The sequence below is a fragment of the Haematobia irritans genome, chromosome 5 (genome assembly GCF_050003625.1).
Source record: "Haematobia irritans isolate KBUSLIRL chromosome 5, ASM5000362v1, whole genome shotgun sequence".
Lineage (NCBI taxonomy): Eukaryota > Metazoa > Arthropoda > Insecta > Diptera > Muscidae > Haematobia > Haematobia irritans.
The window spans coordinates 12,302,207-12,590,564 of NC_134401.1; the positions used below are offsets into that span (position 1 = coordinate 12,302,207).

The 288,358-nt window shown below is 30.0% G+C and overlaps 19 protein-coding genes and 2 long non-coding RNA genes across 39 annotated transcripts; 11 read left to right on the forward strand and 10 right to left on the reverse strand.

The window, feature by feature from the left end:
- The first annotated feature begins 4,801 nt into the window (after window positions 1-4,801).
- On the forward strand, window positions 4,802-13,944 carry LOC142241618 (uncharacterized). Its single transcript, XM_075313398.1, has 4 exons — window positions 4,802-6,430; window positions 11,199-11,480; window positions 11,547-11,682; window positions 13,639-13,944. The coding sequence occupies exons 1-4, from the start codon at window positions 5,017-5,019 to the stop codon at window positions 13,715-13,717; spliced, it is 1,911 nt and encodes a 636-aa protein (XP_075169513.1). The 5' UTR covers window positions 4,802-5,016; the 3' UTR covers window positions 13,718-13,944.
- A 1,032-nt stretch (window positions 13,945-14,976) lies between these two features.
- LOC142241619 (organic cation transporter protein) lies at window positions 14,977-25,712 on the forward strand. 3 transcript variants are annotated; one of them, XM_075313399.1, is made up of 12 exons: window positions 14,977-15,328; window positions 19,364-20,061; window positions 20,144-20,399; window positions 22,523-22,629; window positions 22,749-23,339; window positions 23,416-23,536; window positions 24,457-24,550; window positions 24,731-24,751; window positions 24,876-24,976; window positions 25,037-25,117; window positions 25,191-25,301; window positions 25,424-25,712. In XM_075313399.1, the coding sequence occupies exons 2-12, from the start codon at window positions 19,919-19,921 to the stop codon at window positions 25,568-25,570; spliced, it is 1,773 nt and encodes a 590-aa protein (XP_075169514.1). In that variant the 5' UTR covers window positions 14,977-15,328; window positions 19,364-19,918; the 3' UTR covers window positions 25,571-25,712. The 3 variants fall into 3 exon arrangements, with proteins under 3 accessions (XP_075169514.1, XP_075169515.1, XP_075169516.1); XM_075313400.1 differs by having other exon boundaries at window positions 19,870-20,061; XM_075313401.1 differs by lacking the exon at window positions 24,731-24,751 and having other exon boundaries at window positions 14,985-15,328.
- Window positions 25,713-26,183: 471 nt separating this feature from the next.
- On the reverse strand, window positions 26,184-27,347 carry LOC142241621 (transmembrane protein 186). Its single transcript, XM_075313404.1, has 2 exons — window positions 26,960-27,347; window positions 26,184-26,894 (listed from the first exon to the last, which is right to left on the reverse strand). Exon 2 carries the CDS (start codon window positions 26,892-26,894, stop codon window positions 26,265-26,267), a length of 630 nt encoding a protein of 209 aa, XP_075169519.1. The 5' UTR covers window positions 26,960-27,347; the 3' UTR covers window positions 26,184-26,264.
- A 139-nt stretch (window positions 27,348-27,486) lies between these two features.
- On the reverse strand, window positions 27,487-33,359 carry AQP (aquaporin). 2 transcript variants are annotated; one of them, XM_075313402.1, is made up of 6 exons: window positions 33,144-33,359; window positions 28,668-28,888; window positions 28,495-28,605; window positions 28,270-28,433; window positions 28,076-28,214; window positions 27,487-27,990 (listed from the first exon to the last, which is right to left on the reverse strand). In XM_075313402.1, exons 2-6 carry the CDS (start codon window positions 28,843-28,845, stop codon window positions 27,752-27,754), a joined length of 831 nt encoding a protein of 276 aa, XP_075169517.1. In that variant the 5' UTR covers window positions 28,846-28,888; window positions 33,144-33,359; the 3' UTR covers window positions 27,487-27,751. The 2 variants fall into 2 exon arrangements, with proteins under 2 accessions (XP_075169517.1, XP_075169518.1); XM_075313403.1 differs by having other exon boundaries at window positions 27,487-27,960; window positions 33,144-33,358.
- An 832-nt stretch (window positions 33,360-34,191) lies between these two features.
- Window positions 34,192-46,751, reverse strand: FLASH (FLICE-associated huge protein). 2 transcript variants are annotated; one of them, XM_075309031.1, is made up of 5 exons: window positions 46,612-46,751; window positions 46,358-46,548; window positions 45,641-46,276; window positions 39,289-44,729; window positions 34,192-37,065 (listed from the first exon to the last, which is right to left on the reverse strand). In XM_075309031.1, exons 1-5 carry the CDS (start codon window positions 46,669-46,671, stop codon window positions 34,472-34,474), a joined length of 8,922 nt encoding a protein of 2,973 aa, XP_075165146.1. In that variant the 5' UTR covers window positions 46,672-46,751; the 3' UTR covers window positions 34,192-34,471. The 2 variants fall into 2 exon arrangements, with proteins under 2 accessions (XP_075165146.1, XP_075165145.1); XM_075309030.1 differs by having other exon boundaries at window positions 34,192-37,068.
- Window positions 46,752-47,819: 1,068 nt separating this feature from the next.
- Window positions 47,820-50,734, forward strand: Orc3 (origin recognition complex subunit 3). Of its 2 annotated transcripts, XM_075311028.1 has the most exons (6): window positions 47,864-47,882; window positions 48,048-48,173; window positions 48,235-49,119; window positions 49,176-49,301; window positions 49,366-50,450; window positions 50,519-50,734. In XM_075311028.1, the coding sequence occupies exons 2-6, from the start codon at window positions 48,147-48,149 to the stop codon at window positions 50,613-50,615; spliced, it is 2,220 nt and encodes a 739-aa protein (XP_075167143.1). In that variant the 5' UTR covers window positions 47,864-47,882; window positions 48,048-48,146; the 3' UTR covers window positions 50,616-50,734. The 2 variants fall into 2 exon arrangements, with proteins under 2 accessions (XP_075167142.1, XP_075167143.1); XM_075311027.1 differs by having other exon boundaries at window positions 47,820-48,173.
- Window positions 50,735-53,364: 2,630 nt separating this feature from the next.
- Window positions 53,365-57,650, reverse strand: hpo (serine/threonine-protein kinase hippo). The gene is made up of 2 exons (XM_075309445.1): window positions 56,194-57,650; window positions 53,365-55,728 (listed from the first exon to the last, which is right to left on the reverse strand). The coding sequence occupies exons 1-2, from the start codon at window positions 57,401-57,403 to the stop codon at window positions 54,953-54,955; spliced, it is 1,986 nt and encodes a 661-aa protein (XP_075165560.1). The 5' UTR covers window positions 57,404-57,650; the 3' UTR covers window positions 53,365-54,952.
- Window positions 57,651-58,618: 968 nt separating this feature from the next.
- LOC142239280 (uncharacterized) lies at window positions 58,619-121,753 on the forward strand. 5 transcript variants are annotated; one of them, XM_075311060.1, is made up of 10 exons: window positions 58,619-59,130; window positions 98,386-98,958; window positions 100,218-100,556; window positions 100,623-100,771; window positions 100,855-101,022; window positions 101,118-101,425; window positions 101,496-101,954; window positions 104,515-105,255; window positions 108,718-111,232; window positions 118,484-121,753. In XM_075311060.1, exons 2-10 carry the CDS (start codon window positions 98,512-98,514, stop codon window positions 120,018-120,020), a joined length of 6,663 nt encoding a protein of 2,220 aa, XP_075167175.1. In that variant the 5' UTR covers window positions 58,619-59,130; window positions 98,386-98,511; the 3' UTR covers window positions 120,021-121,753. The 5 variants fall into 5 exon arrangements, with proteins under 5 accessions (XP_075167175.1, XP_075167176.1, XP_075167177.1 ...); XM_075311061.1 differs by having other exon boundaries at window positions 101,496-101,936; XM_075311062.1 differs by having other exon boundaries at window positions 101,163-101,425.
- Window positions 121,754-124,986: 3,233 nt separating this feature from the next.
- AGBE (1,4-alpha-glucan-branching enzyme) lies at window positions 124,987-131,433 on the forward strand. The gene is made up of 5 exons (XM_075311065.1): window positions 124,987-125,165; window positions 126,893-127,062; window positions 127,128-127,896; window positions 127,957-128,128; window positions 130,373-131,433. The coding sequence occupies exons 1-5, from the start codon at window positions 125,074-125,076 to the stop codon at window positions 131,237-131,239; spliced, it is 2,070 nt and encodes a 689-aa protein (XP_075167180.1). The 5' UTR covers window positions 124,987-125,073; the 3' UTR covers window positions 131,240-131,433.
- A 2,311-nt stretch (window positions 131,434-133,744) lies between these two features.
- ytr (U4/U6.U5 small nuclear ribonucleoprotein 27 kDa protein yantar) lies at window positions 133,745-138,248 on the reverse strand. The gene is made up of 3 exons (XM_075309363.1): window positions 138,124-138,248; window positions 137,604-138,029; window positions 133,745-135,736 (listed from the first exon to the last, which is right to left on the reverse strand). Exons 2-3 carry the CDS (start codon window positions 137,864-137,866, stop codon window positions 135,445-135,447), a joined length of 555 nt encoding a protein of 184 aa, XP_075165478.1. The 5' UTR covers window positions 137,867-138,029; window positions 138,124-138,248; the 3' UTR covers window positions 133,745-135,444.
- Window positions 136,253-137,339, reverse strand: eIF6 (eukaryotic translation initiation factor 6). Its single transcript, XM_075309362.1, has one exon. The coding sequence runs from the start codon at window positions 137,144-137,146 to the stop codon at window positions 136,409-136,411; it is 738 nt and encodes a 245-aa protein (XP_075165477.1). The 5' UTR covers window positions 137,147-137,339; the 3' UTR covers window positions 136,253-136,408.
- Window positions 138,249-139,820: 1,572 nt separating the features above from the next.
- LOC142238330 (uncharacterized) lies at window positions 139,821-141,633 on the reverse strand. The gene is made up of 2 exons (XM_075309933.1): window positions 141,158-141,633; window positions 139,821-140,995 (listed from the first exon to the last, which is right to left on the reverse strand). Exons 1-2 carry the CDS (start codon window positions 141,459-141,461, stop codon window positions 140,250-140,252), a joined length of 1,050 nt encoding a protein of 349 aa, XP_075166048.1. The 5' UTR covers window positions 141,462-141,633; the 3' UTR covers window positions 139,821-140,249.
- A 3,416-nt stretch (window positions 141,634-145,049) lies between these two features.
- On the forward strand, window positions 145,050-226,923 carry hts (adducin 1-like protein hts). 9 transcript variants are annotated; one of them, XM_075309937.1, is made up of 14 exons: window positions 147,155-147,345; window positions 147,487-147,703; window positions 166,551-166,642; window positions 193,060-193,269; window positions 193,417-193,897; window positions 194,139-194,847; window positions 194,913-195,036; window positions 199,304-199,414; window positions 199,493-199,787; window positions 199,862-199,999; window positions 200,673-200,744; window positions 207,171-207,239; window positions 224,460-224,526; window positions 225,553-226,923. In XM_075309937.1, exons 4-14 carry the CDS (start codon window positions 193,174-193,176, stop codon window positions 225,665-225,667), a joined length of 2,277 nt encoding a protein of 758 aa, XP_075166052.1. In that variant the 5' UTR covers window positions 147,155-147,345; window positions 147,487-147,703; window positions 166,551-166,642; window positions 193,060-193,173; the 3' UTR covers window positions 225,668-226,923. The 9 variants fall into 9 exon arrangements, with proteins under 9 accessions (XP_075166051.1, XP_075166050.1, XP_075166049.1 ...); XM_075309938.1 differs by having other exon boundaries at window positions 147,156-147,345; window positions 224,460-224,527; window positions 225,560-226,923; XM_075309940.1 differs by lacking the exon at window positions 207,171-207,239.
- Window positions 173,274-174,043, forward strand: LOC142241170 (uncharacterized). Its single transcript, XR_012723512.1, has 3 exons — window positions 173,274-173,489; window positions 173,575-173,673; window positions 173,748-174,043. It is a non-coding gene; the product is annotated as an uncharacterized LOC142241170 (long non-coding RNA).
- Window positions 210,477-216,468, forward strand: LOC142238333 (uncharacterized). The gene has a single exon (XM_075309944.1). The coding sequence runs from the start codon at window positions 211,000-211,002 to the stop codon at window positions 214,960-214,962; it is 3,963 nt and encodes a 1,320-aa protein (XP_075166059.1). The 5' UTR covers window positions 210,477-210,999; the 3' UTR covers window positions 214,963-216,468.
- A 1,956-nt stretch (window positions 226,924-228,879) lies between the features above and the next one.
- On the forward strand, window positions 228,880-231,561 carry LOC142240772 (uncharacterized). The gene is made up of 2 exons (XR_012723383.1): window positions 228,880-229,986; window positions 230,040-231,561. It is a non-coding gene; the product is annotated as an uncharacterized LOC142240772 (long non-coding RNA).
- Window positions 231,562-232,679: 1,118 nt separating this feature from the next.
- LOC142238992 (uncharacterized) lies at window positions 232,680-233,251 on the reverse strand. The gene has a single exon (XM_075310754.1). The coding sequence runs from the start codon at window positions 233,163-233,165 to the stop codon at window positions 232,707-232,709; it is 459 nt and encodes a 152-aa protein (XP_075166869.1). The 5' UTR covers window positions 233,166-233,251; the 3' UTR covers window positions 232,680-232,706.
- A 640-nt stretch (window positions 233,252-233,891) lies between these two features.
- Window positions 233,892-235,115, reverse strand: LOC142238993 (digestive cysteine proteinase 2-like). Its single transcript, XM_075310755.1, has 2 exons — window positions 234,934-235,115; window positions 233,892-234,279 (listed from the first exon to the last, which is right to left on the reverse strand). Exons 1-2 carry the CDS (start codon window positions 234,970-234,972, stop codon window positions 234,058-234,060), a joined length of 261 nt encoding a protein of 86 aa, XP_075166870.1. The 5' UTR covers window positions 234,973-235,115; the 3' UTR covers window positions 233,892-234,057.
- A 2,651-nt stretch (window positions 235,116-237,766) lies between these two features.
- LOC142238443 (thioredoxin-related transmembrane protein 1) lies at window positions 237,767-242,393 on the reverse strand. The gene is made up of 5 exons (XM_075310082.1): window positions 242,048-242,393; window positions 240,061-240,222; window positions 239,825-239,999; window positions 239,314-239,629; window positions 237,767-238,869 (listed from the first exon to the last, which is right to left on the reverse strand). The coding sequence occupies exons 1-5, from the start codon at window positions 242,212-242,214 to the stop codon at window positions 238,742-238,744; spliced, it is 948 nt and encodes a 315-aa protein (XP_075166197.1). The 5' UTR covers window positions 242,215-242,393; the 3' UTR covers window positions 237,767-238,741.
- A 1,950-nt stretch (window positions 242,394-244,343) lies between these two features.
- On the forward strand, window positions 244,344-251,371 carry LOC142237487 (uncharacterized). Of its 2 annotated transcripts, XM_075308822.1 has the most exons (7): window positions 244,344-244,523; window positions 248,389-248,713; window positions 248,823-249,583; window positions 249,655-249,746; window positions 249,816-250,206; window positions 250,267-250,677; window positions 250,742-251,371. In XM_075308822.1, the coding sequence occupies exons 2-7, from the start codon at window positions 248,629-248,631 to the stop codon at window positions 250,877-250,879; spliced, it is 1,878 nt and encodes a 625-aa protein (XP_075164937.1). In that variant the 5' UTR covers window positions 244,344-244,523; window positions 248,389-248,628; the 3' UTR covers window positions 250,880-251,371. The 2 variants fall into 2 exon arrangements, with proteins under 2 accessions (XP_075164937.1, XP_075164938.1); XM_075308823.1 differs by lacking the exon at window positions 248,389-248,713.
- A 10,531-nt stretch (window positions 251,372-261,902) lies between these two features.
- On the forward strand, window positions 261,903-263,485 carry Ass (argininosuccinate synthase). The gene is made up of 3 exons (XM_075312136.1): window positions 261,903-262,404; window positions 262,529-263,011; window positions 263,075-263,485. The coding sequence occupies exons 1-3, from the start codon at window positions 261,991-261,993 to the stop codon at window positions 263,402-263,404; spliced, it is 1,227 nt and encodes a 408-aa protein (XP_075168251.1). The 5' UTR covers window positions 261,903-261,990; the 3' UTR covers window positions 263,405-263,485.
- The last annotated feature ends 24,873 nt before the right edge of the window (window positions 263,486-288,358 follow it).

Here is a 288,358-nt window from a genome sequence, read left to right on the forward strand (position 1 = left end):
TTACCTACAAGAGTTTCTTCCATTCAATTGAGAATGACACCAAATTGCCCTGCAGTCGTTCAACTTGTATGTGTCATCGAAGATCGTGAGACTTGTTTCCAATTGTGTGGAAAGTTGTCTGTCCATCCGTCTACTCAATGGCGCATCCTCATAACTGCATGCACACATATGGGAATAAAAACTAAATGGTCCAAAGAAATAAGGATGAGTATTTTTTAGCCTGGTTTATTGGACATTAGAGTGTACCGAAATTTTTATGTGATTGAAATAAATGGGATAATAATTTTATTTTACTATTGTTTGTGTAAACTATCGTTCACTGGTTTTTTATGCAGAGTATTTTATAAGCGGAAATCTCGTGGGTATTGCCAAATCAAAAATTTAAAAAAAAAAAATTGCTTCTCCCCGATTCACGATAGCAGTTTATTGTGAGTAAGAAAGTGAAAAAGCTGTGTCTGTCTTGTCTCTATTTACGATAGATATTATTTGTTCAATAAGCACACCATCAACTTATTACGACAATCTATAGAAAAATATTGCTTTTTGTCAGTATGGTCTGAATAGATGAGTTCTGTGTTTTAGTCTAGACCATAAGGGTGTTAAACGAAAACCCGCCTAATAGTAAGATATTTACAATTATATGTTTTTCTATTATCTAAAAATAAATTTAATGAACGTCTATTATTTGAAAATCTATTGTCTTTGAAATCACAGACAAAAATAATAGAATACTTGCTCATGCGGACAATAAAGTATACAAAAAAATTATACATCCTATTAAACATGACATTTGCCGCTTACTTCATGTGTGTGAAACAATGAAACAATAACAGTGACAATAACAATTGGCGAAGCATGCTAAACCAGAGTCAAAATGGTTGATCGGTCAACGACTGTGACTTCCTCCATTACACGATACCACTACGATAGACGGTCATTTGTCTTAGGTAATAATTAAAAAAGAAGACCGAAAATAATTTATAAGCAATTAAACTAACATTACTTGAGCGTTTATGTACTAGAATAAAAGATTTTCCCTTAAAGTCGGACTTTATAAGCAGGTAGTTTAACCCTACAAGTAATTTTGTTTGTCAATTCGCAGATTTTTAAATAAGGTGTGATGTTGATTTTCTAAGGCTACGTTTTGATTTATTAGAAATATATTTGTTAAAATTATTTTCAGTGCCAATGTTAACAAAAATCCGATAAATTGTTCATAAATACATTCACCGAAAAATGAACTACCTCGCACGAAAATTGAACTAAATTTTACACATTTTGAGATTGCCACAAAGCGTTGTTAAACCAGGATAATTTAATGTCCAGTTGTACCTTTTAAAAATCTTCTTTTGCTTTAGTTCATATTGAACTTATGTAAAACTTATAAAATTTTTGAGACATACTTAAAAAAACTAAGATTTCATTAAGCTGTGGACAATTTCGAAAAAATAATAAAATTTAACTACTAGCAAATAATTTTTTTCCAATAAAAATAAGTTAAATTTGGCGTTAGTTTAACTACGGAAATTTTTTTCTGTGTTATACCGAGCTTTATCCTCTACGAAAAATTTAGTTTGCGTGACAATAATACAGTTTTTCTACATATTTATTATGGGAGCAAAATGTTCTCTTTGGGAAGAAAAATTCTCGTATGGTTTTTCCATTAATCACGGTATGCAGCTCTTACGATAATACCCTTTGAATATCGATAAAGCAGTTTTTCATGTATTCCCATATAACACCCATATAAGTCATATCACCACTCTATAGATGAACTTATTCCATCTTCATACTGTTTGTAGAGTATTCATTGCCATGCAATAATATACATATGTATATTATTTTTTTTTTTTGTAAAAGTCCTCATTTCAAAGTAATAAAAACAAATAACAATAACATATCAATGCATAGGTATCGATGACGTTTAATCGGAATAAGACAACAATTAAAGCAATGAATGGCTCAACAAAATTATAGCAAAAAAACAGTATACGGTGATCATGCAACTTTATACTACATATAATACACGACGGAAGGAGAGAGAGAGAAGGAAAAGAACGATTTTCAAGATAAAATATCTACTCTGTCCTCAATAAAAAATATATGGAGAGAGTGAGAGTTTGCAAATACGCGTAGATTTGTGACAAAGAGATAGATATATAAAAGAGTATACATTAATGAGAAGAGGGTTCATTGAGCTCTATCGTTACTTTGGAGAAAGTAATCGGAATTTCACCGTTATTTAAAAAAAATGAAATTATGAATTTAAAATTTCTGGCTTAAAAATATTTATACAACCATGTGCACAGTATGGGAGATATATGATTTAAGTTTGTCGTTTCATTTGTAAAATATAGAAGAGGCCATTACCGACTACGTACATTGAAAAAAACAGTGAACCCACCAGGAAGAAATATTTGATTCATTTTAGAGAATTTAGATTATTTTAGAAAATTTTAACTAAACTGTATTACAAACGCTGACATCACGCCGATATCACAAAAATAAATATTTTTCCACAAATTCAAGAAAATTTTTATATTGTTGCAACTGCAACAACACCTGCAATTGTACGGCGTGTGAAGACTGGAATTAAATGTAAACCAGGCCTTAGTGGCAATCAAATGGTTAAAGATCTGAAAATATGCTTTTTAATTTCAAAATCGAACCTTTTAGTTCTAAAAGACAAATTATTTTACACTAAAGCAAAAAAAGACCCGTACAAACCAAGAACAGCGTTGCCAGAATGAATTTTTATTTTGGCCCAACATTTTTCCAAAATTGGACCAAAATTCGTACCAGCGGACCATTTTTCCAAATTAAATTAATATCTTTTAAAAGTTAAAACTTTTCCAAAATTTTACTTCGATAGAAAATTTTTGTCTTTTACTTCCATTCATAATTCTTATTTCTATTTATTTCTATAAAAATTTTTATCGAAATTTTATTTCTATAGAATTTTTTTTTCAAAATTTTATTTCTATGCAAAATTTGTCAATTTTTTTTCTAAAGAAAATTTTGTCAAAATTTTATTTCTGTAGAAAATTTTGTCAAAATTTTCTTTAGAAAAAAAAATTGACAAATTTTGCATAGAAATAACATTTTGACAAAATTTTCTATAGAAATAAAATTTTGACAAAATTTTCTATAGAAATAAAATTTTGACAAAATTTCCTATAGAAATAAAATTTTGACAAAATTTTCTATAGAAATAAAATGATAAAATTTTCTATAGAAATAAAATGACAAAATTTTCTATAGAAATAAAATTTTGACAAAATTTTGTACAAAAATAAACATTTCAAAAAATTGTATAGATACACAATTATGCAAAAGTTGTATACGAAGAAAATTTTTTTAGAAATAAAAGTTTGACAAATTTTCTATAGAAATGAAATTTTGACAAAATTTCTATAGATATAAAATTTTAATACTATTTTCTATAGAAATAAAATTTGGACAAAATTTTCTATAGAAATAAAATTTTGACAAAATTTAAATTCTTTGGAAAATTTTGTCCAAATTTTATTTCTATAGAAAATTGTATCAAAATTTCATATCTATAGAAAATTTTGTTTTTTTATTATTTATTATATATTGTTTTTTTTTATTATTTATTTCTATAGAAAAATTTGTCACAATTTTATTTCTATAGAAAAATTTGTCGAAATTTTATTTCTATAGAAATTTTTTTCAACATTTTATTCTGTAGAAATATTTGTTAAAATTTTATTTCTATACAAAATTTTGTGAAAATTTTATTTCTATAGAAAATATTGTCACAATTTTACTTCTATAGAAATGTCGTCAAAATTTTATTTCTATAGAATATTTTGACAAAATTTTATTTCTGTAAAAAATTTTGTCCAAATTTTATTTCTATAGAAAATAGTATCAAAATTTTATATCTATAGAAATTTTGTCAAAATTTCATTTCTATAGAAAATTTGTCAAACTTTTATTTCTATATAAAATTTTCACAAAATTTTCTTCGTATACAATTTTGCATAATTTTGTATCTATACAATTTTTTTAAATGTTTATTTCTGTACAAAATTTTGGCAAATTTTTATTTCTATAGAAAATGTTTTTAAATTTTTATTTCTATAGAAAATGGTTTTAAAATTTTATTTTTATAGAAATTTTTGACGAAAATGGACCAAAATCAAATTCCATTTGGTCCAACCATCGGACCAAATTTAAAATTAATAATTTTTTGAACCAATTTTGGGCGAATGGGACCAACTCTGACCAAGAATGACACGTAATTTCACTCATTGCATGTCCAATTCGCTAAAAAAATATGGGAATATTTATGCGCTTAATAAAGTCATTGCACGGATATGGACCAAAATAACGGCATATGATATTTATATAAAGTACAACTCGTTGTTGAAGTCAATAGGTAAGAAAAAATGGTGGAAATTTCGGGCAAATGGATTCTGAATTTAGTTTACTTCCACACATTTGAATCAATGAAAAACATTATCCCAAAAATATTGGTGTTTGAATAGGGAAAACTTCGTGTCAGTTACCCTGTACTACGCACTTTCCCACCCTATTCCTCAAGTTGACTACATATGTTGCATACAGATTACACAACAACAATCTTTAACTAGAAACATTCGTTACGATCGTGTCTTTCTCTTTAACATTTTCATATTGCCTTCATTTTCCAATGAGAGAACTGAACCCCCTTTACAAGCGAATACTCTTCATATGGAAGGTAGCGTTTTACTTAGTATGGTACCTCTGAATGGGTGACAAAGAATTTCTCAGACATTTAGTATTTCGCAAGACACCAACGAAGCATAACAACGATCACGAAGTGAAAAGTCGCCAAAACAGCTCAGACGGGAAAAAAGTAATCTAACAACTCTTTAAGTGAATCGACATCAATTACTTTGACATTCAAAAAAATTAAATAAAATTATAATAGCGTTTAGTGCGGATTTTTCTGGTGTGGTGCTTTGTTTTGCCCCTTTGTAAAAGAAAAACAACAAAGCAAATCCCAAAATGAAATGGAGTTGGGATAAATCGAAAAAATCGGACGGCAGCGATTCGAGTAAGGCTTTGGTAAAACAAGATCCTCGGACTTCGGTGAAAACAACATCGGCTCAAGCCGAAACCACTAATACAACAACACAAAATGCCACCATCTTTAATAGTAATGCGAAAACCGTTACATATCAAACGACTAAACAAACTGTGACCTCTAGGCAAACTGCTCGTATAACAGAAATTACTACACGACGTACTCCCACCCCCCAGGAGTTGGAGGAGATGATGCGTTTGTTGCATATGAATAAGAAAGCGGAAACAAAAACTTTCACCTCCTCGACAACAACAACATCAAATGTACCATTACGACGCAATCGACCCAGTAATTTGCCAGCCCTTCCCCCGCCCTCTTCGCGTAACTCTATTAATAATTTAAGTAGCAAAAGTACTCCGAAATTCAAGAGCACTGCTTCGCCTGTATCGCGTCTTATCTTCAGCTATGAGTCACAACCATCAAATGCCGGAAGCGGAGGAGGCAGTGCTGGCGATGGATCTAAACCCCCGATAACACCAACATTGGTAAAAACACAAACCACAACAGTCTCAGAGAAAAATGGACGAACTGTAACACAAAGGGTCGAAGAACATCGAATTAAATTCGATGCAAAAAATTTCAAATTGTCTACACCAAATTCACCGCTAACGAAAAATGGTATGGGTGAAGATAATTTCAAATTCTCATCAACGGACGCTAGGCCTTTTGCTGTGCCAGCATTGATGGGACCAAAGACTACAACAACAAGTACTAAAACCATAACCTTCACTAGTAAACCCTTGACAACTGCTTCGACTACATATACCTCACCATATAGTCAAAGACAAATAACTCAAGGACCTGTCGCAATCAGTAATCCAGCCAATACAATAACAACAAATTCACCATTATTTACCACATCGTATAAACCAAGTGCTGCATCTTATAAACCGGGTACAACATCAAATTTAAAATTTACCACTACCTCCAAACCGATCTCAAATTCATATAGTACACCAAAATCATTTGAAAGTACTACAACAACTACAAATAAACCGGGTTCACTTTTTAGTTCATGGTCAACATCGAGTACAAAACCAACTGTTACCACGAAACCCATTGCAAGTTCTACAACAAATTCCTCAAGTATTTTTAATACTACTCCAAAGACTGTCACAACAATGGTATCCAGTAACAATAAAACGAAACCATCGGCCAAACCTGGATATGTATATATCTTCAATAATGTCATATTTGATAATCCCAATAATGAAGAACGTATAGGTAGTTCGGAAGATGTCAAAGCATTGGTGGAGACTTTTGAATATTTCAAAATGAAAGTAACTGTCATTGATAATGCCAAAGTGGATAAAATTAAGAAAACAGTTGAGAAAAGTAAGTACTACACTGAGAAAATAATTTTTTATCTAATATGAAAGATTAGGCAACCTAAATTTTAGAGTATGCAATTTACACAATATTACGGACAAATTTCATTGAAGAAATTTCATATTTGCTCTAAGAATTGTTTTCTATAAATTTAGGCACGAATCGTTAGAATTTGCGTAAAAGTCGTATGTCTTTGAAGTATGAATGGCCCTTAGAGGAAAGAAAAAAATTTTTGATTTGAAGAAATTGTCTTTAAATTAACTAAAATATTGAGTGATTATTGAAGATAAAAAAATAGGCTAATGTTTATTTTGAGGATTTTGCATATAGTTTAATATATAAATACAAATTTCCCACGAAGTTGATTAAAGTTTTTTTTCTATCAAAATTTTGAGGTTAGTATGAAGAATGAATGTCTTTTCTTCAAATGACTGAATGAGAGAAATAATTCTTTAAGTGTATAAATTTTTTAGGTGTATATGAATTGCAAATGTATTTTTATGTTAATAAGCTCGAATAAATATTGTAATAATGAATTGCAAATGTTTTAAATTTTTTAACGATTTTAGCGTGCTCCAACATGGGACTACTTCCATAAAAAAGGGATAACTTCAATGGACATTGATAGTATGAAATAATGCGAAAAATTTTGAGTATTTTTTAAAGAAATTGAATTTATACAAAATTTTGTCAAAATTATTTCTATAGAAATTTTTTTTCAAAATATTGGATACATTTGAATAAAATTAAAACTCACAAAAAATAACATATGTTTTTATACCCATGACCTCGAGCCGAAAATTTTATGAAAATTTAATTTCTATACGAGATTTAGCAAATTTTCATTTCCATAGGAAATTTTGTCAAAATTTTATTTCTACAGAAAACCTTGTCAAAATTTTATTGCTAAAGAAAATTTTGTCCAAAATTTTCTATAGGAAATTTAGTCAAAATTTCGTTTCTATAGGAAATTTTGTCAAAATTTCATTCTATAGAAAATTTTGTCACAATTTCATTTCTGTAGGAAATTTTGTCAAAATTTCATTTCTACAGAAAAACTTGTCAACGTTTTATTCCTATAAAAAATTTTGTCAAAATTTCATTTCTACAGAAAAACTAGTCAACGTTTTATTCCTATAGAAAATTTTGTCAAAACTTCATTTCTATAGAAAATTTTGTCAAAATTTCATTTCAATAGGAAATTTTGACAAAATTTTATTTCTATAGAAAATTTTGTCAAAATTTTGTTTCTATAGAAAATTGAAGCAACTCTTTCTTGAATAGAAATGTTTTGCAAAATCGACCAAAATATAAATAATTCTACCAATCTACCAAACAGTAACTAAAATCAACCATTTTTGTTAGAATTCTACCAACTGTGGCAACCGTGATTGCAATAGTTGTCAATTGAAATTCCGTGAATATTGTAAAACTGTATTATCGGCACACACAATTTCGTATAGAGATTCAGACCCTTAAGCCAGCCTTTAAGCTCAGTATATCTGCTCTTATGCAAATATTCCATTGCATGCCAATAATAATGTTTTGTAGTATGTTTCCAATGGAAGCTAACATAAATGTAAATAATCGATAACAACGTTTCACGGAATTTTTAGGTACCAAAAAAGTTAAGTTTTGGCATGGATAGCAGCAATTTCTCTAGAGCTGCATATCGGGCTTTAATAAAAGCATGGTATAACGATTCTAACGACCTATAAAGCGAATTAAGCGCTGTATACAGGTCTTGCGAAAAAACGGCTCACGGAATTTTCGAAAGCAAAAACACCAATGTATTCCTTATGAGTAGCGAAAATTTCGTTTCGTTACCAGTCTATAAACAGGTTCATATGCAATCATATGCTCAATAAACAGCCATACATCTACTAAGGCATTCTCCAACTAAAGATCAGTGCTGCCGCTAGTGAAAAATTGAGTGAAATAGATTTTGGAAAAAAGTAGAGTAGATTGAATAAAATTGAAATAGCATACATTTTTGGAAACAAAACAATAGAATTCATTCTATCATACCCTCCACCATAGGATGGGGGTATATTAACTTTGTCATTCCGTTTGTAACACATCGAAATATTGCTCTAAGACCCCATAAAGTACATATATTCTGGGTCGTGGTGAAATTCTGAGTCGATCTGAGCATGTCCGTCCGTCCGTCCGTCTGTTGAAATCACGCTAACTTCCGAACGACAGAAGCTATCGACTTGAAACTTGGCACAAGTAGTTGTTATTGATGTAGGTCGGATGGTATTGCAAATTGGCCATATCGGTCCACTTTTACGTATAGCGCCCATATAAACGGACCCCCAAATTTGGCTTGCGGGGATTCTAAGAGAAGCAAATTTCGTCCGATCCAGCTGAAATTTGGTACATGATTTCAGCATATGATCTCTTACAACCATGCAAAAATTAGTCCACATCGGTCCATAATTATATATAGCCCCCATATAAACTGATTCCCCGATTTGGCTTGCAGAGCTTCTAAGAGAACCAAATTTCATCCGATCCGGCTGAAATTTGGTACATGGTGTAAGTATATGGTCTCTAACAACTATGCAAAAATTGGTCCACATCGGTTAATAATTCAATGATTATAACCGCTATGTTCATCGTAATTAAAGGAATAGGAAAAACAATTAGGTAATATGGGGAAAAATTTAAAAATTTGAAGCAGAACAAAAAGCGAAGCAGATTTTTGGAAGAAGGAGTGACGAAGTAAATTTTGTGAAAATGAAGCAAAATACTTCGATTGAAGTAGTAGCGGCAGCACTGCTAAAGATTTTAATGATTGAGATGAATGTTACTCTCAAGAGGTATTGTTTGTTGACCTATACACTTCAACTTTCCCCTTTATCATGCGTGTGTGTTTTTTATAAGCAGAGTTTTGAGAGCCATTTATTATTAACAGCAAAGGAAATATATTAGACACACACTGCTTTAAACGCTAATCAGAGGCTCAGCAAACAGCCATACATCTAATAACTCTTTCTCCAACTAAAGAGTCATTGACATTCGATTTTAATGATTAATATAAATGTTACTCTCAAGAGGTGACCTACACACTTCAACTTTCCCCTTTACCATGCGTATGTGTTTTTATAACCAGAATTGTGAGAGCCAGCTTTTAAAAGCAAACGAAGTAAAGTAAACACACACTGCTTTAAATGCTAATCCGAGGCTCAGCAAACAGCTATACCTCTAATAACACTTTCTCCATCTATAGAGCCATTGATAGACGATTCTAAAAAGTATGTAGAATATTTCTCGCAAGAGTTATTCTTTGTTGACCTACACACTTCGAATTTTCCCTTTATCATTTATATCTGTATGTGTTTTTATAGGTAGTTTAGTTATCAAACTTACATATGTTATCATTCGCAAAACATTTATTTTTATCATTTCTTATATGTGTTTTGTTTTTTCTAACGTATATTCATCCCAACATACATATACTTATGTACATATGTGTTTTAGATTAGAGCATTTTGCCATATATAGATTTCGTGGTTTTTTGTTTAGAATACTGTGACGCTTTCATTTGACCAAAACAACACCATTTCTGTGATCAACCAATAATTTTGAATAATAACAACATTTTCAAAAAAAAAAAATCTGACGTATAGTGAATTTGGCCAGCATGCTACAAATATAGGTGCGATACAGATCGGCTACAATGTGTTAAAGCGTTTTTGATGGATAGTAGAAATTTCGGTATAGAAACTATTGTTAAGCAAAATGTTAATACGGGCCTCGAAGCATTATATTTGCATTTGACTAAGCGGGAAGTATGATTATGGGGTCGTTTTTGAATGTTCTTTGTAGAGGACATCGGAAGTCAAAGGGCTTAGCCCTGTGCCTTACAAGGAACTCAGGGCAGATCAGTTTTATACAAATTTGCTCAAAAAAATTACAGTGTTTCCCAATTGTTAAGAAATTAAATGTAAATTAAAAATATAGTACCTTTTTTTAATAATTAGAATTTTTTGGAAATGGTGTAAAGCTCAAATTCATAATAACCATACAAAAAGAATAACAACCAGTTTTTAGTAACAAGCGATACCGTATCTAAACAATTTTCTCATCGGGGAACCACAATTGATATTTTACTATATATTTCTTTCTCTCTTAACAATAGGACAATTAAAAATTTAGATTATTTTATGAGGCGAGAAGACAGGCTCATACACTAGCTGTATTATTCCACCGGAAGTCTAACCTTTAATATGACATTTTATTAAATCATAATAATTGTGCATACGTTATGGACAGTTAGGGGAGATGCAAATAGTGGTATAAGAGTCTATAAAGCATGTATATTCCTGAGCGTCATAAAATTCTGAGACGATATAACCTAATCTACTAATTTTTCATCATATTAATGTTCGGTTCGCATTTTTCGCAAATCTGTACTTTTTGGGAACTAAATCTTAGTCGACTGCTATCAAAAAGAATAAAAATCTTCTTTGACTGAATTTTTAATTAAAGAAAAGTAATCGTGAAAAAATTACAATTTTAGCGGCTAAACTTGAACTTAATACCCAACTTTAGTATAAAATACTTCGCTTCGTTTGGGTACCTCAAACATATGCACTAACTGTTCCATAAAAATAGATTTTTTTTATGTGAGTAAAATTATTTTATATCAAGGAAATATAAGTTAAAATGTAGATTTTGTTTTTTTTTTTTGAGAATTATTTCTCCAATTCTGAAATTATACAATAATATTATTAATACATACTTAATTTTATGCGTTCTATTTCAGTTCAAACCAAAGACTACAGTGACCATGCATGTCTGGTTATTGTGATATTAAGCCATGGAACACGCCATGAGGAGATTGCAGCCAAAGATGGTCATTATTCCATAGATGATCATGTACTCTTTCCCATCCTACGAAATTCCACATTGAATGACAAACCAAAATTATTTTTCATACAAGCCTGTAAGGGTTCCATGGAAAGTAATGGATATTTCACAGATGCCATACCATTTTCACCTCCAGGCAGTGCTAATGAGATTCTCAAATGTTATAGTACATTTGAAGGTATGTGTATATGAATTATTTTACAACAAAGAAACTACTTTTAATATTATTATATTTGTTACTTAGGTTTTGTATCATATCGCACTGAAAAAGGTTCCATTTTTATACAGGCTCTTTGTAAGAATCTAAAACTATTTGGTACTATTAAAAATATTAAGGATATTATGGAAACGGTGACACAAATTGTGAAACAAAAGTCCCAGTAAGTATTAGTGTTTTGAAAGTTAAATGCAAATATCATAGAAATGAATATGTATTTGAGTCTTGTAAAATATATCTACGTTGATGGCTCATATTTATACCACAAGGACCCCAACTGGACCTATTAAAACAAAATCAACATTCACATGTTGATTATCAGTTTTACCAAGTCTCCAGGAGTTTTCAAAGGATCCGGGATAACAGGTCCCTATAAAATTGTGAGCAGGAAAAAATACTTGTTAATTTTATTTCTGTAGAAAATTTTGTAAAAATCTTATTTCTATAAAAAAATTTGTCAAAATTTTATTTCTATAAAAAATTTAGTCAAAGTTTTATTTCTATAGAAAATTTTGTCAAAATTTTATTTCTATAGAAAATTTTCTCAAAATTGTATTTCTATAGAAAATGTTTGCAAAATTTTATTTCTATAGAAAATTTTGTCAAAATTTTATTTCTATAGAAAATTTTTTCAAAATTTTATTTCTATAGAAAATTTTGTCAATATTTTATTTCTATACAAAATTTTCTCAAAATTGTATTTCTATAGAAAATGTTTGCAAAATTTTATTTCTATAGAAAATTTTGTCAAAATATTATTTCTATAGAAAATTTTTGCAAAATTTTATTTCTATAGAAAATTTTGTCAAAATTTTATTTCTATAGAAAATTTTGTCAAAATTTTATTTCTATAGAATTTTTTTTCAGAATTTTATTTATATAGAAAAGTTTGTCAAAATTTTATTTCTACACTCAAAAAAAAGTGAACTCTCTATTTCACTAAAGCCAATTTAACTTTTTTTTAGTTCATAGAAATATTATGTTTGGAGAAAGTTTTCTTTACTCTAATACTTTTTTGTGTACGTTAGTTAAATTAACTAAACCCGAGGAAAAAAATATACTCAAATGAAGCATAAAGATTAACTAAATTCGTGTCTTCCACAAAATAGTTCAGAATTTCTTTAAATTTGTAAATTTTACCAAAGAACATTCTTGCAATTTTGAACTCCAAGTTTTTTCTTCAAACTACAAAATTTTCTTTAACAAGTGAAAAAACTTAGTTATGTATAATAAATTTTCTTGTATTTGTCGAAAAATATTTACTTATTTTTATCACATCGGCGTGATGCCAATGTTTGTAATACTGTTAAGTTAAAATTTTCTACAAATATTCAAAATTTTCTAAATTAAACCAAAAGTTTTCAGTGTATAGAAAATTTTGTCAAAATTGTATTTCTATAGAAAATTTTGTCAAAATTTTATTTCTATACAAAATTTTCTCAAAATTTTATTTCTATAGAAAATTGTTGCAAAATTTTATTTCTATAGAAAATGTTGTTAAAATTTTATTTCTATAGAAAATTTTGTCAAAATTTTATTTCTATAGAAAATTTTGTCAAAATTTTATTACTATAGAAAATTTTGTCAGAATTTTATTTCTATAGAAAATTTTGTCAAAATTTTATTTCTATAGAAAATTTTGTCAAAATTTAATTTCCGCTTATAAATGTAACTAAGAATTTTATCTGGGTGGCTAGATATATCTGTCAATGTATGCTAGCTAATATGGTTTGGGTTTGGCTTAATCATTGATCTATACATATAATGGAACACCCTCAATAAAGGGAAGTTCATCAAGTGGTCAGGAAATTGGTCTGGACGCCTAATAATCCATCCCCAGATTATTAGGATTCTAAGAGATTCCTTAATTCTCATGATTATTGCTTACAACTTCAATGAAGTATCACAAAGTTGTCATTGGTAATAAAAAATTGAAATTGAAATAGTTTCCCATAAAGTAAAGCATCAAAAGTGGTTTTAGTAAAGCCTAAAAGTATGCTTTAGTCTACGATAAAAATAAATCACAACATAAGGCTAAATAAAGCTGGCAAATATAAATACAAAACTCTTCGTTAGTTAATATTTATTAACATAAAATGTGTTTTTTTTTTCTTTACAGAAATAAACAAATTCCAGCATATACAAGTACTCTTACGAAGCCTTTCGTTTTTGGAGACTATATTAAATCGACGAAATAAATTATTTTGTTCCTTTTAAACATAATTTGAGCTGTGTATTCTGGTCCTCGTAAATTATAGTATACGTATCGATGAAGTATCTGTATTTTATTGGAAAACCTATTTTTGTTTTTTGAATAAATAGAATTAGAAGAATAATATAATTTTTGTAAATAATCTATGGTATTACTTTTTTTAGATATATTACTTTAGATAACAAAAAATTATAATAAAATATAGTAAATAAATTATAATGATATCAATTAAACTATTTCATCGTTTATAAACTTAGTGAATGTAGAAAATGGTCTTTATAAATATAAACTAAAATTTTTTGGTGTCATCACGGGTCTATCGATTTATTGAAACTAAAAATACCCAAAAATGTCTGTTTTTATTTAATCAATTCTTGTTTATTAAAAAAACGAAAAAACTTCCCACATTAAAAAATTATAATGTCTACACTTAATGACTTGCAATGGACAGACATATGATAAAACTACTTTGAAGGCAATTTGCGTAAATCAAATAGTTTTTTTTCTAATCATTTCAATCCTTTCTATTACAGCGCAGGTACAATATAGACAAACAAAGATATTAAAAGACCTAACGAGTTTTAAGAAACGAAATGTTCATAAAACATTAGGTGATACCAAGCTGCAGGGGGCTCGATTAACGATTAAAATACAATAGGGAGAGAGGCCAAAGGTAATGATAACAAATTACATTCATAGAGGAGAACCAGAGAGTGACAGTATTAACTGTTAACCACTTTCTCGGCATATATCTCTGATATTAACAGTTAATTTTTAGTTTAAAGCTTAACATAATGCTAACAGCAGCCTACTAACATTTGTAAACAAAGATAAATGCATCAGCAATGAGTCATGTTGTGTGTTAATGTAATGTATTAGACTGCATTGAAAAATTTGTTAAGATTTTTAGTAAATATGTCTTTTGAAAATAAGGCAAAATTAATTATTAATAAAATCATTATTATTATTAATAAAATTTTCTAGATTTTGTCTATTATAGTATTTTTTATCGCAAAAAATATTTCAACTAAAAATTTATTTAAAATCCACTATGTAGGACAAAAGTAAATATTTATCATCGCCCCGTCATGGTATCAATTTGACGTCAAGATTTTTTTACCAAAAAATTACAAATTTTAATTGAAAAATAGTAAACATTGACTAACATGTATTAACTATAACATTTTTGTTTAAATTTGATACCATCAGAGAAAGTTCTGCCAAGCCAAGAATATTGAAATAATGAAAACTTTATCCTAAATACTCTGTATAGTATTAAAAACTATTAAATGCAATCCTGATTAATATAATTTCTTGTCCAAAAAAAGTAAATATAGTTACTATTATGGATATAGTACATACACATCGTCGATACGACCTATTGTAAATGCATCATTCATACGGTCGTAGCAAAGAACCATTGTTATATGGGTAATACACGACGGTTCCTGGATGGATTAACGTTAGCTTCACCAGTATACGGAGTATTGTGAAAGCGATAAGACAGTACCGGTAATAATCGCAAAACAAAAAATTTTAAATAATTAAAGCGAATAAAAAGCAAATTCCCACCGATAATCAACAATAAAAATTCATTGTAATAATATAATATTGATATCACGTGTATAAATAAATATAGGCAAACAATTATAAGTGAATAAAAAAAGAACATGTTGTAGCAAAATATAGTAATAACAACAAATAAACAAATAACTACATTCAGCATTGTTAATAATTGTTAAAGTAGTCTAATTTAAATACTTAAGGTGTTTTTCTTTTCGATTTGGAACTCATCACACTTTTTGTTTCGTATTTCACTTGCAAAAAACAAAAAAAAAATGTTTTTAATGACTTGGCAAAATGTTGGCATTTCTGTTAAACCCTTTCTGAGGGTTTACATAAATTTTTGAAATTATTCATAACAACGGACAATTTGGTTTTATTCCCACAATTAAAAATCATTATTTTTTGTAAATGCATATGAAACAAAAGAAAAATGTGTTTGCATACAAAACTCGGAAGAAATCAAAATGGGAATGGCAAAATGTTCCATGAGGTTTTAATTTGTTTTATAAAAATTAAAATTTTTAAATAAACAATAAAACTAATAACAAAATTTTCTAAAAAAAAAATAAAAATACCGAAGGTAAAGTCGGGCGGGGCTATATATATTATACCCTCCATCATTGTGTAGACTGTCATTTTCATTGCAGTTTTATTCAAAGGAGCTCTTAGTGTCAAAGTTATTGTATTAATACAGTGAGTCCATAGACAGACCCACATCATTCAATCTACTAATGAGACGCAGGCCAATATTAATAGAATATATGGGAAACATTCAAATCTAAAGCTATTTTTATGTATTGGACATATATGATTTAGCCAAGAGAAGTCGCAGGGTGTGGATTTTGGGATCTTTAACATATTTAGATGAAACTTTCTATTAAAATAAAATTTTGTCAAAATACTAAATTTTCTAACAATATGAAATTTAAAAAAAAATGTCTCCTTTAGTTGTTGAATTTGTCTTGTCTCCAAAAGTCTTTTTGAAGTTAATTTGATTTGAGCAACACTAATTTTTAGTTCATATATTTTCGAAGGCAAGCAAAACTTTCTTGGGTTGTGAAAAATTTGGAAAATAACTATCACAACTAATATTTCTGTAATAAAACCTAATTTATTTGATCAGAACTAACATGATCAATCATTTTTGTTTTGATATAGTGTTTTAGTTTTACTAGAACATACTCGTATATCTTAGCATCCATGCAAACCATTAAAAAAGTGCAATGTTTTTTGCCAATCTCATGGCGTTTAGTTTTGTTTTTTTTTTTCGCATGGGAATTTGTTAACTTAATGAAATTGCGTGCACCAACTCAATAAAACACTGACAGCTACTTGAATGATTAACCCATCATTTTTAATTGGTTCTATAAGAAAGCCTTGTTGCGAATGTACATTTGAATCAAACCAAATGAAATTTAAAATAAGCCTTCAATTTGTTTTCCCAGACGAACACGTTTTACAAATAATCTGTTTGTCCTTTTAAAAAAGTATTTCTAGGTTCTGCAAAATTTTATTTCTATAGAAAAATTTTGCGATATTTCATTTCTATAAAATTTTTTTGCAAAATTTTATTTCTATAGAAAATTTTGTCAAATTTTTTGGCAAAATTTTATTTCTATAGAAAATTTTTCCAAAATTTTATTTCTATAAGAAATTTTGTCAACATTTTATTTCTATAGAAAATGTTGGCAATATTTTATTTCAATGGAAAATTTTGTAAAAATTGTATTTCTATAGAAAATTTTGTCAAAATTTTATATCTATAGAAAATTTTGTTAAAATTTTATTTCTATAGAAAATTTTGTTAAAATTTTATTTCTATAGAAAAATTTTGCAAAATTTTATTTCTATAGAAAATTTTTGCAAAATTTTATTTCTATAGAAAATTTTTAGAAAATTTTATTTCTATAGAAAATTTTTGCAAAATTTTATGATCGTATAATGAAATGATTAATCAAGCTCGAGGTCTGTGTGTTTTTATTTATTTATTTGTCGATATTTCGCCTTAATCTGTAAGGCATTTTCAAGAGGACCTATCAAAATAACATAAAACAAAGAAAATTAATAATATTTTATTTCTGTAGAAAATTTTCTGAAAATTTTACTTCTAAGAAAATATGACAAAAACATTATTAATAAGAAAATATTTAATTTTTTTTTTGATAAAATTTCAAATTTACATTTAATTTGATAGACAATTTCTTATTTGAATAGAAAATGTCGCAGAAATTTTAGTTTCGCTAAAATTTTCCTCAAAACATTATCTTTATCCCAAAGTTCTTCGACATTTTATCTTCATAGAAAATTTCGTCAAAAGTTCTATTTTCCATTTTCTAGTCTGGCTGTCTCTGAATTTCATCTAGGGAAATTTTATCTCAGTTTCTACACATTTAAATTAAAACTTTCGTATTATTATTGTTCTGTCTCGTCTATTTATGGAATTAAAGCAAAATCACTTCCATTTCTTACTTCGCCGATTGCAAATTTGCAGATAAGCCCATACGTCTTTTACACGCAAGAGTTAATCAGTGAAAATTCATTTCGAGATTATTATTGACAAAGTATTTTTATGATTTGTAACTCTTATTATTGATTTCTGCAAAATTGAAATTGCAAAACAAAACAAAAATCTTTTTGGTTGAAACGTTTCATTTATTTTTTTTTCATTTACAAAAAAAAAACAAAAATAATCTCCTCTTAAGATTTCGGTAAACTTTTGCTATATATAGGAGACACCATGGAACAATGGTTAGCATACCCACCTTTAATACAGAGGGTAGTAGGTTCAATTCCAGTTTCAACCGAACAGCAAAAAGATTTTCGGCTGTGGTTTATCCGCTCTTAGTAGTGCTGTCGACATTTTTAATTTAAGTATCGCTATAATATTTTTTTCAGTAGAAAATGGGTCTATGAAACTCTTAGAGACCCCATTTCAATGTCTATTTACTTTCTTATTATTATCAACCATAAAGACACAATTTTGTTTATAGATAAACAGATAAAAAATTATATGTTTCAATCCAAATAATACGTTAAATTAATATTAAAGACAATTAACAACTGTGTCTTCAAAAAAACAGACGATCATACAATACATTTGATCTTTTGTTTCATAAAAGTAGGGTTTTATAAAATTTCACTTTATTTATATTAAAATTGGAATGTGTCGCACAAGCTATTGTACACTGAAAAGTAATAAAGAACAAATAATTTAACAATATCCGTTTGTCACACTGGGTATTCACCTGCATTCAAATAATTTACATTTCTTTAATATGAAGATGTCACACTTAAAATACCTTTTAATTGGACTTTTTAAGTACTTTTTAAATAAACTAAGAACTTTTTTGTTATTACAACAAAGTTTACAATTGAATATCCCAACTGTTTCTTCGAGTGCGCTTAAACCAAAATCTCACGGAAATTTCAAAATGAATCTTTTCTCTTTTTTAACAAACCAAAATTATTCTCCATGAGAACTTGTGTAATCGAATGCTATTCTCTTAAATTAACACTTAGTAATTAATCGCAAAAATTTAAACTCTCTACATTTATTGAAAAAATACGTAGCGTATATGTCTATGAAAACAAATATAAACAAACTAAGATAAAAATGAATGGTCAGCACGAATACTTATATACCCTCCATGATTAATTAATGAACTAATGATCTCCATTGCGATTAACGAAGAATTCGGTTTGGTAAATCGGACTGTTTATCAAAAAAAATCTATTAATATATCCTCAACGTATATTAAATATTCGAACTCAAAAAAATGTATTAAATAAAAAATACAAGTTATCAAAATTTAGGACAACAAATGGTTGAAACCATAATCATAAAAAGTTTAGCCCCAAAAATTTGAAAACGTAACAACAAAAGGTAATAAGCATCAATGGCAACACTGACTGTGAAATTTGCATAGAGTAGGAGAGCAAAAGCAATTGATTTAAGTGGGAGAAAAGTTGTTGAGTACTACTCATTATAAATATCTAGCACCTTAACATACCATACATATAAGACCGTAACATTAAAACATGAAACTGCTATCCATTGTCAACATAGGAAGTAGCAGTACTCAGCCGGCATCGATGAGAAATTGTCAAACAAAATCGAAACGCAAGTGAAAAATTAAAAAAAGAACATTTGAAAATCTTTAATATTTAACCGGGTCTATTGAATAAGGTGCATACATATATATGTGCATATATATTCATCCATTCATCCATGAGAGTACGTATATAAATTCAGTTGCACTCGGCCTTTCGTTAGAACCATATGCATTCTGTTTGTCAAGTGTTTGTTCTTCTTCAACAAAATATAAAATGCAATTCATATAATTATTAAACAATGTGTGTAAACGACAAATAAAATATCTACATATAAAACAATAATAATTTAAAAAATTGTAATAACTTAAAAGTTCATAGACCCTATGTCTTATGAACTTTATTTTTCTAGACAATTTAAAGCCAACAAAACCCCAACCAGTGAATATGCCAACAAATCGTTAACGAAATAAAATAGTTTTCATATATTGTGAAATTATTAAGAAATTATAAAACCTACAGTGCCATATATCCCTGCCATAATCCACAATATATATCCCTGCCTAACACAATGGATTTTGACCAAGTCCTAGAAGAAATAGGCGAGTTTGGCCGTTACCAAAAAACCAATTACCTGCTTATATGTTTGCCGGTTATGTTTGCTGCCGCCAATAGTCTCTCATATGTATTTACAGCCGGAGCTCCTTCGTACAGGTTAGCAGAAGGAATAATGTTAATTAAACATACTATATGTAACTGTAAATGTTAATGCCAACATATTTTGTTCTTGTCAAAGATGTCTTATACCTCAGTGTGATGAGGGTGTAATGGAGCCAGAATTAAATCCCCAGTGGCTATCGAATGCCACACCAGGCGATATAGATAAGAATGGTGTTTTTACCCCGAAATCATGTTATCGTTATGGTGTTAACAGCACCTTTACAGGAAATATTCCATCTAAGCAATGTCCTAGTGAATTGTTTATGCAAAACATAACCGAAAGATGTCATTCATGGGTATATGATACCGAAGAAAGGACTATTGTTCAAGAGGTAAGAATATGAAGAATTTAAAAACAAAAACAAAAAACATTATGAATGGAAACATTATGCACTCGTGCAAATATCGAAATGTATTACATTCACGGCTGCCACAGTTGGTAGAATTCTACCAAAAATGGTAGATTTTTTACTGTTTAGTAGATTGGTAGAATATTTGATGTTTTGGTAGATTTTACAAAATATTCAACTCCAATTAAGATAAAACCCAAATTTCCAATAGAAAAAATTTTCGAAATTTTGTACAAAAATAAAATTGTGGCAAAAATTTGTATAGAAATGAAATTTCGACAAAATTGTTTATAGAATTAAAATGTTTCTATAGAAATAAAATTTTGACAAAATTTTCTATAGAAATAAAAGTTTGCTGACATTTTCTATAGAATTAAAATTTTGTCAAAATTTTCTATAGAAATAAAATTTGGACAAAACTTTCTATAGAAATAAAATCTTGACAACATTTTCTACAGAAATAAAATCTTGACAAAATTTACTATAGAAATACAATTTTAACAAAATTTTCTATAGAAATAAAAATTTTGACAAAATTTTCTATAGAAATAAAATTTTGACAAATTTTTCTATAGAAATAAAAGTTTGCTGAAATTTTCTATAGAATTAAAATTTTGACAAAAGTTTCTATAGAAATAAAATGTTGACAACATTTTCTATAGAAATAAAATTTTGACAAAATTTTCTATAGAAGTAAAATTTTGACAAAATTTTCTATAGAAATAAGATTTTGACAAAAATTTTTATAGAAATAAAATTTTGAAAAAATAAATAGAATTAAAATTTTGACAAAATGTTCTACAGAAATAAAATTTTGTCAAAATTTTCTATAGAATTAAAATGTTGTCAAAAATTTTCTACAGAATTACAATTTTGACAAAATTTTCTATAGAAATAAAATTTTGCAAAAATACATTTTGATTTTTAAATTTGGTAGATTTTTGGTAATATTTTATATAATAATATTTTATATAAAATATATAACCATTTACAGCCAATGGAAATATGTAGTGTTGAAAAAAAATGTTAATTATTCGAGGATTTTTGGCTTCTCAAATCTTAAGATCAAATCAAAATCATAAACTGTCAAACATTTTGGAATTTCCGTCTGGGAAAATAACCAGTACAAGTTGATTTTTGGAAACCCTAAAAGAAATCTATTACAGACATGTGTGCCATAGCAGCAGAGTCTCAAAAAAATAGTGTTTCAGTCATGGAAGCTGAATCACATAAACTTTACCAAGATACGTTCTCAGCCGCATACTAATTATTTAGTACACGTAATATATTCCATACTGAGGAAGTTTAAATAAATGTCGACGTATTTACAATAGATTTTGGGTTTTGTTTAATCAATTCGTTTCTTTATGCCAAATACATAATGTAAGGAATACCAAACATCTTAATGGTATTTTGACATTAAAATCTTAACTCGAAGAAATTATATTAATAGCAACACCATCTGCTGAAACTGGAGAAGATGCGCGGAAAACCCCTTTGAGAGACTTGCTACACTCAAAGAAATTTAAAAACACTGTCTACACAGAAAAATATATCACCAAAAATTTTCCAATTAAAATTTTAATTGAATTTTAAAAAATATTAAATTAAAAATTTAATTGGTTCAACAAATTATTTAATTCAAACAAAAATTAATTGTATCAATTAATTTTTTAATTGGAACTATTAATTTCTTAATTTACTTTGGTGGTTGAAGACATTTCAATTAAAGATTAATTAGATCAATTAATTTCGTGATTGAAGACAAAAAATATTTTTTATGTGCACGGTTTAGTTTGTAATATATGGTAATAAAAACCCCAAATAAACGTGTTAGTAGAAACACATTAAAAAGTCTGTTAAAGCAGCCAAAATTAGGGGCTATTGTTACACACTAAAGGCAATATATTAAGAATATGTCTTATATTTGCCCAAAAATCGAAGTATTTGTCAAAGTAAGGCATAACAGCAAACAAAATGTTTGCTGATCGCATTTACGATCTTTTGAGGATACTTTGGCTCTTATTGTACACTCAAAATATATATGAAAATAGTATTAATAATTTTAAAATTGTGCTAACCCAAACTTTGTTTCCCGTTTTCAGTGGGAGTTAACATGCAAAGAAAATTCCTGGAAATTAGCTTTCGTGGGCACCATGCATTTTGCAGGTCTAGTAGTTGGTACAGCTCTTTCAGGATACTTAGCTGATCGGTAAGATTTTCCTACTGTATAATTCGTGTCTGTAATAATTTTAGAATTTAAATACGATTTTTTTAATCCTGTAAACTAACAATATTCTCTTTTTGTTTCTTTTTTCAATGGCTTTACAGTTTTGGCCGAAAAATCATCTTTATAATATGTATCATATTCATGGCTATAACGGGTATTGCCCAAGGACTAGCTTGGGATTATAATAGTTTCCTCGTATTTGCATTTCTTAATGCAGTTGGAACATCAGGTGTCTATCCCTTGGCCTTTATTATAGGCGTTGAAATGGTGGGACCACGTCGACGTGAAATGTCTTCCATCGTTTTAAATTATTTCTATGCCATAGGAGAAGCTTTTGTGGGTTTGGCTGCTTGGTTATTACACGATTGGCAATTGTTACAATATGCCCTTTCAGTGCCACCATTATTCTTTATGGGATATTATTGGCTTGTCCCGGAATCGGTAAGATGGCTTATAGCTCGTAATAAAAAGGAAAGAGCTGGAGAAATTATACGTAAGGCCGCTGAAGTTAATCGAAAAGAGTTATCTCTAAGCCTTATGGAAAATTTCAAAACAACAAAATGTGATGAAGACTCAACGGAGGAGAGTAATGGAAGTTTAAAGGAAGATAAATCGGAAATTTGGATGGCTGTGAAAGAAGTATTTAAATCGAAAACTCTGTTGGTGCGTTACGTCATAATGCTTTATATATGGTAATGATAGTATTAAATTATGTTCAATATATATATACATGTACAAATATTCATATGTTTTTTATTTTATTTTTAGGGCTATTAATGCTGTTGTCTTTTATGGTCTTTCGCTTAATTCCACTAATCTTAGTGGCAATAAATACTTAAATTTTGCTTTGGTTTGTCTTATTGAAATTCCAGGATATACTCTAGCTTGGGTAAGACAATATTTCAGAAAACAAATCCATCCATTATTTTAATTTTTAAACGCTCTTCGTAATACTAAGATTGTAAAAGAGTCTTCCCCACATCTTGGTTATTGAAATTATTGAATCCGATTATAAAAACATTTCAGTGCACAGAAAAAATACCACATTTTTCCAATTAAAATTTAATTGAGTTTTAAAAAAATATTCAATAAAAAATTTAATTAATTCAACAAATTTTTTAATTGAAACAAAAATCAATCACAAAAAATAGTGGTATCAATTAATTTTTTAATTGACTTTGTTAATTTTTTTAAATGAAATGAAGAATTGCAACAGACACCGTATACTGTTGTTTTGCAGACGTTTTTTATGAGTGCGATGCTTTTGAAGAGTAGGGCAAAATAAAATATGGATTAAGTTTTAGAATCACCTACACAGAATAAAATTTCACGAACATTTTTCCAATTAAGGTCTCAATTAAAAATTTAATTGATTGAACAATTTTTTTTTCATTTTTTTATAGTATGAATTAATTTTTTAATTGATACTATCATTTCTGTGATTGAAGACATTTCAATTAAAAAAATAATTGGATCAATTAATTTCGTGATTGAATCAGAAAAAGTTTGTGTGTGTGTGTTCTACACAATCACAGTAATGATACTATCAATTAAAAAATTAATTTACAGTCAATTAAAAAATTAATTGATATTATTGATATTTGTGACTGATTTTTGTTTCAATTAAAAAATTTGTTGAATCAATTAAATTTTTAAATTTTTAATTGAACATTTTTTAAAACTCAATTAAAACTTTAATTGGAAAAAAGTTCGTGAAATTTTTTTCGGCGTAGTTATTTGCTAAGCGGAAACTTTTTCATAAAAATTTCATCTATTATAGATGCCTCTTTTATCACACTTCTTTTACAGATTTCACTTAAAAAGCTTGGCCGTCGACTATCACTCTCTGGATCGTTGTTCCTTTGCGCTGGTACTTGTGTAGCTGGAGGATATATAACACAAGGTAAGCTTTTCATTATACCGATCAAATAAATTATATAGAACTATAATTCATACGTACAAAAAAAAATGTGGACTAAAATTTAATTTATTTTATTATTATCAGAATTTAATTTAATCTACAATATAATATTTATATCAATTCTTTCTTTCTTGAATTTATTTTGTTTAATGCCAAGCCTAGTTCAAATTAACTTGGAAACACGTAAATAGAAATTGTATTAATTTAGAAATATATTAGTTATAGTCATAAATGTTATTATACGCCGCTTTTTATCATAAATTTAGTATATAAAATTTCTTATATATTTGTCATTGAATCATTTTAGGTTCCAATTGGGCCATAATAACCTTATTTTTAATTGGAAAACTGGGTATAACTTCATCTTTCGCTGTTATCTATGCCTATACAGCAGAAATGATGCCAACTGTAAGTCAAATTTGAAACCATTCTAAAGCGCTTCATCAATAACGTATCACAATTTTTCAGGTAATACGTAGTGGTGGCGTTGGTGTAATGTCTACATTTGCCAGATTTGGAGCAATGTTAGCTCCATTTGTGCCTTATTTGGTATGACTTATGTCCTTTCTCATTGAAGAGCTCAATTTTATTTTACCTGTATTTTATTATAATTTCTTTTAAGGGTCTTTATTATGAAGCTTTGCCATTGTTAACATTTGGTGCCTCATCATTAACAGCCGGTTTATTAGGATTATTATTACCGGAAACATTCCAAAAGAAATTACCTGATACGGTATGGATGGTTTCTTTTTACAAATGTTTTTATCTATTGTTTTTATCAAAGCAACTACAATGAATCTATAATCGATATGTTTATATATATTTGTTTGTTTGTTTGTTTTTTTTTTTTTCAAGGTGACTGAAGCAAAACAGTTGGGGAAACCAAGCACAAGGCTATCAGCTGCTTCATTGCCCTCCAATGATAGTAGGTCAGAGCAAAACATATGTACCACATCATTTGCGAGAGAATCAAAATCGAATGGGGAAACTTTAACAAAATAGTCTCCGTTTTTGTTTTCTAAGCTTTAAATAGTTTCTAAGTAGATTATAAGATTATAATGTATTTGTTTGTAAAATATTTTCGTAAAAAAATATTTAAAAAACTATGATAAAAATAAAAAAACAGTTCGTAATTTCCCAAAAATGTTGCTTTTGCATAATCAAAGACTTAGGCTTACAAAAGTCCAAGTCAAATCGTTTTCAATGTCAAGTGATGCTACGGGCAGATGCTCTCTCATCGTTATCTATCCCGGCATAATCTAGCTCGGCATCGAAGTATATACGATTTTTTTTAGCGGCAAACATATAAACATTTCGGTCATAGTCCAGATATTTCGAATGTTCTATGATTATCACCAAACAACTATCTTCTATCGGTAAAAAAAGTTGGTGTACGATGGCCAAAATTAACAAAACTATATATGAGAACTTTTTCTAAATCTGTAAATCTTAATGGATATAAAATACCTCTGCATTACAAATTTCAAGCAAACATAATGAAAAAAGATTATCAAATATGGAAGAAATTGCAATATTCCTCCAGTCTTTATACTAAAATTTAAAGCGGGAGCATAAAATTTATACAGACCCTTTTGTTTGGCTTATTTAGGAAATGTTTTTCTCTCAAAATCTTTATTTCTCCACTTAAGATAGACAGTATAACAATAAATAATAGTGTGCTACGGAGCTACGTAACTTAATCGCTACCAAACAAAGTTACAAATACTTCAGGATCTTCGATGTTTCCAAATCTTTGTAAAAGTTTATACTTTACCTTTTCATCGCTATATAATGTTAATGTCTGATAAAAATTGTATTTGGAAGGCTTACGTTTTTCACTTTCCGGTACAACATCATTTAATTCTACAACAACATCGTGACGTTTTCCCCAATAATCCACATAGGCAAATTTGAGTTTATCATTGTCGTCATTGATGTAAATTATACCGATTAAATTTCTGATGAAGTAACTGCAAATGGAGAGTGTAAGCAAGGTAGTAATGCCAACGCTGCTAATAAGTATAGCTGTTGTGGGCGGTAATTGTGAGGCCTGCTCCAAAGCGAATGAACCGGGAACCGTAATCATATTAAGATAAGCATATGGAACTTTCAGACGATTAAAGGCTGATGCCAAAGGTATCAAAGGTAATCGATATATAGATCTCCATTCATCTGTTTGGGCAGCAACACTTTGGGCAGAAGATTTGGAGGTCGCGGTTCTATATCCAGTCAAAGGGCGGCAAATATTCGGCGTTTGTATTTTTGCGAGTGTGTTTGAGGATTTCAAAACCGCTCGTAGATTGCTTAGTGACAACAGTTTAGACATCTATCAAATATGAATAATATTTATGTTAAAATTTTATTTATAAATAATTTGAATATGAAATTTACCTTATTTGTTACTTAAGACTTTATTATGAATCGCATTGATTCCTCCACTAACCCCACAAACATATGATCAACGACCAGCTGGTTTCGGCAATTCAACAAAAATGACATTGTTGCCAATGGCATGACATAATGTAAAATTACCGTTGGCAATGCTGTCGTCCGTTAAATGCCAGTAAGTAAGAAGTGTTTGAATTCGTCTCGTTTTCAAAGGTATTTTAAATCATATTTAAATATTACTTGAGCATTTATACACAGGGCTGCATAGCTAATAGCTGTCTTTATTTATTTTAATACCATAATGGGATTTGGAATTTGAAATTAAAAAAATTAATTTTTCATATGATTTCAACTGCCGAATATCAAATCATGGGTATTTGAACAGCCAATTACACCAAATTTTATGATTGCCGTTGGGCATTTAATCTCACATTTGTTATGTGCCATTCAGACACGCAAGATTTCTGATATACAAAAGCAATACACAACAATAAGTCACCATTTACATGCCAATAATATTAATGACAAAATTTCATTTAAGTAATTCGTTTAAAATTTAATGTCGTTTTGTGTTATAAACTTCAATAATTTCTAATTGTTAATTCTAGCTATTATTCAATAAAATTAATAATTTATAATCTCATCCGTTCACATATAAATAATTGTATAAATAACAAAAAACAACAATAAATAAAACAATAACATTGAGCCACATTTAAATATACAAATTTAAAATAACAAAGATAATCTAAATACTTTCGAACAAATTTACATATTTTCACATTCATTTTGGTTTTATTCTTTTTTGTCCTTTTGTGGCTCTTCGGCTCCCAGCAAAACCTTACGCACTGCGGGCATTCTAAATAATGGCACCGAAAGAATAGCACCCACACAGGCACCAATCCAATAGACAATAATGTGTTCTAGATTTGTATGACCGCGACAACCCCATTTAAGGGCTGTTGCCAGGACAGGATTAAAGTAACCACCAGAAAAGTTAAAAGCTGAAAACATGGCATAATTAAAAGCATAAACTGTATTTGAGAAAATTTCAGGTGTCCCAAAGAGGCCAGAGTATAGACAAGGGATTAGTATTTGAAAGTTAGTACATTAACGTACCTGCCACCACCAAACTAGTTCCAATGAATGAATCAATCACACTACAAAACTTAGGTCCCTTTTCGCTTAAAGTTTTCGATGCCAAACGACAGAGTAATGTTGCCAAACCCTCTATGGCGGCACCCAAATAAGGATTAACCTGGAAAATAACAAAATTAATTACAGGATCATGTTCTTTGTTTTGATTCACATACCTGTAAATCTGCATTACATTCTTCGAATGCACGACCCTCATGAGTTTCTGCAAATTCGAACCACCAAAACACCTGAACAATGCGATAAACACAACATCCACCCATTAGTTCAGCCCAAGTTCGCAGAGCAACTTCCTTCAGCGAAACTTTACCCTCCAGCATATCTGGAAAAAGACACAAATAATGTAAATATCTGGAAGAAACTTTGGAAGTGTCAGAAATTACCTTCCATATGGGTATAAGGACATGCGGATGCATCACCCCATACTTTACCCCACCATACCGTTAATAGGAAAAGAAATACTGCATAAGCTGCTACACCAAAATTATCAGCCACTGTAATAAATTTGTTTTCAGAACTCTCTTTGTTTTAGATTTTATATTATCCTCTAACTTACCAATGATCAATTCGAAACAACATGCACATAATTCCGCCGAAGCTATGGCCTCGTTCATCAAAACTGGAACCATACCCTCTTCATTGAAGAACTTTTTAGCTAAGCGCCTGGCAATTTGTGCAGCTATGCAACATCCTACCATGAAGGCAGTACTAATACCCAAAGCTGTCATCGACATTTTGAAGTATTTTTTTTATATATTGATAAAAAACTAAAAAACACTGCGAAAGAGTAAAAGGAATACAATACCATTTTAGTAAATTGTAATGAATTTATATAAAAAAATGTGTTTTTTCTGAGTTAATCTTAATTGCGAAATTCCTACTGTTCCTCACTACTATAGATAGTAGATTTGTACAGTAGGAATCTAAATAAGTCGAGCATTTGTAATTTTAATTTGTGAATAAGGGTATCTTACTAACGTGTGGAAATAAAAAAAAAAAACACTAAAAATGGTAAAAGGAATACAATACCACTTTAAGGCCGGTACTATGTTCATTCTTGCGAAAAATTTTTATGGAAACCATTATTTCGCACATAGAAAGCGGCGTTTTTTTATGTAGCTTGGAGCGCTATTTTACAGGGAGCGATATTGGATTAAGTTGGTGGTTGTTGCTTGTTTTTACAAAATAACATTTTATTTTTCCTTGGGCAATTGATCTGCTATTCCTTTGATCCTTTGTATAGTTTCGGAACAAAAATATGGCCCGTGTTTGATTTATAAACCCGCACAAATAGTTTTTAATAAATAAATTATTTCTTAATTCACATTGCAAATGGCGCCGTGCTATAAACGTCAGGTTTTCAACACGAAAAAACAAAGTATCACAAATGGAAAAAATTTCGCAAATTTTTCGCATTTTTTGGTTTTGTATGGAGTTTCAACGCGAAAACCGAACAGAGTACCGGCCTTTACGTAAAATGCAATGAATGGAATAATTTGATTTAGTGAATTTAAATAAAAATTTGTGTCTTTTTTATGAGTTTATCTTAATTGCGACATTCCTACTGTTCCTAACTGCTATATATAATAGGTGCGTACAGTAGAAATATGAACAAGTCAAGCATTTCCGATTTTAATTTTTGAGTAAGTGTATCCTATTAACATGTAAAAATAAAATAAAACTCTAAAAATGGTAAAAGGAATACAATACCATTATACGTAAAATGCAATGAATTGAATAGTAAAAATTTGTGTTTTTTTGAGTTTATCTTAATTGCGAAATTCCTACTGTTCCTAACTACTATAGATAGTAGATGTGTACCGTATATAAACAAGTCAAGCGATTTATTTCAGGCTCACTTAAACTACTCACCCCAGTGTGATACCACATTAACTAAAAGTACCTATTACATATGGGCACTTCTAATTTTTACCGTCGAACCAACCCTATTATTTCCGATATTAGAGGGCAGGAATATACAAAAACAAAAACTTTGGTTCTTGGAAATTTTTTGGGTACCAAATTTTATTTAATTTTTTTCTATGGGTGTAAATATATATAGTGAGCTCGCAAACTAAATTTATTTACCATTTTTTAGCAGATAAAAATTGCTTTCACAAGTAGATTTTTTACTATTATTACTATTAGTTTTTTAATTTAATCTGCAATATTTTCTACAGAAATAATATTTTGACAAAATTTTCTATAGAAATAAAATTTTGATAAAATTTTCTATAGAAATAAAATTTTGACAAAATTTTCTACAGAAATAAAATTTTGATAAAATTTTCTATAGAAATAAAATTTTGACAAAATTTTCTATAGAAATAAAATTTTGACAAAATTTTCTATAGCAATAAAATTTGACAAAATTTTGTAAAGAAATAAAATTTTGACAAAATTTTCTATAGAAAAAAAGTTTTGGCACAATTTTCTATAAAAATAAAATTTTGACAAAATTTTCTATAGAAAAAAATGTTGACAAAATTTTCTATAGAAATAAAATTTTGCAAAAATTTTATATAGCAATAAAATTTTCTATAGAAATAAAATTTTGCATAAATTTTCTATAGAAATAAAATTTTGCATAAATTTTCTGTAGAAATAAAATTTTGCATAAATTTTTTATAGAAATAAAATTTTGCAAAAATTTTCTATAAAAATAAAATTTTGCAAAAATTTTTTATAGAAATAAAATTTTGCAAAAATTTTCTATAGAAAAAAAAAATTTGCAAAATTTTATTTCTGTAGAAAAAAAAATTTTCTACAGAAATAAAATTTTGATAAAATTTTCTATAGAAATAAAATTTTGACAAAATTTTCTATAGAAATAAAATTTTGACAAAATTTTCTATAGCAATAAAATTTGACAAAATTTTGTAAAGAAATAAAATTTTGACAAAATTTTCTATAGAAAAAAAGTTTTGGCACAATTTTCTATAAAAATAAAATTTTGACAAAATTTTCTATAGAAAAAAATGTTGACAAAATTTTCTATAGAAATAAAATTTTGCAAAAATTTTATATAGCAATAAAATTTTCTATAGAAATAAAATTTTGCACAAATTTTCTATAGAAATAAAATTTTGCATAAATTTTCTGTAGAAATAAAATTTTGCATAAATTTTTTATAGAAATAAAATTTTGCAAAAATTTTCTATAAAAATAAAATTTTGCAAAAATTTTTTATAGAAATAAAATTTTGCAAAAATTTTCTATAGAAAAAAAATTTTGCACAATTTTATTTCTGTAGAAAAAAAAATTTTCTACAGAAATAAAATTTTGACAAAATTTGCTATAGAAAAAAAAATTTGACAAAATTTTCTATAGAAATAAAATTATGAAAAAAACTTTCTATAGAAATAAAATTTTGACAAAATTTTCTATAGAAATAAAATTTTGACAAACTTTTCTATAGCAATAAAATTTGACAAAATTTTCTATAGAAATAAAATTTTGACAAAATTTTCTATAGAAATAAAATTTTGACAAAATTTTCTATAGAAATAAAATTTTGACAATATTTTCTATAGAAATATAGTTTGACACAATTTTCTATAGAAATAAAATTTTGCAAAAATTTTATATAGCAATAAAATTTTCTATAGAAATAAAATTTTGCATAAATTTTCTATAGAAATAATATTTTGCATAAATTTTCTGTAGAAATAAAATTTTGCATAAATTTTTTATAGAAATAAAATTTTGCAAAAATTTTCTATAGAAATAAAATTTTCCAAAAATTTTTTATAGAAATAAAATTTTGCAAAAATTTTCTATAGAAAAAAAATTTTGACAACATTTTCTATAGAAATAAAGTTTTGACACAATTTTCTATAAAAATAAAATTTTGACAAAATTTTCTATAGAAAAAAATTTTGACAAAATTTTCTATAGAAATAAAATTTTGAAAAAACTTTCTATAGAAATAAAGTTTTGACAAAATGTCCTATAAAAAAAAATTTTGACAAAATTTTCTATAGAAAAAAAATAAAATTTGACAAAATTTTCTATAGAAATAAAATTTTGACAAAATTTTCTATAGAAATAAAATTTTGCATAAATTTTCTATAGAAATAAAATTTTGACAAAATTTTCTAAAGAAATAAAATTTTGAAAAAATTTTCTATAGAAATAAAGTTTTGATACAATTTTCTATAAAAATAAAATTTTCTATAGAAAAAAATTTTGACAAAATTTTCTATAGAAATAAAATTATGAAAAAACTTTCTATAGAAATAAAGTTTTGACAAAATTTCCTATAAAAAAAATTTTGACAAAATTTTCTATAGAAAAAAAATATTGACAAAATTTTCTATAGAAATAAAATTTTGCAAAAATTTTATATAGCAATAAAATTTTCTATAGAAATAAGATTTTGCATAAATTTTCTATAGAAATAAAATTTTGCATAAAGTTTTTGCAAAAATTTTCTATAGAAATAAAATTTTGCAAAACAATTTTTATAGAAATAAAATTTTGCAAAAATTTTCTATAGAAAAAAAAATTTTGCAAAAATTTTCTACAGAAATGAAAAAAATATTCCTTAATTTTTTTAAACATTAATGTATGTTTTGATATTGTTTTATTTTATAATACAATAGTTCTTCGGATCTATAGATTACATCTTTATTATTTAATTTCAAATCTATTGTTTTGTTTTCAGGCACATGTGCCCACGAATCATTTCATTTATAGTATTCTGGGAGATCAAAACAAATAGCCAAAATAAAACTAATTAAATCAGCATTTTTGTCATTTCTTTTATTTTATATATTTTTTTGCGGTTCAATATTTTTCTCTTCCGCTTTCTAATGTGAGCGAATTTCAATTTCAATTCATCGGTGAAAACAAAAACACAAATATATAAAAATAAACATAATGAAAAAAAATTTTCACAGAACCAAACTGCATCTAAAAATAGTTAATTTTCTCTGTTCAATTCTTGGTCTCATCGTCATGAGCTCAAATACTTTTGGATTTTTCTATATATTTTACGCAATTTTTATTTTTGGCCTCATAAATCCCATACCTTTTATCGATCAGGTTCTAATTGATTTATCACACTAATTGACACTTTTATGTTTTAGCAAATCACCAAATCAATCGTATAAAAATCACTTGACTTCGATATGTGAATTTTTAGATATTTGAAATCTCCTGCCCCTATGGCGGCTACGAAGCGGCCAAACAGCCTAGTGCTCGACACCTTATATCCGTCGTAGGTATCCGCAACGACTGATTCTCAATAGACTCTTCAAATTGCTTGTGTGCCATCAGACTTTTTGAAAATTTGCGTAGAGATTTAGAGAAAATTTGTTTGTTATGCTTTTGTTTGATTATGGCCAGCTAATTGCAATAATGCCTATTCTCTTGGTGAATTGAACTTTTGGCGTAGGGTTGTTGTAGATACGAGATTAGCTAGATCGCTTTAGATGTTCAACACTCTCATTGTCATTCTCTTTTGTTGTTGTCTATGGCTCTGACTCTTCAACTATGATCATATCGTTTAGTAAAATTTATTCCAAATTTGCTCATTTGATTTGTTGAATGAATTCTTTATGCGGTATGGTGACGTAGTTCTGTTTGTCTTGTAAGTTAGACACTTGATGGTGCGTTGTTGGTCACATTAAAAAACATGCTTTAGATAAAATATGACTAAAAACTATAGATAAACAATACGGTAGTTGTTTGATAAGGAATTTGATAGATTTTGTTGATAGAAATAAAATTTTGTAAAAAATTTCTATAGAAATAAAATTTTGCAAAAATTTTCTATAGAAATAAAATTTTGTAAAAATTTTCTATAGAAATAAAATTTTGCAAAAATTTTCTATAGAAATAAAATTTTGCGAAAATTTTCCATAGAAATAAAATTTTGACAATTTTGATATTCGATATCTACAATTGTCGGGCCCTAAGCTATTGTGCGACCCCTACGAGGCAAATCATACTTACTTTACTCTGGACGCATTCAGCAAAGGCATATAACTTTATAGAAATGATTGTTGGCTTTTAAAAATTTATTTTCTTCGTCTGCCTAGAATATCTCCCAATTATAATAATACACTGTACCACACTTGTACATAAAAAATTTACAGTTTTATTGTTCATTTCAATATATGATACGATTAATTTATTTTATGTTATTTTTTATAAAAGAAGAAGATAATAAAGCGACTTTTATACACAACAAATATAAAATAATTCCATTTTCATGTAATGCATAAAATCTAATATGTAATTGGAAGTATACAATTCTAGGTGTAAACTTTAACGAAGGCTTAAGACAACTCTTAAAATTAATTCAAACAAAAATAAAATTAGCGAATACTTCAATGTTTTTTTTTTTTTTTTTGTTTATGTAGTACGTTTACGTTTCTTTTTACGTGATATGAATAAATTTACAACATTTTCGGAGACCTTTTCAAAGCGATACTCTGAAGAGCCTAGTGTGACATGTTTGGTACTGTCGGTATGATTCAAAGATGATGTTGTACTTGTATTCACAGAAGTCGTGCTTTGCAACTCTTCGGTTGTGTGGATATTTTCCTCTCTATTTGTGTTAACAGTCTCATCTATGGTTAAATTATTTCTCGTATCATTCAATGAAGTCGCTGGAAGGGTTGCAAATGAAGTGTCTAAAGTTTGGTGGTTTCCAGATTTAAAAGCTCCAGCCTCATGTTGGGGAGAGTAGAACATATCCTGCATGTTCGCATCGATTTCTTTAAAACGATCATCATGCGATAAAGGTGTTAAATAATTTATATCCGGTTGTGATTCATCGCGAACTTGTGTATGAAATATGGGATGATAGAGATTTGGTGAGGCAGGTGAAGATGTAACATCTTCTTTAGATTCTTTGAATTTCTTGGCAATATGGGGATCATCATAGGATGTACCTAAAATTTTAATTACTCGACGTTTACGTTTATTTTTAACCGGTTTGACTGCCGGTTCAATTGGAGCAGTGGGACAACTAGTCTCAATATTTTCTATCACAGTGGGGGCTATATGTATGCTTCTCGCGCCATCGCAGCTCGATTCCAATATAGTGTTTGTAGATTTCCCATTTTTCTCGTAATTATTTATGGTAACTGTATTCGAAACATTGACATTTGCAATTTGACTATTGGGATTGTTTTCATTCGATTCTTTGATTTCAAAAGATTCCTTAATATTGGAATTTTCACAGTACAAGGATTTGCTACGAGATCTTATAGGCTTTTTCTTTTTTGCGTTTACATTTTCTTCAGTACTTAATGTAGTTTTTATATTTGGTGTTATTTCATTAGAATCTCTGTTCGGGGTTGTGAGTTTTTTGTAGTCTATAACATTGCTTCGAGGATCCTTTGAATTTTGTTTTTTAACAACTTTACCATCTGGTAGATTTGAGCAATTTTTCAATCGTATGGTTTCATTTATTCCGGCATTATTGACATCTGGTGTATTTGAAGATACATTTTCAATGAATAGCGATTTACTACGATTTCTTAATTGGTTCAATGGTATATTGTCTTCATAATCCTCATTCTCTTCATTAGGAATTTCTGAGTACATTGACTTTCTTCTGTTTGCAATAGATTTTTTTACAAATTCTTTTGCAACTTTCTGCTCATTGTCCGTATCAACCTTATCTAAGGTAACATTTTCAACATACATTGATTTTCTTCGCATTTTAGTTGGTTTAGTCTTTTCCAGATTCTTTTCCATATCCTTAATATTTCCAGTTTTATTAACACCATCATCTTGGGAGACAGTTATAGTTTGATTGAGTTTCTCTCCCACTAAATTCCGGTTGTTGTCAATTTTTAGATATTTATCATTTCCTCTATCCTCGTCCAAATCTTGGAAATTTTTATTTTCCACATACATTGATTTTCTTCTTGTAGGTTTAGCTTTATCATGGGATTTCTTATCCTTGGTCGTAATGGAATTATTTAGAGTATCATTTTCAATACACATAGATTTTCTACGAGATTTTACGGGTTTCTCAAATTGATTACTATTCGAAGAAGACATATCTTTCATACTTGGAACATAGTCATTTGACATCGGTAAAGAATCCATAAGCTCTTGGGCACTACAACTTTCAACATACATCGATTTTCGACGCACTGGTTTCTTACCAATGGTGCTTTTAGGATTAAGAGTTTCCCGAGTATTTAATTTTCTTTCTGGGCTATTTTTTCCCATATGATCTACTAAAGGATCATCATCATTACTGAAATCATTTGATTGTCTCTGTATATTCACAGATTTTCGGCGTGAAGTTATACTAACCGTATTAACTTTTGTTGGTCTTTTTATTAAGGAACCCTTTTCTGAGCTCTGCTCTCGTTCTGAAGAATAAATCCTTTCTTCTTCTACCATCTGAAGACCTTCCTTAATGCTTTCAGCTCCTGGTTTAGCATTTCCCAAACATTCATCAGCGTTTTCTTTAGCCGCATTCAAAGATTGACCAATTTTCGGTATGCGAAATGTGGATAAGCTGGCTTTGAAGGGACGTACATGGACGCCAATTTCTTCCAAAGAAACTTCTTTCTTTTTGCGATTATTACTTTTTGACTTGGTTTCGTTCGAGGTTTTCTTTAATTTAGGTATTTTGTAATTCGTTTTTAATGATTTATCCAGCTTTGCTATACAATCAATTTCATTGGTTTCTTTCCGTTGAGGGTTTTGACATTCGCTATTGCTTATATTATTTAGATCAGGGGAAACGTTGGTAATGCCCTCTTCAGCGTCTTTTAGATACTTATTACATTCTGGTTCAGAATTTTCAGCCCATGAAGAATTATGCTCATCAGAGGAATGCTCTTTATCGTAAACCTCTGATGTATCCAAGCTGTCATTTACTTTAGTTGTATTTTGATCCAACTCCTTTTTATTGTTGATGTTATTTGCATGACTATTATCTTCATTTAACAATTTTGGTGGCGTCTTAAATTGGGGATCTACTGAAATGGAAAATGTTATATTAAAAAAAAATCGAATAATAAAAATTATATACTGTGGATTGGTCTTTAAAATGTATTTCTTCAAAAAAAAAATTTCACTGGAGACATTTTTTCTATAGAAAAATATAAGCGGAGACACTTTTCCTATAGAAGTGTCAGTGAAGATAATTTTCCAATAGAAGAGTCCACGTGTGGAGAGATTTTTGAAAATAAAAACGATTCGATGGAGGCACTTCTCCTATAGAAAAGTTTCATTGTAGACATTTGTCATATAGGATAATTTCTTTTCCTAAAGAAAGTGGAACACACATTTTCTATTGAAGTTTCGGTGGGAAATTTTTTCTGTATGAAGGATTCGGTGGAGATATTTTTTCTGTATGACATTAGAGACATTTTGCCTATTAGAAAGTGCCGGTGGAGAAATTTTTTCAATAGAAAAGTGCCAGTGGAGACATTTTTCCTGTAGGAAAGAATATAGAAAAGAGTATATGGTGAAATATTTCTCGTAAAAAAGTTTCCGTTCTCTTTAGAAAAACGACAGGAAAAAAGGCACGGTGGAGACATTTTTTCATAGGAAATCTTTTGTACATGGAATTTTTCTATAGAAAAGTATGGGTGGAGACACTTTTTTCTATCAATGGGGAAATTTTCTCGTTAAATAAGTTTCCATGAGAATATTTTTTCTAAAGAAATTTGTTTGTGGATACTTTCTTTACTATAGAAGTATTGGTGGAGACTCTTTTTCCATTTACATTTCAGACAATTTCCTGTAGAAAAGAGACTTTGGAAAAATTTTTCCTACAGAAGTGTCGATAAAGGAAAGGGAAACACACATTTTGTGGTGGATATTTTTCATGTAGGAGAGATTCGGCGGAGACATTTTTCTTATTAGAATGTATCGGTGGAAATTTTTCTTATTAGAATGTATCGGTGGAGACATGTTTCCAATAGAAAAGTGGCAGTGGAGCCAACAGTGACACTTTTCCTGAAGAAAGCGGAACACACATTTTTTATTGAAGTTTCGGTGGAGCTATTTTTTCTGTAGGAAGGATTCGGTGGAGACATTTTTCCAGTAGAAAAGTGTCCGTGGAGACTTTTACTTATGGTAAAAAATTAAATATGTATATGGTGAAATATTTCTCGTTAAAAAGTTTTCGTTTTCTTTAGAAAAACGATTGTGAATGATTCCTTTTCTATAGAAAATACATTTTTGCGTGCAATTTTCCTATAGAAAAGTATCGGTGGAGACATATTTCCTAAAGAAAAAAAAGAGTAGTTGAAGATATATTTCCTATGAGAAAATGTCGGTGGAGACATATTTCCTATCCATGGCGACACTTTTTCATTAAAAAAAATTCCACGAAAATATTTTTTATATAGAAATATGTTTGTGGAGAAATGCTTTACTATAGAAGTTTGGGCGTAGGTGGAGACATATTTTCTATCTATGGAGACACTTTTTCGTTAAATATGTTTCCATGAGAACATTTTTTCTAAAACAATATGTTTGTGGACACATTCTTTACAATAGAAGTTATGGCGGAGACTCTTTTTATTATGGCTCTCCAATTTATTTTCGTTTGTGGAAAGTTGTTGATAATTTTCGAGAGAAATATATTCATTTAGGCGAATGAAAGTGTCAATGGAGACAGCAAAGACATTTTTCCTACAGAAAGCGAAACACACATTTTGTGTTGAAGTTTCGGTGGGGACATTCTTCCTGAATGAAAGATTCGGTGGATATTTTTTCTGTAGGGATTCGGTGGAAAAAATTTTTCAATGAAGATTCCATGAAAATAGTTTTTCTAAAGAAATATGTTTGTGGAGACATTCTTTACTATAGAAGTTATGGCGGAGATTCTTTTTTTATGTATAAGTTTCAGACATTTTCCTGTAGAAAAAAAGAGTCTTTGGGTACATTTTTCCTATAGAAGTATCGATAGAGATTTTCTTCTTGTAATAAATAGTCGGTGTAGAAATTTCTATACGAAAGAGTCTATGGAGATACATTTCCCATAACAATGTGTCGGTATAGAAACGTTGTCCATCAAAAAAAGTTTCTTTGTCGCCACTTTTCTCGAGGAAAAGTTTCAATATAGAAATTTCTCATATAAAATTTATATATAGTTATTTATCTATGGAGCCAATTTTCTATGGACTTTTTTGTTCTAGACAAAATTTTTTTGTAGAGAAAAAAAAATAATTAAGAGGTTAACTTACCAGAGCTGATACTAGCATTTTGCTCTTCAGTTGAAATTCCTTCAGAAATGTGTTCGCCAGTATTTACATTTTGTGGATCCTCTCGATCTATTTCATTCGTTACAAGTGTCGAAGGGGGTAATTGGGATATTTTCTCCTTAAAATAGTTGCAACTTTCAGCCATTGATGGAATCGGACGTACACTCTTCTGAACCTCATCTCTCGATATTTGTGTCTGAATTAGATCAATTTTAGGTAAATTACCACGTACAGTATTAGATATTATGGGAAACGGAGATTCAACATTGGAGTTTTGTATAACAAGTTTATTTTGAAGATTTGAAGAAAGAATATCACCTACGATATTAGATTTCTGTTGCTTTTCATGTATTGAGATTTTAGATTTTTTTGACTTTGTTATTTTTTCGCCTGATACGATTTTTTGGGTTCTGATATTGGCTTTACATTTGTCTTTTGATGGTGGTGAAGGAGAAAGCTTTTGTTTCTGGAGAAAGCTACGTTTTATAGGCTGTTTGGGTTTAGATTTTTCTGATAGTTTTTCAGGTACTAATAAAGGACTTGATTGTTTTCTATGCGGTGACTCATCTTCAAGATTATGAGAAATATTTGCAGAGGATATTTTCTCTATATCCTCCACGTTTTTGTAATATGTTATGGCCATTGGAACAATATCTATTGTATTTCTTCTGGCAATAATGGATTTTTTCACAATTAGATCACCAGAGTTTCTCACCTTAGTTTTTGCTAATACAGTATTTGGAAAATCGTTTTTATTTCCCTCATCTTCGTTTTTAATGTCCTCTTCATCTGTACTATTGACTGCATCAGTATCATCTTCAACTTCACTCATTTCATTTTTATTCTTTAGCAATTCCCAATGCAATTTCTTATTGAGTGTGGCCGCCATTGGTCTCTTACTAGCATTCTCTAAATTGTCCATGGTACACAAGACACTAGCTGCGGGCAATATATATTCCTTAAGTTTGGGAGATTTTCGTTTATTTTTCATGCAAATATCATCGCAAGAGTCATATTTTTTCTTAGAGAATATTCCACTAAAATTCGAAGGTGTAGGACTGCTAATCGAAATAGAAGGTAAAATACTGGGTCTATTATATGTATCTATCAAACTAAGAGCTTCCAGAGATGTGTGCATGGTAGTTTTCCTTGGTACCATGTCTTTTGATGTTAATAAAGTAGAATTTAATATTGGCTTCAATGAAGATAAATTATCTGCATCTTTGGTATTTTGTATAATTCTGGTCTTTAATTCCTCATTGGTCTTTATTGATAGAAGTGTGATATGCTCTGAAGATTTGTTGAGGTTGGAATTTTCAGTATCTTCTTGTTTAGTACTTGATAAAGCTTTAGGGGAATTTTGAGCTAAATTAGGTGATATAACGTTATTTTGTTGACCATTTGGTTTATTTTCAGTTGGAACTAAGAAATTGTCTTGTAGTCTTCCAGCAACTTTTAAAGTATTTGAATTTTTATCAGGAGATATTCCACAACATAATTCTTTACTATGACTCTCCAATTTATTTTCGCTTGTCGAAACTTGTTGATCAAGTTCGAGATGACCTTTAATATTGTTAGAAACTTTTTTACTTTCACAAATATCTTCATTTAGGCAAAAATCATCTTCTGGATTAATATCATCAATTGGGTTTGAAACTATTTTTTCATCCTCATGGTAGCTTCTTTGGACTTCTTCAGATATTACCAATGCATCAGAATCGCTATCTTTTTCAGAAATATCAGATGATTGTATTTCCAATGTATTTGAATTCTTTGCCGATATAGCTAAATCGGGGTAGGAAATTTTTTCTGTATTTATATTTTGGTCTTTGTTCTCTAAAATTTTCGAAGCATTTTCGCTTACAGTAGCTTCAGTAGTAGGTGTCTCTTCATTGGAGGTTACTTCTTCAGTCACTTTTGTTGGTAATTCCATTTCAGAAGGGTCCTCATCTTTGGAAAGATCTTCAACAAATATTATTTCTTTATTTTCCATTATAGCCTGTTTAGTAGATAATACTGTGGATGAAGAATTTGACATATTGTCCCTATTTTCAAATCCTTTATTTTCTGCAATGTTCTCTCTGGAAGGTGGGATATTTGGATTTTTATTTTCCTCAAACAACATTTCTAATCCTGTAGCAAGATTCTTTTTACTGGGTACGGCATTATCGATATTTTCAGTTTCTTTTTGCTTTGCAATATTTGCCAAATTTTTGGAACTTTCAATATTTGCATTGCCATTATTGGTTAAAATATCTGTTTGCTCTTTATTGTTGGGAAATTTAAGATAATCTTCCATTAGAAAATCATCTTTGTTTTCGGGTTCTACGGCTGGACATAATTTTTTTGAAATACTATCAATTCCTATGGCTTCAGTAACATCCTTAGTTGTAGAATTTACATTCTCATTGTCTCTGTTTTTTGTCGAAATTTCTGGATGCCTAACATCCGAATTTTGTTTATTGAAATCTTCAACATCAGCTTCCAACACATTGATTGTCTGGTATTTATTACCTTCCTCCCTTAATATACTGGAGTTATTATTCAAGACATTGGGAGGATTAGATTGTATATTTTTTCCATCTACATTTTCTTGACAGGAATAGGATTTTTTAATATCCATTTCTACTTCCTTTTCAATTATATCCGTTTCTGTAGAGATAATTTTTGACATTAACTCAACATCTTCAGTTTTCTTTTCTTTATATACATTCTGGGTCTCTTCTTTTGATTCATTCGATTCTAACTTGTCGATAATTTCAATCTCAGTTTCATCATTTATAAAATTACCAGTCTCCGAAAAATTTACAATTTCTGTATTTTTAGAATTTGCAGTAATTCTTGATTTGGAAACATCAGCTTGAGGACTCTTAACACCATTCATTTCTGGGGTATCCTTTAATTTATTTTCGTGATTTGAATCTTTTTCGTTATTACTTAGATGGAGTTCATCAGTCAGTGATTTGTGGATCTTTACACAAGCTTCGTCTGCATTTTCTGCTGGACATTTGTTATGTGATTCCTCTGGAGCAATATTACCAAGAGATTTTGTAATATTCGTTAACTTGGTTTGTGTTTCGTCTTCTTTATCTGTTATGTTACAATTTACTTCAATTCCATTATTGTCGTGATCAGGAACTACATTAATTGTTTCAGTCTCATTATCATCAGAACTTTGAATTGTCGTGCTTTGTGTATCAGGCGATGTTTTATCTTGATCTAAGACGAGGGCATCATTATCAGAGAAAATTTTATTTGAAGAATTTGGCCACGTCTGATTCGTTGGAATACTCTGGTTATCCTCAGCTACAGATATCATTTTCCCAACATTATTTGTACCCGTATCCACCTCATTTGTATCTGAAGAACTAAATACCGAAGATTCTCGAGATTGATCGACATCTGGAATATTTTGGTCTTTGGTATTTTCCCTGATTACTGGAGATTTATCAAAACAGTCATCGTTTTTATGGGAGTCGGGAGATGTTAAATCAAAGACTAATGAAGTAACTGGCCTTTTAGGACTTCTAAAAACGATATCAGGACAATGTTGAATATTTCGTGGTGCTATAAATTTAGACCGATATTCTACCTCGATATCAGCTGCATGCTCGGTCGAATCAAGATTTCTATTTTCTTGTGTTCCCCAAGCTTGTTTTGCATCTGCTTCTGCAGTTTCGGATGCTGATTGGGTTTCTGGAGAAGATGTTAAATCCAAACATGGTATATTTTTTGAATTTAGGGGAGATATATTTCCTGCAGGTCTTTGATCATTAAATTTTTGTAATAAACATATATCGATCGTGCTAGATGTACTACCATATTTAGGACCTTCCCTTATCGATTCTTGGGATATTGAGCCCAATACAGCTACTTTATCTAAAGATTTTTCAATTGTATTTGAATTTTGAGTATTTGATTTGGCAGTGCTCATTTTTTCCACCAACTCGTCAATTTTTTTATATGCAGTTAATATTTCCACAATTTCAGATTCAGGTTCTAGGGCTTTGGAATGAATTTTTTGTGAGTTTATCGGTAAGTCCAATAGTTCATTTTGGCCCGAAAGAGGTAAAACTTCACAAGATGATTTGGTATTATCAACAATATTTGATGAAGCAGCAGGGATCGTTGCAGATCTAGAATTTCTTGAATTTTGTTGTTCTTTTGGCACTGATGTTACTTTTGGGTATTTGGAATCCGGACAAAGAGAAATTAGAGTTTCGTTAGCTGTAATATCATTGGCCCTTTGCAAAATTTCAAGTATAGAACTTTTTGAAAGACATTCCATAACATCGGTCGATAATATAGGCAGATTGCAGATATTTTTAATTGCAGATTCTTTTAATGGCTTATCCAAAGAGCATGTCTCGCCGAGTTCTAAAAGTTTATACTGATCCTTGATCTCTTGGATAATGGTAACCTCTTTTTCCGTCAACGTTTCTGTCTTTGATGAAAACTTTTCTTGATTTTTAGTATTGTGAACATCATTAGAATGGGAAGGAATAATAATATCCGGGCCAGTAATAAGATCAAGACCAGGAATATATTCTTTCGATATAGAAGGCGATTTAGGGCTATCTGTCTCATTAATCTTATTATTATTTTCATTGTTTTTAGCCAAGTCCTCCGAATTTGTTTGTTCTGGTAAATTTTCCTCCACGATTTGAACATCCATTTCTTGAGTTAAATCTATAGCTGGCAATTTTAAGGGGGGTTTAGAATGTCCCCTTAAACTTTTATCCGAAACCGTATTTTCAACTCTAATACCCTCATCATCATCATTATATTGACTTGGTGACGTAGTTATCGATTCAGTGCCATCTGAAGGAAATTTCATTTGATAATCATTATCACTTGTAGCCATACTGCTTGGAGATGCTCCGAAAAGGGCATCAAATAAGGCAACTTTAGTGGGAGTTTGAATTTTCAATAAAGCCTGATGTTTGGGCTGAGATTGAGATTGCATAGTCTGTGTTTGATAATCAGTATTTTGTTTGTTGGTATCATTTAAATGTAAGTTGTTGTTATTGGTTTCTGGTCCATCGTTTGAAATTATATCACAATCTTCATATAGACATTTACCAATGTCTTCTTCTTTTTCTTGGTTTGCTTTAGGGGTTTCTTTCCTCTTGTCAATAGATATTTTAGTTTTATGGTTTATTTCCATGGATATCCGATTAGACAGATCAACATTATTTCTATCAGAAGTATTGTCGTCTTTTTGTTTTATTTTGCTACCATAATCACATTTAACTGCCTCAATTCGATTGCTTTCTTCTTGTCCCTTTGGATCACATTTGTCCTTCCGAAACTCTTTAGCAATACTATTTTCACAGTAACTCTTTGTTTCTACTATTTTCACAGTATTATCACTGGTATCGGTGATTGTATTGGAGGGTGTATGTGATTTTTTCTCCAATTCACTAAAAAAATCAAAATATTGGAATATTAATAAAATCTAGTAAGAATTTAATATTTTCACTGAATAAATTCAATATTTAAGTTAATATTTTGGAGACACCATTGTAAAGAGGTTAGCACACCCGAAATTTATTTCCACGGTGATTAGGCTAGTGATGTATCAACATTGCATTGCATTTCTCTATAAGTGGTGCATAATATATAATATTCACACTCCGCCGTTAGAAGCAGATCACTATCCATTCCATACCAAACAAGCTCCACTCATACTGATGAGTGCATTCCGATTTCGAAAAATAGACCGAATTCATCTACCATCGGACTTAAGCCGATAAAATATGGAATGAGTTGGATATCCTGCAAGGAATGCAATCGCTAAAGAAACAAACCGATATCCTGAGACTTAAACCGCTAGTCAATGACTGACCAGCCATGACGGATTCTCTCTACGCTGACTATGATTCTCCCTTTACGAATACTCTTGGTGCGACAAAACTCAAGTAACAACGTTACATTGGCCTATTAATCAGGGAGCATAACATGAATGTTTGAATACTATTAATAAATAAGTCCGAACAACGGAAATACCTAACATATAGAAGCAGAAGGTAGTTTTGGCCCAACTAAGATCAGACAAGTAGAGCCGCTATCTTTGATTAACTATTTTTGAGCATTTCCAATCTGTAATCCCCCATCCGATATCCGTCACATTTCCAAATACGCAACCAAACTTATTGGATTCACCATGAGAGATCGCTCTTAATCTGAATATAGGGTAACCGATCTAAAGCGAATTATGCAGTTTACTATGAATTTTCTATATGATTCTTCTGTATAAAATATTCATCTTTATTTCGTATAAAATAACATGACTTTATATAAAAATGATTGTAGAAAATCATATTCCACTTACCACATAGGATTCTTGCCCCCATCTATGGAATGTAAGTGACTTGTGCTTTTTAATTTAGTAGACCTTTGAGATGAATTGTTATTATCACTCCTTTCGTAACGCTCATCACTATGGGAAGACTTACGATTGCAGCTCTTGTCTCGATCACTTAATTTATATGATGCATGTCTTTGGTCATTTCGACTTCTTTCTCGTTCTCTACTACGTGCATCACGGTCATAACGTTCTCGACGATGTTCATGCCGTTCTTCTATGTGCTTTCCCTTTTCAGCATCTCTATGTCTGTGATGATCATTGTAGCGGCTTTTATAATCATTATTGCTAGAACCTTTTTTCACCTCATCAGTCTTAGTGCTATGGTATTCTCTTTTTGGAGCATATTGGTCTCTATCTTTGCTACGATTTCTGAAATCTTTCGTTGATTCTTTGTGCTTATGATCAGAATCATATGATTCTTCAGTGTGATGTCTTCTTCTATCCTCTTTGTGAGAAAATTGACTTCTTCCAGTTTGTTTTGCTTCATCTTCATTGTGCCTTTTCTCCACTGAGCTTCTCCTTCGGTCTCCCTCGCCCTCTGTTATATGGGAATCATTGGTGCGAGTGGCAAATTTTCTCCTGAAGCATATATCATCTTTCCTAAGAACGCAAAACAAAGGCCACAAAGCAGCGCGTTACTTTCACAGTAGTCTCCTTTATCGATTATTAATGGATACTTACTCTTTTCTTAGCCGTTCTATTTCCGCATCCTTCCTTTTGATTTCACTTCTAGCTGTATCTAAAAGGCTTTGGAAACTCAATTCTATACGTTGTATTTTTTTCCGCAGTGTCTTATTTTCTTCTTCCAATTTGCGTATTGTTTCAAGGGATTGCTGATATTTGTCTTCGACATTTTGTAATTCCTTTGATTTCTATCGAATCAAAAAGAATCCATTTGAAATTTCTAAATTCTTTAATATTTTTCATATCCTTACCTGTTCTTGTTGTTCCTGAAATTCATCCAAATCCTGGTATATATCCAAATCATCGTCCATCGTAATTATAAAAACATCTCTTAATTTTGTTTGAGGTGGGGTTAGACGATGGTTGTAAAACTAAACACCCATAATTGCTGCTTGCCCAAACAAAAGTGTTGCCAATTTTTGAAATATATGCAGACAATGCAAACCTGCCAATTTTGAAAAGTATCTTGAACAAGTCATCGATGAAGGGGTATAACCTTTTTTTGGAAAGGTTCAGCGACACGCAATATATTGTAAAAGTTTTTTATAAGCATCTCTATCGAAACACTCGTTTGCGTTTGTGTAACACATTCCGTTGTATGTTTTCTTTTATTGGAGAGAGTGTAAACAGTCGATAACACCATCTCAGGTAATCTCGCTGGAATAATATGCCACGTATGGAGATACATACTGGACCATAAAATAGAGCCAAAGTATAGTACGAACTGAATCTGTGGATATCCCTAAGTCCGGTATGTACATCCAACAGAAATTTCCGAAACCAATAAGAAATGCATTGGTATTTTCTACCAAAAATTACTTGAAACTTTGTTATCGATTGCTTATGGTACTTATGCCAATTTGGCAGTTTTGCCATTTATTTCCTATGAGAGAAAATGTAAACAAACGATTACATGGTTTTATTGAAAATTTACGTAACAAAAGTACTTATCTTTTGAGTAATGCGCTTTACAGATTATCAGTTATTCCGGACGGAATGTCGGTGTTTGTAAAGAATCTTACTGTGTGTCGGATCGATACGACTTGTCGGCGATGACTAAATAATCGGTAAATGTGTTATCGATCCCTTAAACATGCAGCTGTATCGATTATGCCTTCGGACTTAACTGATAATGTGCACAATATATGGGATATGTTCGACACGAGCACTGTCGTCCGGAATAACTGATATTCTTTAAATTCACTCTGTTACCCTTCCCTTCTACCATTAATGGTTTATAGTTGGCAACATTAGTAAACAGGCAAACCATTTCGTCTCCTACCTTTACATTTTTCTAGTTGTTGGCAATATATTCAAAATAAATTCAGATTGGCAACATAAGTTAATATGCGACTTGTGTAAATCATTCCTAAATTTCTAACTATCAACTTCGAAAAATGCGTTTAAGCGCCAATTTCAAATTCGAATGTAAACAATATTGAAAACAGCTGTTCAGTTGTTCGTAGAATTAGAGAAACCATCGCCATTAATTAATTAATTTGCGCAAATAAAAAGAAGTGTGGTAAATTTTCTCATAATATTTCATTTTAGAATATACAGAACATTGTGGGTACATCCTATTAGCAAATCCTTGTTTATGCCAAAAAGTTCACCTTTGCTTTAAAATGCAAAATTTTGTTTATCTTCATTACTCTTTCGCATCAAAGTGTCAATAAACTTTATTTAGATTGATTTCCCATATAGTGCTGAGATAAACAAAAAAAAAAAATCATTGCAAGCTTATAATAAGAAGCGACAACATTTTGAGTTTACAAACACATTCGCGATGGATCCAACTATATCGGTTTCAAAGGTGGGTAGTTCGTAAATGTCTTTGGAAATCAATATTGCAAACATTTTATCTTCCATTCAAGGGTTGTTTTGTCTTCAAGAATGGAGCCACCCGTGCTGATAAAAATAAAAAATCCAACAAAAGAAAAAAAGCCGGTGCATCATCCAATGCTACAACGGGGATATTGGGTAAAGAAATTACCGATCAACCATTTTATGCAGTATATGCGGAAACCTGGAGTATGATACAGGGCCACATAGAAGCATTACAGAAGGAGAGTACTTCAAAAACACTGCAGGATTTAGTGGATTTCATAGCTAAGCAAAGTAAATTTGAAGAAAGTTATTTGGGTTTGGAGGAAATTGTTCCAGCCGCTGCCTTATTGACTGGCATTAATCAACCCGACCATTTGAAACAATTCGATAATTTAAGCAATCGAATTAATGAAAAGCTATCAGCTAGTATATGTATATTACAATCTCGTGATTGCTCCTCAATAAAATCAGCCATTGAGACTATGGTCTATAATTTTATTGAATCACCACAGGACGATGAGGAAGATCGAGATAACAAACGCTTAAGGAAATCACAGTGTACTATGAAACAATTGAAAACATGGTATCGAAATAATTGGCCTTGCCTAAAGCGTAAAAGCGACGATGATGATTCTGGCGAGTCTTCATCAGAAACTGATGGTGGTAGCATCATATCTTCCGTAGCCAATGGGAATGGAGAATCGAAGCATATGCTTATTGTTATACTACCAGATTTTGAATGTTTCAATTCGTTAGTATTACAAGATCTCATACTAATACTAAGTTCAAATTGTGCAGACCTTCCATTTGTCTTAGTTTTGGGTATAGCAACTTCAATTGCTTCTGTACACAATGCCTTGCCCTATCATGTTACATCGAAAATAAAACTAAAGATTTTTCAAGGTCAATCTGCTCCAGTGGGTCTTAATGAGGTAGGATGATCACATAATATAAATAAATAAAACAATTATTGTAATATTTTTTTCAGATCCTAGAGAAAGTCATATTATCCCCAAAGTATGCATTTCATCTATCGGGAAAGGCCTTCAAATTTCTAACACACATCTTTTTGTATTATGATTTTTCCATTAATGGTTTCATTCAAGGATTCAAGGCATGTATTACAAGAATACATCCATTGTAATGTCCAATTAACTCAACTATTTTCTTCTCTGCAGTATTGCTTCATGGAGCATTTCTTTCAAGGAAATGCCTACTCTTTGTGCTGTAACTATTCATCATCGCTCACTAAAATTAAAGCCATGACCCATGATGATATGGAGGTAATACGTAAACAGTTATCCTTCCGCCCCTATGTAGAGGGCATCAACGATTGCAAACGTATCATAGCCATATTGACCGATGACAACTATTTGAAAAAGAAGCTTCCTAGTCTATTAAGAGATTGTCATGTTTACTTTATGACATTACGGGTATTCTTAGAATTTCTTACCGTTCTCGTAGAGGATTTACCAAAATCTCCTCTGGGTAAATTTCGCAGAGAATTATATGCAACATGTTTGGCCAAAGATATTTGCACTTTACCAGAATTCAGGGAATGTTGGAAAATATTGGAATTTATGTCAAAAGATGAATTCGTTTCAAAAATATCCAAAGCCATTAAGGCCACACAAGAGTTCTATGATAATGAAATAAAAGGAAAATTAGAATTGGCCGAAGACTGTGAGAAAATTGTAGTTGAAAAATTACACGAGGTCAAAGAATTAATAACAAATGTTGTAATGGCTGGCACGGAGACTTCTACATCCACTACCGATGCCTCAAAGGTAACATCGCCAGATGAATTAAAACAGTTGTCATCGAGACAAGATCTTAAGGATAAATTGTTACAAATGTCAAAACAACAAAAACCCATATCCGATTTTTCGAAGTCGGTTCAAGAAACTCTAGAGTATATAGAGAAAAATATTGTGAGCCAACATTTGGGTCCTTTACAAAAGGCCCCAGCTTTACACGAGCTATTTGTATTTTCCGATATATCCAATGTAAGACGTAACATTATTGGTGCCCCAAGAGCCGCTTTGCATATGGCTCTCAATAATCCCCATTTTTATTTACAATGTAAATGTTGCACCCTTAGGGAACATTCACAATTATTACCCACATTGCCGGATATATCGATCATGTATAAATTACACTTGGAATGTGGACGTATGATTAATCTTTATGATTGGTTACAAGCCTTTCGATCTTTGGTAGATGACACTGAAGATGAACAAGAACAGATGGATCCACAGATACAGTAAGTTTATTTCCATTAAATGCGATCGTCGAATATTTAATCTAATTTGTTTTTTGTTATGTTTTTAGGGCACGTTTTACTCGAGCTGTTGCAGAATTGCAATTTTTGGGTTACATAAAAATGTCCAAACGAAAAACGGATCATGCTACACGTTTAACTTGGTAGATATGTTGCTGTTACGCATTTTTGAAAACAAAAGTTGTATAACTTTATATATTTTGTTACACATATATTTATTGAAATAAAGTATTATACGATTCAATTTATTTAAACTAAATCCAAAATGAGATGAGATTTTCTATATCTTCAAGGCAATATCTGAAAATTTCGATGGAATTTATGGCTAAACGAAGTTTAGTGGGTATAGAAAATTACAAGGCCGAAATTCTTGGATTTCTCAAACAATTACATGTTCTCAAAGCAGTATCTCCTGGGTTGGCATCCACTGTTGCCAAAAAAATCTACCAAAATTTGAAGAAAATTTTACCAAAAATCTACCAAATTCAAAAAAAAAACTTATTTTGAAATTTTTGGTCAAAATGTTGTGGTTAGAACGAAAACAATGTTGTTTTTCTTCGAACATTTTTTTGTATTATTTTATTTTAGAAGTTTACTTCAGTATTTGGAATATTATATATCCCCTGCCAGCATTTCAAAGTTCCATTTCATCCTCATCGCTACCACAGACTCGTATGTGACACTGCAACAATCGCCAACTGTGATAGTATTTTGCCATCACTATTCGCATGAAAGTATTTTGCCATCACTATTGTTACAAGAGCCATTTTATATTTTGTGAAACACCAAGCACAACTAGCTTCTTATAATTTATTTAAATAAAAACGATAATGAAGTGCTGAAAACATAGTTATTTCGCTTAAAATTGTGAAAGGTGGAATAAAGTGATAGTTTTTCAAATATTTTTCCAGACAGGCCGCCTCCATTGAGAATAAAAGCACTGGCTGATAGACGCTACAACATGTAACTTGCAACTTGAAACTCAACTTCAATCTTTTATTAATGCATAAAAATATGTTAAATGTGATGTGATAGTCGTATAAATGTTATATTTATGAGAATTTATAAATATTTAATAAAATTAATAATCATCTAAACAATCGTGTTTTTCTTGACCACAATGATTATTTTACAACTATCTTAAAATTCACTTTCTCTGATTGTTTGAAGGGGCTCTTATTGGCGTCTTTCTAAATGTATCCAGATGGGCACCTAATAATTGCACTCATGCGATACTTGGCGTGGTACAACTTCTCAATAGTGACGGCGCTTTTCCGAGGAGTTTTGGATATCGTATACGACTGTTTTCGACGTAGTGGGGATTCTCAGAAGCGCCCCAAATTCAACAAATGTTGGCAGGGTCATGATCCCTTCTAATAATGATTTTTTAGTGTATAAATATCCCTTTAATTGTAAATGTGTTGAATTTTAAATTAAAATTTTTGAAGAATCTTCAAAATTTTATTTCTATAGAAAATTTTGCCAAAATTTTATTTCTATAGAAAATTCTGTCGAAATTTTATTTCTACAGAAAATTTTGTCAAAATTTTATTTCTATAGAAAATTTTGTCCAAATTTTATTTCTATAGAATTTTTTTTTATTTCTATGAAAAATTTTGTCAAAATTTTATTTCTATAGAAAATTTTGTCAAAATATTATTTCTATAGAAAATTTTGTCAAAATTTTATTTCTATAGAAAATTTTGTCAAAATTTTATTTCTATAGAAAATTTTGTCAAAATTTTATTTCTATAGAAACTTTTATAAAAATTTTATTTCTATAGAAACATTTGTCAAAATTTTATTTCTATAGAAACTTTTGTCAAAATTTTATTTCTATAGAAACTGTTGGCAAAATTTTATTACTATAGAAAATTTTGGCAAAATTTTGTTTCTATAGAAAATTTTGTCAACATTTTCTTTCTATAGAAGATTTTGTCCAAATATTATTTCGATAGAAAATGTTCTCAAAATTTTATTTCTACAGAAAATTTTCTTAAAATTTTATTTCTACAGAAAATTTTCTTAAAATTTTATTTCTATAGAACATTTTGTCAAAATTTTAGTTCGATAGAAAATTTTCTCAAAATTTTATTTCTACAGAAAATTTTCTTAAAATTTTATTTCTATAGAAAATTTTGTCAAAATTTTATCTCTAATGAAAAATTTGTCAAAATTTTATTTCCATAGAAAATTTTGACAAAATTTTATTTCTATAGAAAATTTTGTCAAAATTTTATTTCTATAGAAAATGTTGTCAAAATTTTATTTCCATAGAAAATTTTGACAAAATTTTATTTCTATAGAAAATTTTGTCAAAATTTTATTTCTATAGAAAATGTTGGCAAAATTTTATTGCTATAGAAAATTTTGGCAAAATTTTATTTCTATAGAAAATTTTGTCAACACTTTCTTTCTATAGAAAATTTTGTCAAAATATTATTTCGATAGAAAATGTTCTCAAAATTTTATTTCTACAGAAAATTTTCTTAAAATTTTATTTCTATAGAACATTTTGTCAAAATTTTAGTTCGATAGAAAATTTTCTCAAAATTTTATTTCTACAGAAAATTTTCTTAAAATTTTATTTCTATAGAAAATTTTGTCAAAATTTTATTTCTAATGAAAAATTTGTCAAAATTTTATTTCTATAGAAAATTTTGTCAAATTTTTATTTCTATAGAAAATGTAAAAATTTTATTTCCATAGAAAATTTTGACCAAATTTTATTTCCATAGAAAATTTTGACAAAATTTTATTTTTATAGAAAATATGTAATAAATTTAGCAAATAACCTTTTGAGATAATAGACTCACCTATAAGTTTACCTGAAGCATCATCAGTCTTTAAAAGACGAGTTGTTCGATTTTTTTATGAATCAAAATAAAACAACATATTTAAACTGATTTTACAATAAAATTGAATTTCTTTATTGTTTAAACTTAACTACAACTATGTTTTATTAATAAATTCTCTTCTCTTTCTTGATTATTATTATGAAGTATGAATCTTGTATATATCGTTTTCATCATCATCTATTATTATAATTGCAGTGTATAATTTTAAAAAAGATTCTATTTTGTTTTTCTTTTATAGGTATAAAAAATATTTTTGGAGTATTAATTCCTTTACAGAACTTGGTATTTTTTCCCGATTGTATATTAATTTTTTTGTTTTTTGAAATATAACATTCTTTTTTTTTGTGTAAGTAATTTAAAAGTTTAATAGTTACAATAATGAGAAAATTTCATTTATTATTGCTTATATTCTCAATTAATTTTTCATTTTGTTTTATTGGGGGAGGGAAGTTATGACTGAGTTAACATGGGTCGTTTTGTGATTATATAGAAAAAATGATAAACAACTTTTTTAATTTAATAATTTGCGTATTAGAGAAAAATTATAATAAAACAAATCTAATAAACTAATTTTTATAAAGTTATAGTGCAAATGTATTTATTAATGAATCTTGTTTGTATATATGGTTTTAGTTTTTTTTTTTTTATTTTTCAATGGCAGGCATCTATTTTTTATTGTGATTTGCAAATTTTTTATTTCATATTGAGCTGTTTGATATGATTTATTAAATAGTTTTATAAGAAATTCCTAGAAAATTGCATTTATTATGTAGTCTTGCGTAAATAAATTTTGAAAATTTATAAAAATTTGAGGGTTTTCTAAAGCTTTTGCATATTAACCTACTCTTTAAGATTTTTGTATGAGCACATTATTTCTTTAGGCAAGGGGGTGTTATAGCAAATTTGTAAAAAATTTTAAGGATTTAACCATCCAGAGATTATATAACTTGTCGAAAAATTCTATGCACCATAAATTATTCATGCAATTTAGAGATTGTAATTAGAATTACAAATAATACTTTTGGACAGTGGCAGATATTAGCCATTTCCAAGAATTTATTAAGTCGAAGATTCAATAGATTACTATAGACTCTTTTGTCGAAAATTAAGAAAAGAATTAGGAAAAGTCTTAATTTTATCTGCAATCGTTTGTTTGGTCTTCTTTTTAATATTGTGAATATTGACGTTGCATTGGTAAATTAGTTTATTATAAATTTTTTGAAAATCGATCTTAAAGTTAGTAACAGAGCAACCAATGCTTCTAATAAGAGAAAATATATCGATAACATGAAAAACGATAATAAAAATTCCAACAAAAATTTGAAAAAAAAATTCCTCTATTGCCCAAGACCACCTTTTAGTGGCTTTTGCTCAAAACACTCCTAAAGAGAAAAATGAAAATAATTATGCACCTTTGTCACTATTAAAACACCATTTACAACAGTCACAAACAACTTGCTAACACACACCCCCTATCTATAAAAATAACATCATTTTGTATATCGGAACGCGCACACACACACACACCTAGTAATAGGTGAGTAGACTATTCCTATTATTCCTGTTTCTTTTCGAATGGAGGGTGAAGAGGGAAGTGTACGTATGTTAGTTTGCATGTTTAGTACATTAAATTTTAATTAAATTATTATTAATATTCTGTTGACGTTTGCGTTTGGCATTCATTGCATCGACTATGGGCTGGCGCTTGGCGTTGTATTTCTTATTGAGTTCTTCGATTTCTTTTTCCATTTCCGAATCGATATTGTTGAGACGCTGATTCAAATCGTCAAATGTTAAAAATTTCAAGAATTCAAACTCACCATCGACATATGAATGAGATTGGGTGTGAAGATGATGAGGAGGAGGATGGTGGGCTGGAGCTTGGGGTTGCTGTTGTTGTTGGGAGTAGGCAGGCGGAGGTTGCATAAGTGCTTGTTGTTGTTGATTTAAAGCTAATATATGTTGCTGTTGTTGTTGTTCATTAACCATGGCATTACCATAAAAGGCTTGCAATTGTTGTTGTTGTTGCAGGTGTTGTTGATGTTGTTGTAAGCCATACTGATTAATGGCCGAAATTTGTTGAAATTGTTTTTCCATATTATTTTCCCAATTTGAATCATTGGAATTGATATTGGTGACGGGTGTGTGATGTGCTGCTTGTTGAGCTTGATTAAGGAGATTGTGATTATTTACATTTGACTGGGCGGCCGCTAAGGCTGCAGCAGCCGGAGAATATTCACTTGCTTTGTCATCAGCCACTGGGCGTTGTTGTTGTTGTTGTTGAATTTCGGGATTTTTTCGTTCGAAATGGTCCAGGAACTGTGGTCGATAGCGGGGCTTGGCACAATCATTGCGCTTAGCTGTGGATGAATCATCCGAATCGGAATTAATGACCATTGTACCTGAAATAGGAAAAGGGTAAAAATTAAAGTGGCTTCTTCACACAAACAGCAACACACTAGCTGCAAGAAGACTGCACATCTTGGGAGACACCGTGGTGCAATGGTTAGCATGCACTCCTTACATACACAAGGTCGTGAGTTCAAAACCTAGTTTCGACCAAACACCAAAAAATTTTTCAGCGGTGGATTATCCCACCGCTTCTGAGTATTTCAAAGCTTCTGTAAGTGGAACTCCGTTCGGATTCGGTTATAAAATAAGAGGTCCCTTGTCATTGAGCTTAACATAGAATTTGATAGCACTCTGTGATAAGAGAGAAGTTCACCACTGTGGTATCACAATGGACTGAATAGTCTAAGTGAGCCTGAAATATCGGGTTGCCACTATACCTCACCTAACTTAGGGAGACTTCGTCAACCAGTTTTCTAGACCATTTATTCAATAAAAATGTTCGCAATTTCACTTACCTAGGTTCGATTCCAATTCCACCATTGTTCCGCTATCCACAGCTGTCATATCGCCAACATCTTGCGACTTATTTGCTGACATACCACCCTTACCCGGGCACAATGTTCCCATATCTTCAGCATTCAATGTATTTGATGTCTGCTGATATTCACCGAATTTTTCCGGTACCAGTGTGCCTGGATCATCTATAAATGTTTTGACCGTTTCCAATGGAAATTCACCTTGCTCCTCCTCTGGTAGACAATCCTCTTGTTGGGTGGCCAAACTTTTAGCCTGGCTCATACCCTGTGCGGAACTACCAGTAGCTCTTGAATTTCTTTGTTGTTCTCTGATGGCACAGGTCTCTTCTATCATAGGTCTTAAAATGCTACGATGTTTGGCATTGCGTATAAATTCATGTTCTAATAAATCGGAGGCAGTGGCACGCTCTTCTGGATTCTTCACCAAACATAGGCTTACAAAATCTATGAATTCTGTACTCCAGCAATCAGGTTCGCGAAAAGATGGTGGTGGCTTTTGAGGTATCATAAAAATGGCACGCATAGGATGTATATCACCATATGGAGGTTTTCCCTCGGCCATTTCAAGAGCTGTTATTCCCAAAGACCAAATATCGGCTACACAATCGTAACCAATCTCCTCAATTACCTCAGGGGCCATCCAAAAAGGTGTACCAATAACTGTGTTTCTTTTCGCCATCGTATCGGTCAATTGTCCAGCTACTCCAAAATCTGCTAGTTTAGCATAGCCTTCGGTGTTGAGCAATATATTTCCAGCTTTAATGTCACGATGAATTTTTCTGCGTAAATGTAAATAGACCAAACCCTTTAGAGTATCCGAAAGAATCGTAGAAATTTCATCTTCCGTTAAGGTTTTCTTACGAAGTCTCATTATATCTGATACACTTCCTGCACCACAGTATTCCATACAAATCCATAGATCATATTGTTTGAAATAGGATCCATAATAGCGTACCACATACGGAGAATCACATTGTTGCATTATGGATATCTCCTTTATTATATCGTGCAAATCGGACTCGACCGGCACCAATTTAATGGCCACAATACTGGTGCTTTCTTTGTGTAAAGCCTTATACACAGATCCATAACTACCTTCGCCTAATTTACAAATGATATCAAATACCTTTTCCGGAGGCTGCAGCAATGACTCTTCAGACAACTTTAGAAGTTCGCTTTTGGAAGACATTATGGCATTACAGTCAGTAGTCTTGGTTATTTTTAATTTTAGTCCCACACAAACAAAATTTAACAAAAATAGCAAGAGCAAATATCCTTCTATGTGAATACCTTTGTTGAAAGGCTGTGACTATTGTTTAGATTCCATCTGGACACTTGTTTTGAGACTCAATACTATAGACTGACCATTAAATCGTATATTCCTCTGTCCTTTTGAGAATAAAGAAAACTATGTAACGAGATGAGGAAGAAATGAAATGAGGAGAAATGTCAGATTGCTCGAAATGTCAGATAGATCTGATGGAATTTCAATAGCAACCGATTACTTACTGTGTCCAATAAGCACAGGATGAGTACGTTTCAAATACAACCTCTCTTTAAATTTGAAGGTACACACAAAGAAAAAATAGTCAAAAATTATACTATAAAAACATACAATTTACCTAATTTACTAGTATACAATACGGCACAAATATTGACGAAATATTTGAAAATGTGTTGGAAACGATTGGAGAAAACTTAAATGTATCAAAAAAAAACATTTTTTTACAATACATCTTTGTGTAACGAAGTTCTTGGTCACTTGGAAGAAATAAAAAATTATGGAACCGTAGATGCCAATGCATTGAATTCTACTGTCTGTCTGCTTTTGTTGATTTTCTAAACTATTTCCCAACTTCAACAATCCATTGAAAAAAAGTTTGAAACATTGTTGAGTTTTAGCATTTTTCAAAAGTTTGTTTTTATTGGGAATATACAAAATCCCTAGGAATTTGGTACTGATTTTCAGTAAGAAGTCGGAATAAGCTTTTATAAAAATGTTTGTTGAAAAATATTCGTAACAATGTTAATATTTAATTTGTCTCACATCGAAAAGTTGTTGAGAAAATAAAAAGTTGCTATGCATTTCAATTTGAGGACAACAGTTCAGAAAATATTTCTAAAATGTTGTATCTTACTTTTGTGGACAATGACTGGTTTTTTATTGAAAACGCGATTATCCCTCGCGATTATTTCTCAACTTGAATTTTGTCCTAATCAATTGAAAGTGTGTTGAATATAAACATTTCTCCAATGTGTGTAACTTTATTGTGATTTTATTTTCATTATAGGCACCCTGTTGCAGCGTGTATTACAGGGTGTTTTATATGTATTATATTTAGGATACAAATACCAAGTACCTTGTACTCTCTCTATATATATTCTATAATCCCTCACAGCAGCATTTGCATTGCAAGGAGAAAAACAAAATAGATGTAAAAAATCTAAAAAAATCGTGTTTAAAAAAGGTTATACAATCTAAAAATATGGTGAAATAACAAGAACATATTTCTTAAGTCTGATTTAAATGGAGTTGCAACCAAATATTTGTTTGATGAAGTGAAAAATTGATGTGAAAAGAAAATTTTTTGTTCGTGGTTAATAGTCCATTGTGAATGTGTACACATTTGAACAACTCTGTGCTGAAATTCCTCACGTACACCGTCTTTTTTATATTTCGCAAATCAGCAATCCTAAATATAATGTTCAATGCATTAAACAATTAAAAAAGAGAGCATTTCGAATGAATTTTATTTTGTTTAATTAACTATTAAATAATTAACGGTGGTGTGGTGGACATGTGTTGAGTGAAACAAGTTTATGTGTTACAATTATGGTGTAATAATTAAATGGTCTAAAAAGTGTACATGACTCTAAAACAAGAAAGAAAAAAGCTGTAGCTTCTTGGAGCTTCGGGTAAGTAGTTTAACCCCCCGGAGATTTCCTGGGAGATATTAATTGTGTATATATATATGCTTAATATTTATTAAATTGCTTTTACAATGATGACCAAACGATATCTACATACATAGGTACTTTTTATCGAAAAAATCCAAAGTACATAGTTAATTTTATGAGGAAAAACGAAAAATCAATAAATTGGCATAGGTGAAAATATAAACGAAAACAAACCAAGTAAATATGGGGTTTCTTGGGGGATATTTAATTTTAGTGTATTTTAGGTTTGCTTTGTTTTTTTCTATTTCTAATACTTTTTTTAAATAATCTCATTAAAGATTATTTGTTTTGTTTTTTTTTTTTTACTGCATTTGCAGTTCATACATACATTTTCTTTTTGTAGCTTTCCGTCGAGACCTTTTCCTTCCCTCCCCTGGGTCATTGGTTTCAACCCTCTCTTGTATATCTCTACCATCGTTTATTAATTTTCGGTATCGTCTTTTGATTATGTTTTTTTCTTACCTACCATCATTTGTTGGTTCTTATTAGAAATAGTTGGTTTATTTATATATCTAATAAGATATATTCTTCTATTTAAGATGGCTGATTTAAAAACGATGGTCAATAACAGTAAAATTAAAATAAAAAATTGTAAGAAATATTGGAAATGAAATTGTGTACAACAAATGATATATTCGACGTCAAAGTTAATTTTTGCTTTAAAAGTCGATCAGTCGATTTCGGAACAACAAATAGAGAATCGAAAAGACGAAGATCAAAAAAAGTTTTAATTCAAAGGGCGCTCCTAAACAATCGAGGTCATGACGGTGGCACCTATTTTCAAACAAGCCCCTTCGGTTTGTAACGAAGGTAGATTTTTTCCAAACTGCCGCTTCTAAATTGCGATCGAAGTAGTAAATGAAGCCATCATTTCTAATCCAGTGCTACAATAGGCAATAGAAAATTCTAGTTTTATAACTCGATCCAAGTTTTTTGAAGTTCAATGAACTGAGTTTGCTATGCACCACCAGTAAGGAGTGCAATTAGAATTAATTTAGAATTTGGGATCAGCATTGTTTAAATGTCCAAACATAGAAGAAAAATAGTCTGAGATTGAACAATGCAATCAAACTTAAATAAATACGTTTAAAATGATATAGTATCTCACTTTAGGTAGGTGGTAGTCCTTTGTTGTTACAGAAATTATCGAAATTATTACGATAAAAGTATTTTCTTCAAATGGTATCCAGATATTTTGAAAGTGTTCATTTTGGGCAAATATTTTCCTAGTGTGACTATACCTAAAGAAGTCCATTGTGATACCACATATGGCGAATTTCTAATATTTGTAAAAATTGGCCTATTATATTCTGGTAAGGGACCTGCATTTTGCAGTCAGGGTCTGAAAGACGTATCGAAAAAATCCCTATAGTAATAATCGTTTAGTGACACCTGATTGTTAAAAAACGAGTTATATATGAAAAAATATTACCGATATAATCCTACATAGCAATTGACATAAACATGATAGACGGGAAGAGATGGAAAAGCCAAATTTGAACCAAATATACTAATTGGTATGAAAATCGTTCGCCAAAAATCTTCTAAATTGCCGTAAGCAGCATATAAAAACCAGAGAAATGTATACAATATGCACAATGACGTATTTGGAATTATCAATATATGGAGAATATATTTGGAGGCAGTACTTCTGAACATATGGTCAACAAAAAAGTGGGGACACTGAGTTTTCACTATGGCCAAATGGAATGAGATGGGCATCAATCTTTATATGTTAAAGATTAATCTGCTTGTCCTCTATCCACTTGAAAATAAACGCATATTGCAAAATGTTTTTGGGATTCCCAAAAACGGTTGCCACAGTTGGTAGAATTCTATCAAAAATGGTAGATTTTTTTTCCTGTTGGTAGATTGGTAGAATTCTTTATGTTTTGGTAGATTTTGCAAAGAGTAGAAATAAAATTTCGACAAAATTGTCTACCGAAATAAAATTTTGACAAAATTTTCTATAGAAATAAAATTTTGACAAAATTTTCTATAAAAATAAAATTTTGACAAAATTTTCGATAGAAATAAAATTTTGACAAAATTGTTTAGAGAAATAAAATTTTGACAAATTTTTTCATAGAAATAAAATGTTGACAAAATTGTTTAGAGAAATAAAATTTTGACAAATTTTTTCATAGAAATAAAATTTTTGTTTAGAAATAAAAATGTTGACAAAATTTTCTTTAAAAATAAAATTTTGCAAAATAAGATTTTTGTTGTAGTAGTTTTTTGGTAAAATTTTCCCTTCAATTTTGGTAGATTATTTTTGGCTCGGATGGCAACCGTGTCCCCAATACATCCCCCACAAAAAAACTGGCGTCCGTATTTCTTGATAGAAATGTGTTTATTGTGGACACATGGCAAAGTATAGGTTAGGTTAGGTGGCAGCCCGATGCATCAGGCTCACTTAGACTATTCAGTCCATTGTGATACCACAGTGGTGAACTTCTCTCTTATCACTGATTCACTGCCCGATTGCATGTTAAGCTCAATGACAAGGGACCTTCTTTTTATAGCCGAGTCCGAACGGCGTTCCACATTGCAGTTGAAACCCTCAGAAATGTCACCAGCATTACTGAGGTATAGTATAGTCATCCAGGTTCATATTTGAAAGATTTTTTTAGTCCTCTATTCAATAATAAAATGTTTTTGAAACTCGCAATATATGTCCTACAAAAGAGTAGTAATTCTCGAGAGAAATGTGTCTGCTTTGGACACTTGGAAGATCTGATGCTATCGATCTTTTGTTTTATAAATGTATATATAACGTTTTATTATCATAAAAATTATATTGAATAAACTATCGATTTCTCCCAATTAGAGGCCCAATAGTGAAACCACTTAAACTTGGTTACTATGAAAACTCAAAAGTGGACAATTGTCGTGAGACGTTTGATATCTTATTAGATTAAAAATAACGTCTCATAACTGGACATTTCCTCAATGTGGACAAAATTTAGACGATCGTGAAGGTCCACATCCGAGAGATTTCATTGTACCTAAGAAAAAATCAAGCAGCCCCAGTTATACGAGTTCATTTGTTCGATTTTCCAAAAAACAAATCCATTGGCGTAGCCAGGAAGTGCTGGGAGAGTGTAGTGTAAGCCCTTTAAGGAAAATGTGGTAAACCGTAGCTACTTAGCCTTCCCTATCGTAGCTACGCCGATGTCCACGTCTAATTTGCATTTGAAAGTATTAATTTGATGAATGATTTCATATTTATAAAGGACAAATTTTTATAAAACTTCATGTGATAACTCAAATTATATTTCACACATTTTGATGATAGCTATATTTGATTACTTAGTTTCTTTGGAAAATCAACCCTTATATTTTAGGACCATATTAATGTGTCATGCAATGAAGATAATAACTATAACTCTTTACCCAAGACAATAAATTCACTTTTATTATTGCTTATCCCATCTGTTCCATTCCTGACCTAAGCTAAAAGAAAATATCACATGTACAAAACAAGTTTGGAAGATATTGCATTTGATTATTTTCCTGAATGACGATCCTTTATGACTTAATCGAATTAAAAAGTTTTAAGAATATAACATCTGTTTTTTTTACTTATTCACTTTTATGTTATATATTCACACTAAAGGTCGGTCGGCAGCACTCAGTGATAAGAGAGAAGTTCACCAATGTGGTACCACAATGGACTGAATAGTCTAAGTGAGCCTGATACATCGGACTGCCACCTAACCTAACCTAACCTACGCATTTTCAAGAATTTGCTCTCTATTTTAGTGATTTTACTCTGTAATCCCTAGTGGCCAGGATTAGGAATTTCTTTACAAGTAAAAAAATTGGTTTTACACTTTATGTTGATTTTAATTATTTTTTATTTTAGTGACGGCTCCTCTTTCCTAATTTTATTTTTTTAAACAAGAGCTATGGGATTGAGTCGCACTGCAATCGTTATTCTAATAAATTTGATATAAAGAAACCATTCGATGTAAGGTTCAATGAACTCTATCATCGATCCATTAGAGAATATCTAAAAACAAAACAAATAAAAGAGACATGCCTTTGATCGAAAACAAACCATACATCCTTTAGAAATAAACACAGCTGTGAATTTTGTAAACCCAAGAACTTCTTAAACATTGTGGATAACAGTGTGTATTGCGTGTGAGTGTGTGCTTCCTTTTTAAAGGACCCTCTCTAATTTCTCTCTCTCTCCTTGTTTACACATTCAATAGCAAGACTATTGAAATTTTATATCTTGTCTGTATACTCTTCCTTACGTTCTATATGTGTGTGTGTTCTTTTTTTGTGTTGTTAGTCCCGTTCAATGTCCTGAAATTCCCAAAGTTCATTTCGTTTTTTTTTTGTGTTTAAGGAAATCTTACAACTTTTTTTCCAAGCCACTTTTTAATATTCACACTTATAGGTATTGAATTGCTCTTTGTTAAGTCACGCAAAACTAAATTTACCTTCGATCGTAATAGCACTTCTTGCAACAAAAATCATTTCCTGTCTCAACTTTCCAAAGTGATGACACATAATATGTCATGATCGATCGTCTGCTGTCGATTTTTCGAATCTTTAGAGGACTGTTTTTAAGAACTTGTTTCTCATTGTCAATTTATACTTCACTGATAGGTTCATTTTAATGAAAAAGGGCCTGGGAGTTTTTGTTTCTTATTATAAGGAAGCACTTCCAGTCTTTAAGTAATCCCGGTTCATATGGTTGTGGGATATCCTATTACATGTTGTTCAGTTTTGTTTATATTGTCAGTATGAATAGGAATATACCCATGGTATTGGGAGGGGATTATTAATTGCTTGCTTTTAAGAAAGAGTTTGAATTTATTTGCCAAAAGAAATGCCTAGGCTTTAAGACATGATGCTCTTTCCTAGAGTAACGATTTAATGAAGTTATCAGGTTATAAACTTGCTTCTTAGCATTTTCCCATTCCATTCCACAAGAATGCTGCTGATAGTTCCATTGCATAACAATGTTGAATGCTCCCTCTGTGGCCGCCAAAGTAAATATTTCCAAAATTCTTCTCAACCTTATGTAAGGCGATTTCTACAGAATTAGCTTTCATTTAAGTTTGCATAAAATTTCTATATATACAGTGAAACCTCTCAAACTTAGACCGTTGTCTGGGGGCATTTTCTATATTAACACATTAAAATTAAACTCTCAAACCTGGACACCTCTTAAAGGTGGACAAAAAATGTAGAAATGAAACCTCTGAAAGGTTTCATTTCTACTTCCAGTAACATCTCCCTTCTATTGAATAGAAAGAAAAAATCGAAGATATTTGCATACAGACAAATAATTTAAAAATAACTTTAATTCTTAAGTAATAATTAAAAAATGGTGATTTCTTGTCTTACCCACTGGAGTTTTTGCTCTCATTTTTCTATGAATTTGATCTTAATTTGTTATCTTTGGAAAGATAAGGGTTTGTGAAAACGAAAAAAAAAATCATATGGTTGAAGTAGTATAATTTATGTGTTGATGCTCCATATGAAATCTTGACAAAATGAGGAAATGTTTTTACTATTATACTCTAAAAAAAAAAGATTACCAATATCCAGAGGATTTGTCTTTAGTACTTTGTGCACTTTCATTGAATTCATAGGACTTTTCATAAACTCATTAACCAAAACTTATGATCCTTTTTCAAGTAAATAATCATTTGTCAAGTATAAAGCCTCTTAAAATTTAATAACCAAGGATACCAGGACTCATTCATTCATTCATTGAATTGAATTGAATTATAAGTAATCAATAAATGGTCCCGCTTTGGCCGCCATTAATTTATGAAAAGGTCTTAATTATGCATTTAACCGAAAACCCCTTAAATTAACTTTTAACTGTCGGTTATATTTCCTTACAAAACTTGTACTGAAAAAAATATTTACGTGATATTAGGTTAGGTTAGGTTAGGTATAGTGGCAGCCTGATATTTCAGGCTCACTTAGACTATTCAGTCCATTGTGATACCACATTGGTGAACTTTTCTCTTATCACTGAGTGCTGCCCGATTCCATGTTAAGCTCAAATGACAAGGGACCTCCTTTTTATAGCCGAGTCCGAACGGCGTTCCACATTGCACTGAAACCACTTAGAGAAGCTTCGAAACCCTCAGAAATGTCACCAGCATTACTGAGGTGGGATAATCCACCGCTGAAAATTTTTTTTGTGTTCGGTCGAAGCAGGAATCGAACCCACGACCTTGTGTATGCAAGGCTGGCATGCTAACCATTGCACCACGGTGGCTCCCCGTGATATTAAAGATTACGCTACCTCAAATTTCTTTAAAATAATGAAATTTTAATTAAAAGAAAATTTATTATCTTTGCTTAAAAATTTTTTTCATTGAATTTAGAACACATATCTTGAAAATTTGCATCCCTTCGTTAAAGTTGCATGTCTTTAAACTAAGGCAAATTTTCCTTAAAGTAAAGAAACACATTTTTGATTTAAAGAAATCGTCCTTAAATTAAGTGAAATATTGAATTTTTTGATTTAAGATAAAAACGCTTCAAATATAGGCTAAGACTTATTTTGAGAATTTAGCATCTTTGGTTTAAATTTTGTTTGGAATCAAGAAAATATTTTTTATCCGTCTTAATTTGGATTTTTAAACTGGCATTTGTTTGTACGTGAATATCTTTGTTAATATACCGGAAAAATAGAATGAAAATTCCATAAATGAGATCTGTATCCTAATTTTAATTTTATAGATCCTAGATTTAAGCCCACATAGGTCACAAAAAAATTACTTATTTCAAAGAACCCGCATCTTTGACTCGGAATCAATAGCAAAATCCTTAAAGGAAGGTCAAAATCTTTGGATCCAAGTAAACTTTTTTTTTAATGTGGCGACGTAAAAATGTCGTATTCAGAATTAAAAACGGTAGGACCCACCAAGGCCTATTTTGTATTTAATTTTCCCTTATCAATTTTATACTGTTGTTTAAAGGGGTTATATCCAATTCCCTTATTAACCCTGGGTTTTGCGTACTTTCATTCAATTCATAGGATTTTTCATTAACCGAAACTTCTGATCCTAAATTCTAATCCGATTTCAAATATAAACGATGGCATGTTTCAATTAAAAAGCCTCTTCAAATCCTTAATTTTTTATGTTTCCAGATTTAAGACCTATCACCCCAGATTTATGCATAATTTGATATCTAATTATAAGCAATCTATAAAGAGCCCCGGGTTGGGCGCCATTAATTTATAAAAATATCTTATTTATGAATTTATGCGAAAAACTCCGATATAGGACTTTAATTGTCGATCTTCTACAAAACTTGACTACATAAAAATTCCGTATTCAAAATTTTGCACCCCATCTGGACAGTACAAATAACTTTTTACATAAAAACGGTCAGAGGCCCACCAAGGCCTATTTTGTATCTAATTTTCCCTTAACCCTTTTATACTCTCGTTTTAAAGTTGGGGTTATACGGGAGATGGGTGATTGCCTAATTAACTCATACTGTTTCAAAACTCTGAAACATCTGGATCGGTAATAAACTTCCATAATCATTTGAAATTTTTTACAGGTTTATTAGGCATCTATAAGCGGCATTCAAACAGGTTTTCTATAGTATTTATGTTTTAGGTTTAATTTTAGGAAACCATAGAAAAACATTGGCTAGATTGTATTTGTCCTAGTGACAGATGTTACTTATGACATTGCTGCTTACAGTAACATAAAAATATATTTCTCTGCTAATGCCAGAAACACCTTTTATTATTATTCCTTTACACCAAATTGTCTTTTGTTGTACCTACTAGGATAGATAGACAATATAACAGCTGATGGTCGCATGGAAGTATCATCGTTTGTTGTGGCTTTATGGAATTTATTAGGGTCCCCAACTAAAGACCACCAGCTGATGTTAACATTATGCCAGCATGAAATTACAAATAATTTCAAAAATTTTATATCCTTAAAAAATAAATAACTATTTTTACAGTTTAAGAAAAATCTGGTTACCGACCAGGTGATTTTTTGTCAATCAAAATAACACGATCTCTATCGAAAATGTTATGATATTGGAGATATATTTTTTCCTTAATTTAAAAAATGAGAAGTATTTAAAATGTATGATTTTGAGGATCGAGATTTGTACGAAAATTTTCATGCTTGAAGCCTTCACACATGCAATTAGCTCCCAAACACGGTTGCCATAGTTGGTAAAGTTCTATCATAAATGGTAGATTTTTTACTGTTTGGTAGATTGGTAGTTTTTTTTTATATTTTGGTAGATTTTGCATAATATTCCTCTCCACCTAATTCCTCTCCATAATATTCCTCTCCTGATAAAATTTTCTATAGGATACAGTTTCGAGCAATAAAATTTTGACAAAAATTTTCTATAGAAAAAATTTTGAAAAAAATTCTATAGAAAAAAAGTTGAAAAAAAATGTATATAAAAAAATTTTGTCAAAATTTTCTCTGGGAATAATATTTTAACAAAAATTTTTTCTAAGTGTGAAATTTTGACATCATTTTCTCTAGGAATAAAATTTTGACAAAATTTTTCTGTAGGGATAAAATGTTGACAAAATTTTCTATAGAAAGAAATGTTACAAAATTGTCTAAGAAAACAAATTTTGAAAAATTTGTCTATAGAAAAAAAATTTGAAAAAATTGTCTATAGAAAAAAAATTCTATGGAAACAAAATTTTCTATAGATTTCAAAAACTGCAAAATAAGACTTTTTATTTGGTAATTTTTTTTTTCAAATTTTTGTAGATTATTTTTGGATCGAGTGGCAATCTTAAATTTTTGACTACACCGAAAAAAGTTTGCCCGGTTCCAAAAATGTTGTCTTTAATTTTGTCATTAATGATTTTGGTACTGATTCCGAGCCAATGAAGCGGAGAATTCAAGTATGGGTACTTTTAAAATTTGAAATTCGCGTACTTGATACCAGGAAATAAATTTGAATTTATTCTAGGAATAAGATTTTAACAAAATAGGAATAAAATGTTGGCAAATTTCTCTATAGAAAAAAAATTAACAAATTTTTCTATAGAAATAAAGTATGGACAACATTTTCTATAGGATAAAATTATGACATTTTTTCTAGGAATAAACTTTTGACAAAATTTTCTCTAGGATTACAATTTCGACAAAATTTTCTCAAGGAATAAAATGTTGACAAATTTTTCTGTAGGAATAAAATTTTCGCAAAATTTTCTCTAGGAATAAAATGTTGACAAATTTTTTTATAGAAAAAGTTTTGACAATGTTCCATAGAAATCGAAAAATAAGATTTGTTTTATTTTGTAGATTTTTGTTAAGATATTCTTCAAATTTTGGTAGATTATTTTTGGATCGAGTGGCAAAGCCAGTACATATTTGGAGTTATGGAAAAATAAAAACTAATAATTTTCTTATATTTTCAATATTTTGACTGCACTGAAAAAAGGTTGCCCGGCTCCAACGATTTTGTCTTTACACTAATGGTTTTCCTATTGATTCCGAACCAATGAAGCGGAAAATTCTAGTATGGATACATTCAAGACCCATTTCTCTTTTAAATTTGAGTATTGACCGTATTTGAAAAGTGAACCCTACACACAAAAAAATATTTTTTTGCCTTCAATCACGAAATTAATTGATGCAATTAATTTTTAATTGAAATATCTTCAATCACAGAAATGATAGTATCAATTAAAAAATTAATTGATGCTATTAATTTTTTGTGATTGATTTTTGTTTCAGTTAATTACATTTTTAATTGAGTATTTTTTTAAATTCAATTAAGACTTTAATTGGAAAAATTTTCGTGAAATTTTTAATTATATTTTAGTTCATTTTGTTTTGAGAAAATTTCTGTTACTGTAAACATTTTTTTGCGTACGTTGGCTAAATTAACTGAAAAGGGGGGGGAAATTATGCACAAATGGAGCATAAAGATTTGTTAAATTCATGTCTCCCACAAAACAGTTCAGTATTTCTTAAAATTTGTAAATTTTACCAATACTATGTCCATCATGAACTTCGTATTGTACTAAAGATATTTTTGCAAATTTTAACTCCAATCATGTCAAATAAATTTTCTTAAATTCGTCGAAAAATATTTACTAGTTTTTGTGAAATCCGCGAGACATCTGTGTTTGTAATACAGTTTAGTTAAAATTTTCTAAAATTAACCAAAATTTTCCTTCCTGGTGGGTTCACTGCCTTTCGAGAGCAGGAAACAAATGTGAATTTATTCGTTTTTTCCTTTTAAAAACAAGTTAACGAACAATTAAATTTTTAATTTTTAAAATAAAGCGTTAAAAGACATCACATATTTTTGACCGCTTTTTTGCTTTGTAGTCAAGATGCAAACAGATAACAAATTCAAAGTCAATTTCATTAATTTCGAAGAATTTTTTTGATCGACTTTTGGACAACGAAAAAAACTTTATGTCCGAGAAATGCGTCTTCTATGCTAAAAAACGTATTCGTATTTAAAGGACAAGAAATCTTTGCTTCACGACAAGATTTTTTCAGTGTAATATCAATTAATTTTTTGAAATTAAATAAATATAAATCGGCTATCGTAGTTTTTGTTAACTTTTTTTCTAAGGAATTCATTTTCGGGATACTGAGCGATATAAAAACTAAGTGTCTGGGGCTAAACCCATGACATTCTGTGTCCTACGTGACTCCATTATAAAGTACACAATTCATCCAGTAATTCTTTATTTCTCAGATACTTTTTTTGGTAATGTGTAATCCATTGAACAGCAGTTGTTGTGTTGTTTTCATTTATAATTCTTGTCTACTTACTCATTTCAAAGCCCTGTCATTCATAGAACCAAACAAAAAAAACATAGCCAAGGACCAGTGACTCGCATCGAGTACATCTGAATTGCTTAAACATCTGGCCATTTTTCGTTGTCGATCATTTCCTTCAGCAGGATATTTCGCGTGAAGAAATATATTCATCTGTCTCTCTTTCACACACACACTCTCTGTATGAATGTTTGTATTTGCCTGACTGCGTTTTATATTGTATTTTGTTCGTGTGTGTGTGTATGGCCGAGGACAACGCCTGCCACCGGCTCAGTTCCTCTGCCTTATGGTTTCAATTTGGTCTCCTTTCATCTACGTCGGTCTGTCTTTCAGTCTGTCTCTTCATGTACGAACATTTTTAGGTCGCTGACATTATTACTTTCAATAGGTTCGTGTCTATGTGAGTGAGTGTGTGTACATATAAGTATACGAGCCTTGTGCCTTGTGGTGTATTCATATTAAATTCCTTTTTGTGACGGCCCGGTGCACTCATTTCTCTATGCCATTTTAGTTTATGGCATTTTTCTTTTACCTCATATTCTTTTTTCTTTGGCTCTTATATTTCCAGTTTTTATAGTATTTTCATTTGCCAACAGCTTGCCACATTTGCTTTGATATGTGTGTGACATAGAGAAAGAGAGGCCTATTTATTCACAAGGTCCTGCTGTTGATGCAGACCCTATACACAATTAAATTAAGAAACATGTAGAAGAACCTTTTCAAACTACATCTCTTGTTCTCTATGACTGGATGAATAGATGGTAGAAAAACTGCAGCTTCAATGTGTTCTTTTTTTTTTGTTTCTCCTTTACAAATTCCATAGTTTTTCATTTCTTCATTCAGCTGTTGGGAGCAGTTTGGTCTAGGAGTATGTGTTCTGTGAGACAGATGAAAAATGTGCCACATACAATAATTTCTGGCAGGTGTTGAGTTGTTTTAGCTATTAAATATATTTTTCGAATCTTCTTTACATTCTTTACAAATACTTCGGCTGTTTTTGTTATTGTTTTTACCTTATTCTTCATACAATTTGTCAAATACAATAGAATTGATAATTTATGATAGCTGAGGGATCGATTGATTGATAAAAATAAAGTTTTTGGTCTTCATCAAGTTTGGATTAAGAGATTTTTTTATGCATTGAGAAGAAATATTAGGAAATTCATATATTGGTAAAGTTTTTTGAAGTAAATCTAATATGCTTTAATTAATTATTAAACTTATTGGAACTTAAAAAAAGAGTCAAATGTACACTGAAAAAAATTTTAGGTGATATTAAAGATTGTGCAACCTAATTTTTTGGGCAAATTTCTTTAAAATTATGAAATGTTAATTTAAACAAAGTTTATGAGCTTTGCTATAAAGGGAGTCACCGTGGTGCAATGGTTAGCATGCCCGCCTTGCATACACAAGGTCGTGGGTTCGATTCCTGCTTCAACCGAACACCAAAAAGTTTTTCAGCGGTGGATTATCCCACCTCAGTAATGCTGGTGACATTTCTAAGGGTTTCAAAGCTTCTCTAAGTGTTTTCACTGCAATGTGGAACGCCGTATGAACTCTGCTATAAAAAGGAGGACCCTTGTCATTGAGCTTAACATGGAATCGGGCAGCACTCAGTGATAAGAGAGAAGTTCACCAATGTGGTATCACAATGGGCTGAATAGTCTAAGTCAGCCTGATACATAGGGCTGTCACCTAACCTAACCTAACCTTTGCTATACAAAAAACTAAAGGAACACATTTTTGATTTAAAGAATCGTCCTTAAATGAACTGAAATATTGTGTCTTAAGATAAAAAATGTTCATATATTTTGCTAAATCATCTTTGGTTTAAAGTTTTTATAAGGCCCCAGAAGCGAGAGTTTTGCCCTAATTTGCTTTAAATTTTGTACAGGGAGTAGAATTAATATTGTAGCTATGCATGCCAAATTTGGTTGAAATCGGTTTAGATTAAGATTAGCTCCCATATATATCTTTCGCCCGATATGAACTCCTATGGCCCCAGAAGCCAGATTTTTGCCTAATTTGCTTTAAATTTTGCACAGGGAGAAGAATTAATATTGTAGCTATGCATGCCAAATTTGGTTGAAATCAGTTCAAATTTAGATATAGCACCTATATATATCTTTCACCCGATATGCACTTATATTGCCCCAGAAGACAAAGTTTTGCCCTAATTTACTTTAAATTTTGCACAGCTATCTGCGCCAAATTTGGTTGAAATCGGGTCAGATTTATATATAGCTCCCATATATCTTTCCCCCGATTTTCATATGACAACAGAGGTCAAAGTTGTAATCCGATTTTGTAAAAACGACACTGCTAAGTCGAAAACATTTAAAAATGACTCCAATTTTCCTATACGTCTAATACATATCTATCGACCGATAAATTATAAATACACTTTTGCAAATTTGCTTCAGATTTAAATGTTTCCCATATTTTTTTACTAACATTTTGTTCCATTCCAGGGCATTACACACAGAGAAGGAATACGATCACCCCAAACATGTTTCAAGAGCAAAATGTTATTTTTGGACGGTGAAAATGGGACGTTTTTGTCGCAAAAATATTGTTTTCACAGCAAATATATACATGTTTGCCGAAATCAGATACATAATTTTCGAGAGAATAACATGGTTGCGAAAAACATGATCCATGTTTGGACGGTTCCACATTTTGCTCTTGAAACATGTTTGGGGTGATCATATTCCTTCTCTGAATGTAGACGACTTAAATTTTAATTATACATAAGTCTAAAAAATTTTGTCCAAATCGAGTCAGATTTAAATATATGTATATGGGAACATAAAGTTTATATATAGCACCCACCACATTTGACGGATTTTATATGGTATCGAAAAAGTGGATCTACAAGTGCTGCAGGGTATAATATAGTCGGCCACGCCCGTCTTTAGATTTTCCTTACTTGTTTTACTTTATGAACTTGGGGCATTTGGACCTTTCACCTGTTTTTTGGGTATCTAAGGGCCCCTATGGTAATTATCTATGAAGAAATCACGCGGATTGATACTTAAAATTAGGGTGTCATTCGTTGTCCTCACTTGATATCCAAAAACAAATAGATTTTTAAAGACCTCGATTTTGGAAAATAATTAATTTATTACTTACATTTCAGCTTACAAATTCAAAATCACCTGATTACGAGGGCGGTTCGGAAACTTCTTAGCCTATCAATGAAAGAGTTAGTGTTTCAAAAATAGTTTTATTTTGCATTATAATCTCCTGAAACTTCAATACTCTTTACTAGCAATTCTATACCTTGATTAAAATAGTTTTCCTCAAGGTCTTCAAAATTGTAGTTTACAACTGTAATTGCATCTTTATAAAACGCTTGCCAGAAAGGATTTTTTTAGATTTGGGAACAACCAAAAATCACTGGGAGCTAAATTAGGAGAATAAAGTGGGTGGTCAAGCAACTCGTACTTTAATTCGTTGATTTTAGCCATTGTTAAAACAATCTTGTGCGCTGGTGCGTTGTCTTGATGAAAAATTATTTTTTTTGTGTTGTAAGCCAGGACGTTTTTCTAGAATTTGTACATTTAATTGATCCAAAAGATTGCAATAGTACTCTGAATTTATTGTTTACCCTTTTGCAGATAGTCGATTGAATTGTTTTTGCCTTCTTTGGGGCACTTCCTCCAGCTTCAGTCCATTGTTTGGATTGTTCTTTTGTCACTGGAGTATAGTGGTGGATCCATGTCTCATCAACAGTTATGAAACGACGCTTAAAATCCATTTTATTTCGCTTAAAACGATCCAAACAAGCTTGAGAAATGGTCATTCTTATGCGTTTTTGATCGACTGGTAACAAATGCGGCACCCATCTTGCAGAAAGCTTTTTCATCTGTAGTTCTTCATGCAAAATTAAATGGACTCAATCATTTGAGATGTCCATGATATTAGCAATTTCACGCACTTTTATTCGTCGATAATTTAATACCATATCATGCAATTTGGCTACAATTTCTGTTGTTGCTGTTGTTTTTGGACGTCCACTACGTGGTTCATCTTCAATGCTTGTACGATCACGTTTAAATTCAGCAACCCAATTTTTTACTGTTGCATACACGGACGAAAAAGACTGTTTTTCATATGTTTGGGTGTAAAAATTATATGTTTGGAACTCAAATTTGTAAACACAATATTTTTAAGTGCAAGCATATAATGTTCATAAACTAGCATAACATGTTTGGGACATATATGTTAATATGTTAGAACATAATATGTTTGGGACATAAAATGTTTGTAAATATAATATGCTTAGATGCAAACATATATTAATTTGGAAATAGCCTATAAACATATATGTGTTTAGAAAGGAAGACCTAGAGAGTATGCTGCAAGTAAAAACACAAAGAAAATTTCAATAAAATTTTTTACTACCAGCGTATGCCCCAAGGTGAAACCTAATATGTTTGAACCATACAAACAATATTTTGTTTGGACCAATCCTGAAAATATATATGCTTGAAGCAAAATGTGTTTGGGGTATATGTTACAGAAGCGATTTTTTGTGAGGGTGTATGGAGGAGCACTTTCACCTAACACATTCACCATATCATTATGAATTTCTTGTCCCGATAAACCTTTTTTATGTAAATATTTAATGACAGCAAGCATTTCTAATTTTTCCATTGTAAAAAAATTGCGGATGCGTCTGTTTTGAACACCTGTTTCTATATGAATGAGTTTCCAGATCGAAACAAAATTTAACATGTGTTCTTAACAGAGATGGAAGTTTCCAAAAAACTTAACTTTTTTCTGTTTATAACGCGCTTTTTGTGCTAGGCTAAGAAGTTTCCGAACTGCCCTCGTAATCAAGGACATTTAGCCTTATTTCACAGTCATTTGGCTTTAACGGAAGACGTATATTTTTGAAGGACGAGAAACATCTTTCGATGATACAATTTTTTAAAAACATTCATAGACAATAATTGATTAAGTAATAGGTTCTACACATTGCGCTCTAAATCCACATTTTCCAGTTTTAAAAAGCTTTTGTAAGACAAATTAAACTTGAAATTTAGTTAAAAATATTTTTGGAGGTTTAAAGAAAATTTTCCTTAAAATTTATGTTTTAAAATTTTGCTTACTAAATAATACATCAACATATTTTTGTCTGTGTACCCATCCTTGAACCTTTAAGAATTTAATTTTTTAATTTCAATTAAAATAAAACTGATTTGTTTGTATACCTTCCCTTGGAAAACAGCTGTTGTGTCAACTGATTTTAAAACCACCAAATGTTTCATAAGACCCATTAACTCATGTATTAAACTTATACAATTAAGTCACTGGACACTGATTTTACTAACTATAACCCATTATAATTGAAAATATAATAAAATCAAATAAAAGTTATTTTTTTTTTTGTTTTCTAGATTGGTCGTCACCTATTTTGTGTTTTGTTTACATTTTGCACATTTGTTTTTTTTTTTGCAATATTTTTGTTTTTCAATATTTTGTTTATTTTTGTTTAATTTACTGCGCCAACGTCAGTACAACCCACCACCATTAGTTGTTCTTTAGCAGGGTTTTTGATGCTTAAGTCTCTGTCTCGGAACTCTTGAGCTCTTCATCCACCATCCATACATGTGAATAAGGAGCCAACCATCCAGCTCAAGTTCTCAATGTGTCGTCATCGCCGATATCATCCACCGTGGCGCGTGTTATTTCTCCGGTGTAGGATTTCTATAACCAGGCTGTGTGGCACTTGCTCCAAACCACCACCGCTAGCGCCAGTGATACTCAGAGTCATCCATAGGGTTTGTTATATTTGAAAAATATTGTTTTTGTCGGCCAGTAATGGCATGTGGTGGTGGTGCAATTCGGGTCGTTGGCGTTGGTGGTGGCTCGGTGGTTCCTGGCTCATTTCAGACAGAGTGCCTACGACGATGACGTCCCAACAAAAGGGTGGAAAAGTAACACGCATGTTTTCTAGGTGCAAGGACGTCTGGCGACCTTGAACCACTTGTTCCAAGCTAGACAAGGGCACACAAATTTCATCCACCATTAGTTGATTGTCCTACCCGGCCGGCTTTTTAATCTCGGCTAAGGGCACACCACCAACCACTTTATATTCCCCAGAAAAAAAAGAAAACAACATACATGTTTATAGTCCCCCCTTTTCCGTCGCAAAATCATATCACAAGAAAATAAGGAAAACCTCCACTTTTGGGGTATGTGCATACTTTTTGCTGGGGCCATGGAGTTTTTCCTTTGCCAAAAGGAGGAGGACTTAAAAAGTCCTTGACATCATTCCAATTACCACCTTTCTATGTTCCAATTAACAATAATCAACAACAGCAGACTCGTATCATTTCCATATAAGTCACTGGACGATTTGTATTTGTTTGTACAATGTATTCCAAACATTTAGGGGTTTGTTTATATCTTTTTGCTAGGCAAAAATGTCTTAGGTTATTTCGATGGTTGGTGGTTACCTTCCTTGTCGGTGTCACCACCAACCCCGAGAATAATGCCGCGTACTTTTGCAATTTCTCCATTTATGAATGAACTCAAAACTTAGGGTTAATTGAGTTATTCTCACAGTTCAATGAATTGCATTGGCGATGGTCAGGTCTAATAGATCAGGTGTATGACCTTGATATTTATAAGGGTATCTTAAATAATACCACTGTATATAGTAGGGGTAGATTTTTGTGAGGCTAATGATGCAACAAGTGTCTTTTTTAGGGGGTGATAATATAGAGATTATTCTAAGGAGTTATGGGAAATTCCTTAACCTTAACCACATACAAACTCTTTTGAAAAGAGACACTTGTAATGTACACGCAAAGAAAAAAAAAGGTTTGGAAAACGTGTACCGAAAACGTTTTTCTTTTGTTAGAGTTTTTTGAATTGCTTCGAAAATTTTAAACTTTTATCACCAAAAAATTGTTACAAAATTTTTATTTTTTCAATAAAAAAAGTTATTTTTGAAACAACAACGCAGTCCATTTCGTTTATATCAAACACTGTTCTTTTCTGACTTTAGGTCTTTAATAAGACACATTTTACAGTTCAAAATTTAATATACTACAATGTAATGTTTAACATTTTTTCGGAATCTTCCGAACATATCTGGAATATATGTAAAAAAAAAAACTTTGGTCGAAGCAGGGATCGAACCCACGACCCTTGGCATGCAAGTCGGACGTAGCAATCACTGCTCCAGGGTGCCAAACTAAATGTTTGTTTCTGTTAAATAAACTTTGTTTATTCGGTTCGTGGGTGCCGCAAGCTATGCTATATAAATATAACTTATATGAATAATTATCTATTGATGACCATAACAGGTACATAGTTCAGTGGTTAGTGTGTTGGCTTACAAAGTGCATGGTCCGAGGTACGATTCTCCGTCCAGGCGAAAGGTAAACAAATTTTTTTTAAATTTATAAAATTTCTTCTACATTGTTGGTATTACAGGAAAAGGTGTTAAGAACTAAAAAACCTCATGGATATGAGAAAGATGTGAGGGAAAATGCAATTAGACAGAAAACAATGTTTTTTGTTTGAGTTAGTCTTTATGAAATTGTTTTTACATCCTGGAAAAGAATAAACCTTTATCACAAAAAGTATATACTTTTCTTCCAAATACACTTCCTTACAGCGAAAAGCAAATGAGAAACGAACTTTGTTTGTCTAAAATTTCGTTTGGGAGGAAAGAATTATTTTTTTTCCGTGTAGCAATTAGTTTGATACTAGTATAAAAATGCAATATAGTTTCTAAAGAAAATTCAATTTTCAGCATAGGAAAATGATTATAATAATTAACCAACCAATTTTAATAAAACTGAAAGTTCTTTAATGGAAAGACGCAGAAGCCATATTTTTTGATGTTCCACCAAATAAAAAATACATTCCTCCGAAACGAAAATTTAGACAAACGAAATTTTCCTTTATTCTAAATTATTTTCTTTAAGATCTATTAAACCGAAATTAATGAGAAGCGTTGTAACGATTGTTTCTAATAGTTTTTATTAGCATTAAACGATTTTGGTCACTATAAAATATCCATTAGTCGATTTTGACCAACATCAAGATTTGATTTTGGGGATTACAAAAATTCGGCTTCGACTTTTCGACTCTTTTTGGCAAAAAATCGATTAATTTGAATTTATTCACAGAAAAAAATTTCACGAAAATTTTTCCAATTAAAGTCTACACCCAGAAAAAAGTGACCGCTTCTTTAAGTTAAAATGAACTCATTGTGAAGAAAGTTGAACTTCGTATAGCGCCAAAGACATTTTTATTTGTTTGAACGATGTGATTTTCGTAGAAATTAGGAATAATGCATTCCATATATTAGTTAACATTTTCCTATATTTATATACCACTATACTACAGAATGAAAAAATTTAACTAATATGAATTCATATATGGAATGATTTTATTGAAATTTTTTCATTCATTTCGACAAATCTTACACATTTGTGGTAAAAGTTTTACTTCATAATTAGAACTGCTTACCTTCGTTTTTAAATACAATTTTATTTATTTCTATAAGCAATTTTATCTTCAATAAAAGACATGTTTTATTAATATATTGAATATATTTATTAAGAATCAACAGCATCGAATCTCTTTGAAATATTAGTTTATTATTCCACTATTTCCAATTTCCGTGTGATATTATCAACTGTAAAACGCACTTTTTCTTCTTCTTGTACTTTTCACTTTTAATAAGTTGCTGCCTAACGATTTTGTCCTCCTTTTACAATTTCAATACCTACAAATATAAAAAATCATAAAACATTTTTGTTGCAAAAGGTTAGCGTCACTGAATATTACCTGATAATTGAAGATTCCAAAATGAAGACAAATGAAAGGGTTGTTATTCTGCTGGTGTTTTCTTTCTTTATACACTATCACGAGCATTGATAGATTTATTTAAAAAAACGATTTAAAATAACAAATATTTTATTTGTTATTTATTATATTATTTTACCATATTATTTTTTAACAATCTCTCCGTATACCAAAACAACGCGATTCCAACTAAAAAAACAACCGACGCGCAAATATATCGATTACAACCACGCGCAAACACATCAATTACGATGACAGGTATCGATTACAGGTAGACAATAGAAATTTAGGAAAATTTCCTATATTCTAACAAGTGTGTTTCCTTAAGTTGTGAAAGGATTGCATACTTCTTAGTACGAATGAACTAAAATATTTTTCTATGCCAAGTGTTGTTCGTATGTATGAAAAACTTTCTATTATAAAGGAAGTCGCAATTATCATTTTATACGAAATTTTACTAATTTTGAGGAAACTTGGTTTTAGTTCGGTTTTTGTTTATTTTTACGAATGCTTTGTTATCGGTGAATAAAATTTTCTTTCTCAGTAGTAAATTCTTATACCCAGCGAAGAAAATAGTATGAGTAAAATTCCATGCCTTATTCTAGTTAATGAACTATTCCTAACTGCTTACAGTTTAGGATTTTTTTTACTGAAATGAGTAAATTTTATTATTTTTCACAAAAATTTACCTTAATGGAAATAAAATGGATAAACTATATTTATGAAAAATTTTTCCTTTAGTTTCGAAGGCACTTTTTTCTGGGTGTAGAGTTTTAAAAAATATTCAATTAAAAATTTACTTGATTCAACGAATTTTTTAATTAAAGGTGGGAATTAAGTTCGAGTTTAGCCGCTAAAATCGTAATTTTTTCACGATTACATTTCTTTAATAAGCCATTTTAAGGAATACAATCTTTGTGAAAATTTGCTTTTGGGCTATTCCCCATCAAGTTATAATAAAATTTGCAGCAAAAAATATGTTAGGTAATTCATTCTTCCTATAAAACAGTTCACTTTTCTTTCGGTGTAACGAGATTTACTGAAATTTTAGAATTTTTTTTTGTCATTTAAGAAAAACTTCCTTCTCATAAAAGGAATGAAATAAACTAAAATCATAACCATATAAACCACGCCGTAGCTCATTTTTAGTTTTTTTTTTTTGAGAAATGTTCTGCTTTAGTTAGCATTGAATAAAATTTTGGAGACATACTTGGAATAAAGAAAATTTCATTGGGCTGAGGAAAAATTTTCTAAAAAATTAAAAAATAAACTAAAACAATTTTTTGTAATTAATACAAGTTAATTTTAGCTTTAGTTAAAGAACAGTTTTTTGTTTCACAAAAACACATTAAGAAATATTGTCTATTTGCTCCTTCCTCCAAAATCTATGTGTGTGTTCTATGGTCAAAAATTGATTCAACACAAATCTATAAACAAAACAAAATATTACAAAATGGCGCCGTTAATAAATGTAGATTGTTAGGCGTACTCGTTAAGCACGTATGTATAAACGGAATTAAGAATGCGGAGGAAATACAAAAATAAAAAAACATTTTCAACAAAAGATATTTAATAAAGGACATAACAAGTATACAAAAGGACCAACAAAAAATTATTCAGTAACAATAACGGCTCATCTTTGTCCTCGACATCAACAAAAGCTCTAAAACTATACATAAATAACGATTAAAATAACTTTTAAAAGAACGAAGAACATCATGTCACAAATGCAAATCCGACGCAATCAATCTAAAAGAGAGAGAGAGAGGGAGAAAAGCATGATATAAACTGTTATTCCTATCGTTATTTTTCATAACCAGCTTTCTTGTCTCGCCTCATACTCTCATTAATGCCGAAGCATGTTTAAATAGTCATTGTTATTATTATTGCAGAGTCTATATGTGCTTCGCATATAACAAGCAATTCAATTTTAAACGACAATTCTATCTCTTTCATACACGTCTATATAAATAGCACTCATATACCATTCTAAATATTGTTGAAGTTTATCGTTTGTTTGTGTGTGTGTATTTATATCGCCGAATGCAAAGGACTATTAGAGTTTGCGCTCTAAAGCACTGCGAATAATGTCATTGTACCTCGTGTCGTATGACTATTATTGCTGAGCCGTTGTTTGTATATCTTCGCTCTTTTATGCTCTTGTGTTATAGTATGTACAAAATTTTCTACGTTCTTTACTTGGATCTCTCTCTCGCTCTCTCTGTATCTCTATCACTCGCTGATATAGCAACAAAATAATAAAGCATACAGCAAAATTGAAACAGCAGCGCATAGAAAACTGGAATAAATTCAGGAACTTTGAAACTCGTCATAAAAAAGGGGACGCATATTTGTTGCCTTTCTACAGTTTTCTCCCCTTGCTGCCTTTTTTATTTCCTTTTTTGTTGTTGTTATTGTTGTAGTTAACATTTTTCAATTACATATATTATATATTATTACGTTACATTGTAGATGTAGAAAAGTTTTAAGCGTATGTGCCAGGATACATTTTAAATATATGATATTTGCTATGTAGCTGATACTCTTGTGGCTTTTCATTTTTATTTTTTTAAGAGCGTGGGTCGGTTTGATGAACTAACCAAACCGACCATCATCCAACCGTAGCAAAAAGGATAAATGATAAATGAGTAATGGGAACATATTATGGTTATTTCAAAACTGTATACACTCGAAAAATGTGTGTGTTTTAGTTATTTAATTGGAAAGTATTCTCAAATGAATAGGAACGAAATGTTGTAATTTAATGACCATCACTCATATACTACTCCGGAGAATACTACACTAAAAAAACAGAATTAAAGAGATTGTCATAAGTATTTATTAAACGAACTATTTTCTCCGTTCAAGAAAATTTCGTATTTTGTAAAAAAATTGTTAAAAGGTTTTTAGTGTAAATTATATTAGGGCTAGTCATTTAGTTAAGGATATAGAGCAAAAGAAGTTTTTTCATATAAAAAAAAAAAATAGTTTTTCAGGATTTGATGCAATTTTGATTTTTTTTGCGATTACGAATAACACTTCTTTTCGCTCTAGTGCGCTTAGATATGATCAAAAGAAGTTTTTCATATAAAAATTTCGATTGTTTAGGATTTTGATGGTATTTTAGATTTTTTGAAAGTGATAACAAGAGTGATCAAACGGTTGGTGAAAACCGGTGGACCGGTTTTTCGTTTTGCACCGAATGTCGGTTTCGTATAAAATCCCATTTTCGGTGGACCGGTAGAACCGGTGTTTTTTAATAACATAAAAACCGGTTTACGGTTTTTATTCTCAATGTAAACTAAAATAATAATGATATGAAAAGTTCTCGAATGTTTTCTGCACACTTCCAACTCTCTTCTGAATACTTCCAACATAGTATTCGTCCAAGCTGGGAGCCACCGTGGTGCAATGGCTAGCATGCCCGCCTTGCATACACAAGGTCGTGGGTTCCGATTCCTGCTACGACCGAACACCAAAAAGTTGTTCAGCGGTGGATTATCCCACCTCAGTAATGCTGGTGACATTTCTGAGGGATTCAAAGCTTCTCTAAGTGGTTTCACTGGAATGTGGAACGGCGTTCGGACTCGGCTATAAAAAGGAGGTCCCTTGTCATTGAGCTTAACATGGAATCGGGCAGCACTCAGTGATAAGAGAGCAGTTCACCACTGTGGTATCACAATGGACTGAATATTCTAAGTGAGCCTGATACATCGGGCTGCCACATAACCTAACCTTCTTTATCAGATGTGAGCAAAAGACGTTTTTCATAAAAGATTAAATTTTTTCAGGTTTTGGATTTTCATTTTTTTTGGCGGTGATCACGAATTAACCTTCTTTTCGCTCTCTAGGCATCTTAGTTTATGATATATGAGCAATATAAGTTTTTCATACAAAAAGTTTTGGATGGAATTTTCAATTTTTTAGTAAAAAGTGTACTCCATTTGAGTAAAAGAGCTTTTTCACAGAGTTTTAGTTCGTGTAGTTAGATAAAAAAAATATTTAAATCAATTTGTCGCAGTGGAGAAAATTTAACAACAAATTTTCATGAACTAAACTGGTATTAGAAACTTTCGTTCAATTTTGTTTTGTTTTTGAAAACAGAAACTTGAATTTAAAAGACATTAACACTAACATTTTTCCATCAGTGTACATCATACACTTTTATTTTTACATTCATACTTAGGACGCAACACCAAATCAAATTAAAATTTATGTTCGCATTAGTAATTCCACAGTTTGTTATATATGTACCGAAGCTCGAGGACATTCACGCACACACATGCAAACACTAGTTGTGTCGCTCATTTCAGTTTGTGAAACAAGGAACCATTTAGATAATGTTGCGCAAAAATCCTATAAAGTATACGTGCACTCATACACATTTACAGGTTTTTTTTTTTTGACGTTCTCTTTTTGTAGAACGTAATACAGAGGACACATTTTAACATATCACAGCTAAAGGGACGCATTTTATGTCAGTTTTTTTCTATTTGTTATTATTATCTGTTTTACTTCCTTGTTATTCTTCCTGTGTGGATGTTTCCAATTCGGAGAGAGAGTGAGAGGAGAGCACGAGTCAATGAAAAAGAACAATAACAAAAACATCATCACTTTCATAAATTCTTTGTATCATGGGAACAAATTGAATAAGTTGCCTTGTTCTGTTATATTTTTTCCTCCGTTTTTAACTTCCTTCAGTATTTTTATAAAAGCACACAAACAAATGTTGGAGAAACGCTAACCTACAAGAAATTTTCAAGTCATTTGACTTAATGTTCTGAAAGAAGAGTTTTTCCGATGAACGAAATTTTAGAAAAAGTCTCTTTTGACGCATTACAATTTTCTCTAAGAGGATATAGAAATAATGAGAGATAATTGTTGCAACATTTTGCAATGTGGCAATGTTTGAGCCGACCATTGCGCTATAAACAGTCAAAATATTTGTAAAGTCACAAGATGGTTGTATGTACAGCTGTTTCGGAATTACCACATTCCTTATCAGCATCCTCTACTTGCAGCAAAACTATCAACCAATTATCACAATAAATTCGGGTAATTCACTCAACCCAAAGTGAACTACCTTCCGAAAAAAGGTTTGATAGTCGGCTACTGCCTAAACAAATTTGCAAACGAAACAGCTGTACATCCAACCATCTTGCAGTCTATAGGGCTTTATCCAAATAAATTTCACAAGCATACATTTCCTCTGTTGGTTAAGCTACACTTGTAGTTTAGTCAATGCATGGTTTTAAGCTGAAATCAAAAACAACAATTTCTTCTAAACCCTAACATTTTTTAATGCCTTTTATGTCGATTTTTTTCTCAGACGTTAAAATCAAATTCCGTATCATTTCCATTCGAATTTTGTATATGTCTCAACAAAAACCGGCATGAACAATACATACTTTACTTCCTTCCTCTCTCGTTCGTTACTTTGACACATCTTCTTCTAGGTACTTCCACATTAAACACCGGTTTCAATTATATTCACATGCAAGCCAAACACACAGCAAGACGCCAATCCCCCCGCAATCGAGATAGTTCATGCTTGAATAACTTTCAAGTACTAAAAATAAACATGTTTGAGAGTTGCTTTGGGTTTTTTCCCTTTTTTGGATTTTAGTTCGTCCTTTTGTTTCTTTTGCCACAACCATACAAGAATATTACCAGTAGAGTTTACTTTTCCTTGTGGTAGTCATCTATTCTCGAAATTCTTTTAAGGTAGAATGTAAGTGATCCTTCTTTCTGATATTTTAGTAGCTTGCTTGGCACTATCGTCAGTCAGTTACTGATTATTCTCACCACATATCCATTTGGTTTATGTTCACTTAGTTATACAAATTTTCGTTCGTCACACTCTGTTTAAATTCAAAATATTTCATTTCATCCTCCTTCATAGCCATGTGTTTGGTTGACCACAAATGGTATCGTAAAGTAGGCGTTAATTCATGTAATGGCATATTCCTCTTTTATGACAATTGCTAAATAACGCAATTTCTTGGAAAATGTGGGGAAATATCAGTGTGTCAATATTTTTTCTGTGTACAGAAATTCTTTAAAATAAAAAAGAAATAATTTAAAGAAGTATCAAAAATTTTATTAAATCTAGGACACGAAGCTGTGAAATGTGCGTCGTATGACAAAATTTTCTATAGAGATAAAATTTGGACAAAATTTTTTATAGTGATAAAATTTTGACAAAATTTTCTATAGAGATAAAATAAAATTTTGATAAAATTTCTCATAGAAATAAAATTTTGACATTTGACCGCATTTCTTTTTATAGAGATAAAATTTTGACAAAATTTTCTATAAAGATGAAATTTTGACAAAATTTTCTATAGAGATAAAATTTTGACAAAATTTTCTATAGAGATAAAATTTTGACAAAATTTTCTATAGAGATAAAATTTTGACAAAATTTTCTATAGAGATAAAATTTTGACAAAATTTTCTATAGAGATAAAATGTGACAAAATTTTCTATAGAGATAAAATGTTGACATAATTTTCTATAGAGATAAAATGTTGACATAATTTTCTATAGAGATAAAATGTTGACAAAATTTTCTATTGAGATAAAATTTTGACAAAATTTTTTATAGTGATAAAATTTTGACAAAATTTTTTATATTGATAAAATTTTGACAAAATTTTCTATAGAGATAAAATTTTCTATAGAAATAAAATTTTGATAAAATTTCCTATAGAAATAAAATTTAAAAAAATGACCGCATTTTTTTTATAGGGATAGAATTTTGACAAAATTTTCTATAGAGATAAAATTTTGACAAAATTTTCTATAGAGATAAAATGTGACAAAATTTTCTATAGAGATAAAATGTGACAAAATTTTCTATAGAGATAAAATTTTGACAAAATTTTCTATAGAGATAAAATTTTGACAAAATTTTCTATAGAAATAAAATTTTGATAAAATTTCCTATAGAAATAAAATTTTGACATTTGACCGCATCAAAGATGGCTCGATATCAAAATCTTTGATTCCAAGCAAACTTGGTTCATATATGAAGGTTTAAAAAAGGACATCTACTTAGCTCAAGGACTTTGTTATTTATCACTCTAATTTTACAATCCACAATAGCACTTATGATGGATTTTGCATTTTGGAGTATGATTATTACTTCCTTTGTATGCGTATATGCAAAAGAGTACCTTCTGAATGTCCGTTTTTGTTGCAAATATCCTTAGAGAGGGTATAAGAGTGAATCCTCCTATGAAACCATTAGACCAGGACTAAAGAAAAATATTCGTTCAGACATATGGACATAATTATATTTCTAACAATAGCAACAACATCATTTACAATAGGTACATTAAGAACATAATTCCCATACCTAGATCCTAGAGAAAAGGTAGATTTCATATCAAAATTGTGAGAGGACATAGGAGAATATCTTCTTTTTCGTGCACAGACACACACACAGCCATACAAAAAAAATATATGAGATGATGAGGCAGATAGATGATAGACAATCCTACACCAACTGCTCTCATTATTAAGGATTTTCCAAAGAACGAATCAAGACTAGTGCAGCCGTCGCTGACACTACTATTTAGCTGGTTCGTTACACAGAAATTCTTTTATCCTTTAAATTGCCACAATATCATGCATACGCACACCAGCAAAATGCTGTGTACGCGCACAAAGTCGCAGGCATGCACTCGTCTCTGTTGTTATCCATGTAAAGGTAAAGGACATGCAATATGTTTAACAAGAAAAACAGATGTGTACGTTTTTAAATAGACCAAACTCATAGCTGCACCATACGTTATGATGGAAAATAGAAATTCCAAATGTTGCAGTATAACAAGTATTAATAAGAAAATATTGCAAAGTTCAAACAGAATTTAAATTTCCTAAACTGAAAAATTATAGAAATTATGGTAAATTGAATATTGTGATGCTATATTTAAGTAAGAATTTGATAAATATTTTTAAATTTCGATAATATTTTCTTTATAAATAAGATGTTAATAATTTATCTATGGAAATAAAAAATGGAAACAAAATATTCTGTAAAATAACATTTCGGTGAAATTTTCTTCTTAATGACATTATTGACCTTTTTATTTTTAGATATATATTATTTTTAATTTCGGCAATTGATCGATAAAATTGATATTTTCGAAATTTTTGAAAAATAATATTCTAAAAGAATTCGATTATCTATAAAATCCAATTTTAATTAAATTTTCTATGACATAAAATTTTCATTAAATTTTCTATAAAAATAAAAAAATAATTGTTGAAATTTTCAATAGAAATAAAATATTCTGAAATTTTTGACAAAATTTCGTATAAAGAATTAAAATTAGGTGATATTTTCTCTACACTCAAAACTAGGCAATTTATCTTCATTTAGTTCACGGATATTATTATTATGTTACAGTAAAATTATCCCTAATATGAGAAAGTTTCCTTATCTTTACATTAGTTACATGAACTAAAACGAGAAAAAACCATACACAAATGAAGCATACAATTTTACTTAATTCAAAAATTTCGCAAAAAGTAGTTAAGGTTTCCTAAATTTTGTTAACAAAATTTTAACAAAAATGTGTCCATAATGAACTTGGTATGGCAAACAATAAAAAAAAAATAATTATACGAAATTATGTAAAAAATGGATTACGTCTAATAAAATTTCTTGAATTTTGCGAAAAATATTTCTATCATATCTTCCGATTTAGTTCATTGTTTTTTGAGTGTAGAAATAAAATTTTTATTTTTTTTGTAAATTTTGAATTCTGCCAGGAAATATAGACACTAATTGAATAAAAATTTCCACAAAATAAAATTTTGTTAACAATTTGTGTGAAGTAAACATTTTTTTCTAACAACGAGTTAGTAACAATTCCTCATATAAAAGCATAATTTCTTTGAGTGTCTACTCATGACCAATTAATAAAACGTGAAATATTCTATAGCCCAACCAGATGGTAACGCACAAATACACATACAAGCACCCCGCCTCTATATCCTGCTTCCCGTTCGGTTGTATTATTCACAAGAGATTTTTTGTCAGGACATAAAAACAAAGAAGTGAGACAAATCAAATTAATCAGGTAGAACACATATGTGCAATGTTCCCAGGATGGTATTGCGTATGAGTGTGCGTTCGCATGACAACGAGTCCTTTGGATAAATTGCTAGCAAAACAAAAAAAGAAAAACATTTGCCAAAAATAGAACTTCATATAACCATCTATAGTTGCAATTTTTATTGTAATAGTCGGGCGATAGTTTAACAGTTGCTGTTCGTTATTTATAGTCCCGGCTTTTGTCAAAATTGTATTTCCATAGCAAATTTGTCAAAATTTTATTTCTATAGAAAATTTTGTCAAAATTTTATTTCTATAGAAAATTTTGTCAAAATTTTATTTCTAAAGAAAATTTTTTCAAAATTTTTTTTCTATAGAAAACTTTTTCAAAATTTTAATTATATAGAAAATTATGTCAAAATTTTAATTATATAGAAAATTATGTCAAAATTTTATTTCTATGGAAAATTTTGTCAAAATTTTATTTCTATGGAAAATTTTGTCAAAATTTTATTTCTATAAAAAAATTTGTCAACATTTTATTTCTATAGAACATTTTGTTCAAATTTTATTTCTATACGAAATTTTGTCAAAACTTTATTTCTATAAAATTTTTTTTCAAAATTTTATTTCGGTAGAAAATTTTGTCAAAATTTTATTTCTATAAGAAATTTTGTCAAAATTTTATTTCTATAGAAAATTTTTACAAAATTTTATTTCTATAGAAAATTTTTACAAAATTTTATTTTTATAGAAAATTTTTACAAAATTTTATTTCTATAGAAAATTTTGTTAACATTTTATTTCAATAGAAAATTTTGTCAAAATTTTTTCTCTATAGAAATTTTTGTCAAAATTTTATTTCTATAGAAAATGTTGTCAAAATTTTATTTCTATAGAAAATTTTGTCAAAATTTTATTTCTAAAAAAAATTTTTTCAAAATTTTTTTTCTATAGAAAACTTTTTCAAAATTTTAATTCTATAGAAAATTATGTCAAAATTTTATTTCTATGGAAAATTTTGTCAAAATTTTATTTCTATAAAAAAATTTGTCAAAATTTTATTTCTATAGAACATTTTGTTCAAATTTTATTTCTATACGAAATTTTGTCAAAACTTTATTTCTATAAAATTTTTTTTTCAAAATTTTATTTCGGTAGAAAATTTTGTCAAAATTTTATTTCTATAAGAAATTTTGTCAAAATTTTATTTCTATAGAAAATTTTTACAAAATTTTATTTCTATAGAAAATTTTTACAAAATTTTATTTTTATAGAAAATTTTGTAAAAATTTTATTTCTATAGAAAATTTTGTTAACATTTTATTTCAATAGAAAATTTTGTCAAAATTTTTTCTCTATAGAAATTTTTGTCAAAATTTTATTTCTATAGAAAATGTTGTCAAAATTTTATTTCTATAGAAAATTTTGTCAAAATTTTATTTCTAAAAAAAATTTTTTCAAAATTTTTTTTCTATAGAAAACTTTTTCAAAATTTTAATTCTATAGAAAATTATGTCAAAATTTTATTTCTATGGAAAATTTTGTCAAAATTTTATTTCTATAAAAAAATTTGTCAAAATTTTATTTCTATAGAACATTTTGTTCAAATTTTATTTCTATACGAAATTTTGTCAAAACTTTATTTCTATAAAATTTTTTTTTCAAAATTTTATTTCGGTAGAAAATTTTGTCAAAATTTTATTTCTATAAGAAATTTTGTCAAAATTTTATTTCTATAGAAAATTTTTACAAAATTTTATTTCTATAGAAAATTTTTACAAAATTTTATTTTTATAGAAAATTTTGTAAAAATTTTATTTCTATAGAAAATTTTGTTAACATTTTATTTCAATAGAAAATTTTGTCAAAATTTTTTCTCTATAGAAATTTTTGTCAAAATTTTATTTCTATAAAAAATGTTGTCAATATTTTATTTCTATAGAAAATTTTGTCAAAATTTTATTTCTACAGAAATATTTGTCAACATTTTATGTCTATAGAAAATTTTGTCAACATTTTAATTTTATAGAATTGTTTTTCAAAATTGTAATTCTATAGAAAATTTTGTCAAAATTTTATTTCTATAGAAAATTTTGTCAAAATTTTATTTCTATAGAAATATTTGTCAACATTTTATGTCTATAGAAAATTTTGTCAAAATTTTAATTCTATAGAAAATTTTGTCAAAATTTTAATTCTATAGAAAATTTGGCCAAAATTTTATTTCTATAGAAATTTTTTTCAAAATTTTATTTCTATAGAAAATTTTTTCAACATTTTAATTCTATAGAAAGTTTTATCAAAATTTTATTTCTATAAAAAATTTTGTCAAAATTTTTTTTCTATAGAAAATTTTGTCAAAATTTTATGTCTTTGGAAATTTTGTCAAAATGTTATTTCTATAGAAAATTTATGAAGTACCTCGTTGCAAATATCAGAGTAGTTAGATATGGTTAGACCTCACAAGTTTTGCATCTACTCATATCTAATCGTACCAAATTAGATTTCTCGGGTAGTTAATTTTTGTCCCAAAATTTAGAATAAAATTTGTTCGGTGCATTTATCGTATGATTTTGTTTGACTTGATATTGTGCATTAGTAAATATTTTTTGAATTTATTAATGTAAACCTTTTGGCTCCGAATATTTGGGACGAAATATCGCAAATATTTTAAATACAAAAATTTTACATAAATCTATAGTCATCAGGCAAATGAAATGAATCCTTTTGTATTAGAATGTTTACTCTCCTCAGAAACGTGTAATATTTCATAAAAAAAATATTTAATGTAAACAACATTCAAAATCATTCTTTGTTTTTTTATCACTAATATATGCTGGGAAGAAAACCATAGAACAGTAGTAACCTCCATAAGCAAATATTTACATGACTTTAAATAATGATGGAGTCTACGTATTTATCATTCGTTTTTGTGTGTTTTTGGCCCTTAACACAAAACAATGGGAAGATGTTTTTGAACATTTGTATTTTTAGTTTTTACTTCAAGGATTCGTAATCTCTCTCCATAATTCTCTCACAAGAGAGACAGACCATAAATTTCAATATGAGTATAGAATCTCAGGCTTATTTGCCTCTCTTCCTTGCTTTAATTATACTCAGAGCTTAGTCCTTAGTCCTTGTTTTATGACTTCATGAGAGAGAGAGAGAGATTAAGGATAGACTGTGTGTGTGTGTTTGTTTTCCACAATTCCCTTTTCTTCGATTATTCGCTTAGGTACACGTCTGTGTTCATCGTTACTTCAACATAGAGAATTCGTTGTCTGCCGAATAGCATACTACTATGGTTGTGTGTTCGTATCTGTGTGTTTTCTTGCTGCAGTGGCTCTTCTACCAATGACGCCAGGATTTTCATTTTCAGTTTACGCTCAGATCTCAGGCTCGTAGCCTCGCTACAAAACACGTAACGCATAAACTTTTTCTAAAAAAAATTAATTTAAAAGCACTTATACACACACACAAACCAAATAAAACATTTATAATACTATAAAACGTGTATAGTTGATTTGATCTAATATTCCTATGTCAAAAAAAGCCCGAGAATAGTGCACAATTTTAAACTACGACAAGCCCCAGAGAAAACACACCCTAATACCAAATAAAGCAGCAACAAAAGAGAATAAAGGATATTATTATTTTTTTGTATTTAAGAACAACAACCAATGTTGCAGGACAACATTAAAATGGATTACAAAAAATAGATAATTTTAAATTAAACAAATAATCATCAAAAACCAAAGAAATTTCAAATTATTGCAAAAAAAAAGTTTTCTTAACTCAAAAAACAACAAAATAAAATGTTGTGAAAGTTAAAAATTTATATTTTTGTACACAAAAAAAAAATCAAATAAAAAGGTTGGTGCAATAGAAAAAGAACCAAGACGCAAAACACAACCAAAACCTCGCCTATATATGCCCTTCGTAAGGAGAGAAAAAAAGGATAATACAATTATAACAAGAATACCATTTACAAAAATGGCGGATAGAAATCTCATTAAACTCTTCAATGATGCAAAGCAGTGAATTTTTTTATAAATAAATACTGGATCATTTTATGTGCAATAAGATATTAAAAAAACACGTCTGCAATTATATAAAATAAAGAAGCTGCATTAAATACACCGAGCATAATATTCACTATTGCTCATCAAACACACACACACAGTCATAGACTTAACACATACATCCTTCTTTAAACAATATCATCATCATTGCATACGTCTGCCATTTTTGGCTCTCCTACTACTACTACCAGAGAGACAACAGTCACCGTTATATGGAGTTTTCTCTATACCATTCACTTAACTCCTCGCATATTTGGTGTACTCCAAAGGATATACAACAATTTCTAATTCCTCCTGCATCATCTACTACTACGGCCAAAGTTGTGTGAGTGCGTTTTTTCTTTTATGAATTTATTTGCTTTTGTAAAGTACTGAGTATAGAGTAGTGACTATATATGCTGCTTTCCTTTTTCGTTGTCATAATTCTTTATGTTGTTTTTGTATTTTATTCGCACTACTTACGGTTATTTTCATTTGTGTATATTTGTATCTGGCTGGTCCAATTGTTTCTTCATGCTCTTTCTCTCTCTCTCCATATCTTTAATATGTCACTACGTTTATATGGGATAAAGTGTTGCCACCTTTATATTATTTTTTTTTTTTTTTTTGTATTGGAAATTAATAACGACTTTGCATGTCAAATCGAGCTAACATGTATATTTCAGAATAAAAGATTTTTTCACTGATATTTAAAAAGAATCAAAAAAAAAAACACATTTATATAAACACAAGATCATTAAATTAGAATATAACCTAGCCCTCATTGAGACCCACTTTGATAAAAAAATAATACAACGAATACGATTCGCAATTGGGATTGTACACCGAAAAAGTAAAGGAAGAATGAACTAACTCGTGTGAAAATTGAACTAAATCATACTAAATAATACTCCACATTTTGACATTTCCACAGAGCGTTGTTAAAACCTAGAAAATTTAATGCCCTGTTGTACTTTTTAACTGCAGTTTACGATATTAGAAAAAAATGAACGAAAAGTAAAGAAAATCATAGGCATAGGCGAATTTTAGCGGGCAATAATGCTTTTATAAATACTGTATGAAAGTTGAACACTTATTTGCAGTTTTCGACAACCAATTTTTGGTTCTCGAATATTCATTTGCTAACATATTAAAGAAGATAAGAAGAGATAAAGTAAACACCTACGTATCGAAATTTTTGCAGAATATCGAATATTTGCAAACCTCCCTCAATAGGTGAACGAACACCTTTCTCATCAGTTCAATTATAAAGAGTAATCATTGAAGAAATAGGCACAGAAAATTTGTTCATCAAAATATTTTCAATTAAAATTTTAATTGAATTTAAAAAATATTCAATTAAAAATTTAATTGAATTAAAACAAAAACCAATCACAAAAATGAATACTATCAATTAATTTTTTAGCTGGATCAATTAATTTAGTGAATGAATCCAAAAATTACTTGCTTGTGCGGAGAGAAAGGGGTAATAACAAAAATGTTACTAGGATATACATACAATTACATATTAGGATAAGAAAAAATATGGATATAATTCCTTTTATATTCTTATGAAAAAGTGTGACAATATTTTTTATATAAATCTGTAAGTTTTCCCAATTTTTCGATATATATTTCATAAAATCTCTACAATAACTTTGCAGGAAAGGTTGGTCTTCTTAGTTTTTAGCCCATATTACAACTCCTAAGTTTTTCAACTTTTCGCATTCTTAAATTCGAATGTTGCGGGAACCATTCATTATGTTATTACCTAATCGAATGCAGTACAAAGTTAAAATACACTTGTTTCATTCTATTGCTTAACTAAAGCAATTATTCAAAAAATTTCTACAAAAGATGTGACAACCAAACATTCTGACTGGAGCACAGACTTTGCGAAAATAGTAAAGGGTGATTCTTTTGAGGTTAGGATTTTCATGCATTAGTATTTGACAGATCACGTGGGATTTCAGACATGGTGTCAAAGAGAAAGATGCTCAGTATGCTTTGACATTTCATCATGAATAGACTTACTAACGAGCAACGCTTGCAAATCATTGAATTTTATTACCAAAATCAGTGGCAGAAAATCCGCTTTTTTATCGACAAATTTTGTTCAGCGATGAGGCTCATTTCTGGTTGAATGGCTACGTAAATAAGCAAAATTGCCGCATTTGGAGTGAAGAGCAACCAGAAGCCGTTCAAGAACTGCCCATGCATCCCGAAAAATGCACTGTTTGGTGTGGTTTGTACGCTGGTGGAATCATTGGACCGTATTTTTTCAAAGATGCTGTTGGACGCAACGTTACGGTGAATGGCGATCGCTATCGTTCGATGCTAACAAACTTTTTGTTGCCAAAAATGGAAGAACTGAACTTGGTTGACATGTGGTTTCAACAAGATGGCGCTACATGCCACACAGCTCGCGATTCTATGGCCATTTTGAGGGAAAACTTCGGAGAACAATTCATCTCAAGAAATGGACCGGTAAGTTGGCCACCAAGATCATGCGATTTGACGCCTTTAGACTATTTTTTGTGGGGCTACGTCAAGTCTAAAGTCTACAGAAATAAGCCAGCAACTATTCCAGCTTTGACAACAACATTTCCGAAGAAATTCGGGCTATTCCGGCCGAAATGCTCGAAAAAGTTGCCCAAAATTGGACTTTCCGAATGGACCACCTAAGACGCAGCCGCGGTCAACATTTAAATGAAATTATCTTCAAAAAGTAAATGTCATGGACCAATCTAACGTTTCAAATAAAGAACCGATGAGATTTTGCAAATTTTATGCGTTTTTTTTTTTTTAAAAGTTATCAAGCTCTTAACAAATCACCCTTTAGTTACTATTAATTTAAATCAAAGCCCAAACAATTTTGAATATTTCAAATTTATCCAATTCTTTAAATATAACTTATACAAAGCAAGGATTCGAGAGAAGGAATCATCAAAGTACAACGGTCACTCTAACAAAATTGAAATCAACATCATATAGATTTGCTTCTAAACTACAGTGTGGAACCTCTCCGAAGTGGACAACCACCGTCGTCCAAAGTTTGTCCACATTTGGGAGGTGTACACTTATGAGAGATTTATTTGAATGTGATTTTAAAGCAACCGTCTCACAAAATTTGTCCACTTTTGTGAGGCTTCCCCTCTTCGAAGTATCCAAGTTTGAGAGACAAACAAAAAAGTATTTTTTTGTCTTCAATGACGAAATTAATTGATCCAATTAATTTTTAATTGAAATATCTTCAATCACAGAAATCATAGTATCAATCACCAAAGTCAATTAAAAATTAACTAGTCCAATTAAAAAATTAATTGATACAACAAATTTTTGTAATTGATTTTTGTTTCGATAAAAAATTTTATCGAACCAATTAAATTTTTAATTGAATATTTTTTAAAAATCGTGATATTTTTTCTGTGTATATATATTTATTACATAAATAAAATATCTTTTCGCCATTGTTTAATTATCAATATTTCAACTGGGTTGGGAATGTACCCTACGGGAATTGGAACAACCACAGGACCGGTGGACTAGTCCCTGGTGTGTATGGACCAGTCCCAGTTCTGGTCAAAATGTAGGGAAGGGACCGGTCACTTTAACATGGGTTTGTCTTTGGCGGGGTAAATTTACACATTAGGACACGTCTTGGACTCATTCCAAAGGACACGTCCTGGGACAATTTAGCAGTAGCACTCTATAGACAGGTCCTCAGGACCCACACTCGGACAAACTCTTAGAAAACTGTTTCAGTTTGGGCATCCGAATCGCATTCGAACATTTGAAATATGTCGAACAATAGGTTATTCTGCTAATTTTATTTCACCAAATGTGTAGATCCAAAAAAGATGGGCCCGTCAGTGGCAATTTGCACCAATTAATTAGGGTAATGTTATCCTTACAAAAACGAGAAAATTACCGGATCATATATGGATATAAGCATCTTTTGCCCCCTGACTGGTTGTAAAAACTTAAAGCCTAAAGGGCGGTACTATGTTATCTTTTCGCGGCAACTTTATTAAGTTCTTTTTCATCTAGCTTTGATTAAAATTTAACAGGAATATATTTAATTTCATTTATAAGTTTGATTGTTGTAGAAAAAGTAATCGCGATATTAACCCTCTAATGCCCAAGCCCGCCTTTAGGCGGTCTTCATTTAATAAGGAATCTTTTAGTAAAACACACCTTAAGACAACAAAAATGGGCAAAATAAAAAGAAAACTTATTTGAAACTATTCAAGAGGCTTTGCAGCATATGCAAAGTACTGGCCTTTATATTGCAGTCCAAAATAGCCTTTAGTTGCAGAAAATTTTTAAAGCTATTCCCATTGACTTCATTGTAAATTTTTGCTTTTTACGCAAATATTTTTTCTAGTCTGCCTTGGCAAACGAAAACTTCGTTTTAAACTTCGACCGTCTCGAAATGTTCTGGCTTAAACATGTTTTTTAAAAAGGTGGCAATACTTATTCTTCTCCCTCTCTTACTCTCTCTCTACGTAATGGAACAAAGTATAATCCCTTTTATTTATTTTTTTTTTTTGCATGAAATTCACCATTTCTATTTCCCTCTCTCTCTCTCTCTCTGCCGCTTAGTCCTGCTTTAGTTTCTACTTTATTTATTTGCTCATTGTACGCGAATTTATTTTATTTTGTTTTCCTTTCTTCTCCTTTTTCCTTCGTCATCCTGTACACCATCCATACACTCTATATTGTAGATACATTTATACATAGTTTACAAATGAGAACAAAAAAAAAACTTTGTTGTTTGGTTACGATTGAGGCAAAGGACGAAATCGAAGAGTGTGACCGGGTGGTGGTTGGGTACAGTTTTCTGCGTAGCAAATTATCCTTATGATTATTCTTCTTCTATACACAATCATATTATGTTGTATGTGTGTGCGTTCATTGGTGCGTATATAACGCATAGAAATATTTGTAGGAATATGTATTATGTATAAGTGTATATATGTACACTACATTTATGTTTTGTATGTCGTCGTCGTCTTCTTGTTGATGTTGCTTTATTTTATGATCATATGGACAGACATAGCCGGACGTAGATACATGTACATAATACATATTGCAAGTTAATGTGTGTGTTTTACGAGTTAACGGTTATATTAGTAAGAAAACTTTTCTTAGTCTTTGTAAACTTTCTCTAAGTTGTTTTTTTTTTCTTGATCTAAGGATGCCGAAAAGCGAAGAGAATTTATAGACGTGTGTGTATATGTGCGGCAATTAATTCTTGTTTAGGTTTTTGTATATGTTTTGATTTATGGTCCTTCAGTTGTATGATTCATGGTTTGATATCGTCTTGTCCTTGCCTTTTTTTATTTGATGTTTTCCCCCACAATCAATTAAATCTTTTCAATAAAAACATCAAATTTGTTGTATATACTCACAGAGTTTTGATGATTCATTTATGTTCTGGTCGATTTTAGGAAATTTTTTTCTTAGCTCAATACAAATTGAAATGGTTGTAATAAATCTTTACGTTGTAAGAACAAATGTTTGATGGTTAAAACGAGTTTTTATGATTTATGGTGTCTGTCATGCAAAAAGTTTACATGGATCCAAAGATTGTGACCTACACTCAAAAGTTTTGATATTAATTTTGAGCCAAAGGAGTGGATTCTAGGTCTTTGACTCTTGGAGTATCTCTGCAACTTTTACTTAAGAGTATAAAATATATTAAAAAAAAAACAATTTGTAACATTATTTTAGAAAAGTCTAAAATCCTCATAAGAAATTTAGAATTATTTTCGAATTAGAAAATCACTTTAATGTTTACTTCTACGAAATCCTCTTCATTTTCAAAATTGTGATCTTCAAAAACCCGTAGAGGATTATTACCTAACTTGCCTTTTGATCCTCACCTAATCCCTTTTTATTGTTTATTCTTTTATCCACAACCAAAGGACTCTGCTTACTTGTCTAGTAATCCACTAGGCAGGGATCATTGTAAATACAATGAACCGGGGGGAAAAAGAAAAAATTTAAAAGATCGTTAACGAGGAACAGCTGCTAGTACAAAAACAACCGCCTGCCTTTCAGTCAATGTACAGAAGGCGTAGATGTAAGCATACAACGGAACAAATTTCCAGTAAGGTAAATTGAAACGAAAGTGCTAGGCTGGCTAGCAGCTGCTTCCAAAAACACTGACAGTTGTTTGAAAAATTCTGATATATGTCTGGGATAATGATTGTGTGAAATGGTTAGATTGGAAAATGGTAATTAGAAGCAAAGAAAAATGCCAATATATCAAGGGATTATGATTAAGATTAATACCAAGTTTTAGATATTGAGAAATAATTAAAAAAACTCTGTAAAATTATAAAGCATTTAAAGATTTCGTTTGGTCATCATCATGGATGTTTCCAATACCATAGCTAAATATTGATTGTGTTCGTTTTTCGTTCTTCCATTTTTTCTTTCTCAATTACAGATTAAACAAAGAAACAAAAAAAAATATATATATATACACATGTTTATTGCAAGCAAATGAAATCCTCATAGATTAAGGATTTATTCTTCAACACATCCTCCATCTACTATTAAAAAACAAAAATTAATGAAAACACAAAAAATGTCTTCATCGGAGGTACCACGAATTATGGTATTTCGACCCACTTGGGAGGAATTCAAAGATTTCCCCAAATATGTAGCCTATATGGAATCTCAAGGCGCTCATAAAGCCGGTTTGGCAAAAGTGGTACCACCACCCGAATGGATACCACGTAAACAAGGCTACGATGATCTTGATGCATTGAAAATTACTATACCAGCACCCATATGCCAAGTGGTCACTGGGAAACAAGGTCTATATCAACAAATCAATATACAAAAGAAACCCTTGACCGTTAAACAATTCAGCGAATTGGCAAATACAGAACGTTACTCAGCCCCAAAACATTTCGATTATGAGGATTTAGAAAGAAAATATTGGAAAAATATTACATATGTAGCACCCATATATGGGGCCGATGTTAGTGGGAGTATAACTGATCCAGATCAAGATGTAAGTTGATTAAAACCAGACAAGTGGAGTAAAAACCGGAAAGTCAAGAGAGAGAGGAAGAGAACCCCGAAATGCCTAATAAGAGAATGTAAAAATATTGAAATATGGAAATTTTCATTAAATACGTATTTATTCAGGACCCAAAAGGCAGACCCATATGTGGGTTTATGAAAATTTATTCAAGCTGCAAAATCCCAATTTTTCCAAAATTCGACAATGGTCGGGAAAAATCCCAAAAAGGAAGGATACAAAAATTAACAAAACTCCAGAAAGATAGCACAATTTCTCTTAAGGACATTTTTTTTAACATGTTTTTGTTGAAGATTTTGTACCAGCGAAATAATATAAAGAGTTTATTTTTTCGAATATTTCACTTTCTTTTGGGAATGTACTCTTCGAAGTAAATAAAAATGATTTCTTGTTTTAAAAAACTCTATATCAATAATGCAACGTACTCAAATCAATCTTAGTCACGGTTGTCACGTTTCTACCAAAAATTTTATCAAAAAACTAAAAAACCAAAACAAAATCAAATTTTGCAAAATTTTATTTCTATGAAAATTTTTTTTCAAAATTTTATTTCTATAGAAAATTTTATTTCTGTAGAAAAAATTCTCAAAATTTTATTTCTATACAAAATTTTCTCAAAATTTTATTTCTATACAAAATTTTCTCAAAAGTTTATTTCTATAAAAAAAAAAAATCTCAATTTCATTTCTATAGAAAAATTTGTCAAAATTTTATTTCTATTGAAAATTTGGTCAATTTTTTTTCCAATAGAAAATTTTGTCAAAATTTTATCTCTATAGAAAATGTTGTCAAAATTTTATTTCTATAGAAAATTTTTTCAAAATTTTATTTCTATAGAAAATTTTTTTTCAAAATTTTATTCCTATAGAAAATTTTGTCAACATTTTATTTCTATAGAAAATTTTGTCAAAATTAAGTTAGGATTATTTTGCAAAATTTACCAAAACATCAAGAATTCTATCAATCTACCAAGCCGTAAAAAATGTACCATTTTCGGTAGATTTCTACCCACTGTGGCAACCGTGATTTTAGTCCACATTTTTACCTTTAATTCAAATATTCAATGTCATTAATTGAATTAAAAAAATAGCTAGGTTCTCTCCTCTCTCTCTCTCTCTCTCTCTGAGGGATTTTTATTCCTGGATCACTTGTTTTAACAAATAAAATCTTCATATCTTCTCACGCCTGATATTGTTTTCTAAAAATTGAAATTTTCCTACCCCCAATAGAGTTGGAACATAAATCGTTTAGGTACAATACTTGACTATGTCAATGAAGACTATGGAATACAAATCGATGGTGTTAATACAGCCTATTTATATTTTGGCATGTGGAAGACCACATTTGCTTGGCATACCGAAGATATGGATCTTTATTCTATTAACTATTTGCACTTTGGTGCTCCAAAAACTTGGTATGCTGTGCCCCCTGAACATGGGCGTAAACTAGAAAAAGTTGCCAATCAGTATTTCCCAAACAGCTATAAGAATTGCAATGCTTATTTACGCCATAAAATGACTTTGATAAGTCCACAAATATTGAAACAACATGATGTACCGGTTAATAAGGTGAGCCCTAAAAGTCCTCTCCTCTGCAATTGGGCTATAATAATTATGTGTGTGTGTCTTCTTTAGATAACTCAAGAGAAAGGCGAAATAATGATAACATTTCCATTTGGTTATCATGCTGGTTTTAATCATGGCTTTAATTGTGCCGAATCAACAAATTTTGCTATGGAACGTTGGATTGAATATGGCAAAAGGGCCGTACAGTGTACCTGCAGGTTAGAATTCGCTTCAATCGTTTTTTTCCTCCACGCGGATGGTCATTCTCTTATTTACATGTCACCCAAATTCCTTGTTATAGCAATGATATGGTGAAAATTTCCATGGACACTTTTGTGAAACGTTTTCAACCGGATCGTTATCAGGCCTGGCTTGAGGGCACCGATTATGGTCTACATCCTGAAGATCCGCCCAATGCAATACTTCCTGCCCCCTTGCCCAGCCATTTGGATGTAATGTGCAATAAAAAGTATGCCCGTCTACATTGTTAATGTGCATTGCATTTTTTCCTAACTTGTTTTCTTTTCTCTGTTTCCTTCGTATGCACTGGCGGTGCCCCTATAGTAATGGGGGTACTGATGATGATTTACCCTTACATATTATGCAAAGAATGAAAAAACAATGCAATCCCACGAAAACAAAATCGTTCAAGGAACGAAATCCTGATTTGGATTTAGATGAAATACAACAAAATCCCAATATACCGGATGATATTAAGGCCGTATTAAAGGAGAGTGCATTGACCCTGGATGCCGAGGAAGAAGAACCAGCAATTGTGGGCGATGAAAATGAAGCTACAATACCAGACATGAGTCTACAGAGTCCAGCTCATTTCAAAACGAAAAAAGAACTTTTAGCTTATATAGATGATGGTAGGAATATAGGTTTAGGCGATTCCAAGGATACTTTTTTTGTAATATGTGAACTTTTTTTGATAATTAGATGATGATGATGGTGAGGAAGAACGCAATTTCAAGAAACGTAAGAATAAACGCAAAACCGATTCTGATTATGACGATGACTGGCTGGCGACCAAACGGCGGACTAGTAAAGGACGCAGTCCACGTGGCAAAGAAAAATCAAAGGACGATCGTTCAATATCACCTGCTTCGTCCACATCATCATCGACGACAACGATTAAGGGTAGAAGAAGTCGAACAAATTCAAAAACCGACAAAACAACAACAACACCTGGTAAATCACCTCGTAAAACTCCGGTAAAGAAAAAGAAAAATGATGATAAATCACTGTCCTCGGCTTCGACAAGCCCAGTATGTTTCAATATGTCATCGACATTCAATGGATCACCCACAACATTAGTCAAAACGGAAACAATAACTTCGTCGTCCTCATCATCAGCAGCAACAGCAGCAGCATCATGTGGTAATGGCATAGGAGGAGGTGAGAGCTTATTGAAAGCCTCCAATTGATAGTGTGATTGGAATTTGTGTTTATTCTTAGAAAAACTCAAATTACCAGAAAAAAACATTGTTTAGGAAATAATTTGGATATGATCTCTAACGCTTTTCTATATAATCACATTATCATCAAAGCTAATCCACAAAAAACCACACCAAACCACCATCACTCCCAACCATCCATTTCTTCTCATATATAACCAAACTATATGAACCAAAAAAATGTTTCCAAAAATCAGAATCTCCAAAAAAATCCCATGTAATTAACATATTAACGACCACTTGATATTTAATTACACATCTATACTGAATCACCCAAACTCCTTCGTGTATGTCCAAATTTTCATTCATCTCTAACTTCTCTGCACTATATTTATTAATTTTCTTTTCTATTTCAAATGTATGGAAGTTGCGAATCTTCTTTCACGTTATAGGTTTTATGCTTGCGTAGTTAATGTATTTGTAATATTTTTTTATTTTTCCATTAATTTTCTCAATTTTTTCTCTACATATTTAGGCCAACCTTTGTTATAGATTTTATCACATTTCTATTTATAATCTTTTACGTTGAAAAATACTACAGTGCTCAGGTAATCTTTGTGCCATGCCAAGTTCCTGTTTTCTTGAAAGGATTCTAAAATCTACCTACCATCTAAGTTAACAAAATGTGTGTAGCAAATTGAGACACTATAAACTTTAAGCTTCACTGCGGGGGTAATCGGTTATTTGACTTTTTGTCAAAGAGTATTATCGCCTGCCTTTTTTAAACTCGAACATGTTTTAGAGTAGCTGAAATAAATAAAAAGGCAATCAACATTTTATTTCTACGGAAATTTTTTTCAAAATTTTATTTCTATAGAAAATTTTGTCAAAATTATATTTCTATAGAAAATTTTATCAAAATTTTATTTCTATAGAAAATTTTGTCAAAATTTTATTTCTATAGAAAATGTTGTCAAAATTTTATTTCTACGGAAATTTTTGTCAAAATTTTATTTCTACGGAAATTTTTGTCAAAATATTATTTCTACGGAAAATTTTGCCAAAATATTATTTCTACGGAAAATTTTGTCAAAATTTTATTTCTATAGAAAATTTTGTCAAAATTTTATTTCTATAGAAAATTTTGTCAAAATTTTATTTCTATAGAAAATTTTGTCAAAATTTTATTTCTATAGGAAAATTTTGTCAAAATTTTATTTCTATAGAAAATTTTTTCAAAATTTTATTTCTATAGAAAATTTTGTCAAAATTTTATTTCTATAGGAAAATTTTGTCAAAATTTTATTTCTATAGAAAATTTTGTCAAAATTTTATTTCTATAGGAAAATTTTGTCAAAATTTTATTTCTATAGAAAATTTTGTCAAAATTTTATTTCTATAGAAAATTTTGTCAAAATTTTATTTCTATAGAAAATGTTGTCAAAATTTTATTTCTACGGAAAATTTTGTCAAAATTTTATTTCTACGGAAAATTTTGTCAAAATTTTATTTCTATAGAAAATTTTGTAAAAATTTTATTTCTATAGAAAATTTTGTCAAAATTTTATTTCTATAGAAAATTTTGTCAAAATTTTATTTCTATAGAAAATGTTTTCAAAATTTTATTTCTATAGAAAATTTTGTCAAAATTTTATTACTATACAAAATTTTTCAAAATTTTATTACTATAGAAAATTTTACAAAATTTTATTTCTATAGAAAATTTTGTCAAAATTGTATTGTTATAGAAAATTTTGTCAAAATTTTATTTCTATAGAAAATTTTGTCAAAATTTTATTTCTATAGAAAATTTTGTCAAAATTTTATTTCTATAGGAAAATTTTGTCAAAATTTTATTTCTATAAAAAATTTCGGCAAAATTTTATTTCTATAGAAAATTTTGTCAAAATTTTATTTCTATAGAAAATATTGTCAAAATTTTATTTCCATAGAAAATTTTGTCAAAATTTTATTTCTATAGAAAATTTTGTCAAAATTGTATTTCTATAGAAAATTTTGTCAAAATTGTATTTCTATTTGAAAATGTTTCCAATTTTACTTGACTAGTCTATACTATTTTAGTTAGGCAAATATGTAGCCAGTATTTTAATTTTTCGTTTACCAATTCCAGTTGAGCAGTGGTTCCTTTCTTGTAAAGGATACGACTCTAGTAAAAATATGAAAAATCGGGTAACTCTTCTTAAAAAAAATTAAAAATTACTTTACTACTCTCATTGTTTCGTTTGCCTCTTGTAAAATCTAATCTACCCATAAATTCTTAGCTCAACATAATAATTTCCAAATTTCTTAGGATAAATAATGACCAGAGTTTTATAGTGTGTGTTTGCATGTTTCCAATTTTTAATTCCCTTATCATTTATTGCTTATTATTAACCCATTGTGTATTTATTTAATTTTTATGGTTTTTTTTTTTTAACACATATCATTTGCTCTCTTCTTCATTTTGAATATGTTTTCTGTTTTTTAAGTTATTTATTTTGTTTTCCACCATACTGTAATGTTTTTTCGTTTAATAGAATTCTTTCGAAACGTTATTACAGAAAAATCACAAACGACAATAACATCTAACGACCATCCTTCATTACAATTTATGCAACAGCAACGTAAATTCGAGGGAAAAATACCAAAAATCAGTCACCAACAACAACATCATCAACAGCAGCAGCAGTTACAACGCCCTCCTCTAACACCAATGACCGCAGTGGACACAAATGCATCTATAATAGAATCATCAACCACTGTATCAACTGCTATATCATACAACATAAATAGTTCTACTTCTACTACAACCACCACCACCACACCAACAACAATTATTGATTCTGCCAACAATAACGTATCAATAATAAATCCAACATTCAATTCTAGTCAAGTGAAAGTAGAAGAAATAAAAGAAGAAGCTGAAGAAGAAAAATTCAAAATCACAGAAGAAGCGAAAGCAAACACCATCCCAAACTCGTCTAATATTGTATTTGCCACAATGTTACCAGCTGTGACCACACTCAATGGCATTCCATCCCATCATCAGCCACAATATATTACCATGCAAGCTGCAGCAACAACGACCCTAAGTCCTTCAACTCAACATACCACTACTAGTCCAATGTCGGCCACAGCCACCAGCACAGATGGTACTGTTTATCAGTATAAATCCGAAATTATATGCGATAATCAGACGTATCAGCAGCAGCAACAACAACAACAACAACAGTCGCACCAGCAGCAGCATCATCAACAACACACTACTACCTCACACGAGGTGGTAGTGGGTCAACCACCAGGTAAGATTTTACTTTTCTAAACTGAATATCTATGCTCAAGCAATATCAAAGAAAAAAGGAATAAGTTTTGTTGTTTGAATTGAGTTTTGTGTTTTTGTTTTAATTTGTTTTTGTGTTTTAAATTTTTTATTTGTTTTTATTTAGATATGCTTGAATATTTTTTATTTATTTATTTTTTTTTTGTTTTGTATATAATAATATTAATTAATAAAGTTTGCTATTTTAAGTTAGTTCATTCTGTAACATCACTCATCATAATCCATCATTGATTAATTAACATTATGTTTTATGTATTAATTTTAATTTAACATTTGTCTACTAACTTTTAATATTTTTGTTAATTTTTTTCCAACTATTGCCTAATAATATTCGAGAAAAAATCACAACACCAACAACTTTTATAGCCCTATGTCAGTTAATATTTTCATCAATCCACTTAAAAAAAACATTTAAGCAAAGTTAAAAATGATGGAAATTATGTAAATATATACTCTTACCTCCTAAATGAAACTTAAAAAAATTCTGATAATTTTGAAACTATAAATTTTCAATTTTTGGGACTTAGAAAAAGTATTTGGAAAACCGCCCAAAAACATGTAAATTTAGTTCTTCCGTATCTTCCATAGGGAAGTGTAGCGTTGTTCTATGTTAACACTCCCATTTATTATAATTTCTTATATCATTATAAAGTATCGCATAGTATCACTTATAGATTTTTTTAAGTAAAATACTCAGAAATATGGTTAACATGAACTCTATGTGCAACTTTTATATGATAAACTTAAAAATTTTAATTTTTTCTTAATTATGGCATTGATTGATTCATTTTGAATTTTATTCAAAACAAAATCAATAACAAAAATAGCTTGAATCAATTAAATTTTTAATTGGAGTTGGCGATTGATATTATTAACTCGCTAATTAAGGAAATTTCAATTAATTTATTAATTCAATTAATTGGATTAATTCATTTCGTGATTTAACTCAAAAAATATTTGGTTATGTTTATAATAGGGGCATAGGATTAATATTTTTCGATACATTAATAAATCGAAGCATACCTTTAGGCTGTTCTAATTAACCTGTGCCCTTATAAAGCAAATTTGCGGGCTGTATTTAAAAGGATAAAATTAGAATTTATAAATTATACGAAAATTTAGTTATTTTATTAGTTAATTATAGTTTTATTAGTTAATTGTACACCGTAATTAGCAATTGATTTAAAATCCTAAGAGGCAAGAGTATATCGACATTGTTTTTAAATCTTTATAGCTTCAAGTGTATACTAAACACACATTTGCTTATAACAGGAAACTGTATTAACATTTTTTTAACACAAAACATTTCATTCCATCATATGTACATGAGTTTTTCATTCCATTACAAATAATTCTACAATCACCTGCTCCTGCCCCTCCTCCCCCCATACATCCAAACTCGTCCTTAGAAAGTCCTATTTATATTGTGTTGTTCTTTTTTTTGGTTTTACACTGAGTATTGTTGTTTATGAGAATAGCAACTACCCACCCCCCATATCCTATTCAGATGTGTATTTTTTATTATTTTGTTTTTGGTTTTTTGCTTACCTACGAATATTTTTCTTTTAAATCTTTTATCGCAATAGCAAAAAGCAAAGCAGCTGGTTCATATTGTTGTTGGTATCATCAAAATATTTTCCATGAAAAACAACAAATTCCAAACAAAATCCAATTGAAATAATATGTAATCAAGAAAGAATAATTTCCCTCAAGTCTTTTTTTGTTTTTGACATAAAATGCACAAAATTTTATAAAAAAAAAAATTTTAAGAATCTATGCATAAGTTGTGTATCAATAACTAAACTAAAAAAATAAAATTAATGACTAGAAGACTCCCAAATTGAATTTTCAAGGATAGTCAAGAATCAATTATGGTCCAGAATCAAGAACTATTGGGAGTTGTGAAGATTTATCATTATATCCAATGAAAAAAGGCAATTATAAACTATTATGTTTTTTTAGTTTTTTATTTATTACTATGATTTTATGTAGTTATCTAACAAATATCTTAATATTATATTTTTGATTTCTTTAGATATTATTTTCTTGTTTTTTTTTATATACATAAAATGCAAAAATGTATTTCGCTCGAAAATTTGTTTATGGTATGTCCATATTGCCACCAATATTGGACTGAATATCAAATTATTCTGAAACTATATGTAATTATTTAATTTATTTATTTATGAACAAAATTTTTATTTGTAGATATTTTGCATTTGTAATTTTGAAATTCTGATTGTTAATTATTTTTCTTTTGTAGTGATGAAAATAAGAAATGGGCCAAAGCTTTAGACAAACAAAAATTGTTATCAAAATGAATTGGCTATAGTGAGAACGAAAAATATATCAAATAAATACAATATTATAATTTATAGTTTTGATAAATATTAACTTCTTTCAATATCGACAGGATATTTTATATTATATTAAAATTGCGACTTTAAGGTCTAAAATATTTTAAATAGTAGCTCTGTGAATGCATACAATTTTTATAATTTATATAGTTTTGAAAATTATTACATTCTTTTTATATCGACAGAATTTTTTTTATATAATACTAAAATTTCTACTTTAAGGGCTAAATGTTCTAAATAGTCGCTCCATGAATATAATAGCAGCTTTTGCATACCTAATTTTGGTATATACAGAAACCATCGAAACAAGAACTCAATTCTATTAAATTATACCGGTTCATTATTATTAATCTTAGAACCGATTGGATATTTTCCATTTGATATTTTAATGGATAATTCCCAAACACCGAATAGACAAATTTGTATCGGCTCAGTCTATCCGCCACCGTCGGTGGCAAAAGTTGGGTATCAATCACCGCCGACTCTGGTCGTGGAGTATCAAAGTATTTCCATATTCCTAATTCCAAATTTGTCATCCCTCCATTTTTCAATTCGGAAATATCGAAATTACTTTTGAATTCGAAAATAACAATAAGAGTTAGCTTCTTCAAATGTTCTCACAGGTTGTATAGGATTCTATTTTTTTTTACAATATGGTCCATTTCATTTTATTGTCGAATAATTTTATTTAATTTTTTATTAAAAAAAAACATTTGTAGACAATTTTTTTTTTAGTTTGTATCCCAGTAATTTTAGCAACACGAACAAAACAACAACAAAATCTATCTCCCTTATGTACCCCTATATATACGTCGTCAATGTCTGTTCGCCAGCAACTATACATAGATCGACTTCAACAACAACAAAATCAAAAATTTCCAAAAATTTTTGCATTTTTTTCTTTAGTTTTAATGAAACATCACAATTATTTACATTTTGTGTTAAGTTGTATATTAATTTCAATTCTTTTCTCTTCGGTTCTCTACAAAAATCCAAACTTTTTCCAATTTGTTTCGAAAAAAATACACATTTAATTTTTGAAATCAAACAAATTTTTAAAAATTAAGACAATGTGGTCACCACTATTAGTTCGTCCCCTCTACTGCTCACCACTACAACATCGGCCACACCAACATCGTCCACATCTCCGCCCCCGCCGGCCCGGACACCATCCTCAACATCGGCAAATAACGGTGCAACAACGATCACGGCCAACATCAGTGATTTGCGGGTTGCGTCAGAGGCGCATCAACCGCAGTACCACTACATTACCACTACCACAGCGGCGAATGGAGAGATTACACAACACACGTCTGCGACGCCAACAACAATTGTCTATGAGCCCTACGAGGGCGAAGTTATCCAACAGGAGGGCTCAGATGTTGGAAGTACCATAATTAAATTCGAAGGTAGCGAATATGAAGTGATTAAAAGTGAAATTCACGAAAATCACATAACGCAGAGGAGTGATAACCAACAACAGCATCAACAACAACATCAGCAACAACAACAGCAGCAATCAGAGGTGGTGGTCAAATATGAGGACCAAAGTCTAGATGATGATAGCTACGAAGAATTCCAAAATGTTACATCACCACAAAAGGATCAACAGGGTGTAACCTATCAGACCATAACCCATCATGACAAGGAGACCAATCAAATAATCACTGAAACCATTGTCATTCCAGCTGGTGGCAATGTGGCCAATGTTGTAGCTCCTTCCAAGCAAAAGCGGAAACGAAAAACCCGTTCTGTGTGTGCCGATGAGCAGGGGGAATATTTGGAGAAAATGTCTGTTCGTGGCCTGGATATACAACGTTATGAGCATGTCATAGATGGCGTATCCTATTGTCTAGTCTGTGCAAAAAATGACATCTACAAGACCTTCAAAAACAAATACAGTTTTCAAAGGCATGCATATCTCTTTCACGAGGGAGACAATAGGAAGATTTTCGCCTGTCCCATATGCAACAAGGAGTTCTCACGTCCGGACAAAATGAAAATGCACAAAAAGGATAAACATGGCGATATGGCTGTGCCCGAGGGCGGTGGTACCCCAGTGAAAAATAATGCAGACACACCACCTCCAGCGAAGCGCTCTAGAAATAGTGCAACTAAAACTCCGAGGGCTCGAAAACCTCGTAATAGTTTAGCCAATACCAGTGATCTCCCAATACCCAATAAGGATGCGGCTGTTAAAAAGCGTCTAGCCCAAATCGATAGTGTATTGGATGAGGTTCAGAATGCTGATTCGAATCAGTCAAATGGTCCCATACACATACAACAAACACAAATCATACAACCCGCCAACACTCAAACACAACCTGCCGCCACAACACAACAACCGCAACAACAACAACAAACACATCAGCAACAGCAATTACCACCTTTGGAATTTAGTGGTATGATTCTGCCGGGTGGGGCCCAATTGGCTCTTGCCAATCCCGGAGCCACCTCAAGTATAATTCAAACTCAACAAAGAGTGATAAGTACTCCTCAACCAGCTCAAGTTGCAACACAAAATCATTCACCCGGAACAACAACGCTGATATATTCCAATCAAATCGATTTACAACAAGCATTGTTGCAACAACAATTACATGGTCAAAGCATAATGATCCAAGACCAGGCTGGCAATTTGGTACCATTGCAATCGTTGCAATCCATAGATGGGACACAAACAATTTATACGACGACACAAGCTGCACCTGCTGGAAGACAGCAAATAATTCAAACACAAGCCCAACCATCAGCACCACCACAACCTCCGAACCCACATCAAACTCTGCTTACTACGGGTGCCCCAACACATACCACACACATAAAAGTGGAACAAAGCAATGGAACAACATCCACACAAAATCAGCAGCAACAACAACAACAACAGAGTAGTACCAACACCCCATCGAGCAACAATACAACTAGTCATCCCGCCCAGTCCCAACAACAGCATTATGAATTGGAAAATGTGGCCTATCTATCTTCAACAGCTGCTACTCCAACGGCGACAGCCCTACCTGAACAACACGTAATTGGTACTGTACAAAGCTATCAAATCCTAACCCCCGATGGCTTGCAAAGCTATCAGACCGGAACGAAATTGGAACCAAATGAAATGGAGTTAGGATCCTATACAATGGCCACAACTACGCCACACTATACATTCAGTAGTCATCTAACCTCTAGTGCTGATCCATCATTGCATCCGCAGCATCATCAAGCAAATAACAACAATGGCTCAACGGCTCAACATAATTTGGCTACAGCTACACATCAAACCGTACACCATCAGCCACCGACGCATCACCAAAGTGCGCAGCATCATCACCATCACCACCAGCATCAAGTGCAACAACATCATCAAACGACAACACATCATCATCATCATCATGCATTGCCATCGTTGTCGGCTCCCCATCATCAATTTATGGAGCTCAAAAATGATTTGCTGATCAAGAGTTCGGATACCTATTCACTGGATGCGGCCACCTCAATGTATCATTTACCTTTCTCGCCCACATCTATGATAAACGCTGTAAGCGATGTTAATTCATCGTCCCTGTTGGAAACCAAAGAAATTAGGTAATGCTTACAAAGATTTTCATCATTATTATTCTACCTACATTTGCGTTTATTTTCGCTACTAATTAAGAAGACCTACAGTCAAAAATTTGAATTGGCCACATAGGTGGACACATGCTCGTCATGTGATCATCATAATCAGCCATTAAATGTATGTTGCATAGAAGAAGAGGCAGCTTATCAACAACTATTAAAAGAGCTTCCTTACGGTTTGATTAGCGTTTGGGGCGAAAGAGAATGGCTGTAATGTTGTAGTAATTTGCCGAGATTTACAATTGTGATTTTCGTAGTTTTGGCGTATAAAATGTAGATTTGAAATGTTGCTGCTGTGCAAGTACCACAACACTACTTTAGAATGTACTATTTGAGTAAAATTATTTATTTATTTTCTTTTGTTTTTTAACCTTTTGCAAAAGTTAAAAAATGTATTTTTTTAATTATTTTTCTTTTTGTATTATTTATAATTTTTTAAAAACTGTTAAGACTTCTTTTTGAGTAACCCTTGTAAGCAAAGAACAGATTTATTTATGTATTTGAAAGCATGATTTACTTATTCAGAATACTGAAACAAAAAATTAAAATGCAGATTTCAATAAAAAAGAAGAATTTCTAATCAAAGTTTATAAATATTTGCATAAATTTTCCCCAGAGTTTTATCTTTAACTATGAAATGGGGTTAAAAAAGTTTACTTTTCAATTCACCACCACCATAATTGGGCATAATGTGTTTGCTACTTTTGTCCAAAAGTTTGTGAATTCAAATACATTTAAAAACAAATCTGAAGTTAATTTGCTTAAATTAGATACTTTTATATATTTTCTTTAATATCAAATATTTAAAAAAAGGATTTAAAAATTATGTACATTTTTTCTATTAAACTTTCTGTGACCAAAAAAAAAAACTAAATAACAGATGATGCATTATTGTTGCTACTACTTTCTGGAACGACACTATTTAAACTATCATTTTCTCAAAAAGTTTACTACTGTACCATAGAGGATAAATACAAAGTGGGTTCAATCAATCGTATTAACCAAATAAAAGGCTTTAACACAAAAAGATGGATAACAAAAAGTGGCACAAAAAGTGATATAATGTATAAAAAAAAGGAGCACTCTTTCTCATACAAAAAAAATATTCTGATCCAAACACGAAATTAATTGTTGCAATTAATTTTTAAATTGAAATGTCTTCAATCATAGAAATAGTATCAATTACAAAAAAAATAATTGTTAAAAAATTAAAAAATTTATTGATATTATTAATTTTAGTGATTGATTTTTGTTTCAAAATTGTTGAATCAATTAAATTTTTAATTGAATATTTTTTAAAACTCAATTAAGACTTTAATTGGAAAAATTCGCGAAATTTTTTCTGTATAAAGAAAATTTATCAGTTGTTATATAGGATTGTGCATTTTTTTGCAATAACTGAATGTTTTAATTAAATTAACAATCATTTTATTTTCCATCCATTAAAAATAATCACTGCTTGAAATTGTTAGTCCAGGGGAGTGTTCCAATACACACACAGAATAAATTTTCACAAAAAATGTTTCAATTATAGTCTTAATTGAGTTTAAAAAAATATTCAATTAAAAATTGAATTGATTCTCCACATTTTTTAATTGAAACAAAAATCAATCACAAAAATTAATAGTATCAATTAATTTTTTAATTGACTTTTTTCATTTTTATTCAATTAAAAATTTAATTGATTCTCCAAATTGGTCAATTGAAACAAAAATCAATCACAAAAATTAATAGTTTAATTGATCTTTTAATTAATTTATTAATTGATACTATCATTTCTGTGATTGAAGACATTTCAATTAAAAAATTAATCCCCTTGATCAATTAATTTCATGATTGAATCAGAATTTTTTTTGTGGGTGTGAAAAAAAATATTTTTTGTCTTTAATTGATCCAATTAGTTAATTGATCAAATAATTCATAATTCAAATGTCTTCAATCACAGAATTGATAATATCAATCATCAAAGTCAATTAAAAAATTAATCGATCCAATTAAAAGAATAATTGCTACAATTAATTTTTATGATCGATTTTTGTTTCATTTAAAAAATTTGTTGAATCAAATTAAATTTTTAATTGAATATTTTTTTAAGATTTAATTAAAAATTTTTATTAAAAAAATATTTGTGATATTTTTTTCTGTGTAGAAACATTGTCTGTATTCTGATGGATAAGGACCAATACGAATATATTTTTTGGACAACACCATATTCACATTTCAAAGTAATAATACCCCAGAACTTTTCATCAATAATTAATTTTTAATAATTCTGTCCTACCTTTTTAATATAATACTTAAAAAATCTTTTTTTTTATCTTTGGAGTTGATTCATTTCTAATAGAAACTGCTTCAATCATACAGAAAAATATCAACAAATAAAATAGTAATTGATTGAAATAAATTGTATAAATTAGTTGATTCAATATTCCTATTGTGCTAAAGCCTTTTGTGTTACTACTATTGTTTTGAATCTGAAAGGTTAATCCGTCCATTACCATTATTTGCCCCTTTGTTGTACGTCTCATACAAAAGGCACGGATAATGCATGGTAAACCTATTTCGTTCATCATTTCCTCTATTCTTTTTTTAGTTTTAAGTATTAAAAAATTACCTTTTATTATTCTATACAATTTATTTTTTATTTATTTTTAAGTTTTATGTTGTATTATTATTATTATTATTTTGAATTTTGTTTTAATTGAATTTATATTTTTTATTTTTAATTTTTATATTGTTTTACTATTATTTGGTATTTTGTTTTAAAATTTTGTGCATTTTATTTAAATTAGAATTTGTACTCGAAAACAAAAAAGTAACAAAAACTTGCTTTGTTTGCTTTTTTTTTTTTTGTATGAATGAAATTTTAAATTGATATTTTCCCTAGCATCCTGGCATACTTCCACAATTTCTCTGGAATTATTTATATTTTTCTTTTTTAGTTTGTTTGTTTGCTTTTTTAATGGAAATAATTCTTTATTTTTATTTATTATTTCATTATTTTTTATTTCTTTTTATTCTCTTTTCATTTGACCATAATTCAAAAAAAATTCACATTACCATCACCACCACCACCACCACTCCAAAATAATTATAATCATATTGCTGGCACCTTGTCGGTCGTATCATCACAGTTACGATATCAACGAAGCCGTGCTGTTAGCTCTGTAAACTAAAAAATAAATAAAAATACACCTTGGATCTATCAGGTGACTACTGCTATTCAACGTTTCAAGGATTATGTGAGGAAAAAATCCTTGGGTTAATGTAGGACTTCTCTAAAATGTTTCATTAAAAAACCAGGAAATTTAAATGTTGTTATTCCAATATGGGCAATCTCCTTCAAATACCAAACAAGACACTTGAAATGTAGGAATCGCTTCCTTCTATAACATCACAAAGATACTTTTGTAAACTATACACAATATCCCTCATAAAGATCTTACCATCGAAGCTATTACCACAATTAACATCACAAAATTTAACCTAATTTCATTGTTTTTGATTTTGTATAAGGGTCTAACTATTGCTTATTTCAAACTATCCCTGTCCCTGATTTGCATACACACATATCCTCCTCTCCAAAAACCCTAAGCAATATCAGAGCTATCACAGTCATAACCATCAACATCATCATCATCGGCATTACAAACTACAGCCCATACTGCTGGGAGCCAATATATGTTTTCCTAAATGTTTTTTGTTTAAGAACACCATTACATGTTTACAAAAATATAAATATAATTTATATAAAAGAGGTATGTGGATTTTTTATTTTATTTTTATTTTTAATTTTATGTTCTATATTTTATAACATTTGTTTTGAAACCATGTAACAATGTGTGGGATAACTCAAATGACCTTTGACAAAAGTTACAAAGCTGTAAATTTGTATGGTAGGAAAAAAATTATGATAGCATTTGAATAGTTTTAATATTTTACATAATTTAATATTTTTACACAATTATGGTTGTAAAAAATTCCAAAACTTATCGGGTAGTTTATAATAATAATAATGAGTGTAGGGCCAATATTTGTTGTTCAAGATACTACATAATAGTCAAGGTATGAGAGTATATCTCCACACATTATATAGTTATGTGGTTTCCAATAGGTTTATTATATTTTTTCTAATATTTTTTTAAACATTTTTTTAAATTGTTTTTAAATCATCCTCATTAAAATTTTTTTTTTGCCACTGAGTTTTATTTATGTGATACTAAATATTTTTTTTTCTATTCTATTTGTATGCCAGTTTAATTATAGAATAATTTTTATTTATATTATTAAGTGTAAAAAAAACAAAAATTCTAATCCAAAAACAATTTTTCTTTTTTTCTTCTTTTTTTTATTTCCATGTTTTGTTTCCCATTTTATTGGTTCGTATTATTTATGCGTGTTGTTCATCATATTGGATCTTCTTCAACGAAAAAAAAAAATATTGAAAAAATGTAATAACCTTAAATAGGTTTTTCTGAAATATACACAACCAATAAAAATCACAACACCATCACCACTTCCAACTATCACAACCACCAACACCATGAATTTGTTAAGCCTTTAGAAATGCCTATGCCCAGAAATGGATCTAACTTCAAATCATACACAAACAACAACACAACAACCACCAACACCACACCAACATTATCGTCCCTATTTGCTTGTTCCTCCTCTTCATCACCATTGTTATCATCAACAACATCATCATCATTATCATCGGCAACAACAATTGCAAAAGAAACACAACCACCATCCCCTAGAACATTTCCATCAACATCGCCAGCGACAACAGCAACATTAGGCACTTTTAATTCATGGAATAGTAACGGAAAAAGTAGTAGCAACAATGATGAATCCAAAGCATTTGATGCAACGACATCTAAGCCGCCATCTTCCACAAAAAATACCTCCGATATTTTCTATGAAGAAGTTTTAGCAAAACAAGCAAAAGCAGCAGCTCAAGCCAAACTTTATAATCAAAAAAAGAATGAAATATCTCTTGGCTTTGGTGATAAATTCACTGATTTTGTTATGAGCAATCTTGTAGGTGTTTTCTTTTATCTCCCTGTTTTTTTTTTCTATTGTATCCAATATTTTTGTACGTTAATTTGTTTAAAAAAAGAGTGCAAATTGAAGTTGTATGGCAGAGAACGAGAAAGCCAACTAAAAGTTTGTTGGCCATATAATCTCGCAAATAATAATGAAATGAATTTATTTTGTCTGGTAGTTTTACCCGAAGATGTTTACCCCAGTTAGTGATGGTATAATTATGTACTCAGATTATCAAAATAGCAGTCCTTAATTATTGCTCCTCAAATAAAAATCGGACATCGACCTGGTCAAGGAAATAAAAAACCTTTTTATATCCTAATTCGAAGGAGATGTCACACACGGTTGCCAAAGAACTACCAAACAAAAAAAATATTTTGTCAAAATTTTACTTCAAATGAAAATTTTGTCAAAATTTTATTTCCATAGAAAATATTGCCAAAATTTTATTTCTATAGAAAATTTTGTCAAAATATTTCTATAGAAAATTTGTCAAAATTTTATTTCTATAGAAAATTTTGTCAAAATTTTATTTCAAAAGAAAATTTTGTCAAAATTTTGATTTCTATAGATAATTTTGTCAACATTTTATTTCTATAGATAATTTTTTCAAAATTTTATTTCTATAGAAAATTTTCTCAAAATTTTATTTCTATAGAAAATTTTGTCAAAATTTTGATTTCTATAGATAATTTTGTCAAAATTTTGATTTCTATATATAACTTTGTCAAAATTTTATTTCTATAGATAATTTTGATTTCAAAAGAAAAGTTTGTCAAAATTTTGATTTCTATAGAAAATTTTGTCAAAATTTTGATTTATGTAGAAATGTCAAAATTTTATTTCTAGAGAAAATTTTGTCAAAACTTCATTTGTAGAGAAAATTTTGTTCTATAGAAATTTTTTTTTTATTCTATAGAAAATTTTGTCAAAATTTTATTTCTATAGAAAATTTGTCAAAATTTTTATTTCTATAGAAAATTTTGTCAAAATTTTATTTCAAAAGAAAATTTTGTCAAAATTTTGATTTCTATAGAAAATTTTGTCAAAATTTTATTTCTATAGATAATTTTGTCAAAATTTTATTTCTATAGAAAATTTTGTCAAAATTTCATTTCTAGAGAAAATTTTGTCAAAATTTTATTTCTATTGAAATTTTTGTCAAAATTTTGATTTCTATAGAAAATTTTGTCAAAAGTTTGATTTCGATAGAAAATTTTGTCACAATTTTGATTTCTTTAGAAAATTTTGTCAAAATTTTGATTTCTATAGAAAATTTTGTCAAAACTTCATTTGTATAGAAAATTTTGTCAAAATTTTATTACTATGGAAAATTTTGTCAAAATTTTATTTCTATAGAAAATTTTGTCAAAATTTTGATTTCTATTGATAATTTTCTCAAAATTTTATTTCTATAGAAAATTTTGTCAAAAATGTTATTTCTATAGAAAATTTTGTCAAAATTTTATTTTCTATAGAATATTTTCTCAAAATTTTATTCTATGGAAAATTTTGTCAAAATTTTATTACTAAAGAAAATTTTGTCACAATTTTATTTCTATAGAAAATTTTTGTCAAATTTGTATTTCTAAAGAAAATATTTTCAAAATTTTATTTCTATAAAAAATTTTGTCCTAATTTTATTTCTATAGAAAATTTGTGAAGTACCCCTTAGCTAGAGGCGAATAGTTTTCGAAAATCTACCAAACCATCATGAATTCTACCAATTTACCAAGCAGAACAAAAATTTACCATTTTTGCTAGAATTCTACCAACTGTGGCAACCGTGACGTTACACCACATGTGTAATCATTAGAGAAGCTTTAACTGACAGAAAATAATGAGTCAAATAAAACATTGTGTTCCCACGAATAGGAGAAATATACACTCCGTTTCACTAAATTCTAGAAATCTTTGCCTAAATTTCATAATTTGTCTATTTGCTTAAATCAACTAGGCATATAGTGAGCATTCGTTTATCCTTAAAATTATTTTTTGAAGGTTTACAATAAATTGAGGTTTTAATGATTCTAATATTTTTCTCCCCAAACATTTTTTTGTTCAATTTGCACTCTTTTTTTATGCAAATATCTAATAAAACTAAACGAATTTGAAACCAATATAAGAAGGCCTAACTAACTTTTCCATTTTTTCCTTTTTACACAATAGCTCCAACAGCCCCAATTCGATAGGCAACATAATTTCAACAGCTCCATTGGTGGTAAACAACAACAACAACAGTTTAAAGGTAATAAAGGCAATAACAACAACCGGTTCTCCGGCCATAATCAAAGGCCCCAACAGCAACAGCAACTGCAATATCACCACCAGCCACAGCAATATAATACACAAATCTCCTATAATCATAAACAGCATCAAGAAAATGTCCACAACACCATCAACGGTGGCAACTTCTTCAACGGCAGCCACAGCTTGCCAACCGGTGCAAATTTTATTAACCCGCAAAATTGGCAACAACGATATTTTGACCAGCAACACCAGCAGCAGCTCCTTAATAACCAATCCTCAGCATCACATACAAACTATACAACAGCATCATCCCAATACAATAATAACTTCCACTAAGACCGGAGGTGTTATACAAAAGCATTCAACACTGGTGAATCAAAATGTCACAAACAATCCCTGCCTGGCATCCCCCTCCACATCGACGATTATAATGAAAAACAAGAGCAATAATAATAATATGGTGATGACTTCTTCGAATCATATAAATTCGAACAATACGAATACATCTGCTGCTGTCATAACAACAGAGGAGATTATTAAAAAATTCCGTATTCCCAAAGGAATAGCTCTTACACCTAAATATTCACATGATATAGCCCAGGAAAGTGCAATGGAAATATCCTCAGAGGGTGTGAATTCGTTGGCTCAAATACCTACTACACTAATGTCGCCACCATTGACATCAAATGATGAAACTGATAATTCATCGGCCTATGTGGAATATGTTGAGGAGATCTATGATGATGAGGAAGCTGTTGAAGAATTGGAAGAAATTTCAGCGGAGACATGTGAAATCCATGAATTGCAAGAACAAACTATTGACGATGGAATTGAAGAAGCCCAGGAGGAGATTTTACAAGAAATCGAGGAACATGAGCTAATCGAAGAAGTGGAATCATCGTCACAACAGGAATTGTTAATGTCCGGTGGTGGTGGTGATGATGATGAGGAATTCATAGACACCACAAATGAAAATAACACGACATCTAGAGTTTTGTTATCCACAAGCAACTCAGCACAAAATCCGCAGGCTAACCAGAGCGGTGGTGGCCAAATAATACAAGCAATACAACCGAATGGTACAGTTACATGCTTCCAGTTGCCTTCGAATACGATATTGTTGCAATCACCACAGGGAGCATTGTTGGCAACCACTGCCCCGCATCCAACAAAGCCGGGCCAACAGCAAATTGTGGCCATACAGAGTCTTAGTGCCCAATTGAATGCCCAAACTGCTGCTGCTCCTCCACCACAACCGCCAGCCCCTCCGCCTGCGGCCACAACGGTTATACTAACCGCAGATGGTACAACAATACCAATGATTACAAGTGGTGGTGGAGCGAGTGTTCCATCTTCTTCAGCAAATCACCAGACCACGAGTACAGCATCATCACATGCAGTCATTACAACTACTAATGAATCACTACTTAAGGCCCAACAACAGATACTGGCGTAGGGTTTACTAAATGGCGGCGGCCAATTTGCACGATTTTTAACAAATCCCCCCGCCACAATATTACCGACTACGTACTTTTTCTAAAGTCGTGGTGGTTGTGTTTTTTTTTTTTCAAATATTACCGAAACTTTCCAAAAGATTTCGATTTTACACTTAAAAGTCGAAACTGGAATTTCACCAAATTAAGATAAATTTAAGTACAATTGACATTAATTAAATAAAATTAAACTCAATTGCATTTAATCTTATTTGGAATGTAGATTTTTGGTAATTTTTCAAAAAAAAAAATATTTTTATGTAATTACCCCCAAACATTTGAGACATGTTTGATTTCAACTAGAATTCAAATATATTTCAAACATCTGTGTTTGGGCCCGAAGAAATGGAGCCAAGTCATCACAAAAGCAATACCTTGACATATTTAATGATTTTGGTTATGTAAAAATCGTTCCATTTGGTCGCCAAATAAACCCAAATACCCATGCAAAAGGCTGTATAAACAATTACACTGTAAAATTTTTGTTCAAAATGATCTCAGTTTAACTGATGATCGGATTTTTGTAAAAAAAAAAAAAAAACAAAACACAAAAAGCAAAAGCATACATTAAACCATACCTTATAACTATTTATAATGGTAGCAATTAATACATACATAGGTATTATGTTACTTTTGGTAAAACTGTAAAATCAATAACTTGGAAAAAAGTCTGAATCATAATCCAGAATAATTTAAAAAAAAACAAAACAGGGGCCTACTTCAATATGCTCTGATGATGGACACTGATGAAATGTATATTCATATAAGACAAAACAAAAATGTGTTGGTATTTAATTCTATACAATAGTGTTACAATGAAAAAAATTAAAAAAAAATTAGCTATTACACATATACAGAAAACCAAAAAAAAAAAAATTGCTAAGTTAGATTTTTTCCACAAATTAAATCGAGAGTATTGTTTATATTTTGTAAAACAAAATGATCTTCAAAACCCATATTGAGAGACAAAACAAAAAAGCATGGCAAGCCAAACCCTCACTAGAGTAAACAGAATTATAAGATAGTTTCATAGATTTAATCATTTTTATTGTTTTAGTGAAAAGTTGTTTTATTATTTTCTTTTTTTTTTCGCCACTGATTATCAAAGAAAAATATTTTTTCTGGTTTGACAAAACTCTATTTGTAAATTGTATACTTAAGATATAAGCCTTTAGGATAACGACTAATACTTGATATAGCCATATATCGTTAAGTATTAAAAAATCCTAGCAAGGTTCTTTATATTTTTTTGATTGTTTCCAATATTGACTGGGTGGGTGGTTGGCTTGCAAAGCTTGTAGCTTATTTAGTAGTGTTCCAAAACTCCCATCCCTATATGCGATGTTTATTTGTGTATAAATTTTTTAAAATGCTAATATATAATAATTATCTTAATTATATTGTATTTTTTTATATAATTTATTAAGAAAAATATGTGTTTATTAATATTATAGTTGGTATTTTCGTCTCTTTTTAAGCAAAACAAACAAACAAACCCACAAAATTACTACAACTCCCCCCATTTATTAGGCCATCCGTAATTTAATGTAATCATCCCCCCGTTCTCATTTAGAAGATATTTATTATTTTATTACCATCTAATACTTAGTTATAAAATTTAATTTTATATATAAAACTTTTAATTTAGCATTAATATAACAAAAACAAATAAAGGCAAAACAAACAAACCCTAAAATCATGCATAACAATAATTTACCCATTCTTATATATACATCATTATTTTTGTCATATAAAACTATATATTCTCAATGATCATAACCCTGATCGTTCCTAATAACAATTTACATGTCACCCTATTGACTTCTACTACTTATTATGTTTCATTTTTTTGTTTTTTTTTTTTTTCTTTCTTCGTTATCATTGTAAAATAATTTGTTTTCTTTTTTGTTTTCCTTCTATAATTTATTAAAAAAAAGTCTAACAAAAAAGTGAATGAAAAAAACATTAATTATTAATTTTACTATTTAACATTAAAGTTATTGCGATACTATTATCTAAAAAGCAAGAAAACAAGAAATTATATAAATATATAAAATGATAGTAATATAGGATATATCATATTTTGCATTATGGTATACATAGTTTTTTTTTGCAAAATAACAAACAAAAAACTTATTAATGCAAATCGGAAGATAAAATAACTTGAAAGATCTACAACTTAATTATTAAAAATATTTTTAACTGTAAGCAAAACAAACAAACCAACCAACGTATTTCAGAAATGAAATTAAAAATAAAGAAAAACATTGCATAAAAATATGTGTTTCATTTTTACTTTCAGACGGGGGGCTCAAGATAACGAAGCAAGTATATAACTGACAAATTGAAAAATCCTTGGTCTACCTCGGAAAAACTTTTTTCTTTTTGGAAAATTTGTTTTTTTTTTACCATAGCTCTCTTCAAGCGTAATACACTGATTGTGGACCTGCAACTTTTTTGTAAAATTTTTGGTTTTAAAAAAAGTTAAACTTCGTCATCAAACCAAAGTTTTACACCCACTCTGATTAATTCTAGTTGCAATGCCAGACAATTCAGTAGGATATGAACCGAAGTAACCTTTTTTTGCCCAGTCGAAATAAAATTATGGGAAGGTGTTGGCTAAAAAGGGGGGCTATAGAAGATTATTACTGCAAATGAAAGCCTCTGGTTTGTTGTCATATGACATAAATCCCGCTTAAGCAAGTGAGTCCATCATTACTAAGAGAAATTGCCCTGCTGTTCTGACATCAAAAGCATTCAACCAATATTAAAAATTCCAATTATATACAATTCAATGATGTCTTTAATTGATCGTAAAGTCTGTATTTAAAATTAGTAGTAAAAAAGCATTAAATGGAAAAATGTGATAAGAAAATCCAATATAATATTAATCACCAATAGAGTCTGTGGACATCTTGAATGATGCGTATCTGATTCCATTATTTTATATACCAATAAGCACATCTGTGTTATCGATGTTTAAATACCTGAATGTTTAGCATTATATATATGGGCAAACAAATAATAATCACATGGGCGAATTGTCTATAGCTTTATGATTTTAATAATCATAATTTCTATAGAAATAAAATTTTGACAAAAATTTTCCATAGAAATAAAATTTTGACAAAATTTTCTATAGAAATAATTTTTTTTTGTTATTGTTGGCTTCTCTTCAATCGTTATTGTTGTTTTTGATCTCAGCTTAAAGCCATGCATTGACTAAACTACAAGTGTAGCTTAACCAAAAGAGGAAAAGTATGCTTGTCAAATTTATTTGGGCAAAGCCCTATACACTGCAAGATGGTTGGATGCAATGCATGGCTTTAAGCTGAGATCAAAAACAACAATAACGAAATAAAATTTTGACAAAAATTTTCTATGGAAATAAAATTTTGAAAAAAATGTTTCTATAGAAAATCCAACATAATACTAATCACCAATAGGGTCTGTGGATATCTTGAATGATGCTTATGTGATTCCACTATTTTATATACAAATAAGCACATTTGTGTTATCGATGTTTAAATACCTGAGTGTTTAGCATTATATATACGGGCAAAAAAATAATAATCACGTGGGCGAATTGTCTATAGCTTTATAATTTTAATAATCATAATTTCTATAGAAATAAAATTTTGACATAAATTTTCTATAGAAATAAAATTTTGACAAAAATTTTCTATGGAAATAAAATTTTGACAAAATTTTCTATAGAAATAAAATTTTGACAAAATTTTCTATAGAACTAAAATTTTGACAGATTTTTCTATAGAAATAAAATCTTGACAGAATTTTTTATAGAAATAAAATTTTGACAAAATTTTCTATAGAAATAAAATTTTGACAAAATTTTCTTTAGAGCTAAAATTTTGACAAAATTTTCTTTAGAACTAAAATTTTGACAAAATTTTCTATAGACCTCAAATTGTGGCAAAATTTTCTGTAGAACTAAAATGTTCTATAGAAATAAAATTGTGACATTTTCTTTAGAACTAAAATTTTGACAAAATTTTCTTTAGAACTAAAATTGTGACAAATTTTCTATAGGACTAAAATTTTAACACAATTTTCTATTGCAAAAAAATTTTGACAAAAATTTTCTAAAGAAATAAAATGTTAACAATATTTGCTATAGAAATAAAATTTTGACAACAATTTTCTATAGGAAACAAATTTTAACAATATTTGCTATAGAAATAAAATGTTGACAAAATTTTCTATAATAGTAAAATTTTTACAAATTTTCTATAGAAATAAAATTTCTACAAAATCTTTTATAAGAATAAAATTTTCACAATATTTGCTATAGAAATAAAATGTTGACAAAATTGTCCATAGAAATAAAATGTTGACAAAATTTTTTAGAGAAATAAAATTTTGACAAAATTTTCTATAGAACTAAAATTTTCTAAAGAACTAAAATTTTGACAAAATTGTCCATAGAAATAAAATGTTGACAAAATTTTTTAGAGAAATAAAATTTTGAAAAAATTTTCTATAGACCTAAAATTTTCTGTAGAACTAAAATTTTGCCAAAATTTTCTGTAGAACTAAACTGTTGACAAAACTTTCTATAGAACTAAAATGTTGACAACATTTTCTTTATATAGAAAATTTTTTCAAAATTTTATTTCTATAGAAAAGTTTGCCGAAATTTTCGAAAGATCTAAAATTTTGACAAAATTTTCTATAAAACTTAAATTTAAAAAAAAATCTATAAAACTTTAATTAGAAAAAAATTGAATTATTCCCTGACCACATACGGGTTTAGAGTATAAAAACAACCCCTTTCATAGTCCACTTATGTGCAGGGTGTAACAAATTCTACCCATACCAAAGACAAGCCAAATCAGCAAACAGCTGTTGGTTTGAAAGCACATTCCAATAAAGCTATATGCTTGACAACCAACGAATTTCATTGCTAGTCTCCATTTAAATCTCTTACATTAAGGTTGCCGGCACGGTCATTACCAATTGAATTGAATTGAAAATCGTTCGTTAAATCAAACAATAATGGATCCGATGAAAGTGGAAATTAAAGAAATAGAAAGCCTCTTCAAATTAGATCCATATTTAAAACCTTTCGAAAGGGAAATACGTCGCAGGTATATATATAAGTTCAAAATAAAAAACAAAAACTTTCCATCCAATACTCGGTGGTAATGATGTTCTCACAGGACAAGGAAACATATATTGCTAATGCCTCATTTGTGATTGAATGTTTCGAACAAACCGAAGAAGATATTTTGAAATACCACATTGAAAATCCACAGCAATTTCCATTTCCACAAATTGTGTAATATTTAAACATTAGGACATATCTTTTATGTGGCAATGTCATGTGAAGGTTAAAGAAATTTAACAAAATTATTATGGATAGAGTCAATATCTTCACTCTCCCTTTAGGGGGGCTTGGCAAACAAAAAAAAAAACTTACAATAAATCAAAATACAAAGATCAATTGACCAGACATTAATTAATAAAAGAAAAATAAAACAAAATCCCTTAAATTTTCTTCCATCTCTCAATCACTTTTCTATTATGAACTAATCTTCTACACACTAAAAACAAAAAAACCGGCAATTTCTCTTATCAAGGTCGAGTGCATGTTTCGTCGATTAAATTTAGTTTCGTGTCCCATGGACTGTTTTGTTCTCACATATCGAACATTTACATTTAGAAGCCAAATTGGCGTATGGCATGTTGGTTCCCCAAACACCCAAAGATTGCATTGAAGTTAAAGAAGATATCATCATCGGCTAATTTTCCTTTGCATGGCTATTCCAATGTTTATGTTTTGTGTTCGTTTCTTCTTATCTCTTCCAATGGAAAGTTGTTTATAAACAAGTGAGAATGTGAGATGCCGGCATTATTTTTATTCTCTCAATTTCAAGCAAACGATAAAAACGGAATAATATCCAACCACCATTGATATACCCTACATGGAGCATGAAGCCGACCCAATTAAATTGGCGGCCGCTGATACTCAATTTTTGACATGGGAGGAAGCCCCTTGACTGCTAAGCCGATAAAAATTTGTTGTTGTTGTAACCATTTTTTTATGTTACCATCTATTTCGCGATTCGCTGTTGGTACATGAATTTGTATCCAAATCGAGTAACTCTGGGATGGGATACGTTCAACTTAATTTGGTTGTGATGCAATTAGGTTGGGCTGGGCATGCGAAAAGTGATACGTGTCATGTGGCCATTGATTACAGGTGGGGAACACGGCAACTGATCACGGTTGCCACAGTTGGTAGAATTCTACCAAAAGTGGTAGATTTTTTACTGTTTGGTAGATTTTGCAAAATATTCCTCTTCAACTAAGAGGTACTTCACAAATTTTCTATAGAAATAAAGCATTTTCTATAGAAATAAAATTTTGACAAAATTTCCTATAGAAATAAAATGTTGACAAAATTTTCTATAGAAAAAAAATTTTGACAAAATTTCTATAGAAATAAAATTTTGACAAAATTTTCTATAGAAATATAATTTTGACAAAATTTTCTATAGAAATAAAATGTTGACAAAATTTTCTATAGAAATAAAATTTTGACAAAATTTTCTATAGAAATTAAATGTTGACAAAATTTTCTATAGAAATAAAATTTTGACAAAATATTCTATAGAAACAAAATTTTGACAAAGTTTTCTATAGAAATGAAATTTTGGACAAAATTTTCTGTCGAAAAAATTTTCTAACCCTACCCTATTTTCAGGGAGCAATTCCACAGTTTCGCTATTTTAAAATTATTTTATATTGTAGTACTGGATCATAAAATGAATTATTGGGGTAAGAAACTAATCTCTATTTCTTTATATTTCAGACATGGTGTCTTTCGTGATTGGTATGGAAAGATTGAGAAATTAGAAGGTGGTATGGAAACATTCAGCCAGGGTTACAAATACTATGGTATACATTTTCTACCGGATAATTCAGTTGTTGCCCGAGAATGGGCTCCTGGAGCTAAAGATGTTTATCTCACCGGTGACTTTAGTAAGTTTTTGTATTATTATCAGCAATAAGCAAACAAAACTAACATCCACCCCTTATATTTAAAGATAATTGGCAATGGGAGGCAACACCATATAAGAAATTAGATTTTGGCAAATGGGAGTTACATTTACCCGCCAATCCAGATGGTTCAGCACCCATTAAACACTTGAGTGAAATTAAAGTTATTATACGTAATCAGGCTGGACAACTTCTCGATCGTTTATCACCGTGGGCTGTGTATGTGAAGCAACCACCCAAAGAAGCAAATCAAGGTGTTAACTTCAAACAGTATGTATGGAATCCCCCACAAAATGAACGTTATCAATTCCAACATCCTAAAGCGAAGAGGCCAAAATCAATGCGTATATATGAATGTCATGTGGGCATTGCCTCACAAGAGCCTTGTGTGGGTTCCTATGATAATTTTGCCAACAATATTATACCTCGGATTAAGAAACAAGGCTATAATGCCATACAGGTGATGGCTGTAATGGAGCATGCCTATTATGCAAGTTTTGGATATCAGGTAACAAGTTTCTTTGCCGCTTCAAGTCGTTATGGTACCCCGGAACAATTGAAACGTATGATCGATGTGGCCCATTCCCATGGCCTGTACGTTTTGCTCGATGTTGTCCATTCACATGCCAGTAAAAATGTTCAAGATGGTTTAAATCAATTTGATGGAACCAATGCTTGTTTCTTTCATGACGGGAGTCGTGGTGAGCACAGTTTATGGGATAGTCGTCTATTTAATTATATGGAATATGAAGTTTTACGATTCCTTTTGTCCAATTTGAGATGGTGGCATGATGAATACAATTTCGATGGATATAGGTGAGTTTTTCATAGAGTGTGCTTATGGTATGGTTGTGCTTAATTTCTATGCAATTGCAGATTTGATGGTGTCACATCAATGATATATCATTCACGCGGTATTGGCGAAGGTTTCAGTGGAGATTATAATGAATATTTTGGATTAAATGTGGATACGGATGCCTTAAATTACTTGGCCCTGGCAAACTATATGCTACACAATCTTAATAATGAATGTGTAACCATTGCAGAGGTATTTCTATAATAATTGTGCCAATATCAATGGTTTTTACTCTAAGTCTGAAAGTCTGTTTTCGACGTTCACAAAATTCGAAGTCGACTTTCCATTGCCATAAAACATTCAAAAATCAGTCAGTACGTACTTAAAATACGGAAACCACGGTTGCCACAATTGGTAGAATTCTACCAAAATGTTTGATAAAATTTTTTTATAGAAAACAATTTCGATAAAATATTCTATAGAAATAAAATGTTGACAAATATTCTATAAAAATAAAATTTTGAAAAAATTTTCAATAGAAATAAAACTTTGACAGAATTTTCTATAGAAATAAAATTTTGACAAAATTTTCTATAGAAATAAAATTTTGACAAAATTTTCTATAGAAATAAAATTTTGACAAAATTTTCTATAGAAATAAAATTTTGACAAAATTTTCTATAGGAATAAAATTTTGACAAAATTTTCTATAGAACTAAAATTTTGACAAAATTTTCTATAGAAATAAAGTTTTGACAAAATTTTCTATAGAAATAAAATTTTGACAAAATTTTCCGTAGAAATAAAATTTTGACAAAATTTTCTCTAGAAATAAAATTTTGACAAAATTTTCTATAGGAATAAAATTTTGACAAAATTTTCTATAGAAACAAATTTTGATAAAATTGTCTATAGAAATAAAATTTTGACAAAATTTTCTATAGAAATAAAATTTTGACAAAATTTTCTTTAGAAATAAAATTTTGACAAAATTTTCTTTGGAAATAAAATTTTGACAAAATTTTCTATAAAAATAAAATTTTGATAAAATTTTCCGTAGAAATAAAATTTTGACAAAATTTTCTATAGAAATAAAATTTTGACTAAATTTTCTCTAGAAATAAAATGTTGGCAAAATTTCCTATAGAAATAAAATGTTGACAAATTTTTCCATAGAAATAAAATTTTGACAAAATTTTCCGTAGAAATAAAATTTTGACAAAATTTTCTATAGAATTTTCTATAGAAATAAAATTTTGACAAAATTTTCTATAGAAATAAATTTTGATAAAATTTTCTATAGAAATAAAATGTTGACAAAATTTTCTATAGAAATAAAATTTTGACAAAATTTTCTAGAGAACTAAAATTTTGACAAAATTTTCTATTGAAACAAATTTTGATAAAATTTTCTATAAAAATAAAATTTTGACAAAATTTTCTATAGGAATAAAATTTTGACAAAATTTTCTATAGAAACAAATTTTGATAAAATATTCTATAGAAATAAAATTTTGACAAAATTTTCTATAGAAATAAATTTTTTTACAAAATTTTGTCAAAATTTTATTTCTATAGAAAAATTTGTCAACATTTTATTTCTATAGGAAATTTTGCCAACATTTTATTTCTAGAGAAAATTTTGTCAAAATTTTATCTCTACGGAAAATTTTATTTCTATAGAAAAATTTGCCAAAATTTTATTTCTACGGAAAATTTTCTATAGAATTTTCTATAGAAATAAAATTTTGATAAAATTTTCTATAGGAATAAAATTTTGACAAAATTTCCTATAGAAGCAAATTTTGATAAAATTTTCTATAGAAATAAAATTTTGACAAAATTTTCTATAGGAATAAAATTTTGACAAAATTTTCTATAGAAATAAATTTTGATAAAATTTTCTATAGAAATAAAATTTTGACAACATTTTCTATAGAAATAAAATTTTGACAAAATTTTCTATAGAAATAAATTTTTTTTACAAAATTTTCTATAGAAATAAAATGTTGACAAAATTTTCTATAGAAATAACATTTTGACAAAATTTTCCGTAGAAATAAAATTTTGACAAAATTTTCTATAGAAATAAAATTTTGACAAAATTTTCTATAGAAATAAAATGTTGACAAAATTTTCTATACAAATAAAATTGCCACATTTTTTGTTTGGTAGTTTTTGGTAAATTTTTTTCAAAATGTTGGTATATTATTTTTGGCTTGAGTGGCAACTGCGCCTTTCGCCTTTTTCAAAAACTTTTGATAATTCGACGTACTTAGAAATCGATTTTCCTTCTTTTTATGTTTTGTTAAAAATTGTTATATCGGGAGTAGTTTAGCCCATTCCTAAGATATTTAAAACTTAGAAAATCAGGAAAAATCAATTTGACAATTTGAATATCACAGATAATCAACTTCGAACTTTATACGTCGAAAAGAGACTTTTCAGTCTTCATTTAAAAACTCAATTATAAATTATATATGTTTATTCTTATAGGATGTTTCTGGAATGCCAACACTTTGCCGTCCCATTGCTGAAGGTGGTATTGGTTTTGACTACCGTTTAGGTATGGCCATACCCGATAAATGGATTGAATTGCTAAAGGAATTTCAAGATGATCAATGGAAAATGGGAGATATTGTCCATACCCTGACAAATCGCCGATGGAAAGAAAATACCGTTGCCTATGCTGAATCTCATGATCAAGCTTTGGTGGGTGATAAAACAATCGCCTTTTGGCTAATGGATAAAGAAATGTACACACACATGTCCACACTCTCCGAACCTAGTCTGATTATTGACCGTGGTCTGGCCTTGCATAAAATGATACGTCTAATTACACATGCCTTAGGCGGAGAGGCCTATCTTAACTTTATGGGCAATGAATTTGGTCATCCCGAATGGTTGGATTTTCCACGTATTGGCAATAATGATTCATATCATTATGCTCGACGACAATGGAATTTGGTGGATGATAAAATGTTAAAATATAAATTTCTCAATGAGTTTGATCGTGCCATGAATGAATTGGAAGAACGTTTCGGTTGGTTACATAGTGATTCAGGCTATGTAAGCTGGAAGCATGAAGGTGACAAGATTATAGCCTTCGAGAGAGCCGGTTTGGTATTCGTATTCAATTTTCATCCAACGCAAAGTTTTACGGGATATCGTGTGGGCACTAATTGGGCTGGTACCTATAAAATTTGTCTTTCCTCAGATGATGAACAATTTGGAGGCTTCAATCGCCTGGATAAGAATTGCAAACATGTTACTAGAGCTGAACACTATGGTGGAAGGGAGAATTTCTTTGAAGTCTATACACCAGCACGTACTGCTGTTGTGTATGAACATATTAGTGATTAAGGTCATTATCAATAGAATTCCATTGGAAGTGATATAAATAATTGTATCTGATTTTCTGTTTTCTTTACATATACTTGCATGTATATGTAACAATGAAAATATACTCTCTAAATATATATTTTTTATAAAATGTTAAAAATTTTTGTAGAATAAATTTACTTTTGATAAGAAAAATACAAAAACTGGAAACTAAAGTGATGAATTATTTTCTGAGCAAATATGGACAAGTAAAGGTAATAGCTACTTCTGCATTTGCAAATATCAATACATTGGGTAAGAATCCGTGTTTTTTTTCTCAAAAAGAAAGTTGTACGACTCATACGATTCACAAAAATTGCTAGCATTTTTTTTGCTAAAACAGCAAATAATCTGCTATTTTGGAAAAGCAGACATACTGCTGAAAAATCAGTAGTTTGCTGAAATTTTCTGCTGATTCGAAATAATAAATTCTCTCCGGACTATTTAATAATAGAAATACTGTTACAATAAGCCCAAAACAGTTGAATGGTACAAATTGGACCTTTAAAAAACTTCAAACATTAAAAAACAATTAATAGTTTTTGTTTATGCAATAGCAGTTGTAATCAAGTCGGCCTTTTTATATGACCTACACGGAGAGATTGTTATTTACATATTAGTTAAAATATATATATATATATATATATATATATATATATATATATATATATATATATATATATATATATATATATATATATATATATATATATATATATATATATATATATATATATATATATATATATATATATATATATATATATATATATATATATATATATATATGTATATATGTATATATATATATATATTTTAACGGACCATGAGATTTTATTGCACTAAACCTCAATGAAAATGTGACCAGCAGAAATATACGTCCTGGACCATAAAATCTCACGTGTCACAGTCTTCGATAGTCACATATATTGCTGGTCTACCAAAGCCTGATGTGTTTTGTTTTTAATCGGTTCAGATTTATATACAGCTCCCATATATTGATGAATTCTTGATGTTTGGTAGATTTGCAAAATATTCTTCTCCAAAAATTTTCTATAGAAATAAAATTTCTATAAAATCTGTACAAACAAAATTTTGACAGAATTTTCTATAAAAACAAAATTTGGACTGAATTTTCTATAAAAACAAAATTTTTTGACAAAATTTTCCACAGAAATAAAATTTTGTCAAAAAAATTTCTATAGAAATAAAATTTTGAAAAAAATTTATACAGAAATAAAAATTTGGCAAATTTTCTATAGAAACAAAATTTTCTATAGAAATACAATTTTGACAAAATTTTCTATAGAAATAAAATTTTGACAAAGTTTTCTGTAAAAACAAAATTTTGACAGAATTTTTTATAAAAACAAAATTTTGACAAAATTTTTTATAGAAATAAAATTTTGACAAAATTTTCTATAAAAATAAAATTTTGACAAAATTTTCTATAGAAATAAAATTTTGACAAATTTTTCTATAGAAATAAAATTTTGTCAAAATTTTCTATAGAAATAAATTTTGGCAAAATTTTCTATAGAACATTTTGACAAAATTTTCTATAGAAATAAAATTTTGACAAAATTTTCTATAGAAATAAAATTTTGACAAAATTTTCTATAGAAATAAAATTTTGTCAACATTTTCTATAGAAATAAAATTTTGGCAAAATTTTCTATAGAAATAAAATTTTGACAAAATTTTTTATATAAAAAAAAAGTTTGACAAAATTTTCTATAGGAATAAAATTTTGACAAAATTTTGTATAGAAATAATATTTTGACAAAATTTTCTATAGAAATAAAATGTTGACAAAATTTTCTATAGAAATAAAATTTTGACAAAATATTCTATAGAAATAAAATTTTGACAAAATTTTCTATAGAAATAAAATTTTGACAAAATTTTCTATAGAAATAAAATTTTGACAAAATTTTCTATAGAAATAAAATTTTGACAAAATCTTCTATAGAAATAAAATTTTGACAAAATCTTCTATAGAAATAAAATTTTTACAAAATTTTCTATAGAAATAACATTTTGGAAAAATTTTCGATAGAAATACAATTTTGAAAAAATTTTCTATAGAAATAAAATTTTGTCAAAATTTTCTATAGAAATAAAACTTTCTATAGAAGATTTTTATGTTTGGTAGTTTTTTGGTAGAATTTTCTACAAATTTTGTTAGATTATTGTTGGCTCGAGTGGCAATCGTGGTTCTACCCCATCTTCATGGCACTGGGGAATAATCAAAAAGGGATGAAAACTCCAATGAATGTGAATAAACTATATCGAAAATATGCTCAAAGTAGTCGTTCGATATTGGATATTGGTTCAGATATATGTAACTATATTTTTGTATTACCTGCATTACTTCTCCTTTATCTACAAAAGGTCTTCGCAACACCTCTGATTATCTATTTATTATTGAGACCAAAATTTGATATCCAATACTGAACTACAAATAAGAATAAAACAAGAAAATAATTACAAAATATATTGAGTTTTATTGAGCAGAAAATAGAAAAATACATTTTATATAATTTATAAAAAGTATATTTATAAAAAATCCCTGCAATTTCGTTTTTAAAACTATGTAGTTGTGATGGGTGTGTAGATTAAGCCAAAGATATAAAATTTTGTTACACTATTATGTTGATGAGGCCAAAAGATATCTATTGCTGAGTTGTGGTATATAATAAAAATAAGTAGAAATGAAAAGAAAAACGTTTACAGACTATGTCGTTGAAACAAAAATAAATATAACTTAGCGAATTCAATTATTTTGCTTTACGGCATGTCTTTAAATAGATGTCGATTTTAAACGGCACTTGTGATTGAATTAACTGTTTTTTTGTTTATATATATTTAACAATATTAAATATTTTTCGTTATAAAACATATTGTTGATATACTTTTACAAAGTATCTCAATTATGTTTCATTTTTCCTGTGTTTTTTCTATTTAAAATTCTTTTCTATTTTAACAATGTGAGTGTATATAAATATAAAAAAATCCCTGGCTATTGCATATTTGGTCTATTGTAGGTTTATGGTGGTTTATGTTTGGGTTTATGGGTCATAAGTGTAGGGCAGGATTAAAGGATGGTGGATAGGGGGTTTATATGTGTGTGTAAATATGTAAAAAAGATCACAATTTTATTAAAATCTAGTTAACAAAAAATTGTACTATTGCAGTGTATGGAGGATAAAATGTTGTGAGTTGTGGGTATTTGTATGTAATTGTCAGAGGTGTGTGTGTGCGTGTGAGTTTGTGTAGGGGGAGGAGGTTGATTGTGTAATATGAGTTTGTTATGGTTTTGTATTCAGAATACAGCAGTTAATTCAAAACAAGATTATATTGTTTTGTTATTTATGTCTATATAAAGTTGTTTTTTGGTAATATTTAATATAATATAATAGGGTTTTATATGTTGAAGACAAGGGCATTAAAAAAATAATTAAAAAAGAAAAGTAAATATTAAAAAAAAAATAAGGAAATACCAAATTTTAAATAATTTTGAAAGGATATTCGATTTTGAGATTTCATGATTAAATCAAATCATTTATCAATAATTAATATCGACAGATTCAATTACGATTTTAATTGACCTCAGTGAAGGACGTTATATTTTCGCAATTGAAGGAGTATCTAAAATGTTCAATACATTCATATTTTTCTTTTTCATAACTTGTAGAAGTTCTTTTTTTATAAACAATTTTGAAAATCTGCCCTTTCCTTTGTATTTTTGAATCTTCAACACAATTTCCTTATTTTTTAGTTTAAGGATATATAAACAACATGATATGAATAACTCTAAACAATTACAAAAGTAGTTCCTTTCGTTTCTAACATTAAAAAAAAAGAGGAGAAAGAAAACATGCTAACTTATTATCTACAAACTATAGAGCTAAAAAAGAGGTAGGTGTGTGTGGTGGAAATTTTGATTTGTAAAAAATGGATAAATTTTGTAAACCGGTCTATTGCATAAAATTGCAGGTTATCTGTTATGGAAGGCCATGACAATGATGCTGACCTTGGCCGAATAGAAGGACAACAAAAAATTCGGTCATTGTCAACACCATTGCTATGACCGCAAACAAAAAATAACATTAAAACTACTAAACAGCAACGATGATAGTAGTAATAGTAGTCGTAGTACCAACAATGCCACAAAAATGGCAATGCTATGCTACAAAATCCAAGGGACGATTGAAACCTCCCTTACGATTCATATACTGGCGATACTTGCGTTTGAGGATTACATGTACTTCTCCGACATCATTTCCATCGACTTTGCGATTTTTTGTTGTGTCGAACGTACAGAAACCCATGGTTTTAAGCATTTCAATTTCTTCGGCCGATTTGCCCTCTAAATCAGCTTCACTGATTTTGGGGCGTTCGGTTCGTGTATTACCACCACGGCGGCGTGATGATGTTGATGCTGAGCTGGAACCACCGCGACCATATGAACGAGATCTGTAGAAGAGATTATGTAAATAACAATGAATGGTATTGAGAATGGTTCTCATTGATTATTATGAATATTATTAGGACTACTATACTATACTGATGGTAATTTACAGAAATATATAGTATTTAAATTTATTTAAATTTTTTGAAATCCCACTAACACAAAAAAAGTAAAAATAATTTTGTATATTAAGGAAATTTACCGAGTTGTAGGCAAGATAGAAAGTGGTCTTATTGAGCAAAATTAATGAATTCTAAGATAATCCATTCCATATTGAAAATCAAAATTGGTATTTGAAGTCTATTCAAAAGACTCTATATTACAAACTCATACTGCTAAATTAATATAAAATTTTGGCGAGTGAAAATTTGATTATTGTTTATTATTTAATGTATTTAATTTAAAACCCTGTTTATATATACGAAGTCACATATCTACAAAATAAACCTGTTGTATATGTTAAAATTTAGAATTTTTTTTAAATTAATTCATTATATGGCATTAGAAAGAAATCATTCAACTTTGTTGTATAAAAAATTCAACTTTATTTATTTTTAACTTAAAATTTCATTACAACAGAAATTTTGGTCATACATTTATCATAATGGTTATATGTAGAACATAAACTAATTAAAAAAATCCCAAATTAAGGTAAGGATATTAACGACACAATCCATTTAAGACATATCCTCAATTAGAGCAGCACGCAATTTCGTTGTTACTGTTGAAGGTTGGGCTTGATTTAGTTTGAAGACACTTTCAATAACGGAAATCTCTGTGGCTGTTGTACTCATGCCCACAAACGATATCCAATCGTTGACTACCATACCAGCAGCTAAAACTTCACTACCACGGTTGACTGTACCGGCTACTAGTGGAACTTGCAGGAGCGATGAGAGTTCGTCTTGATCTTGAATGCTTGTTTTAGGATGGACCATACCACCTTGATTACTTAAAACTGTGTATGATCCCACTAAGGTATTTTCAGCTATGGTTTGACGGAATACCTCGACATTCAATACATCTCCGATAATTTCTTCTGTTTCTTTGTCCAAATCTGGATGTACCAAAGCCACATAATCATTACAGGCAATGACATTGCCCAAGGCTGATAAACGTTCTTCAACACGCTGGATTTTTACAGTATCTGGCAAGCTGTTGCGCAAATGTTGCAATTCAACATCTGTTGTGGAGTTGGGCACCAACAGTCCATTGCGATTACCAACGGTTAGCCGGCCAATAATGCGACATCCACCAATACTGGCATGAATAACTGGTATAGTTTCCGCCAATTCACCTTCATAGATACTGTAGAATGTTTCCGAGCCACCTATGGCTACCAAGCAATAAGAATTTGTTAATTTGCTGAAGACACCAATGTCATCATTGTTTTCGAACTGCACACGCATAGCCATATTTATATTATTCCAAGATTAATTCAATACTCGTCTGTCCGTATGCTCTTAAGTGAAATTTCCAATTGGTATAAGATGAATGGAAACCGAAATTTATATTAGTTTTCTGATCAAATTTGTATTTCACTTCACGTGGTAATTGCCGAGACCGCAGAAATTAATAACAACACTGAAATAATGACACACAGAAGAGCGTCGAGAGAGAAAGCACTCACAATTCTCAATTGATGAAATTATAATTTCACAACACATGTCGTTCACCAACACTGTTTTCTGGCACAGAGTTGTAGTCCGTAAACCGCTTTATATTAAATACGAATTGCCCTTTTGCATACCGTTAAAGCATACGAACTAATAAAATTGTTTGTATTGCAAAATACAATTAATATTAAAGGAAAACAGTATACTTATCATTGTGTCGTTTTGGTTTCAATACACTACACTTTGTATTATTCACCTCGATCGTCGTCTGCCACGCCCACGGCTCCTACTACGGCTACGATCACGTTCTCTATTGTCACCCCTCTCCCTTTCACGGTGATGTGGTGATCTTCGTCTTAAATTACGTCCTGAACTACTGGTGGATGCTACAATCTCTACATCGCTGTCAGCACCAGTGCCACCACGTTCTCGTTCTCTTGATCGACGTTCCCTTCTTTTTTTACGTTCTGAACGTTCTTTCTCACGACGTCTGTGTGAAGGGGAGGGACTCCGACCCATTTTTTTCTTGTTTATATAGGGGGGTTGGTTGGTTCTATTGTTGTTGTTGGTGTTGCCACAGCCAGGCACCGCTATCGCCGCCGTAAACGTTTGCTTGCTTTTGTTTATGCTTGTTCTGCTTCTTTTGTTTTGTTCTTCTTCGTCTTCTTATATAGGTACACTTCTGCCAAGAGATGCAATTTGCATTGATTGGGAACATAATGCATTTAACTATGTTTCGAACAATTTTAATTAAATACATTAAAATTTAAACCTACCTTTGTTCTAATGCGTGTCCGGCAGTAGTTTTATGACACCGGCATTAAACTTTTAACTAAAAAAAGGACTTAAAACTAATAAAAAATCCCACAACGTCCACGCTCGTTCGCCGCCTATAAAATAATGATCCAGCTGTTTTGCAGTGTTGCCCATTTGGAGAAAATTAACAAACTTAGCATACAACCATGTTATTCAAGGGACGTACACACTTGGTATTTGCTTTAAATCCTGCTCCATCCCTACGTTCACATTATTCTCGAAATCTCCATTTTTAAAACTTGATTGAAATCACGCTTTTGTATAGAGGCGATTTTGGAACTTAGAAAAAGGGGCATAATGTGAACGTAGTATAAATACGACAAAAGGATATTATCTTGATAAAATAGTGTCAGTTCTATAAATACATTTTTATTCTCAAAATGTTAACAAATTTAAACGACCGGGTTTAAAAATTTTGTATATTTGAGCTGAAATTTGTCATGTACAGAATATTGTTTAAGTTTTGGCTTTAAGTACTGTTAACAATCTTAATTCATTCGAAAGAAAAAACGTGACTATATGAATACTGGCTTGTATGTACTCCTAACTTTTATTTATCAAAAAATGTGCAAAACAATGCCATTATTAGGCCTGGTTTCTTTTAATATTGGATGCAACATTTGCATGTGCCATTCAGAACATCGTTGCACTGGTGTTCCATCCAGAACATAGGATATATTGGAGACTCTCTCTAGCTCCCATAAATATTTAATCCATTACTAAAACCGCTTTTATATTTATAGTAAAACAAGCAATAGCAATTTTTTTAACTGAAAATAAGTGAAAAAGGGGCATAATGTGAACGTAGTATAAATACGACAAAAGGATATTATCTTGATAAAATAGTGTCAGTTCTATAAATACATTTTTATTCTCCAAATGTTAACAAATTTAAACGACCGGGTTTAAAAATTTTGTATATTTGAGCTGAAATTTGTCATGTACAGAATATTGTTTAAGTTTTGGCTTTAAGTACTGTTAACAATCTTAATTCATTCGAAAGAAAAAACGTGACTATATGAATACTGGCTTGTATGTACTCCTAACTTTTATTTATCAAAAAATGTGCAAAACAATGCCATTATTAGGCCTGGTTTCTTTTAATATTGGATGCAACATTTGCATGTGCCATTCAGAACATCGTTGCACTGGTGTTCCATCCAGAACATAGGATATATTGGAGACTCTCTCTAGCTCCCATAAATATTTAATCCATTACTAAACCCGCTTTTATATTTATAGTAAAACAAGCAATAGCAATTTTTTTAACTGAAAATAAGTGAAAATTCTGCTTTTAAAAATGAGGTTGACTCTCCTGTTTGTTGAAATAGCAAGTACTGAAAAAATACATCATTTTATTTCACTTGTGGCTTATAATTTAGCATATATAAAAGATATCTATGACACTCATTACAATTTATCCATAAAATATAAAATCTAAAAAGATGCACAATATTTTACAGTACTAAAAAAAATTTACAAAATGTATCAATGTATGACCCAAGAGGACTTAATTGATTAAATAAATGTTCGAATTTTGAAAAAAAGTATTGAAAATTGGCAAAACTGGATATTGACAAAAAGTATATGATATATGTACTTTTTTTTGAAAAAGCTTACAGCTTATAAAGTCCTGAGATGTTTACTTACTCTCCTGTTTGTTGAAATAGCAAGTACTGAAAAAATACATCATTTTATTTCACTTGTGGCTTATAATTTAGCATATATAAAAGATATCTATGACACTCATTACAATTTATCCATAAAATATAAAATCTAAAAAGATGCACAATATTTTACAGTACTAAAAAAATTTACAAAATGTATCAATGTATGACCAAAGAGGACTTAATTAATTAAATAAATGTTTGAATTTTGAAAAAAAGTATTGAAAATTGGCAAAACTGGATATTGACAAAAAGTATATGATATATGTACTTTTTGTTGAAAAAGCTTTCAGCTTCTACAGTCCTGAGATGTTTACTTACTACTAAACATTTACTCTTTAAGTTGGCGCATCACAGCTTTCAACCATTCCAAGTTTCTTGGAAAACTCTTGTTAAATTTAACTTCCCTTGTTTACATCCTACAACTGATCACTGGTAATCACAACATAATTCTGGTTTATTTGCGGTTCTAACTTGACGATTGTTGCTGGAAAATTTTCTAAGATATAGTTCTTCAGAAGTGTTGTATTTGTGATATTTTGTTGATGCGAAGTAATAATTGGGCTTGTGGATAAAACGAATTGAGTGCCATTTTGAGTTTGAATCTGATTGATTGTGTAACTTGGCATTGTGTTTGTTATGTTATACGGACTTATATCCATCTTATTTGGTTCTAGCTTTATAGTTGTTTGAGGCTGGTTAATACTGTTGGGAATAATTTGATAGTTTGGCATTGCGTTTGGTAGGAATGTAACATTAGATAATGTTGTGTATTGCAGCTGAGATGTACTAGCGGGAGTTATCACATTAGGTAAGGTGTTAACTTGTTGCGGCATTGTAGGACCTCCTTCTGGCAAAACAGTTGTGTATGAATTTTGTGAAATCCAAATTGGTTTTTGGTTCTCAATGTTAACACTCGGTTGGTTCTCAATGTTAACACTAGAATTTTCGCCTTGAGTATCACATAGAGAAATTGAACCACAGCTTTTATCATCTTTGTCGCTGTGACCGCTAATTTTTTTCCGACTCCCCACTTTTACTTTGGTCTTCGAAGTTTCCATGGCGTTCGCTTCCTTATCGTGCTTCTCTTTTTTATGCAATTTCATTTTATCGGGACGTGAGAATTCTGTCTTGCACACAGGACATGGAAATATTTTCTTATTACCTATATGAAATAGATATACATGTCTTTGGAAACTATATCTATGAATAAAAGTTTTAAATACATTCTTTTGGTAACATGGAAGGCAATAAGTTACACCATCGGCAATATGCTCATATTGATGTATATTAAGCCCTCGAACCGACATTTTTTCTAGATACTCGCCTTGCTCATCGTGTTTGTTCTTATGTTTTCTAATAGGTTTTTTCAATGACAACACATCCTTACTATTGTTTAGTGCTTCCTCATCAACGTTTGCATTCATAATTATTTCATAATTGGCATCTCGTGATGAAACACTCAAAATTTCTATTGGCTGTTTTGGTTCTGGCTCAATTTTGGGTATAGTCTTCATGTGTAGCGGGTCTTCGACAAGTATTGTTCCCTTATTCGTACATTGTCCATTCGGTGGTAGTTCTGCAAGTCCATTCTTCAAGCCACCAATTTCTCTATTATCCCCAGTTTTCATACTCTTTCCTGCTTCTTGGATTCCTTCGTTGTAATAAATAAATCAGAAAAACGATATACATGGAAGCTATATCTAAATCTGAATTGATTTCAACCAAATATAGGCAATAATAGGGAATGAAAAATGAAAAGAATGAATTTTGAATGATAAAAATGAAACGAAATAACGAAATGAAAAATACTACTACTACATAGAAAATGATACACATACACACTTACACACTATACATGAAAGTAAACAAACAAATAAAGGGTGATTCTTTTGAGGTTAGGATTTTCATGCATTAGTATTTGACAGATCACGTGGGATTTCAGACATGGTGTCAAAGAGAAAGATGCTCAGTATGCTTTGACATTTCATCATGAATAGACTTACTAACGAGCCACAACGTCGAATTTTCAGTGAATGGGCCCTAGAAAAGTTGGCAGAAAATCCGCTTTTTTATCGACAAATTTTGTTCAGCGATGAGGCTCATTTCTGGTTGAATGGCTACGTAAATAAGCAAAATTGCCGCATTTGGAGTGAAGAGCAACCAGAAGCCGTTCAAGAACTGCCCATGCATCCCGAAAAATGCACTGTTTGGTGTGGTTTGTACGCTGGTGGAATCATTGGACCGTATTTTTTCAAAGATGCTGTTGGACGCAACGTTACGGTGAATGGCGATCGCTATCGTTCGATGCTAACAAACTTTTTGTTGCCAAAAATGGAAGAACTGAACTTGGTTGACATGTGGTTTCAACAAGATGGCGCTACATGCCACACAGCTCGCGATTCTATGGCCATTTTGAGGGAAAACTTCGGAGAACAATTCATCTCAAGAAATGGACCGGTAAGTTGGCCACCAAGATCATGCGATTTGACGCCTTTAGACTATTTTTTGTGGGGCTACGTCAAGTCTAAAGTCTACAGAAATAAGCCAGCAACTATTCCAGCTTTGGAAGACAACATTTCCGAAGAAATTCGGGCTATTCCGGCCGAAATGCTCGAAAAAGTTGCCCAAAATTGGACTTTCTGAATGGACCACCTAAGACGCAGCCGCGGTCAACATTTAAATGAAATTATCTTCAAAAAGTAAATGTCATGGACCAATCTAACGTTTCAAATAAAGAACCGATGAGATTTTGCAAATTTTATGCGTTTTTTTTTTAAAAAAAGTTATCAAGCTCTTAACAAATCACCCTTTACTATCAAATAAAAAAAATCGGTTCTGCAAAAGGCGGTCAAACAAAAATTGACGCCGTTCGTCTTAAAAATTCATTCAACACCATGATGAAATAGGTACGGTAGTAAACCTTCACACACGCCCAGTGGGTAACACATAACTAAAGCGACAATCGGTAGGTGAACGCTTTCGACGAATTTAATGCGACAGACAATAAGTTGTACGATTCTTTTTAAACACAGACATTCCGTCCGGATAAACCTCAAGTCTGGACGGTGCCTAAGTCTAGTACTAGAGATGTCATTCGGGATTGAGTAATATAAAAGCAAAATATAGAATCCCATGACTTATTCGGGATCCCGAATTTTCTGGATTTTTAAAATATTTTGAGTAATAACAATCTACAGCTCTAAAAATTGTACGAAACAAAGCCAATTAAGGTTGAGTTACATAGCATGCGTTATAAGCCATCCAGACTATAAGTTTTTCCGTACGGAATGTCTGTGTTTGTAAAGAATCTTATTGTCGGCGATGACTAAATTTACTATTAATAGTCAAAAAATGTGTTATCGATCACATTAACAATTAATCACATTATGCAGTCAGACTTAACTTAAAGTGTGGCCTATATCTGGGATATGTTCGACAAGAGCACTGTCGTCCAGATAAATTTATAGTCTGAACTTTTCGATCTGTATACTTATTAATTCTCAAGACTTATTACCCTTTATTTATTACAGCATATGTACCAAAGTCCATAAGGGTTCAGCGTTGGCGAATTAGTAGTCCACTGGCCAAAAAAAATCTTCCTCGGAAGTAACAGGATAACAAGATTGCTAGTTAAAGCAATTTTTATTTATTTTGAGATAATCAAAACATGCCAAGCCATGTGATGTCAAGAATTTTCAACAATTTCTTACTAGCCCCCTGTACTAGTGTTATTATACTTATATCGAATTGCAGGCTCGACTTAAAAAACGTTACAAGAATGAGAGCAATAATAGCTCTTCCCTACTCTTCTAAAGGGTGATTTGTTAAGAGCTTGATAACTTTTTTTTTAAAAAAACGCATAAAATTTGCAAAATCTCATCGGTTCTTTATTTGAAACGTTAGATTGGTCCATGACATTTACTTTTTGAAGATAATTTCATTTAAATGTTGACCGCGGCTGCGTCTTAGGTGGTCCATTCGGAAAGTCAAATTTTGGGCAACTTTTTCGAGCATTTCGGCCGGAATAGCCCGAATTTCTTCGGAAATGTTGTCTTCCAAAGCTGGAATAGTTGCTGGCTTATTTCTGTAGACTTTAGACTTGACGTAGCCCCACAAAAAATAGTCTAAAGGCGTCAAATCGCATGATCTTGGTGGCCAACTTACCGGTCCATTTCTTGAGATGAATTGTTCTCCGAAGTTTTCCCTCAAAATGGCCATAGAATCGCGAGCTGTGTGGCATGTAGCGCCATCTTGTTGAAACCACATGTCAACCAAGTTCAGTTCTTCCATTTTTGGCAACAAAAAGTTTGTTAGCATCGAACGATAGCGATCGCCATTCACCGTAACGTTGCGTCCAACAGCATCTTTGAAAAAATACGGTCCAATGATTCCACCAGCGTACAAACCACACCAAACAGTGCATTTTTCGGGATGCATGGGCAGTTCTTGAACGGCTTCTGGTTGCTCTTCACTCCAAATGCGGCAATTTTGCTTATTTACGTAGCCATTCAACCAGAAATGAGCCTCATCGCTGAACAAAATTTGTCGATAAAAAAGCGGATTTTCTGCCAACTTTTCTAGGGCCCATTCACTGAAAATTCGACGTTGTGGCAGATCGTTCGGCTATTCATGATGAAATGTCAAAGCATACTGAGCATCTTTCTCTTTGACACCATGTCTGAAATCCCACGTGATCTGTCAAATACTAATGCATGAAAATCCTAACCTCAAAAGAATCACCCTTTATAATTTCTTATTGAAACATACCAATTATTGCAGTACGCCAATAAAAAGCGCTACATTTCTTTACTTTTTGTGAATGACATCATCTTTTCTTATTTGAAAATAATATACTGTCATCTCTTTCTAACATAAGGTAATAAATATGGGACAGAGAGTAAGAGAGAATAAAGGGAAATTTTTGTAACCAAAATGAAGGGATATTTCTCAAAAGGAATCACTGATGGAATCAACTTATTTCGAATTGTACAGATTTTTAATATATTGTAACCTTCTCTATACTTTTCTTATTTAAGTAATAAATAATTAAAATCTATTAATAATAAATAAATATATGGAAATCCATGTCAATGAAAATCAAATAGTGCTATTTGTTTTACACTTATTGAATATTTCTTACGTTGTTTTGTACGTTGTTTGGTATACATTTTTGTACCATAGTACATGTCATAGTACACATATAGTCCCATTCATTGGTCAGTACCAAAACATAAGAGAAACAGTCGACAGTGAAAACAGAAACGAACGAATGTTGCGGAAAGAATTTGTGAATTGGTTTCTTTAAAACATATTCGAGAAGAATACAAAAAAACAGGATATATCTTTTAAAACAACATAATAATAAAGTAAGGAAATAAAAGTACATATGTGTGGGTGTGCGAATGCTTTGAAAGACCAAAGACATCCTATCAAAAATCACCGGCAAAAGCATCTACAAGTTATAATGTGTGTGTGTTTGTGGTTTCTATCGAGTATAGTGTTGTTGTGCTATGACATAATCGGGCGTCGGTTTCTTCTACTTTATATATCTTAATTCAATAGGTGATCATTAGTGAATATTAAAATGGCCAACGAGGATTTCTATCGACCAAGATTACACCGTTCCCTTGCCTTTCTTTTTGACCCGATCAAGTAGGGCACGCTTTTTTCTGTCCACTTTTGCCATGTTTGTGTGTTACCAATTCAAAATTTGGGCGTTGGTGATTTTTACGCTAGAAAGGGTTACTTTACAAGTTATCATATATACATTTGTACAATTCATAAAATGATAGAGTTGTTTACATTATTCATACATGCACGGTGATTCGTAAATTTAAACATATTTATTGCAATTTTATATATTTTATTATTTGATACTTCTAATTTGAGATTTATAGAATTTTGGCTCTTCACACCTTTTTTGTTTGTTTTACATTTCTTTCACCCTCTTTCGTCAACAGTGTTGTCAATGCAGCGTGTTAAATTAATAGAAGGACGATTTACATTACAAATAGTTGTTTGGAAATTAAACGTAACATGCAGGCTCTCATTTTTTGGACAGAATATAATCGTTTTGTACTATCTCCTCGCGAACTGTCTAGGAGAGAGCCTAAAATAGCGTACTGCCGCAATACCTAATGCGCTTTACAGACTATCAGTTAATTCGGACGGAATGTCGGTGTTTGTAAAGAATCTTACAGTGTGTCGGATCGATACGACTTGTCGGCGATGACTAAATAATCGGTAAATGTGTTATCGATCCCATAAACATGCAGCAGTATCGATTATGCCTTCGGACTTAACTTATAAAGTGTACAATATATGGGATATGTTCGACACGAGCACTGTCGTCCAGAATAACTGATAGTCTGTAAAGCGCATAACCTAATTCCAATCAAAATTGGACTGACATGATATTTATTGTTTGATTCTGAGTTATTCAAATAATGACGAAGAAAATATTAAAAAAATTTTTTTTTGGTAATACAGTTATACCCTCAAACACACAAAAATTGGTAAAGTAAGGGATCGAAAGATTTTCGTTTTAGGCCAGTATTAAGTTGGCATTATTGCGAAATAAACATTTTCAATGTTTGCATTGGAACATTCCCCATCAAGTTATTATATTTACAAGTTATACAATTTACAACAAGAATATATAATTTTACTCTGTTTTTGCAGATTTATTTTTTGATTTAGCGGCTAAAGGTGGGTATTAAGTTCGAGTTTAGCAGCTAAAATCGTCATTTTTTCACGATTACTTTTCTTTAATAATCCATTTTAAGGAATACAAACTTTGTGAAAATTTGCTTTGGGATATTCCCCATCGAGTTATAATGAAATCTGCAACAAATATGTATAATTTTATGACTTTTTTACGGATTTAATTTTCACTTTAGTGAAAATTAGCTGCTAAACTCGAACTTAATACCCACCTTAAACTCGAACTTAGTACCCATCTTTTGAAGGAAAAGTCTCTAAATACTCAAATATAGAGACTTACAACTTTAAATGCCTATATCGTACCATTGATTTTAATTAGGTATTATGTTACCTCGAAGAAATTATTTATTAACTTATTTATTATTTTTATTAATACAAACAAAACAATTACACATAAATTGATGGTATTTAAATTTTAACTCATTTGGAAAATTCTTGTGCTTTTTAAATTAGTATAAACAATACCTATTGACAACATTGTTTTTAACTCTTCTGCCCCTTGATTTCAGTGTTGCCATACACATGCGCTAAAAAATTATTTCAAGTTCCTATTGAAATTTGTATTTTTTTGGTTTGTATTCTCTTCTTGCTCAATTGAATTTCAACTGTCGTCGATTGCACTAGCCCGTTCGTTCGGTTCGCGCGTCTTGTGTTGTGTGTGTGTGTGTGCGTTATTAGCTGCTTACTTTTCATCTTTTCTATATCAATTGAAAAGGAAAAAAGTGGTTTTTGACAGACTAAACGACAAAACCAAATTAATGAAAAAGTGTAGCAGTTAATCAAAGAAAAGTAAAACTATACAAAAATATATCCCCTGTAAAATGTTTTATTGAAACTGGGGATTAAAAAAAGATTGACCTTCTTGATGTCTGTGCATAAAATAGTGAATTGATATTAATATTTTGTGCTCTTTATTTTTTTATTATATAGTGTTTTGATACCAATATATGAATAGCAAAATCTAAGTACACATAACAAACAAAAATATCAAAGATTCGAATTCAATTATTTCTTAAAGAAAGTTTTGACCTATTTGGTGTATATTTTAAAAGTACACCGCAAAAAGCTATCAAAGCCGTCGTCGCCTGATATTTTCGGGAATATAATAGGAAAGAGAGAGATAGCAACTGTTATCATCCAGTAAACGGTAAGTTAAGGCACGCTGTCAAAAGGAAAACACCAACAACTACACAAAAAAGAAAAAAACACCATCAACGACAGCAGACAACAACAACATAACCATCCAACTTATTCATCTCCTTTTACGCACGATTCAAAAGCTTATTGTTGTTGGTTTGTTTCAATTTCGGTTTATAATATGGGGAAATTTTTATGTGTTTAATAGTGATGGGTAAAAAAATGTTTTGATTTTACCTTGAGTTGATTTATCGCCTACCTCTTGTCTATATTCGCGATATCCCTATTAATTAATTCTAGAAAAGGTAGGTCAATCAGGTACTCTATCTCCCATGTTCTGATATTCGGAATCGTTCGTAAACTTATAAACATAAAATTTTGCAAAATAGTTCTCTTTAATGAGAAGTTCATACTAAAATTGGATGGGAGTCGAAAAGCATAAGTGATGTTTTTGTTATAAGAAAAATAAATTCTTGCCATTTGCTTTATCGAATATCGGAACATACGGTATATCTATTTGGGATAAACAACCTAAAGTAGCCTCCAACAAGTTTGGAATAGTCTTTTTCGCTACCGAGAAGAAGATGTGAATAGTTTGGAAAATATGGAACTTTGTGGTACATTTTCGCATTTCATTCCTATACTACCAAGCTTTGTTTGTTGTTTTAAACTGAAAGGGCATTATGACATTAGGCTATTCACTCCCACGCCCTAAACTTTGTGCATTAGTAGTTACTCCGACTTAGTACTTGTTGTTCCATGAATAAATGCCGCATCTGTTACATATCACTCATATGAGTATGAGAATTCAAAGAGTCATAGTAGGTTAGTTTAGGTATGTATGGTGACACCGCAGCCACAATGAATTTTTATTTTGGACCAACATTTTTCCAAAATTCGTAGCAGCGGACCATTTTTCCAAATTACATTAATATAATTTAAAAGTTAAAATTTTTTCTTCGATAAAAAATTTTGTCAAATTTTTATTTCTATTTATTTCTAAAGAAAATTTAGCAAAAATTTCATATCTATAGAAAATTTTGTCATAATTTAATTTCTTTGGGAAATTTTGTCAAAATTTCAATATTTAGGAAATTTTGTCAAAATTTCATTTCTTTAGGAAATTTTTGTCAAAATTTAATTTATTTAGGAAATTTTGTCAAAATTTAATTTCTTTAGGAAATTTTGTCAACATTTCATTTCTATAGAAAATGTTTCCAAAATTTATTTCTTTAGAAAAATTTGTCAAAATTTTATTCCTTAAGGAAATTTTGTCAAAATTTCATTTCTTTAGGAAATTTTGTAAAGATTTAATTTCTTTAGGAAATTTTGTAAAAATTTCATTTCAATTGGAAATTTTGTCAAAATTTCATCTAATTAGGAAATTTTGTCAAAATTTCATTTCTTTAGGAAATTTTGTCTAAAGTCCATTTCTATAGAAAATTTGGCCATATTTTTATTCCTAAAGAAAACGTTTATTTTTATAGAAAATTTTCTCAAAAATTTATTTCTATGGAAAATTTTCTCAAAATTTTATTTCTACAGAAAATTTTGTCAAAATTCCATTTCTATAGAAAATTTTCTCAAAATTTTATTTCTATAGAAAGTTATGGCAAAATTTTAAAAATTTTGAAAAATTACCAATTTGACGAAAATGGACCAAAATCAACCAAGTTCTATTTGGTCCGACCATCAGACCAAATTTAAAATTTAATAATTTTTTTGGACCAATTTTGGTCTTACCGGACCAATCAAATTCTATTTGGTCCGACCATCGGACCAAATTTAAAATTTAATAATTTTTATGCACCAATTTTGGCCTTATTGTAGCAAAATGGCAACCCTGTATGGTGGAAGCCGTTATTTCAGGCTCACTTCGTCTTTTATACTCTCAGGCTTTAATCCAATCTCAATTGAAACATTCAATCTGTCTATACACACAAAAAAATTTCACGAAAATTTTTCCAATTAAAATTTTAATTGAGTTTTAAAAAATATTCAATTAAAAATTTAATTGATTCAACAAATTTTTTTAATTGAAACAAAAATCAATCACAAAAATAATAGTATCAATTAATTTTTTAATTGGATCAATTAACTTTTTAATTGACCTTCAATTAATTTTTTAATTGATACTATCATTTCTGTGATTGAAGACATTTCAATTAAAAATTAATTGGATCAACTAATTTCGTGATTGAATCAGAAAAAAAACTTTTTTGTGTGTAGAACTGTGTTGTTAAATATTAAGTTTATACGTTTTAGAATTATGAAAAATAAAAAACACAGTCTCTGTTTTTCGTTATAGGCTGTAAATTTTGCTTTCGGAACAGTCAATCCAGAGCGATCTTTAGAAGTATTTGGTATAGGTACATTTAGGTCGGTCATTAGACCTTCAAAATTATAAAGCACATTTGCTATTCCAAGAATAGTATGATAATTGTCTGAATACACATTATCTAGTATTGTATTGTGTAATCCTCCAAATGTCAAAGCTCTTCTAATGGCAAAAAATGAAACTATTTGACTGGCTTGTACAATCGTATTGAAGTGTTAACTATTTTTATAAGGTGTTACCAAATAAACGATAAGATAACATAAATTCTAGCAAAGACGATTTTTAAAAAGCAACATCACTTAAAAGGTTTTCAACAACAGCTTTTATATGTGAATAATTTCTTTTATAGTTCCTCCTATATTATTTGTTATACAATATTAGTTGGTAAGGCAAAATTGGAAAAGAAAACATCCGTTATTTGAGCTTTAAACAGAAAAAACGATGAATAAAGCATATGCATAATAAATAATATGCATAAGGCCTGAACGTATGTTTACCAAGTGCAAGTACACCAACAATAACAAATGAAAGTGGGAGCGGTATTAAATTATATACATAGCATGCTTACTTCCATCATAGAAGCAATACCACAAAATTCGAAAAATAACGTAACGTACCGCCTCATCATCAGTGCATCAAAATGAAAAAGCGGTGGCGGCATACATTGCTATCTTTTCGTCGACATTGAAACAAAAAATATGGAAAGCATAGAAAAAGAAAATAATGAAAAAAAAAATCGTGAATCATAGATTGTTTCTTTACACAGAAATGAAAAAGCAAAAAAAAAATCGAGAGTTTTTTACACAACATAAATTTAAGAGTCTCTAAACTTGTACATTTACATTTGCTTTTAATATTACAACAGCGGGTGTTGACCATTGAAAATGTAGACACATTTTTCACCAAAAACATAGGGAAATTATAAAAAAAGAAAGTGTTTTTTTACATACACATTTTAGGAAATCGATTATTGCAGTATTTTTTAATGAAAGTCTAAAATGCTATTGCATTAATTGTATTGGTGGTTACCATTATGTTATGCTAAAATGATTCTATACCGCATAATGTCATCAGATCGCTTTTATCATATCAATCTACACACAAAAAAATATTTTTCTGATTCAATCACGAAATTAATTGATCCAATTAATTTTTTAATTGAAATGTCTTCAATCACGAAAATGATAGTATCAATCACAGTTTTAATTGGGCATAGAAAAAATCCTCGATTAAAAAATTAATTGATGTCATTAGCAATTTTCAATTAATTTTTTAATTGATTCAATTAAAAATTTAATTGATTTTGAATGCAAACCCCAATTAATTTTTTATTTAAAAAGGTAACTATTTTCAACTACTTTCTGAATTGGCTTAGAATTTTTATTTTGATTAAGAAATGTTCATCACTTTTTTTAAATGACTTCGTCTTCTGAATTTGATTAAAAAGTTAATTCTATCAATTAATTTTTTGATTAAAAATTTTAAAATTTTCAATCATTGACTTAATTAACCTAACGTTTCTACCTTGATTAAAAAGTTAATTGTATCAATTAATTTATTAATTGAAAAAACATTCAACTTCAATTAACTTTTTAATTGGAAATATTCTGGTGATATTTTTTTCTGTGTAATGAAGATGAATGAGGATGTTATTTGGATTATGCTATAGGATTAGCAATAAAATTAAAAATTTTTCGTATCTTACAGTTTTAAATTCTCATTTTTATTCTGCGAATCGAATTCAAACCATATAAATTCGGCGCAATGATATTTATCTAAGTGGCTACCACCGCAGTGTTTTAGCGGAAATTGTGTCATCGATCATTATATATTTTTATATTTAATTTAAAAATATATAATGGACACCTAGGTTATCATCCCACTACTTCACACAATTGTTTGACAATTTCAAAGGTCTTAATAATTGACTCAATTATTGACACGTTATGTTTGCTGCAATGCAATATAACCCATTAGAGAACAACCGTGCCCACCGTGCATGCATAGGGCCGTGGGTTCAAGCCCAGTTACGACCGAACCCCAAAAAGTTTTTCAGCTGTGGATTATCGAAATATCATGTTGCACACAAATTTTTTTTATTCAATCACGAAATTAATTGATCCAATTAATTTTTTAACTGAAATGTCTTCAATCACAGAAATGATAGTAAAAATTAATTGAAAGTCAATTAATTTTTCGAATTAATTTATACATTTTTGTAAATGATTTTTGTTTCAATTAAAAATCATGTTGAATTAAATATTTAATAGAATATTTTTTAAAACTCAATTAAGAGTTTACTTGGGAAAATGTTCGTGAAATTTTTTTCTGCGTGGTTGTATATCTGAGTGTTTCAAAGCTTCTCTAAGTGGTTTCACCGTAATGTGAAATGCCGTTCGGATTCGACTACAAGAAGGAGATTCTTTGTCAATGATCTTAACATAGCATCGGGCAGCAGAAGTTCATCACATGTGGTACCACACTGGACTGATCATAGAATATTGACCTACTTTTATACCTGTCCTTTGAGGCATCTCTTTCACTATCTGAAGGTCATAACGTGTCTGTAATGCCTAAGTGCGTCCGACAAGACGTTGAAGATTCATCGGCCCGTCATAGTATACACACTCTAAAAAGAGAAGTAGATCGATCGGCTATTCACCCCAGACACTGGCTTTTCTGGTCAAAAATTCGGGACCTTACAAATCCCAAATTAAATGATATCACCTATGATGAAGATGGTTCACTTTCATATTTATCCTACTACCCAATTTTATTATTTTAATGTTTAGAAATAAGTTTTCGTCCATAAATACATGGTGACTGAACTCCCATTTTAATTTTTCGAATATTTGGATGACAATCACCGGATTATTACCGAATTTCTACCGCGAAAAATATTTCTTTACTTTTCCATAAAAATTTAAAAAATGTATTGGGGATTTTTGTGAGGAATATTGATTTAAATTGGAGATTTTTTGGGGTCGAAAGGAATTTGGGGAGAGGGCCAAAAAATACTGGCAACACTGCTTAGGGCAGGGAAGACTGCCCGAATGAAATTATCAAAAATACTGGTTAAATTTGACTTCATCTGCAGCAAAACCTCCAAATACTCAAGAAATCCGAGGGACTGGCATCCAAATCTGTCATTCGTGGTGCCTCTGGAGACCATCAGCACCAGTCCAAACCAAAGACAATAGAAGAAGATGGGAAATTGGCTGCTGCGAACATCAAACCATTGACGGCGCTAGGACCATGCTTGTCGTTTACGCGTTTGGTTCGTCACATTAAAATGCAAAAAAAGAGAAATTAAGAATTGGAAACATCTTGAAACAAGAGAGAAAATATATTTTTTTTTATTTATTGCTCAAAATTTAACATTGTTCAATTTAAAAATTAATTTTTTCATTTAAAAAAATGCAAATAAAATAAATAACAAAGTTGTATGGACCTAGCGCTGTCAATGCAACATTTGGTATGAGGCAAGCCGAGTTCCTATCAAAGATAATAAAAGAGGAAGATGGGAGATTGGCTACTGAGCACATCAAAAAAAATTACATTTTTCATTTAAAAAATAAAAACAAAAAACAACTAAAAGATTACAAACTTAAACTAATCTGGTAAATGCAACATTTGGTATTACGCAAGCCAATCTCCCATCTTCCTCTTTCATTATCTTCGGTTCCTATCTTCTAATGTATATTGTCTTTGGTTCAAATCAGGGGGCTGTTTACCAGAGGAAAAACTCTGAAAGAGATATCTGCATCAGGTTCGATAGAACTAGGTATTATCATCAGCCATGGTCCTGACCAGCGACACTACTGTTGAGAGCATATAGATTGATTTATACCTGTGGAGTATTATACTGCCTATATTTCTATTCTAGCATTCATCTGATAGGTTAGGTTAGGTTAAAGTGGCAGCCCGCTTTATTGTCAGGCTCACTTAGACTATTCAGTCCATTGTGATACCACATTAACTAAAAGTACTTATTACATATGGGCACTTCTAGTTTGGTAGCTATAGGTTTCTAAAAAACTACCCCACCTTATTGATGGCAGAAATTTAGGGCAAATTTTGAAGAACAAATTTTTGTTTTTACAAAAATTTAAATCTTAATGTAATTGTCCTTCGGCATTTTAAATGATGTAAACATTTTATTAAAGTGTGCTAGTTTTAGTATAATATAAATTTTTGTTTGTCTAAATATTGAAACAAGAATATAGAAGATGAACAGATAGAAATTCTTATACTTTATACTATATAAAATTTCTTTTGGGGATTTACAAGAAAATCATTACATACCAGATGTTAGCTTATAGCAGAATAAAGTAAACGTTGTGTGGCAAAAAAAAATTCAAACGTAATATGGATATGCTTGCCATGAAATGGTTTTAATAAATACTCGGTCAATCACCCAAACAAATTTTATAAAAAGATGACTACTAAAGGTCATGGTCATGCCAAATGCCATTACATATATTAGTTTAGATTCATGAACTAATTAATGTTCACCATACATACATATTATGCTTACGCCTAGTAGCTAATTTTAAAATTTTGGATAACCATTATGTCAACCACAAATATTTTTTATCTTGTTTTTCGTATTTCTTTTTGAGGTAACACCACCAAATCATTCGCAAGCTTAACCTGTGAAACATGCAAAATGAATTACATGTATTGTAGAACTATAGACGAGGTTGAAATTTAATAAATGTTCTCTAGGTCTTTCGTGGTGAGTTCGCTATGACTTTGATACGGCGTTTTCTATTTAAATATTCATTTTAAATAGAAAAATGAAAAGGGGTAATATAATTTAGCCATTCAGTTATTAAGCCGTAAATTGTGAAATTGAAATCCCTAATATGGGTCTTTGGTAATTTGCCGTTAAATCATATGTCTTATTGTACGGCAACACCCTTTACTCTACTTGATATAACTACGATCTTTGTTATTGTCATAATCTTTACCGTTAGTTAATCGCCTAGATATTTTAATATTTCTGATTTGGCAATCCTATCTCTATGAGACTTTAGTACTTGTGTTGATACATTACTTCCTTTTCAAGACATCGAGACGACATATTTCAGATTCGTTTCAATAAAATCTGACCGACAAAAACACATTAATTTATTCAGCATGCAATAATGCATCTGACCATCTTCTCCTCTCCCTGGAACAGTGCAAATCCATACAGCTTGACATAAGACTTTCCTTCCGGTTTTTACTAGTGGCAAATTCACATATACATGCCCACAACTATTATTTTCACAATGATGGTGTTGTGCATTAAATTAAAAAACAAAAATGAAAGCCTTCACACGTTCCAAGCAGCAGCGGCTGAGTAGATCAACATTTGTATAAAATTTACATACACGACTAGTGTGTGAATATATTTTGGGGTGTCTAAGTGTATGTGCTAAATTTAAATGGGAATAGCATGGAGGGAAGATACTAAAAAATACTTACCTAAATATAAAAGAATGACGTCATATACTATACGATTGACGGTGGCGATTCCATCAAAAATATCAACATGGCTGGAAATCATGGAGAATTCATATATAGATACTTATACAAAATTATTTGTTTAGTTTCCTCTCTGTGGTATGAATAAAAGATGGACTATGTATGTGTGTATCTATCAATGTATGTATATTTGTTTGCGTGTGCTAATGATAGGATGAAAACGATAAGCGAAAAAGTAAATACTTCTCTTGCATAAAAAAGTAAAACACAATTCACTCAGAATGTTTGGAAACAAAATATTTTTATCGCACATACATACATTTTTATATGATTCTATTGATATGAATCAATGAATTTTGTTTCGATTGCATAATATTGAAAAAACGAGGAGTACATAAAATTTGTACTTATCATCAGAACTTTAATGTTCAAACACAATTCGTACTTATAGGAACTCCAATTTTCAATGTCAGCACAATTTTTACATCCCCATGAATATATTGATGTGAGAAGTAATAAATGTGCTGCCCTTCGTCTTTTTTAAATCACGCTACCTATCGGAGGAAAAAAGATATCAGCTGGAATCTTTACTATTTCATTAGGTAAACAACTATTAAAAGTGCATAAATATATAGCGGATAGCCCCTGTTTTTATATCGAACGAGCTTTATAGAACGACAAGAATTCAATAACAGGTTGATTTTGGTTGTTTGTTTCTATTTCAGTCAATCGATAAAGTGATATTCAGTTCTTGAGCATACTGAATGAAGGATTTTTTCTTATTCCGAAAATATATATCCGAAATTTGGTATATGACTTTAATATACTCACACACAAACAAATATTTTTTGTCTTCAATCACGAAATTAATTGATCCAATTAATTTTTAATTGAAATTTCTTCAATCACAGAAATGATAGTATCAATAAAAAAATTAATTGATCCAATTAAAAAAATTATTGTTACTATTAATTTTTGTGATTGTTTCAATTAAAAAATTGGTTGAATTAAGTAAGTTTTAAATTGATTTTTTTTTAACTCCATTAAGATTTTAAGTGGAAAAATTTTCGTGATTATTTTTCTGTGCACCATCTAATAACTACTACCAATATCCAGATTTGTCTTATGGAGCTTCTTGAAGACGACCAATATGAATTTATGTGCGATAAAATTGGCTCCCATATAAATTGAACGCAGATTGCAGTTATTGAACATCTACATCACCAATGTGGTATCACAATGGACTTAATAGTCTAAGTGAGCCTGATACATCGGGCTGCCACCTAAACTAACCTAAGCTAACATCTTGAAGGCTTTAAGTCGATCCTTTCTATATCTGGTACGTATCGTTGGTACGCTCTAACAACCACGCAACATTTATCCATATCGGTCCATTATTTAGATGTATGTATATAGGCAGAAAAAAAAACAAATATGTCCACATAAAAAGTTATGTTAGGCCCGATATTTTAGGCTCACTTAGACTATTCACTCAGAAATATCACCAACATTACTTACAGGGGATAATCCACCGCTGTTGATTTTCAGTCGAAACTGGGGTAGAATCCACGACCCCGTATGTGCAAGACGGGCGTGCTAACCATTAAAATATTATTTATCCCAAGAACATTTTCATAGAATAAAAAATATTTTGCTCAATCAAAAAAAAAAAAAAAAAAAAAAAAAAAAATATATATATATATATATATATATATATATATATATATATATATATATATATATATATATATATATATATATATATATATATATATATATATATATATATATATATATATATATATATATATATATATATATATATATATATATATATATATATATATATATATATATATATATATATATATATATATATATATATATATATATATATATATATATATATATATATATATATATATATATATATATATATATATATATATATATATATATATATATATATATATATATATATATATATATATATATATATATATATACAAACGTGTGAAGTCTATTAAATAATTGATTGGCTTAATTAAAAGAATAATTGAGTTTATTACACAACTCAATTATTCTTTTAATTAATCAATTAAATTTTGTGATTTAAGTAATTAAAATTAATTATATGTTTCGAAGAAATAAATTAATTTTTTAATCAACTAGACTTTTTCATACTTCTCGCGAAATTTATATGAAAATGCGACATAACTGTGCAGAAACATTGAAAAAATCATTTGCAACGACAAGTGCGTAGAAGAAATTGAATACAGTATAACCTCTCAGAAGTGACACCCACGGTCGCCCAAAAGTTTGTTTACATTTGATAGGTGTTCAATTACGGGAAGTTAATTTTCATATCTTAATACTATAATAATAATTTTTATGTCTTAAATCGTCTCACTAGAATTGTCAACTGTTGAGAGGTGTCCGGTTTTCAAAAGATCCACTGTAATTTTTTTTATTTATTTATTTATTTTCATTTCTCAAAAATATTCTCTAATGCATTGTACACAATGTTCATAAATATCGTTCAAATTAACAAGTGTCTGCGATAAAGAACATATAAAAATTGTGTAGAAAACTTAAGAGCAGGTATAATAAAGGCTATATTGATTTAGAAAGAAAAGATACTGAATAATGGGGAAAATATTTTCATATTTAAAAGATAAGGAGACCATACACATCCAAAGGATCTATCGATTCGACTTCGACTTTTCCAAGATTAAATAAAAAATAATCTTGGAAAACTCGAGTTATCGACTAAGAATATTTATACCAAACCCCCTAAACTACTAAAAGGTTAAACATAACAGAAAAAAGTAATTTTCTTATTTAATGACATTTGTTGTTTTCAAAGTAACATAATATGATGAAGAGGCATTCAAAAGCTAATACAAAAAAAAAAAAACAAGGTGCAGCAACACTGAATAAAAATGTTATTTTAGAACACGTAAATCAAGTAAAGCCACATGAAATGGTACAGTTTGAAGATGCTGCAGCATTAAATCGAAACACATACTCTCTGCCATCACACAAGTAAACGTAGTGAAAATTCTCTTTCATCTGAGTACTCTCATCTATCTCAGTTCATGATGTTGTTGTAGGCTTTGTAAAATGTTATCAAACATTAAGAAGAAAATACCATGATGAGGAATGTATGTGTGTGCGTCAGTTATATACCACAGGTAAAATGTGGGCATAAAAAAAGCACTAACAATAACCATGTATACAATTATTCTTTAGACCATGGCTAGACCCAAATCCCACTTACTTACTTGCATTCATATATATGGTGTTTCGTCTTGTTGTTTTACCATTCTAAACCAATGATGGGCCTCGATGATTTTTACCATGACTACCAACCGTTTTCTCGGTTCATTAACTCAATAAAGGAAAACAGAATGTTAGGAAACTACTAAGCATGATTGACTGAAAAAAATATTATTATAAGAAAACAAAAACAACAATTTTTTATATTATACGGAGAATGTCGTATTCTCTTCATCCATATTTTATGTCTTGGCCAATGCGATGCATCTGGATTAGCTGGATGTCTTGGCGTACTCGTTCATCCGTTTCAATAGGAAAACAATTAATTATAATCTCTACCTTTTGTATGGGTAAATAAGATGTAGAGTGTGATGAACCATCATCTGCAAATGGGCCACATTCAAGGCACACTTTCATAGTAAGGAGTTTAGAAATTTCACAAAGACTTGGAAACTGTCTTGAAAGTCTTAAAGATTTTGGATCTAAACTTTGTTGGCAATTTTGCCACATTCGAAAGAAGTTTCTTCCAATCATCGTCTTAGAAGTTTGGTAGTGATTTGTAAATAATGAAGGATTTTTTTCCTCAATATAATATTTAAGAAAAATAACTGCTAGTTAAAATTTTGACTACACTGAAAAACATTTTTTTTATTCAATCGCGAATTTAATAGATCTAATTAACATTTTAATTGAAATTGTTTCAATCACGAAAACCAAAAAATGATTAAGAAATAAAAAATATACTTTATTAAATTGATTTTTTCCGACACTTTTATTTTTATTTAGAAATATTTATTTATTTAATGAAAATGATCATTATATTGTTATATTCTTAACGGACTTTATTTTCCATTTGATTAAAAAGTTATTTTATCAAATAATTTTTTAATTGATTACGTTTCAAAAATATTTTTTTATTTAAAAATATGTTTTTAATATATATATATATAGAAATGAAAATATGGTGCAAAATTTGTCTTGTTTTAAATCTATTCAATAAAATTTCTATTCAAAATAATTGTTGTGACCGATTCGAAGGTTTCGAAATTTTCACAGCTGTTTGATAAATAAATTCAAGCACGAGCTAATTCTAGATCTATAAAAACACCTTGATCTTTCCCTTTGTGACACTTCTATATTTTAGGCATATTTTATGTTTTCCCTATCTTATGTTAGAATATCTAAAAATATCATTCAAAGCCAATTTATCAATTTTGTAGTAATTTATGACCTCGAATGTGTGCCTCCCATTCTCTCAGCATCACACAATGTTTTTGTTTTTTTTCTACTTATCTACCATTCCCCCATAAAAATAATGCAATTGGTTTTAATTCCTACTCTATGGTGGGTATATGGTACGTGTTTGAGGATGCAACAAATACACTGCAAGAGTGTGAGAATATTGGGGTCGACATAATAACGACAACAATTTGAATAGAAGACAAACTTGGCGCAAATGAAAAGTCGCGTGTCGCCTAAATCTAAGAAAAATTTGTTGCCGCTTTCTTTCAGTTTCTCCTATCTGAGATAGTATATAAACAACACAAGAATTTACGAAAAGAGTCGGCCTCTCCAAGCTGCTACTACAACAATAACAACAAAAAGAGTCTTCATTGCTGTCATGTTCGTTCGTTCATCAACAAAAGTTCACTTTCTTTGAGATCTGTTTTCTTCTTCATTTTTGAGTCACTCACAATTAGAGGTGATTATTTATAGAATTTTTTTAATTTTTTTATTTTGTTTAGTTTTCTTTGCCTGTTGTCGTTTGCTGGTTTTTGTATCTTCACGTGTCCCATTAGTTTTATACATTTGGGTGTTTATATTTTCCGCTTTTATTTAGAACCATAGACAATGATATCGGAAGATCCATTCCATGCTCACAGTATAAATGAGGCGCAAATTGTTTTTCAATCCCAACCACTTGAATGAGTTTCGTGCCTTATTAATTTGACATAACGAGAAAGTCAAGAGACGGAAGGAAGTTGTCATTGACATAAACATATAAGATAGGTGGGGCGAGAAAAAAAGTGTCAAGCAAGGTTGCCAGAACTAAGTATTGTTTTCGAAGGGTTTTCAGTCTTGATTGTGTACATTAATGTTATTGAACGTTTTTAGAGTATTCTCGGGAATGAAACCACGGTTGCCACTCGAGCCCAAAATAATCCACCAAAATTTAGATACAATTTTACCAAAAAACTATCTAACAAAAAAAATTTATATTGTAAAATTTTATTTCTATAGAAAATTTTGTCAAACCTTTATTTCTATAGAAAATTTTGTAAAAATTTTATTTCTATAGAAAATTTTGTTAAAATTTTATTTCTATAGAAAATTTTGTCGAAATTTTATTTCTATAGAAAATTTTGTCGAAATTTTATTTCTATAGAAAATGTCAAAATTTTATTTGTATATAAAATTTTGTCAAAATTTTATTTCTATAGAAAATGTTGTCAAAATTTTATTTCTATAGAAAATGTTGTCAAAATTTTACTTTTATAGAAAATGTTGTCAAAATTTTACTTCTATAGAAAATTTTGTTAAAATTTTACTTCTATAGAAAATTTTGTCAAAATTTTATTTCTATAGAAAATTTTGTCAAAATTTTATTTCTATAGAAAAATTTGTCAAAATTTTATTTATATTGAAAATTTTGTCAAAATTTTATTTCTATAGAAAACGTTGTTAAAATATTATTTCTACAGAAAATTTTGTCAAAATTTTATTTCTATAGAAAATTTTGCAAAATTTTTATTTCTATAGAAAAATTTTGTCAAAATTTTATTTGAATATAAAATTTTGTCAAATTTTTATTTCTATAGAAAATGTCAAAATTTTATTTCTATAGAAGTTGTCAAAATTTTTGTTTCTATAGAAAATTTTGTCAAATTTTTATTTTTATTGAAAATGTTGTCAAAATTTTACTTCTATAGAAAATTTTGTAAAAATTTTATTTCTATAGAAAATGTTGTCAAAATTTTATTTCTATTGAAAATGTTGTCAAAATTTTATTTCTATAGAAAATTTTGTCAAAATTTTATTTCTATCGAAAATTTTGTCAAAATTTTATTTCTATCGAAAATTTTGTCAAAATTTTATTTCTATAGAAAATTTTGTCAAAATTTTATTTCTATAGAAAATTTTGTCAAAATTTTATTTCTATAGAAAATTTTGTCAAAATAGGGGTGAGATATTGAATGTTTGGAATAATGATAAATAGATTCATATATTCAGTATTACAATATTTATTAGAGCTTATTGGACAAGAAGATTAAGGGAATTGATACTATTACGTTAATGGAAAAGAAAATACCAGATACCAATCTTCACAAACCTGCCTATACCCAATTTAATTTTGGGTTTTATATGCAAATTTCTTATGGAAATTACATACAAGAATTATTCTAGATTTCGGCAAGACTTTACAGGAAAATGTTTGTTTTCATTTATGGTTTTGTTTATTTCAGGTAAAGTAACCGCGAAATTAAAGTAATTTTCAACTCGAAAGCCGAAAATAGTACCCACTTTAAATTAACAACATTTTTTCTTGAAGTCATTCTATAAATACGGCAACCCTGTCCTCGTTTATTTTTTGGGAGTGCTTGGATATAGGCTACGATCGTATAGTAAACTATGGCGGCGACATAATTTAGCCTAATTACAAATTTCCGTTGTAGAACTGCTTATACTCATTCGTTTCAGGTTGATGGTGTCGTTGCATTTGGTTTAAGTAATAAACCTGATATTTTTTAACTGCAATTGGCTGGTTCTACCTCTTAAGAGGGGTTTGAAATGACAAGACTTTGCCGTTTTCCGTTCATTTTATGAGCACACACATGTATACGTACCATAGCATTCATCTTTACTTTATGTTTAGTTTATTTCTATGTCAATTTCACTTGTCAATTTATTTACGAAGTGTTAAGAAAAAAACCTGCAACACTCGTTGCATACCCTAGCTAGAGCTCTAATACAACATCTCAACTTGTTTGTGGATCTTCTAAGACATCGGTGAGTAGGGTTTGGGGAATTTCGGCGGGATAAACACGTACGAAAAATGTGTAACCGCCATACAAAGGCTGATAAATCAGCCACACTCAACCACAATAGATATGGCGCTATGGTTAAGTTAAGTGACACCATCATATAGTATCTAATATGTCCAATAATCACATACATAAATATACGGATATACAAATTAATTGTGATTAATTGAAACAAAAATCGAAGGTGGCTTAGAAAATGTGTCAATATCAGATTTTTTTAGAAAGAAATTAAAAAAAAAAAAATTATAGATATTTTTATGAAAACAAAAGATTTTTTTTTAAGAATTAAATTTTAATAATACTACTCGTTCACTTTATGCTCCAAATCTAACTTTCCATACAAAAGCAAGATTTCAAATGTCAATAGGGAAAGTAGTCACTGTTTGCTGAAATGGCAAACAATGCCTTCTATTTTTAAGCTTGATTACACTAAAACATGCTTTAGTTTGGCTGAAACAAAACCTTATTTTGGCCATAACTCCTTAAATTGAGGCATAACAGCAAACAAAATATTTTCTGATCGTATTTAGGAGCTTAAAGTAGGTGTGGAAAAATATACAAAAAACTACGTTTGGTTCTGGTTTTGCCTTGGGGAAAAATGTATAACCTAAAAATTTTACAATTTGTTCGTTAGACCCTGACGAATGCTGTTTTTAGCCGACTTTTCTATGAGTGTATCCTTAATGCGTGTCCACCCCCTTAAATTAAAAATTAAAAATTCGATGAAAAATCCTGAAAAAAAAAGAAATCTTTATATGAAAACCTTATTTTGGCCATAACTCTTTAAATATTCGTCCTACACGCAAAAAAATAACTCTTTCCTCCCAAACGAAATTTTAGACAAACAAAGTTCGTTTCTCTTTTGCTTTTCGTTGAAAGGAAGTGTATTTGGAAAAAAAGTATATACTTTTTGTGATAAACGTTTATTCTTTTCCAGTATGTAAAAACAATTTCATAAAGACTAACTCAAAAAAAAAAAAAAAAAAAATTCTGGCTAATAGCATTTTCCCTCACATCTTTCTCACTTCCACGAATTTTTTTAGTTCTTAGCACCTTTTTTATAAATTTTTAAAATTTTTTTTAACTTTCGCCTGGACCGAGAATCGAACCGCGGACCATGCAATTTGTAAGCCAATACACTATCCACTGAGCCATGTAGCCGTTATTGTCATCAATAGACAATTACCCATATAAGTTATATTTATATAGCATAGCTTGCGGCGCCACGAGCCGATTAAATAAAGTTTATTTAACAGAAAAATACATTTAGTTGGGCACCTTGGAGCAGTGGTTGCTACGTCCGACTTGCATGCCAACAAGGGTCGTGGGTTCGATCCCTGCTTCGACCAAAGTTTTTTTTTTTATTTTAACATATATTCCAGATATGGTCGTAAGATTCAACATTACATTCTACTATATTAAATTTTTACTATGAACTGTAAAATGTGTCTTATTAAAGACCTAAATTTAGAAAAGAACAGTGTTTGATATAAACGAAATGAACTGTGTTGTTGGTTCATTTTATTGAAAAAATACAAATTTTGTAACAAACGATTTTTTTTGGTGATAACAGTGTATACTTTTCGAAGCAATTCAAAAAAGTCTAACAAAAAAAAACGTTTTCGGTACACGTTTTCCAAACGTATTTGTTCTTTGCGTGTAGAGTCAAAAGGACTTTAATTCGTGGCAACACCAAAAAATCAAAATGTTGATGAAAATCCTCAAAATTTGTATGGGTGGTCATGAATGGGGCCAAAAGGACCTTAATTCATGACCACCCCCAAAAAATCAATATTTCGATGAAAATCCTGAGAGAAATTCAAATTTTTATATGAAAAACTTGTTTTGGCTATAACTCTTTAAATATGCGTCCTAGAGCCAAAAGGACCTTAATTCATGACCACCCACAAAAAAATTAAAATTTCGACGAAAATCCTCAAAAATTGCAAATTTTTATATCCGAACGAGGTAAAAAAAATTAAAAAATGAACTCATTTTTTCATTTTTTTATCCACAGTTTATATATTTTTTCTGTGTACATTCGTGAAGTAAAGTAAACGCTTTAGCCGTTAAATATCTGTATAATATTTTCTAATGAATAAAATGTATATTTTTTTTCAAAACATCACGTTTTGTTCAAACGAATATATTTGTTACCTTAATTTTTCTCCAATATTTTACGTTTTATGTCAAAATGTAGTAAAGTAGCAATAAATCACGCTGCAATTTGTCTGGTACTACAGAAACAGAATAACAGGGCACTGCATCTAAAACTTAAGTATTAACAAATAAATTAATTTTGTTTGCCTCCCATTATTCACATAAAACTTTTTCTATTTTGGGATGAACTCTGTTTTCTTGGATTTTGTTTTTGGACTTTCTTGTGTTTCTGTTTTTTTCCTAGTTCTTTAACTTAATGGTATTTAAAGGTCAATTTTGTTTATTTTATAAAATTAGCCTCTTGAGATTTGTATTTGAAGTTCAAATGTTAATAACATTTTCAGTTAAAATTTAAATATGAAAACATTTGAGGTGACACTCATAAATATTGGATAGCAGTTATACCAAACAAGTCTGTTGAATCATTAGAAAATATAACGAAAAAGTGTGTGTTAATAAAGAGAATGGTTGATTAAAAACCCTATTTTGTTGCAATAATAATTCCCTTACTGTAGGATTTTAACGCAATCGATAGAAATATTTTTGGTAAATTAATTTGTTTGTATTAAAAGCGGGGACCAGCAGGTGTCTTCTTTTCTTGGCTTTTATTATAATGATTTTTTTTTTTTAAAATCAATGTATTAATCAAAGATATTGGCTAATGATAAAGACATTTGTTACAAAATTTTTGTGTTACACATAAAAACTAGTTTTACAGTAACTTGGTACTATTGTTTTTTTTTTTCATAGGAACATTTATTGTTTTGGGGTATGCTTTTAAAAACATAACAATAGATGATTTATACAATTGTGTTTGTTTTGTACAATTTATTATTATATTGTGTGGTATTTATGGACCACAATTTCTCCTAATAAATAAATTTAGAGGATTTTGCTGGTTTTACAAAAAATAAATAAATAAAATAAACTGTAGTCAAAATTTTTCTTCCATGATATTCGAGTTTGTTAAAAATGTAATATAGCATTTTTCAAAGAAGCCTAGATTATGTTTTTTATATAAAGTACAGAATTGCCACTAACAAAGCAAAAGATCAATTGAAAAGTCTTCGGCCTAATAAAAAGTTGAAGTTTAAATTTTCCAAGTAGAGTTGGGCCGCTATACATTTCGTGGTAGTTCTTTTTTCCCCTTGAGTTGGTTGCGTTTTTTAATGATATCTGCCATATTTATTTTATTTATTTATTATTTATTACAATTCTAAAAACTATAATAAACATTAAAGCACTATCGACTTTATCTCCCATATATTCCCACCTGTGTTACCAAACGACCAGGATCGATTTTTCATATTTAATTCTTCGTGACCATTTCGTCCAAAAATAAAAAAAAATACCATTATCGTATTCCAACCATCTGTCTGATTTTTTTTTTTTGATAGGAAATGCAGAATTATAACTAACAAAGTAAAATGTCAACAGAAAGGACATCGGCCTTTTATTAACACATATATACAATTTCGTATCAATTTTTCAATACATATAATTTACTTATACTTTATACAAAAAATATTTTATGAAACACTGTTTTTGTTTTTATTTCTTTTCAGCATTCATCAATTAGTTTATTACCACTTCTACAGTATTGTATTCTAAGGAAAAGAATACATGTTAAAAACTCATTCTCATTGCTAAATTTAAGGTAATTATTGTTTATAAAACTTTTCTATAATTACTGCTTTTTATCAAATCTTTCAACAAAGAGTACACTTCAAATTGCTTATTTTTTGATAAAAAAATGCATTTGTCTCATTTGTAAAATGAGGGCAAGTACTAGTTTTATTTACTTAAGATTATGATCGATTATTATTGCGATATTGGGGAATTTGTTGGTTTATATTAAATAAAGATTTTATTGCAATTTAGGGATTCTAACGAGAATAAAACATTCGACATTTTCAAAATTTGGAAATGTCAATTGTTCGACTTTTGTGATTTTGCAACTTTCAATACGACATAAAAAGAACTATGCATGTGAAGAAAAAATTCGAATTTTGTTAGCATAACTACTTTTTTAAACAGAGCTCTGTTAATTAGTTAACAGAGCTTCATAAAAGTGCTAACAGTATACTGTAAAGAGTTAAGAGAGATATTCTGCCCTAACCAATGAGAAATTTGAAGAAAATATTACAAAAACTCTACCAAATGTAAAAATCTTAATATGAAGCTTTGCATCAAATTTTTTATTTCTTTTTTATTTATTTATTTTGGCAAAATTTTATTTTTATAGAAAATTTTGTCAAAATTTTATTTCTATAGAGAATTTTGTCAAAATTTTATTTCTATAGAAAATTTTGTCAAAATTTTATTTCTATAGAAAATTTTGTCAAAATTTTATTTCTATAGAAAATTTTATTCCTTTAGAAAATTTTATCAAAATTTTATTTCTATAGAAAATTTTGTCAAAATTTTATTTCTTTAGAAAATTTTGTCAAAATTTTATTCCTTTAGAAAATTTTGTCAAAATTTTATTTCTGTTGAAAATTTTGTCAAAATTTTATTTCTATAGAAAATTGTGTCAAAATTTTATTTCTATAGAAAATTTCGGCAAAATTTTATTCCTTTAGAAAATTTTTTCAAAATTTTATTTCTGTAGAAAATTTTGTCAAAATTTTATTTTGTCAAAATTTTATTTCTATAGAAAATTGTGTCAAAATTTTATTTCTATAGAAAATTTTGGCAAAATTTTATGTTTATAGAAAATTTTGGCAAAATTTTATTTCCATAGAAAATTTTGGTAAAATTTAATTTTTATAGAAAATTTTGTCAAAATTTTATTTCTATAGAAAATTTTGACAAAATTTTAGAAAATTTTGTCGACCACTGGAGTCCCATCCTCTCCAAAATTAATGAGACATATGTTGTGAGTGGCAATGACAAAAGTGGGTGGTTACATTTTAGATCTAATTAGATTGGTCAGGAATACCATTTAATATTAGTACCTCTGTTAACGTTCTACAGTGCTCTGTTGGAACCTTTAAGAAGCTCTGTTAACTAATTAACAGAGTTCTGCTAAAAAGTGGTTTGTGTCCGTGCTAACTAAATTTTGAATTTATCTTCACGCACATCAAAGAACTACATAATTTTTTCATTAGAATTCAAATTTCGACTTTTTTGTTAAACTTCGAAAATTATGTGACCATAGTTGCATGCTGAAAAAGACAGAAAATAATAACAGCAATATTTTTTCAAGTTAAATATTAATTGAATCATTTTTATGTTAGCCTGATATCAACGCATGCTGGCTTTTCGTCCAAATCGATTACTTTACATTAATTACAATTTTTAAATGCGAGCTAATTGGTTCTTAATTAATTGATTAAAATAACTATTTAATCGATACATTATTTAATTGGATCATTATATTTATTTCATTTGAAAATTAATTATGACCATTTCGTGATTGAATAAAAAAAAAACTATAAATGTACAAAATGCATGCCATATATCTACAGATCGATCTATGTAGAAAGTTTTCTTATAATATTGCCAGACAGTAGCTTTAATATTTGTATCATTACCTATATTATCCACCAAATCTTATTGCATTTTGCTGAATAAAATTTTTCCATAGGAATATTTGCTACAAATTAACATAGTTCATTTTAAAAATAAATTTATAAAAATTCGTCAATTCCCGACTAAATATAATTCTAAAAATTTCGTCATTAACTTAATTTATTTTTGTGCAAATTGACTCAGAATTATGACACATTGTGAATATCACACATAAGGTGTGGTCGCAGCTAAAACTACGATTTGATATATCTTCTCCATCTCTATATTATGTTGATCAAATATTTGTATCTCTTATTTAATATTTATATCACTCAAGTACATTTTAATTGAAATTTGTATCTTAAGAGGAACTAGCGGCAGGATGGTGATAAAGATTCATGTTAAAATTCTGTAGCTATGGCCTGAAATTGAAGCAAACTATACTATAGTTTTTTATTCTTCCATGTCTTCTTTAATTCAATTAAAGTTCATTTTCTTCTCGTCTAACGTCACAGATGAGTTAATTTGTTTGTGTAGCAGGTTACACGCATCTTTTTTTTTTGTTTTGCTGATATTCAGTTTTATTTTTTGTTGATCTTCAACCTTAAATATTTGACTTGTTGTTGAGTATTCTTTTTTTAGCGCGTAGCCAATGGAATGGTTTATTGTAAACTAGTATTGCAAATTAAATATAATTTTAAAGCTTATGCATGAACGATCAATTCAAATAATATTTTTACAAAACATGGTTCTACGATTACAAAATACGTTTGATTTAATTTTCGGATTAATAATAACATCCATTTAAAAATATATGCGTTTTACAAAGTAAATATATTTTCAAATGTCCACTTTTGTGCCGAATAAGTTGTTGATTACTAGTTTTTTGGGTGTGTCCTCTATTCACTGCGATGTTTTTGGTTTCCTTGGTAACAAAATTATATTTGGTTACGAAAACACAGGATTACTACCAAAAAATCATAAAATGCTTCCTTTTCAATGGTAGCATGAGAAGGAAAAACCAATAAACCACACGCAAATGAATCTTGACTTGTGTTGGAGGCTAGGCGGGACTGTCACTTCTCATGCAACAAACTACCTACTTAAAGGTCTTACACAAACCAAACGTACTAAACCATAATAGTTTTCGTTGCGTTCCTCCCCCACTATATGACAGGTGTGTGATAATATGCAATTCTTGGGGTAAAAAGTACTAATTTTACCATATGATCTAAAACAAAAACTACATTCATAATTTAGTCACGAATTTGCCGGCCGTTTTTACCACACTTAACTAAAACAACAACCCCACCACAAAGACAAAACAAGGAAATTACAAAAAAAAAAACTGACGTCATCTGTTGAAAAAGAAGTATTCTCTTCCTATAGTGTTGACTCTTCGTGACAAAATACCAGGATACGCCTTTATGGGGGGATATTTCGAAAAAGGGGGGATTTAACAGTGTGTGTGTGTGTGCTTTAAAGATACCGGATTAGGGTGGGTGGTTGTATATACCGTTCAACAGTAATAATGCCGTCGCCTATAGGCCATTTTCAGTAGACGAGCCTCTTTGTTATTTTCTTTGATTTTGTTATTGTGTGTGTTGCTACAGTGGTAAAAAGAGAGCAACATATTGTCATTTTGGGAGGTTAGCTGTTGGGGATTTTTTTTTGGGAGGTTAGCTGAAGGAATTGCAACTACTGTGTAAACACAACCATAGCGAATGTCGGTTGGCGAAACCTTAAAGTGAATTTTGTTATGGGAAACTTGAAAGGTGTGACATAAATCGACCATACCTATCGACTGCTTGGAAAATTCTTTTGTGTTCTAATACCTTCACACCAAAAAAACTTATTTCTGATTCAATCACGAAATTAGTTGATCCAATTAATTTTTTAATTGAAATGTTTTCAATCACAAAAATGATAGTATCAATTAAAAAATTAAATTAAAAGTCAATTAAAAAATTAGTTGATCCAATAAAAAAAATTAATTGATACTATTAATTTTTGTAATTGATTTTTGTTTCAATTAAAAGATTTGTTGAATCAATTACATTTTTAATTGAGTATGTTTTAAACTCTTTTTTTCTGTGTTGGCCGTAAATCGCAAGATGGACAAGATTAATTTATTTTTTCTCCAAAAAATATATATTAAAATCGCACCAGGAAATTATTATTTGCAATCAACATGCTTTCAAATATTTCTCCTTAAGATCGAGATCCATTCTAATCACACAAAAAAATTTTTTTCTGATTCAATCACGAAATTAATTGATCCAATTAATTTTTAATTGAAATGTCTCCAATCACAGAAATGATACTATCAATTAAAAAATTAATTGAAGGTCAATTAAAAAATTAAAAAATAATTGATACTATTAATTTTCGTGATTGATTTTTGTTTCGATTAAAAAATTTGTTGATTCAATTAAATTTTTAATTGAATATTTTTTAAAACTGAATTCAAATTTTAATTGGAAAAATTTTCGTGAAATTTTTTTCTGTGATATTGCTTTAAGCATTCGTGGTTATAGGGACTATCACTTGGCGATTTTGAGTTTGTACAATCAAAAGAGTGAAGAATTGTAGAGAGCCATGAGAGAAAATTACATTTTCTCCCAATAAATATTCACATTCACACACACTTTATACTCTAATGTTCTATTAACATTTTTCTAAAACTTTTGTAGTTTTTTTTTTTAATAATAAACTTATCAAACAAATATATTGATATTTTTCGGCAAACGGCAAGGCTTTAACGCAAACTTCATGACAGTGCTTCAGGTTTGCAATTTGGTATAAATCCCTTCAAAATTATCTGGTCACACCGATTTTTTATAGATGCCATAAGAAAGAGGTTTGCAGTATAGTGTCATTATTCGATACCAGATATTAATTTTCCACGGGAGCAAAACAGAGTGTTGGCCAATATTAGATGAACCACTGTGTCAAATGATTTGCTGATGTCATTGTATAGCTTATTGTTGATTTTTTCGTGTTTTGTGAAAACTCATACACTGAGGGTGTAAAGTTCATTGACTTTTATATTATGCAAATACGCATACATAGGCAAAAAAAAAGTATATTTATAAATATCATATACAAACATCATGAACAAATTCATACATGACTTGTATATGTGAAATAATTGTTTGTAAACTCGTGTAACATGCCAACAATCAGTGGCAAAGGCGATTTATAGATAAAAAGCAACAATATTTGGTTAAAACCTCATAGTATATCAAGGATCAGGGTACAGGGAAAAAATTCTCTATCAGCGGCAAACAAGTTGTTGTGTGAATACCAAAGCCTGGTAGGGAACTGGTGGGAAAGTTAATTTTCTTTTATGGTATTATTTTGGTAAATGTTCGAAGCTTTATTGTTGGTTACCCAGTGTTGCTATAAAAAATATTTGGATGTTGGTTTATGATTGTCTGCACAGAAAAAAAAGTGTCTTGTAAATTTAAGGACCATTTTGACTTCCACATAGTTCAACAAATTTACTGTAATATAGTTCATTTTTCGTAACCACAACGAAAATTAACTTAGCTAAAGCAAAACTTATAAAAATTCAGTAAATGTTTTTTAGTTCACTAACTACGAAATGGGAAGGATTTTTCCTTAAATAAATTTCCAACACAGTAGTTAATGCATCGTTGATTCTATTATAAAAATACATGGGCAATATAAAAATCTTACTACGAAATGTGGACAATTTACTAAGAAAAAATTTTGTATGGAAAAAAATTTTTGTAGTAAAAATTAACTTAACGACATTACCGATTCGTACGATGGCTACCTACAGATTATATCCCTTTTTATTATATGTTGGAGTGTTTTTACTCACATTGAAAATTTTAGTTAAAATAGAATAAAAATTAGTTAATATAATCCTTGACAGGTGTATACAATTTTTATAGATTCCTCATAGATTTGGTATATATTTTACCTTAACTTATAGATAGAATTCCTACTAATCAATAAACGTGCTACTGGAAAATGTGAGTGCATCATGCGAGGGAGTTTTTAGAGACATTTTGTGTATATCTCGTATGATTGTTTGTGTTTGTTATTGCGTCATTTATGCTGTTGTTGGTTGTTTTGATTCTAGAGACAATGGAATGTTCCTTGTGTGTTGTTGGTATCTTTTGTGGTGAGAGTTGTTTTTTTGCAATAGCAAGATCAGAAAGGGAACGTGTGTGTGTGGAGTTGTTTTTCTTTACGGCAGATATGTATCCCTTATGACTATTTGTGTCTTTCAGTTTTATTGTTGCATTCAGTTATGTTGATGCATTTATGAAATGCACACGTGGATTTAATTTTGCAAAATTGTACGTGCGGTATTGGTGTTTATTAATGAAAATACATTTATTTCGAAACATTTTAGAAACTGAGAAGTGAATGATGTGATGTTAGAGGAATCAAAAACGCTTTTTATTGATAAAAAAAAACAAATAACAGATTAAGGAACTGTATATTTCTGTTAATATGTTAGTTTAAAATTAGTGCGGATTTTAAATTGATTTACATAAAAAATATACAACATGAGTGGTAATAAGATGATTTATATTTATTCTACATCTGGATCACAGGTTGAGAAGCAACAATTTTTTTGAATCTATATTTTTTATGTTACAGCAATTCCTACAGGTGAGTACTAAGTTCGAGTTTAGCCGCTAAAATTAAAAATAAATCACTAAGCAAAGTATAAAATTATACGGAGAATAGCCCAAATCAAGTTTTTTATAAAGATTATTTTTTATAATGGATTATTAAAGAAAACTTATCATGGAAATTGCAATTTTAGCCGCTAAACTCGAACTTAATATCCACCTTAAATACTAAATGCTATACTGACAAGTGGAAATTATGTCTAATTTTATAATATTTTTTATTTCAATTATATTCTGAGAATAATTTCAATAACGTCCCATTTGTCCATGGATATGATTCCAATAATGTACCTACTGGATGGATTTTTCAATGTGGTAAGTTTTTCTGTAAACGGTATTTTGTCCGTTTTTAATAAAACCAAAATTTCAATTTATTAAAAATTATTTTTTTCACTTGCAGGTAGACAGGTCTCGTAATGGTAATTTTTTGAATATTCTTACTGTTTAATACTAATTAAGCTGATATCCTTATTGGCTCTAGGAAATACTCTTGAAAACCGTAAGTTAAAGATCAATATGAACGATAGAATTAATTAATTAATAATATTTTTCTTATATTTTGTATAACTTCAGATGCCTCTAAGCCAAATCCGCCCAACAAAAGTTAGCCAAAATCGATGAAATTGGACAATTCAATTGAATATAGCAACTTATGCCACATATATCTTTCATATGGATAGAAAACATGGACATTTAAATTAATTAGTTTAGTCCTAATAACATAGAATATTACTCTTTTGAAGAAGCAATTACTAACTACAGACAAGTAAATGCGTCCAACGTACTAATAAAAATATTTCCTTTATTGTATATCATAAGCCATAGTTTTGTGTAATATAATAATAATTCTTTGAAATAAAATACTGGTGGTTATAGAAAATTGACTTGTTTTGTACGAAAAATTTCTTAGTTGTATACAGGCTTTTTGTACTTTTGATTCCTCAATTTCTCTACTTTTTTGAAAATTATACCGACAAACAGTTTATTTCAAACCAATTTCTTAATACATGTTTCCCAAAAAATTGTTAATTTTTCCGGATAGCAGGAATATTTTGAATGATTTTAACTATATTCTTCCCACAGCATAGTAATAATGAACTAAAATACGATGTAATACATGAACTAATTTATAAGAAAATCATGAACTTATCTAGATGAAAAAAATCTTTGGCGCCAAATCATGGTCATTCTTACTATGGGTTAGTTCATTTTTCATAAAAAATAGTAAACTTTTTTTTCGGTGTGACTACTCCCTTTCTTTTTATATCTTTGAATACTACACCCATTCTGTTACAGCTTTTGTTTCTGGCCTCATTTTAGTCCCATAAATTTCCAGCTATGTCCTTGCAAAAAATCAATGTTGGTGTAAATAGTATTGAACAACAATACTTGAGCTAAGTAACATAAACTCAAATGATGTCATATTTTTCCTTTAGCATGTCAATTCTGCGATGAAATTTGCGTGAATTACATAGAGTATGAGATCATCGGGAAATCTTTAAGGGTTGTGGGACATTTTATCGCATAAATGTTCTGGTGACGACATAATAATGCAATGCTTTGAAATTGCTTGCACTAAACTACCCTAAATTGCATTTAGGCATTTTGGCCATAAAATGGGTAATTCAATTCTAGAAATTATACAGTCCAATCTAATGGTAATGATGTAACTTTAAAACACATATAATATTATTTTTGAGAGAATTAGGAAGACAAATATTTCATATAACCTTAAAAAACAAAGTAAACATTTTTAAAAGGATTTGGATTAGCCCTACAACTCCTCCATAACTAATATATGGATTGAGATCGAGTTTTTAGATGATGGCATCAATAACAATCACTCAATTGCAAAACATATTTATATAAATAAGTTTCGTGTTTTGTATGTCATAGTATTATTACAATATCCAAGTACATCGAACTTTAAGGTAAATTTAGGTTAGAGTAGTCCCATAAAGTCAAGTGGAATATTGTCAGAAACTAACAAAAAAAGTAAAGGCCAACCTTTTTTTTTGTTGGTTCGGAAATATTTTGCAAAATTTTCCTCTCCAAAGTTTTTCTATAGAAATAAAATTTGGAGAAAATTTTCTATAGAAATAAAATTTGGAGAAAATTTTCTATAGGAATAAAATTTGGAGAAAATTTTCTATAGAAATAAAATTTTGACAAAATTTTCTATAGAAATAAAATTTTGAGAAAATTTTCTATTGATATTAAATTTGGACGAAAAATTCCTATGAAAATAAAATCTGGACAAAAATTCCTATGGAAATAAAATTTTGACAAAATGTCCTATGGAAATAAAATTTTGACAAAATTTTCTATAGAAATAAAATTGGGAGAAAATTTTCTATAGAAATAAAATTTGGAGAAAATTTCTTATAGAAATAAAATTTTGACAAGATTTCTTATAGAAATAAAATTTTGACAAAATTGTCTATAGAAATAAAATATTGACAACATTTTCTATAGAAATTAAATTTTGATAAAATTTTCTATAGAAATAAAATTTTGACAAAATTTTCTATAGAAATAAAATTTTGACAAAATTTTCTGTTGATATAAAATTTGGACGAAAATTCCTATGGAAATAAAATTTTGACGAAATTCCTATGGAAATAAAATTTTGACAAAATTTCCTATGAAAATAAAATTTGGACAAAAATTCCTATGGAAATAAAATTTTGACAAAATTTTCTCTAGAATTAAAATTTTGACAAAATTCTCTATAGAAATAAAATTTTGACAAGATTTCCTATAGAAATAAAATGTTGACAAAATTTTCTATAGAAATAAAATGTTGACAAAATTTCCTATGAAAATAAAATTTTGACAAAATTTCCTATGGAAATAAAATTTGGACAACATTTCCTATGGAAATAAAATTTTGACAAAATTTTCTATAGAAATAAAATTTGGAGAAAATTTTCTATAGAAATAAAATTTGGAGAAAATTTCTTATAGAAATAAAATTTTGACAAAATTTCTTATAGAAATAAAACTTTCACAAAATTCCTTATAGAAATAAAATTTTGACAAAATTTTCTATAGAAATAAAATTTTGAGAAAATTTTCTATTGAAATAAAATTTTGACAAAATATCTCATAGAAACAAAATTTTGACAAAATTTTCTATAGAATTAAAATTTTGACAAAATTGTCTATAGAAATAAAATTTTGAAAAAATATCTCATAGAAAAAAATCCTATAGGAATAAAAGAAGAAGAATATAGATAAAAGAAGAAGAATATAGATTTTTTGTTTGGTAGTTTTTTGATAGAATTTTCTCCAAATTTTTGTAGATTGTTTTTGGCTCGATTGGCAACCGTGGTTTAAATCCCTAATAGTTAATAATCATTATTTTTAAAATAGCTCAATATTTGTCTACTATCTCAGCTATTTCATTTTATCAAATTCAACTTTTAAGTAATCAATCATTACTAACTATTCTCTTCAGCCATTGTAGTTTCTCCCCATCTAATATTTCCAAGTATATTTTATTGATTGTTTTCTGAAAAATTGCATTGAATGTGTCAAAACCGACATTATCATTGATAAAGGTGTAACTAGAAAACCTCTCTTGAGTGAATTTAAAAAGGATAGTTGACATGTTGCCAAACCCTTGACATTTTTTTCCACACTTTTCAATGCAATTCAAAGAACAAACACTCACACACACGACTTCTACTGCTGATACACTTGTCGTTGACAATTCGGATCCACCAACCCTCTTGCTCTCAGTGAGTTTAAATTATTGATGAGATGAGAGTAAAATGACACTTGGTTATTGTACATGCAATATTAATTGTTTTAACCGGTAGCAGACATAAGGACAGACAGACGGCGTCATGGTTGCCGTCTCGTCTATGCTCGAAGAAGACTGTGATTTATAGATATGGCGCCTAAAGGTTGTGCTATAATTGTGGGTGGTTTGGGGTTTATGCGAATGGGGTTGAATGACAACACTTAGAAGAGCTTTATGTTTAAGCATTAAAATGAAAAGGTAACCCTTAACCCGTTGATTCAGATAAAAATGGCGCCAAACAGAAAAGGAGACAATAGAGAATGAATGAGACATTTTTTTCTATAGACATTTTGTCATATTTTTTCCTAGACAAAAGAAAGCATACATTTTTTACTCCACCAGATTTTTATAAATACACATAAATTAATATATTTTTAAATTCAATAAATCCATATGTATGTACATAAAATAACGTAACGTTAAATTGATTGATAAATTTAATTTAAAGATATCTTCGTTATCATTTAAGTTTCTCATTAACTGAATGAATGGGAGAATGTCAATATGGCAACACTATTCAGCAAGATCGTCTTTTGTTGTGTGATCTAAGAGGGGCTTTAGATGGGCTTATTTTGAAAAATTATTTACTACATAAGCATTTATTTCAACAAAATTTCAGATGAAAACCTTTTTTCATTATTTTTGGAATTTAATCATTGGTGATATAAGAGACACGATTTGGTTCCACAATTTGGCAATGTCCACAATGTTAGCAGATACTATAAAAATATAGCGATTTGTTGATAATACACTGGTAGAAAAAACTTAGTTATACTAATGAAATGTGTCTTTAAAATTGAGCCAATGAAATAAATGCATTGATATAACAAATTTTCTGTTAATCAACGAAACGTTTCATCATTAATGAATATTTTCATTGCCTTAATGAAATTGTTTGGTTATATCAATGAAAAATTTTCGTTGGTTTATTTCAGTGAAATTTTCTTTGTGTAGTGTAATATTTGATGCCCATAATGTTGTACATTCGGTGGGATATTGTATTGTGACAAAATCTGTAATCTACTTTTTCGATATTTTTATTTTCTAATAAAATGAAAAAGTTGAAATATGCTTTTTAACGTTTTGAAAACCAACAAAAATATTTCTGATTCAATCACGAAATTAGTTGATCTAATTAATTTTTTAATTGAAATGTCTTCAATCACAAAAATGATAGTATCAATTAAAAAAATAAATTTAAGTCAATTAAAAAATTAGTTGATCCAATAAAAAAAATAAATACTTTGTGATTGATTTTTGTTTCAATTAAAAAATTTGTTGAATCAATTACATTTTTAATTGATTACTTTTTCAACTCTTTGTTGAAAAAAGTTTGAGGTTTTTTTCTGAAGTCAATATTTGCAAAATTTGGAAGTCAATTGATTTTTAACACTCTCATAATAAGTATTTCAGGTTATAGTAAAGTAGATAATTTAACCACCTTTGTGAAGCACATTAAAATTTCCGTGGGAATAGAATCAAATTAACCCCATACTGTGAGCAAATAGTATTATTAAATTGAATACCAAGTATTGAATATACGATTATGCTGGCTTAAAAATAATCATAAGACAGTCTAATCTACGAAATGATAATCACACTAAAAAAATTCTATTAACTAACACATTAGTCCTGATAGAATATCATCACTTTTGGTACACACACACAATTATTAAAGTTTTTTTTAAGTATCTAATAATATTTCAATTTCTTCAATTATACCACAAAAATGCAATTACAATATAATTGCCTTACTGACATACTGAATACATACGGCTGAAAGATGATCTCTGTTGTTGTATATTTAACAAGATTAACAAACATTGTTACGTTTCTTTTTATTATATCTTACGTAATCTTTTAAGTCTGTATGTTTGCAGCAATTGTAGTCTGTTTTCTCTATCCATATAAACATTTTTCACAATAGCCAATGAAGTATGGAAAAAAATTATGCCATCACTGGCAACGAATGTCTGTTATGCATTTGTGAAGTATGCGTAATTTATTCATTCATATTGTATCCGAGGAAGAAGAAAATGAAAATGTGTGACGACGACCACAGTTTTGTATTCCCTTCTTACATATGCCTCCATAAATATATTGTATTTCTTCTAGTAGTCACAATTTTTTTTTATATCACACTTTCTTCCAGAGCAATTTTTTTTTGTTGTTAATAATTCCCTCCTCATTCACATTTATTTGATTTCATATATTTTTTCTTTCATTCATTCATCCATTCATGCTTCAAGTGTATTGTGTATTATGATGATATTGAATGTAATACAAATAAAAAGTATTGCAAAAATAATAAAATTCTTTACTTGAGATTAATTGTGTCATGTCTTGAGGAGTAAAAGTTCATTGTAAAATTAATTCAAGCAAATAATTTGTAGACACTTCAATGAACGAAGACGATTTTTTTTTTGTATTCAGAAAGAAATGAAAAATTAATTTGTTTGTAAATATTAACTTAAAAATTAAGGGCATTATTAAGATCCATAAAAGATCTGTTGTTTTTTGTTATTGGCTAGACAATCCGTGAGAGATTAAATAATTCCATTTCAATGTTATTGTTTATTCATAATATTGTGAGGGATACAGGATCCAAAATCTATGACAGTGTCCAGTGTGCAATCAATTTCGAGAATGATGTACTTTTTTTCCCCCAATCGAAATCTCCATTAGACAAACGAAATTTCCCTCTTAAAGTATTTTCTTTTAGAGCAATTAAGACCGAATTTATGATTCAACACTTGTCCCTAACCTTTTTTATTTTCTTTTAAAGAAGAATTTTTAGAGTCAAAAGAAAACTTTCCTTGCCTGAAATTTGGTTCCTCAGAAAAGAGAATCCTTCTTTCAGTGTAGGTTCACACTATGTCGAAATCTCGCTTTTTTGGAATTGAAATTCAAATGGGATATTTCAAATGTTAGAAAAGTAGATTTTTTAGATTAGTGTGGACCGTAGTATAAGGTGATAAATCTCCTTAATTTTAAAGTGGATTCCAATTTCCTAAGTTAGATTGATTCAATTTGCCCTGTCTCATCTCACGTAAGCCACACTTCTTCCTTATATCGTAGTCTTCTTTTATTTCCGAACCCTGTGTTTCTAACAAATTCCATAGTTTGTTTCCAGTAGCTTTTCTTCTAGACAATGTGCTCTGAATTAACGTTAACGTTGTTTGAGCCAAACAAAACATCAAAATCCAAAAACAAATAATGTTATGATGAGAATATTAGACATTGAAAAGAGAATATAATAAAATGCAAATAATAATTCTCAATGTGAGAGTAAGATTGAGATGCACCAAGTTATCATTGAGATAACCATTTGAATATCGAGAACAATGATAATAACATTTCGATAGATCCACTTAACTTATGTTAACATTAGAAATAACATATGTACATAATAACATTTAATAAAATGCAAATAAATATCTCTCAATGTAAGAGAAATTGAATATTAAGCACAATGATAATAACATTTCAATAGATCCACTTAACTTATGTTAACTTCAGAAATAACATAAGTACATAATAACAGTTAATGAGAAGCTTAAGATGGAATAATAATAATAATGTCAAAATCTGTCAACGATTATGGCTTTAATTAGCATTGTTAGAAAAGTAAACTTTAACTGCCCAGCATGATATAAATTGCACTATACATCATAATATTGCTTTGGTAAACCTGCTGCTGAAGTCAATTTAGAATAAAAAATAATTCAAAATCAGCACAAACTCATTTTGCCATCCTCTTGAGACAAGTTCAAAACATAGTAATTTGTATATTAAATGCAAAATCAAAGAATTGGAGCACATCTAATGATACACATTATAATAACTCCTCTGAAGTAAATAACCTTTGACTTTGTGCTCCATTTTAAATTATGGTATAATTACATTTTTAGTAAGACCATAACACTTGTCAATTTGTTTACACATATATATGGACATTTTGTGATGTTGGACTCTTAAAATAAGATTTTGTTTTTCATGTCCAATTAAAATAAAAACCAAACGAGAAGAAGAAGAAAAACGTTTTCCATATCAAATGGCATACTGCATGCTGTCTGTGTTCGTTCATTCGTGTGTGTCTTTCATTCGATATTGTTTTTGCTTTATTTAGCACTTGTATGGCATTCTATGGCATGTACTGAAATTTAGGTAATGAGACTAATCCGTCCAGTTTGTTGTGTCTGTCCATATTCATGAATTTGTTTGTTTTCGTTATATGGTTATATTTTAGAACATGTTGAAGTACATACATATACATACGAACACAACCATTGCATTGGAAGGTGGTGTAAAAAGTTGAGATTATGTATAAAAATACGCATGTTTTTTTTTCTGACAATTTTCTCGTTTCTCTCGTATTTAATATAATATTTTAATTTAAATTAACATTAACTTTGAACCTATTATTACCATACAAATTCCTTTGAATATGGATATACGTAATTAAAAAAAATTTGATATGTTGGCAACTCTGTTTATTGGGTTTTCTATATCAAACCGAAATGTGATATCACTACTATACTTATATCCATTCGGTTTTTTCTTCGCTTTTCGGATTTTTATACTTCAAATTTTTTGTAGAAATACTCGAGTTTCTTACTTAAAGCTCGGCCCAAATAAGGGTTGATGCATTTAAAAATGTTTTACTTTTTGGGTAGAATCCAATACCGAAATACTCAAGTAAGCCAGGATTACCAATGTTGGTACTTTGTACATTTTATATCCTGCACCATATGTGTAGAACAGGATATTATAAGCAATAGTGATTAGGGTCGCCCCTGAATCGACTTCGTCTGTGTGTCCGTCCGTCTGTGAAAACATTTTTATAATCAAAGTCAAGGTCGCAGTTTTAGTTCAATCGAAATTGGTTCAGATTTAAATATATCCCCATATATATCTTTCCCCCAATATGGACCCCAGAGGTCAGATTTTCACCTTGATTTGCTTCAAATATTGCACAAGGATTAGAATTGATAGTATCGTAAATTATGGCAAATTCGATTATGATTTCACTTTCTACTTTCTAATTTTTTTTAGAAAATCGCTAAAAACTTGGTGTTGCCACTATGAACAAGAAAAATTGCGATTTTGCAAATTTACCATATCGATAGAATAAACCTCGTTTTTTTATTGGCTTTCATACGTTTGACCGTTAGACTGCCGATGATGATGTCGATTGTATTTCAAATAGGTACAGTACTTGCGCGAAATTATCTCAGCAATAAAAAAGTCACATAAAAAAGAACCGTAACCACTTTAAATGAACCTGCAATTATGTGTTTGTGTGCAGTTTTTTTTTTTGTATATTTCTCTTGACCGTAATTTCCGTTCAATTGATTCAAAAAAAGGTAGTGAGAGCTGGAAAAAAGTAGAATTAATTTACAATGAATCTAAAGGCAATGGTTTATAGAATAGATGAGGAGGGTCATTGCAGCAAATAATGATAATGGCAATTCTGGTCAAAGATTAGTAAAAACTAGAAAATAAATGAACAGTACGAAAATTAAAAATAAATCTTACATCAAATATGTGCTATATACAAAGCGAAAAGTTTTTCATTATTTTCAGAAATCAAAAGGGATTGTAGTTATATGAGAAGATGATGTATAGTGGTGATGAAAACATGGTTCAATTTGGAAAGAATAATTCTCGTATGTAATTTCCATAAGAAGTTAGCATAAAAGATCAAACATGAATCATCTTCCGCCGCCAGTCTATGGACATTTTTTTAAGGCTGCGATGAAACATGTGTAGTCAGCACGGTTGCCACAGTTGGTAGAATTCTACCAAATATCGAAAATTTTTTACTGTTTGGTAGATTGGTAGAATATTCCTCTCCAAATAAGTGCTAATTCAAAAATAGAAATAAAATTTTGCCAACATTTTTTATAGAAATAAAATTTTGACCAAATTTTCTATAGAAATAAAATTTTGACCAAATTTTCTTTAGAAATAAAATTTTGACAACTTTCTATAGAAATAAACTTAAGACAAAATTTACTATTGAAATAACATTTTGACAAAATTTTCTATAGAAATAAAATTTGGACAAAATTTTCTATAGAAATAAAATTTTGACAAAATTTTCTATAGAAATAAAATTTTGACAAAATTTTCTATAGAAATAAAATTTTGACAAAATTTTCTATAGAAATAAAATTTTGACAAAATTTTCTATAGAAATAAAATTTTGACAAAATTTTCTATAGAAATAAAATTTTGACAAAATTTTCTATAGAAATAAAATTTTGACAAAATTTTCTATAGAAATAAAATTTTGACAAAATTTTCTATAGAAATAACATTTTGACAAAATTTTCTATAGAAATAACATTTTGACAAAATTTTCTATAGAAATAAAATTTTGACAAAATTTTCTATAGAAATAAAATTTTGACAAAATTTTCTATAGAAATAAAATTTTGACAAAATTTTCTATAGAAATAAAATTTTGACAAAATTTTCTATAGAAATAAAATTTTGACAAAATTTTCTATAGAAATAAAATTTTGACAAAATTTTCTATAGAAATAAAATTTTGACAAAATTTTCTATAGAAATAAAATTTTGACAAAATTTTCTATAGAAATAAAATTTTGACAAAATTTTCTATAGAAATAAAATTTTGACAAAATTTTCTATAGAAATAAAATTTTGACAAAATTTTCTATAGAAATAAAATTTTGACAAAATTTTCTATAGAAATAAAATTTTGACAAAATTTTCTATAGAAATAAAATTTTGACAAAATTTTCTATAGAAATAAAATTTTGACAAAATTTTCTATAGAAATAAAATTTTGACAAAATTTTCTATAGAAATAAAATTTTGACAAAATTTTCTATAGAAATAAAATTTTGACAAAATTTTCTATAGAAATAAAATTTTGACAAAATTTTCTATAGAAATAAAATTTTGACAAAATTTTCTATAGAAATAAAATTTTGACAAAATTTTCTATAGAAATAAAATTTTGACAACATTTTCTATAGAAATAACATTTTGACAAAATTTTCTATAGAAATAAAATTTTGACAACATTTTCTATAGAAATAACATTTTGACAAAATTTTCTATAGAAATAAAATTTTGAAAAAAATTTTGCTAAAATTTTATTTCTATAGAAAATTTTGCTAAAATTGTGTTTCTATAGAAAATTTTGCCAAAATTTAATGTCTATAGAAAATTTTGCTAAAATTTTATTTCTATAAAAAATTTTGTCAAAATTTTATTTCTATAAAAAATTTTTTCTTTAAAAAAAATTTCCAATATTTTATTTCTATAGAAAATGTTGCTAAAATTTTGTTTCTGAAGAAATTTTTGTCAATATTTTATTTCTATAGAGAAATTTTTTCTTTAGATAATTTTGCTAAAAATATATTTCTATAGAAAATTTTGTCAAAATTTTATTTCTATAGAAACTTTTGCCAAAATTTTATTTCTATAGAAAATTTTGCTAAAATTGTATTTCCGTAGAAAATTTTGTCCAAATTTTATTTCTATAGAAAATAAAATTTTGGCAAAATTATTTTTTTGTTGTGGTTGGTAGATTTTTGGTATAATTTTCTCCATATTTTGGTAGATTATGTTTGGCGCGAGTAATATGTAGAAGGTTCCTTCTTTAGAAAAAAATAGGGACAAATAAAATGTTTAATTCGTTTGAACGTAAATGATTTTTTGCTTTGCGTTTACATTTTCTTTTCAATATCGAATAATATTTTTTGTTAATCCTCTTCTTCTTGATTTAAAATAAATAAATGTTCTTTTTTTTAAACAAAGCAAATGTTGATTAAAAAGTAGCATAGTCATATAAATTTAATAGTGGGGATTAAGTTAGCTAAAGCCAATAACTCAATGGGAAATAAATGTATATTGTTGTATATTTATTTATAATGTATATTTTTTATAGTGCCCAGTAAAATATTGTGAAAATGAGTAAAGCATTCTTATCATAAAAAAAAAAGTTTAATGCAACAAACAAAAGAAATAGTATTCCTATTAAAATATTATTCATCATTTCATATATGCGATATATTTAGTGTGTTCTCTTTGCTATATGGACTCAACTTGTGACGAGAATGCCAAAATGCCAGTCGTATTTGTCATGCCAACATGACAATAGGCTAATACAAAAATAGCAATTTTGCTTCTGAGGTTTTATTTAAAACTTTTTTGTTTTCATTCCTTTTAAGTTTAATTTATTTTTGTTTCGCTCTTATAGAATGCGTAAAATTGTATATATTTTTTGTTTCTAAATTCAGCATAGTAATATTTTTTATTAAACAATACTGAAAATAAAAATGCTGACACACTTTCACTTTCCGGTTTAATATAATTCCTATAAATTCAATAATACTCGAATGCGTATGCTTTGAAGCGTTTTGTAAGTCATAAAAAGAAAAATCCCTATAATAGTACTCGATTTTGTGTTCTCTTGACATTAATATATTATATTTCAAATTTTAAATTGAATTTTTGTCAAAAAAAAATTGACAAATTTGACTAATCGACTTTTGATTCGTTTGAAATTTTATACTTGATATTTTTTGACCTACTAATCTTTCATAAGAAGTATTACTTTTTCCAGTTATTTTTACTGACCCCATAAACTAATTTTCGTAGGCATATTATATGGCAGAATTAATTGAAATTCATTAAACTGTCTCAGGATTTGAATTGTTTTATACTGTGGGTTTTAATATTTTGTTTTGTTAAGTGAATATATTATCACTTTTTGTATCAACGTATCTATACTCAAGCAGGTATTTGAAGAAAGGAAGTTGGCAATAAAATCCCATAATGTTTTATTCAAAACACGCAAATCGAACCTGTGAACATTTTTAACGTTTTTTTTAATATTACATGATATTTACGAAAATCATATCAAAACAAAGGCAAGAAGAGATGAGATATACAGGCAACACAACCAAAAAAAATGTGAAATTGACAATATGTGATCGCGGTTGCCACTCGAGCCATAAATAGTCTACCAATAATTGGAAAAAAAATTTACCAAAAAAATTGTTTTGCAAAATTTTATAACTATGGAAATTTTTGCCAAAATTGTATTTCTATAGAAAATTTTGTCAAAATTTTATTTCTATAGAAAATTTTGTCAAAATTTTATTTCTATAGAAAATTTTGTCAAAATTTTATTTCTATAGAAAATTTCGTCAAAATTTTATTTCTATAGAAAATTTCGTCAAAATGTTATTACTATAGAAAATTTTGCCATTTAACATTTATTTCTTTAGAAAATTTTGTCAACATTTTATTTCTATAAAAAATTTTGTCAAAATTATATTTCTGAGGAAAATTTCGTCAAAATTTTATTTCTATAGAAAATCTCGTCAAAATTTTATTTCTATAGAAAATTTTGTCAAAATTTTATTTCTATAGAAAATTTTGTCAAAATGTTATTTCTATAGACAATTTTGTCACTTAACATTTATTTCTATAGAAAATTTTGTCAACATTTTATTTCTATCAAAAATTTTGTCAAAATTTTATTTCTGAAGAAAATTTCGTCAAAATTTTATTTCTATAGAAAATTTTGTCAAAATTTTATTTCTATATAAAATTTTGTCAAAATTTTATTTCTGTAGAAAAATTTGTAAACATTTTATTTTTATAGAAAATTTTGTCATAATTTTATTTCTATAGAATTTTTTTCATAATTTTTTCAAAATTTAATTTCTATAGAAAATTTTGTGAAAATTTTATTTCTACAGAAAATTTGTCAAAATTTTATTTCTATAGAAAATTTTGTCCAAATTTTATTTCTATAGATTTTTTTTCAAAAATGTAATTTCTATAGAAAATTTTATTTCTTAGAAAATTTGTCAAAATTATATAGATATAGAAAATTTTGTCCAAATTTTATTTCTGGCAAAATTTTATTTCTATAGTAAATTTTGTCAAAATGTTATGTCTACTGGAAAATTTGTGAACATTTTGTTTCTATAGAAAATTTTGTCAAAATATTATTTTTATAGAAATTTTTGTCATAATTTTATTTCTATAGAAATTTTGTCAAAATTTTATTTCTATAGAAAATTTTGTACATTTTAGAAAATTTTGTCAATTTTATTGCTATAGATTTTTTGTGAAGTACCTCTTAGTTTAAGACGAATGTTTTGAAAAATCTACCAAAACATCAAGAAATCAATCTACCAAACAGTAAAAAAAAATTACCATTTTATGGTAGAATACTACCAACTGTGGCACCCGTGTATGCCTAGATTATTGATTGGCATTTTTTGTTTAATATGGAATATTTCGTCTATTCAATATAAAATTAGACATAGAAAATTTGTTTTTTACATCAAGCTATTATTAAATTACAGTCTGGCAATTCAAATCACTTACTTTGACTTTGTAAAAAAATATATTTCACACAATCCATCAAGATAATTGGAAACGTATTAAGAATTTCATTAAAAAGCTTTTAAAAGTTTCACAAAATTTTCAACGCTTCATGATTTTTCTGCTAATGTGATGGCGGACGACGGCACTCCCTTTTCTAAAACCGGTAGTAGTATCTTCAGTGCAACGTGTCTATGGTTTGACAGACACAGGTATATAGCACACACAGCAAGCAATTATGTGCCATCGAAATAGTGAACGACCGGTGATGCCGCTGAACGACCTTTTGTAATAAAAAACTGAAGTAAAGGTCAATATTTGATTTTATATGCCAGGGAATGTCGGAGTATCAATAAGGCGGCAGATTGAAAAAATAAATAAACATTGTATATAGCTATCCTCGTTTTGATCTTCCACCCGCTCTACGACAACTCATCAACCAATTTAAACTGTGACATAGAGTAGAAGCATTGAATTTTTGTTTAAACAAAAAAAGTATCAAGTTTCAATGATGAACAATAGGTTTTGATCCGACTATCATTGGGTAGAACCGAAACGATTGGGTCATTATATTGCATTGATGAATTATGTATGTGTATAAATATGTGTGTTTGTTCATTCGGGTGCATATACTTTCGAGAGGGATAAAAAAAAATATTTTAAAAAATGTTAAAAAATTCAAAAATTACACTAGTTTACAAAATATTTTTTTTTTCATGTACATTTGATGTACATGTATGTACATTTGATGTTTATGTATTTTGATCTGCTGAATTCGAAAAAAATTTTTAAATTTTTTATGGAAAAGTTTTTAGGATATCCCGTTATTTTTTGTTCTTCTCTCTTTTTTCACTAAACAAATTATATCCGGAGTTAGAAATGTCCGATTATATTCAATATAATTTATATGAAATATTACTATTAATATTACAAAAATTATGAAATTGTATAAATGGTGATTTTTTACAGCTATAAGAATAATTTACACAAAAATAAAACACAAAATTTAGAAAAATGTGAAATCTTAATTTGAATCGATAATTTCATGTTTGTAGATTATTTCATGCAAATGTTGACAGCGACTGCGCCTGAAAAGATCCATCCGCTTAGTTCAATTTTGGCATACTCTACAAAATCTCGGCTGTTATCTCACGAAAAAATTCTTCAATATTAGGTTAAGTTAGATATAGTGGCAGCCCGAAGTTCACCACTTGTGATACCGCAGTGGTGAACTTCTCTCTTATCACAGAGTGCTGGCAGATTCGATGTTATGCTCAATGACAAGGGATCTCCTTTTTATAGCCGAGTCCGAACGGCGTTCCACATTGCAGTGAACTTAGAGAAGCTTTGAAACACTCAGAAATGTCGCCAGCATTACTGAGGTGGGATAATCCACCGCAGAAAAAGTGTTTGGTGTTTAGTCGAAACTGGGCTTGAACCCATGACCCTGTGTATGCAAGGCGGGGATACTAACCATTGCACCACGGTGGATCCATTATTGCTTCAATAGTATGTTCCAATGATAAATTATAGACCAAATAGAAGAATTTTGACACTGAAACAAAACGCGAAACCAGTGTTGCCAAAAAGATAATTGCCAAATAATCACCCTTTATTACAGTAACATATGTTTTGGGATATAGATATTACACACAATCTTATAAGAAAAATGACAAATATTTTATACCGTGAAAAATGTAGCAGTTTTTTCTTCAAAATTGATACTTTGGTAATTCTGGTGGCAATACCAATTCTTACATATAGAATTGATTTTTTTTGTACAATTCAGTCAACCATAAGTGGATTTTTGCCAGTGATGGACACCATACATATTCCATATAATGTCGGCTGCCAGCAAGCCAGTTTGCATGACTTATTTGATGATGGTTGTAGGCCAGAACTGTTGATGACAGCTTTAGAGTGAAGGTCAATAAACTTAACATGGAGTAGTAGAAGCTATAGGCTTTGTATAGCTGTTTAAAGTCAACGAGTAGAAAATCCAATTAGACAAAAACAAAGAATATTATAATTGGCAGTTTACATCAGCAGCTGATTTGTTAGGAGAAACAGAGGAAAATGCTCCTAGCCTATTGAAATCACCCCACATTGTCATCATGAAATTTATATAGCAAATTTTTTTTTAATCTCCTAAGCTTTAGATCACCGACAAACATATCGATTTCATGTAATGTTTTAAAGTTTCTTTGCCTTGCAAAGAGACGAGTATTGATCTAGTACACTCAAAAAAAGACAACGAAATACCAATACCAATTTATCTATAGTTTAGTTCATGAAAATTATTTTGTTCTAGTTAAAATTTAACCAAGCACAGAAAAAAATCTCACGAAAAAATCTTCCAATTAAAGTCTTAATTGAGTTTTAAAAAATATTCAATTAAATATTTAATTGATCAAACAAATTTTTTAATTGAAACAAAAATTAATAGTTTCAATTAATTTTTTAATTGACTTTCAGTTAATTTTGTTAATTGATACTATCATTTCTTTGATTGAATACATTTCAATTAAAAAATTAATTGGATCAATTAATTTTGTGATTGAATCAGAAATAATTTTTTTTTTTGGTATATGAGAAATTTTTCTTCACTTCAATTATATTTTTTCCTTTACATTGAGAATCTCCTTAAATTTGTAATTCTATTTAAAAATTTTTTTTAGTGTAAAGCACTCATTTTCATTCTTTGGTATGCTTAGCAAATCAAAATTGTTGTTTTCTCAGTGTCATATATCGAAAATCTTCACCGAGATGTCGAGTTACTTCGCAAACGTATCTTGCCACCAATGGCTCCTATATCATATGCAGACATTTTGAATGTGTGTTAGGATTTTTTGTAGTGTGGGTGTTGGCGAATATTTGTATTAATTTATAATACTCTATACCACAGAAGTAATAGATAGACTCCAGTCATTTTTAGGCATTTGCAAAAATCCAATATTTATATTTATAAACAAAACAAAGATACATTACAACAACTACCATATTTAAAGATTCGTCAGGCATATACAGTATATGTTGTGATGGTGGATGTATATTATTATCATAATTATAACGATGCATAATGCAAAACATTTTCTGTAGTATACGCCCCTGTACTAAATCTCAATTTCCGATTGTGTACTTGAGCCAATATATGCCCGTATGCAAAAATGTAAATACATTTTTATTTATTACTGTTTATACAATAAATAAAAAAAATTATTAAAATTATACTTTACATTTTTCTATCAAAAAATCGTTTGTTTATTAATTGAGAGAAGAGTGTATATGTATGTGCAATGGCGGTACTTGATAAATTGCATAGAAAAAACATTTAGTTGAAAGCTTGTATTCAAAGGTGATTCCAAATGTATGGTGTATATTTGTAAGTAATCCAACTTTAAAGATAAAATTAAGATACAGTATAGAAATTTCCATTTTCATTTTGATGGATGAATTTTGTAATGTCTTTTTTATTTACAATGGTGTAAAACATAAATTAGATCTTAATGACAAATAATATCCACATATATCATATGGCTAAAGTACAAAAACATACGACTAGAGGGATCCACACCACCACATATAACGAAAATAGGTAATGATGCAAACGAAAGTAAAAGATAACATAATATGTGAATGACTGCCAACTACTGCTGATGATGACAACTGTCTACCGGTAGTAGGTTGTAGCAAATTCAATGTATTAGTGAGATAGATGTGCACTCTCAAAGCACTGTGTTTTCCCCCACCCATCAACGAAAACAATGTAAAACATATGTCAAGTGTAGTCGTTCAAACCAAAGTGAATTACATTTTGTTTACATGTATGTAAGTAGTAGCAAAAATAGGAATAACACAACACCCTTATACACGAGAATATCAAAGCATGCTCAACGCAGGTAATTGAACTTTTTATAATGACTAAGTAAGAAAAGAGCAAAAAATATATTAAAAAAAGAGCAACAAGAGCCATCAATGAATATTATGAGGTGAGAAATTAGCAAAAAAAATTAAACTCTAATAAGAAAAAGACTCCTAAAAAGTGCTTCAAAAGCACTATTTCAACTCTATCTTAGACGATATTAAGTGCTATAGCCAGTATAACGAAAAACCCAATGCTTTTAACATTATTAGATTGCCAACAACAGATGATCATATGAATAATTTGGTGGGTGTCAATATGCCCTCCTTTGGAGTAGCAATCAGTTTTTTTTGTGTTAAAATATCTGAAATGACTAATTTTCTTTTACCGGCATTAGTTTAAAGAAGCAAATCATAATGTATCATAAAAGGCTATGTTAAGCAAAAATATTTGCTAATAATATGACATACAAAATAAATAAAAAAAAAATACTAAAAAATATATATTAGGAATATATACAGAAAAAAGAGTATACTTTGGAAAACCTTGCCTTAAACTTATTGAGAAAACATTTAAAACAAAGTTTTATATATAAAAAAATTATATTTCTTAATAGATCAATATTGTCTGTATATCTTACCACGAAAGAAGTAAGAAGTAAGGTCATCGTTGTCTCCAATCACAACAAATTATTGTTTTTATAACTTTTTTTTTTTTGATTTATAGATAAATTAACATTTATAATTATCTTTTACCTTTGGTGGAGGGATCATATAAGGTGTACGTCGGGTCGAGCTTATGAACTTTTTTTTATCTAATGGATATTTGCTTATATATTTAATTGCCGGTTATCTACCAATAAAATATGAAATGGAGGGTAAAATGTAAAAATCCCCTCATATAATTTAAATTCATTTCTGTATATTAATGGGGTCATTTACATACATGTATCGTGATGATTTTCACTCAAGTAACCCCTTATAGCTTAAATGAAAAGAACTTTCGCCCGTAATTGTATTGTTGGGAGTACTTTTGTATACTACTCTCCAATGAAATGAACTTGTTCTCCAACATCCCCCATCCTTTCTCCTACTCTTTATATGTCAGTGTATTTAGTGCTTCTCTTCCTGTAGGTTATTTTGTATATTGTATTCTCTTCACTCATTTCATTTCTGAGTAGCGTGAGGGGGTGGGGTGGTTATGGGGGAGAATGAAAACAATTCTCAATTATTTTATTTGTTGTTTTTTCTTTTCTTTTTCATTTGAATGTTGAGGTCATAGCTTAATTATGTACGAGCTAGAGAATATTTGAAAATGGGAAGTTTTGTCGTCGTGTGAGCTAGCGATTGTCTCACTTGCGTTTTGGTGGTGTTGGTTGTGCGGAGGGTTTGAGTTTTGCTATGTGTCTGCCTAGTTAGCCTACTCCCACCCCAAAAAAGAAACCAAGTGCAATTGTTAAGGGGGTTTCTCTAAACAATTTTCCTTACACACTCTCTCTCTACGTTTGTGGCAAATTGCTTTGCCTATTCTCTTTTAATGGCGAAATTATATTCTTGTTTTTCTCTCCCTCTCTCTGGTTATGACATTTTCGTGCTCAATTCAGCTTATTTTCGGACATATTTCGTTGTTGTTGGAGTTAACTATGATGACGACACTTTTTCATCATCATATAGACGCCAACTAACTTGGAGACAGGGTGTGTGTTTTTGATAAAAGCAGTCCAAAAAATTTAATAAAATTAATTGAATAATACACACCTATATAGTTGTATTTTAATAAAAAAATAAATATATTTTAAAATATTTAATTTTTTCTCCATTCTTATATTTTAGAAAAAATTAGTTGCCCCGTGTGTGTGTGTGACTGTTAAACGAAAAAAATATCGTTGAAACGACGACGTATCTAAAAAGGAAGAAGGACACGGCGAACATCACACATCTTCAAAAATGACTGAAGTCGAGCAACCTCCACAGAACGGCATCGATTTGTCGGCCAATGAAGACGATGATAATAGTAAAGCCCGACCAGCCGATATAGAGCAGGTACTATCATTACCAATTTTCTTTTTTTTTCTACTTTCAAAATTATTCGAAACAAATTCTTCATATTTTCTTGCCCATTATTGATTTTCTATCACTTCTCAAAAAATGTAATACACTTTTAAATATTTTTTATTTTACTGTTTTCAGGATATGCGCGAAATGGAACGACGCAAACGGGTCGAAGCAATTATGGGCTCCAAACTCTTCCGTGAAGAATTGGAACGCATTGTTGATTCAGCACGTGATAGTGGCAATGCCGATGGTATTTTACAACAACTTTCGGATATTGTTGGTGTACCTGCCACTCGTGTGGGTAGTGTTTTTAAAGCAAGCAATTGTATGCAACCCATCAACGATATTCGTGGTGTTGAATCCATGGGTTATGCCAAAGGCGAGAAAATCTTACGTTGTAAACTAGCTGCCACATTCCGACTATTGGATCTATACGGCTGGACCCAGGGTTTAGGTGCTCAAATAACAGCACGTCTAAAAGTTGATCAAGAATATTTCTTGGTTAATCCATATGGTTTGTTGTATCATGAGATTACAGCCTCATCATTAAACAAAGTGGATATGCAGGGCAATATCGTGGAACAGGGAACGACAAACTTTGGTGTTAACAAGAGCCGTAAGTGTTTTAAAGAAAAATCGAAAATCATAAAATTATTTTAAAATTGTCGACTGGACCTATCATTAGGGTAGAATTAGGGATCCATAGTGGAAGAGAGATTACAGGGGGTTTTAAACACTGCTGAACCTATGACGATCTGGCATTAAATTAAATTGACTGATGCAAATTATTTTCTTATTTGCCTTCATGTTATTGAATTTTCTGAAACTAATCTCCATTTTTTTTTTCTTATAATAAGATTTTGTGCTTCACTCCGTTGTGCATGCTGCTCGCCCTGACATACGCTGCGCCATTTACATTGGTTGCAGTCCAGTGGTAGCTATTTCATCTTTAAAGACTGGTCTACTGCCTTTAACAAAAGATGCTTGCGTTTTGGGAGATATCACCACATTCTCATATGCAGGCTCTCTTTATGACCAGGATGAACGTGATAAATTGGTCCGCAATTTGGGTCCCAACTCAAAAGTTATGCTATTGACCAATCATGGTGCCTTGTGCTGTGGTGAAACGATCGAAGAAGCCTTCTTTGCCGCCTGTCACATTGTTCAGGCATGTGAAACTCAATTGAAATTACTGCCAGTTGGTTTGGATAATTTGGTCTTAATATCCGAAGAATCACGCAAAACCATCTATGAACAATCTAGAAGACCTCCAGAGGATCTAGCCAAGAAATTTGCTGCTGCTAATGTAAACGAAGAAGAAGACAAAAAAGAGGCTGGTGCCGAGACAACCAAAGTTTTGGGCCAACCACCAAAATGGCGTGTTGGTGGAGCAGAATTTGAAGCATTGATGCGTATGTTGGATAATGCCGGTTATCGCACTGGTTACATCTATCGTCATCCCTTGATTAAAACGGAACCACCAAAACCTAAAAATGATGTTGAATTACCACCAGCAGTATCATCCTTGGGCTATTTATTGGAAGAGGAAGAACTTTTCCGTCAAGGGTATGCTTTTTTTTTTGGAGTTTATTGGACCCCCCAATTAACAAATTTTCAATTTTTTCTTACAGTATTTGGAAAAAAGGCGCTATGGGTAAAGGTGGAGATCGCAGCCGTTGGTTGAATTCCCCCAATGTCTATCAAAAAGTGGAAGTCTTAGAAACTGGTACCCCAGACCCCAAAAAGATTACAAAGGTAGAGATTATAACTTTTGAAGATAAACCACAAAGAGAAAATTAAAATTAAGCCTGAAAACTCTTTAGATTTTCTAAATTTGAATACCAAAAAATACCAACATTTTCGAAATCGAAAGACATTTTTTTGTTAGTACCAATACGTTTTTTTAATTGTGTTTAATCGACAAAAGAAATTAAGAGCTAAACTTAGGACATAAGAATATATAGTGAATGAATACGACTAACTAATTTCCACTTGGACTTTCCAAGTCTTTATATATTTAACTTATCTTATTGGACATTATCAGGATTAAATCAGGTTCCAAAATCATGGAAGAAGATGAGTTTTAAACATTTTCTCTGCATCCGATTAATTATGGCAAATTTTTCGAATAAAAAAATCCTTATATTAATCAATTTTTGCAAAATTTAATTATCAACTATAATGGACTTGGACTTATCATTCACTATATTGTGACTTGAGACAAAATATAAAATTCTGCTACTGTATTTGGTTTTCAAACTAAATGATTAAATTTTTTTAAAGACACTAATCTTTTAGACATTCCTTTTATTGCAAAGCACAAATATTTTTTATTTTATTTATGTGTTTAAACTTTTGACCCTACATATTTGTCTATCCAAAGCTCTTGATTTTTCCTGCTAGTCTCTTTGATAAGATAAAAATAGAAATTTTTTTGCTGCCATTGCATTGAAAGCGGAATTCTAGTTTTGATAAATTTTATTATATCCCAATCTAAAGGATAGCAATTATTTTTTTAGCATATGACATAAAAAAATAAAAACTAAAAATAGTTTAAATAGAAAAATATAATACTAAAAATATATTTTTTAAAAAATAATTACCTAAAATTTAGAATTAATTCCTTAGCTTTTTATTAACACACTGTCGCACTACTACAAATCAAGAAACCAAAAATAAATAAAATATGACTTTTAATAATTATAGCTCTAATGCGTGAATTTAAATTTGCCAACCGAATGACAAATTTTTTAATTGAATAAATTATATATTTGAATTGAATCAATTTATATAGAAATTTTCATTTAATGCTATTAATAAAAGCATTTTTAATTAACATTAAATAGATAAATTAATTTTTTTCTAAAATAAACTACATCTTTACACGCATTAGAGTTAAATACATTAACGAATCAATTGAGCCATCATTCCAATAACTATATGATAACCAAACTAATCCAAATATATTATTTTGTAATGCCCAGAAAATCATTCATTTAAATAAATACACATATATAACATATATGTGTGTGCGAAAATAAAATATCAAATATTGCTTTATATGTCTCTCCCATTTTGTAGTACTACTATATATAAAATATTTAAAATGATATTATATATACAAACAACAACATGTCTATGTAATAGCTCTAAATATTCAATAAAATGTAGAAATTTACAAAGTTCTATATTGAATCTAAATTGAAAATTTGTCAATTGTAAAAAAGGAGATAAAAAGTTTTTCAATTTTGTGCCTAAGGAAATGCTTCGAGGAGATTGTTAATGTGAAAAAAACAGAATCGGAGGGGGTGGTAAATATTGGTTGTTATTTGTCTTCTGTTTCCCTATTAATTCTCTCAGATTTTATTTGTAAAGACCAGTCCTGGTGGGGGAAAAAAAGCTTAATTGGAGTTTTCATTGACATCTTCTACTTCATAGTCCCAAAACCTATATTTTTTGTTAATACAGAAAACTTTTTATAGTTTTTTGTTTTTTATAAAAATTATCATATTTTATTATTCCATTTTTATCTATGTTTTTCAAATTTTCAAAATTTTGGAAAATGTTGACTTTCGAAGTATTTTAAAGGCTCGAGACGATTTTTCAAACCCATGAAAAGTAGATTATTCGGTTCTGGCCATTCAAAGTCAATTAGTTGAATATAACCATCGCCGAAAACTCATTAATCTTATATATTAGGAATTTTGATCTGAAAATAATGAAAAGTCGATATTAAAGATCTACAAAAGACGATATTGCATTCAAATCAGATATAAGTAGTTGACTAAACGAAGTTGGCCAACTTTAACAGATGATTTTGAAGATAACCAATGCAATTTTATAAATAACGCCTACGACTTTGAAAACCTGTTCCCTTATAAGTATCCCTATTTTGAATGTCTTATTCACTAAAATTTTTAATTTAATTTTTTCTATTTTAAAATTGCAAATAAATCACATCTGAGAAAAGTTTTGGGAAACTTATGATTCCCTATTCGTATAATATTTAATATCGATCTTTGAATTTTATCTTTATATTGCGTACACACCCCTGAAAGGACCAACGTGAAAGAGAAAGAAAAATTTTTATAATAAGAAAAAAAAGCCAAAAAATCTATTCAACTTTTTAATCATAATTAAAAAAAATACGAAATAATAAAAATCTAGAGAACACTCGTATTGTGATCCCCAAATCTTCAGAACTTCAGAAATCTATGAAATCAAATGTATTCTAATACTTGAATATTTTTTATATTTATATTATTTCTTTCTTGCTGCATTAAAACATGTATATGAAATAATGTATTGCGACAATATTTGTTATGTGCTAGAAATTCATTTATATATATTTTTTTCGTTTTGTTTCTGTATGCATGTTTTTCATTTGTTATATCATATATGCAAAATGGGATCAAAAAACTACATTTATTTATTTATCTATTTTTTTGAAATTTGCATTGTCTTATCATAATCGTTCTCCTAGCAAAGTTCTTATGCTATTTTTTCACTTTTTATTGGCTTATACTGATTGAAATCAATTTTTAATTTGCATATTAAATAAGGGGCCTTTCAGATTTGTAATTGATTTTCTTCGCTTACATTTATAATGTCAAATTTAATTTATCTAAATGGGATGTTTTACAAGAATTTAAGAATATAATTATTTATGGAATTTCGTGAAAATCCAGTCTTTCTTTAATTAATATAATATTTTTTATTTTAATTCGCTTATTGGCACCATAAATACTTTGGACAAAATCGATAACTTTTCGTTAAAAAATTAAAACAAAGTGCAATTCATATTAATCGAAAATAATGCAAAATGGTTATAACACCTTGTGGGATAAATGACCAAAAAACATCTCTACACACTACATTATCTCCAATATCCTCAGGCACAAAATTGTTACACAGCTTTCATGGCAATTCAGCATATCATAATTTTCTTTATGTTGAGTGATTTTCTTTGTAGTATTTCATCTGTAATTATTATTATTTAATATTATTTTCTTTAGATTATGATCTCATCAACCCAAAAAAATATTTATCTTTTCATTCATGTGTTGATGTGTTGTTTTGTTTTTGTCTTTGCATATCATGATGTACTTATATTGTCGCTAATTAAGTTAATTAAAGTCAAAGTCATATGTTAATACACTAGGTATATATGTATAGAGTTAATAACTAAACTAATGTATCTGAGGGGGATATATTGACCTTTATAAAGAGTCCCCAAATGTTTTTTGATTCAAATGAAAATTATTATTACATAGATAATATAAATAATTTTAATTTTTAGCAGAAATACCGAATTTGCCGATTACTGAAGTATCAACTTTTGATCTAGATGATAATCGGTATTGCAAATTCATAAAAAATTGAATTTAATAAATTTTATCAAAAGGGCATCGCTATCTTGGAAACGAAAATTCGACTTATAGGATTAAAAATCAAGCCATTTTCCGAAGTTATAAAAGTTCGACTTATTGATATCTCCGATCATAGAAAAAAATATACTTTTTGATAACTTGCGATTATTGAAAAATCGAATTTTGAATATTAAAAAGATAAAAAATGGTGATTCTGATTTCAATCCCAAATCAAAACGCTATATTTTGGATTTAAGATCCTCTTTAGTTGATAAGACGGGTTTCAAGAATACAGAAAGTGGAATATAAAATTCATAAACTCCTTTCCAATCAAGCCCAAATTGTTAACATTTTGTTCAGTTGATTGTTTTATTTACTTCCACCGGGAAATTTTACACTTATTATGCGAAAACCATTTTAGAATAATAAGCATTAACTAATCTTTAAAATAAGTAAAAAAGGCTTTTTCTAACAGAAAAAAAAAAAAACAAAAAACGTAAAATACTAAAGACAAAATTTTTCTTTCTCTTTCCTTTGTTATCCGACTACATCATTTTGTACCATATTGCTTGCCTTGCCCCCCCTCATCCGAATTTGTTTGTGGTTTTGTGAATTCTGATTGAAATCTTCAAAATAAACTTAATGTGTTATAGTGGGTTGCCGAAGGTTCACCCACTCACTCGACACCAGTACGCATTGATGATCCCTTACAATTTGTGCCAGTCAATACAAACCCCAAGGAATTTAAAAGATTACAACAACAGGTATAATATTTAACAATAACGATTACACATTTAATTTACTTTTCTATGGTCACTTAATATTGCTAAATTGTTCTTTAGATTAAGGAAAATCGACGTGCCGATAAAATTTCAGCTGGTCCACAATCACACATCTTGGAAGGTGTTACCTGGGATGAAGCCAATCGCATTAAAGATGCCACAGTTAGTCAAGCCGGTGATCATGTTGTGTTAATGGGTGCCGCCTCAAAAGGTATTATTCAACGTGGTTTCCAACATAATGCCACAGTCTATAAGGCTCCCTATGCCAAGAATCCATTTGATAATGTCACCGATGATGAATTAAATGAATACAAACGTACGGTGGAACGTAAAAAGAAAAGTATTCATGGTGAATGTAAGTTGAAAGAAAAACCATACATTTTTGATTTTATTTCGCTATTTTACATTGGCTACTTATTTTTTTTATAGATACTGATACAGATTTCTCAGAATCTGAAGCTTTGAGTTCATTACAAACATCAGGCGCACAACAACAAACCAAACAAAATACTACTACCACAACGACAACTGCCGCAGTTAGTCAATCAGAACCAGAAGATATTTCAGGTAATTTATTTCTTTCTTCAAATAGTCGAAATAAAGCTATGTGGGGGGCTTACTTTCTCGAGGTAGTCACTTAGCACTATTCCTTGATTATCCACAGAACTTTCTCATATCCCTACTGTGAAAAACAATCCAACTTCAACTTCAATTTATCAAGCCTTAGCTAAGCATGTGTACACACAAAAAATAAAATTTTTGATTCAAACACGAAATTAATTGATCCAATTAATTTTTTAATTGAAATGTCTTCCATAACAGAAATGATAATATCAATTTATCAAATTAATTGAAACTCAATTAAAAATTAATTAAAAATCGATTAAAAAAATTAATTGATCCAATTAAAAAATTAACTGATATTATTAATTTTTGTGATTGATTCAATTAAACAATTTGTTGAATCAATTAAATTTTTAATTGAATATTTAAAAAAAAATCAATTAAGACTTTAATTGGAAAATTTTCGTGAAATTTCTTTTCTGTGTATAGATGGACTTAATTCCATTGCTTTTTTGCTACCCTTTTTTTTTGCTGGGTACTTTTCAGGCAGCTGTTAAATTTGTAGAAGAAATGTATGAAGAGTTTCACTAACTAAAAATTATGCATATAATTCTACTACCGATTTTCATATTCATGTATTGGTTCTAAAACAAAATATTTAATTTTTTTTTTGTAGAACATCGTGTTATGAGAATAGAGACCCAACAAGCCCCAGTTCCCAGTCAACCTGAAGTAGTTTTGAGTGATGGTAAGTTTATGAATCTTTATATGACAATCATTCATTATAATAATTTTATGACTTTCAAAATTTTATCAAAATTCTTTTGTTTTGCACTTGTCTAAAAAAAATGTTTTATTTGAAAAAACCAATTGTGATTTGTCTAAAAATGTTTTGTTTTTTATTTTTCGTCTTTGAATAATGAACCAATTTGGCTTTAAAAATAACAACAAAATTATGATTTATAATAATTATTATTATTATATTTTAATATTTTTATTTTCATTTCTTTTGTTCCTTATAATCGCCCCAACCTTTTGGGGTTTTTTTGTTCAAAAATTTGACAAATGAAAAATAGAACAAAAAACTTCACTAGTAGTTGTTGATAACAAAAAACGTGATAAATCGGAAAAATCTTACATTGTAGTGGTTAGAAATGAGCATCTTTTATGCATTTTTGATATGCTTTCCATAACATTCCTTTAGTCATGTAAGGGCTTATAATTCATATAATTCTAGAATTACTATGATCAAATTCAAACGCAATATTTATATAAAAAAAAATAAATAAATTAAAATACACTAACTTTTTTCGCAGACCCTACATGTTGTACGGCGTGCTATATGAGATAATTTCTTATAATTCTTATACAACAAAATAAACGACAACAAACAAACTTCTCTACTACTGCTAAGAACACTACCAAATACTACTCTCTCTCTCTCTCTATTCTATTAACTGTAACGAGATATTTGAAATACACGCACATACACACGCCTGTCACATGTATTCTCATAACTATTTCTACTACAGACTGTCTCCTATATACAAATAATCTCCTTGTTTTAGTACACACCACCTATATTACTCTCTTACTACTGTATCAACGAAAACAAAGCACCTTTTTGGAAAGTTTTTTTTTTATTTCTTATCCCTTAGGAAACAGCTGCAGTTTTTAGTTCGTTTCTGATATAAGAGAAAGAAATTATTTTTAAATAATTAGAATATATTAACATTATAATTAAAAATCATACAAAAAAATTTGACTATTCTTGGTATTCGATCTTTGCATATATGGTGTCTTATAATCATTCAAATGTTGCCGTTTGACATTTTTAAACCAACCACAAAAAAATTGTTGTTTTTGGTTTTCCGGCTTTTTATTTCAAAACGCATTTATCATCTATGATGCGCATTCAAGACAAAAGGTTTACAATCATAGTTGTCACTCGTGGCAAAATTAATCTACCAAAATTTTAAGAGAATTTTACCAAATTTAAAAAGGATCTTTTTCAAAATATTTTTATATAAAATTTTGCCAAAATTTTATTTCTATAGAAAATTTTGTCAGATTTTTATTTCTATAGAAAATTTTGTCAAATTTTTATTTCTAGAGAAAATTTTTGTCAAATTTTTATTTCTAGAGAAAATTTTGTCAAAATTTTATTTCTATAGAAAATTTTGTCAAAATTTTTATTTCTATCGAAAATTTTGTCAAAATTTTTATTTCTATAGAAAATTTTGTCAAAATTTTTATTTCTATAGAAAATTTTGTCAAAATTTTTATTTCTATAGAAAATTTTATCAAAATTTTTATTTCTATAGAAAATTTTGTCAAAATATTATTTCTATAGAAAATTTTGTCAAAATTTTATTTCTATACAAAATTTTGTCAAAATTTTATTTCTATGGAAAATTTTGTGAATTATCTCTTATTTGGAGAGGAATATTTTGTAAAATCTACAAAAAAAATAAGAATTCTATCAATCTAACAAACAGTAAAAAATCTACCAAATTTGGTAGAATTTTATCAACTGTGGCAACCGTATTTACAATGCATTTAATATTATTATTGAAGTCGGATGTGCATTATTTAACAACTCAATTATTTTTAACATTTTCTATGATTGTTTTGAGTCGTTGCTACAAATCAATTTTTTATTGTACAATCGGCAAAGAATATTTGGTTAAATTTTTTCTAATAAATTAATATTTTAACTATTTCAGTTCACTTCTATATTAATTAAATAAAAATAAAATCCATTGCATTACATTATTCTATATAACATTAATTTTTTCAAATTAATAAAGAGAAATATGTTATTGGATAATGGTTTTTATAAAAACGTCTGTCTCGTTTTATCATTAATTCAGATTAGTTCTCATTTTAACTACTTTAATGAAAATGATTGTTATTCACCAGTCTAAATAGAATAGGTCATAAATTACTAAAAACAGTTGATAAATTTCCAGAATCGTTCAATTCGATTTTAATAATATTTCTAAATAATTTCTTTCTCTATATTTACCATTAATGTTTAGTGTATCTTTCAAAAGCTATTTTTCTTTTTGTGTAAATAATTGTTCATTTTTTGAAATTCAAACAATCGACTTAAGATGATAGTCAAAATTTTCTAATTCATAGAAAACAATTTTATTTTTTTTTTATACTTTCCACTCCTACTCGATTTTTATGTTTCAAAATTTTAGCCCGCCCAAAAAAGAAAAAGTGAATTGGTAACCAATGAAATTAGTTTTCAATTTGTATGGTTTATATTAAACAAAAGTATAGATATAGCTTTTTTGATAAGAAAACAAAAAACCTACAATTGGAATCGAATTTAGTTATTTTATAACCTACCCATAATGTATAACACACACTGATTTTAATAATCATACAATCGACACAAACCACCAATGTTATTCTCTTCGTCAACACCATTTCCCCACAACCACAAAGTCTGAAGCATAAATTTAGATATTTAGGAAGAAATACACCAAGACCAACAAATTTTCTACAAAAGAAACAAATATTTCAATTATATCTACAACGAATAAGAACAACAGCATCGTGTTTTGCCATTTGAATTTTCAAAATTTTCGTTTTTGTTTGTAAACAAACAACAAAACCAAAGTGAGGTGAGTTTCTTTTGGCACAAAAACTGCAACAAAACATATCTAGTGTGTAGTTCCAAACAACAGCAAGCGTCACCACAAATCAATTAAATATACATTAAAATACATTTCTGTTTTATTTAGTTCTCATTTTGATGTCCATATAAATAATAATGCAAGAAAAAAATATGTATAGGTTTTTTTTATCATTTCTTCTTCCACCTCACATTTTGTTTGCGATTATACATAATTAAAAAAAATATTTGTGGTAATTTCGTTTCTCTTAAAATGATTTCTTTTTTCACCTCCATATGTTATTAATAATGCACATCATTTTTTTTTTTTTGAAAACGAAACGGCCTTGACCAGTTTTTGTTTGTCCGAAATTTTGTCAATTGTGGCTTACCATGGGCGAACGAGAATTTTTTATTTGTTCTCCAATATATTCGTCAAAATACCAGAAGTGAACCCAAGTTTTTTTTTCACTATCATAGCATGCTCGGTATGACCAGCTTTTATCTTTTCTATCGTTAAGAATATGAGTAATAAATCGGCAATTTGACCCATTATTTTGTAGCTATTTTTTACATGTGCTTTATGTGATATTGTCCGATCTCTTTGCTACTTGCATGGTTCAAGATCGACACGTTCCACACCTCCGCACTACGTGTAGGATTCACGGTTGCCACTCGAGCCAAAAATTATCTTCCAAAAATTTGGGAAAAAATTAGAAAAATTAAAATAGAAAATGTTGTCAAAATTTTATTTCTACAAGAAAATTTTGTCAAAATTTTATTTCTACAAAAAAAATTTGTCAAAATTTTATTTCTATAGAAAATTTTGTAAAAATTTTATTTCTATAGAAAATTTTGTCAAAATTTTATTTCTTTAGAAAATTTTGTCAAAAATTTTATTTCTATAGAAAATTTTGTCAAAATTTTATTTCCATAGAAAATTTTGTCAAAATTTTATTTCTATAGAAATTTTTGTCAAAATTTTTCTATAGAAAATTTTGTCAAAATTTTATTTCTACAAAAAAATTTTGTAAACATTTTATTTCTATAGAAAATTTTGTCAAAATTTTATTTCTATACAAAATTTTTTCAAAATTTTATTTCTATAGAAAATTTTTTCAAAATTTTATTTCTATAGAAAATTTTGTCAAAATTTTATTTCTATAGAAAATTTTGTCAAAATTTTATTTCTACGAGAAAATTTTGTCAAAAATTGATTTTTAGAAGAAAATTTTGCTAAAAATTGATTTCTAGAAGAAAATTTTGTCAAAAATTGCTTTCTAAAAGATTTTGTCAAAATTTTATTTCTATAGAAAATTTTGTCAAAATTTTATTTCTATACAACATTTTTAAGTACCTCTCAGCTGGAGAGGAATATTTTGTAAACTCTATCAAGACTTCAAGAATTCTACCAAACAATAAAAAATCTACCTTGTTTGGTAGGTTAGGTTAGGTTATGTGGCAGCCCGGTGTACCAGGCTCACTTAGACTATTCAGTCCATTGTGATACCACAGTGGTGAACTTCTCTCTTGTTTGGTAGAATTCTACCAACAGTGACAACCGTGGTAGGATTGCCTTGCAAGAATCGAAGTTGCTAAACCGTGGTAGGATTGCCTTGCAAGAATCGAAGTTGCTAAACATAGCTACCTCAAATTATAAAAGATCTATCCGTGTTATTAAAATGTTTGAATAACCAAGGGTAGGTACTGCTCTGTATCCAACATTGCCATATCACCCATTGCTGGGAAATGATGATTTTTGTAAATCATCATAAAAAATGATTTTCGTAAATCTTTGGCAAAATTGGTGCCCAATATATTTATGCTTGAGATGGATGTAAGAGTGCCTTCTCAAGCAGAAAGAGCTTGTCAACAGATTCTAGTTTTCATGGAATATACAAATTAGTTCCTAATATTGGTAGCTCATCCCCTTTGCAATTCCCTCGTATAACCACACTCTACATCCATATTGGATCAGTAATCTCGTTGGAAGATTTGTGGCAGTAAATGGCCGTTTTCGAGTTAGCAAACACAGAGTGAGGGAAAGTAGGGAGATTCAGATACATCGATTAGCCGAACGATATATAGACATCGGTCACTTTTTTCCCACTACGTTACTATAGTCGAAACCCAGGAGTTTATCTCTACGTAGTGCTTCTATCATTGTGAATGGCTCCCGAGTTTATGATCCGGCAGTACACGGTCGTTTCCGAGTTGGGCAAAGTAGGGACCGTGTTTAACGTGGCGAAAACACTAGCTAGACTGTCCTAATGGAGGCTCTTTTTCTATCCGCGGTTTGCACTCGCCGTGTAAAGTTTCTCAATGTGGTAAATTATCGGTGGCCTGACAGATACAACGATTAGCCCATCGATATATAGACGCCGAGTTAATTCATCGGCCTCTTTGTCTGTCACTATGTTGCCATAGCCTGAAACCCAGCAAAGCTATAGTGCTTATATCATCGAAAATAGCTTCCAAGTTTATGGTCCACGACTTGACAATTTTATGGACAACAAAAAGGTTACTTTTTCTACATTAACTACATGATGATGGATTATTTATATTTTCATTTGTATTAAATTCGCTTATGGGAAGCTTTATATATATGTGTGTGTGTGCGTTAGCTGCAAAAATTATTTGTTTAGAATCAGAATAACGAACATTTACATAAATTAGTTTTTTTTTTTTTTTTTGTTTTTGCTTGGATTTTAATAAAATATACCAGATAGAATAGAATATGAAAGCTCGATTTGTACATATGTATGTACATTGTCAATGTCTACTATTAAATACACACAACAATTTTTATTTGCTTTAATTATGAAAGTGATAATAAAGACATAAAAAATATATTAAATAAAATTATTTTTAAGATTTTTAAATTTTAATTAAAATATAAACCAAAAAATGTTTTTTTTTTTTTTTTAATTTTTGTGTGTGTATATAAACATAAGCCCCTGTTCTGGAACCCCTGTTCTGGCAATGGAAAGTTTTCCATGTTTTTCTTTAAACTTTTTTTGTAATTTAATTTCTTAGCGTCTTTATTTATCTTCTCTTATAGTATGAATTGGAATGATATATTAAAATTTTGCATTTTGCTAATTCGTGAACCAAACAGGGGGGATAGTTATAGAAATAGATTATAGAATCAGATGATATATGATTTATTTATAAATTACCATTGTGTATAGTTTGATGTATACAATTTTTTAGTGTCCCCTTAAAAATACAATTTCAACTGCAGCTGCTAATATTCGTAGAAATAGTCAACACTGAATACAAGAATTTTTCTATTTCAAAAGTTTATTTTTAATGCATTATTTCAATACAAAAAAACATACCTTAAAATTAACACATTTCCATAGCACATTCTGTGCGTGTGTATATACTAACCCAAAATGATTAATTTTTCTATTAAATAAGTATCTTAATTTTAAACATTTTATTTTTCCTAATTTAATTTTCTTATTTATTTCCAAATCTTTTGTTTTGTGCGTGTGTGTACTTATAAAATAAAACGAACGAATCAACTCCGTTTTATTATAGCAACTCTAAGTTTTATCAATGGTGAACGTTCCCATACGGCTACAAATCGTAAGCCACCAACAGGTCGAGGTAATATACTATATATTGATCATTTCGTATGATTACAAACACAAAATATAACAACAAGTTCAAAATCTAATCAAATTTTGTCGCTCTAACCATTACCTCATCATACCAAATCCCCCAGCTGTTATTATTTATTGTGAAACAACACAAAGTGAATATAACGTTTAAATTGTGTAAATATTAATTCTCGATTGCATTAAATATGATGTTCAAGGTAGCACCCTGTTGTTAAATTCCTCCCTTATTCAATAAAGTATGTACATATAATGTGTAATATTGTTATCATCCCGATATCCATCCTGTGTATGATATAAACCAGATTATTTTTCATAAAAAAGAAATAAAAAATCCATTTTTATTAGAAAGTCGAAAGACCGTTTTCTATTCCAGAATTATCGAAAAATCTATAGCCATTTATTAATACAACTATTCCAAATTTGTATAAAATCAAAATAAAACTATTCAAATATTTCAAAATATTTGCAAAAATTCCAAAATCGATATTACCATCGGGTACCTATTTTAAAAGTGCCTTGTCGTTATGTCAATTTCCTACAATGAACAAATTCAATAAAATATTGAAAAAATATAGTCTTTCGAAAGCATAAAATATAAATAATCAAAAAATAGTTGATATAATCAACACTTCCCTTACAATATCTCTTAACAATTATTTCAAAAGTTCACTTGGAATTGTTCGATTTTTCAGGTGTGTGTGAAGATAAATTCGAATTGGAAATTCGCAGCAAAAAACTTGGCCGAGACACAAACCCGTAGCTTAAATACTACTTTAGATTTTCAAAATTTTCGAATTTGAATTTTTACTATTCGGCTTCATATTCAAAAACTAAGCCGCGTGCAGTAAAAAAAACTAAGTTCATTGCAAAAGGGCTTAAGCTCAGCTTTCATAATTACTGAAGTTTTCATTAGAAAAAGATTTTGTGAATAGCGCAAATTTGGAAATAAATTTTTAACATAAAATTAAGGCGCGTACTATATAAGACTAGGTTCATTGGAAAGGGCTTGAGCTCAGCTTTCATAGTCACTTTAGTCTTCATTAGAAAGGATTTGGTGAAAAGCGAAAGTCGAAGTTCAAATTTTCGCTTTTCAAAAATCATTTTCAATGAAGTCTTTAGTGATTATGAAAGCTGAACTCAGGCCCTTTTTAATGAACATAGTCTATATTAATTCAAATCAGAACTTAAAAATGTAAATTTTTATTTAAGCTTTGGGTTTGTGTCCACGGTTGCAACTCGAGCCAAAATTTGGAAAAAATTCTACAAAAAAAAAAAAAAAAATATTAAACAAAAAAATCTTTTATAGAAAAAAATTTTATTTCTATAGAAAATTTGGACAATAATTTATTTCTATAGAAAATTGTCTCAAAATTTTATTGCTATAGAAAATTTTATTTCTATTGCAAATTTTGTCAAAATTTTATTTCTATAAAAAATTTTCTCAAAATTTTATTTCTATAGAAAATTTTGTCAAAATTTTATTTCTATAGAAAATTTTGTCAAAATTTTATTTCTGTAGAAAATTTGGACAATATTTTATTTCCATAGAAAATTTTGTCAACATTTTATTTCCATAGAAAATTATGTCAACATTTTTATGTCTATAGAAAATTTTTTCAAAATTTTATTTCTATAGAAAATTTTGTCAAAATTTTAATTCCATAGAAAATTTTGTCAACATTTTATTTCTATAGAAAATTTTGTCAAAATTTTATTTCTATAGAAAATTTTGTCAAGATCTTTATTTCTATAGAAAATTTTTTCAAAATTTTATTTGTATAAAAAATTTTTTTAAAATTTTATTTCTATAGAAAATTTTGTCAAAATTTTATTTCTATAGACAATTTTGTCAAAACTTTATTTCTATAGAAATTTTGTCAAAATTTTATTTGCATAGAAAATTTTGTCAAAATTTTATTTCTATAGAAAATTTTGTCAAAATTTTATTTCCATAGAAAATGTCAAAATTTTACTTCTATAGAAAATTTTGTCAAAATTTTATTTCCATAGAAAATTTTGTCAAAATTTTATTTCTATAGACAATTTTGCCAAAATTTTATTTCTATATACAATTTTGTCAAAATTTTATTTCTACAGAAAATGTCAAAATTTTACTTCTATAGAAAATTTTGTCAAAATTTTATTTCTATAGAATTTTTTTTTCAAAATTTTATTTCTATAGAAAATTCTGTCAAAATTTTATTTCTATAGAAAATTTTGTCAAAATTTTATTTCCATAGAAAATTTTGTCAAAATTTTATTTCTATAGAAATATTTGACAAAAATTTATTTCTATGAAAATGTTGTCAAAATATTATTTCTATAGAAAATTTTGTCAAAATATTATTTCTATTGAAAATTTTGTCAAAATTTTATTTTTATAGATAATTTTGTCAACATTTTATTTTTATAGAAAGTTTTGTCAACATTTTATTTCTATAGAAAATTTTGTCAAAATTTTATTTCTATAGAAAATTTTGTCAAAATTTTATTTCTATAGAAAATTTTGTCAAAATTTTATTTCTATAGAAAATTCTGTCAAAATTTAATTTCTATACAAAATTTTGCCAAATTTGTATTTATATAGAAAATTTTGACAAAAATTTATTTCTATATACAATTTTGTAAATTTTTCTATAGAAATAAATTTTTGTCAAATTTTTATTTCTACAGAAAGATTTGACAAAAATTTATTTCTATATACAATTTTGTCAAAATTGTATTTCTATAGAAAATAATTGTTGTATTTCTATAGACTATTTTGTCGAAATTTTATTTCTATAGGAAATTTTTGGAGAGGTATCAAGAATCTACCAATTTACCAAATAGTAAAAAATCTACCATTTTTGTTAGAATTGTGGTAACCGTGTTTGTGTCTCGGCTAAGGTTTTGCTGCAAATTTTGAATTTATCTTCATACACATATTGTTTTACAATTTTAGAATTTCCATTGATCGTAATCCTATTTTGGTATTTAATTTTAAGATCCCCTTGTCATGTCGCCTAGTCGACTTTTTATGTTTGCCAAAATCTGGTAATCGATCTTTGATGACGATTACAATGAAATATCATCAAAAAAAAAAGGAAAATCGACCAATAGTTTACTTTCAAATTATCCTTAAAAATTATCCAATTTTGAAGGTCAACTTTCTCAAAAGGAGTGTTAAGTTTTTAAAAATGTAACGAAAGATTTTAATGGCCGACTTTTCACCGATTTCAATAGTTTTGGATATTGTTTTAATTTGTACTTTTTTTGTCTCAAAAAGGCATCTTTCCCCCCCCCAAGATAAGCACTCTTCCATATATGTACTTTTTTTTTCTTATACAACTCCCTGTGACGTCCCATATCTAATGCATATCAAGCTTCACTTTACATCAATTTTGTAATTTGTAAATTTTTTCATTGAAGGTTTTGGTACCATATGCAAATATATTCTGATACAATTTCGCATAGCTTACATGCGAGCTATGAATGAAACTATAACACAACTTATATTGTATAAGCAAACTTCACCCTCTCCCTCCAATCATCACCATCTACTACACCAGCATTATTAACATTAATAAATAATTTCTCATTTTATAGATGAAATATTTACAAAAAGTATTCATAAAACTCAAGATCAATCATATAATCAAGAACCATCCATAGATTTAACAGCAAATCAGAGTATAGCATTAACTTCATCGCCAGTTGAAAATAGGAAGAAGAATCAAGATGATGATGATAGAATTGCTCAAAATCATATGGAAAAGCCTTTTGATGATAATTTCAATTATCCATCCAATGTTTGCCTAAATAACAACAAACCTCAAAGAGTTCTAGTTAAAGAACTTGAATCAGATGCATTATTTCAAAAGCAAAAACACAAAGTTCACCAACATACATTGACGCCCATACAAAAAGAAAGAAGACCACAATTATTACTACCATCAACTACTCAAAGAAAAACCATACATAATATTGACTTGAAAGACCCAATACCTACACTTTTCACATATCAGAGTGGTAATGACAATGTTTTTAATAGTAAGCCAGGACCACACATAGATTTATGTTCCTCAAAATCCCCCATAAAAACTTCCTTATACTACAACACTTCTAGCCATCATCCATATTTGGATTGGCATTATAAAAATACTCGTATTAAAAATTCTCGTAAATATGGAGATCAAGAAAAAAATCTCATTTATGACTATGTTGACAATGCTAAATATAATTTGGATGAGAATATTGCTACTAATCAACCAATTAAGAGGAAATATTTAATATCTTCGAAATGTTATTCACCACATATATGTGAAGAAATTTTGGATTCATTGGAAAATCCCTCTAATTTCCAAGAAAATTATGCGGGGGCCCAAAGTACATTGGATTTGATTTGGAATATACCTATAAGGCAATATTATAGTCCTTGTACTACCCCAGAAATGGGCAACACACCAACACGTAATAAATCCAAGAGAAATCGTACACCTTCGAAAAATCCTCATACTTCCGGAAGCAATTGTGATAACGAAAGGAAATCTCGTACTCCTTATCGTACACTCTCACATTTTGGTTTTAATTCACCTCAAAGAAATCCACAACCAGATCATAAACATATTCTACCAGGTCAGCCTAAAAGGTATATACCCCTACGAAGATCTGTGTCATATGAAGAGATATTTTCTTCGCCTCGTTACATAGATCTTTGTGAACAATGCTTTGAGAAAATTGTACGCTATAAACCGGAATTAATGCAATATCGTAGTGGATTACGCAACCTGGGTGAATATCAAACAAAACCTCGAAAAGGAGATTCCACAAATGGTGAGGATATGGTATCAAGAATTGAGAATGAAAATTGTTTGGTAGAAAAATTAACTGATAACAATAATGATGATGAGAATGGTGAGTCAGCTTCCAATGAACCCTTATCCATATTTACCGTGCAATTGGAACCATTGATTGAGGTAGAAGAAAGAGATAGTTCTGATGATCGTTTTCATAGTGCTTTGTCATCGTCTATTGTAAATTCCTCATTCATAGATAAAATAACACGTATGAATTATTCGGAGATTTCCAATGTTTTTCTCGATAATTCAACAAAAACAATCACTGCCACTAATATCCATTTAAGTTTGGAAAATGTTACCAAGGAAGGATCTATTTCGTCAAATGATTCACAAGATCCGTCAACAATTAAGGAAATGGCAAATTTAAAAATTTGCAATGCCTTGGAAGAAGAAAACCATATAAAAGATCATCAGGATGAATTACTGGATTTTAATAATAATGAGGATAGTGAACTAGAGGATCGTTTTGTTTCTGTAATAGAAATTTTAAATTTCAACGATTGGCTTGATGATCATACAAAAGCCAATGATGATGAGATAAATTGTGCACCGCCTTCATTAGAGGAAAATCAAGTTGTGACAATATCTTCTGAAACTCAAACAGAGGATCAGATAATGAATTCTCCCTCTAAAGGATTTTCCCCATGTTTAGATAGCTCACAAAATCTCCCACGATCTTTAATGAATCGTGATGAGCGAACTAGACGTAAATTAGAATTTCAAGAAATATGGGAAGATCATGTACGATATTGTGAAAACAGAGAACAAGTTGTTGCTCCCAATGCCCTAAGTGATACTGAATCAGCCATAGATGAAACACAAAATGAAACGCAGAGACAAGAAGTAGTAATACAATCGAATGATAACTGTCATGATGCAAATGAAGAAATATTTTCTGGTAGAAGTTTTCTAATCTTACCCAGAGATTGCAATCAAAAAAAGAACCAGAATTTGAAAGATTCCTTGGACAGTGATGACACTAAATCCTCATCATCGAAAAACACCTATAATATTAGTGAAATAAATTCATCTCAAGAAAATTTGCTATGCCGTAGTTTTGGATCAACCAATATTTTGTATAATTTAAATGGACAACAACAGGGGAATTACGAGCATACTATTCCCAAAGAAATTCAAATTGATAATGAAGTTGCCTCTATTGATATGACTTTATGTGTAAGTGGTGGCACAAATAGGCCAATAGATTATAATCATGACGAAGAAGGATCAGAAAATAAGTTAAACAACCATACAAACCAGAGAAAATCTCAAATTATAGAAATTCGTGAAATACGGGTCATTGAAAATCCTCCACTGATTCCTAAGGTCCCCAAAACTAATGAAATAAACCAAGATGATGATTTGCCGCTTGCACAACCTTTAATTCGTTACAAGTCCATAATATTAAATAATTCCGATGATGGTAATGATTTCATTGCCCCAACCGAAGGAACCGCAACTCCCGAATCTATAACAGATGATAATGATGAAAATTTATTTGATACCAATGATATCTTAAAAAGGATTGATTCTTTACAATCTAAGGATAAAAAAAATTATAAATTCACAGAAGATAACAATCAACCTAAAAACTCGAAATCCATTGAGAAAAATCAAGATAGTAATCTAGAAAATATCCCTATAGCCTTGGATCATATTAGAAATTTTAATCTTAATAATAGTTCCTCGGATTGTAATAAAGAAAATGAATCCGAAGAACAATTGTCATCTTTGGAAAAGGAAATTCTAGAAAAAATTGAAATCCATCAACTCAATAAAACCGAAGAAATTTTTAATAAAATCGAAAAAAGCATAAGAAATAAAATAACACCAAATAAATTGGAAATGCTAATTAAAGAGCAATGGCTGTGTTTATATGGTGAAGAGAAAACTATGCCAGCCCTTAGCCCATCCACAAGTTCACCCAGCCAAACGATTTCCCGTCGTTCACGTTCTTTAACCCCATACAATGAAAATTCCTGTTCACCTTCAAGAAAACTAAATCGTACAACAACACCACCTGTGGGTGGAGGAGGAGGAGTGTATAAGAAAAAACCAACATCATCTCCCAGACAATTGCTTACACCAAGTCCACCGGTTGGCTCACAAACCTCTACAGGCAATAAAGCTCGTAATTTTATTTTGGAAAATATAAGAAATGCAGCCATACCCAGGGGAACACCTCAGATAAAACGTTTACAGGGTTCGGCCCAGGCTATATTTGGTAGAAATCCTTTTGGACCACGGCCATCAACCTCAACAACAAATAGTCTGAATAATCTTAAGAAATCATCCAAAGCTATATTAAAATCACCCAACAAAACAAACTTGACAAAGTCACTTTCCTCGCCAACCTGTTCCACGAATGTATATACATTCCAATCAAAACTTGTTAGAGGTTCTCCACGTTTTTGGGTTAGTATGGCTCATAGTCCCGAAAGAAATCGACTATCGACTTCTTTGCCCTCTAGACTAGTTACTCAGTCTCATAACAAGAAATCAAATAAAAAATTCACAAAAGATCGTTCTAATATGAATGGCGAGGAGGTGGCAAATTTGGACTCAGACTTGAATGTAGATACTACTAGCTCTTCCATGGAAAAACTACCCACTCGTGTTGATGAGGAAATTAATGCTTTAGGTCAAGAGATTCAACAAATTCAACCACGCCTTGAAAACTATAAAAGAAAATTGGATGATTTTGGAGATCGTGTAGCAAAATGTGCTCGCCATATGGATGAATGCATAGCCTCTCATGATGAGATTATCAATGAACAAAGTGAATTGAAAAAAGATATGACATTGCAACAATATGTCGATGATATTACATGCCGTGTGCAAACATTTTCTCTATCGGAAACGGAAGATTAGAAGAAGATTTATTGGGAACCCTAAATACAATTTTTTTCTTTATTTAAAACTCAAGATAGAAAGAAAGAGTTTAATTCGATATTTTCATAAAAAAAATATTTTTGTCTAGATAAAATTATAGTGCCATATAAATTTATAATTCATGATCTCTTTGATAGTTATACTCTCCAGGAACTATATGACTATACTTATATGTATGACATTATTTGTTCTACTGAAAAATTTGCCCATTTCGGGCTTGTAGAAGGGTCTTAAATAAAACAAAAATTGCGTGCGATTATATCAAATGCCACTGTTTAGTTGGTATATAGACAAATATATTGTTTTTCAATTTCCTAATTAATTGATTCAAAACATTTTTTATATGCCATTGTCTTCAATTGCGAATATGATAATACTACACATGAGATTTAAAAAATTTAATTGATCCAATATAAAATTTAATAAAGTCAATTAAATATTTAATAAACTCAAAAAAAAAAAACAATTTTTTGAATTAACTAATTTTAAACCCGAAACCTCTTCTTTCAAATACAAAAAAGAATCGGGGAATTTTTCCGTTGAAAATTAATTGGATCAATTGATTCCATAATTTTTTTTTTATTTTCTATGACAAAAAGTGTAGGCAATGCAATCAAGGGGGTTGAAGTCATTCTTTATTTTAATTCACCCAATATTAAATTTAAGAGAGCCAATTAAATATTTAATAGACTAAAAACATTTTGTTTTTTGAATCAATATTTTTTTATTGAATCCTTTTTTCTAATCCAACAAAGAAGCGGGGCATGTTCCTGTTAAAAATTAATTGGATCAATTAATTAAGCAATTTTTTTTTCAAATATTTCAATTTTTTTTTACTTTCAAAATATTCCTTAAATCCATATCCCACTAAACAATAGGCGGTCCAATTATTTTTCCAATCGATTTTATAATTGAATCGATTGTTACAACAATTGGCACTGGTGATATGATTATTTGTAATAAATACCAAAGATAAATCGAAATTTTATTCTACCTCAGACAGTGTTTAAATCGGCAAAAAAAATATATTTGACCTTGACCCAAGATATAGTCGTAGGTTATTACCATATCTAGTACATACGGTACTAGATATATATATCAATACCTATGATGCCACTGATATAATTGCACACAATTTTTGTACAACATTAAAAAAAAAATATCCAATATATACTTGGAAACTATATTTTTAAAATCAATATTTCGATTTAAAAAACGGAAAAGGATTTATTTTTTTTACATGCGAAAATCTTCAATATTATAGGAGGCTATTATTTTAAGTTACCGAAAAATATATTCGACATTGTCATTGCCACTCGACACACTATAAAACAATTGTCACAAAAACAAATTAATAATGTTAACTTTTTTATAAAAAAAAAATCACATACTTTTATAAGTGTTACATCTTACTTAATATTTTCATTCCAATGCCCAAAATTAATATTAATTAATTAATAATAATAATAATTAAAATAAATAACAAAATTTATTAACTGGTTATGGTATATGTTTTTCGTTACTTTTCATTCTTTTGTAATTACATTATTATTATTATTTTGAGTAAACACATAATATTTCATTTTTTAATTAATTTTTTGTTTTAAACTGAATGCCACTGTGTTATGTATTTTTTGTTTTATTTTTATTTTTTGCTTTTATGTTTTTGTTGCTGTATGAATTTTTTTATTGTACAATTAGATTTTATGTTGTTTTATTTTTTTTTAATGAAAAACGAATTTAATAAACCCAAGAGTTCCTTTGAGGACTATATACAAATATTAAAAATCTTTGATTTATTTTAAGTTAATTTTGATTACCATAAATGTCTGATAAAGTATACAAAATAAAATACCTCTAAATATAGGATAAAATTTTTACACAAATTGTTTAAAATTAATAAGATATAGACAATGTTTACTTTGTAAAATAAAATGCATTATTTTTAAGAATATAAATATATATATATTTTTCTAGTTTATGTCATTGTATATGAGAATTATATACAAATATTAAAAATCTTTAATTTAGGTTTTTTTATTTATGGTTAAGTCTATATAAAATTATACCTCTATATATACAGGATTAAAATTTTATTAAAATCGTTTAGAATGATTTTAATTTTAATTAGATGTAGACCGATCCTATGTTAACAATACAATTTTTAAGAATATATCTTTTTATTTATGTCATTGTATATTTTTTTATCTACTTATACAATTTTTAAAATGTCATTTTTTAATCATCTATAAGAACTATACCCCGCAAAAAAAAAGCGTCGGAAAAAAGTAGTTGGTGAATATCCCAGCAAAAAATGGAGCACTATTTTAGCAGGATTGTAAGGGAGAGAGGCAGTACCAACTGCTTACAAAGCAACCGAATCAGCGCTGATATTTGTGGGCGATGTCCCGATTTAGAGCAGCTTCTACATAGCGCTGATATAATTGCTCATTTTAATAGAAATATTGCTCAGAAGTGATGTATAATCTTGAGTATAGCATTGTTGGCATGAAGGAAAACAGCACTACCTTCCATGCATCTATACTGCATGAATTGGTTGCAATAAGGTAAATGAATGATCATAAACTAGTTTGATTACTCGTTTACATTATTGCCACCGATTCATGCAGTGTGGATGCACTGCCTACTTTATTGTATTCCAAAAAGCGTAACTAAACTCTTACTGCTGAAGTATTTTTTGCTGGGATGTTCTTTTTGAATTCAGCAGTGCTGTAAAATTGACGCAGAAGCGATAATTTAACATGGGCTTGTCATAGAACGGATATCCACCATTTCCACAGCTGTTGCACTGAATTTGCATCACTTCCTATGGTCTGATCTGAATTCAGTGTTTTGGATGTGAATTAAAAATTTTTGTTATATTTTGCCCTCAAAAAAAAAAAAACTATTTTTTATTTTTTTATGATTTTTTAATGCATCTGAAATGTTTGACCTCAAATATTTTCAAAAATTCACTTTTCTAGAATGGATTTATCATTTTTTTTTTTGACAAAATTTGAAAAAAATTTTACCATTTTATTAATTCTTAATCCGTTTTTACCCTATTTAAACAAAATAAAAAAAATTAAAATTACCAATAAAAAATATAAAAAAGTCGAGTTATAAAAAATTTAATTAAATGAACTTCCTGCATAGTTAAAATGAAGAACATCTTTGGGATGACGTTTTTGGAAGTGCTTTTAAAGTCGAGCCTTTAGAAGAACTTTCCATTTTTTTTGCTGGGTAAATCTTATAAATAAAGACAATATTTTTATGGTATTTTTTACTCATAATGAAATATTTATGATTTTATGTTTTTCTATAATTTTTTTTATTTATTTATTTTATTTAACTCATTTTACAACCAAGTCGAAATGCCCATATACGGTTACAGGGATACTCAAAATAAAGAATTACATTAAATTTACTTTAAAAAAAATTTTTAAAAATAATTAGGACTACAATCAATTTATTTATTTTCTATAATTTTTTTTTAATTTATTTTCTATAATTTTTCTATTATTTCATTAATTAATGAATTATAATAAATTGTGGTTTAATTTCTATTTTCACTATAGTTAAGCAAAATTAAAATCGATTATTTGTTGATCATTTTTTTATTATTTTTGTTCGATTTTTTTTTTTTTTTTTTGAGCTCTAAAACTATCAAATTATTATCGAAAGTCATTCGTTTATGACCAAGAAGTATGAAAACTCATACATTTGCCGTTGTAACTTGCTATTTTTCTAGATCATTTTTAATGCAAAATGCAAAAAAAAGCGCGAACAAACTTAATATTAAATGTAATGGCCTCCTCAATGTTATATGTTGTCCTAATTACATGTAATGTGTTTTTATTTTGTCCATACGTGTGTGTGTTTGTCTTTCTATGTGTATCTATGTGTGCAATTGTAGACGGGAATATGTGTATTTGTCCTCTAATAAATATTTCAATGCCTTTTTCCAAACAGACATACACACACACACTTTTTTTATTTTATTTTGTTCTTTTCATTTTCATAATTAGACTACAATCATCATCGATCCACCAACATAGACATAAACTATCATAACTCATCATCCATATTTCAATTAATACAGAAAAACATACCCTACCATCATCTATCAAATCAATTACATTCTTATACTTATTTACAAAATATCCTTGCAAAGCATGTTTATGTTAAGAAACTACAAACTCTGGCCGAAAAATATAAATTTCTATATGAACAATCATGGTGGCCAACAACAACAACAAGAACTAATGACAGGGATAATGATAGTGTCCACAAGTCCACAATTAATTTGTATATGATTCATAAAATAGAGATATATCCTCATTATACATATCCAACGCCAAATTTGACGATGAATGATTTACTTACTTGCCACAATGCACAAGACCAAAAAGAAATTTTAGCTACTCATGACGATTTGATATTAAGCGATACCAATAGTTCTGGAAAGGCCCTTATGACAATGGATTCTTCAGAATTGTATTCTTTACCTCCATATCGTACGGTTTCTCATTATGGATTCAATTATCCTTCAACCTATAAACCTTTGGTCCATATGCATCCAGCTTGTTCGGTAACCTCGGTGGATTTGCAAAGACAAAAAGTGATTGCCTTCATTAAGCGTCTAAATATGGAAGCCCAAGCTGCAGGGCCTGATAGTCATCATCATCATTCGGACTCCAGTACTAGTAAACTGAATAAATTGAAAAGGGGAAAAGAAGACCACGACCACCAACAACATATCTATGAAAATACCAAGAAATTAGAGAGTACCGAATCATTTATATCGGTCAAAGAAATACATTTGAATAATTTACGCAAGGATCGTAAGATATCGACTTCTTCATCGAATCAGACAAAATCGAATATGGATCAGCAAGAACAGCATCATCATGCACATAATCATGGTGATTTGATGTCAGAACAATTCTCGTCTCTACTCTCGATAAGTGGCACTTATCCTGCTGCAACTCATTCGCATACTGGTGATCAAGATCACTATCACTTCAATACTGATTCTGCGGATAATTGTTCCAATTGTGAAGGGCAGTCATCACATAAAACTACACCATCAGAAAATCTTTATCATCGTAATTATGTGGGTAGAAACTTTGTAAACAATACAGACACGGACAACTTCACCGATCATGATCCCCACAAACCGGAATGTGAACAAAAATCACCAGTTAAACAGAAAATTATTTACTCTTCAACACAATCGTTGCGATCCAACGATAATCGGCATGTAACATTAACCCTTAATTCATTAAAGCGTCGTGCTTCATCACTTTCGACGGACCCTAAAGAAAAGCCGCGATCACGATCAAAATCCTATCAGCAAATATCTACAAATGCCACAATTCAATCACCCAAGGCAAAGGAAGATGATGGCCAATCACAAAGTGAAAGTAGTTCTACAGCAACAGCCATAGAGATACACATTAATGTCAATATACGCAATAGTGATTGCATAAAAAATCTACAAAATCACGAACAAGAATTTAAATGGAAATTGGAAAAGGTTATCGATAATGAGATAACATTGATAACCCGTGAACTGGAAAATCAGGCAAACGAAGAGGAGGGCCCAATAGAAATAGAGGATTCTTCGTTGCCCACATTCTTGTTGGAACCCAGTCAAAGATGTTTATCAGCTCCCGATGCCATTGGCCTATATGACCACCATCATAATTCAGCATACACTGAGGCAGATCGCCAATATTCCTATGAAGATCATATACATTCAACGGCTTCGACACCGCTACCCCAAGCCACATATATGCAGCAGGATAATAAAAATTTACATAATTTGCGTTATCGTCATACGCTGGCTTTGTTGGAACATGAATTGGAAATGTTAATTAATGGCATTATACGCAATATGTGTGATTGCAAGGCGAAAATTTCCCAAATATCAGATGAAATACGTACGGCTACATTACATGTAGGCTCTTTAAATACAGGCCATGTAAAGGATAAAAAAAGAAAACGTCAAATTTCCTCAAATGAATGGACGCAATAATAATGAAAATGACCGCAACTCGGGTTACTGTAGACATTTTTGAAGTAATTTTAAGTTCACTTAAGAATTTTATAGACATATTTTTTGTTGTTGGTTTCATTCATATTTTTCTAATCATACTTTTAGAATTGTTATTCCTTTTTTTGCCAGAGTATTAGAAAATTATTATAAATTTCAAAGTGCTTATAGAATTGTCAACGATATAGCTTTAAGTTCTTTTTTCACTGATTATATTTTATTTGAAAATAAAATGTTTGTTAATGATACACTACATAAGACAAATTCAAAGAAATTGTAAAGTTTTTTTTTTTTAACGAGGCTGCATTAAAATGATGTTTTTCGCGGAAATTTTAGACAAAAAAAAATTGTCTTTTGTTATTGTTATTTTTTTTTTTTAAATCAAATACCAAGCCTACAATTGCAAACCATAAAACATCAATTATTCTAAAACTCCAGTACGTATTTTTTTTTTTGAAAAATAAATTCTGTATTTTGTTCAAAACAATAAAAAATCCTATAAAAAATCCTAAGAAAAATGTTGTCGCGAACAATATTTCAATAAACTCAATGAAAGCAAAAGAAAAAATGAAAAACAAGTTACATGTGTAACTCAAAACAATCATATTTTCTACCCCGCGTAGTCTAGGGAACCCCTCATACTGGGTTCAAAAATTGTATTAGCCAATAATTTGGGTAAACCCAATGTAATTACATCTTAAATTATAGCTGAAAAATTATTCTTGAACTAATTCACGACTCACTGCAAAGGCATCTACCCGTGTAAAAATTGGAGGATCTTATTAGATATGACTAGATCTCGAAATTGGCCCCTTTAGACCTAAGGGACCAATGATTAGATCTCGAAATTGGCCCCTCCATATATGACGAGACATTAGATCTAGGACAATTTTAAGATCTCATCAGATCTAATTTCATAGTAATTTTATATAGAAATAAAATTTTGACAAAATTTTCTATAGAAATAAAATTTTGACAAAATTTTCTATAGAAATAGAATTTGGACAAAATTTTCTATAGAAATAAAATTTTGACAAAATTTTCTATAGAAATAAACTTTTAACAAAATTTTCTATAGAAATAAAATTTTGACAAAATTTTCTATAGAAATAAAATTTTGACAAAATTTTCTATAGAAATAAAATTTTGACAAAATTTTCTATAGAAATAAAATTTTGACAAAATTTTCTATAGAAATAAAATTTTGACAAAATTTTCTATAGAAATAAAATTTTGACAAAATTTTCTACAGAAATAAAATGTTGACAAAATTTTCTACAGAAATAAAATGTTGACAAAATTTTCTATAGAAATAAAATTTTGACCAAATTTTCTATAGAAATAAAATTTTGACAAAATTTTCTATAGAAATAAAATTTTGACAAAATTTTCTATAGCAATAAAATTTTGACAAAATTTTCTATAGAAATAAAATTCTGACAAAATTTTCTATAGAAATAAAATTTTGACAAAATTTTCTATAGAAATAAAATTTTGACAAAATTTTCTATAGAAATAAAATTTTGACAAAATTTTCTATAGAAATAAAATTTTGACAAAATTTTCTATAGAAATAAAATTTTGACAAAATTTTCTATAGAAATAAAATTTTGACAAAATTTTCTATAGAAATAAAATTTTGACAAAATTTTCTATAGAAATAAAATTTTGACAAAATTTTCTATAGAAATAAAATTTGGACAAAATTTTTTTAGATATAAAATATGGACAAAATTTTCTATAAAAATAAAATTTTGACAAAATTTTCAATAGAAATAAAATTTTGGCAAAATTTTCTATAGAAATAAAATTTGGACAAAATCTTGTTGAAAAAAAATTTGGACAAAATTTTCTACAGAAATAAAATTTTCACAAAATTTTCTTGTAGAAATAAATTTTTGACAAAATTTTCTTTAGAAATAAAATTTGGACAAAATTTTCTTTAGAAATAAAATTTGGACAAAATTTTCTATAGAAATAAAATTTTTGACAAAATTTTCTATAGAAATAAAGTTTTTGACAAAATTTTCTTTAGAAATAAAATTTGGACAAAATTTTCTATAGAAATAAAATTTTTGACAAAATTTTCTATAGAAATAAAATTTTTGACAAAATTTTCTATAGAAATAAAATTTGGACAAAATTTTCTATAGAAATAAAATTTTGACAAAATTTTCTATAGAAATAAAATTTTGACAAAATTTTCTATAGAAATAAAATTTTGACAAAATTTTCTATAGAAATAAAATTTTGACAAAATTTTCTATAGAAATAAAATTTTGACAAAATTTTCTATAGAAATAAAATTTTGAGAAAAAATGTCTATAGAAATAAAATTTTGACAAAATTTTCTATAGAAATAAAATTTTGACAAAATTTTCTATAGAAATAAAATTTTGACAAAATTTTCTACAGAAATAAAATTTTGAGAAAAAATTTCTATAGAAATAAAATTTTGAGAAAAAATTTCTCTAGAAATAAAATTTTGACAAAATTTTCAATAGAAATATAATTTTGACAAAATTTTCTATAGATATAAAATTTTGACAAAATTTTCTATATCCAAGACAATTTTCTGTATCCAAGACAATCTAGCGATGTTCATTTGTCTGTCTGTTGTATGCCGTAATAGGTCCCCAATTCGTTTTTTTAACTTTGCCAAAATGTGTGGGAAATACCATATGATTAAAATAATCAAATGGTATATGCTGAAATTTTAACAACCCAGAAGGTGAAGATGGTATCTATGAATATGTGGCCAAGCCGTTCAAGTCAATATGAGGATATATTTACACTACACTAAAATACAAGTTGCAGATTTTAAAATTTAGTGGGAAACTAATTTTAAAAAAATGTCGAAACCAGCAGTTCATACCAAAATTTTAAAATAAGTCCTAAATTGTTATAATTTTAAGCAGGTAATATTTTAAGTTTTATTTTATTAATTTTTGTTTATATTTATTAAAAGTATTAGTTTATAGTTTTTTTTCTATTAATTTAAGTTTTATGTTATTAATAATTTTTTTTGTATTATTTTATTTAATTCATAAAAATAGTATTTTAATTGTGTAAAGAAAAATTTGATTTAGTGCTTTAGACTAACAAAGCTTTTAGCTTTTTTGCTTTTGTTATATTTTGTTTTTAACAAGTAATAGTTTTTTTTCATTTCTATATAAGTAATAATATAGAAAAGCATGCACTTTATCTAAGAGATATTGTTTCGTTTTTCGTACATACTCCAAAAACCATCCAAATCAATCCTTTATCCAATCATCTCTCACTGCTCATGTAAATTTAGAGCCATTCTTGTGTTTAAAACCATTGTCCATGTCCATTAAATTAACACTTAGTTTGGGGTTTTTATATTCATATGCCAAAGAATATTTAATTAATATTTTCTCTTTTTTAAAAATTCTAGGTGAAAACGTACAAAATGGTGATCATTCTGAAGCTCATTTGAGCACATTCTCACACAGCAGTAAAGAGGTAAGCTATTTGGCGCAATTTCATTTAAAATAATGTTTGTTTCATTTCAATGCAAAAAAAAAAATAAAAAACAAGTAAGAAAGACTAACATAACTATATCGGGGCAAATCGGATTATACATGTACACAGCGTTGCCACAACGGAATTTTATTTTGGACCAAATTTTTTTCCAAAATCGGATCAAAATTCTGTCCAACGGACCAAATTTCCAATTACGAAGACAAATGCCTTAAAAAGTAATTTATTGTTGTACAAAGTGCTTTTATTAAAAAAAGAAGTAAACCAGAAAGGAACCAACCAACTTTTTAAAATTTTGGAAAAATAAACTTTTTTTAAAGGTCCAATTTTAAAGTTCATTTTAGTTGGCATCATAAAATCGAAATTTAATATTACAAAAAGTTGGCTTAAACTTACGACTTGCACCCATAATTTGATTCGTCAAGTGTTGTTCATATCGGTAGTCTTGTATAGCTTTATGCTACTTTTCCACTTCTGGCGTATTTTGAGTATATGGATTAAAATTGTCCAAATAGATATAAAACCTGACCCAAAACCTAAAACGCCAAATTTTCATCCGATTTTTTTGAACGCTTATCCGGTGCTTGAAATGGTATCTAATTCCATAGTTTGCCATATTAAATATGTTAAAAATTTTAAATTCTAAAAAACAATGGATACATTTGACAAAATTTAAGAAAATGGACCAAAATTGGCTTTATTCCGTTTGGTTCGACCATCGGACCAAATTTAAAATTGGCAACGATATATCTACATTTAATAGTGTACGTCCTTGTACAAAAAATCCGCGATATTTAATTTCATAACGAATTTTTTATTTAGACTCTTCTTACTTGTTTTTGGTTTTTCTAAACTTTCTTCTTCTTCTTAGTATCATACATCACCATTTTTCTTTTCAAATCATATCTAACCCAAAATTCATACATTTCCATTATTGCGACACTTTTGCGCCGTGTTGTGTACTAACAAAACCACAAACGATATTCTCATTGCAAATTTCTATTACGGTTCCAGGATATTTCAACAGACGGTTCACCCAAGAAAGACAAGAAAAAGAAGAAGGGCCTAAGGACCCCATCCTTTTTGAAAAAGAAGAAGGAGAAGAAGAAGGCCGAAGCCTAAATGAATTCAACAACAAGAACAATATGCCCTTAAAAGCCCTTTTTCTTAGGAAGAAAAAAAGAAATAAATGATATTTTTTTAAATTAAACCACAAAAACAGAAAGAAATGCAAGAGCCACACAGCAAAAAAATATGAACATTGAAAATTAAAAAAAAACGATAAATATGTTGTCAAAAATGCCATCGCTAAAATACACACGAATGCATACCGAGAGCAGCTGACAACAAAAAAAAGAAACCCTCTCGGGATTTATTATTATTATGATGACGATGATGATGAAGATAATGATGTACTCTAGTTTAAGAATATGAAAACGTGCAAAACAAAATCAGCCCCCCATCCTCCTTTTTATTATGTGTTAAAATTTTTATTTTATTTTTTTGTTTTATAACTAATTATATGCATATATCTTATATATATTTTATTTTTTGTTTGTTATCCTAAAACAAAAAAGTGCAAGATAAATATTAAAAAAGTAACGAAAACGAGAGGCATAATAACGAGCATAAAATAAGGATAAAGATCAAACAGCCCGCTTGATAAATTGAAACGAAAAGCAGCTTTTTTTGTAATTTATATATTCTGTTGTAGGACAAAACCAACCACCAATTCATTTTATATTTTTATGCATTATTGACAAATCAACCCCACTCCCCCTCCCCAAAACATACAACAGTTTTATTTAAATATATTTTAAAATCTAATATTAAATTGGATGAAGCATAAAACCACATATTATAGTAATCTAAAAAATTGAATAATGCAATCCTTATTATGAAAATCATCATACATATATACAGATAAAACCAATTTAAATTATATACTTTCAAAAACCTAATATACACCACACCACACAGAAAAAATGATTATTATATATATTATAAAGAAAATATATATTTAAAACAAATTATTAAGATTAATAAAAGATGTATAAAAAAACAACAAGAAAAACCCTATGCTTTAGATATTTTTTCCAAAAACCCCCTATAATAAAATCCAAAACAGCAAAAACAAATATTCACAAACCGTTTTAAATTTTATAATCCTGATACAAAAAAGAAAAGCTATGGCAAACTACAATGTATTTACTAATCGATATAAAGGTATTTCTCCTAACCCCCCAGTTTCTCTTTACCAGTTTAAATAAATAAAAGGCAATTTCCTTACACCACCCTCTTCTACCAACAACCAGCCCAGCCAGGGCAAGGCCTCCTCCGAAAATATTAAATATCGATACATACACATACAAAAAAAACGCCCGTTTAGTATATTTATATATTTAAATATAAAGATGAACACATTTAAGAAAAAAATATAATTAAATGTAATATATGTGCTATTTTAAGTAAAAAGTGAAAAAGCATTAAAATTTTGCAAATATTTATATAAAAAAACAATCACATTTTTATATATTAAAAATCAAATGAAAATTAAAATGAAATCGAATAAATTTTTTTGATGCTTCAAAAACAATGAAAATTATAAATTTCAATTATCCGGTTAGCATTAGAAATTCGTATTTCTCTTTAGAAGTTTCTAGAGATATTTCAGGATGAATAATTGACTCGATGTTATTTATTTTGTAAAGAGGATCGGATCGATTAGGATATTCAGAGGTGTACGGTCAGTATAGATTGTGGTACAGTTTGTGGCTACCCACTCTCTCTCTCTGTGGATGCACTCACAATCACGGTTGCCACTCGGACCAAAAATAATCTAGCAAAACTGGGAGAAAATTTTACCAAAAATCTACCATCAAAATTTTATTGCTATAGAAAATTTTGTCAAAATTTTATTCCCATATTAAATTTTGACAAAATTGTATTGCTATAGAAAATTTTGTCAAAATTCTATTTATTGTCAACACTTTATTTCTATAGAAAATTTTGTCATAATTTTATTTCCATAGAAAATTTTGACAAAATTGTATTGCTATAGAAAATTTTGTCAAAATTTTATTTATTGTTAAAATGTTATTTCTATAGAAAACTTTGTCATAATTTTATTTCTATAGAATATTTTGTCAAAATTTTTTTGTATAGAAAATTTTGACAACATTTTATTGCTATAGAAAATTTTAACAAAATTTTATTGCTATAGAAAATTTTAACAAAATTTTATTTCTATAGGCAATTGTGTCAAAATTTTATTTCTATAGGAAATTTTGTCAAAATTTTATTTCTATAGAAAATTTTGTCAAAATTTTATTTCAATAGAAAATTTTGACAAAATTTTATTTGTATAGAAAATTTTGTCAAAATTTTATTTCTATAGGAAATTTTGTCAAAATTTTATTTCTATAGGAAATTTTGTCAAAATTTTATTTCTATAGAAAATTTTAACAAAATTTTATTTATTGTCAAAATTGTATTTCTATAGAAAATTTTGTCATAATTTTATTTCTATAGAATATTTTGTCAACATTTTTTTGTATAGAAAATTTTGACTAAATTTTATTGCTATAGAAAATTTTAACAAAATTTTATTTCTATAGACAATTTTGTCAAAATTTTATTTCTATAGAAAATTTACTCAAAATCTTATTTCTATAGAAAATTTTGACAAAATGTTATTTCTATAGAAAATTTTGACAAAATGTTATTTCTATAGAAAATGTTGTCAAAATTTTATTTCTATAAAAAAATTTTTCAAAATTTTATTTCTATAGAAAATTTTGTCAAAATTTTATTTCTATAGAAAATTTTGTCAGAATTTTATTTCAATAGAAAATTTTGTGAAAATTTTATTTCAATAGAAAATTTTGTGAACATTTTATTTCTATAGGAAATTTCGTCAAAATTTTATTTCTATAGGAAATTTCGTCAAAATTTTATTTCTATGGAAAATTTTGTCAGAATTTTATTTCTATAGAAAATTTTGTCAAAATTTTATTTCTATAGAAAATTTTGTCAAAATTTTATTGCTATAGAAAACTTTGTCAAAATTTTATTTCTATAGAAAATGTTGTCAAAATTTTATTTTTACAGAAACTTGTCATGATTTTGTCAAAATTTTATTTCTATAGAAAATTTTGTCAAAATTTTATTTCTATAGAAAATTTTGTCAAAATTTTATTTTTACAGAAACTTGTCATAAGTTTGTCAGAATTTTATATATATAGAAAACTTTGTCAAAATTTTATTTCTATAGAAAATTTTGTCAAAAGTTTATTGCTATAGAAAATTTTGTCAAAATTTTATTTTTACAGAAACTTGTCAGAATTTTGTCAAAATTTTATTTCTATAGAAAATTTTGTCAACATTTTATTTCTATAGAAGATTTTGTCAAAATTTATTTCTATAGAAAATTTTGTCAAAATTTTATTTCTATTTATGAATTGCAAAATCTACCAAAACATTAGAAATTGTACAAAGCAGTAAAATATCTACCTATTTTGGTAGAATTCGACCAACTGTGGCAACCGTGCTCACTATAAGAGAAGCAGAGAATGAAGCCGCCGAGTCGCGCCGCCGACCATTTTTTGCCAGTCGACGCCGCCGCCGACTCATCTCGACTCAAATTTTGCCGCCAAGTAATCAAAAATATCGATTTAAATCAGAAAATTTTTTATTAAATTGTCGTATTTTTTCCAAAATTTTGAACACAACCAAACATATTTAATCTGCTATAATAAATTAGCAAAAATTTGGCTCAGAAAATTTGAACGAAAAGTAAATTTGTTTGTAAGATAGGTTGTACAACCAATCTCATTACCATTCGATTAACTTAAAATTAATTTTATAATGGATAATTGTCCGCCGCCGAGTGAACAAATTTATATCGGCTCAGCCGTCAAGCCGCCGCCGCCGGAGGCAAAAAATTTAGTGTCCGCCGCCGCCGACAAAAATGGGTCGGCTTCATTCTCTGATGAGAAGGCGCTTATATTGTTCGTATGACACATCTAATCTAACCAAGTGGACAAATCAATGTTATTGGTACAAAGTAGGTAAACCGACATTATCGGCCCAGGGGGCTAATCACGGCATTCGATATCGAATTCATAATCGTATCGAAAAAATTGTCGATACGATTAAAAGTTTGGATCACGGGATTCGATCGAAATTTGATGCAATTTCTTAAGCGTTGCCAACAGCAAAAAACGAAGCAGAACAAAATGAAATGACAAAATTAAGTTAGCGTCACAAAATAGAATGTAGAAAAAACATGTTTTTGGAGGTTTCAAAGTAAAAAGTAAATTGTATTGCATAATATCTTATGGACCCATACATTCCTCCGAATTCCTTCTTAATTGGAGGATGAGATGAATATAAAATAATTCAGCGACAAATAAGGAATAAAAGTGCACATTGTTATTGGTGTAAGTACATGGGTTTGAAATGGTGTGCACTGTTAGAAAGTCACCTTTTGCAGGATCAATGGACGACTTCGGCTGGCGTTCAAATGGGAAATAATTTTTGGTGGCATGTCAATTCTATCACTTTACAATTGTCTGCCGTCTTACAATTTGTTGCGAGTGGAAACCTTCATAATTCACTATTCTTACAAGGTGGTCCAGAAGCGTTATGTTGTCACGGAATGGTACGGTATTTGGTTGATCACAATCTCTTGGATATCGAATATCGATCTAGCATGTGCACTTTATATATGGTTCTTTGCCAAGCTAGGATGCTCGCTCCCGGACTCGACTATGACCAATATTTGATTAACTTTTATTGGAGTTGCATTAGTCCTAAATATTCAAAATATGTTCATTATATGTAAATTTACTACAAATTAGCAACAATTCGAACTAAAACTAATATATTTACTATTCCTATATGGCGAAAACAATGTAAAAAAACAAGTGAAAAATGTTATACGATTGCAATTTACCAATCGAAAAAATTATCGATCCAAAAAACTCGATATCGACTCCCGTGATCCGAAAAATTTAGATTTCGATCAAAAGTTCTCGATATCGAATGCCGTGATTAGCCCCCAGTTTGAAGAGTGGATAGAAGTGAAGGAAAAGGATTGATACAAGGTATGGTTGATTATATTTTTCGAGAGATCAGAATAATTTGATCCTTAAATTAGGAGATGATCTTTAAATTGACCCCGGTAAGTGCGGATGTTTGTTGTTAGAGATTGGAGAAACTGAAATGGCATCTGTCTTCTGTTCTTCATAGTACAGCAAATCGAATGGTTATTGTTTAAGTTTAAGTTAAATCTATCCACAAGGAAAAACGTTCTCTATGATGATATGTAAACTTGTATTTCTCTTTTTGTATTTGCCCTTGCCTCTTCCAGACTATGAACGTGTTAATTGATAAAAAGTTTACTAAAGACATAGGAAAAGCAATGACCGGAACAATTAAACGCTATGAATAATTTCTCCTTGTTCGATATTGACCACGAATTGATTGAGCCACTTTGTTATGTGTCACACTAGGAAAATATTTGAACAAGTTAGTGTCCTTTCCGGAATCGTAATGTTGCGCTGCAACTGCTGCGTAACTTTGATTTTGTTGCTCCCTAACACTTGCTTGATTTTATCATTTTGAATATATATTTAACCAATGAAGCTATTGATGTTTTGCAAAAATATTATAGTTTTACTATTTTTTTCTTTTCTTCGTTTTACACTAAAATTTAAAATATTTATCCAAATTTTAAGTAATAACTTGAAACATAAGAAGTAGCCAGTAATTCTACAGGGGTGTTATATGATTTTTCAGAAAGTGTTCGATAATTTCCGCCCGTTGTCACTTATTCAACTGCCATAGTATGTAATAACAGAAGAAAACGAAAAAAACATTTTTCTTCAATAAATTATAACATATATATTTACAATAACAAACATTTTATGGAAGCTCTATAAAAAATTATAATTTTTAAGTTATCCCATAGATAATAAAAATAAAACAAATATTTGAAATAAAATATATATATACAAATGCAGTTTTATTTATTTATGCTTGAACGTTTACAAAAATGAAGAAATAAAATTTTGACAAAATTTTCCATAGAAATAAAATTATGACAAAATTTTCTATAGAAATAAAATTTTGACAAAATTTTCTATAAAAATAAAATTTTGACAAAATTTGCTATAGAAATAAAATTTTGACTCAATTTTCTATAGACATGAAATTTTGACAAAATTTTCTATAGAATATTCTATAGATTCTAATTCTATACTAATAATATTTTGACAAAATTTTCTATACTAATAAAATTTTAACAAAATTTTCTATACTAATAAAATTTTAAGAAAATTTTCTATGGAAAGAAAATTTTGACAAAATTTTCTATAGAAATAAAATTTTGACAAAATTTTCTAAAGAAATAAAATTTTGACAAAATTTTCTATAGAAATAAAATTTTGACAACATTTTCTATAGAAATAAAATGTTGGCAACATTTTCTACAGAAATAAAAATTTGACAAAAGGAAAATTAGGGGATTGGACTTCATAAGATTCTATTACCCCGAAATGCGATGGCCACTGAGAGTTAAGAATGAAACAAAAAAAAAATAGAATTTATGTAAGATGTTTCGTTCATTGGGAATAAAACCTATTCCCTGTTGTTAGGTTAGTTTAAAGTGGCAACCCGATATATTTCATGCTCACTTAGCCTATTCAGTCCATTGTGGCAAGAAATGATGATTGTACACTATGTTACTACGTTCTCCCTTATTGTCCTTCCTTCCGATTTTTTTCAGGAAATCGCCGTAAAATAATATAAAATCACACTGCAGAAATGCCACAAGCGAATGAACTTTATTAATTTCGAATATCGAAAAAAGCGTGAACTTAGAGACCTAAACTAGAGACTCTGGCGGAGCTTTCAATGAGTAATTTTTGACGATTTGTTCATCTCGAGATGAGCATTGGTTTCATAAACTTCTTTCAGACTGAATCATTACTAATATCAGCAGTGCTCAATTGACTATAGCCGAATTGGACTTTCTTCCCACCGAGCTTGGATATCTTGGATCTTTGGAAAATTATAGATCTCTGGGCTTCCATGAACAAAATTTACGAGTATACATTGTGATTAAAACTACTTTAATTTTTATACAAATATATATAATTTATTTTCGAACTTTATTTCCCTGAGTAGCTGCTGGGCGATTATTTTGCGGCATTTGCCGCATTCCACCGGCAACTGATGAAACACCTTGAAGATTTCGGGGGTTGCTATTATTTCGATTGCCACCACGATTACGCTGATTCTGGCCTTGCATATTTTGGCCGCCACGACCCTGACCCTTCATTTCTGTCCGGCTTCTTGCTTTCGAATTAGCATCTTCTTTAACCATATCGATTACTTCGTCTGGTATTCGAAGGTACTTAATGGTACTGCCACGAATATAACATTCAGGCATACGCCAAAACCGGTCACCATCCTTTGAAGTGCAGATAACATCTCGCAAATTGATGTTCATCCACGAATCGCAGCTGACCAAATGTCCATTGTAAGTTTCACCATTTTTCAATTCTACAAGCATGGGATGGCTTTGGGCAGTCTTCAAAAGTGAAAGTGGAAGCATGATTGCAGCAAAATGTTCTCTTCCACACAATTGATTTACTCGAGAATATAAACAAACAGATGAGGACTGTCAATGCTAGTGATGACAAAGTTTTGATGTGTGTAATCGATAAATCAAAAGATAATTGGACTATTTTGGTGGGTAGATTTTGATATTTGAAAATGAGTTGAACTCAAATGATTTTCAAGTCTATAATTAAAGGTGTGTACTGTATGCGTGATTTGTGCCGAACATGTACATTTTTGCAATAGTCAAGTTCTAAATATATAAATTCAAGGGTATTTAGCTAGAGTTTAGCCGCTAAAATCGAAAATAAATCTGTAAAAGCAGAATAAAATTAAAAACACTTTGGAAAATGTGGGAAATGGGGTATAATACAAAGCAACAATTCAAAAAGTTCTTTTTCTTTAAATGTAATTATTAAATGAAAGTAACCGTGAAAATGGCTATTTTAGAGCGAAATTAAATTGAAATTAAATAAATCAAATTAAAGGTAATAGTAGGTTTAAAGTTTACGTTAACTTTTATGAATATTGGGGTTATTTTTTTGTGAGTTTCAACAACCACATCACATGGTAACTATAGTTCTATATCGACGAGTGTCAGGGGAATGGTTTCAAAACATGAAATTTTACTCAATTGATGCTATTTGCATCCAATTTTAATAAGAAACATGTTTTGATTCATTTCAAATTTTATAGAAAATTAGTAAAAACATACAGAGTATTTTAAGAAAAAAAGATTTGTAAGATATACAATCAATATATTTTATAGTAGACATAAAAAAACTTGCATATATATTATAAAAAAATGTCATAACATTAACACAAAGTTGAGACTAATACAATACATATAAAATTAATGGTCATTTTTAGATATTGTCCTTAAAAAGCTACACAGCGGTTGGTGGCTTTGTTGGCACAACACGTTTTCCACAACGACGAGACATTTCTTCTTCGGTACAATCAGCCATGTGATTAATCCCCATCGAATATCCAACATCTCCATTTTCGAATTTTTTATTGTGCTCCTCTATTCTGACTTTGGATTTACCAAAAATCTCTCTTCGCATTTTGTCCTCAGCTTCATCGGCATAGTTCTTATTGAATTGTTTCTAGGATGGAGATAAGAAGGCATTATTAATAAAAATGTTATATTTTTGTGAGAAATACACAGAAAATGCTAATGGAAAGTAGAACAGAGCCATTTTGTTGAGGAATGTTTCTTTTCAAAAGTGTTCATAGAAATTGTCAAAACGATAATTGATTCACTCATTGCTTAGAATTATGATATGAACTATGGAATCAAATCAAATGAAATTAATTGAATAAAAATTGTCTAAATCATAATGGATTCATATATTGCGTAGCATTATGATATGAACTATGGAATCAAACCAAATGAAATGCCATAACAAAGCGTTTATCTAGAGGCGGGTTTGTTGTCCCAGCATCTTTTTTTCATTAATAAATTGTTTTCGTTTTAATTTTATACTATGTTTTTCTTTTATGACTTATTATAAGCTATGTTTACCGATTTCGCTTTATGATATCCTAAATATTTTGTTTAATAATCTTCAATCACATACTGTATTTATGAGATTGTAATCTTTTGTATTTGAAACAACAACAAAATAAACAAACAAAGTCCATCTTGTAACACTAATAATGGGACGTTTTAATTTCCTTTTAATTGAATATATTTTCCATTTAATTTGGAGAGCTATGATGGCTTGTTGATCTATAATCTCCATGCCCTACAAGCTTACCTTGAAGTCTTCCCATTCTTGATCTGTTACGTTAGCCATTTTGAATTAAATAGATCCGCTGTAGTTCAATGTTTTGTCTATGACTCACTGTCCAAGATGACACTATTTTTATATATTGTTTTACGATTTCCAAAATCCAAATTTTGATCGAAATGTGAAACAAAGAAACAATACAACAACAAATCACACATGATGCATTAACAAAAACACCCCCCTTGGCAAGGCAGGGTTGCCAAGTAAGTATATATATATGATAAAAACTAACAGGTGATTTGATGCAAACAGCAGAATGGGTCTGTATCAGGTATTTCCACCTGCACTATGTGCAATTTTGCAATGCAAATCAGGGGCCAAATCACCGCATTCGTCATCGAGTTCTGTTTCGTATCGAGAAACATTTCGATCGCTGTAAAATTTTGGATCACCGCATTCGATCGTAATTTATTTTGTCTACTACTTTTTGTTACATTGCTGTATACATATGTTAATAAGAAATTTGAAGCAAAAGATGATTTCAAAATAACTTTTTGTGATCAAAATATGTATATGTGTAAAAATTATTATGAATCCATGTGTTTTTGTTTTCCTCGTCTTCGGGTTCAGAGGATGAGTACAAAGTGGCATTAATAAGGAAAACTATTCGAGACAAAATCAGTCGTTTGCCTGAAGTGCATAGCCTGTAAGTGATTCTATTTTGAAGTGAGTACTTTTAACTAATTGTGTTTTTAACATCCATAGATTTAAAAGACGCTTTCGTCTGTCAAAAGAAGCTTTTAAATATGTTCTTGAAAAATGAGTTTTTTTGAAGCGGCTACTGAGCATTCCTTTCTTTGTTCCGTTTCCCTAAATGCAAGTAATATTATATTTTCTTAAATGTATTTTGCCAAAATATATAAATAATACTTTTCACCAACTACTTGTTTCTTTTTGTTTACCTTTTTTCTGCTCAAAAATCACTACATACTTCGTTTTCGATAGCATGCTACCTATCGTGTTCAACTTCGAGTAGAAACAATTCGATAACGACTGCGGTGATTCGCGTAAACTACATTACGACGACGAAGTACTCGATTTCGACTGCGGTGATTTGGTCCCAGTTAATGTTCATATTTTTTTTTAATTCTTAAAAGTACAGTTCTAGTTTAGCCGCTAAAATAAAAATAAAGCTGTAAAATTACAATTTTAGCACGCTAATGCTACTTTAATCCCGCCCTACTAATAATAAGTTTTTTTTTATTCGAACGGTCCCATCGCCCACTTTCCCGCCCCTTCCGACCGTGAGGGCCTCGTCCCCATGGCGTAGGGACAGCGTACACACCATGATCCGGACCATGGCGGGGTGGAGGCAGAGGGATTTGACAAGCTACAGAGAAGGTTCATATATATGAACGTAAGTTCGGCCAGACCGAATCTTATGTACCTTCCACCATTGACTACGTAGAAAGTTCTACTAAAGACTAGCAAATTTCAAGCGGATCGGATGAATTTTTCTCCTCCATGAGACTCCAGAAGTCGAATTTGGGCCTATTTATAATTGTGGACCGATATGGACCAATTTTTGCATAGTTAGTAGAAAACATATACTAACATCAGGTACCAAATTTCAGTATCTCCTGGGTTGTTATCGCAGTAATCATCCAAACCACCATCTCATGGATGCACAACCACCACCCAGGAACGTAAGGGTTGATATACATAATCTAGAGCGCGAGATCCAGCGCTACAAAAGAGAACCTCTAGATCAAGCAGCGTACCAGGCAGGTTTGAACAGGATTCATGAGGATACCTCAATTCCTATTTATCAGTGATTGATAGCAGCGTAGCTGACGTATGTCCAATTTGCAACCAAGGGCCACACGACACGCGTTATCTTTTCTCTTGCCCAGCTAAACCAACCCGACTTACCGCCAGGTCACTCTGGACGCACCCCACCTTAGTCGCAGAGTTCCTCGATCTGGCCACAAGCTGAAGTACCAAAGCGTATAACATAAAAATGGATGAAATCACAATAAACTGTTACAACAACAACAACCAAATTTCAAACGATTAGATGATATTTGCTTTTCCAGGAGGATCAAGAAGTAAAATCTAGGGATAGATATATATGGAGGCTTATATAATTATGGCCCAATTTTTGCACGGTGGTTAGATGCCATTTATTGAGATCACATACCAAATTTTAACCGGATCGGAGGAAATTTGGCCCTCCAGAAAGCTCCGGAAATCAAATCTGGGGACCGGTTTATATGAGGGCTATATATAATTAGGAATCGATACGGACCAGTTATTGCATGGTGCATAGAGGCCATATACTAACACCACATACCAAATTTCAAACGGATCAGATGAAATGTGCACCTCCAGGAAGCTTCGAAAAAGAAATCTGGGGATCGGTTTATATATAATTATGGATCGAAATGAATCAATTTTTGCAAGAGGGTCCGCAAGCCAATTCTGAGGCTATATATATTACATATTTATAGACCGATAGGGACACATTTTTGGATGAAACACTTAATATATAAATACCCACCTTTGAGGTGGGTATTAAGTTCGAGTTTAGCCGCTAAAATCGACATTTTTCCACGATTACTTTTCTTTAATAATCCATTTTAAAGAATAAAAACTTTGTGAAAATTTGCTTTGAGCTATTTCCCATCAAGTTATATATAGAAAACTGCAACAAATATGTAAAATTTTATGCCTTTTTTACTGATTTAGTTTTCACTTTAGTGAAAAAAATGACGATTTTAGCGGCTAAACTCGAACTTAATACCCACCTAAGGCATAAACATATCTCATTATTATTTATTCTCTAGTAATATAATACAACTTCTTTTTTAAACATTTATAATCATTTATTGGATTTTTAGGTTTTGTTTAGTATATTTATTTTTGTTTGTTTGTTTATGCAGTATTACAACTTACACATTAATAATTATGGATATTAATAAATGTCATTGTTGAGTTAATGAATTTTTTTATGTGTTTTTTCATTGACGTGTGTGAAATGTTCGTTCTTGTTTACAAGTCTAGATTTCTCTTCGCGATGTTTATTTGCTTTTACTAAAAACTAAATGTAGTAAAAAAAATTATGGACAAGAATATTGCAAAGAATATGTGTATATGATTAATTAAAAGGGAATATGAAAGGAGAGGGAAATTAATAGATATTACATACTAGAAAAATGATTTAAGATAACTTCCTTATATAAGCTTTATAAATTTATAAAAATTGTATAAAAAGATCAAACAGTCATTATTTAAAACAAACATGTTAACCAAATTAAGAAGCTATTACTAGATACAAAGAAAATAAGTTTATATTCAGTGTTAAAAATTAAGTTTTTCCTTTCAGGCAAAATCTTTATAATAAAAAATCTATATTCAAAATGGGATTTTTTCTCTTGTAATATTTTATTTAAAAAAAAAAATACATTCAAATTTGCATGGGCTTTTCTAAAGGTTTTGTAAACCAATCTTCGTTTAGTTTGTAATAACCTTTCTTTTAATATTTACTTTAAATAAGGCAAAAATTTATTTGCGTTTATAGAATAGAGAAAAGATCTTATTTATTTTAATACCGAAACAGTATAATTTTTTTTTTTGTAAAATTAATTTTGCAGTGTTTCTTCTTGGGTCAGAAGTACCTTCGAGGTTTTACTTTTCAATATAAGTTTTAGCTAAAATTAAGAATAACTGTGTGCGCATTTCGAGATTAGTTCCAATATACGTTTCAATTCTACACACATATATTCATAAACGCTTTAAAAGTGTGGTGAATAATTATTGAACATTTTCTCCAATTCTAATCAGCTTTTCGGGGTTTACGTTTACGCACTTCCGCAGGACTTGGTTTATCTTCTGTTTCTTTTTTGCCTTCTGGCTTCTTTTCACTCTCAGGTTCCTCGGATTCACTTTGTTGCTTTTCGTCATCTAAACCAGTAATTAAAAAACCCATAGTAAGAGAATGCAAATCTAGGTTAGATCCCATAAAATATACTACTCTCTATATTTCATCATAATGTTTTAGGCATAATTTGGGTTTGAATATCACAGTGAAATAAACTTAGAAAGTATTTAAAAAATCGATTTTGAACTATAATAAAAGTATACTTTTAAAAATGAAATTTTGAGATTTAAAATTCTTTAGATCATTGAAATTCTACTCATACACAAACCCCATATTATCGTAGAGAAATGCAACTTTATAAATCAAAGTTTGTCACGAAATTCCCAAATATTATATTTCATCCATTATTTAAAACAAATGTCATTCATTAATACAAATAGAATGAATAAAAGATTGAGAACCAAGTGGTTATTTGAACTCGTGCCTGCTAAATGTTATTTATTGTTATCTTTATCTGTATTATTTACCTTCTTCCTCTTCCTCATCTTCTTCTTCCTCTTCATCATTTTCATTGTCTTCATCATCCTCTTGTTCATCAACATCTTCGGGGGCATCGTCTTCAATTTCATCATTGACATCTTCAATGCCGTTTTGATTTTGTCCATTTTCTTTTGACTCAGAGAAGCTTTGACGCTGATGTTTCTTTGGTGGGTATAGGAAATCAACTACACAAACCAACATTAGACCTAGGGCAGCACCGACAAAGATAGTGCCAATGGCAAACAGAGCATAGGAGCCCCATGTAGGTAAACCATATTCTTCTTGAAGGCGACCATTGAAATCCTTAAATGAATTTTGGATATGCTAGTTATTAGTATCCAGATATGTTAAGAACATAAAACACACAAAACACAAGACATGATGATGTTAATGAATAAAATACTTAGCTAATGACATGAGAATCTAGACATTAGTTATGATATATTTAAAAATGGATTATAAAAAATAATGGGTGAAAATATAAAATCACTATAATACCTTTAAGGTATGGGATAGTTTGAAGAAATATGATAAAACAGACATGTGTATGGTATCAGGTTTCTTCCATGCTGATATAGGTTCCAATTTAGACCATTGTTTCTGTTTTACAAAGAACATTAAAGCATCGCCATCGCGGGATCCTTTATATTGACGGAATTCTCCTTCTTTAACGCTATTTGGGCAATAATAGATACATTTACTATAATGAAGTGTAAGAGTTTCTATTTACTTACTGGTAGATTGTGGGTAATGCTGTTACAAAAAATCTTCCACTTAACGAAGGCGATGTGGTAACATCGATTTTTGCTACTTTCACATTGATTTCGGAAGCAGTTGAAGCAAATCTTTCCCATGTAGGAGCCAAATTTTTACAAGCAGGGCACCATGGAGCATAGCTAAAAGATTTAAAAACAAAAATTCAATATCGTTTGAAATTTTTATACCCTCCAACATAGGATATTAACTTTGTCATTCCGTTTGTAACACATCGAAATATTGCTCTAAGACCCCATGAAGTATATATATTCTGGGTCGTGGTTAAATTCTTAGTCGATCTAAGCATGTCCATCCGCCCGTCTGTTGAAATCACGCTAACTTCCGAACGAAATAAGCTATCGACTTGAATCTTGGCACAAGTAGTTGTTAGTGATGTAGGTCGGATGGTATTGCAAATGGTCCATATCGGTCCACTTTTACGTATAGCCCCCATATAAACGGACATCCAAATTTGGCTTGATGATCCTCTAAGAGAAGCAAATTTCATCCGATACGGCTGAAATTTGGTACATGGTGTTAGTATATGGTCTCTAACAACCTGGCAAAAATTGGTCCACATCGGTCCATAATTATATATAGGCCCCATATAAACCGACCCCCAGATTTGGCCCCAGAGCCCCTTGGAAGAGCAAAATTCATCCTATTTGGTTGAAATTTGGTATATGATGTTAGTATATGGTATCCAACAACCATACAGGAATTGGTTCATATCAGTCCATAATTATATATAGCCCCCATACAAACCGATCCCCAGATTTGACACCCAGGGCCCTTTTGGAGAAGCAAAATTTATCCGATCTGGTTGAAATTTAGTACGTGGTGGTAGTATATGATATTTAACAATCATGCCAAAAGTGGTCCATATCAGTCCATAACCATATATAGCCCCCATATAAACCGATCCCGAGATTTGGTTTTGAAGCCTCTTTGAGGAGCAAATTTCATCCGAGTCAGTTGAAATTTGGTACATTGTGCTAGAATATGGCCGCTAACAACCATGCCTAACTAGGTCCATATCGGTCTATAGTTATATATAGCCCTCAGATAAATCGATCCCCAATCACACAAAAATTGGCCTATACCAGGTTCATAATTATATATAGCTCCCATATAAGCGACCCCAATATTTCAATTCAGGCTCTCTACATATCGTGCAAAAAGTTCATATCGATTCGTAATTATTTGTAGACTTACCTATACATAACATTTTTGTCTGATATATACCATGTATGGACTAACTCACAATTTAGAAAACTGTATTAAGAAGTTTTAGGATGCCACAACCCAAGTAATTCGATTGTGGATAACAGTTTTTCGTAGAAGATAAGATTCTGCCTGGCCGAACTTACGGCCGTATATATTTGTTATTTTTTCTACTTTTCCAATTGACGAGAGAGTGATTCGGTAAGAAAAAGGGAATTAAAAGTTCTTCAGAACCCATTCGGTATAACCGTGTTCAATGGTCTAAGGGAGGATAATGAACTAAATATTGAGAGAAGTTTTACAGTGATTCTAATAATATAAATTCATATTTACATTTCTTTGTAAATATTGAATTATTGAAATAAATAAATAAAAAATAAAAAAAATTGAAAGTAATTTTTCTCCTCTCTCCCCAATGACATACATATCCAATCATTTCTTGTTAAATAGTTCAAGATGTTATTCTTGACTAAAGTACGATTGAATTCAAATGGGTAAAATTTGCAGTAGAATTTTTAATACCCCCAGGAGATTGCAATATTTGACTTCGCACAACTTTTGCGTAGTTGTGCAAAATTGTAGACCTCCCTGGCTTTTAATTTAAGCTATTTAAGCCCATGAAGTTGGCAACTCTAAACGTGATCTCGCTACTTTGGCAATCACATGCCTTACTATTGTTTGATTATTCATTTACAAATTAATTTTCACAATTAGTAATAATTCTTAATACACTTTTCTTACAATTCAACCATCCATTCTCCTTCCAACATAAGACGCCAATTATCTTCATTTAAATCAATTAAATGATTTGTTTTCTGCACCGTCTGCTCTCCTCCTGCAAATCCTAGAACCAGAACTATGGACAAAAACGCCCAACAGCGGCTATTGATGACTGTAAACTTTTGCATTTTTTTCTCGTTTGGATTCGCAGAGAATATACAATTCTTATAGTCTATTCGAATCCCGTAGTATTTTAATGCGACAATATATTGTAATTTTATCAAAGCCGGCTTATTTTTCACACCAATAAAGAAAATTAAATGTGACGTTGTTAATATGACGAAACGAAATACTGCGTCAAATCGATTAGGATATTACATTCGATTTTCAGATATCCTATGGGATTCTAGCGATAACGATAAATTCGTTAGCTGGGTGACACATAATCAATTATATGTCTATAAAAAGAGTTTGTTGGGGCCTGTTGTTTCCTATTGCTATTTTCCCATGTTCTGGTTCGAAAACATAAGATTTTCAACTATCAATAACCTCTGAACCATTTAATATTTTGACAATAAATTTCTTCCGTTTAATTCCCTTATCAATAAGAACAGTATGTAAAAATTTCATATATATCGTATATATTATATATCATTGTGGTTCGGAAACTAGCGATTGGGGAATATTTTACATTTTGCGATTTTGTAAATCAGAACAGGGGGGATTATTTTACTTGTTTCTTATTTTACTTGCAATATAGAATGTAAAAAATAGGTAATAAAATAAAATTGTAATTAAGATGGTTTATTAAAATATTTCATGGTTCTAACATACCTCTAGATTGCAAGACAATCGGTTAGGAATACAAAACGGGAGATCGGTCTATATGGGGCTTTACCAAATTGTAGACCTAATATACCTCTAGATTTCGATTTCTAGGCAAATCAGAAAAGCTGTCAGATCAGGAGATCGGTTCAATTACCAAATAAAAACATTAGAGCCAAACCTTGGACCGATACAGACCATACTCAACACATTCTAGAAGCCCAAGAAGTGAAATCGGGAGGCTATACAAAAACATGAATCGATACACATCACATTCGGCACACCTATTTGTGGACCTAAAGTACCTCTAGCTTTCCAATTTTAGGCAAATGGATAAAAAAATGCGATGTTTCCATGTTTAAGACCCCCAAATCGTAGACTCGGATTATACGGGGGCTATATCTTCGGACTAGATCTTCTGGCAGGCAAAGAACGAATCTGTGCCAAAATTCAGGACGAAGGCAAGGATAACTTGGTTATATCGTCGAAGAATTCTTACTGGCAAAGAGTTTATACAATTTAGATAGTCAAAAAAAGATATTTCGATGAGTTACAAGCGGAATGGCAAACGTATTATACTCCCACACTTCTATATTCTATTGCCCATATGTAAAAAAATTTATTGACAGTTTATCGAAGGAATTTATATGGTAAAAGTAGGCTTGAAGTTTTCTTTAACTTTTTTGCATATGAGGGTATAATAATAATTTCAATATGGCGGAATGAAATGAAATTATATATTTTTCACACTTCCTGCCTCCATCAAGTATGAAAACGCCGTCTACCAGACGCCCTTATATCAGTATCAAAAGGCAAATTCTAAGTCTATAGGTGAGTACTATGTTCGGGTTTTTCACCAAAACACTAAAAAAAAATTACAAAAATATGTATGAAGACTATTATATTTTGATCAAGTCTTACCAAATAATTGAAGGAAAAGATCCAAGGAATTGATTGCAAATAATTTTATATTTTTATATTAATTAATCAAAAAAAGTAACCGTGAAAACAAGCTGGTTTTCAGCTTGAAAACTGAACGTAGTACTCAGCTTATGGCAGAACATTTTTCCCAAATATTTTTCCAAACATACTGACTCGATTAAGGATTAAAACTTTGTCTACCAGACACTTGTGTCAGTATCAATAGGTAAATTCTAAGTCATTTCCATTTTTCAATCAAATTTTAAAATGCAAAGAGGTCTAATAACATTATTATTATGAAATCTTATACATATAAATTTGAAATGTTCTTAAAATTGTATGTAAAGGACTCAACTTATTTTGTTTTTTTTATCACAATAAGTGTTGCCCTGTTTTTGTTTTGATATACTGGTTACTTTAAGGACGTCACTATCCGATGTAGTCTATTCAGGTAATTGAATACATATATTAACCGATTATCGATCACAATCGATACACTACACTTTAATTGTAACGAGTACTCAAAAAATTAGTCAGTAACGAGTACATGTAATCAAATACTCCCTACTTTCCCAACACTATCTAAACTAGTATAGAGAGAAATTTCTTTTTCAATTAATTTTCAATACTCAAAAATTTTCAACGTCGTCGCCGCCTGGATCGTGGAAATATTTTAATTAAATAGGCCGTGAAGGCATTAAGCAAAGAAAACGGGAGAAACTGATATCAATAAACAAATAAAACAATCAATGTAAGCATTATCAAAAAGAAAACTATTAAGGAAATGAACTCAAAGACCTACGCGTTTGGCATTACAGATTAGAGAAAAGAATTAAATATGTGTCACGTTTGTGATTTTTCTTTTGTAAAAACCATAAGAAGTTGTCGTGTCATGATGGAATAAAAAACAAAATATTAAATATTATAAAAAATGTTATTAGAAATATCCATGTGATAAATGTGTCGGTTACATAAATGCCCCAAGGAATGACGGCAGCAAGCAAGCAGCCGGCTTGATGACGCCAGCAGAAGAACCTGGAAAACTAGTTATATTCCGAAATATAAAGAAAAAGACTAAAATATTTGTACAAAATACATTTGTAGCTTAAAACGATAATATTCGGTTCGTATAATACCAGGTCGTTCGATTGCTATAGCTGCAATTCGTTCGTTACAAAGAGTCTATTTATTTGTCATTCTGGCTGCTCTACAATGAAGACAATTGGAACTTAACCTCCCCCTTATGATACGGTTAACGCAGCGGTGTTTTGTCGTGTATGATCGTCGTGAATCGTGTGTGGTTAGAAGGTGGTTATTTCCAAAAGATATATACTTTTTTCTAACAACTACTGTATTATAAACAGATTTATTATTTTTATGGTTACATTGTTGATAATTTTATGACTGTAACAGCCTAATTAGATTTAGAGCTATTTTGAATAGTGACCATCATGCTCGACTTATCTACGGATAGAAATTGAAACGAGCTTTGTCTTTGCAAGTCACTGATGACAATAGCGTATTGCAAGTGAGGAAGTCTTTTCACGTTTCACCTAGTTCACATATTGTTCTAGCTATGCTAAATTGGCATTTGTTAATGCACTAAGGTGGTGCTTACCCATGAATTGTCCTTACACTCGTATAAGTGGAGCTCGTTGTATTTTTATCTGAGACAACCGATAACCTTCACCACAGATGCCATTGATACCAATGAAATTCTTAGCCGTCATGTTTAAAAGCTGATTTCCAGATATAAATCCTAGAATGCCAGGGAGCCTCGGTAGTTCCAAGGTTTTAGCCATACATGTCCTATCGACATACTCTACCTATCCAGCAGCCACCCTATAGGAGTTTTCCAATAGCGTTTTCTGATTCTACATCGTATAGCTTTATTATTGAGACAGCACTAGTGCAGCATCATGCAATAGCCTTGGTTGTGACCATACCAAGCAAATATTTAACCAAAATGAGTGTCAAACTTCTTTCATTGAGCATTTTTCTAAAAAATGTATAACTTTTTTTTTTAATATGACTACCATGATGTTACATATCGAATATGGACTACGTATGTTCGAATTTGTTTTGATTTCTATCAAAAATTTGCCCTATGTGACCGTACCATTATATTTATCTGCAATTCAAATGCTGTTGGCATGCGGCTTTATATTATCACAAATTGTCACCTTGACGTGACCCCGTCAATATTGCAGTAATTTGGTGACGGTATGGTGACACCATAGTATCTTCCTTTCAGCTTTGTGTCCGTCCATTGGTCCTTCAATTTTTTCAGTGAAATCTTAGGGTAAATATAACCTTTTTACGGGGCCCTAGTGCCATATGTTATGGTGGCAGCCCGTTTTATTTAAGGCCCATTTAAACTACTCAGCCCATTGTGATCAAGTAAAATTGTCTTTGAGTCATGATGGTTAAGTTGGGTATCGTGGCAGACCGTTATTTAAGACTCACCTAAAAAATTGAGCCCATTGTGATACCACAGTGGTGAACTTCTCTTTTGCCACTGATTTCTGCCCGATTCCATGTTGAAGTCAATGACAAGGGACCTCCCTTGTTATAGCCGACCACTTAGAGAAGCATTCCAATACTCTGAAATGTCATCAGCATTACAGAGAGGGGATAGTCCACCTCTGAAAAACTGTTTGGTGTTTTGTCGAAATTGGGATTGAATTCATGATCCTTTGTATGCCAGGCGGGCATGCTAACCATTACAAATTCTCCAATAGTCTCAAAAGCAGTGGTGGTTCACTATTACTCAAATCTTTTCAACCAGATGGGTATAATGAATAAATCTCAAGGCGTTGTTGTTGTTGTTGTTGTAACAGGCGTATTGAAGTGTCTTGTAGTGTACTGAACATCCGGTAAATGGATACACCTGGCCTAACCGGTCTTGATAACATTGGCTTAGGTAATTTATGTTGGCTTGGAAGTAATGAATACGGTGGCTCTAATTGTTACGTCCAATCATTTTTGTCGTGTTTTCAAAATTTTATTGATCCGCTGAAAAATTTGGCTCTAACCCTGTTAGGGAATCCCACCAAAAGCTAAAAACAGAGCCTGTTCCGATAATGATATCTTGGAAACTTTGAAATGCCCTCAGATGTTTGTATACATGAACAATCCAATGTATTTGTTGAAGACGGTCCATTTTGTTCAATTAATGTATGTACCACTTTTAGAGGTTACGAAACGAGATGGCCGTCTTTTTTTAGTAGAAAGGTTTAGTTCACTTAGAAGATTAATTAATGGGACTTAATATTGACAATATTGAACACAGATAGACGCAATTTTTTTGTCGTGGAAAATAAAAGTTTTATTTAATTAATAAATCGTAATGGTATCTTTGATCCAGGCAATTCTGCTGCAAATATTGCAAAGTATATACGAAACTCTACCTCACACGACATAAAGTGAGACGTAGCTGAAGTAGAAATACCCTCATTAAACCATCTTCAAAAGGTTGCCAACTATAACCACCAATCTTCAGATATTGTAATTCCCGACCGGCCAGAAAAATTAAACAAATTACAAATCGCTGACCAGAATAGGTTTGGCATTGTGACAGTGTTAGCGGACGTCATTATTGAAAGTAGTGGAATCAGGGTCGTACTAAAAATATAAGTGTTGCCAGTCCACAGACCAATCTGGTGTGGTGTTCAGTCACACTTATTTTTCTGGTGATTGCAGTAACTTTGTCAGGACGATACCACAATGGTATTCGCTTAAATTCAAAGAAAAGCTTTTTATCTAGTTGTTATTTGACGCAGACGAAAGATTTTCTTAAATACAAAGAAGACAATTTTTTTAAAATGAGTCGCAATATTTGATACCAATCGCACGACGGTAAAATGTAATTTTATAACTATAGCTGAGTACTGTTTTCAAGCTGAAAACCAGCTTGTTTTCACGGTTACTTTTTTAATTAATTAATTTAGAAATATAAATAGCGATATGTTTAAATATATAACAATAAATTTTAAACAAAATAGAAATTATTCAACAAGCCTTTTAACCTCACAATAAGCGTATCGTATAGCCGTGAATCGAATACGAAAGAATCGACCCTACCTAGTGAGTAGTAATCGGAATCTTTATACGTAAAATTTGCGCATCCCAACACTATAATCGTATATTTCACATTGATCGGTTTTGTGAAATGATTATACACGCGATGTTCCACACGGTTTAGAAGTGGACTATGTTTAATAAACGGACACTATCCTTAGAGACAATGAATGGACAATGAAAATGTTCGAAAATATTAAAAATTTCAAACTTACAAATCATTGGCTTTAATATAAAAATTTAACATGAATATCTTTGTATAAAATAAATCAAAATCACCAGAAAAAGTGTTATGGTATTAAAAACCCAAATATTTTGTAAAATAAAACCACAATTCATACTTCTATAAATTGGTTCAATAACGATAGAAGTCCCCCCAAGAAAAGTGAAAGCATTAATGAGTTTTAAGAAAAAGAATAAATCAAAATATTGTTATAAAGAATGCAAGAATCAAGTTATTTAAAAAAATATATAGAAACCTCAAAAGTAACACATTTTAATATTCTATCTAATTTGTGATCTGTATATTTTTGCAGCTTTCCCTAAAAAAAATAATAATTCGTTTACATTTGAAAAAAGTGCAAATTTTTGAAAATAATTCGAGCGTATATTTTGTTTATATTGCTGAATTTCAATTCCCATTTATTTTCGTGTTATAAAGAAAAGTCTCGCTTGTTTTTGCAAACCAAAATATACTAACATTAGCGAACGTGTGTAGTCGTCAATTGTCGCCTATATCATAGGTTGAACTCGCGCGACGAGCGATCGTACGAACAATGTCGTCGTCAAGTTCGCGCCGCCGCATGGAAATGAATTCAAAACTACACATGGATCGTCAGCCGATAGTGACCAGAATAAATGGTTTGTTTGTTTGTTGCTTTCTTGTTCTCATTCCATACTCTTGATGCTAACGATTTGCCATTTTTGTTTGTGTTTTCTTTTTTTCTTTTGGCTTTTTTCGCTTTTTCAGATCCTTCTTTGCCAGCAGGAAAGCGACGGGAAATAGATAATGTCATGAAGAAAGCTCGAGCTAATACAACTAACGAATATTGGGATAAAAAACTGTTGGAGGTCGAAGAAAAAGACCCTAATCGTTGGCGTCACACCGGTTACAAAAAGATGTACATACAAGGTGAAAGCAGTTCTGGTGAAAGTGATCGTGAAACTGGCAGTGCTATGGGTGGTGGAAATAATGGTACTGGTTATCGTGGTGGTTATAGTTCTTCGGGAGCTCCTCCTCCTATATCGGGTCGTTACCGATCCCGTTCGCGTTCTCGGTCACCACGTTCATGTAGTCGTTCGAATATCCGTAAGACTCCGCCCCAGTCGCCAATGCGTCGCCGTTCGCCTCAACCGCGTGAAAGGGATATTGATCGTATGAGCCGTCGTGGGATTTCTCCTCGATCCTCGATGGATCGTGACAGAGGACGTCCGCGTTCGCCACCTTATCGCGGTGGAGGTGGTCCGCCGCCTCGTTCGCCCTCCGACATGGGTAGTCGTCGTGCTATGGTTGGAAGACCGCGTTCTCCACCTGAGCCCCCTATGCGTCGTCGGAATTCGCGTTCGCCTATCGACAGACGTCGTGGATCGCCGCCTGGTATTAGTGCAAATAGTCGTCGTCGCACACCTCCACCCCCAATATTGGGACGCGGTAGTGACATGCCACCAAAATCAAGAGGACAAGTACCATTACCTCGATCAAAAAGACCACCATCGCCGCCTCCTCCTAGGGTAAAAAAAAAATTCACCATAATTCCAATTGTATTCTAATTTTGTCTAATTTCTTTTACTTTCCCATTTAGAACTCATGTCGTTCGCGTACCAATAGCTCGGTTAGTAGTTGTTCGGATGATTCGTGTTCGGTTTGTTCACCCAGTCATCGCCATAGATCTCGGTAAGTTTTGTATTAATAATTTATGTAGCGTAGACTATATACGACTCTTTTTTTTCCTTACCTATACAGCTCAATGGATATGCATCGTCCTCCACGTGGAGGTCCCCGTTCGCCGCCGCCAAAATCTTCATCATCGCGTTCAATGCAATATCATCGTGGAGCCGCTCCACCATCATCTTCATCATCCTCTACTGGGGCTCGTATGCCACCAGTTCGGCCAAGTTCTCCACCGGCACGCGGGGCCGACATGGATAAATATCAAAGATCCGAAATGAATGTGCGTCGCATTAGCCGTCAACGTAGCATAGAGGGCCATGCAAATGAGGGTCCAGTCAAAATAACACGACCCAGTCGTCATTCTCCACCTGAGGATCCGCGTTTGAAAAATCGTCCACCAGAGCCACCGGAGCCAACTCCTACACCAATTGTGCCACCCAAAAAGAAGAAAAAGGAAAAAGAGGTTAGTTATTGAAATAAAGGCTTTTAGTTAGTAATTTAATTGTTTTTGTTTAATTTTCAGTTACGTACTCGTATTAAAATCGAAGGCGAGAAACGCAAGAAACATTCTTCCTCGGAATCTGATGATTCGGGCGGTTCAGATTCAGATGAAACACCTTTGCCTACGTTTACGGCAACAACGCGTTTAACGTTATCGGAACGTTTCGGTAAGATGGCACAATGGTCCATTGATCGCAGCAATATGGAAAATATGCGAATTACTAAAGATTCCGCTGGTGGTGCCTTAAAAGTTATGATCGAAGAGGGTCTGGAATCTCCCCCGCGTCGTTATTCGTATTCCCCAGCACCAGTGGGTCACTTTCCGGAGGAACTCGCTACAACTGCACCGTCGGGCATGTTGTCCTGGGATGATGTTCGCGTACGTTACGATTACTATAAATCGCGTGGATATTTACGAGATTTGGATTTGAAGGTAAGTTGTGTTTGGCGGCTTATTTGTTAAATAAAAAAAATTATAAATGTTTTTTCTTTTAAAGGACTACATCAAATGGGAAGAATGGTGGTATAAATATCAAGAATGGCTTAAACAGGAACGTTACTATGAATACTGGGAACGCCAACAATTGGCCAGGCGAAGACGTAAAAAGTTACCCATTACACAAAGACTCAATTAGAGTTGTGTATAAGTGATCGACTACTTCTACTCTTAAATATAAATATCAAGTTCATTCAAGTATTCATGTTTATATCATATATCGCCAATAGTTCTTTTTTATCATCATAGTCATATGTAGTATATACTTACTTCTCATTTATGGACTTTATCGAAGAAGAAGCGGATTTTATTTTTTTTTCACTTATAAGGATTGTCGAGTCTGCTATAAAGCAGACGGCATTGTTTTCTGTACATTTTGAATGTATGAAACATAAAATATTGATTAATTAAATTTAGTTATTTTCTAGATATTAATATAGTTTTGATTGCAACACACACACACACATATGCATATATAGAACATAAATCGTTGATTTTTAAATCATGAAAATTTCTTTCATAGCCATAAGAAAATATTTTTTTAAATAATCTTCATTGTAAGTTGAAAAAAAAAAACAAAAATACATATATAAATATAAATCAAAATAATAAAGAAAAAATTATTATGAAATTTATGGAATTTATTAAATTTAAAATGTCAAGAAACCTAATTAGCCGACATATGAGAATGGAATTTCCTCAATCCATTTTTCCCGTAATTATTTTATTTTCATTAACTATGGAAGGTTCAAATGTATTGTTAAAGAGGGCTTCGTTTTGTGTATAGTCACTCTATTTTTGGTCAACTGAGATATTGACTCCTAGACTCCAACAACTTAAATAACGCCACTAAGGTCGGCACAAGGAGCCTCCTCTTGTTTACGGAGTGCAACAGAAATTTGATGTTCGATAAAAAATTGCAAAGAGCCGAAATGTTTTTTTTAATTTTAATGAAAACAACATTACATTTTTCAGTTTTATATACAGCTGCAGTCAATATAATAGCACCACGCATGCATTTGTTTTTACTTTGTTTGCATCGGTATAACTATTGGGCCGATTTAGCTTAAAACAAGATAATAAATTCTTTACTGTTTGTGGTGTAATATATTAAAAAAAATTGTTTGATTTTTTAAAAAAATTTATTCACTAGTCAGCATAAACAAAAAAACTTGGAAACTAGTCAGTCAAAATAATAGCACTTCAGTTCATTTTTAACAAAAAAATAGAGTCAGAGGCCAGGTAAGGCAAATCTGTGGTGCAATGGTTAGCACGCCCGCCTTGAATACACAAGGTTAGGTTAGGTTAGGTGGCAGCCCGATGTATCAGGCTCACTTAGACTATTCAGTCCATTGTGATAACACACTTTGGTGAACTTGCATACACAAGGTCGTGGGTTCGATTCCTGCTTCGACTGAACACCAAAAAATTTTTCAGCGGTGGATTATCCCACCTCAGTAATGCTGGTGACATTTCTGAGGGTATCAAAGCTTCTCTAAGTGGTTTCACTGCAATGTGGAACGCCGTTCGGACTCGGCTATAAAAAGGAGGTCCCTTGTCATTGAGCTTAACATGGAATCGGGCAGCACTCAGTGATAAGAGAGAAGTTCACCAATGTGGTATCACAATGGACTGAATATTCTAAGTGAGCCTGATACATCGGGCTGCCACCTAACCTAAGGCCAATCTGGGGATCTGTTTATATGGGGACATATATAATTATGGACCTATATTAACCAATATTTACATGGTTGTTAGAGAGCATATACTAACATCACATACACCAAATTTCAACTGCATTGGATGAAATTAGCTCTTCAAATCTGGGAGTCGTTTATATGGGAACTACACCTCAAAATGATCCGATATGGCTCGTTTGCAACACCATCCGACCTACATCAGTAACAACTACTTGTGCCAAGTTTAAAATGGTTAACTTGTATCGTTCGGATTCAGTGTTATTTCAAATTATTCCTCTCCAACTAAGAGGTACTTCACAAATATTCTACAGAAATAAAATTTTGACAAAATTTCCTATAGAAATAATATTTTGACCAAATTTTGTATAGAAATAAAATTTTGACAAAATTTTGTATAGAAATAAAATTTTGACAAAATTTTGTATAGAAATAAAATTTTGACAAAATTTTGCATAGAAATAAAATTTTGACAAAATTTTCTATAGAAATAAATTTTATACAAAATTTTCTATAGAAAAAAATGTTGACAAAATTTTCTATAGAAATAAAATTTTGACAAAATTTTCTATAGAAATAAAATTTTTACAAAATTTTCTATGGAAATAAAATTTTTACAAAATTTTCTATAGAAATAAAATTTTGACAAAATTTTCTATAGAAATAAAATTTTGACAACATTTTCTTTAGAAATAAAATTTTGACAAAATTTTCTATAGAAATAAAATTTTGACAAAATTTTCTATGGAAATAAAATTTTGATAAAATTTGCTATAGTAATAAAATTTTGAAAAAATTTTTTATCGAAATAAAATTTTTACATTTTCTATAGAAAGAACACATTTCACATTTCCGATGTCAGATTTAAGGGCACAATTTTCTATAGAAATAAAATTTTCCATAGAAAAAAATTTTTGACAAAAATTTCGATAGAAATAAAATTTTTACAAAATTTGTTAATGGAATAAAATTTTCACAAAATTTTCTATAGAAATAAAATTTTGACAAAATTTTCTATAGAAAAAAAATTTGAAAAAAAAATTTATCGAAATAAAATTTTAACAAAATTTTCTATAGAAATAAAATTTTGATAAAATTTGCTATATGTGGAGGATATAAAAAAAGTTTAATTTCAAAAAGCTTTTACATCTGAATTCAAGCGTTCAAGATTTACAGCATTTTCGTTTACTGTGATTGGTTTATGAACGGACTATAACTACTCAAGGATTTGGAGCTTTACGAAGCTTCTGTGATATCTTTTTGAAAGCTTTGTCTGTCTTTTTTTTCATAGTGAACAATATGAATGAAAACAACATAAAATGTTGCAGCAATCCAAGCTTTTTTTTACAGTAGACCAACCACAAAGCTTCACTGTAAACAACTAACAGTCTAAAATGTTAAATAATAGATGGCGTTAGCTAGTGAAATTGATTTGATTTTTGTTTTTCAAAAGGAATATCGCGTAGAGAAGTCAAACAGCGTTTGGATGCTTCTTAGTATGGTGTCTCCCTTCGATAGCTATTACCAAAAAGCATTGATTTAATGTTATTTTCAACCTCTTGAACATTAGGACCAAATACATTAGGACCATTCTATAGAAATAAAATTTCGACAAAATTTTCTATAGAAACGAAATTTTGACAAAATTTTCTATAGAAATAAAATTTTTACAAAATTTTCTATAGAAATAAAATTTTTGACAAAATTTTCTATAGAAATAAAATATTGACAAAATTTTGTATAGAAATAAAATCTTGAAAAAATTTTGTATAGAAATAAAATTTCGACAAAATTTTCCATAGAAATAAAATTTTTACAAAATTTTCCATAGAAATAAAATTTTGACAAAATTTTCTATATAAATAAAGTTTTGACAAAATTTTTTATAGAAATAAAATTTTTGGCAAAATTTTCTATAGACATCAAATTTTGACAAAATTTTCCATAGAAATAAAATTTTGAAAAAATTTTCTATAGAAACAAAATTTCGGCAAAATTTTCTATAGAAATAAAATTTTTGACAAAATTTTCTATAGAAAAAAAATTTTGAAAATTATTTATAATGAGGCTTCGTGTCTGCTGGTCGCAAATGTCAATCGACGGGTCAACAGATTTTAAGAAATGCTAGGCCAATAGTATTGAGGTGCATGGACAAAAAGGACGAAACCTTTTTTGTAGGCTACACCCAGAGAAATTTGTTAGAAGATAATAGTAGAAGAACTTTCTGTACTCGAGATTAAAAAATTTTTTGCTATTTCAGCAAAGAGTGACTGCATTCCCTTTTTCAGTAGATTTTGCTGCTGTTTCACTTAATTAATTTCCATATCCTTTTCGAATGAATTTCACTAGTCTATCAGATATGTGTTAAAATGTAGCTCCATGAAGGTGGTGGGCTTTTATTGCGTATAAATGTACGATATTTTCATTATAAACTACAAATTTTGAATACGGATACTGAGTAGGTGGGGGTTGATGCTGGTTGCATGTGAGCTTATTCATGGCCAACTCCATTCCATGACAATCTAATGACAGGACGACGGAAAAATGTTCAATTATATTAAAATTTACACCTATTTTTCGACGTCTCTAGGACAACATATTCCTGATGTATTTTCCTAAGAATTTCTATTTTTCTGACAAGCTGTAAAAACAGATTATTATGTGACTTCATTTTCCTTCTTCATTTATGATGACAAAAAAAAGTAATCACATATCGCGAATTTCCATTCAATGGGAAAATATTTTCTTTTTCACCTTGGTTATTTTCTTCAACATTTTTCATGGGTTGAGAACCTTGTGATTGTATATACATTTGTGCTATCGTAGTAGGGTGAGAGGGCTGAAGCAAGAAAAAAGCCAAATTTTCAATTTATATGCAACAAATTTCATGCAGATATTTTATATGCCAGAGAATTCGGTGGCTTGTTTTTCTTGATGGGCTAATACCACAGACGTCTTTACACTGCATTGTTATTTTAATTTCCCCAATATGTCTATGATGATGTGATGATGCAAGCATCACCACCTACGACAATAGGGGATAATAGTATGCTACACTAAAAAAATATTTTTTATTTATTTATAATATTTATAATCAATAATAAAAGAAAAAAATAATTAAAATAAAAACAGAATGATATTTGGGTCCAAATATTTCGTTATACTAACTCATGGAAAAAAATTTACCAAAACAAGCATTTAAAAAAAAAATTGTCAACAGTTTATTTCTATAGAAAATTTTGTCAAATTTTTATTTCTATAGAAAATTTTGTCAAAATTTTATTTCTATAGAAAATTTTGTCAAAATTTTATTTCTATAGAAAATTTTTTCAACATTTTATTTCTATAGAAAATTTTGTCAAATTTTTTTATTTTTATAGAAAATTTTGTCAACATTTTATTTCTATGAAAAATTTTGTCAACATTTTATTTCTATGAAAAATTTTGTCAACATTGTATTTCTATGGAAAATTTTGTCAAAATTTTATTTCTATAGAAAATTTTGTCAAATTTTATTTCTATAGAAAATTTTGTCAAAATTTTTTATTTTTATAGAAAATTTTGTCAACATTTTATTTCTTTAAAAAATTTTGTCAAAATTTTATTTCTATTGAAAATTTTATTTCTATAGATAATTTTTTCAAATTTTATTTCTATAGAAAATTTTTTTCAAATTTTATTTCTAGAGAAAATTTTGTCAAAATTTTATTTCTATAGATAATTTTGTCAAAATTTTATTTCTATAGAAATTTTGGAGAGGAGTATTTTGCAAAGTCTACCAAAATATCAAGAATTCTACCAAACAGTAAAAACTCCTCTATTTTTGGTAAAATTCTATCAATTGTGGCAACCTTTCTTACGGAGACTCTTGGAGGAGCAAATTTCATCCAATCCTGTTGAGATTAGGTACGTGGTTTTAGTCTATGGCCTCTAACAACCATGCAAAAATTGGTTAATATCGGTCATATCGGATCATAATTATATATAGCTCCCATATAAGCCAACCCCCAAAATTTGACTTCTAGAGTCTCATGGAGGACCAAATTTCATCCGATCCGCGATCTAGTTACTTTGCGAAAATTTGTTGTGGATGACAATATTTAGTAGAACTTTCTACCTGTATCTTGATATTAAAACAAATATTTTTCTTTAAGTGTACTCTTCATTTCTTTTTTTGTTGGAAGTGATGATTATTATTTTTTAGGGGTGGAGGTCTTGGATAGCGTTGGTTGCGTGACTGTAAGGTGTTTACAATACATTTGCATGCTTCTTAATCAGCATATACGACGACAGATGACACATCCGTGTGTATTGTGTGGACTATGTAATGGGTTCAGGTGAATTCCATTAATATGCTAAATAATCCCATTAGATCAGATGTATTTAGCAAATATTTTGTCGAAGCAATGGATCCATATATGATTTTAATATTCCTTAGAGTTTTCTCACCAATGTCAGACACATGGACAAGTTAGACATTTGTGATTAGATTTTGTGGTTTAGGTGCCAATAAGATCTAATTGATTTCTCATTTACAAGGAGCATTATCAAAAAGAAGCCATATCTTAGAGCTGCGGAACATGATGGACTATGATGATGTTCCTGGTGTCGCTTCCAGTTCGAATTCATCGACTGCAGGATCGAATTAAATGTCGAATATTATCATGAAAATATTCTAAATACATCAAGAAGTCCATTTTTTTGAAGCATTGACACTTTTATTCCACTAAATGTCATTCTTTTTAAATTTTTGCGCAACTTTAACACGATGTTTTCCACTTTTTAATTAATTATTTTTTTGTGCCATGGTTTCCGGAAATTTTGATCCCAGATCACTTTAAATTTACGAATGCCTTAATATCGAACTAATCCATCCAATACTCTAAGTTCGAGCACTTTTTCCTTCTTAAACCACAGGGTAAGCAGTTGTGACTCCTGAAAATAGGCAATGACAATTTGACGTTGTATGTAAAGCAGGTTCCCCCATGAACTGTGATTTCCAAGGATTGATTTTCAATGGAATTGAGATATAATAACTCTTTGGTTTATTTTTAAAAAAAGCGACTTCATAATTTCATAGAAAAACTTGTACAATTCTTTAATATCGTATGTTAAAAAATATTTTACTTTTTTTGTGACTCTTTTTAAAAATCTGTGGCATACAGATTTTTAATTGTCAATGTCACTTTTTAGAAATTCTCAGTGCTGCCTAGCTCCATCGCTTTCAAAATCTCCGAATTTCAATCACGGTTGTCACTCGAGCCAAAAATAATCTACCAAAATTTGGAGAAAATTCTACCAAAAAACTACTAAACAAACAAATCTTCTACAGAAAATTTTGTAAAAATTTTGTAAAAATTTTGTCAAAATTTTATTTCTATAGAAAATTTTGTCAAAATTTTATTTCTATAGAAAATTTTTCCAAAATTTTATTTCTATGGAAAATTTTTTCCCAAATGTTATTTCTTTAGAAAATATTGCCAAAATTTTATTTCTATAGAAAATTTTTGCCTAAATTTTACTTCTATAGAAAATTTTTCCAAAATTTTATTTCTATAAAAAATGTTTCCAAAATTTTATTTTTATAGAAAATTTTTCCAAAATTGTATTTCTATAGAAAAGTTTGCTAAAGTTTATTTATTTAGAAATTTTTCTTAAAATTTTATCTTATAGAAAATTTTGTCACAATTTCATTTCTATAAAAAATTTTGCCTAAGTTTTATTTCTATAGAAAATTTTGTCAACATTTTATTTCTACAGAAAATTTTGTCAACATTTTATTTCTATCGAAAATTTGGTCCAAATTTTATTTCTATAGAAAATTTGGTCTAAATTTATTTCTATAGAACATTTTATTTCTATAGAACATTTTGCCAATATTTTATTTCTATAGGAAATATTGCCAAAATTTTATTTCTTTAGAAAATATTGCCAAAATTTTATTTCTATAGAAAAATTTGCCAAAATTTTATTTCTGTAGAAAATTTTGCTTAAATTTTGTTTCTTAAGAAAATTTTGCCAAAATTTTATTTCTATAGAAAATTTTGCTTACATTTTTTTCTCAAGAAAATTTTGTCTAAATTTTATTTCTATAGAAAATATTGTCTAAATTTTATTTCTATAGAAAATGTTGTCAAAATTCAAAATAGAATTTCTGTAGTAAATTTTGTCAAAATTCTATAGAAAATTGTGTGAAAATTTTATTTCTATAAAAAATTGTATCAAAATGTTATTTCTATAGAAAATTTTGTCAAATTTTTTTCTTTCGAAAATTGTGTCAAAATTTTATTTCGGTAGAAAATTGTGTCAAAATATTGTTTCTATAGAAAATTGTGTCAAAATGTTATTTCTATAAAAAATTGCGTCAAAATTTTATTTCTATAGAAAATTTTGTCAACATTTTATTTGTATAGAAAATTTTGTAAAAATTTTAGTTCTATAGGAAGTTTTTTTGTAAAATGTTATTTCTTTAGAAAATATTGCCAAAATTTGATTTCTTTAGAAAATATTGCCAAAATTTTATTTCTATAGAAAATTTTGCTTAAATTTTGTTTCTTAAGAAAATTTTGTCAAAATTTTATTTCTATATAAATTTTTGATTAAATTTTATTTCTATAGAAATAAAATTTAATTTTATTTCTATAGAAAATTTTGCTTACATTTTATTTCTATAGAAAATGTTGTCAAAATTCAAAATAGAATTTCTATAGAAAATTTTGTCAAAATTCTATAGAAAATTGTGTCAAAAGTTTATTTCAGTAGAAAATTGTATCAAAATGTTATTTCTATAGAAAATTTTGTCAAAATTTTATTTCTATAGAAAATTTTGTCAAATTTTATTTCTATCGAAAATTGTGTCAAAATATTGTTTCTATAGAAAATTGTGTCAAAATGTTATTTCTATAAAAAATTGCGTTAAAATTTTATTTCTATAGAAAATTTTGTCCAAATTTTATTTCTATAGAAAATTTTGTCAACATTTTATTTCTATAGAAAATTTTGTAAAAATTTTATTTCTATAGAAATTTTTGTAAAAATTTTATTTCTACAGAAAATTTTGTAAAAATTTTATTTCTATAGAAAATTTTGTCAACATTTTATTTCTATAGAAAATTTTTTCAACATTTTATTTCTATAGAAAATTTTTTCAACTTTGTATTTCTATGGAAAATTTTGTACATTTTTTTTATTTTTATAGAAAATTTTGTCAACATTTTATTTCTATGGAAAATTTTGTCAACTTTGTATTTCTATGGAAAATTTTGTCAAACTTTTATTTCTATAGAAAATTCTATAGAAAATTGTGTCAAAAGTTTATTTCAGTAGAAAATTGTATCAAAATGTTATTTCTATAGAAAATTTTGTCAAAATTTTATTTCTATAGAAATTTTGTCAAATTTTATTTCTATCGAAAATTGTGTCAAAATATTGTTTCTATAGAAAATTGTGTCAAAATGTTATTTCTATAAAAAATTGCGTCAAAATTTTATTTCTATAGAAAATTTTGTCCAAATTTTGTTTCTATAGAAAATTTTGTCAACATTTTATTTCTATAGAAAATTTTGTAAAAATTTTATTTCTATAGAAATTTTTGAAAAAATAATATTTCTACAGAAAATTTTGTAAAAATTTTATTTCTATAGAAAATTTTGTCAACATTTTATTTCTATAGAAAATTTTTTCAACATTTTATTTCTAGAAAATTTTGTCAAAATTTTATTTCGGTAGAAAATTTTGTCAAAATTCTATTTCGGTAGAAAATTTTGTCAAAATTTTATTTCTATAGAAAATTTGTCAAAATTCAAAATAGAATTTCTATAGAAAATTTTGTCAAAATTCTATAGAAAATTGTTTGACAATTTTATTTCTATAGAAAATTTTGTCAAATTTTATTTATATCGAAAATTGTGTCAAAATTTTATTTTGGTAGAAAATTGTGTGAAAATTTTATTTCTATAGAATATTTTGTCAAAATTTTATTTCTATAGAAAATTTGGTCCAAATTTTATTTCTATAGAAAATTTTGTCAATATTTTATTTCTATAGAAAATTTGTTCCAAATTTCATTTCTATAGAAAATTTTGTTCATATTTTATTTCTACAGAAAATTTTGTAAAAATTTTATTTTTCTAGAAAATTTTGTCAACATTTTAATTCTACAAAAAATTTTGTCAAAATTTTATTTCTATAGAAGTAGTAACTTTCTCTAAAAATATTGAAAACTTCGACGCATTTACAATTCAAAAATAAATTGTCGCTATTATAAGCAGAGAAGGTCCGAATAGCAATTTTTTGAGATTTCTACTGTCAAAAAGTTGTAAACGTCAAAAACGTCATATACCTGTATAAAACGTAAAAAAAATTGTAAATGTCAAAAACACCTACAAGATCCTTAGATTTGATTTCAAAGACTATTTTTAATATCCTAAGTTGTGGAAACGTCATATTGAAGTATTTTAGAATTTTTTTTATAATAATATTTTGAAATTTTTACTCAAAAACAATTTGCACAATTTGAAAATTGTTGTAGTAAAAATAGGATTTAGGTACAACTTGTGGACATGCCAACCGCGTTGATTTAAATTAATTAATAACTCCTCTTTTAATATGGCTATGTGAAATCGAGCTGGCAGTAGTACACTTATATTTACTATTTGTTTATAAGGAAAGGCATTCTCGAATAAAGTAAAACATAAATGATTTTAAAAAACGTATACTGTACAAAAATACTTATATTGTAAAAAACTAAATATTTTACGAAGGTTAGCATTTTTAATTTAAGGGAAGGGAATATAATGAAAAGGCATTCGGAAATACAAAAATTAAAAAAAAATGAAATACACGGTTCTAAAACAAGTGTACTGTACAAATTCTTATATTGTCAAAAACTAGGTATTTTCAGAAGGTTTACGACGTTTTTGACGTATGGTAAAATACGTCGTAAATGTATGTCAAATACTTTACAGTTTACGACATACCATCTCTGATTATAAGTGATCAAAAAATAATAAATAAACTTCTAAAATAGAATAATGAAACATCTCTTATTAAGAAACATTTAATTTCCATAATAACAACAAACATTTGATCAAACACGAAAAATATTTTTTTTTCAAATTTTGGTAGATTATTTTTGGCTTGACTGGCAACAGTGCTTACGAATCCGATTACAATGTTGGCAGTAATATGACCGACCTTGGTGCAATGCCTGTTTACCATATAATTCCCCAGATGGAGGTGTTTTGGCAATTGGTTGGTTAAAATATCTGGAATTCGTCAGCTGAAAAAACAGCATTCAGCGTTTGCTATTATTGACAGTGTTCTATTCTGGCTTTGCCCTCCACTCTAAACAAAATCTAGACTACGTCCATGCAAAATATATGTTATTATCAGCCGGATGAAATTCTTATCTGTCATGAAAACCTATGGACAGATGCTGGATAGGTATATTTTATTTTTATTTGTGTTCTAACATCTTACTTGTCTAATCAGCTTAGTTCCGTTTCATAGTCTCAATAGATTGCAACAAATCGGAATTTTGTCTCTCGTCACTATGGTAGAAAAAGTAATTCTAGCCTATTCTGGTGGTCTGGATACTTCATGCATATTAAAATGGCTTCTGGAGAAAGGTTACGAAGTTATTTGCCTAATGGCCGATGTAGGTCAAAAAGAAGATTTTGAAATTGCTACAAAGAAGGCCATGAAAATCGGTGCCAAAGAAGTCATAGTAAAGGATGTTAAAGATGATTTCGTTGAAAATTATATATGGCCAGCAGTTCAAATGGGTCTGCGCTATGAAGAGCGTTATCTATTGGGTACATCGTTGGCTAGGCCATGTATTACAGTGGCCTTGGTTGAAGCAGCTAAGAAATTTCAGGCAAAATATATAGCTCATGGGGCAACTGGCAAGGGAAATGATCAAGTGCGTTTTGAGTTATGTGCCTATGCATTGATGCCCTCGATTAAGGTAAGATAAGAGTGATAGATTAGGGGAAAAATTATGAAAAAATTTAAAAAACCTAATTTTTACAGCTAAGGCCAAGGATGAAGTACTCAGAAATAATTCCATTGTTGTTTATTATGATTTTCAGATAATTGCTCCTTGGAGAGATGATGAATTTTGCAAACAATTCCAAGGACGTTTGGACTTAATCGAATATGCTAACAAGCATAATATTCCCGTTACTGCAAAACCTTCTACACCCTGGAGCACGGATGCAAATATTCTGCATATCAGTTATGAGTCAGGGGTTTTGGAAGATCCTAATCACATAGCGCCAGAAACTTTATATGAAATGACCAAAGATCCCCAAACCCAGGCACCTAAACAATCTATGCGTATAACCATAACCTTTGAGAAGGGTTTGCCGGTCAAATTGAACGATAAAGAACAATCACCTCTAGAAATTTTGGAGATCCTAAATTATGTGGCGGGATCCTATGGTATTGGACGTATTGATATTGTAGAAAATCGTTTTGTTGGTCTCAAATCTCGTGGTGTTTATGAGACACCTGGGGGAACTGTGCTATTCCAAGCTCATCAAGATTTGGAGGTTTTCTGTTTGGATCGTGAAGTGAGTGGGTGGTCAACCTTTTATTTAATACATTTTTCTGAAATCATTTTTTTATTTTTTAAGGTTTTACGTTGTAAACAATATCTACGTGACCGCATGGCCGATTATATTTACAATGGTTTCTGGTTTAGTCCCGAAGCAAAATATGTGCGTCAATGCCTCGAACTGTCACAAGAGCATGTGAATGGTAATGTGATCATGGAATTGAGACCTGGCTATTGTCAAGCCATTGCCCGTGAGGCTACCACCAAAGCATTGTACAATCAAGAGCTAGTGTCAATGGATGTACATGGTGAATATGTGCCACGTGATGCTTCCGGTTTTATAGCCATCAATTCCGTACGCCTAAGAGAACATGTTCGAGCTTTTGGTCCTTATGTAGTTAAAAAGTAATGAATATACCAAGGCATTTCACCCATATACGAGATCCTTAATGACTATGCTATATGGAGTAAAAACAAAAAAAAAAAAAAAGAGAGATGGAATTTTTCATCAACAATTACTAACTATTGTTAGTGTATAGTATTACTTAGATCCTTTAGTTTCTATGCCCCAGGCAGGTTCCCATTTTTTGTCCACAGTTTAACCAGAACATTGGAAAGAATGAGTGAGAAAGAGAGAGAGAGTTTGAATGTGTATGTAAAATGAATGCAGGAAACAGGAAGGACGATTTTGTTGGCTCCTTGCATATTTCTTTTTGTACCCTGCATCAGGATATACTAACTTCAATGATCAATTTGACAAATTTTCTGTAGAAATAAAATTTTGACAAAATTTTCTATAGAAATAAAGTTACGACAAAATTTTCTATAAAAATAAAATGTTGACAAAATTTTCTTGTAGAAATAAAATTTTGACATAATTATCTATAGAAATAAAAATTTGACAAAATTTTCTATAAAAATAAAATTTTGACAAAATTTTCTATAGAAATAAAATTTTTACAAAATTTGTTAATGGAATAAAATTTTCACAAAATTTTCTATAGAAATAAAATGTTAACAAAATTTTCTATAGATATAAAATGTTCACAAAATTTTCTATAGAAATAAAATTTTGACAAAATTTTCTATAGAAATTAAATTTTGACAAAATTTTCTATAGAAATAAAATCTTGACAAAATTTTCTAAAGAAATAGAAATTTGACAAAATTTTCTATAGAAATAAAATTTTGGCAAAATTTTCTATAAACATAAAATTTTGACAAAATTTTCTATAGAAATAAAATTTTGACAAAATTTTCTATAAACATAAAATTTTGACAAAATTTTCTATAAAATAAAATTTTTACAAAATTTGTTAAAGGAATAAAATTTCACAAAATTTTCTATAGAAATACAATTTTGAAAAAAATTTTCTATAGAAGTAAATTTTTGACAAAATTTTCTATAGAAATAAAATCTTGACAAAATTTTCTAAAGAAATAAAAATTTGACAAAATTTTCTATAGAAATAAAATTTTGATAAAATTTTCTATAGAAATACAATTTTGACAAAATTTTCTATAGAAATAAAGTTATGACAAAATTTTCTATAGAAATACAATTTTGACAAAATTTTCTATAGAAATAAATTTTTGACAAATTTCTATAGAAATAAAATTTTGACAAAATTTTCTGTAGAAATAAAATTTTGACAAAATTTTCTATAGAAATAAAGTTATGACAAAATTTTCTATAGAAATAAAATTTTGACAAATTTTTCTATAAACATAAAATTTTGACAAAATTTTCTATAAAATAAAATTTTTACAAAATTTGTTAAAGGAATAAAAATTTCACAAAATTTTCTATAGAAATAAAATTTTCACAAAATTTTCTATAGAAATAAATTTTTGACAAAATTTTCTATAGAAATAAATTTTTGACAAAATTTTCTATAGAAATAAATTTTCTATAGAAATAAAATTTTTTTAAAATTTTCTATAGAAATACATTTTTTTTAAAATTTTCTATAGAAATAAAATTTTGACAAAATTTTTTATAGAAATAAAATCTTGGCAAAATTTTCTAAAGAAATAAAAATTTGACAAAATTTTCTATAGAAATAAAATTTTGTTAAAATTTTGACAAAATTTTCTATAGAAAACAAATTTTGACAAAATTTTCTATATAAATAAAATTTTCTATATAAATAAAATTTTGGCAAAATTTACGATAGAAATAAAATCTTGACAAAATTTTCTATAGAAATAAAATTTTTACAAAATTTTCTATAAACATAAAATTTTGACAAAATTTGTTAAAGGAATAAAAATTTCACAAAATTTTCTATAGAAATAAAATTTTCACAAAATTTTCTATAGAAATAAATTTTTGACAAAATTTTCTATAGAAATACAATTTCGACAAAATTTTCTATAGAAATAAAATCTTGATAACATTTTCTAAAGAAATAAAAATTTGACAAAAGATTCTACAGAAATAAAATTTTGACAAAATTTTCTATAGAAATAAAATTGTGTTAAAATTTTGACAAAATTTTCGATAGAAATAAAATTTGGACAAAATTTTCTATAGAAATAAAAATTTGACAAAATTTTCTATAAAAACAAGTATATACGGCCGTAAGTTCGGCCAGGCCGAATCTTATGTACCCTCCACCATGGATTGCGTAGGAACTTCTACTAAAGGCTGTCATCCACAATCGAATTACTTGGGTTGCGATAACACTTGCCGATGGCAAGGAATCGTAAAACTTTTTAACACTGTCTTCTAAATTGTAAGTTAGCCCATACGGGGTATATATTAAACAAAAAAAGGCCGATTAAATACGTATATAATCTAGTTTGACAAAATTTTCTATAGAAATAAAATTTTGACAAAATTTTCTATAGAAATGAAACCTTGACAAAATTTTCTATAGAAATAAAATGTTGACAAAATTTTCTATGGAAATAAAATTTTGACAAACATTTGTATAGAAATAAACTTTTGACAAAACTTTCTATAGAAATGAAATTTTGACAAAACTTTCTATAGTAATAAAATTTGACAAAATTTTCTATGGAAATAAAGTTTTGGTAGATTATTTTTGGCGATATGGACCAATTTTTGTGTAATAAGTCATCGGCTATATATAACTAAAGACCGATATGGACCAAGTTTTACATGGCTGTTAGAGGCCATGTATTGACAAAATGTACCAAATTTCAACCGTATCGGAAGACTTTTGCTCCTCCAAGAGGTTCCGGACGTCAAATCTGGGGACGGTTTATATGGGAACTATATATAATTATGGACCGATATGGACCAATTTTTGCATGGTTGTTAGAGACCATATACTAACACCATGTACCAAATTTCAACTGGATCGGATGAATTTTGCTCTTCCAAGAGGCTCCGGAGGTCAAATCTGGGGATCGGTTTATATGGGGGCTATATATAATTATGGACCGATATGGACCAATTTTTGCATGGTTATTAGAGGCCGTAAACTAACATCAGGTACCAAATTTCAACCGGATCGGATGAATTTTGCCCCTCCAAGAGGCTCCGGAGGTCAAATCTGGGGATCGGTTTATATGGGGGCTATATATAATTATGGACCGATATGGACCAATTTTTGCATGGTTGTTAAAAACCGTATACTAAGACCACGTACTAAATTTCAACCGGATCGGATGAATTTTGCTCCTCCAAGAGGCTCCGGTGGTCAAATCTGGGGATCGGTTTATATGGGGGCTATATATAATTATGGACCGATATGGACCAATTTTTGCATGGTTGTTAGAGGCCGTATACTAACATCAGGTACCAAATTTCAACCGGATCGGATGAATTTTGCCCCTCCAAAAGTCTCCGGAGGTCAAATCTGGGGATCGGTTTATATGGGGGCTATATATAATTATGGACCGATATGGACCAATTTTTGCATGGTTGTTAGAGACCATATACTAACATCAGGTACCAAATTTCAATCGGATCGGATGAATTTTGCCCCTCCAAGAGGCTCCGGAGGTCAAATCTGGGGATCGGTTTATATGGGGGCTATATATAATTATGGACCGATATGGACCAATTTTTGCATGGTTGTTAGAGACCGTATACTAAGACCACGTACCAAATTTCAACCGGATCGGATGAATTTTGCTGCTCCGGGAGGCTCCCCAAGCCAAATTTGGGGATCGGTTTATATGGGGGCTATACGTAAACGTGGTCCGATATGGCCCATTTTCAATACCATCCGACCTACATCAATAACAACAACTTGTGCCAAGTTTCAAGTCGATAGCTTGTTTCGTTCGGAAGTTAGCGTGATTTCCACAGACGGACGGACAGCCGGACAGACGGACAGACGGACGGACGGACAGACGGACGGACGGACGGACATGCTTAGATCGACTCAGAATTTCACCACGACCCAGAATATATATACTTTATGGGGTCTTAGAGCAATATTTCGATGTGTTACAAACGGAATGACAAAGTTAATATACCCCCATCCTACGGTGGAGGGTATAATAAAATGTTGACAAAATTTTCTATAGAAATAAAATTTTTACAAAATTTCTTAAAGGAATAAAATTTTCACAAAATTTTCTATATAAATAAAATTTTCACAAAATTTTCTATAGAAATAACATGTTCACAAAATTTTCTATAGAAATAACATGTTCACAAAATTTTCTATAGAAATAAAATTTTGTCAAAATTTTCTATAGAAATACAATTTTGACAAAATTTTCTATAGAAATAAAATTTTGACAAAATTTTCTATAGAAATAAAATCTTGACAAAATTTTCTAAAGAAATAAAAATTTGACAAAATTTTCTATAGAAATAAAATTTTTACAAAATTTGTTAAAGGAATAAAAATTTCACAAAATTTTCTATAGAAATAAAATTTTCACAAAATTTTCTATAGAAATAAATTTTTGACAAAATTTTCTATAGAAATAAATTATTGACAAAATTTTCTATAGAAATACAATTTTGACAAAATTTTCTATAGAAATAAAATCTTGACAAAATTTTCTAAAGAAATAAAAATTTGACAAAATTTTCTATAGAAATAAAATTTTGACAAAATTTTCGATAGAAATAAAATTTGGACAAAATTTTCTATAGAGATACAATATTGACTAAATTTTCTATAGAGATAAAATTTTGACAAAGTTTTTATAGATATAAAGTTTTTCTAAATTTTGACAAAAATTTCTATGGAAGTAAAATTTTGACAAAACTTTCTATATAGATAAAATGTTGACAAGATTTTCCATAGAAATAAAATTTTGACAAAATTTTCTATATAAATAAAATTTTGGTAACATTTTCTATATAAATAAAAATTTGGCAAATTTTACGATAGAAATAAAATCTTGACAAAATTTTCAAAAGAAATAAAAATTTGACAAAATTTTCTATAGAAATAAAATGTTCACAAAATTTTCTATATAAATAAAATTTTGAAAAAAATTTCTATAAAAATAAAATTTTGACAAAATTTTCTATAGAATTAAAATTTTGGCAAAATTTACGATAGAAATAAAAATTTTTACAAAATCGCCTATTGATATAAAATTTTGACAACATTTTCTATATAAACAAAATTTTGGCAAAATTTATTATAGAAATAAAGTTTGACAAAATCGTCTATTGATATAAAATGTTGACAAAACTTTCTATAGAAATAAAATTATGGCAAATCTTTCTATAGAAATAAAATTTTGACAAAATTTTCTATAGAAATAAAATTTTGACGAAATTTTCTATAGTAATAAAATTTTTACAAAATTTTCTATAGAAATAAAATGACGAAATTTTCTATAGAAATAAAATTTTGACAAAATTTTCTATAGAAATAAAATTTTGACAAAATTGTCTATAGAAATAAAATTTTGACAAAATGTTCTACAGAAATAAAATTTTGACAAAATTTTCTATAGCAATAAAATTTTGACAAAATTTCCTATAGCAATAAAATTTTGACAACATTTGATAAAATTTTCTATAGAAATAAAATTTTGACAAAACTTTTTATAGAAATAAAATTTTGACAAAATTTTCTATAGAAAAAGAAAAATTTAGTTACATGAATTTAAATTATTTTTTTTCACAATTAGAAAATTTCCCGATTAGGGTATAAGCAAGTCGGCTTAGCCGCCTGATTTGGTATTATTTGCTTTTTTTTCTATCGTAGAGAACAAACAATCATTGAAAAAGTTTGTGAATGAGGGGTTTCAAGAAGACGTTGTTGTTGTTGCTGCTGCTATTGGCCAATATAGTTTCCAATCGTCACGTAATCAATCAAATACTTGATTGGTCTACGAAAATCATTACTACACACATCTCTAACCGAGCTTGCAGTTTTCCATGGGGGGGCTTTGATGAGGTGAGGGAGGACAAAGCAAAAATAAAGGTTACTCTGTAACGTTTCTTTTTTCTCTCGTTAGTCCTTGGGCCTTTTTTGATAGGTATGTAGAGTTCATATGCTTGATGGTGAAACTTTTAACGCCTCCATGCTCTTTAACCATTACGTTTTTTGTGGGAACATAGTTGAGGGAAGGATTTTTTTTTTTGCGAAAAAGTGCTTTGTCAGCAAAGCCTTTTAATCTAGGCGAGTTCATGGTTCCACAAAAACAAAGTGGTAGAAAATAATAAAACGGCAGGAGTTAAATTGATAAAAAGAACAGAAGAATATCGAACAGGATAACAATACATAGACACATTCGCACACTCACATACACTCTCACATCACTTCCCATATGTACATGTATAGAACTGATATGAAGCAATTAATACATACCTGCCCATGCCTGGCTAAGTAATGCGAATATCAGACGGAAAGATCAAACAAATTGTTCTATTGTTGTCAATATTTTTTCTCTGGCAGCTTATGCGGAAAATAGTTATTTCTTCATACTCGTGTAATTGCTGCCACTTCAACGGAATGACAGATATTTGAGTACCAGGAAATATAAGGATAAATTACACTCGTTCTATGGATCAAAGGTAAAGGAGGAGGTCAAAGAGTCTAATGACGGTTTTCTCTCACTCAGGACCTTGGAGAAATGATAAATATTGTGAAATAAATGTGAAGAAAGACCAAAAGCCCATGCATTGATTGCCTCAAAGCACACTGATCACAAATTCATATTAAGGAGACTTTGGGAAATGTGACCCAGAGTAAGTAATAATGCGAGGAGAACTATACTGGAACTGAGTGGGAACAAGGCAATGTATTCAGAAATCGAAATCCAAATGTTGAATGCAAATATTGTCTTATAAATTTATAAATGATGTGCTGCTTTGATATCCAAATGAAGATCTGTAAGAGCCATGAAGAGAAACATCGAGAGCAATTACGACACTCAGTCGGTTCTACACACTGGGGTTGATACAACGAGCACCTCCTTTTCCAAGGACTTCAAACCCCACGGAGGGACATACGAGCCGATTAGTCGTCTATTTATCGATTATTCGGTTCCCGAGTGGACTCCCAGTATAAGGGAGAAACAATGAAGGAACCACCAGACAATGCAGAACTCTGCGTTAGATGTCACTCTAAGCCACCGGAATAGCATCTGCAGAATCAGTTCAAAATACAGTTCGTGAGGCAACACTGCGACATCCTCACCCACTAGGACCCGCAGGGGCCAAATCACCCGAACCATGCACTTCGAGAAGGACACTCACCGCAAAACACTGCGTTGGATGTCACTCTAAGCCACCGGAATAGCATCTGCAGAATAAGTCAGTGAGGCAAACAAACACTCCGACATCCTCACCCACCAGCACCCACAGGGGCCAAATCACTCGAACCATGCCACTTTCAGGAGAACACTCAATGCAGTTGGCCTTGCGCACTTCTTGTCCAAGGACTACAAAAAGCCACGGGAGTACTAAAGTCTTACGGGCCGATTGGTCGTCCCCTTATCGATTATGCGACCCGGTTTGGACTCCCAGTATATGAGAGACCCAATGGAGGAACCACCAGACGATGCAGGACACTGCGTTGGATGTCACTCTAAGCCACCGGGATAGCATCAGCGGCAGGAGTCCAAAATACGGTCCGAGAGGCAACACTGCGACATCCTTACGCACTAGCACCCGCAGTGGTTCCAGGAATAGCATCTGCAGAATGAGACCTCTCTCTCTCTCTGTGAGGCAACACTGCGACATCCTCACCCACCAGCACTCATAGGGGTCATGCCACTTCCAGGAGGAAACTCACTGCAGTGGGCCTTACGCACTGAAGACGAAAGAAGGAGCTTCTTCTTGCCCAAGGACTGCAAAAAGCCACGTGAGGCAACACTGCGGCTTCCTCACTCACCGGCACCTAATGAAGTGCAGGGGCAAAGCACCTGAATCGTAGCACTTCCAGGAGAACACTCATTGCGCACTCATGCAGAACACTGCTTTGGATGCCACTCAAAGTCACCGGAATAGAATCTGCAGCATGAGTCCCAAATGCTCTCCGTGAGGCAACACTGCGACCTCTTCACCCACCAGCACCTGCAGGATGTAACTGCAAAAAGCCAAGGAATACAAAATACCTACGAGTCGATTTATCGTCCCCTTATCGACTATGCGGCCCCGTTTGGACTTCCATTTTAAGTTATCTGTTCCAATGGAGGAACTACCAGACGTTGCATAATACTGAGTTCGATGTCACTGAAAAACAACGGAATAGCATCTGCGGCGTGAGTCCGAAATGCTCTCCGTGAGACAATACTGCGGCTTCCTCACCCTCAGGCAATTACTGGTGTGCAGGGGGCAAAGCACCCGAATAGTGGTACTTCCAGGAGAAATAATTGAGGGACCTTCAGACGTTGCAGAATACTGCGCTAGAAGTCACTTTAAGACACCAGAGGAGCATCTCCAGCATAAGTTCAAATGATAAAGTGGAGGGGGCAAATCACCCGAACTGTGTCACTTCCAGTAAAGCACACTTTCAAAGAGATTGGATTCGATTTCAAAAGGGAATTAATCATCTGATCGGCTGTAACAGTGATGACGGAATATGGGAGTCATTAGAGGCCGTAAAAATTGTAGTGGGTCAGAAGGTAATTTCTTCTACCAGTACAATATTACACTGGGTAGAAGACCACCATCGGTCAGCAACCACGAGAGGAGGGTTCTTATTTCAGCTACGATCTTGCATCTCCAAGTACCTGAATAGTTACCTCTCACTTCTGAACCCTGCAATTCAAGTTGAATGTTCAATGTGTGAGCATTTGCTGTACATCACGGGACATCTATTAGTCTGTTCTGCCAACCCAAAAATCTGATAACTACTTCATTCTGGACTCAACTAATAGAACTCAATAAGTGAAACTCAATGTAATTGAGTTCTCTTATTTGTCTTTGGCGACCCACTTTATATATAGGAAGAAAGGGGTGAACTTTTGCGACCAGAGCATACATCTTGTCATGAAACCAAAGATTCTTGGAGTGAGATTATCTTTTTTACGGAAACGGCCTCGAAGAAGGAAGAGAATAGGTACACATACCTGAAGGTGTTGGCTGGCAGGATCGTGGCGACTTAATAGATCGTCCCTTGATTCCCAGCATATTTCAAGACTTCTGCCGTCACTGAAATGCAATGGAGAAACTACAGACGATTCAAAATGTCTCCCAGGGAATTGCGATAGATGTCATTCAAAGTCACCTAAGGAGCACTTCCAGTACGAGTGCTGTCAGTGTTTGCACATTGCAACAGCTTCGATTCGGCAACTCTAGGTTCTTAAATAGTTATCTCTCCTGGAATGTAGGACGAATGTCCGAAATGAGTTCCTCGTCTCACATCACGAGGAGATTCGGATGTCCTGTCATACCTACAGACCTAACAATTGAATCCCTATCTTCGGAGCTAGAAGATATGACGTCTAAATGGAATCTAGCTTCTTAGTTCATCATTATATTACTGTTCTTTTTCTGAGTCAAAGCACCTATAGCCTTGCCTCCGATTTATAATTCTATGTACCATCTAAACCATCTAAAGTTTTAAATATTCAAGTCTACATCAAATTAACTACATATGTCATCAGTGTTAAAACCCCTAATTTTTAACTTTTTTTTCAAATCAAATGTTGATGATGTCCGAAATTATTTACATTTATTTTTTGATAGTTTCTATGGTTCTGAGTGCTTTTGTTGTGGAAACAATAGCACCAACGTACATCGTACACAAATTTCTCCCTTTGTTTAATTAAAGCGAATACTATTTTTTGTTTCTAATGCTGTTACGGAAATTGGGAAAACTGTTTCTAATTACTTGTGTTGATGTTTCTAAGTGGTATCTCATTTCATTGAGAGTAATTATTGTGAAGGTTAGTATTTAGTTTGGTAGAATTCTTTGGACATGACTAAAACCAGTGCTATTGCTATATGACGTGAGTTGCTGCATCATATTAAGATACGTGAGAATTAAGTGTGCCACCATGGAACATTGGTTGGCATTAGGATGATAATTTTGGGGTAAATCTGAAAAAAAGGACGAGCACCAAAAATGGTTTCGGGAGGTATTGGTGTTATAAAACATGAGATATTAAACAAATTTTGAAACGAATAATTTTCACATGAATTGAAACCTTTTGCAATGAAATGAAGCCGTTTTCAAGGAAGGAAATTCTCCTTCCTTGAAGAAGATTTCCCCTTATCGATTATACGGCCTGGTTTGGACTCTCAGTAGAAGCGAGACCAATGCAGGAACAACCAGACGTTGAAGAATACTGCATTGGGTGTCACTTTAAGTCACCGGAATAGCATCTGCGGTATGGCTCCAAAATCACCCACCAGCACCTACAGGGTGTCACTCACTGCAAGGACTGCAAAAAGCCTCAGGACAAAAGACCTACAAGCCGATTTGTCGTCCCCTTATCGATTATGCGGCCCGGTTTGGTTTCCCAGTATGAATGAGACCCAAACGTGGCATAATAATGCGGTGGATATCTCTCTACTCGTAAGACAACGGAATAGAATCTACTGCATGAGTCCAAAATGCTCTTCATGAGGTAACACTGCGGCTTCCTAACCCACCGGCACCTAATGAAGTGCAGGGGGCAAAGCACAGGAATTATGGCACTTCCAGGAGAACACTCCCTGCACACTAACTTCTTGTCTAAGAACAAAACTACAATTCAAAAGACCTACGGGGAGCCACCGTGGTGCAATGGTTAGCAGGCCCGCCTTGCACACAAAAGGTCGTGGGTTCGATTCCTGCTTCGGCCGAACACCAAAAAGTTTTTCAGCGGTGGATTATCCCACCTCAGTAATGCTGGTGACATTTCTGAGGGGGTCAAAGCTACTCTAAGTGGTTTCACTACAATGTGGAACGCCGTTCGGACTCGGCTATAAAAAGGAGGTCCCTTGTCATTGAGCTTAACATGGAATCGAGCAGCACTCAGTGATAAGAGAGAAGTTCACCAATGTGGTATCACAATGGACTGAATAGTCTAAGTGAGCCTGATACATCGGGCTGCCACCTAACCTAACCTAACCTACAGGTCGATTGGCCGTCCTCTTATCAATTAAGCGGTTCCGTTTGGACTTCCAGTATAAGTGAGAACTAATGGAGGAATTTCTCCTTCCTTGAAGAAGATTTCATTTTGGCGTTCGTTTAATAATGGAATAGAACTCATGACCCTATGCATGCGGGTGAGCGCGTCTTCGAGGAATAGGTTCTTACCTATGTTCACTTGTTAAAATTAGGATAATGTTTCGTCTGACCTTAGATGATGCGAATGTCCTTCCACACTGTGTATTTGTTTGTCCTGTCTCTTGTAGCCTCCATTTTGATTGCTGCAACAAAAAATTTATTATCCGTAATTAACTGTATTTTCTTTTCAATCGCAGCAGTAGAATCTGTATGACCTTCTCTGACCACAAAACGTTTTACTTGATATACACTTCGCACAGATACCACTTAAACTTCAAACATATGCACAAAGTATTTTTTATTCCTCCAATTCGAAACTCCACTTAATGGTTGTATGGATATACCACGGTTGTCTGTTCATCGGGTTGTCTGCCTATCGATGGTTGCCAGTCAGCTCAAAAAAACAAAACCGGAAAAATCGAATTGAGCAACTTTTTGTGTCCATATTATTTATTCATTAATTTCGGCCAATTCCAAGAAGAAGATAAAAAAACAAAAGTTAGTCCTTGCAAATGAATATCCTTTCATTCCTCTGCCCACTCTTCATTGATGCGAAAATAACAACAACCCAAGCTGAGCTATTGATTGTTCTCTGGCACTGACTGCAATTTGGTGTGGCAGCACCAACGTTGGCCGCCAGATCGCCAACAGAGTTCATGCATGATGGATTGTTGAAGGATGTTTTTGATATAACCACCACTACCAGCAGAACAATGCTATTGGCTACAAAACAAAAAGTTGTGGCATTATAGTCTCCACACACACATTCCTTAATGCAACGCGCTTCCGGATTATAGATATTGATGGTTGTACTAAATTCACACAACACACCAGCAGGAGATCCATGCGTTAACTCCACATGTTTTTTATTTGTTCGTTTTTTTTGCGTCATATTCACATTCATTTATTCATTATTTTATTTCGATGCCAGTCTAGAGTTTGGTTTGGATGGAAAACAAAATTCATGAATGTTTGTCGATCCATTCAAACATCTCCACATACTCTCTATGGAGAAGCTCTTTGCTATTGGAATTCCTGAACTAATTGAAAGGAAATTGCCAATAAAGTGGGATGTGGAATTGTGCTGGGATGAGGTATGAGTAGGAGGTTAAATAAAAGTCATCCAGAAAACAAGTTGTTGTGTGAGTAATTAATGGATAAAGTTTTGGTTCCTCGTGTCTTTTGTTTCGTTGCATTGTTCACAGAAGATATGAGGACATGCTTTAAATTTGATTTCACACAAATAAAATGATGAAAGAATTGAGCTGAGAAATTGTCTTTAGAATGAACGACTTCATATTTCATTTTAAAGGGAAGAGAGTTGGTTTCTGAATTGACTTTCGAAAACCCGAAATCTTGATCATAGCACCAAAATCTCTTTTCATTTCTCGAGTGTTTATTCTAGAAAAAATACATAATTCATGCATTTACGAATTTAACAGCGGTTTTCTTTTTTGCATACCATGCCAATCCAGGTTCGTGAGAGAAGTGCTTGTGAGAAACATATGCATATTCGCTCACAACTCCCTTCTCTCACTACTCTCTTTTTTCTCATCCTGAAAAAATATTATCTAGAATCAGTGTTGCCAATTTGGTGCTTTTAGCACCAAATTTAGTGCTTTTTGATTTCTAAAAAGCACCAAATTGCCTTTTTGGTGCCTGTTCAAAAAAAGCACCAACTTGGTGCTTTCTGGCATTTTCATTTAGTGCTTTTGGTGCTTTTTTTATTTTGAACAGTATTAAGTTTAATTGATACAAAAATTTTGATTAGACTGTCAAGAGCCGAAGAAATTAAATTTATTGGCAAATATAGAATTTGATTGTTAGGAAGTTGGTATTGATTATTTTTTAATTAATATTGTTATTTAGGGTATTCTGTAGGAAAGTCGGGCGATGAGTGTCGAATTTTTGAATTTAGTAAAGATGTCATTAAAAACGTTTGTATTAAATTCACAAAAGCACGCACAACTGAAATAAGCAATAGACTCCTTCCATATATTAATATTTTGAAAGGTGAAAAACATCACTGATCAAAACGAATTGGACGAAAGCATTAAAACTGATCAAGGTGTATACTTGAATAGCGGTTCATAATGGTGAGTACTAAGTTTGAGTTTTGCCGCTAATGTGAAAACTATATCAGTAAAAATGGGCATAAAATTATGCATATTTGCTGCAAATTTTATTATAACTTGATGGGGAATAACCAAAAGCAAATTTTCACAAAGTTTGTATTCCTTAAAATGATTTATTAAAGAAAAGTAATTGTGAAAAAATCACTATTTTAGCGGCTAAACTCGATATTAATACCCCTCTTAAAACATCTTCGGAAGGTTTTTTTTTTTTTTTTATACCCTCCACCGTAGGATGGGGGTATATTAACTTTGTCATTCCGTTTGTAACACATCGAAATATTGCTCTAAGACCCCATAAAGTATATATATTCTGGGTCGTGGTGAAATTCTGAGTCGATCTAAGCATGTCCGTCCGTCCGTCCGTCTGTCCGTCCGTCCGTCCGTCTGTCCGGCTGTCCGTCCGTCTGTGGAAATCACGCTAACTTCCGAACGAAACAAGCTATCGACTTGAAACTTGGCACAAGTTGTTGTTATTGATGTAGGTCGGATGGTATTGAAAATGGGCCATATCGGACCACGTTTACGTATAGCCCCCATATAAACCGATCCCCAAATTTGGCTTGGGGAGCCTCCCGGAGCAGCAAAATTCATCCGATCCGGTTGAAATTTGGTACGTGGTCTTAGTATACGGTCTCTAACAACCATGCAAAAATTGGTCCATATCGGTCCATAATTATATATAGCCCCCATATAAACCGATCCCCAGATTTGACCTCCGGAGCCTCTTGGAGGGGCAAAATTCATCCGATCCGATTGAAATTTGGTACCTGATGTTAGTATATGGTCTCTAACAACCATGCAAAAATTGGTCCATATCGGTCCATAATTATATATAGCCCCCATATAAACCGATCCCCAGATTTGACCTCCGGAGACTTTTGGAGGGGCAAAATTCATCCGATCCGGTTGAAATTTGGTACCTGATGTTAGTATACGGCCTCTAACAACCATGCAAAAATTGGTCCATATCGGTCCATAATTATATATAGCCCCCATATAAACCGATCCCCAGATTTGACCACCGGAGCCTCTTGGAGGAGCAAAATTCATCCGATCCGGTTGAAATTTAGTACGTGGTCTTAGTATACGGTTTTTAACAACCATGCAAAAATTGGTCCATATCGGTCCATAATTATATATAGCCCCCATATAAACCGATCCCCAGATTTGACCACCGGAGCCTCTTGGAGGAGCAAAATTCATCCGATCCGGTTGAAATTTAGTACGTGGTCTTAGTATACGGTTTTTAACAACCATGCAAAAATTGGTCCATATCGGTCCATAATTATATATAGCCCCCATATAAACCGATCCCCAGATTTGACCTCCGGAGCCTCTTGGAGGGGCAAAATTCATCCGATCCGGTTGAAATTTGGTACCTGATGTTAGTTTACGGCCTCTAATAACCATGCAAAAATTGGTCCATATCGGTCCATAATTATATATAGCCCCCATATAAACCGATCCCCAGATTTGACCTCCGGAGCCTCTTGGAAGAGCAAAATTCATCCGATCCAGTTGAAATTTGGTACATGGTGTTAGTATATGGTCTCTAACAACCATGCAAAAATTGGTCCATATCGGTCCATAATTATATATAGTTCCCATATAAACCGTCCCCAGATTTGACGTCCGGAACCTCTTGGAGGAGCAAAAGTCTTCCGATACGGTTGAAATTTGGTACATTTTGTCAATACATGGCCTCTAACAGCCATGTAAAACTTGGTCCATATCGGTCTTTAGTTATATATAGCCGATGACTTATTACACAAAAATTGGTCCATATCGCCAAAAATAATCTACCAAAACTTTATTTCCATAGAAAATTTTGTCAAATTTTATTACTATAGAAAGTTTTGTCAAAATTTCATTTCTATAGAAAGTTTTGTCAAAAGTTTATTTCTATACAAATGTTTGTCAAAATTTTATTTCCATAGAAAATTTTGTCAACATTTTATTTCTATAGAAAATTTTGTCAAGGTTTCATTTCTAAAGAAAATTTTGTCAAAATTTTATTTCTATAGAAAATTTTGTCAAACTAGATTATATACGTATTTAATCGGCCTTTTTTTGTTTAATATATACCCCGTATGGGCTAACTTACAATTTAGAAGACAGTGTTAAAAAGTTTTACGATACCTTGCCATCGGCAAGTGTTATCGCAACCCAAGTAATTCGATTGTGGATGACAGCCTTTAGTAGAAGTTCCTACGCAATCCATGGTGGAGGGTACATAAGATTCGGCCTGGCCGAACTTACGGCCGTATATACTTGTTTTTTTTTAGTAGAACATTTAATTTTCGATTTTAGATGTTAGAATTTATAATATTTTTTTTGGTGCTTTTTGGCCTTGGGGAGTTGGCAACACTGTCTAGAATACAAAGATTTCTTGTCCTTATGCGCCCGAATGGGAACTTTGCTTAGCATAAAAGACGAATTTCTCTAATATAATAATAAGTTTGTCCTTTACAAGTAAAGTTCGTGATACAATTCTGCAAGCGGAAATCGGAGTGATCACGGAATGTCTCAAATGGTTCAGTTCAAAAGAATCGGGAACACACCAATCACAGGATAATAGAGGTAAAGGCAGAAGGCACTTAAGATTTAGGAGTGCTCCTTGATCGTATACCTGTAGAAACACTAGCGACCGAATACAAAATTCTGTTACCGGAGGGACAACCGTGATCTAACGCAACCCTTTTAGAGGCCTCTTATGGTAACAAGTGTTACATCGACCGAGCGAAGATGAACGATAGAACGGGATTGGGGGTTATACATAGAGGGCTCTAGCACCGAAATCTTCTTCCTCTTGGCAGACCATAACACAATTCTGCAAGCGGAAATCCGAGCGATCACGAAATGTATACGCTAAGAGAAAATTTTCCCACCGATAGCCAGATGGCTATAGCACTCCAATACAGCGAAATCACGAACCATTTTAGAATGGTAAAAATATAATAAATTCCTACACCGACTCCTCTGGGTGCCTGCTTACTGTGGTGTTGAAGGAAACGATTGTAATGACCTAGCGATAAACGCCAAGGATACTGGGGAATAAACTTGATTAACTCCATTCCATATTGTGCTACTCCGACAGAAACAGAGGCGTGGGCAAAGCGAGCACTTGCAGAACTGTGGAACAGTGAAGCTATCGGAAAGACCACGAAGACCATATGGGAAGATCCCGAAGAGGTCAAAGATAGCAGAGGGACTGTTGGAGTTATGACTGGACTCTTGAACCTTAAGACACACTTACATCGTATAGTTGTAGAAAATTATAGTTTATTTAGGGCGTGCGGAGAAGACGAAGAGACACCTGAACATTATTTATGTTACTGAACGGCATTTACAAGGTACAGGTCCCAACATCTGCTCACTGTAGGGTAGAAGGAAACGAGCGCGTTAGTGATCTAGCGATAAAAGGCCAGGAAACTTTGGAAATAAACTTGAATAACCCCAAGCTGTATGGGGCTACTAGGACTAAGATAAATGCGAGGGCGAGACGAGCACATGTAGAACTATGGAACTGTGCGTAGACCCCGATGACGATAAAACAAGATTGCTACTAAAAGACAGTAAGGACACACTTGAATGATAGTTTTAACACATGTAGAGCTATGGAACAGTGCGTAGACCCCGATGACAATAAAACGAGCGCGTTAGTGATCTAGAGATAAAATTCCAGGAAACTTTGGAAATAAATTTGAATAACCCCAAGCTGTATGGGGCTACTAGGACTAAGATAAATGCGAGGGCGAGACGAGCACATGTAGAACTATGGAACAGTGCGTAGACCCCGATGACTATAAAACAAGAGTGCTACTAAAAGACAGTAAGTATAGGATCAGAGATAGAGGCGTGGGCAAAGCGAGCACTTGCAGAACTGTGGAATAGTGAAGCGATCGGAAAGACCACGAAGACCATATGGGAAGATCCCGAAGAGGTCAAAGATAGCAGGGGGACTGTTGGAGTTATGACGGAACACTTGGACCTCAAGACACACTTGCATCGTATAGTTGTAGAAAATGATAGTTTATTTAGGTAGTGCGGAGAGGACGAAGAGACACTTGAACATTATTTATGTCAGTGCCCGCCATTTCAAGGTACAGGTCCCAACATCTGCTCACTGAAGGGTAGAATGAAGAAACGAGTGTCTTAATGATCTAGCGATAAAAGGCCAGAAAACTGAGGTAATAAACTTGAATAACCCCAAACCGTATGAGGCTACTCGGTCTAAGATAAAGGCGTGGATGAAGCGAGCATATGCAGAACTATGGAACAGTGTGTAGATCCCGATGAGGACAAAACAAGAGAGCTACTAAAAGATAGTAAGGATAGGATCAGTGGGACTGTAGGAGTTATGTCGGAATATTTGGACCTCAAGACACTCTTGCATCGTATATATGTGGTACCAATCATAGTGTATGTAGGGTGCGAGGAGAGGACGAGGAGACAATTGAAAATTATTTATGTCACTGCCCGACATTTACACGGTACAGAATCCAACATCTGGAAGCCGAAAACATACCGAACTTAAACCGATTAAATGAAGTAAAATGGAATTAAATCAAGAAATTCATCGAGAGCACAGAATTCTTAAAATAGTAATAGAATTATAATCAGAAAAATTCTTTTCTCAACCTAACACATCCCAACGTTATTGTAAAGATGCTTTTTACTTGCAACATGCAATAATTTGTACTGTTAATCCAGTTTAAATTTGGGTTAATAAGAATTTGAAATCGTTGTCGAAACTGGTTAAAATAAGCATTCTCGCGGAAACGATGATTGTTTCAGAGTTGATTTTGAAACCTAGCTTCAAACTTGATTTAATTTAGATATCGAATTTGCAAGGGATCCGTTCATTCCTATAAGTTATCGTACAATCTAGTGGGAAACAGTTTCGAATATCTATACAACAAAAAACGTGTTGAATTTTCAGTAGCTATGTCACAATGGACTGAATAGTCTAAGTGAGCCTGATACATCGTGCTGCCACCTAACCTAACCTATGGATACCATAATTTAAGTGCTTCCAAATTTACAATTTGTTCTGCTGCTCAACTACCGTGGCTTAACAATTTCATCAATAAAATGTCAAAACTTAGATAAAAAATTGTTGAATTTCTTGTCAATATATCATCATTATTGTCTATGTCTGGCCTTTTCATTCTTCCCTTTGCAATGGTTAATCCTTGTGGACCCATTCTACAAAAAAATGGTATGTGTCACAACAATATGAGAGTACCTTTATGTTTCAGCATGTCCTCAGCATGTTCTCAACTAGAAAGAAACACGTATTCCCTGAAGATATAGCCGTGATATCTTGAGGTAAATTAAACATCACACCATGCTTCTTAATGGTGGCAATCAACCACACATCTCTCGACGAGGATTTTTCCATTTGTGTTTTCGTGGTTGTTTTTTTTTTTAGGCATTACAGGCATGTTGTTGTTTTCGCTTGTTTTTGCATGCACAATTATAAAAACAAATTTAACATTTATTTGCCAATTATTTTCTAAAAATTCTTTAAGGCTAAGAAAAAAACAATGTTTTCCCTTCTTTTGAGTATTTTGAATGCAAGCATTGGCACGCACTTAGACATGCGGTTAGCCATATCCATTTATACAAAGAAGCAGCTTCAGCATTGTCAATGACAAGCCGGGGCCTCAAGCCATTGGAATCTAAATGCTAGCGTGATGGTGATGACGACAACTTGATCAACCCCATGTACCGCAAGGCAAGCAAGTAAATATTGAATGGAAGAGTATGATGGGAACGTTATTGAAACCTCCGGTGAAATGAGCTTATTTTTCTGCTCTAGGGATGATGGTGTGATGTGTCATCTCTTATTAATACACTTTGACTTACCTTCCTGGTAGTATGCGTAACAATGTCGCAACACGACATCGCTATGCTAGGGAGTATGGTTGGGTATTAGGAGTGGTTTACAGTCTGGCTGACTACAGGTGACTTTTTAAGTCGCTCGTCTGGCAGCTGACAGATTTATTGTAGTAACAGTTAATTTTATTGTTTACAAGCTTACAGGATCAAAATGATCTATTTCATTCAGAAATAATGATATTTGTGAAGGAATTCAAGTGTGATTCAAGTGAGCCACCGTGGTGCAATGGTTAGCATGCCGCCTTGCATACACAAGGTCGTGGGTTCGATGCCTGCTTCGACTGAACACCAAAAAGTTTTTCAGCGATGGATTATCACACCTCAGTAATGCTGGTGACATTTCTGAGGGTTTCAAAGCTTCTCTAAGTCGTTTCACTGGAATGTGGAACGCCGTTCGGACTCGGCTATAAAAAGGAGGTCCCTTGTCATTAAGCTTAACATGGAATCGGGCAGCACTCAGTGATAAGAGAGAAGTGCATCACTGTGGTATCACAATGGACTGAATAGTCTAAGTGAACCTGATACATCGGGCTGCCACATAACCTAACCTAACCTAAGTGTGATTGCTTTGCATTTGGTTAGAAACCCTAATGCGGCTATAGGTACGGCCCTCCAGCATTTAAATATGAAGAAATTTTTTGCTCGTTGTTATAGCTCCGTTCGACAACTCGATAATCTTTGATAATTGGCACAAATTTTTACTGGAAGTCGTTCGTTTACACCAAAAATCCAGCAAAAGAGAGCCGGAGAGAGACTACATTTGACAGTCATTAGATAGAGAAATTGCAAGGTTTTGCTAGAGATCTTTTCTCCAGTAAAATCTTGCAAACAATAATAGCATACGTTTCCAGCTGCTTGTTGATAATAAATAAAGCACCAGTACAATGTACATGTTCCTCAACTACAACTGGAAATTAAAAAAAGAGGATCCGTTTTTATACCCTCCACCATAGGATGGGGGGTATATTAACTTTGTCATTCCGTTTGTAACACATCGAAATATTGCTCTAAGACCCCATAAAGTATATATATTCTGGGTCGTGGTGAAATTCTGAGTCGATCTGAGCATGTCCGTTCGTCCGTCCGTCTGTTGAAATCACGCTAACTTCCGAACGAAACAAGCTATCGACTTGAAACTTGGCACAAGTAGTTGTTATTGATGTAGGTCAGACGGTATTGAAAATGGGCCATATCGGTCCACTTTTACGTATAGCCCCTATATAAACGGACCCCCAAATTTAGCTTGCGAGGCCTCTAAGAGAGGCAAATTTCATCCGATCCGGCTGAAATTTGGTACATGGTGTTAGTATATCATATATATAACAACCATGCAAAAATAGGTCCATATAGGTCCATAATTATATATAGCCCCCATATAAACCGATCCACCGATTTGGCTTGCGAGGCCTCTAAGAGAAGCAAATTTCATCCGATCCGGCTGAAATTTGGTACATGGTGTTAGTATATGGTCTATAACAACCATGCAAAAATTCGTCCACATCGGTCCATAATTATATTTAGCCCCCATATAAACCGATCCCCCGATTTGGCTTGCGAGGCCTCTAAGAGAAGCAAATTTCATCCGATCAGGCTGAAATTTGGTACATGGTGTTAGTATATGGTCTCTAACAACCATGCAAAAATTGGTCCACATCGGTTCATAATTATATATAGCCCCCATATAAACCGATCACCAGATTTGACCTCCGGAGCCTCTTGGAAGGCCAAAATTCATCTGATTCAGTTGAAATTTGGTACGTGGTGTTAATATATGGCCTCAAACTCCCATGTAAAAGTTGGTCGGTATCGGCCCATAATTATATATAGGCCCCATATAAACCGATCCCCAGATTTGACCTCCAGAACCCCTTGGAAGAGCAAAATTCTTCCGATTCGGTTGAAATTGGTACGTGATGTTAGTATATGGTATCCAACAACCATGCAGGAATTGGTTCCTATCAGCCCATAATTATATATAGCTCCCATATAAACCGATCCCCAGATTTGACCTCCGGTGCCTTTTGGAGAAGCAAAATTCATCCGATCTGCTTGAAATTTGGTACGTGGTGATCGTATATGATATTTAACAACCATGCCAAAAGTGGTCCATATCATAATTATATATAGCCCCATATAAACCGATCCCGAGATTTGTTTTTGGAGCCTCTTGGAAGAGCAAATTTCATCCGAGTGAGTTGAAATTTGGTACATTGTGCTAGTATATGGTCGTTAAAAACCATGCGTAACTAGGTCCATATCGGTCTATATTTATATATATCCCTCAGATAAATCGATTTCCAATCACACAAAAATTGGTCCATATCAAGTTCATCAATCTATATAGCCCCCATATAAGCGGCCCCCATATTTCAATTCTGGCTCTCTACGTACGGTGCAAAAGTCCATGTCGATTGGTAATTATTTGTAGACTTACCTATACATAAGTTTTTTTGTCTAATATATACCACGTATGGACTAACTCACAATTTAGAAAACGATGTTAAGAAGTTTTAAGATACCACAACCCAAGTAATTCGATTGTGGATGACAGTCTTTCGTAGAAGTTTCTACGCAATCCATGGTGGAGGGTACATAAGATTCGGCCTGGCCGAACTTACGGCCGTATACACTTGTTTGTTTTAGAAGTTGAAAATTTGAATGTGCAAATAGTTACTGGATGCCGTTCGAGTTCTTTTCAGAAATTTTAAGCAAAGAGAGTAAAATACACTCTTTTGCTAGTTTTTACTGGAAAAGTACGCGAACAGACCTTATGATACTGACAGTGTTGCATCGCGTTAACGTCACCAGAAATGAGTGATGTTAACGTCAAAGCCAGATTTGACCAAAATGTACGCGCAAATTTGCTCGTGAGCTGAACATATTTCTCACCGATACATAAAAGAGACAGAAAATGAAAATGCTAATACTTTACTTGGATGAATGTGGCCCATATTTGGTTTTCTCCTATGAGAAGTCATTCCAAAGTGAGCATAGGGCAATTGTTAGCATACCCGCCTTGTATGGGTTCAATCCCAGTTAAAGGTGGATTATCTCCTGAGACGGACGATTTCTAATGTTTTCAAAGCTTCTTATGTGCTTTCGCCGCAATGTGAAACCGTTCGGACTCGGAAAAAAATATAACGCTTTACTTTGTTGCATTACACATCAACCATCCTGTAATGAATGCCGTTTGCGTTACAAAACTTTCCATCGCCTTTAGGAATCTATTGCGTTTTATTAATGAAAAACTTCTTGAGCGAAATAAGTTTTTCTTATAAAAATTTCGATTCTTTTTAGGATTTGGATGGTATTTTCGATTTTTTGGAGGTTATCACGAATTAACCTCCTTTTCTCTCTAGGACGTTTCGATTTTTTGGGGGTTATCATGAATTAAGTTCCTTTTCGCTTTAGGACGCTCACACAAAAAAAAATTCTGATTCAATCACGAAATTAATTGATCCAATTATTTTTTAATTGAAATGTTTTCAATTACAAAAATTATAGTATCAATTAAAAAATTAATTTTTGTGATTAATTTTTGTTTCAATTAAAAAAATTGTTGAACAAATTAAATTTTTAATTGAATATTTTTTAAAACTCAATTAAGACTTTAATTGGAAAAATTTTCGTGAAAATTTTTTTCTGTGTAATTTAAGTTTAATAAAAATTAAATTTTTCTAGGATATGGATGACATTTTTGATTTTTTGGGGGTTTTTACGAATTAATCTCCTTTTCTCTGTAGGACGTTTCGGCGTTTCCTTTTCTCTCTATGACGCTTAGCTTAGGAGGTATGAGAAAAAGAAGTTTTTCATATAAAAATTTCGATTTTGTAGGATTTGGATGAAAATTTTTTGTGGGTAATCACGAATTAACCTCCATTTCTCTCTAGGACGCTTAGCTTAGGAGATATAAGCGAATGAAGTTTTTCATATAAAAATTTCGATTTTTTTTTGGATTTGGATGGACTTTTTGCCTTTTTTGGAGTGTCGCAAATCAACCTCCCTTTCTCTCTGGGATGTTTCCAATTTTTGGGGGTTATCACGAATTAACCTCCTTTTATTTCTAGGACGCTTAGTTTAGGAGATATCAGATGAAATAAGTTTTTCATATAAAAATGTCGATATTTTTAGGGGTTTAAAGGAATTTTCGATTTTTTTTTGGGGTTATAAACGAATTAACCTCCTTTTCTCTCTAGGACGCTTAGCTTAGGATATATGGGCAAAAAAAGTTTTTCATATAAAAATTTCGATATTTTTGGGATTTGGGTGGACTTTTCGATTTTTTGGGGTTGATCACGAATTAACCTCTTTTTCTTTCTAGGACGCTTGGCTTAGGAGATATAAGCAAATTAAGGATATGGATGGAATTTTTTCCGTGTGAGACTATACTCTTGCAAAGAATTTGATCTTCTTTATATAATAAGTAAATGACTTTCCTCAGCAATTTTCAATATATGGCATTTCTGAAAGAAAGTATAAAGATTCTATTACCCTTAACTTGAAACTCTTAATACAAATTGAAAAAAAAAAAAAATATGAGACATTTGTCACCACCTGAAGTGTGATAGCAGCAAATAGCAAGGACAACAATATCAAATTCCTTTGTTCCGATATCTTTTTCTTCTTGCTTCATTTAAATCTTCTGAAAACGAAACCAAATGCACTTAGATGTCTCTGTTGATGCTTCCTTCAACTGTCGTCCCTTATAACATTTAATCCTTAATTGTGCGCGTAACATAAGTAAGCACAACAAAAGCAATATCATCGTCATTCGTTTGCTATGATGATATAAAAGACAAAAAAAAAAAGATTTTTGAAAATAGAATCTGAAGGCAACAAAGGAACTCCCTTCTGTAATCTTGCGAACAAAGTGTTAAAGATATGAAAAGAGATGCCAAGAAAATGGTATAATCTCAATTAAGATAGACGTATAGAATAAAATGTGAGATGCAAACGGATAATTCTTTGCGCAAGATTCTGTTTAATGGTAATGACAAATGATATATATTTTTTTAAATCTAAGGAACTTCAGTCAATTCTTGATTTAATTTATGGTGGACTGGCTTCAATATTCCATAAAATTTCTTAGGAAACTGGTGGTGTCGTGGTCTTGATATTTGGCTTTGGAGGAAAGCTCTTCCCGATTGACTTGAAATTTATCGGAAAAATAGAAATTTGTCGTGCTTAAAATAGGGCAGTTATTTATTTTTTTTATCTCATCGGTGAGCAAGACTTCAGGAAAAAAGATGGAGTTATTGTGTTAAAATTTGTTTATTATCTGAACGGCGGAATGAATCTTCTCTCTTTTGAGAGAAGACTCACCATGCATACTCAAAAAAAAAAAAATTTGCTTGGATTTGGGTATTGATTCCGAGTCAAAGATGCGGCTTCATTAAAATAAAGCCATTTTTAAGGACGTATTTAGCTTTAAATCTAGAACCATTCAAAATAAAATGAGAATACAGATCTCATTTATCGAATTTTCATTCACTATTTGCTATATATTAATAAAGCCCTTATGTATAAACAAATGCCAGTCTAAAAGTCCAAATTATAACAAATAATTCAAATTAAAAAATGTTGTTTTAATTCCAAAAAAATTTTAGCCGAAAATGTAAAATTCTCAAAAAAGTCTTAGCATATATTCGAAGATTTTTTATTTTTAATATCAGCTAATTTTTATAAAACAAATGTGTTTTTCTTTAA

Bases quoted from the DNA above. Each gene is read 5' to 3' on its own strand.
- LOC142241618 (XM_075313398.1), top strand. From the start codon at position 5,017: ATGAAATGGAGTTGGGATAAATCGAAAAAATCGGACGGCAGCGATTCG. The intron at 11,481-11,546 runs GTATGTGTATAT...TTTGTTACTTAG, and splicing joins ATGTTATAGTACATTTGAAG to GTTTTGTATCATATCGCACT. The intron at 11,683-13,638 runs GTAAGTATTAGT...TTTTCTTTACAG, and splicing joins ATTGTGAAACAAAAGTCCCA to AAATAAACAAATTCCAGCAT.
- LOC142241619 (XM_075313399.1), top strand. From the start codon at position 19,919: ATGGATTTTGACCAAGTCCTAGAAGAAATAGGCGAGTTTGGCCGTTAC. The intron at 20,400-22,522 runs GTAAGAATATGA...TCCCGTTTTCAG, and splicing joins AAAGGACTATTGTTCAAGAG to TGGGAGTTAACATGCAAAGA. The intron at 24,977-25,036 runs GTAAGTCAAATT...ACAATTTTTCAG, and splicing joins CAGCAGAAATGATGCCAACT to GTAATACGTAGTGGTGGCGT.
- LOC142241621 (XM_075313404.1), bottom strand. From the start codon at position 26,894: ATGTCTAAACTGTTGTCACTAAGCAATCTACGAGCGGTTTTGAAATCC.
- AQP (XM_075313402.1), bottom strand. From the start codon at position 28,845: ATGTCGATGACAGCTTTGGGTATTAGTACTGCCTTCATGGTAGGATGT. The intron at 28,434-28,494 runs GTAATTTCTGAC...GTCTTTTTCCAG, and splicing joins TCCTTATACCCATATGGAAG to ATATGCTGGAGGGTAAAGTT. The intron at 28,215-28,269 runs GTATGTGAATCA...GTTATTTTCCAG, and splicing joins AATGTAATGCAGATTTACAG to GTTAATCCTTATTTGGGTGC.
- FLASH (XM_075309030.1), bottom strand. From the start codon at position 46,671: ATGGACGATGATTTGGATATATACCAGGATTTGGATGAATTTCAGGAA. The intron at 46,549-46,611 runs GTAAGGATATGA...TTGATTCGATAG, and splicing joins TTCAGGAACAACAAGAACAG to AAATCAAAGGAATTACAAAA. The intron at 37,069-39,288 runs GTAAGTTAACCT...TTTCCATTTCAG, and splicing joins AAATGCTAGTATCAGCTCTG to TAGATCCCCAATTTAAGACG.
- Orc3 (XM_075311027.1), top strand. From the start codon at position 48,147: ATGGATCCAACTATATCGGTTTCAAAG. The intron at 48,174-48,234 runs GTGGGTAGTTCG...CTTCCATTCAAG, and splicing joins CAACTATATCGGTTTCAAAG to GGTTGTTTTGTCTTCAAGAA. The intron at 50,451-50,518 runs GTAAGTTTATTT...TTATGTTTTTAG, and splicing joins CAGATGGATCCACAGATACA to GGCACGTTTTACTCGAGCTG.
- hpo (XM_075309445.1), bottom strand. From the start codon at position 57,403: ATGTCTTCCAAAAGCGAACTTCTAAAGTTGTCTGAAGAGTCATTGCTG. The intron at 55,729-56,193 runs GTAAGTGAAATT...TTCCTATTTCAG, and splicing joins GGAATTGGAATCGAACCTAG to GTACAATGGTCATTAATTCC.
- LOC142239280 (XM_075311060.1), top strand. From the start codon at position 98,512: ATGAAAACACAAAAAATGTCTTCATCGGAGGTACCACGAATTATGGTA. The intron at 100,772-100,854 runs GTTAGAATTCGC...TCCTTGTTATAG, and splicing joins GCCGTACAGTGTACCTGCAG to CAATGATATGGTGAAAATTT. The intron at 101,955-104,514 runs GTGAGAGCTTAT...ACGTTATTACAG, and splicing joins TGGTAATGGCATAGGAGGAG to AAAAATCACAAACGACAATA.
- AGBE (XM_075311065.1), top strand. From the start codon at position 125,074: ATGGATCCGATGAAAGTGGAAATTAAAGAAATAGAAAGCCTCTTCAAA. The intron at 127,063-127,127 runs GTAAGTTTTTGT...TTATATTTAAAG, and splicing joins TTATCTCACCGGTGACTTTA to ATAATTGGCAATGGGAGGCA. The intron at 128,129-130,372 runs GTATTTCTATAA...TTATTCTTATAG, and splicing joins AATGTGTAACCATTGCAGAG to GATGTTTCTGGAATGCCAAC.
- eIF6 (XM_075309362.1), bottom strand. From the start codon at position 137,146: ATGGCTATGCGTGTGCAGTTCGAAAACAATGATGACATTGGTGTCTTC.
- ytr (XM_075309363.1), bottom strand. From the start codon at position 137,866: ATGGGTCGGAGTCCCTCCCCTTCACACAGACGTCGTGAGAAAGAACGT. The intron at 135,737-137,603 runs GTGAATAATACA...TCTCTTCTACAG, and splicing joins CGTGGCAGACGACGATCGAG to ATCTCGTTCATATGGTCGCG.
- LOC142238330 (XM_075309933.1), bottom strand. From the start codon at position 141,461: ATGAAAACTGGGGATAATAGAGAAATTGGTGGCTTGAAGAATGGACTT. The intron at 140,996-141,157 runs GCGAGTATCTAG...TATTTCATATAG, and splicing joins GAACAAACACGATGAGCAAG to GTAATAAGAAAATATTTCCA.
- hts (XM_075309936.1), top strand. From the start codon at position 193,174: ATGACTGAAGTCGAGCAACCTCCACAGAACGGCATCGATTTGTCGGCC. The intron at 193,270-193,416 runs GTACTATCATTA...TACTGTTTTCAG, and splicing joins GACCAGCCGATATAGAGCAG to GATATGCGCGAAATGGAACG. The intron at 199,415-199,492 runs GTATAATATTTA...ATTGTTCTTTAG, and splicing joins TTAAAAGATTACAACAACAG to ATTAAGGAAAATCGACGTGC.
- LOC142238333 (XM_075309944.1), top strand. From the start codon at position 211,000: ATGGAAAAGCCTTTTGATGATAATTTCAATTATCCATCCAATGTTTGC.
- LOC142238992 (XM_075310754.1), bottom strand. From the start codon at position 233,165: ATGCTTCCACTTTCACTTTTGAAGACTGCCCAAAGCCATCCCATGCTT.
- LOC142238993 (XM_075310755.1), bottom strand. From the start codon at position 234,972: ATGGCTAACGTAACAGATCAAGAATGGGAAGACTTCAAG. The intron at 234,280-234,933 runs GTAAGCTTGTAG...TCTCCATCCTAG, and splicing joins AAGAATGGGAAGACTTCAAG to AAACAATTCAATAAGAACTA.
- LOC142238443 (XM_075310082.1), bottom strand. From the start codon at position 242,214: ATGCAAAAGTTTACAGTCATCAATAGCCGCTGTTGGGCGTTTTTGTCC. The intron at 240,223-242,047 runs GTAAGAAAAGTG...TAAATCTTTTAG, and splicing joins GGAGAATGGATGGTTGAATT to CTATGCTCCATGGTGCCCTG. The intron at 240,000-240,060 runs GTAAGTAAATAG...TTGCCCAAATAG, and splicing joins GCATTACCCACAATCTACCA to CGTTAAAGAAGGAGAATTCC.
- LOC142237487 (XM_075308822.1), top strand. From the start codon at position 248,629: ATGTCGTCGTCAAGTTCGCGCCGCCGCATGGAAATGAATTCAAAACTA. The intron at 249,584-249,654 runs GTAAAAAAAAAA...TTTCCCATTTAG, and splicing joins CATCGCCGCCTCCTCCTAGG to AACTCATGTCGTTCGCGTAC. The intron at 250,207-250,266 runs GTTAGTTATTGA...TTTAATTTTCAG, and splicing joins AGAAGAAAAAGGAAAAAGAG to TTACGTACTCGTATTAAAAT.
- Ass (XM_075312136.1), top strand. From the start codon at position 261,991: ATGGTAGAAAAAGTAATTCTAGCCTATTCTGGTGGTCTGGATACTTCA. The intron at 262,405-262,528 runs GTAAGATAAGAG...TATGATTTTCAG, and splicing joins CATTGATGCCCTCGATTAAG to ATAATTGCTCCTTGGAGAGA. The intron at 263,012-263,074 runs GTGAGTGGGTGG...TTATTTTTTAAG, and splicing joins TTTTCTGTTTGGATCGTGAA to GTTTTACGTTGTAAACAATA.